This window comes from Schistocerca serialis, chromosome 8 (assembly GCF_023864345.2).
Source record: "Schistocerca serialis cubense isolate TAMUIC-IGC-003099 chromosome 8, iqSchSeri2.2, whole genome shotgun sequence".
NCBI lineage: Eukaryota > Metazoa > Arthropoda > Insecta > Orthoptera > Acrididae > Schistocerca > Schistocerca serialis.
Genome location: NC_064645.1, coordinates 638,402,104 through 638,690,461, shown reverse-complemented (window position 1 = coordinate 638,690,461; position 288,358 = coordinate 638,402,104). Strand labels below are relative to the sequence as shown.

The 288,358-nt window shown below is 42.1% G+C and overlaps 2 protein-coding genes across 4 annotated transcripts; one reads left to right on the top strand and one right to left on the bottom strand.

Moving 5' to 3' along the window:
* Window positions 1–71,902: 71,902 nt before the first annotated feature.
* LOC126416766 (probable phenylalanine--tRNA ligase, mitochondrial) lies at window positions 71,903–88,530 on the top strand. The gene is made up of 6 exons (XM_050084610.1): window positions 71,903–72,562; window positions 83,765–83,921; window positions 87,148–87,279; window positions 87,502–87,662; window positions 87,733–87,855; window positions 88,049–88,530. Exons 1-6 carry the CDS (start codon window positions 72,014–72,016, stop codon window positions 88,214–88,216), a joined length of 1,290 nt encoding a protein of 429 aa, XP_049940567.1. The 5' UTR covers window positions 71,903–72,013; the 3' UTR covers window positions 88,217–88,530.
* Window positions 88,222–261,804, bottom strand: LOC126416765 (probable phospholipid-transporting ATPase IIB). Of its 3 annotated transcripts, XM_050084607.1 has the most exons (19): window positions 261,463–261,804; window positions 261,179–261,361; window positions 217,220–217,364; window positions 216,969–217,082; window positions 206,672–206,830; window positions 201,158–201,400; window positions 198,251–198,439; window positions 198,024–198,145; window positions 197,709–197,931; window positions 191,154–191,483; window positions 154,216–154,377; window positions 145,540–145,716; window positions 139,963–140,133; window positions 137,612–137,800; window positions 130,597–130,786; window positions 117,505–117,745; window positions 117,246–117,412; window positions 110,113–110,316; window positions 88,222–93,198 (listed from the first exon to the last, which is right to left on the bottom strand). In XM_050084607.1, exons 1-19 carry the CDS (start codon window positions 261,498–261,500, stop codon window positions 93,065–93,067), a joined length of 3,381 nt encoding a protein of 1,126 aa, XP_049940564.1. In that variant the 5' UTR covers window positions 261,501–261,804; the 3' UTR covers window positions 88,222–93,064. The 3 variants fall into 3 exon arrangements, with proteins under 3 accessions (XP_049940564.1, XP_049940565.1, XP_049940566.1); XM_050084608.1 differs by lacking the exons at window positions 261,179–261,361; window positions 261,463–261,804 and adding an exon at window positions 220,390–220,535; XM_050084609.1 differs by lacking the exons at window positions 261,179–261,361; window positions 261,463–261,804 and adding an exon at window positions 217,856–218,051.
* Window positions 261,805–288,358: the final 26,554 nt, after the last annotated feature.

Sequence of the window (288,358 nt, the reverse complement as noted above, 5' to 3'; positions counted from 1 at the left end):
CTGCCAGAGTCTGGGCAATGTCTCGCGGCTCCGTGTGGAGAGTGCCGTTAGTCATTACAGCAGCTATGGGGCACCTCCCTCCTCTGCCAGAAATTCTCCGGATGGTCTCCCACACAATGGAACTTTTGGTGGAACGATTAATGATGTTCAGGAACGTTTGCCACGACCTCTTCTTGCTCTCACGAATAATGCGGCGACATCTTGCCCTCGCCACCCGAAAGGCTGCAAGATTCTCAGCAGTCGGCCGACACTTGAACCGACGCAGAGCCGCACGCCTGGTCCTGAGTGCAGAGCGGCAGTCGGCACTCCACCAAGGCACAGGTGGCCTCTTCCGGTGGCCTGTGGACTGTGGAATGGACGCTGCAGCGGCGTGGTGGACCATGTGGGTAATATGATCCACCCACATCTCAACATTCGCACAGTGTTCGAATTGGGCCAACTGGCTATAAAGCGTCCAGTCAGCTCCACTGAGCACCCATCGTGGTGGTCTCCTTTCGGGGCCCACGCCATCTGGCAGGTTAATCCAGATAGGGAAATGATCACTGCCGTGCAAGTCAGCGACCACTTCCCAGCGAGCACTGGCGGCAAGGGCTGGAGAGCAAAGCGAGAGATCAATGGCAGAGAACGACCCAGTCGCGGTGCAGAAATGAGTACTCTGTCCTCCATTGAGCAAGTAGGCACAGGATGACAGGAGAAGCCTCTCAATTGCTCTACCCCTGGGACAGGTAATTGCAGAGCCCCAAAGCACATTGTGGGCATTAAAATCACCATAAATAATGAATGGCTGGGGGAGCTGTGTAATAAGGTCGGTGAGGACCACTTCATCAAGAGCATCATGTGGGGGCAAGTAAAGTGAACATACAGTCAATGGATGACGCACGTGCACGGACACAGCGACGGCCTGTAAAGTCGTCGTAAGTGAGAGGTGAGGAGTGGTAGTCCGTCCTGACGAAAATACCGACGCCTCCTCTAGCTCTCCCTCCACGCAGGTCGTCCTTTTTGTGGAGTGTATAGCCTCGTATTTCAGGGGAGTATGAGGGATGGAAATACGTCTCCTGGAGACAGAGACACAGTGGTCTACCCTGAGAGACTAGACGAAGTTCCTCCACATGCGTCCTGAACCCTTGCAAGTTCCACTGGAGTATGGGAGCCATCTATTATGGGGGTAGCACCTTCATCCTGTCTCTCCGACGGGGCGGGGAGACTGCAGCAGGTGGAGGGGCAGGCGTGGGGCGAGATGATTTCCCCACACAGACATCGGATTCCATCAACTCTGGGGAAGAGTCAGAAGAAGCCTCACGGTTTACTACGGGATTTCACCCGCTGTTGTTGCTGTATGGGAGCTTTCTGCGGTTTGGTGGGCTTTGGGGGAGCTGATGTTGGAGTGGTATTGGCTGTACAGGGCTTCGGAACATCCTCAGCTGTTGGAGGCGTCAGGGGCTGGCCCAAGTTCGCCACTGTACCTTTGTCTGCCATTCGAGTAGGGGCCACTGGCTCTGAAACACCGGCTGCGGTGCTAGTGCACTGACAGCTGCAGGTGTTAGTGCCAACACTCACCACCTCAGTCTGCGTCGAGGCATCGACTTTTGGAGTAGGCTTCTGTACCAGGGATGCAAAAGATGTAGCAAATGTGGGAGGTTGCATCGACGTATAAATCTTCTTGGCCTCACCATAGGGGATACGCTTGGTCGTTTTTATTTCCTGGACCTTGCGTTCCTCTAAAAATACGCGGCAGTCCCGACTCCAAACAGGGTGGTTCCCAGAGCAATTAATACATTTAGCCGGAGACGAGCAACCAGCTACTTCATGAGCAGCCTGACCACAGTTTCCACAAGTCGCTTCGCCTTTACAGCCGAGGGTAGTATGCCCAAAACGCTGGCATTTGAAACAGCGCATCGGGGCCGGGAAATAAGGCCTCACACTAAGGCGAAGGAAGCCAGCTTTAACATGTTCAGGAAGTTTTGTGCTACTGAAGGTTAGAATAAAGGAGTCGGATTTGACAAGAGTGCCATCAACCCTCTTCATGATGTGTTGGACGTCAACGATACCTTCTGGAGCCCACTCACGTTGCAGTTCTTCCTTGGGAATATCAACTAGATCCCGGCACGTCACCACACCTTTGCTATAATTCAAGGTGCTGTGCAGTTCAGTGTCTATGGCATACTCCCCAAGGCATTTAGCAGCTTGCAGGTTAGTGGCTTGCTTGGAAGTGGAAGTTTCCACGAGCAAGGTTCCATTACGCAAATGCTTCACTGATTTTAAGGAGCCACAGATGCCCTCCGGACCCTTTTGTATATAGAAGGGCGAAACCTTCTCAAAACTACCCTCCTTCCGTTTCACAATGAGAAACACATTCGGATTACCAGAATGCATTCTGTTACCTAAGACTGGACTTGTTAAAGAAGCGCCGGAGTCAGGGGGACTGACTGCACGGGCCCTCTTAAGAGACTGGGTGTTAGAACCTTCCAGCGGCCCACCCTTTCCGCTGGGAGGAAGAAAAGAGGATTTCGAAGGATCCATCGCGGTCCCACGAGCAGCTAGGGAACTAGAAGTCCACCTAGACAGAGCCCCGCGTGCCTAGGTAAGCCTTATACAACTGAGGTGCGGCAGGTTCCCCAGAGGTTGCCCGCTATCGACTGTTCCACCTCAACAGCCATGCATCTCATCAGCGCGCAGCACACCTTGAGATTGAGGGGTTTTTTATAGAGGTTTATTCCATCCTCACGATCCGGGCAGTCAAGCCAAGATCCCCATTCCCTGAGACACACAACGTTTCACCGCCGCGCCGCACGGTGGTCGCTGAAGTATGCTCAAAGGTTACGGTGACAGGGGACGGGCGGCGCTGACCAGTCCCCAGCTCAGGAACCGCGGGGTCGCCAAGCCCGTACCCAGCAAAGAATGCTGAGCCCCTGGGGGTAGTAAATCATGACCTTGACCTTCTCGGGCAAGCAGTCGCCCTGAAAGGCCAGGATGAAAGCACCGGTAGCGATCCTATTATCCTTGGGCCCCCTAAAGACACGACGGACAAAGTGTACGCCTCGTCGCGCCAGGTTCTCCCTTAGCTCATCAGACTGCAGTAGAAGATCTTTATGAAAGATAATCCCCTGGACCAAATTTGAGGACTTATGGGGAGTGATGCTAACGGGGATGTCACCGAGCTTCTCACAGGCGAGTAATGCCTGTGACTGTGCAGAGGAAGCTGCTTGCATCAGAATGGCCCCGCTCCTCATTTTGGAAAGAGACGCCACTTCCCCACTTGAACAAAGAAGAGAGGCTTAATCCCCAAAAACTAATCCCCATCAGTTCTGCTACACACAAGGGATCACGGTGAATACGATTCCTGTCTGTCCGCAGCCCTACGTTCCTCCAATAGCGTGGCTAGGGAAGGGGACGGTTTGGGGTTATATGTCACAGCATTAAATTCTATCTTACCACGCTTAGAGACGTTGGTGGTCGTGCGGCCACCGGATTGAGACTTCACCCGCTTCATTGCGAGGTATCCGCCCCGATGCCACCCACTCCAACCAAGGGCTCTCCCCACGAGCGCCACCCAGCCGCAGCAAAGGCCACCTGGCAGGATGGCCGTTGCCGGGAGTCCTGATGCCCCAGAGAGATAGGCATGCACTCCTTGGAATACGTGGGGAGTTAAGGGCGTAGACATCAGCAGAGCGATCCCTGTGTTGTCAGGGGGCTACAACCAACAGGGTAAATGGCGGCCCCACCAATACGAACTGGCTACCATGCTGGGTATCAGTTGCAACGAAGTCCATGGTTGTTATCTCCGCAAAAACCAACACTGCACAGTGCGTTGTGGAAAACACACACAGGAAGGTATCCCTGCCCAAGAGATGGAGAATGAGCGCAACAACAATGCGACGACGAGAAATCTAGCGAAAGGTCTCAATATACGATGGACACAATGCACCATGTAAGGCGCCTTTCCCCAATCGGCTCGCTCTTCGGAATAATTTTGAGATATGGAGGTCAAACCCGAAAGGGGACTATCACATAAGGGCCTAAACATTTGAGACTCTTTTAGTCGCCTCTTACGACAGGCAGGAATACCGCAGGCCTATTCTTATCCCTCAACCCACAGGGGGAGTTAAGGAAGGCATTGTATTTATCATCTATGTTATGGGCACTACACATATCCTGCCACTCGTTCCTTGACAAGTTTTTAAAAACACTATTGCTGTTAGATTATCTTTCCTACATATTTTGTAATTAAATATGACATTAGTTGGAGTACAAGAGTCTTTTAGTGTTGAAATTTGTGCGTCATGGTCTGAAAGGTCTTTCACGCTTTTACTAACAGAATGCCCATTTAGTAATGAAGAATGAATAGAAATAATGTCTATGGCTGTGCTACTGTTCCCTTCAACCTAGTTGGAAACAACACAGTTTGCCTCAGATCATATGAATTTAGGAGATCTACAAACATTTTTCTTGCACACTCATATACAAAATTAAAATTGAAGTCAGCACATAACTAGTTTTTGGTACTTCCTACAAAGTGAATCAAGAACCCTCTATAGCTTGAGCAGAAATGCTTGGAAGTCGCAGTTAGGGGATGTATAAACAACAACAGCTAGAAGTTTAGTTTCACTAAATTCAACTGCCCCTGCACAACATTCAAATATCTGTTCAGTGCAGTGCCGTCCGCCCCAGTAGCTGAATGGTCAGCGTGACGGATTGCCGTCCTCTGGGCCCGGGTTCGATTCCCGGCTGGGTCGGAGATTTTCTCCGCTCAGGGACTGGGTGTTGTGTTGTGTTCTTCATCATTTCATCCCCATCCGGCGTGCAGGTCGCCCAATGTGGCGCCGACTGTAATAAGACCTGCGATATGGCGGCCGGACCTGCCCCGCGAGGGGCCTCCCGGCCAATGACGCCAAACGCTCATCATCATCATCAGTGCAGTGCCGTGTTATGTCCATGGACTCAAATGGTTTCCTGTTTTTACGTACATTGCAACTCCCGTACCCCGCAAGGAACTCCTTGAAAAACAGCCAGTTAATCTGTATCCTGGTAAAGCAAGTTTCTGAACTGGCAAATTAATTAAGTGATACTAAGATATACCAAAAATTTCAGAGTCACCGTCTATAAGCAGTTCACTAACTTTATCTCTAATCCCTCTTATATTTTGATGAAATATGCTAATTCCTTCTCTACTTGGAAACATTACATCCTCTGAAGGTTAGCCCTTACTTGGAGGACTTCCTTTAAGCAGGTATACTTATCAGTTGACTTCAGTCTAAAAAAGGTGCAGCGCTAACACCAACTACTACAGGAATTTTTCCATGAGTGGCAGCACCACCACCACCACCACCACCACCACCACCACCACCACCACCACCACCACCCCCCTGTCACCAATAAGCTTAGCCAGCCTCCCCTTCCCTTTCCTATTAAGGTGCAGACCATGCCTAGTGAAACCTGATCTACTGATAGACCCAACTAGCACCACTGAGATGTGACCCATGCCCTCAACCAGCAGTGCCCTCCCCAGCCCCACGTTAACGGGCCTAACAGCCGCATTAAGGTGAGGCCGATCATGACGCTGAAACAGTTGCACGAAATGCACATTAGTGCTACCAGTTTGAGTAGCTCTCTTAACCAAGTCACCACTGACATATTCCCCATCACTATTGAGACTGTTCCCTGCTCCACCCACTATCACTACCTGATCCTCCTCCGTAAAATTCTTACATAACTCCCCTATGCTTCCTGTCACCTGATCCAACCCTACACTAGGCTTCACAATGCTAGTGACCTGGTACTCACTCCCCAACACACAGTGCAACTGCTGGCCCACACCTCTACCGTGGAACTAACAGCTCAACTTTCTTTCTGCTAGACTTTGCAACTAACCTAGGCCTCCTAATTGCTGAGGACTGCTGCAAGTTCCCTACATCTGCAGTTACACGAGGCTCCTCTCCATTGAACTCTGACAGTTGGTCATATGTATTGCATGTTTACAAAGCAAAACTGTCTGAATACCTCCTCTTCCTAGCTGCCCACTTGCCAACTGCCAGTTCCCATTCCCTACCATCCTTCACCCTCCTCAACCTATCTAGTTCCTCCTTTGTGCATTGTAACTGCACCTGAAGGGCACAGATCTTACGCTCCTGCTCCTCTATCAACTAATTTGTACTACAGATTCTGCATTCCCAGGAGAGTATCTCACTAAATTGACCACTGGCTTCCCCACTACATTCCCCCCAATGACAATAATTTGAACAAATCCCACACCGTAACCCACTTCTCACTCAAGGTAAAATTTTACGGTTACTGAAAAAAAACCTATACGTCTATGTTACCAAAGTTCAGTTATACCAGTAGAAATATTTAAGAACTAACAATAATGATCTCGAAATTCTCTGCCTGCTAAGAAAGCAACTACTTGTATTAATACTACTACACCACAGCTAAAACCGAAAAATTCAAATGGCCACTGTAACACTAAGCGAAATTAAAACACTGAATGAAAATTTTACTGAAATATTTCACTAGAAACAATAACAAACGTCAGCTGAAAACTGAAGCACGAAATTTACTAAACGACTTCAATTTATTTTATTTTTTTTATTTATTTACATGTCAAGTTCTGTAGGCCCAAATTGAGGAGCAAATTTAGAAGGTCATGGAACGTGTCAGTAGATGAACTTACAACATAAAAGTAATAACATAATAAATGTTGATGAACCTGAAACAAAATCAGTCCATAAGTTTAAGCAAACGCTATCAGCAATACAATGAGAATCAGCTTAATTTTTCAAGGAACTCCTCGACAGAATAGGAGGAGTGACCAATGAGGAAACTCTTTAGTTTCGATTTGAAAGCGCGTGGATTACTGCTAAGGTTTTTGAATTCGAGTGCCAGGTTATTGAAAATGGATGCAGCAGTATACTGCACACCTTTTTGCACAAGAGTTAAGGGAGTCTGATCCAAATGGAGGTTTGGTTGCTGCCGAGTATTAACCGAGTGAAAGCTGCTTATTGTTGGAAATAAACTAATATTGGTAACAAGAAACTACAATAAGGAATATACATATTGAGAGGCCAATGTCAAAATACCCAGACTCGTTAACAGAGGTCGACAAGAGGTTCGTGAACGCACACCACTTATTGCCCGAACCGCCCGTTTCTGAGCCAAAAATATCCTTCTAGAATGGGAAGAGTTACCCCAAAACATAATACCATACGACATAAGTGAATGAAAATAAGCAAAGTAGACTAATTTACGTGTTGAATTATCACTCACTTTCGATAGCGTTCGAATAGTGAAAATAGCAGTATTAAGTCTTTGAACAAGATCCTGAATGTGGGCCTTCCACGACAGCTTACTATCTATCTGAACACCTAGAAATTTGAACTGTTCAGTTTCACTAATCAAATGCCCGTTCTGTGAGATTAAAACATCAGGTTTTGTTGAATTGTGTGTTAGAAACTGTAAAAACTGAGTCTTACTGTGCTTTAACGTTAGTTTATTTTCTACAAGCCATGAACTGAGGTCATGTACTGCACTACTTGAAACCGAGTCAATGTTGCACACAACATCCTTTACTACCAAGCTAGTGTCATCAGCAAACAGAAATACAGGGTGAAACTTCCTGGCACACTCTGCTACAGAGTGAAAATCTCATTCTTGAAATACAGGGTGTTTCAAAAATGACCGGTATATTTGAAACGGCAATAAAAACTAAACCAGCAGCGATAGAAATACACCGTTTGTTGCAATATGCTTGGGACAACAGTACGTATTCAGGCAGACAAACTTTCGAAATTACAGTAGTTACAATTTTCAACAACAGATGGCGCTGCGGTCTGGGAAACACTATAGTACGATATTATCCACATATTCACCATGGGTAGCAATAAAATGGCGTAGTCTCTGAATGAAATTACCCGAAACCTTTGACAACGTGTCTGGCGGAATGGCTTCACATGCAGATGGGATGTACTGCTTCAGCTGTTCAATTGTTTCTGGATTCTGGCGGTACACCTGGTCTTTCAAGTGTCCCCACAGAAAGAAGTCACAGGGGTTCATGTCTGGCGAATAGGGAGGCCAATCCACGCCGCCTCCTGTATGTTTCGGATAGCCAAAGCAATCACACGATCATCGAAATATTAATTCAGGAAATTAAAGACGTCGGCCGTGCGATGTGGCCGGGCACGATCTTGCATAAACCACGAGGTGTTCGCAGTGTCGTCTAAGTTTGTACTGCCACAAATTCACGAAGAATGTCCAGATAGCGTGATGCAGTAATCGTTTCGGATCTGAAAAATGGGCGAATAATTCCTTTGGAAGAAATGGCGGCTCAGACCAGTACTTTTTGAGGATGCAGGGACGATGGGACTGCAACATGGGGCTTTTCGGTTCCCCATATGCGCCAGTTCTGTTTATTGACGAAGCCGTCCAGGTAAAAATAAGCTTCGTCAGTAAACCAAATGCTGCCCACATGCATATCGCCGTCATCAATCCTGTGCACTATATCGTTAGCGAATGTCTCTCGTGCAGCAATGGTAGGGGCGCTGAGGGGTTGCCGCGTTTGAATTTTGTATGGATAGAGGTGTAAACACTGCCGCATGACACGATACGTGGACGTTGGCGTCATTTGGACCGCAGCTGCAACACGGCGAACGGAAACCCGAGGCCGCTGTTCGATCACCTGCTGCACTAGCTGCGCGTTGCCCTCTGTGGTTGCCGTACGCGGTCGCCCTACCTTTCCAGCACGTTCATCCGTCACGTTCCCAGTCCGTTGAAATTTTTCAAACATCCTTTATTGTATCGCTTTTCGGTCCTTTGGTTACATTAAACCTCCGTTGAAAACTTCGTCTTGTTGCAACAACACTGTGTTCTAGGCGGTGGAATTCCAACACCGGAAAAATCCTCTGTTTTAAGGAATAAACCATGTTGTCTACAGCACACTTGCACGTTGTGAACAGCACACACTTACAGCAGAAAGACGACGTACAGAATGGCGCACCCACAGACTGAGTTGTCTTCTATATCTTTCACATCACTTGCAGCGCCATCTGTTGTTGAAAATTGTAACTACTGTAATTTCGAAAGTTTGTCCGCCTGAAATTGTGCTGTTGTCCCAAGCATATTGCAACAAACGGCGTATTTCTATCGCTGCTCGTTTAGTTTTTATTGCCTTTTCAAATATACCGGTCATTTTAGAAACACCCTGTATCTTAGAGTTACCCATAATTCTAGAGGGCATATCATTTATATAAATAAGGAACAGGAGCGGCCCCAACACTGATCCCTGGGGCACCCGCCCCCTCCCCCCCACTTGACAGTACCCCACTCAGATCCCACATCACAGCCTTTATCAACATTGTTAATAATGACCTTTTGCTGCCTGTTGCTAAAGTAAGAGGTGAACCAATTGTGAGCTACTCCCCTTATTCCGTAATGGTCCAACTTCTGGAGCAATAATGTGAGATCAACACAGTCAAATGCCTTTGTTAAATCAAAAAATACGCCAAGCGTTCGAAGCTTTTTGTTTAGCCCATCCAATACTTCAGAGAAAAGAGAATATAGCATTTTCAGTTGTCAAATGACTTCTAAAGCTGAACTGTACATTTGATAGCAATACGTGTGATATAAAATGATCAATTAACCTTACATACACAGCCTTTTCGATAACTTTTGCAAACACTGATGGCATAGAAATAGGTCTAAAATTATCTATGTGGTGTCACCGCCAGACACCACACTTGCTAGGTGGTAGCTTTAAATCGGCCGCGGTCCATTAGTACATGTCGGACCCGCGTGTCGCCACTGTCAGTGATCGCAGACCGAGTGCCCCACACGGCAGGTCTCGAGAGACTTACTAGCACTCGCCCCAGTTGTATGGACGACTTAGCTAGCGATGCAACACTGACGAAGCCTCGTTTATTTGCAGAGAAGATAGTTAGAATAGCCTTCAGCTAAGTCAATGGCTACGACCTAGCAAGGCGCCATAGCAATTGATAGTTATCGTATGAAGCATGTCTCATCAAGAACGATGTATACAAATTATGGGTTAAAGTTAAGTATTCCAGAAGCTACGTACTTTTCTTTATAGCATTCATTAAGTATCCTGTTTCAGACCTCACGCCATCCTGCATGAGCTTATAGCGTGCATTTCGGCCTTCTCATAGCAATATAACAATCTACATTATCCCTTTCTCCCTTTTTATAAAGCAGCTTTACTACTGAGAACTTTAATCACTTAGGAAACTGACCATTCCTAAAGGAAAAATTACAAATATGGCTAAATACAGGGCTAACATGTGCAGCACAGTACTTTAATACTCTACTAGACACTCCATCATAACCATGAGAGTCCTTAGTCTTCAGTGATTTAATTATTGACTCAATCTCCCTCTTGTCTGTATCACAGAGGAGTATTTCGGACATCGATCTCGGAAAGCCATTTGCTAAGAAATTTTTATGATTTCCTGTAGAAACTAAATTTTTATTTCATTCACCAGCAATGCTCAGAAAATGGTTGTTAAATACTGTACATATATCTGATCAGCAACAAAAATATTATTTCTGCGAACTGACTTTATATCATCTACCTTGTGCTGCTGACCAGACACTTCCTTCACAACTGACCATATGGCTTTAATTTTATCCTGTGAATTAGCTATTCTATTTGCATACCACATACTTTTTGCCTTGGTAATATTTTTTAAGCACCTTACAATACTGTTTGTAAAGGGCTACAGTAGCTTGATTGTGACTACTTCTAACATTTTGATATAATTCACGCTTTGTTCTACATGATATCCTACTAGTCAGCCAACCCGGCTGTCCATTACTGCTAGTACCCCATTTAGAATGTTCTAATGGAAAGCAACTCTCAAAGAGCATGAGAAATGTGTTATGGAAAGCATTGTATTTATCATCTATATTATCGGCACTATAAACATCTTGCCACACTTGTTCCTTGACAAGTTTTGAAAACTCTCTATTGCTGTTGGATTAACTTTCCTATGTAGCTTGTAATTAAATACATTGGTTTGAGTACAAAAACCTTTTAGTGTTAAAATTTGTGCATCATGGTCTGAAAGGCCATTCACCCTTTTACTGACAGAATGAATAAAAATATTGTCTATGACTGTGCTACTGTCCCCCTGCACCCTAGTTGGAAAAAAACACAGTTTGCATCAGATCATATGAATTTAGGAGATCTACTAACATCCTTTTTCTTGCACAATCATGTACAAAACTAATATTGAAGTCACCACATATAACTACTTTGTTACTCCCTACGAAGTGAATCAAGAACCCTCTCTAGCTTAAGCAAAAATGCTCTGAAGTCCGAGTTAGGCGACCTACAAACAACAGCAATTAGAAGTTTAGTATCACTAAATTCAACTAATGCTGCACAACTTTCAAATATCTGTTCAGTGCAGTGTCGTGATACGTCTATGGACTCAAATGAAATACTGTTCTTTTACATACAGAGCCACTCCCCCAGCCCACAAGGAACTCCTTGAGAAACAGCCAGCTAATCTGTAGCCTGGTAAAGGAAGCCTCTGGATTATCAAATTATTTAAGTGTTGCTCTGATATCAGTAATTTCAGAGTTAACATCTATTAGCAGTTCACTAACTTTATCTCTAATACCTCTTATATTTTGTTGAAATATGCTAATTCCTTCTCTCCTTGGAAACATTACATCCCTTGAAGGTAAGCCCTTAGTTAGAGGCACTTCCTTTAAGCAGGTATACCTATCAGTTGACTTCAGTCTAAAAAAGGTGCAGCTCTAACACCAACTACTACAGGAATTTTTTCCACGAGTGACACCACCACCACCACCACCACCACCCACTACACTGTCACCTATAAGCTTAGCCAGCCTCCCCTTCCCATACCTATTGAGGTGCAGGCCATGCCTAGTGAAACCCCGTCTACTGATAGACCCAACTGGCACCACTGAGATGTGATCCATGCCCTCCGCCATCAGTGCCCTCCCCAGCCCCACGTTAACGCGCCAAACAGCCGCATTAAGGTGAGGCCGATCATGACGCTGAAACAGCTGTACGAAATGCACATTAGTACCACGAGTTTGAGTAGCTATCTTAACGAAGTCACCACTGACATATTCCCAATCACTATTGAGACTGTTCCCTGCTCCACCCACTATCACTACCTGATCCTCCTCCATAAATTCTTACATAACTCCCCTATGCTTTCAGTCACCTGAGCCAACCCTGCACTAAGCTTCACAATGTTAGTGACCTGGTACTCACTCCCCAACACTTCCTGCAACTGCTGGCCCACACCTCTACCGTGGGAACTACCTAGCAGCAGAGCCTTCTTTCTGCTAGACTTTGCAACTAACCTAGGCCTCCTAATTGCTGAGGACTGCTGCAAGTTACCTACATCTACAGCTATACGAGGCTCCTCTTCACTCAACTCTGACAGTTGTTCGTATCTATTACATGTATGCAATGTAAAACTGTCAATAGCTCCTCCTCTTCCTAGCTGCCTTCTTGCCAACTGCCAGTTCCCATTCCCCACCACCCTTCACCCTCCTCAACCTACCTAGTTCCTCCTTTGCGCATTGTAACTGCTCTTGAAGAGCACATATCGTACACTCCTGCTCCTTTATTAACTTGTTTCTACTACAGATTCTACATTCCCAGGAGAGGATCTCCCTAAAATGACCACTGGCTTCGCCACTGCATTCCCCCCAATGAAAATACTTTGAACAAATCCCACACCGCAATCCACTACCCACAAACCTACGACAGAGCCCACACTTTTCACTCATGGTAAAATTTTACAGTTACTGAAAAAAAACTATACGTCTACGTTACCAAAGTTCAGTTACACCAGTAGAACTATTTAAGAACTAACAATAATGGTCTCGAAATTCTCTACCTACTAAAAAAGCAGCTACTAGTATTAATACTACTACAACACAGCCGATACCAATACCAGCAAAACTTCACAAAATTATGAGCTAAACCCAAAAAATTAAAACTGCCACTGTAACGCTAAGCGAAGTTAAAACACTAAATGAAAATTTTACTTAAATACTTCACTAGAAAGAATAATAAACGTCAGTTGAAAACTAAAGCACGAAATTTACTAAACGACTTCAACACACTGAAAACTCTATAAGACACAGCGAGCGAACGATTACAAAAGTTTATTAAGTCGTTATTTCACCACAAACGGCAAGCAACATCGCTGAAATCTATTAAATTTAATAACTGTAATACAGAGCAGAAATAAGTTTGTCAGTACTTAGCTTTACAACCGCTACGGCTGCAGTGCACGCCGCAAACTGTAAACACACAACTGAGGCGCGAGGCTTAGATGAGCGACGCAAGCACACTCACAAATAACAGACCACTCGAGTCAGTAACAGAGGAAGGAAGACTGAGATTAATGAAAATCCACTAATAAGTCAATTTTACGGCAAATATTAACACAAATAAACTTTAAAATAAGTAAATTAAGTCTAAAATTTTATAAAATATTAACGAGCAATTTCAACAGCAGTGCAGCACACGTGACGTCACTGGTATGCCCAAGCGTGCGGTGCACGTCGTGGAACGGCCTGCGCCCACTGTCCGCTGATGTCGTACACCTAACCCACACACAGTACTGCACATTGGTAGTTACATACCGAATGACACCCCTGGCACATGTGTGACCATACAATGGTTGCACACAACTACTGTGCACCGCACGGTCCCTATGTTATGCACTCACCTACATCTCTCCTCTCTCGATTACCACTCGTTTGCACTGTGGTACGCCATGGACGCGTGTGGGAGGAATGGACTAATAGTCCAGTCAAATAGTAGATATACCTTGCAAAAGGTGGGGTAGAAGAGTTTATTTTTTCAACTCGTTCATATGGTTGGAAAGATTAGAAAACCGAGTTTTGCCAACAAAATTTCGCTTGGGAAAACTTTCTGCTGTCAAAAAACTTCGAAAATTTCGGACTTTTTTCAGTTTTTTCAAAATATCTCAGTTTCATTTTCTCCTATCACTTTAACGTCTATTTTCTTTTTTAAAGAGCATAAAATTCTCTACAAATTTGATTCTTGCCATTTTTTTCTACTCCCAATATCTAAGGCGCTACAGCGCCTCAAAAAATACCAATTTTTCAAATTTTGAGCATAGTGGCAAGATACCTTATTTTTTAACACTATTTTTTCAGTTTCTGTTTGTGTAGTATAAATACATTATACATCATGTTATAAGTTGGAATTTACCACCTCACATTCAGGTATTCAATTTCTCTGTATGCAACATGAGGATTGCTGGGCACCCAACTATTGTGATTCTTACATCACTGCCTGAAGTTCACTATGGGCCACCTCAGCCATGGTATTTGTAAAACTATAAATATAAATCATTAAGAGACATAAATACACGCACACACACACACACACACACACACACACACACACACACACACACACACACAAAATAAATTGTCTCACGAAACTGAACTATTATTAGTTGCAATAGGCAACCTAATTAGGTAGGTAATAATTCTTGTGTATAAAAGCCACACAGTTGACATTAAAAATAAGTAGGTTTATTGCAATTAAAATGCATTGTCAGTTACTAAAAAATGTTGACAGTTCTGGGTGTGTAATACTTGTAATATTGCACTTAAGCGCACTTGAGACAGATATGAGCATCACTTCCAACGTTTTGATGGGCCAGGTTCCTCAGTGTCACCAGAAATACCTTGAGTTACGAATTCAGGGTCTGTACCTAGAGTTGATCCCAGATTGACCTCTTCTTTAAACAGCGAGTCAGCCTCAGCAAGTTCGTTCGTTTCGTCAGCGGTTTCCTCAACATCCTTCATAACATCTTCTTCACTGTCTTCATATAAAAATTTTGGCACGTTTTCACAGTTGACCCCAATACATTTCTTGCAAATTGAAAAACATTTCAAACCCACTTTTCTGCAGGAGCACGCTTCACCACAGTTCATCTTGCATGAGCATGAAACAATGTGAAGAAGTGCTTCAGGTGCTGGATCTTGGCTCATTATACCGGGTATTGGACCGTGGCCACTGTGATTCCAGCCCCATTTCTCAGGAGGTTTCCAGTTTCCCATCCAACTGTGGACTTGTTGGTAAGTCCGCAACGAATGATGTTGTGCAGCATCTTGTGTAGGTGGCAAGCGTGCAAGATTCAGTTTGCTTTTTGTGGCAGACTTGGCGAATAGCTGGTACCGCAAATGGTCTAGTGTGTGGGAACTGCTGACACCTCTACTATACAATGCGATAGTAACTTGTTCTCCTGCAGTTATTATTTCTTCACGGGTAGCATGTGGTTTATTGAACGTGCAAAGCGCTGAGGTTAGGTGTTCATTTTTCGCAACAATATTGCAGCACTTATTTTTTCCTTGACCAAAAAAAGCAGATGTTGTATCACATCCGCTAAAGGCGTGAGTGAACAGAATATATTCACTGTCAAACTTGTAAGATGCAGTGGAAAACCACTTGTCTTCTGCATTTCCTCTTCCTGGCTTTAAGAAAAATAAGTTTTCAGTGCCTTGCCCCAAACAGGTCATGAGCACAAGCAGGTCAACATCTTCTCCTACAATGACAACACTTCCAAAATCTTTGGTTCTTGAAATGGCAGATGCTACCATTATAACGTCAGCATCTTCTTGTGCCTGGTGCACTTCAATGCTACACTCCAGAAATTCCATTTTAAGAAGTGTGGTCAAACGCATTTTGTTTCGTTTGATGTACAAGAACTTGTCCTGAGGGACTTGGTTCACCATCTCTGATTCAACGACAACGTCAACCGAAGAATGTTGTTTGGACCTACGAATCCTCTCAGCACTCTTTGTGCTCCCTCACGTGGATACCCATCAAATACAATAGCAAATTGAGATCCAAAATGACGTTGCAGGTAAGAAACATAGCTTTGGGCTATTGACTTGAAGAAAAAATTTCGAGTCCAAGTCACTTTGTGGATAAGGTACCCTCCATCACTGACAAAAAATTTACTTGGTCCGCCTGACTACACATCTTCCACTGGAACGAAGGCATTTTAGAATGAAGATTTTATTCCTTTTCGCATGCCTTTTTCTGAGAGTAGGGACATTGGGTAAGGAGCAAGTTTATATTTCAGAAAGGCTTTTAACGCTTCTTCACTTTGTTTCACTAAACAAGTCCTTTGGAAAAGAGTTAAAGGATCAACAGGAGTAATTTTAGTGCTCCCAGCTTTTACAGAATTGAACGCAGAAAGGAGGGTAACAACTTTATCTTTTCTACGGAACTTTACATCGTGGAAATTGTCACCAACTATTCTTTGCTCGAAATTTGAAAAATTGTTATATTTTGACGCGCTGTAGCGCCTTAGATACTGGGAGTAGAAAAAAATGGTAAGAATCAAATTTGTTGAGAATTTTGTGCTCTTTAAAAAAGAAAATAGACGTCAAAGCGATAGGAGCAAATGAAACTGAGATATTTTGAAAAAACTGAAAAAAGTCCGAAATTTTCGAAGTTTTCGACAGCACAAAGTTTTCCCAAGAGAAATTTTGTTGGCAAAACTTGGTTTTCTAACACTTCCAACAATACGAACGAGCTAAAAAAAAAAAAAATTTTTTACCCCACCTCTTGCAAGGTACAGGCTTTTTTCTGACAGTTTCACTGGACTATAACGCATTGTGTGCCACCCTAGGTGGCGTTCAGCATCAGCCATCTCTCGATGTAGTGACGCATGTATTCCGACTTAGTCATGTGTTGTCACACAACATTATAGCATGGTCCACCGCGTTCCACATCTGTGACGTGCTACAGAGAACACTTGACAGTCCCCCCTGCGGGTTCGGGGTTAGAATAGGCCCGCGGTATTCCTGCCTGTTGTAAGAGGCGACTAAAAGGAGTCTCAAACTTTTCGGCCTTATGTGATGGTCCCCTGTTGGGTTTGACCTCCATCTCTCAAAATTTTCCGAAGAGCGAGCCGATTGGGGAAGGGCGCCTTACTTGGTGCATTATATACATCTTGCGATCAGACCTTTCGCCAGCTTATTCGCCATTGAATTGCAGTCCTGCCCGCTCTCCATCTCTTGGGCATGACTACGTTTCTGCGTGCAGATTACACCTTGCACTGTGCGGTGCCTCTTTCTGCACTGACGGCGACCATGGACCACATGTTACCTAACATCCAGCACGGCAGCCAGTCCGTTGTGGTGGGGCCGCCATGTACCCTTTTGGTTGTAGCCCCCTGACAACACAGGGATCACTCTACTGATGCCTCCGCTGTTAACTCCCCACGTATGCCAAGGAGTAAATGCCTATCCTCCTGGGGTATCAGGACTACTGGCAACGGCCATCCTGCCAGGTGGCTCTTGCTGCGGCTGGGTGGCGCCCGTGGGGAAGGCCCTTGGTGGGAGTAGGTGGCATCAGGGCGGATGACGCGCAATGAAGCGTGGTACATCGTCTCTCGCTGGTGGCCAGCCGCCAGCAGTCTCCAAGCGTTCTCAGGCTCAATTTAATGCTCAGAAGTACGATCCGAAAACGTTCCCCTCCCTGGCCAAACCATGGGAGGAACATAAGTCTCAGGATGGCAGTAGTAGTTATTCGCCCCGATTCTTAGTTTGTACGAGAGCTGATGGGGAGTCTTTTCTCTCCACAAAGCCTCAGTTCTTCGTCGAGCATTTAGAGGACAAGTTTGGGGAGGTGGAGGGCTTGTCCAAAATGCACTCTGGGTCAGTCCTGATACAAACGGCATCCTCTGCCCAGTCACGATGGTTACTTGCATGTGACACGTTGGGGGATGTTGCCATTACGATCACACCCCATAAGAATTTAAATATGGTCCAGGGAGTTATTTACCATAGGGATCTTCTTTTGCTGTCTGATGACGAGCTGCGCGCCAATTTAGAGCGCCGAGGTGTACATTTCGTCCGGCGCGTTCATCGGGGTCCGAAGGAAAATCAGATTGCTACCGGTGCCTTCATCTTGGCCTTCGAGGGGGGTACATTACCGGAAAAGGTCAAGGTGACGGTCTACCGATGTGACGTCAAGCCCTATATCCCTCCCCCGATGCGGTGCTTCAAGTGCTGGAAGTTCGGCCCTATGTCTTCCCGCTGCACTTCTAGCCTCACATGTCGAGATTGCAGATGCGCATCACATCCCAATACTCCATGTGTCCCGCCTCCCACCTGTGTCAACTGCGGGGAGCACCATTCATCTTGCTCGCCAGATTGCCAAATCTTCCAGAAAGAGCGTAAAATCATGGAATCTGGACCGACTGACCTATACTGAGGCCAAAAGGAAATACGACCGACTCCATCCTGTGAGAATGACATCTTCCTACACCGCTGCTACAACACCGGTGCTAGCCCCATCAGTTTCTCGAATTCCGGCTGGATCGACGAGTAGTACAACTCCTCCTGCCCCCTCGCCAGTGGGGGGTTCCACACCAGGTTTGTCCTGCACCACCAACCTCAGGAGCAACACCATCCAACCTACCGGGGATGTCCGTCCCTGCTTCTAAGCCGAAGAAGTGTCCCACTTCTTCGGCTTCTCACGCTCGCAAGGGGTCCCTTGGGTCCCTCTCTTCCCAGGTTTCCACCAGCGGGAAGGCTGACGACCGACAGTGGCGCGAGTGCCCACAATCAGCTGGTCGTAGGGCTTCACAATCCTCCTGCATCCCGGAGACTGAATCGGTGAAGCTCTCCCAGCCAGTGAAACCCAAGGAGCAGCGTGAGAAACCCAAGAAGAAGAGCTCTAAGCCCAAGGAACTTGCGGTGGCAGCCACCCCACCGCAACCTTCCAGCTCTGCATCTGAGGACGAGGTGGAGATTTTGGCGTCCGCTGAGGACCTCGATCTCGCCGGGCCCTCAGACACCATGGATAGCACTAGCACAGGTGCTCAATCGGAGGCAGCAGGTGACACAGCGGCGTAATCTGCCTTCCAAGTCCCGTCACGCCTTTCTCAGACATGGACAATACCATCCTCCAGTGGAACTGAAGCGGTGTCTTCCACCATCTAGGTGAGCTCCACCAACTGGTTGCGTCTGCATCTATGACCTTAACTCTCTTCACAGCGAGTCTGTCCCTCTACAAACGCATTTAGAGGCTGTCGCTGTTCGGGTGTGGACGCCACAAGCTGTTACCGTCTGCAGTCTTTACCTTCCACCGGATAATGATGTTGCGCGGCATGTCCTGGCTGCGCTGATAGCCCAATTGCCACCACCTTTCTTGTTACTGGGCGACTTCAACGCCCATAAGCCTCTGTGGGTTGGGTCAGTGGCGACAGGTCGAGGCGTCACCATTGAGCATTTCTTGGCACAGCTCGATCTTTCGCTTTTAAATGATAGTTCCTTCACACACTTCAGCGTGGCGCATGGCATGTACTCTGTCATCGACCTTTCGATCTGCAGCCCTAGCCTCTTACCATCTGTTCAATGGAGAGTGCATGACGACCTGTGTGGTAGTGACCACTTTCCGATCTTTCTGTCACTGCCACAGCGACACTCTTCTGGGCGCCCTAGCAGATGGGCTATGAATAAGGCTGACTGGGACTTGTTCTCCTCCACTGCCGCTATTGAGCCTCTCTCTAATGATGACATTGATGCGGTGGTTCAATCGGTCACCACCGGCATTGTTACTGCCGCCGAATCTGCCATTGCCCATTCTTCTGGATCCCCTCGGCGGCGGACTGTGCCTTGGTGGTCGCCTACAATCTCTGAAGCGATTAAAGATCGCCGGCGGGCGCTCCAGCGTCACAAGCGACATCCCTCCAGACAGTCTCAACTGATGCGCTTACCAAGGAACAGCATTTAATTATATCTAGATATGAAGTTTATTCGAATAAGGTCCCTCTCTGGTCTGTCATCAAGGCGCATGCGTTCTTCGGCACTAGCAACGAGAATGCTCGTGGTCCGCATTTTGTGCAGTACAGATTAACTGTTTCGGGGAGGTCAGGACACATGATGAATAACGAAGGACGAAGTTGCCTTTAAGAAATCTAATTCTTTTGTGCAGTCAAGAAATAATGCATCCACTTGACTGTATTGACCCAGTGTTTCCAGGATGTCAGGTGAGGAAAACCTGAATTACGTTCGGCATCAGAATCCGTTCTAAGGTTGTACAACTGGTGCATGTCAGTGACGTAGGACGGCAGTTTCGAGGTTCAGTTCTGGTACCCTCCTTGTTGCCTGGCGTGCCCTGTGCTTTCTCCCAGCTACTGACAATGAGCAGTGTTTTCAGTCTGGCAGTTCGAGAGTATATTATGGTTAAAAGATGTGACGCCTCCCTTAGAATCGCTGAATAAATTTAAGAGAGATTCTGAATATTAAAATCATTTTAAGTACATATTAAGAAAATAAATGCAGTTTACAGTGCTGTCTAAGAACAAGCATACAGAATGGAGCTAGCGCTGCTTGTTTGTTTCATGTGTTACTTTACTTACTATTACACGACAATAAGTCATTATTACTTCGTTATTTTGTCTGGTCTGATCATAAGTTGGTCTGTGTGATTGCTGCTTTGTTCTGATTGATGTAGCTTCCGATTGAAATAGTTATTATTTAAGCATTGAGCAAACCTTCTTTACGTCAGGTCCTGTCCTTTGTTGTACTGCAGTACCTGAAGTTAAATATGGCTACTGTAATTTTTAGCTGAAGCTACAGTGATTTTGCGGACTGATACTAAATTATTTCCAGTCTTATTAGTCATTACTTGTGTCTTCCGTGTAATACAACCTGTACAGATCTTATCTGTTTACGAAGTCGATATTTTATTAGATTACGTGGTGTAGATCATTTATTCAGTAAAGATACTTTAAACGCAACCACAGAAGCAGAAGCCACTCAGTAACTTTGCCTTGAGCAGAATTTAGTGTGTTTCCCTCGAGAGAGAAAATAAGTAATCCAAATATGAATGAGAACCAAATTTTTATGTGATGTCTTTGCCCATAATTCAGAGAAGCGCAGATATATTGGTTAACGCTGGACCACATTTCTCTCTATTGCTACGAATTTGTAGCTGACGCTCATGAAATATTAATCCAGCCAAGAAAAGGAAGATTTCACAATCTTCTTGTTTTGAAATCAATTAAAATATTAATAAAGATTAGTTTTGAAGAGCAGCTGCGGCAGCTACGAACATCGTATAGAATCTGATAATATACTCCTCGTCGATGGTATGTGACTCGTTAAAACTAAGTCCACATGGGATCAGAAAACTTTTATCACTCGTTTCAGCGGGCAGTACGCCAGGCACTGCGCACTAACTTAATGCAGAGATTGTTTCCTGAGTCTTTCCCTGCCGCATTGTGTCACAGGCGAATTACGTCAGTCAATAACTCTCGTATCTGCAACAATTACATTTCTAACGACAGTTTAAGCTCTGTCGTTATCCTGGATTTATCCACAGAGAGCTACATCTGGTGTAAGCTCATCAATACGATAATCTATAGAAAAGTATATTAATTCGCAACAGAGCAGGCTAATTATTTCATGTGACGAGACGACACCTTTAGATCTGACCAGAAGTTCGACCTGGGTCTTGGGAAAAAGACCGTGCCCTTTGAACAAAATAACTGCAGGGCTTTTATTATCTATGGTCGGTTTTACTACTTGTATATCAGTCTCACGAGTTTTTGATAAGAATAGCGAGGCGAGGAAATGGGGCGGGACCCACCGCCAATACAGTATACAGGGTGATTTTTTCCACGGTGTACAAACTCCAGGGACTGATCGATGAGAGGGTACGGAACAAATAAGGTCTGATGAACTTACGTCCGGAAATGCGTGGTTTCCATGTTAGAGACCATTTGTGCAATCATACTTTGTTACAGAGACTGCGGTGTAATACGCGTTGTACCACACAGCCACAGTTACAGGGTGCATGGTTTCCTCCTAGAGGGTGGTAATGTTCCTCATACGTCATGTCCCAGCGCCCTCTCCGGCCTCAGTAACTGGTAATGTTGTGTCCGATTACTTCTCTTGCTGACTCACCTTGTCGAGGATGTGATACAGTATTGTACACAATCGAATTCGAATCGAAAGCTTACCAACATGGTGTTTACTTACGAAAAGGCAAATGGTAAAGGGCGGCGGGCAGCAAGGTTGTATCAATAAAACTATCCCCGCCGACAACAACTACGCATTCAAGGTTTGCATCAGAATTTCGCCGTGTGTCTGAAATAGGGTCGTCTCAGGAAGCAGGAGGTCGTGAAGGCACACCCGAAATATTACGGTATATTGATAAGTTTTACTTATGGACCGTCTGACAGCAACTGAATAAAACACAGTTTTAGTGCCATACGCGTTTCGCATTCATTTTCTGCAAGGCATCATCAGTGGCAGGTTGCGTGGACAATTTCTTACATATTACGCTCCTGTTGCGTTTTTGGTGTTGTTCTTCTTCTTATGAATGCCAATTTGCGGTTTTTTCCCACATACCACAGCACTATGAACTGAACGCTTGTTTCAATGCAATGCTTTGGTTTCTGTTGCCGACTGTCAAAAATCTCACCTCTGTCTGGGGCATCTCCAGACACGTTTTGGGCCGGAATCTCATCGCCCAGAGTAGAACTGTCCTCAGTAATGCGTTCCACTTACCACCTTGAATTGAGCCCTGATGACCAGCGAAGACGTGTCTGAAGATGGCCCGGACAATGGAGGGTTACCAAACTGAGGGCCGCCCACCATGCAGCCCAACAACCAGGAATGATGGCCTGGAGTGCCATTTCGTTTCATAGCAGGACTCCTTTGGATCCTTTGGTTTGGGGTGGGGGGTGGGGGGAGGGGTACACATGTATGCAGTATGCTACTCAAGTACCTATACACTATACAATGTGTACATTATACACCAAGATAAAAGATTTTTTAACATGGTGTATATCCACTAATGTAAAAAGATGTTCCATTCGCTATGTCACCCTCTTAGGGGGGCGACTTTTTTTGCGGTTTCTAAAGTAGCCCATGTTCTTCCTCAGGGTTAAAACTGTCCCCCTGCCAAATTTCACGTAAATCGGTTAAGCGGTTTAGTCACGAAAACGTAAGAGACTGTGTTCCAAGAAAGAAAAGAGCAGAGAGAGAGCGGCGTCGCTTTCTGCAGGACCTGCCCATGATTTTGCAGGAAAATGCTCAGGTGCGTATGGCGCAAGTTTTGACTGATTTGTTCGGTCAATGGGGCTGGGAGGTGGCGCACCACCTGACTTAAGCCCCGTGAGCTCAGCTCGATTCACAAGATGCAGGAGAGGCACTTTGTGATGTTCGGCTCAGAACTGTTAACGGAGAGTCGTCTGACAACAGACCGCTCCACTCGAACTACCTATACAACTGGCGTAGCTAGGGGTATCCTGCTCTCTCAACATCACTGGCGACGGGTTATACAGGAGAGCTGTTCAAAAAATATCCGACCATTTTTATTGTTGAAATCGACAATGGTATCAGGGCATGCGTGCGCTCTTTGTTTGCAGGCATACGTAGCACACACACCCGAATTTTTTTCACTACTTCGGAAACAACCAGTGAACACGTGTAAGTGGTATTCGTCGGATTTAGTGTTGTGGGTAAAATGACGTTATTGCATCAAATTTTGTCTCGAGCTTGGCGAGTCTCAAAGTGAAAAAATCGACGTGTGTTCGTGGGTGAAGCAAAGGGTGCCACACGGCTAAAGGAGTGGTACAACCGCTTCAGAGATGCCCGCTAATCAATGAAGAGAGAAGTACATTAAGGTGCCCCATCAATATCCACAAATCAGGTGGTTATTGACCCCACAAGGACCCTGGTGACGCAGAATAGACGAATCACAATCAGAGAAGTTACAGACGAGGTAAAAATATCGGATCAATTTATTCCATTTTAACGTAACATTTGGACCTCAGGAGGACCTCAGCAAAACTTGGACCAAAGCTGCTGACAACTGAGAAGAAGCAACTTTGATTGTAGATTCCAGAAGACATGTTGGATACTGGGAACATTAATCTAAATTTTCTTAACACAACGATCACTCGTGATTAGTCCTCGGTTAATGGGCAGAACCCAGAAACAAATTTCTAAAAGTAACAATGGAAGCACTCGTCATTCCCGAAACCCAAAAAAGTTGACAGTGTTTTTTTGACGCCAATAGCGTCGTCCATGACCCATATGTACCACCAGATGATACTAATGTCAGTACACAATTGTGGTCTGTTAGCCTCAGCATTCCCCTGATCTAGCACTGGGCGACATCTGGCTTTTGTCTAGACTGAAAGAGACTCTGAAGGGGATCAGATTTCAGAACAGGGAAGACATTATGCAGAATTTCATTGAGCAGTTGGCACAGAACCAAAAGACTGTTTTCAGAGGTGCTTCCAGCAGTGGCAACACCAGTGCAGGAGCTGTGTCGAGGCTGAAGGGGACTACTTAGAAAGTGATCAGCACCAGACTATTGTATCTCAATAAAGATGATTTTAAAAATAAAAGTCGTATTCTTTTCCAACAACCGTCGTACAGCGCTGGTGACGGCTTTGGAGAGCGAAAGTTTGAATCATTGTCTATTTTGTACACGTTGCAAGTAAATACTGTGACAGAAAAAATCCCAAAACCGAAAATATATTAATGTAGAGTAATGAAATTACTGTAGTACACTTTTCTAGATAACATATTCGAGTGATTAACATTGCAAAATCACCAGCTAACGCAAGTGCGAGGTAAGCCATTCGGAATTTGAAATGCTATTACATTAGTAACCAGTGTAACAACTGGAATGTTGAACGCGAGCATGAAAACGTTAATGCATTGTGTTGTGCATGTGACGGATGTCAGTTTGTAGTATGGAGTTCCATGCCTGTGGTACTTGAGTGGTCAACATAGGGACGGTTAATTCTATTTGCGGATAATACTGAGTTGTCCGATGATATCGCATACGTGCTCGATTGGAAACAATTCTGGTGATCGAGCAGGCCAAGGCGATATGTCGACGTTTGGACAGCGGTATGTAGGCGACTATTACCCTTTTAGAAAACAACCTCTGTAATGCCTAATAGCACAACAGGCCGAGTCACCAAACTGACGTACAAATTAGTAGCCAGGGTGCGTGGAATATAACACTAGAGTGCTCCTGCTGTCATATCAAATCGCACCCGAGACCATAACTCCAGGTGTAGGTCCAGTGTATCTGGCATGCAGACTGGTCGCTTGCAAACCCTCACCTGACCTCCCCCTAACACACACACGGCCATCACTGGCACTGCGGCTGAACCAGATTTCATCAGAGAACATAAGACACCTCCACCCTGTCCTCCAATGAGCTCTCGTTTGACACCACTGCATTCACAAATGGTGGTGGTTTGGGGTCAGTGGAATGCACATTCCTCAGGAGTCTGGCTCGGGGCTGTCCCTGAAGTAACCGATTTGAAACAGTTTGTTGAGTCACTGCGGTGGCAACTGCTGCTCAAACTGCTGCAGCAGGTGCAGTATGTCACTCTACAGCCACACGCCGAAAACGATCGTCTTCCCTCTCGGTAGTCCCACGTCGCTATTCGGAGAACGGTCTTCTTCCGGCTGTACATTCTCGTGAGCACTGCTGCCAGAAACCATGTACAGTGGCTACATTTCTGCCAAGTCTTTCTGCAGTATTGCAGAAGAAACGTCCACCTTCTCGTAGCTCCACTACACGACCTCGTTCAAACTTAGTGAGGAGCTCAGAATGGCGTTTCTGTTCCCTTAAAGGTATTCTTGACTAGCATCAGCTCACCACGACCCATCTCAAAAGTGATTAACGCTCATGACCGGTTACAACGTATAATTAAATTAAAACTTATTTGCCGGCCGGGGTGGCCGAGCGGTTCTAGGCGCTACAGTCTGGAACCGCGCGACCACTACGGTCGCAGGTTCGAATCCTGCTTCGGGCATGAATATGTGTGATGTCCTTAGGTCAGTTAGGTTTAAATAGTTCTAAGTTCTAGGGGACTGATGACCTCAGAAGTTAAGTCCCGTAGTGCTCAGAGCCATTTGAACCAACCATTAAAACTTATTTGCATCCTCATAGTCACGCTACGAGCACCACTCATATGCGACTGGCGCGAAATCTGAATATACATCATCTTTCAGATGTATAAACACGCTTACCAACGACCCTTTATGTCGCTCGTCCCCACCATGGCGTTTCGACTTTTTTCCACCGTCAGTCTGCTGCCACTATCGAAATTACAACTTTTGTATGTCATTTAAAAACGGTTTCAGTGGAATCTGGAAACGTGCCGATTTGGCTCCTTCCACCATCACTCGAGCATGACAGATGAAGAGACTCAAAGAGCGTCTCCGGACCTTTCCAGGCTCTGGCGGCGCGACCCTGGAGCAGGCGTGGAACGGAGCTACAGAGCCCCTGTCGCCCATACACCCGAGCGCCAACTTCCAACACAATAGCACCGATCCGACCACGACCAAACAGCAAGTGCAGAGCGTCTTCCAGAACTAGCTCCGCGACGTGAACATGACAATAGCCATGGTGGTGTCCAGGACGTACCAGTCGCTGTGTAGGCAGGCGAGAAACCACTTCAAGCAACTGGAGAGGTTCGCGCTGCACCTCGAAGGGGTGACCACCACGTCCTATGACTCGGATCCGGCGCCACTGGGGGTGTCCTAGCGTCGAGTCGTCGCCCTCATCAAGGATGGGGAATCGGCCACCAGCTAAACTGCCCCACAGGTAAAAATCTAATCATGACAGGCGAATCCCGACAGCAGTATGTTTGGAACTCAGCTGCTGTACAGGGTCTCGCAAAAGGACCTCCCATATTTGAAAAAGTAGTAACAAGCAAGCAACAAACAAACAAGCAAAGTTTTGACAACAAGAAATACTACGCCATTTTACATTAGCTGGTTTTAAAAACTATGTCTGGTAAATGGCATTCTCTATTGTTGAGACACTGACGAAACGTTTCCTGGAAGTTCTCCATCGTACTTCCGGTGGAATGGCATCCATATCCTGGGTGTTATGGAGCGATATTTGTACACTTGAGCCTTTAAGTGTTCCCAAAGAACAAAAATTACAAGACGATAAATCGGGTGGCTTTGGGGGCCAGGCGATATCTCCTTGCGAAGACAGAACATGTCCAGGAAACAACTTTCTCAAAATTTCTAAAGACTGTCGAGAGGTGTGAGCTGTGGCTCCGTATTGTTGGAACCAGGTTTATCCTTCTTCGCAGTCCCTAACAAACTGGATTAACTTGGATCTGTGTCCAGTCACAGTAGCGATTTGAATTAAACCCTAAAACCAAATTCATCAACGGTGCACTGAAGTGTCACACGATGTCTGTGAAGAGGTCGTTGCTGAAGCTCCTGACGGTTTTTTGCTGTTCGGTTGCGGTAATTTTGTTTATTTGCAGTACGTAACAAATGGAAGCGGGCCTCTACAGCAGAGGTCAAAAGAGTGCCAGAGGGAATGTTCTGAAGAATTACCTGTCTCTCAGTTCTTCGCTGACCATCATTTTGTGTGGGTCCATGTGAAGATATATGTGCAGATGGTCCTATCAGACAATTCCAGGGCAGCCACAAGTTTAAGTGCTGAACGCTTTGAGGATTGCTCAAAGGACATAAACACGGCCCATTTTCTAGCGATGTTAACAGTCCTAGGTCGGCCAGCAGATTTTATTTTCAGTGCAGAACCTGATGTTTTAAAGTTTGATTCCAAACTCGAATAGTTTTTCTATCAGGAACAGAACCATGTCAGCCAAATTCGAACAGAATGCGAAACGCTCGCTGAGTAAAATCACGAAACCACCATTACGAATATGCTCTACGACAGGCGCACGATGCTCACCTAGTCAAGCCATTGTGCCTACTAGAAATGGCAGTTATACCGCTATCGGTCGATACCCCCTCCATACTTGTATCCCCACTACAGCTCACACAGCTGCGCCAGCAGATACGTCTTTTCCGAACTGTGTACATTAATTACCTTGCAGAGAATATCAATACAAGCATCAGCCATTGCGCAACACAATTAAAGGGTCAGTTTTCAAAACGCCGTAATTGTTTCCCACTGCGACGCCGAAGTTAAAAGGTTTCCTCAAAGGTGTTTGCAACCTCCTCGCGTAATGGTGCGGAAACATGGCGCCCTGCCTCAGTGACGCTTCACACAGCCTTCTTTGAAAGGCTGGAGCCCAGAAGTCCGTGTGACGTGTAAGGTGGATTAATGATGCCACATTGGCAAAAATATTCACCATAATCCTGTCGAACACCAGGCGATACGAAGGTCGTCACACCCCTATTACCCGCATCTCACCCCTTCTTTTGATGCCTCTGTCATGGAGGCCAAAATCGCGACATCCACCGTAGAAATCACGCGTATTTCGTATAGCTGACCGAGGGAAACATTTCAGGCACACCAACGCTCAGAATCGACATGAAACGGTCTCTGGGAACGACATAAAAGGCATTAATGAAACCACCCCCTCGCTTGCAGCCACATATTTCGTGGTCAGAAACAATAGTTCGCAGTGCGTTAAGTAACAGTCTTTGACACTGAAACGTACCGCTCCCCCCGCCCCGCTCCCCTGGGCGATTCAACCCTTCTCTAAGGACACTTTGGGGCTGAATTCTCACTGCCGGCCGAAGTGGCCGAGCGGTTGTAGGCGCTACAGTCTGGAACCGCGCGACCGCTACGGTCGCAGGTTCGCATCCTGCCTTGGACATGGATGTGTGTGATGTCCTTAGGTTAGTTAGGTTTAAGTCGTTCTAAGTTCTAGGGGACTGATGACCTCAGAAGTTAAGTCCCATAGTGCTCAGCGCCATTTGAATTTAAATTTTCACTGATACTCGTGATCGACACCTTTGGAATGTAGTCTGACCAATGTTTTTTCTTTGGTATACAGGGTGTTATAATTACAGATCTTTACGAACCATTCGACGGAATTTGAACGTGATCCGAAGTGGCAAGCGATGATTATGCTCTTTCAGCCCCCTTGTGTCAGGCTCTAATGTGGTGTTATCACGGAAGGGCTAGACATTTACACATGCATGAATAAAACGGCACGAGTCCCTCTAAGAATCCCCAGTTGGGCAACATCCTCAGTGTCATCCGCACACCTTTTGCGGGCCGTTAAAGATGTGCCTGTCTACAGAGACCACCAAGCACTGATTTCTAGGCACGAGAGTGACCGAAATCCCTGTCAACAGTAGGCCAGTATTACACTATCATATTTCTTTGGCAAAGTAATATGACCAAACATTCGTCAAATTTCTTTGACAAGGCTCTTTGACAAGGATCTTTGACAAGGACCTTCGACGTGGCGCTAGAAAGAGGTGTTACATTGTCATCATATTTTTCGTCAAAGTTCAAGATGCCGGCAACAGTAACTGCTTATTATGTGCTGCAGTTGCTTGTATCACAATTGCGTCGTGTATGCATTTAGAAGAGACGTGGCGGTAAAAAAGGAAACATGCTTGGGTGAAGCCATGGGTTTTGTGTTGAGATAGTAAAAGCATTCAGCAAAATTTATTACGAGAGCTGCGAATGGTGGACGTCAAATCTTATATAAATTACTCACAGATGGAAGGGAGTGAATTTCAGTATTTGATCAGTAAAGTGGCTCCTAATTTTAGAGAGCAGAACACTCACTTTGGAATGCTATATGTGAAAAACACACGTTCACGATAACATTGGGATATTTTGCTACAGTAGAGAGCTACTCTAACTTACTATACAGCATTCGAATACCACAGAGCACATTAAACAAAAGAAGTCCTGAAACGTTGTGAGAGGTCCATGTTTAAGGAATTTGTTGCTAGCGCACTCGAGCAGATGTAATTTCGATGGATTGCTCACGCCCTGCCTGCGATATGTAAGCTATAAGAGAATCTCAGGCCAGAGAGCAGTGTTGTATGCAGTAGGAGCTGTGTAGGAGTTGTAGTAGTAGTTGCGAAGAGTCTGGGCAGTCGTGTGTGTGGAGTTGGCTGGGCCGGTCGTGGGGAGCGATGGCAGTGCCTGAGCGTTGTAGTATAGGGTAAAAGCAGCCTCTCGCATATGTACTACAGTTATGTCAAGCCCCATGTAAATGTTTTTAAAAAAATCTCTTAATAATAATCTTTCTTATAAAAAAATTAACTTTTGATAATCATTCATCTCAATATAAAGAACTTTCTAATTTCTCCAATCCATGGTCATGCTGATTATTGTAAAGACAATTCAGTTGTTTCTTTTTATACATGGCAAATCTATTGGCCAGCATTGCACTGAGCTATGCCACAAAAATTTCTTATAGGAGCAGATATTTACGCGTTATACGGCGACCTTATTGAGATAAGAATTTTCATTTTTATTCAGTATGATCTTTCAGGGCCATGACGCAGCGCTGCTGACGTTCAAAATTTACCAGTTTAAATTCACAGTTAATTATTGAAAGGTTATAAGTGAACCACAATTTTATTGAGAGATTAGTTACATTGTATTATTGGTAGGTTACGGAATTTTCTGTTGGGAGGTTACACTAAATGTCAATGCTATAATTATATTTTTTATTGTTGGGAGGTTTCGGAATTTTTCTGTTGGGAGGTTACAACGTGTGAAGTGATTTATAAAATACTGAACGAGGGTTATCTGAAGATAAATAAATGTCTAGTGCACTATATAGGCATTAAGAACTATTTTTATTTTCGAGTAATTTAATTAATAGAATTACAAAATTAATGAGAAGTACGAAACAGATAAGCACTTTTTTTATCTTGTAGCCTCCACAGTTCAAAAACAGACAAATTAGAATGGAGAGCTAAGAATTTTTATTTTATTTTAGAGTGTGTTGTCCTCTATTCCGGCTTGCTGAAAAGCTGCCTTAGTGTTTCTCGATGTAGAGGTGGATGGTTGTAGCTGTGATTGTGGATTTGAAGTCATCTGCAGCATATCCCACCAGCACACGATTAATAGCATGCATTGTGCCCCTTGCTCACTGCCCCACCCTGTCGAAGCAAGGTTACTATAAAGAGACGAAGGAACACACACACACACGCACGTGCGCGCGGTCAATATTTTGGAGCCATGTTTACAAATACACTTCAGTCATCAAATAGCTGTAGCGATGCCAGCGCCTGAATGGTCGGAGGAGGAGGGGGTTTCAGCAGCATCAATGGCGATTTCAAACTGCAGTGAACAGAACGACTTTTATGATCAAATATAAGGCGAGGCCCTAGATTTGATCATATTTCTTTGACGAAAGGCGAGATTTGGCAAAGTTCCCTATTACACTATCAAATTTCTTTGACATACATCTACATCTACATCTATACTCCGCGAGCCACCTTACGGTGTGTGGCGGAGGGTACTTATTGTACCACTATCTGATCCCCCCTTCCCTGTTCCATTCACGAATTGTGCGTGGGAAGAACGACTGCTTGTAAGTCTCCGTATTTGCTCTAATTTCTCGGATCTTTTCGTTGTGATCATTACGCGAGATATATGTGGGCGGTAGTAATATGTTGCCCATCTCTTCCCGGAATGTGCTCTCTCGTAATTTCGATAATAAACCTCTCCGTATTGCGTAACGCCTTTCTTGAAGTGTCCGCCACTGGAGCTTGTTCAGCATCTCCGTAACGCTCTCGCGCTGACTAAATGTCCCCATGACGAATCGCGCTGCTTTTCGCTGGATCATGTCTATCTCTTCTATTAATCCAACCTGGTAAGGGTCCCATACTGATGAGCAATACTCAAGAATCGGACGAACAAGCGTTTTGTAAGCTACTTCTTTCGTCGATGAGTCACATTTTCTTAGAATTCTTCCTATGAATCTCAACCTGGCGCCTGCTTTTCCCACTATTTGTTTTATGTGATCATTCCACTTCAGATCGCTCCGGATAGTAACTCCTAAGTATTTTGCGGTCGTTACCGCTTCCAATGATTTACCACCTATGGCATAATCGTACTGGAATGGATTTCTGCCCCTATGTATGCGCATTACAAATACTTGACGAACCAACTTTGACAAAGAAATATGGTTGTGTAATACTGCCCTGAATGGCTGGCTTCTCCTGTACAGAGAAGTTTTTAAAATGCCCAACAAAGGTGCACAGGTGACACCGAGGATGCTGCTCAACTGGGGTTCAATCCTGTACACGAGAGTAAAAATAAGAGTCACACTACACGCCAACGGGTCAGCCAACATTAAGTTGAGCTGCAGCCCCTCGGTGTATTTATAGAAGGCCTGAATCGTCGGAGAAGGAGGGGGATGTCAGCAGCATCAATGGCTGTCAAGATCGTCGTTCTGTTTCACGTCTCCCTGCGAACTGTCGTTGTCGACAGCGAGATCAACGCCCCAAGAGGAGGAGTATTTTCACTGACGTCCTTTATGCAATCCCTCAGGCATTTCGTGGCGATTCTGGGCGGCGCTGTGTTTGAAATATTTTCCTCGGCCACTCATAAGAAAACTGTGTGCTTTCAACGCTGGGCCTCGCGGTTCTGACCTGCATGATCTGAATTAAAACTATCTTGACCGCGATACAATACGATACGAGTATTTATTGGCAAAGGTAACCGGCTTTGGTCAAAATGTGACCATCTTCAGATCATTCTGCATTACGATGGCAGTTGACGTTAGAGGATCCACAGTACCTGCTCCAGTCACTGAAACCGCCTGCCAACGTGGTGTAATATGGTCTGAAGATAGTCACATTTAGATCGAAACCGGTTACTACTGCTAATAAATATTTACTGCGGTTAAAATTGTTTTAATTTAGTTTTAAAATACCCCGCAAACGCCTAGTTACAGGGCTTCAGGAGCAAGTACGAAGTGAAGAATCTGGGAATATGCTACAGCCTCTTACTTATCACTTCTGCAGGGCTGTGAAGATATGACTGGACTAACCGTACCGTGCAGTTAGGCATTTCAATCATCCCTTCCAGAGTTGACAGGAAGAAACTGTACAAAATGGTACAACGGGAAGCACCCACTAACGTGCACTTCACAGCCGTTTTTAGACCCTAGATGTAGATGATGTAGCTACTTGATTTGTCTGCAGTGTAGTGAAAGGCACTACTCGGAAATGTCAGATACTGTAGTTCTAAAGTTGTGGACTCTGGCACTGTGAAAAGTGTGTCAGAACTCCCCATGACATTGATTAAATATTACATTGAGTATCGAAAACAATGTAGACAACTTAAGACTAGTCTTTGCATTGTGTAAGATTGGAAATGAGTAAGTACTCAGGTATCGATAGTAACAATCTGAGGCGAACTCCCATGTTTAACCGAATTCGATTCTCAACATTGTTGTGAGACGAGGTCTGTCTGCGAGAGTAAGATTCCAGTAGTGTTGATCGAGAGCTCGGAGATAGGAGACGTGTCACGCTGCCCTCACGTCGGTGATGGCAGACCTTACCACAGTCAAGGCCTGATTTCATTTGTATGGCCAGGACAGATTTAAATGGATTAGCTACGCTTAAGGATGGAATTCTAGGTAAAATTCGCAAGCATAGCGTCAAGCGCAATTGCAGGGTTAGGTTCGTGATTGTTAGTCCGAGTTTACAATAATCCCGTGTTTTGTTTGTCAGTTATAGAAGCCTCCTTACGCTTCAAATAGTAATAATTATTCTTCAAGTCTAATTCATAAATATCTTGTGGCTGTCAAATGTTAATGTAACTTTGAAACTGAAATAATTTGTTAGTCTGGTACTCATCCATTATTGATACTTATAAGCTCATTGTCAGACATTCCGCTATTATTAATACTTGTCAAACTAGTATTGGTCATGATGATTTATAAGATTTTAAATAAAGTTAATTTATGAAATCCGTTCTTACAAGTTATTTAGTAGTTAACAGGACTCAAGCAAACTCCTTTTTATTAACTTCATTCTGAGTAACAATAAGCTTTAGTCATTGCTGCTGCATGCTGCTGCGAACTGCTGTAGACGACATGGAAAATTGCAGACATCTAAAGAGGTGAGTACAAAACTTAGGGACAAAACAGAGATACTGACACACCACAACATGTCATGTACTCTAATCCAGTAAGTTCCGTTTCAAACGCCAGATTCTGTATCAATTCTGAATTCTTATTCAAATAAGCAGTCAGATAGCTTATTCAAATGTTAACTTTAAGTTTTTCATGCAATGATCTGTTGAGGGCTTAAATGACAGTGAAACTGACATTCATAGAACACACACACAGTGTTATGTAAGTTAGATTCCGATTACTGATAGCTCAAGTTGCTTATCGAGTCCATTTTCTCAGACAAGCATAGGCTTTATTTGTTGTAGGTACGTTACAATACGACAAAGTAATCTGATAAATTCCAAATGGGATGGTTGTAGCAAAATTAGAACCCAGTCTCTGTATGGCCTCGAACAAGCAAGTAGACCTAGGGAATGTATTAAATTGGTGCTTAAGTTCGTATCGTTTTTGTTTTGTTACTTGGTATTCCGGTTGCTATGGATCTTTTTATGAAATGTAATTTTTTGTTTGTAGTTCACTATTGCAATGTGAGTTTAAATATTGTCATCTGGAGACAGTGTGTGGAGTTAAAGAGCCTAGAAAATGTTGTGCCAAGTGGAGAACTTAGAACATTTCCGACATATTCTTCTGTTTGAGTCCAATACAAGGGACACAGGAGCAGAGGTAACCCCAAACATTTGCACCGTTATGGGGATAATGCTGCTGGACTCAGCACAGTAAGAAATTGATTTTCTCGTTTTAAGAAGGATCGTTTAAACATCAGTGAGACCTTAGGAGTTTCATGAAGATCGCTGAAACGCATTAGCACACAATGTCTCACGTCAGTATACTCGAGAGCTAGTAAATTTGCATGCAATGGGGAAGGTTCAAAAATCGGGTATGTGTGTGCCACATGCTCTCAGCCAAAATCGCAGAATCAACGGGTGGCGATATCAGAAGCTGCGAAAGTGTATCTCAAACCACTGTTTCAGTTTTTTTTATAGTAAGAAAATAAGACATGCTGAAATCGAACAGAGAACAGCAGCAATTATTCTACAATAACTACGACAGAAAGCTGGTGTTCCAAAATATAATGAGGTGGCAAAAGTTATGGGATAGCGATATGCACATATGCGTATGGCGTTTGTATCGCATACACAAGGTATAAAAGGGTAGTGGTTTGGCGGATCTGTAATTTGTACTCAGATGATTCCTATGAAAAGGTTTCCGACGTGATTATGGCCGCATGACAGGTTTTAACAAACTTTGAACACAGAATAGTGGCTGCAGTTAGATGCATGGGACATTTTTTAGGGAATTCAATATTCAGAGATCCACAGCATCAAGAATATATTGAGAATACCAAATTTAAGGCATTACCTCTCACCAAGGACAATGCAGCGGCCGACGGCCTTTACTTAATGAACGAGAGCGGCAGTGTTTGTGCAGAGTTGACAGTGCTAACAGGCAAAGAACAACGCATGACAACCGCAGAAACCAATACGGATCATATGACGAACATATCTGTTAGGACAGTGTGGCGCAATTTGGAGTTAATGAATTATTGTACCAGACAGGTGACGGCGTTTGCCTTTGTCAGGAGCACGAAATCCCATGCTGAGCCTCTCCAAGGCTCATGACTATATCGGTTGGATAATAGATGACTGGAAAATCGTGGTCTGGTCAGATGAGTCCAGATTTCGGTTGGTAGTGGCTTGTGGTAGGGGTCAAATGCGCCACAGACCACACAGAGACATAGACCCAAGTTGTCAACAAGGCACTGTGCAAGCTGATTGTGGCTGTATAATGCTGTGCACTGTTTACAAGGAATGGACTGGGACCTTTGGCTCAGCTGAACCAATCATTGACTGGAAATTGTTATGCTTGGCTACTTGGAAACCATTCACAGCCATTCATTGACTGCATTTTCCCAAATAACGATGGAATTGTTACAGATTACAGTTGTTCGCAAGTTGTTTGAAGAACATTCTGAACAATTAGAGTGAATTATTCGGCCACCCAAACTGCCCGACAGGAATCCCGTCGAACATTTATGGGATAATCGAGAGGTCAGTTCGTGCACCGGAAACAATTATGCAGTTATGGATTGTGGCTCAGTAATCCTGCAGGGGCTTCCGACGACTTGTTGAGTCTGTGCCAAGTCAAGTTGCTGCACTACACTGGGCAAACGGAGGCGCAACACGATATTGGGGGATATCCCATGACTTTGTCACCTCAGAGTACAGCCACCAGTGATAAGTCAAATGAAACGGTACATATTTCCAGCATGCTGGAGTAGCTGGGATCAGCAACTTCTGTTAATCACTACAACGAAACCCCAATCCAAAGTTGCTATTTTTAGTTTTTTTCTATTTTTTTATTCACTTGATGATTAGTTTCGGGCCGAGACCCACTTTCAAAGAATCATAATATAGTCCAAAATGGTATTTCAGAAGATGTGAAAACCACGTCTAAAAGGCACAACGTACAATTACAGTGCATACAGATAACTAGTCATTGAGTGAATAAAAAAATAAAAAAAGTAAAACTTCCAACTCTGGACTTATTTTTCGTTGCGCTGAAACTTGCAAAATGATTTAGATAAGATATCTGTATGGTCCGAAAAATGGCAATTGACCCTGAATAGCGTGAAGTTATCCACATGAGTATTAAAAGAAATCAGCTAAGTTTCGATTACGCGATAAGTCACAGAAATCTAAAGGCTGTAAATTCCGCTAAATACTTAGGGAATACAATTACAAATAACATAAAACCGGAACGATGACATAGATAATATTGTGCGTAGAGCAAACCAAAGACTGCGATTCATTGGCAGAACAATTAGGAGGTGCAACAGGTCTACCAAAGAGACTGCTTACACTACGCTTGTCCGCCCTATTCTGGAGTACTGCTGTGCGTTGTGGGATCCACATCAGGTGGGACTGACGGATGACATCGAAAAAGTACAAAGAAGGGCAGCTAGTTTTGTATTATCGCGAAATAGGGGAGATAGTGTCACAGACATGATATGTGAATTGGAGTGGCAATCACTTAAAAAAAAAAAAGGGCGTTTTTCGCTGCGACGGTATCTTCTCATGAAATTTCAATCACCAGTTATCTCCTCCGATTGTGAAAACATTCTGTTGGCACCCATCTGCATAGGGAGAAATGATCATCACGATAAAATAAGAGAAATCAGGGCTCGTTTTTCCCGCACGCCGTTCCAGAGTGGAACGGTAGAGAGGCAGCTTGAAGGTGGTTCATTGAACCCTCCGCCAGGCACTTTATTGTGAATAGCAGAGTAATCACGTAGATGTAGATGTATATGATAGTCACTGCGTTTACCTGTGCTCCCAAACCGATTTCCCAATACCCTTTCGGGGTGGTCATGCAAACATTTCAGAATCGATTCCGGAAATCCGCTTCTAGTAGCCGGTTTTTTTTTTCAATTCCGCAGTCGTTTTTCACTCATATGTAAATGCAGCTGGTCTTGCAACATGCTTGGGCTTTCAGGTCCCACCCAGTTTTTAAGAATTTTCGGCTGTTTACACCTCGCCCAAATCATGAGAAATAGTGATTGCGTTTATTAAATCAGATACTTAACAGCTATGAAATCTTCACGGGTGGCGTCGTCTTCTGGTCGCAACGTTTCAATGGAGAGCGTATTCATCATCTTCAGGCGAAGCGTCGGGATGCTCACTCTCACTCTCATCTAATACTTGTCCCTCTTTGGGGAAGTGTGTCGGAGAGTTTGTAGCCTTTAGGCTTTTACTCCACTCTGTACTTGTGTATGTGTTTATTTCTGAAGCTTTTGGGTATCTGCCTAATGTGATGAATGTTCTGTATGTGTCTGGTACTTGCATGAGGTTGGCGAAATGTTTGGTGTTATGGGGGAGTGAGTGGGATTAGGGATTGGATATTGGGATTTTCTCTTCGACTTAGTTGTCGAAGATCATCATTGGGCGTTTGTGCTTAATGCGGGACATGTCATATCGACCTAGGGAGTGGATGAGGACGTTTCCCAATCTGGAAGAGCTTTCGTAGGAGGCCCTTGCCAGACCTTGGAAATGCTCTCTCAGGAGTGGGATTTCAGCAGCGCCGTGCAGATCATAGGTAGGGGTTCTGAGGGGTTGACGCAGTGCCCTCCTGAGAGTGCGGTTCTGCAGCCTCTGGAGTTTTTCCAGGTGCTGCTTAACTGCGTACCCCCAGACAGGGCATGTATATTCCATTACTGGCCACATCAGGTCCTGATAAACATTCACTCCTACAGAGCAGGAAAGGGAGCTGGTTGAGTTAAGGACTGGGTGTAGGCTGGACATTCTGGTACAGACCTTCCTGTGGACCTCGTGTATGTGGGATTTCCAGGTGAGACCAGAGTCCAAGGCTATGCCAAGGTACTTGGCGGTTGTGTGACAGGGGAATTGGGTTCCATGTAGGTGAAGCTGGAGAGGGGGGGTGTTGAGAAGGTTCGCACCTTCCAAACCTCCAGGTAATTAGCATAGCTTGTGTCTTTTCAAAGTTGATGGTGATGCGCCAGCCACAGGCCCAAGTTTCTGCATCATCTAAAACCCTTTGTAGCCTACGGATGACCAGGTCCTGGTTTGCATTTCGTGTGTAGAAGGCTGTGTCATCTGCGTACTGTGCGGTGTGCACCAGGGAGCCCATTGGTGTGTCTGCAGTGTACAGACTGTACCAAATGGGCCCCAGGACCGATTCCTGTGGCACTGCAGCACGAATACGCCTTTTGGTGGAGGTGGTGGTTTCTACTTTGACAGAGAAAGTTCTATTCGTGAGATAGCTTTTGATCAACTTAATTATGCTCCCGGGGAACCCTTCTGTGTACAACTTGTAGAGTAGCGCTCTATGCCATACTGATTCGAAGGCTTTGGCTATGTCTAGTATCACTATCCCGCTGTAACCTCTGTGGTTAAAGCCCTCTGTGGCTGCTTCAACCACCCTCATGATCTGTTGTGGGGCAGAGCGGTTCTGCCGGAATCCGAATTGGAAATACGGCAGAAGTTGCTCTCTGGTAACGTGTTCCTGTATGGGTATAAGCATGAGGCGCTCATAGATCTTGCTGAGAGTTTGCAAGAAGCTAATCGGTCTGTAGTGCTGCAGGAATAAAAGGTCTTTCCCTGGTTTGTGTATGGCAACCACTTCCATGTGTTTCCAGCAATGTGGGAACGAGTACTATCGTTGAAGACATTTGCGAGGCGCGTGATCGCCAAGGGTGAAAGATTTTTAACTAACTAATTGGTGACACTGTCGTGTCCCCGTGCCTTTTTTATTGGGAGGGATCTGATTAGTTTTGGCACGTCTTTAGGGGGGAAAAGTGTTAGTCCTCTGGGTCCTCCTCAGCATTGAGGAAGACAGCCAGTTGACGACGGACTACTACTTCATGTTCTTCATCCTGGGGTCCTGAAACTGCTTCTCGAAGGAGTCGGCAGGGGCGTTGGCCTTTTCAGCATCGCTGTAGGCCAGACCCTGCTCGCCGTGCAGTGGGGGCATCCTAGCGCGTCGTTTTGTGAATTGCTTGGTTGCTTGCCAGAGTGTGTGATCGTCTGCTTTGAGAGCTGTGAGGTGGTTTTGTCATTGCTGGTTTCTGTGCTCATTGAGCAAGATGGTGCCTGTTAGCAAGATGGTGCCTGTTAGGTCTTGTAGCACTTGTTCTACTGTTACGGAGCGCGAGCGATATAAGAGGCGACAGTTTTTCGGTATCGCTCCCAGTCTGCTAGTTTTTACAGTGGGAGTGCTACCCAATCTCCCACATCGACCTCTAGAATCACTGTATTGTGTGTGGTTCGAGAACATTCTGTTGATTGTCCTTGCGGTCACAAAACCTGTGATCTTCCTAGTGAGTGCTATGTCTAACACGTTGCGCCTACCTCCATTTTTTGGAAAATGTGTGGGCTCCACCAGACTCCATGTTTCGAAGTGGTGGTTGCGCACTAGTTGTTGCAGTTTGGCGCCTGCTATGGAGGTTACTCTAGAGTTTCAGTCGGGGTTTTTGGCATTGAGTCACCTCCTATTATGAGTTTGCCTTCAGTTTGCCCCAGAGCAGCTATGTCTCCCTCATCTATATCGTCTTGTGAGGGTCGGTAGATTGCAACAATTGTTAGGGGTCTGGTGGCGGTGGTTACTTCCACAGCCACTGCTTCGATTTTATTGGTAGCTGGTAAGAATTTCTGGTGTTGGGGATCCCTCTTTTTATGTATATGGCCACTCCTCCACCTTGGGTTGGCCTGTCTTTATGGTAGCTAACGTGGCTGTGAACTGTCCCTTTATTCCCAGTTTTAGGTGGGTTTCCTCCATCATGCATATGACGATGGAGAACTTCTTCATGAGTTCTCTGAACTCGACCTCTTGCTTAACAATGCCATCTGCGTTAAGGACGCACATTGTCAGGCCTTGGATATTTTGTCGTCTCTCCAGGATGGTGTTTTGAAATTACTGAGTAAGTTTCAGAGGGGAGCGACTGTGGACTGCTGCCTGAAGGGCAACGAGGATCTATGTTCTCTGTGTCTGGGCCTCTCTGAATTCCTTCATCATTTCCATGACGAGGTTCATGGTCTGGACCATAATGCCAAACAATTGATCCGAGGGGGTGGACTAAGTGTGGGATTCCCTAGAGCTTCCTCTGCCTTGATGGAGCAGGTCATTGTTGTTGTGTCTTTCCCGGTGTTGTTCTTGTGACTGTGTTTGGTGTTGTGGTGATAGGGCTACGTTTTCATGGCTTCTTGAAGGAGAAACCACGTCTGCGTATGTTGCCCTTGGTGTGTCTCGTATTGGTTTTACCCAAGCCGTGTCTGTGTCTGTTCAGGGTCCGTTCCACTCCCCAGGCCGCCAGAAGCTTCGGCTGGCGAAAGGTTTTCTTCATCAACACGAAACTGTCTGGGTACTGCCTGGTTACGCGGTTCCCTTCTAGGGAAATTGTTTCCTGGTCTCCTCCCAGGGCGACAACAGGTGCTGTCGGGGGCGCAGGTTTCTCAGAGGGTGAAGGAGTGGTTGGGGCAGGGTTGGTGGAGTGTTTCTTAGTCTTGGAGTGCTTCTCCTTTTGGTCCTTCCTTGCACGCCGCTGTTTGGACAAAGTGGACTTGTGGGGGAGTGGGGGGGGGGGGGGGAATTTCAGGTATTTGGATCGGCTGGAGGGCTGGGACGAGGTGGTGGGTTCGGTAACCCGGCTGCACTGCTGGCGCTACTGCACTGGTGGACGCGGAGGTCTGGAAGAAACCTTCTCATTGGTTCCACGGCCGGCCTCCAGGTCCTGGCGCACAATTTCCATAACCTTGGGGGGAGCAGAGCTTGGATCTGTGGCGCTGGGGTGCTCGAAACAGCTGGCGACGCGGTCCATAGCAAAACAAGACGCGCCTTCTGTCAACAGCGGTAGATCGCTTCGACCCCAAGGCACCACTGGAGCTCAACATCCCGGAAAAACGAAAAGAAACATTACAATTCTGCTGTTGGGAGTCGCCAAACAAAGTATCCTGCCCGCCGTAATTGCATACTGCTGACCTGTATTGAGCTCCCGCCTATGCCTTAATAAAAGCAAAGCTGATGATACACATGTTTTGTCACCTGTGCAAGCGGGGTCCTATGGCTGACAGCGTGCGTCTTAGTGGAACAGATGTTCAACACTTGACTGCCACTCAGTGGCCACATTGTAAAGATAAACTACTTGAGTTCCTGCAGCACCTCAACGATATACATGTAAACATCAAGTTTACCAGGGAGATAGAGAAAAACGGAAGCCTACCCTTCCTGGACATCCTGGTTACTAGAAACGCAGGAGGCATGCTGGGACATCTACATCTCAACGCTAGGAGCTGTCACCATAGAGCGTAACGCAGCTCTGTACTTAACACCTTGGTACACAGGGCGAGATCCATTTGTGACAAGAAGAGCTTACCGAGTGAATTACAACATCTAAAGGAAACCTTCAGAAGAAATGGCTACAGCGAGAAACTAATAGGAAGAGCTTTGAGGAACAATAAGAAGAGAGGAGGAGAGAGACCAGAAGAGAATGACACAAGAGGTTGTGCGTTCATGCCATATGTGGGACCACTAACGGCGAAGATCACAAGACTCCTTAAGTAGCACCAAGTGAAGGCCGTCTTTCATGCAGCAAAGAAAATCAAGGATGTTCTTGGATCGACCAAAGACTCACTAGGGCTAATGACACCAGGTGTTTATCGAATTGGATGCGAATGTGGAATGCAATACGTAGGACAGATGCAACGTTGCATTACACAGCGGCGTACGAAACATATAAGAAACATGGGTCTTGGACAGGTTGGCAAGTACGCGATGGCGGAACACAGCGTCAACGAAAAGCATACCTTCAAATTTGAAGAAAGAAAGAAGCTATGCAGCGCCAGCGTATTTTGGGATTCGGTGATAAAAGAAGTGGTAGAGATTCGTATGCACGAAAATTTAATTAATCGAGACAGTCGTTACCATCTCAGTACACCTTGTGATCCTGCAATTAGGAAAATTCGGCAAGAATGCTCCGGCCCGAAGGAGACCGCGCCAGGCGCTGATATGAACAGACACCGGAAATCGAAGCCTGCATGCGCGTCCCCCGCACCATCGGTGGCGCCAAACACCCGGTGCGATTCCGCTGGCACATGATTGGTCGGCGACCAGAATCTGATAGTGGTCCAGTGGCTACAAAAGCGCGCGAATAACAGCTCCCGGACTCGCTGAGTGGCAGTCAAGGGTTGAGCTTGCTCCTCTGACTCGCGCACTGTCAGTCATAGGCCCCTGCTTGTACGGGTGACACACTAGGGGTATCTACGTCTTTGCTTTTATTAAAGCATCGGCGGGAACCCAGTCAAGGTCTGCAGTAAGGACTTACGGCGGGCAGGATATTTTTTGGCGACGCCCGACAGCAGAATTGTCGTGTCTTCCTCTTCGAATTGCGGGATGTCGAGCTCCAGTGGTGCCTTGGGGTCGAAGCGGCCCACCGCTGTCGGCAAGGGGCGCGTCTTGTTGTTGCCGCGTGCCGCGTCTCCGGCGGTCTCGAGTACTTCGGCTGCCGCAGAGCTAGGCTCTGCCCCCCCGAAGGTTAGGGAAAATGTGGGCCAGGACCTGGCAGCCGGCCGCGGAACCGCAGAGATGCCCTTCAGGCAACAGTCCAGCAGTCGCTCCCCTCTGCGACTTCCTCAGTAGTATCAACACCCCATCATGAATAGACGACCAAATATTCCAGGCCTGACAATGTGCGTCTTTAACGCAGACGGCATTGTTAATCAAGAGGTCGAGTTCCGAGAACTCATGAAAGAGTTCTCCATCGACATATGCATGATGGGGGAAACCCACCTAAAACCGGGAGTAAAAGCGACAGTTCCCAACTACATTAGCTACCGTAAAGACAGGCCAACCCAAGGCGGAGGAGTGGCCATATATGTAAAAAGAGGGATCCCCCACCACCAGGTATTCTTACCAGCTACCAACAAAATCGAAGCAGTGGCAGTGGAAGTAACCACTGCCACTGGACCCCTAACAATTGTTGCACTCTACCGACCCCCACATGACCAGATAGATGAGGGAGACATAGCTGCTCTAGGGCAAATTGAAGGCAAACTCATAATAGGGGGAGACTTCAATGCCAAACATCCTGATTGGAATTCTAGAGTAACCTCCAGAGCAGGCGCCAAACTGCAACAACTAGCGCGCACCCACCACTTCGAAACATGGGGTCCAGACGAGCCCACACATTTTCCAAAAAATGGAAGCAGGCCCGACGTGTTAGATATAGCTCTCACTAGGAGGATCGCAGGGTTCGTGGCCGCAAGGACAATCAACAGAATGTCCTCCGACCACAACCCAGTGATTCTGGAGGTCGATGTGGGAGAATGGGTAGCACTCCCACGGTACCAGACGTCGTACAAACGAACAGACTGGGAGCGATACCAAGAAACTGTCGCCTCTGATATCGCTCGCGCTCCGCCACCCACTGCTGAAACAGTAGAACAAGCGCTACAAGACCTAACAGGCACCATCTTGCAGGCAGCGGAAGAAGCTACCCCTCCACAAAGGGATGGCCCACCGCCGCAAATACAGCTCCCGGAACACTTGCTAGCTCAAATTCGACACAAGAACAGAGTAGCAAAAGAGTGGAAGGTCACCAGAAATCAGGCCACAAGGAGGCTGCTCAATCGTCTACAGAGAGAGCTGAAGGTAGCGCTCAATGAGCACAGAAACCAGCAATGGCAAAACCGCCTCACAGCTCTCAAAGTAGACGATCATACACTTTGGCAAGCAACCAAACAATTCACAAATAGACGCGCTAGGATGCCGCCACTGCACGGCGAGCGGGGACTGGTCTACAGCCATGCTGAGAAGGCCAACGCCCTCGCCGACTCCTTCGAGAAGCAGTTTCAAACGATAGAACCCCAGGATGAAGAGCATGAAGAGGTAGTCAGTCGTCAACTGGCCGTCTTCCTCAATGCCGAGGAGGACCCAGAGGACGAACCCATACTTTTTGCCCCCGAGGACGTGGCAAGAGTAATCAGGTCCCTCCCTACAAAAAAGGCGCCAGGGCACGACAGTGTCACAAACCAGTTAGTCAAAAAACTCCCACCCACAGCGATCACACACCTCGCGAACGTCCTCAACGAGATTACTCGTTCCCGTGTATTCCCAGCTTGCTGGAAACATGCGGAAGTGGTCACGATACACAAACCAGGGAAGACCCTCTATTCCCGCAGCACTACAGGCCGATTAGCCTCTTGCCAACTCTCAGCAAGATCTATGAGCGCCTCCTGCTAAGACCCATACAGGAACATATTGCCAGAGAGCAAATTCTGCCGGATTTCCAATTTGGGTTCCGGCAGAACCACTCTGCCCCACAACAGGTCATGAGAATGGTTGAAGCAGCCACAGAGGGCTTCAACCACAGAGGCTACTGCGGGATAGTGCTACTAGATGTAGCCAAAGCCTTTGATTCAGTATGGCATAGAGGGCTACTCTACAAGTTGTACACACAAGGGTTTCCCGGGAGCATAGTTCAGCTCATTAAGAGCTATCTCACGAATAGGACTTTCTCCGTCAAAGTAGAAACAGCCACCTCCACCAGAAGGCGTATTCGTGCCGGGGTGCCGCAGGGATCGGTCCTGGGGCCCGTATTGTACAGCTTGTACACTGCGGACACTCCAACGGCCCCCCTGGTGCACACGGCGCAGTACGCTGACGATACAGCCTTCTACACGAGAAACGCGTACAAGGACCTGGTCATCCGTAGGCTACAAAAGGTTTTAGATGACACAGAAACTCGGGCCCGTCGCTGGCGCATCACGATCAACTCCGAGAAGACGCAGGCAATGCTGATTACCCGCAGGCTCGGAAGGCGCGAACCTCCTCAACGTCCCCCCCTCCACCTTCACCTAAATGGAATCCAACTCCCCTGGCGCAGAACCGCCAAGTACCTTGGCGTAACCTTGGACTCTCGTCTTACGTGGAAACCCCACATAGACGAGGTCCACAGGAAGGTCTGCGCCAGAATGTCCATCCTATACCCTATCCTGAACACAACCAGCTCCCTTCCCTGCCCAGTAGCTGTAAATGTTTACCAGGCCCTGATCCGGCCAGTAATGGAGTATGCATGCCCCGTCTGGGGATACGCGGCTAAGCAGCACCTGGACAAACTCCAGAGGCTGCAGAACCGCGCCCTCAGAAGGGCACTACACTTACCTCTTGGGTTCCCTACAGACGACTTGCACGCCGCAGCCGAAATCCCACTCCTGAGAGAGCGGTTCCAGGATCTGGCAAGGGCCTTCTATGAGGGTTCTTCCAGATCCGGAAACGCGCTCATCCACTCCCTAGGTCGGTACGATATGTCCCGCGATAAGCATAAGCGCCCTATGACGATCTTCGACGATTAAGTCGAAGAGAAAATCCCAATACCCAATCCCTAATCCAGTTCCTTCCCATATAACACCAATCTTCTCGCCTACCTCAGGCAAGTACTAGACTCACTCACAACAAACATCACAAGTCACAGACACCAAAAAACTATAGAAAAATCACACACACAAGTTCACAGGGGAGTAAAAGCCGAAAGGCTACAAACTCCCCCACACACACTTCCCCAAAGAGGGGAAAGTAACAGATGTAAGCAGGCAGGCAGCTCCCGGACTCGCTGAGTGGCAGTCAAGGGTTGAGCTTGCTCCTCTGACTCGCGCACTGTCAGTCATAGGCCCCCGCTTGTACGGGTGACACACTAGGGGTATCTACGTCTTTGCTTTTATTAAAGCATCGGCGGGAACCCAGTCAAGGTCTGCAGTAAGGACTTACGGCGGGCAGGATATTTTTTGGCGACGCCCGACAGCAGAATTGTCGTGTCTTCCTCTTCGAATTGCGGGATGTCGAGCTCCAGTGGTGCCTTGGGGTTGAAGCGGCCCACCGCTGTCGGCAAGGGGCGCGTCTTGTTGTTGCCGCGTGCCGCGTCTCCGGCGGTCTCGAGTACTTCGGCTGCCGCAGAGCTAGGCTCTGCCCCCCCGAAGGTTAGGGAAAATGTGGGCCAGGACCTGGCAGCCGGCCGCGGAACTGCAGAGAAGGTTTCCGCCGCCGCCCATCAGACCACCGCGTCCACCAGGAGAGTAGGGCCAGCAATGCAGCCGGGCCACCTAACGGTGTCAACGATGGCTGTAACTGGCAACCCCTTGGCAGCAACCCCACTTTCCGCTCCGGACATGGAGAGAAACACACCTAAAAACGCAGTCTCACACAGTACGCCGACAACGAAATACATAGTCAGTACTTGCGATCCTGCCCCTCCTACCCTCGTCCTAACTCCGCTCCTGCTTGCCAACGCCACCGGCACACTTCCCGAGTACATTGCATCCATGAAAAATGGCAAGCAGACGATCCGCCTGCCGACCAAAATCCTCCCCAAACCCACCCCCTCGTCTCAGCCTTCCACCCGCTCCAAATACCTTAAATCCCCCCCACTCAAGTCCACCACATCCAACCTGCGGCGCGCAAGGAAGGACAGGAAGGGGAAGCACTCCAAGGGGAAGAAGAAATCCACCACCCCCACCCCAACCGCTTCCACACCCCCTGAGGAGCCAGCGCCCCCGACAGCACCTGTCGTCGCACTGGGAGGGGACCAGGAAACAACGGTACTGGAAGAGAACCGCGTAACCGGGCAGGATTCGGACGGTTTCGTGCTGGCGAAGAAAACGTTTCGCCAGCCGAAGCTTCCGCCAGCCAGGGGAGTGGAACCCACCCTGAACAGATTTCAGGCGGTTGCTGATGAGCCTGAGACAACAGAAACCACCACAACGCAAACACAGAACCAAGTCGCCCACCACCTCCCCCCGATTGTTGCTGAGTTTGCCCACAGCTATGAGGAGCTCTTCGAGCTGTTGAAGGCAAAAATCGGGGGAGGCAGTTTCCAGGCAAAACCTGCTGGTGGAGACAAGATCAAAATCACACTGCACACACTCGAAATCTACACAACAGTCAAAACACTTTTCACAAATAAAAACATACCTCACTACACGTTCCCCACAACAAAAACAAGGAACAGAAACATTGTGATACGAGACCTCCCAAAACGAGTGTCCCCCCAGGCAATCAAAACAGATTTGACTGCCCAGGGGTACGTCGTCAAGGCGGTTCAACAGATGGGCAACATAAACAGTAAGTGGCCACTATACCAGGCCACACTTCCTGACATCCCCCAGAACAAAAGGGAGATAAAGATGGTTCTGGCGGTGCCTGTCACCACTGAACCGCTGCGCCGTAAGAACAAGACGGTGCAGTGCTTCAGGTGTCAGGGCCTTAACCACATCGCCGCCTACTGCACCATGCCAGTAAGGTGCAGGAAGTGCGCCGAAGCCCACGACACTAGAACATGTACACTACTACACACGGACCCACAAATAAGGTGCGCGCTGTGTGGCAAAAACCACACGGCGGGTTATCAAGGTTGTGAGGTCCACAAACAACACACACAACAGGCAAAGGGCGCAAAGGCCGCCCCCCACACACACAAACAAAACACCATAAACCCACCAAGGCACACAAGAAAACAAACCATGGCAACACACACGGACAAGGCCTGGGTAAAACCAAGGCCGGACACACCGAGGGTGACTTACGCGGAAGTGGTTTCTCCTCCGAGGAACCATGAAAGCGTAGCCCAACCATCACAACACCAGACACTATCACGAGAACAACACCGGGTAACACACAGCAACAACGACCAGGTCCACCATGACGGAGGAAGCCCCAGGGAACCCCACACACACTCCCCCCCAATGGATCAGCTGTTAGGCGTAATGGTGCAGACCATGAACCTCGTCATGGAAATGATGAAGGAATTCAGGGAAGCCCAGAAGCAGAACACACAGATCCTCGTCGCCCTTCAGGCAACAGTCCAGCAGTCGCTCCCCTCTGCGACTTTCTCAGTAGTATCAACACCCCATCATGAATAGACGACCAAATATTCCAGGCCTGACAATGTGCGTCTTATTGCAGACGGCATTGTTAATCAAGAGGTCGAGTTCCGAGAACTCATGAAGGAGTTCTCCATCGACATATGCATGATGGGGGAAACCCACCTAAAACCGGGAGTAAAAGCGACAGTTCCCAACTACATTAGCTACCGTAAAGACAGGCCAACCCAAGGCGGAGGAGTGGCCATATATGTAAAAAGAGGGATCCCCCACCACCAGGTATTCTTACCAGCTACCAACAAAATCGAAGCAGTGGCGGTGGAAGTAACCACTGCCACTGGACCCCTAACAATTGTTGCAGTCTACCGACCCCCACATGACCAGATAGATGAGGGAGACATAGCTGCTCTAGGGCAAATTGAAGGCAAACTCATAATAGGGGGAGACTTCAATGCCAAACATCCTGATTGGAATTTTAGAGTAACCTCCAGAGCAGGCGCCAAACTGCAACAACTAGCGCGCACGCACCACTTCGAAACATGGGGTCCAGTCGAGCCCACACATTTTCCAAAAAATGGAAGCAGGCCCGACGTGTTAGATATAGCTCTCACTAGGAGGATCGCAGGGTTCGTGGCCGCAAGGACAATCAACAGAATGTCCTCCGACCACAACCCAGTGATTCTGGAGGTCGATGTGAGAGAATGGGTAGCACTCCCACGGTACCAGACGTCGTACAAACGAACAGACTGGGAGCGATACCAAGAAACTGTCGCCTCTGATATCGCTCGCGCTCCGCCACCCACTGCTGAAACAGTAGAACAAGCGCTACAAGACCTAACAGGCACCATCTTGCAGGCAGCGGAAGAAGCCACCCCTCCACAAAGGGATGGCCCACCGCCGCAAATACAGCTCCCGGAACACTTGCTAGCTCAAATTCGACACAAGAACAGAGTGGCAAAAGAGTGGAAGATCACCAGAAATCAGGCCACAAGGAGGCTGCTCAATCGTCTACAGAGACAACTGAAGGTAGCGCTCAATGAGCACAGAAACCAGCAATGGCAAAACCGCCTCACAGCTCTCAAAGTAGACGATCATACACTATGGCAAGCGACAAAACAGTTTACAAAACGACGCGCTCGGATGCCGCCACTGCATGGCAAGCGGGGACTGGTCTACGGCCATGCTGAAAAGCCCAACGCCCTCGCCGACTCCTTCGAGAAGCAGTTTCAAACGATAGAACCCCAGGATGAAGAGCATGAAGAGGTAGTCAGTCGTCAACTGGCCGTCTTCCTCAATGCCGAGGAGGACCCAGAGGACGAACCCATACTTTTTGCCCCCGAGGACGTGGCAAGAGTAATCAGGTCCCTCCCTACAAAAAAGGCGCCAGGGCACGACTGTGTCACAAACCAGTTAGTAAAAAAACTCCCACCCACAGCGATCACACACCTCGCGAACGTCCTCAACGAGATTACTCGTTCCTGTGAGTTCCCAGCTTGCTGGAAACATGCGGAAGTGGTCGCGATACACAAACCAGGGAAAGACCCTCTATTCCCACAGCACTACAGGCCGATTAGCCTCTTGCCAACTCTCAGCAAGGTATATGAGCGCCTCCTGCTAAAACCCATACAAGAACATATTACCAGAGAGCAAATTCTGCCGGATTTCCAATTTGGATTCCGGCAGAACCACTCTGCCCCACGACAGGTCATGAGAATGGTTGAAGCAGCCACAGAGGGCTTCAACCACAGAGGCTACTGCGGGATAGTGCTACTAGACGTAGCCAAAGCCTTTGATTCAGTATGGCATAGAGGGCTACTCTACAAGTTGTACTCACAAGGGTTTCCAGGGAGCATAGTTCAGCTAATCAAGAGCTACCTCACGAATAGGACTTTCTCCATCAAAGTAGAAACTGCCACCTCCACTAGAAGGCGTATTCGTGCCGGGGTGCCGCAGGGATCGGTCCTGGGGCCCGTATTGTACAGCTTGTACACTGTGGACACTCCAACGGCCCCCCTGGTGCACACTGCACAGTACGCTGACGATACAGCCTTCTACACGAGAAACGCGAACAAGGACCTAGTTATCCGTAGGCTACAAAGGGTTTTAGACAACACAGAAACCTGGGCCGGTGGCTGGCGCATCACCATCAATTCGGAGAAGACGCAGGCAATGCTGATTACCCGCAGGCTCGGATGGCGCGAACCTCTTCAACGACCCCCCCTCCACCTCCACCTAAATGGAACCCAACTCCCCTGGCGCAGAACCGCCAAGTACCTTGGCGTAACCTTGGACTCTCGTCTTACGTAGAAACCCCACATAGACGAGGTCCACAGGAAGGTCTGCGCCAGAATGTCCATCCTATACCCTATCCTGAACACAACCAGCTCCCTTCCCTGCCCAGTAGCAGTAAATGTATACCAGGCCCTGATCCGGCCAGTAATGGAGTATGCGTGCCCTGTCTGGGGATACGCGGCTAAGCAGCACCTGGACAAACTCCAGAGGCTGCAGAACCGCGCCCTCAGAAGGGCACTGCATCTACCTCTCAGATTCCCCACAGACGACCTGCACGCCGCAGCCAAAATCCCACTCCTGAGAGAGCGTTTCCATGATCTGGCAAGGGCCTTCTATGAAGGTACTTCCAGATCCGGAAATGCACTCATCCACTCCCTAGGTCGGTATGACATGTCCCGCGATAAACACAAGCGCCCTATGACGATCTTCGACGATTAAGTCGAAGAGAAAATCCCAATACCCAATCCCTAATCCAGTTCCTTCCCATATATCACCAATCATCTCGCCTACCTTAGCTAAGTACCAGACACACTCAAAACAAGTCATCACATATCACAGACACCAAAAAACTATAGAAAAATCACACACACATGTACACAGGGGAGTAAAAGCCAAACGGCTACAAACTCCCCCTCACACTTCCCCAAAGAGGGGAAAGTAAGAGATGAAAGCAGCAGCAGCATCCCGACACTTGCTGAGTAGCAGTCGAGGGTTGAGCATCGCTCCTCTCACTCGCGTACTGTCAGCCATAGGCCCCCACTTGTACAGGTTACACACCAGGAGTATCTTCGGCTTTGCTTTTATAAAAGGATCGGCGGGAACTCAGTTGAGGTCTGCAGTAAGGAATTACGGCGGGCAGGATATTTTTCGGCGACGCCTGACAGCAGAATTGTCGTGTTTCTTTTCGAATTGCGGGATGTCGAGCTCCAGTGGTGCCTTGGGGTCGAAGTGGTCCACCGCTATCGACAAGGGGCGCGTCTTGTTGCTGCCGCGTGCCGCGTCTCCCGCGATCTCGAGCACTTCGGCTGCCGCAGAAATAGGCTCTGCCCCCCTCCCCCCCCCCCCCCAAGGTTAGGGAAAATGTGGGCCAGGACCTGGAAGCCGGCCGCGGAACCGTAGAGAAGGTTTCCGCCGCCCCCGATCAGACCTCCGCGTCCACCAGGATAATAGGGCCAGCAATGCCGCCGGGCCACCTAACGGTGTCAACGATGGCTGTAACTGGCACCCCCTTCGCAGCAGCCCCACTTTCCGCTCCCGACATGGCGAGAAATACACCAAATAACGCAGTTATACACAGTACGCCGACAACAAAATACATCGTCAGTACCTCCGATCCTGCTTGCCAACGCCCAAGACAAACTCTTCGAATTCACAGAGTCCCTCAATAAAGGCAAGCAGAAGTCCCGTCTGCCGATCGAAATCCTCCCAAAACCCACCGCCTCAACCCAACCCTCAACCCGAACCACATTCCTAAAATCCCCCCCCCCCACACACACACAAATCCACTTCCACAAAACAGCGACGTGCAAGGAAAGACCGTAAGGATAGGCACTCCAAGTCCAAGAGTAAGAAAACGTCCACCACCCCTACCCCAAGCACTCCCACACCCTCTGAGGAGCCTGCGCCCCTGACAGCACCTGTTGTCGAACTGAGTGGGGACCAAAAAACAACGGAAGGGAACCGCGTAACTGGGCAGGATTCGGATGGTTTCATGCTGGCGAGGAAAACCTTTCGCCAGCCAAGGCTTCCGCCGGCCCGGGGAGTGGAACCCACCCCAAACAGATTTCAGGCGGTGGCTGATGAGAAAGAGACAACACAAAACAACACAACAGAAACACAAACACAGAATCAAGTCACCCACCACCTCCCCCCGATTATCGCTGAGTTTTCTCAGCTGTTGAAAGCAGAAATCGGGGGGGGCAATTTCAAGGCAAAACCTGTCGGTGGAGACAAAATAAAAATCACAGTACATACACTTGAAAACTACACTACAGTCAAGACACTTTTAAATAACAAAAACATACCCCACTACACGTTCCCCACAACAAAAACACGCAACAAAAGCTAGTGATTAGAGACCTCCCAAGACGAGTGTCCCCCAGGCAATCAAAACAGACTTGACTGCCCAGGGGTACGTCGTCAAGGCGGTCCAGCAGATGGGCAACGTTAACAGCAAGTAGCCACTATACCAGGTCACACTCATGGACATCCCCCAAAACAAAACGAAGATAAAAATGGTCCTGGCTGTGCCTGTCACCACTGAACTGCTGCACCGTAAAAACAAGACAGTGGAGTGCTTCAGGTGTCAGGGCCTAAACGATATCACCGCCTACTGCACCATGCCAATAACATGCAGGAAGTGCGCCGAGGCCCAGGACACAAGAACATGAACACTACAACACATGGACCCACAAATAAGTTGCGCGCTGAGTGGCAAAAACCCCACAGCGGGTTACCAAGGTTGTGAGGTCCACAAACGACACACACAGCAGACAAAGGGCGCAAAGGCCGCTCCCCACACACGAAAAGAAAACACCACGAACCCATCCAGACACACAAGAAACCAAAACATGACAACACACACAGACAAGGCCTGGGTAAAACCAAGGCTGGACACACCAAGGGCAACATATGCGGAAATGGTTTCTCCCCCGAGAAGCCATAAAAGCGTGGCCCAATCACCACAACACCAGACACTACTACAAGAACAACACCGGGAAACACGCAGCAACAACGACCAGGTCCGCCATGACAGAGAAAGCCCTAGGGAAACCCACACACACTCCCCCACATGGATCAGTTGTTAGGCGTAATGGTGCAGACCATGAACCTCGTCATGGAAATGAAGGAATTCAGGGAAACCCAGAAGCAGAACACACAGATCCTCGTTGCCCTTCACGCAACAGTCCAGCAGTCGCTCCCCTCTGTATCTTCCTCAGTAGTATCAAAACCCCTTCATGAATAGACGACCAAATATCCAAGGCCTGACAATATGTGTCTTTAACACAGACAGCATTGTTAATCAAGAGGTCGAGTTCAGAGAACTCATGAAGGAGTTCTCAATCGACATATGCATGATGGGGGAAACCCACTTAAAAACGGGAGTAAAAGCGACAGTTCCCAACTACGTTAGCTACCGTAAAGACAGGCCAACCCAAGGCGGAGGAGTGGCCATATACTTAAAAAAAGAGGGATCCCCAGCACCAAGTTCCTTACCAGCTACCAACAAAATCGAAGCAGTGGCGGTGGAAGTAACAACCGCCACCAGACCCCTAACAATTGTTGCAATTTACTGACCCCCACAAGACCAGATAGACGAGGGAGACATAGCTGCTCTAGGGAAAATTGAAGGCAAACTCATAATAGGTGGCGACTTCAATGCCAAACACCCTGATTGGAATTCTAGAGTAACCTCCAGAGCAGGCGCCAAACTGCAACAACTAGCGCGCACCCACCACTTCGAAACATGGGGTCCAGTCGAACCCACACATTTTCCAAAAAATGGAGGCAGGCCCGACGTGTTACACATAGCACTCACGAGGAGGATTGCAAGGTTTGCGGCCGCAAGGACAATCAATAGAATGTCCTCCAACCACAACCCAGTGATTCTGGAGGTCGATGTGAGAGAATGGGTAGCACTCCCACGGTACCAGACGTCGTACAAACGCACAGACTGGGAGCAATACCGAGAAGCTGTCGCCTCTGATATCGCTCGCGCTCCGCCACCTATTGCCGAAACATTAGAACAAGCGCTACAAGACCTAACAGGCACTACCTTGCAGGCAGCGGAAGAAGCCACCCCTCCACAAAGGGATGGCCCACCGCCGCAAATACAGCTCCCGGAACACTTGCTAGCTCAAATTCGACACAAGAACAGAGTGGCAAAAGAGTGGAAGATCACCAGAAATCAGGCCACAAGGAGGCTGCTCAATCGTCTACAGAGAGAACTGAAGGTAGCGCTCAATGAGCACAGAAACCAGCAATGGTAAAACCGCCTCACAGCTCTCAAAATAAACGATCATACACTATGGCAAGCAACCGAACAGTTCACAAAAAGACGCGCTAGGATGCCGCCACTGCACGGCGAGCGGGGACTGGTCTACAGCCATGCTGGGAAGGCCAACGCCCTCGCCGACTCCTTCCAGAAGCAGTTCCAAGCGGCAGAACCCCAGGATGAAGAGCATGAAGAGGCAGTCAGTCGTCAACTGGCTGTCTTCCTCAATGCTGAGGGGGACCCAGAGCACGAACCCATACTTTTTGTCCCCAGGACGTGGCAAGAGTAATTAGGTCCCTCCCTAAGAAAAAGGCGCCAGGGCACGACAGTGTCACAAACCAGTTAGTCAAAAATCTCCAACCCAAAGCTATCACACATCTCGAGAACGCCCTCAACGAGATTACACGGTCCCACGAGTTCCCAGCTTGCTGGAAACATGCGGAAGTGGTCTCGATACACAAACCAGGGAAAGACCCTCTATTTCTGCAGCACTACAGGCTGATTAGCCTCTTGCCAACACTCAGCAAGATGTCTGAGCGCCTCCTGCTAAAACCCATACTGGAACGTATTACGAGAGAGCAAATCCTGCTGGGTCCCGGCAGAACCAGTCTGCCACACAACAGGTCATGAGAGTGGTTGAAGCAGCCACAGAGGATTTCAACCACAGAGGCTACTGTGGGATAGTGCTACTACATGTAGCCAAAGCCTTTGACTCACTATGTCTTAGAGGGCTACTATATAAGTTTTACACGCAAGGGTTCCCTGGCAGCATAGATAAGCTAATCAAAAGCTATCTCACGAATAGGACTTTCTCTGTCAAAGTAGAAACTGCCACCTCCACCAAAAGGCGTATTCGCGCTGGGGTGCCGCAGGGATCGGTCCTGGGGCCCGTTTTGTACAATCTGTACACTGTGGACACTCCAACGGCCCCCCTGGTGCACACTGCGCAGTACGCAGACGACACAGCCTTCTACACGAGAAATGTGAACAAGGACCTGGTCATCCGTAGGCTACAAAGGGTTTTAGATGACATAGAAACTTGGGCCCGTCGCTGAGCATCACCATCAACTCTGAATAGACACAGGCAATGGTGATTAGCCGCAGGCTCGGAAGGCGCGAATCTCCTCAACGTCCCCCGTCCATCTTCACCTAAATGGAACGCAACTCCCCTGGCGCAGAACCGCCAAGTACCTTGGCGTAACCTTGGACTCTCGTCTCACGTGGAAACCCCATGTAGACGAGGTCCACATGAAGGTCTACGCCAGAATGTCCATCCTATACCCAATCCTGAACTCAACCAGCTCCCTTCCCTGCTCAGTAGCAGTAAACGTGTACCTGGCCCTGATCAGGCCAGTCATGGAATGTGTGTGCCCTGTCTGGGGATACGCGGCAAAGCAGCACCTGGACAAACTCCAGAGGCTGCAGAACCGCGCCCTCAGGAGGGCATTGCATTTAACCCTTGGATTCCCCATAAATGATCTGCACGCTCCAGCTGAAATCCCACTTCTGAGAGAGCGTTTCCAAGACCTGGAAAGGGCTTACCATCAAGGTTCTTCTAGATCAGGAAACGCCCTCATCCACTCCCTCGGACGGTATGACATGTCCCGAGACCAGCACAAGCGCCCTATGACGATCTTCGACGATTAAGTCGAAGAGAAAATCCCAACACCCAATCCCTTAATCCTGCTCCTTCCCATATAACACCAATAATCTCGCCCACATCAGGCAAGTACCAGACACAGACAGAACAATCATCACATATCACAGACACCAAAAAATTATAGAAAAATCACACACATACGTTCATAGGGGAGTAAAATCCGAAAGGCTATAAACTCCCCCTCACACTTCCCCAAAGAGGGGAAAGTAAAAGATGAGAGCAGCAGCTTCCCCGACACCGAGACCCAATACACAAGGACATGCACACTAAAACACACGGACCCATAAATAAGGTGCACACTGTGTGGTAAAAACCACACAGCGGGTTACCAAGGTTGTGAAATCCACAAAAGACCCTCACAATTGGCAAAGGGCAGCATGGCCGCCCCCCATACATGCAAACAAAACAGCACCAACCCAAACAGTCACACCAAGGGCAAATTACGCGGAAGTGTTTGTCCTTCGAGAAGACATAGAAACGTAGCCCCTTCACCACAACACCAGACACCATCACAAGAATAACACTGGGAAACACATAGCAACGACGACTAGGTCCACCGTGACAGAGAAAGCCCTAGGGAACCCCACACACAGCCCACACCCACAGATCAGGTGTTAGGCATTATGGTGCAGACCATGAACGTCGTCATGGATATGATGAAGGAATTCAGGGAGGCCCAGAGGCAAAACGCACAGATCCTCGTTGCCTTTCAGGCAGCAGTCCAGCAGTCGCTCCCCTCTGTGACTTCCTCAGTAGTTTCAAAACCCCATCATGGACAGACGACGAAACATCCAAGACCTGACAATGTGCGTCCTTAACGCAAACGGCATTGTTAAACAAGAGGTCGAGTTCAGAGAACTCATGTAGAAGTTCTCCATCGAGATATGCATGATGGGGGAAACCCACCTAAAACTGGGAATAAAAGCGACAGTTCCCAACTACGTAGGTTTTCCGTGATTTCCCTAAATCGTTTCAGGCAAATGCCGGGATGGTTCCTTTGAAAGGGCACGGCCGATTTCCTTCCCAATCCTTCCCCAACCCGAGCTTGCGCTCCGTCTCTAATGACCTCGTTGTCGACGGGACGTTAAAACACTAACCACCACCAACTACGTTAGCTACCATAAAGACAGGCCAACCCAAGGCGGAGGAGTGGCCATATACATAAAAAGAGGGATCCCCCACCACCAGGTATTCTTACCAGCTACCAATAAAATCGAATCAGTGGCCGTGGAAGTAACCACTGCCACCGGATCCCTAACAATTGATGCAATCTACTGACCCCCACAAGACCAGATAGACGAGGGAGACATAGCTGCTCTAAGGCAAATTGACGGCAAACTCATAATAGGTGGCAACTTCAATGGCAAACACCCTGATTGGAATTCTAGAGTAACCTACAGAGCAGTCGCCAAATTGCAACAACTAGCGCGCATCCACCACTTCGAAACATAGGGTCCGGTTAGGCCCAGACATTTTCCAAAAAATGGAGGTAGGCCTGGCGTGTTAGACATAGCACTTACTAGGAGGATTACAGGGTTTGTGACCACAAGGACAATCATCAGAATGTCCTCCAACCACAACCCAGTGATTCTAGAAGTGGATGTGGGAGAATTTGTAGCACTCCCACGGTACCAGACGTCCTACAAACGTACAGACTGGGAACAATACCGAGAAACTGTCGCCTCTGATATCGCTCGCGCTTCGTCACCTACTGCCGAAACAGTAGAACAAGCGTTACAAGACTTAACAGACACCACCTTGCAGGCAGCGGAAGAAGCGACCCCTCCACAAAGGGATGGCCCACCGCCGCAAATACAGCTCCCAGAACACTTGCTAGCTCAAATTCGACATAAGAACAGAGTGGCAAAAGAGTGGAAGGTTACCAGAAATCAGGACATCAGGAGGCTGCTCAATAGTCTACGGAGAGAACTGAAGGTAGCGCTCAATGAGCACAGAGACCATCAATGGCAAAACCGCCTCACAGCTCTCAAAGCAGACAATCATACACTATAGCAAGCAACCAAACAGTTCACAAAAAGACACGCTAGGATGCCGCCACTGCTCGGCGAGCGGGGTCTGGTCTACAGCCATGCTGGGAAGGCCAACGCCTTCGCCGACTGCTTCGAGAGGAGTTTCAAGTGGCAGAACCCCAGGATGAAGACCATGAAGAGGTAGTCAGTCGTCAACTGGCTGTCTTCCTCAATGCTGAGGAGGACCCAGAGCACGAACCCATACTTTTTGCCCCCAAGGATGTGGCAAGACTAATTAGGTCCCTCTCTACAAAAAAGGCACCTAGACATGACAGTGTCACCAATCAGTTAGTCAAAAATCTCACACGCACAGCGATCACACAGCTCGCGAACGTACTCAACAAGATTACATGATCCCGCGAGTTCCCAGCTTGCTGGAAACATGCAGAAGTTGTCTCGATACACAAACCAGGGAAAGACTCTCTATTCCCGCAGCACTACAGGCCGATTAGCCTCTTGCCAACTCTCAGCAAGATGTCTAGGCGCCTCCTGCTAAGACCCATACAAGAACATATTACCAGTGAACAAATTTTGCTGGATTTCCAATTCAGATTCCGGCATAACCACTCTGCCCCACAACAGGTCATGAGAATGGTTGAAGCAGGCATAGAGGACTTCAACCACAGAGGCTACTGTGGGATAGTGCTACTAGACGTAGCCAAAGCCTTTGACTCAGTATTGCATAGAGGGCTACTCTACAAGTTGTACACACAAGGGTTTCTCGGGAGTATAGTTCAGCTGATCAGAAGCTATCTCACGAATAGAACTTTCTTTGTCAAAGTAGACACTGCCACCTCCACCAAAAGGCGTATATGTGCTGGGATGCCATAGGGATCGGTCCTGGGGCCCGTATTGTACAGCCTGTACACTGTGGACACCCCAACAGTACACACTACACAGTACACGGACGACACAGCCTACTACACGAGAGATGCAAACAAGGACCTGGTCATCCGTAGCCTACAAAGGGTTTTAGACGACACAGAAACCTGGGCCCGTCACTGGTGCATCACCATCAACTCTGAAAAGATGCAGGCTATGCTGATTACCCGCAGGCTCGGAAGGCACAAACTTCCTCAACGACTCCCCTTCACCTTCACCTAAATGGAATGCAACTCCCCTGGCGCAGAACCGCCAAGTACCTTGGCGTAACCTTGGACTCACATAGACGAGGTCCACAGGAAAGTCTGCGCCAGCTCCCTTCCCTGCCCAGTAGGAGTAAATGTTTACCAGGCCCTGATCCAGCCAGTAATGGAATATGTGTGCCCTGTCTGTGGATACGTGGCAAAGCAGCACCTGGACAAACTCCAGAGGCTGCAGAACCGCGCCCTCAGGAGGGCATTGCATTTAGCTCTTGGATTCCCCCCATAGATGATCTGCACGCCGCAGCTGAGATCCTACTCCTGAGAGAGCGTTTCCAAGATCTGGCAAGGGCCTTCTATGAGGGTTCTTCCAGATCAGGAAACGCCCTCCTCCACTCCCTAGGCCGGTATGACATATCCTGCGACAAGCACAAGCGCTCCATGGCGATCTTCGACGATTAAGTTCAAGAGAAAATCCCAATATCCAATCCCTAAACCTGCTCCTTCCCACATAACACCAAACATCTCGCCAACCTCAGGCAAATACCAGACACAAACAGAACAGTCATCACATTTCACAGACACCAAAAAACTACAGATATAATCACACACACACGTACACAGGGGAGTAAAAGCCGAAAGGCTACAAACTTCCCATCACACAGATGAGAGCAGCAGCATCCCGACAATTGCTGAGTAGCAGTCAAGCGTGGAGCATCTGTTGCGCTAACTAGCTCACGTCAACCATAGGCCCCCGCTTGCACGGGTGTACAACCAGGAGTGTTTTCTGGCTTTATTTTTATTAAAACATTGATGGGCACTTACACCAAGGTCTCGCAGCTTAGCAAAACAGCACTTGAGAAGTTTTGCATGGCGTCGTCCGACAGGAGAATTGTCGTGTCTTTTCGTCGAGATGGTATGTCGATCTCGAGTGGTGCCTTGGGGTCGCAGCAGTCTCTTTCCGCTGACGACACAAGGCACGTTTTCATGTTGCTGCGGGCCGCGCCGCCGGCCGTTTCGAACACTTTGGCTGCCGCGGAGCTAGGCTCTGCCCCCCCCCCCCAAGAATAAGGATAAGCTAGGCCTGGACCTGGAAGCACGCTGTGGAACCAAAGAAAGTTTTCCACCACCTCCGTCCAGAATTCCGCGTCTGCGATCATTCTGTTATGGCCGGCAATGCAACTGGGAAACCCAGTGGTGGCAACAAAAGTTTTCACTCGAAGTCCCTTGGTAGCAACCCCCTTTCCTATCTGGACATGGCAACATGTACACAGAAGGGAAACACATGTAGAACACAAACGAACAATACATTGTCAGTATTTGCGATCCCTGGCCTTCCTCGTCTCTCCTGCTCCTGCTTGCCAATGCCCAAATTCGTCTCTCTGAACACATCCTTGATCTAAATGGCAAGCAGAAGTCCTGTCAACCGACCAAAATCCTTCCCAAATCCACAACTGCTACCCAACACTCTACCCAATCTCAGTTCTCCTCAGATCGCCCCCACTCAAGAGCACGTCCACGAATCAGCGGCGTGCAAAGAAGTATAGGAAAGACAAATGTAAAATGAGCAGGAATCCCACCCAAACCCAAATCGCCCCCCCCCCTACCCCTGAGGAGCCCACGGTTCCTGAGCCACCGACAGCACCTGTCTTTGCCCTGGAAGGGAACCAGGAAACCGGGGAGGATTTGGAGGGCTTTGTGCTGGCGAGAAAAACCTTTCGCCAACCGATACTTCCACCTGCTTGGGGAGTGGAACCCACCCCGAACAGGTTTCAGGCTGTGGCGGATGTGTCAGACAAAACAGATGAAACAACAGCACAGAATCAATCATCATACGCCTCCCACCGATCATTGCAGAGTTTCCCAACAACTACGATCAACTCCACGACTTGATCAAATCACAACTCAAAATATCACTTTACACAACATAGAAAAGTACAACATCATTAAAAAGGCCCTCACAGACAAAAATATACCGCATTACACGTTCCCCACCACCAAGACAAGGAACAAAAACATCGTCATTAGGGACCTCCCCAGACGGCTCTCGGCCCAGGCAGTCAAGACAGATCTGACTGCCCAGGGATTTGCTGTAGAAACCGTCGAGCAGATGGGCAAAATGAGGCAGAGAGTAAGTGGCCATTATTCCAAGTCACTCTGTCCAACATACGACAGAACAGGCGCGAGATAAAAGCTGTTCTGGCAGTCCCTGTCACCACAGAGCTGCTCTGCTGCAAGAACAAGGTGGTGCAGTGCTTCAAGTGTCAGGGACTGGATCACATTGATGCCCACTGCCAGATGCCTTTGTGCTGTAGAAAATGCGCTGAACCCCACGACACCAGGACTTGCACTATAAAACACATGGACCCACAGATCAGGTGCGCGCTGTGTGGGAAAAACCACACGGCCAAGTACCAAGGCTGTGAGGTCTACAAAAAACACACACAGAAGACAAAGGTTGTGAAGGGCGCGCCCCACACACGAAAACAAGACGCTGCCACCCCATTAAACCACACAGAGAGACAAAACAGGACAACACACACAGACAAGACTTGGGTAAAACCAATGCCTGACACTCCAAGGGCAACATATGCAGAAGTGGTCTTTCCACCAAAGAGCCACGAAAACGTCGAGAAGTCGACACATGCCCTGTCACCACAACACCAGAAACACACGCAAGAACGACACTGGGAAAAACACAACAATGACCAGGTCCAGCGAGACAGAGGTACCTCTAGGCAACCCCGCACTCAGTCCACACCCTCAGATCAATTGTTAGGCATTATGGTCCAGACCATGGACCTCGTCATGGAAATGATGAGGGAATACAGGGAGGCCCAGAAGCAGAATACTCAGATCCTCGTTGCCCTTCAGGCAAAAGTCCAGCAGCCACTCCCCTCTGTGACTTTCTCAGTAGTTACAAAACGCCATCATGGATAGACGACCAAATATCCAAGGCCTGACAATGTGCATCCTTAACGCAGACGGCATTGTTAAGCAAAAGGTAGAGTTCAGAGAACTCAAGTAGAAGTTCTCCATCGAGATATGCATGATAGGGGAAACCCACCTAAAACTGGGAATAAACGTGACAGTTCTCAACTAGTTAGCTACCATAAAGGCAGGCCAACCCAAGGTGGAGGAGTGGCCATATATATAAAAAGAGGGATCCCCCACCACCAGGTGTTCTTACCAGCTACCAATAAAATGGAATCAGTGGCCATGGAAGTAACCACTGCCACCGGACCCCTAACAATTGTTGCAATCTTCCGACCCCCACAAGACGAGATAGACGAGGGAGACATATCTGCTCTGGGGCAAATTGAAGGCAAACTCATAGTAGGGGGGGCGGCTTCAACACCAAACACCCCGATTGAAACTCTAGAGTAACCTCCACAGCAGGCGCCAAACTGCAACGACTAGCACGTGACCACCACTTCGAAACATGGGGTACGGTCGAGCCCACACATTTTCCAAAAAATGGAGGTGTTAGACAGAAAATTATTTTGAACTATTAGTTCATGAGCCCACTCGAAGCGTAAATGGTTGCGAAAGCATACTTGAACTTTTAGCAACAAATAATCCTGGACAAATAGTGTTGTGACGAATACAGGGATTAGCGACCACAAGGCAGTTGGCGCTAGGGTGAATACCGTAACACCTACAACCATCAAAAAGAAACGCAAAGTATATCTATTTAAAAAAGCTGACAAAAATGCTCTTAAAGCCTTTTTAAGAGACAGTCTTCACTCCTTCCGATCTGATCATGTAAGTGTAGAAAAGTTGTGGAAATTTTTTCAAAGACATAGTATCAACAGCAATTGAGAGATATATACCACATAAATTAATAAGTGATGGTACTGGTCCCACATGGTACACAAAACAGGTCAGATCTTTGTTGCAGAAGCAACGAAAAAAGCATGCCAAATTTAAAAGAACGCAAAATCCCCAAGATTGGCAAAGTTTTACAGAAGTTCGAAATATAGCGCGTACTTCAATGCAATATGCTTTTAATAATTTCCACAACGAAATTCTGTCTCGAAATCTGGCAGAAAACCCAAAGAGATTCTGGTCATACATAAAGCACTCCAGTGGCAAGGCAAAATCAATACCTTCAATGCGTGATAACAACGGTGAAGTCACTGATGACAGTGCCACTGGAGCAGAGTTATTAAACACGGTTTTCCGAAACTCCTTCACCAAAGAGGACGAAGTGAACATTCCTGAATTCCATTCAAGAACAACTGCTAAGATTAGAAACATAGAAGTAGATATCCTCGGTGTAACAAAGCAGCTTAAATCACTTAATAAAGGCAAGGCCTCCAGTCCAGATTGTATACCAGTGAGGTTCCTCTCAGAGTATGCTGATCAAATAGCTCCATATTTAGCAATTACACAGGGTGTTACAAAAAGGTACGGCCAAACTTTCAGGAAACATTCCTCACACACGAAGAAAGGAAATATGTTATGTGGACATGCGTCCGGAAACGCTTACTTTCCATGTTAGAGTCATATTATTACTTCTTATCATATCACATTAATCATGGAATGGAAACACACAGCGACAGAACGTACCAGCGTGACTTCAAACACTTTGTTACAGAAAATGTTCAAAATGTCCTCCGTTAGCGAGGATACACGCATCCACCCTCCGTCGCATGGAATCCCTGATGCGCTGATGCAGCCCTGGAGAATGGCGTATTGTATCACAGCCGTCCACAATACGAGCACGAAGAGTCTCTTCATTTGGTACCGGGGTTGCGTAGACAAGAGCTTTCAAATGCCCCCCTAAATGAAAGTCAAGAGGGTTGAGGTCAGCAGAGCGTGGAGGCCATGGAATTGGTCCGCCTCTACCAATCCATCAGTCACCGAATCTGTTGTTGAGAAGCGTACGAACACTTCGACTGAAACGTGCAGGAGCTTCATCGTGCGTGAACCACATGTTGTGTCGTACTTGTAAAGGCACATGTTCTAGCAGCACAGGTAGAGTATCCCGTATGAAATCATGATAACGTGCTCCATTGAGCGTGGGTGGAAGAACATGGGGCCCAATCAAAACATCACCAACAATGTCTGCCCAAACGTTCACAGTAAATCTGTGTTTATGACGTGACTGCACAATTGCGTGCGGATTCTCGTCAGCCCACACATGTTGATTGTGAAAATTTACAATTTGATCACGTTGGAATGAAGCCTCATCCGTAAAGGGAACATTTGCACTGAAATGAGGATTGACACATTGTTGGATGAACCATTCGCAGAAGTGTACCTGTGGAGGCCAATCAGCTGCTGATAGTGCCTGCACACGCTGTACATGGTACGGAAACAACTGGTTCTCCCGTAGCACTCTCCATACAGTGACGTGGTCAACGTTACCTTGTACAGCAGCAACTTCTCTGACGCTGACATTAGGGTTATCGTCAACTGCACGAAGAATTGCCTCGTCCATTGCAGGTGTCCTCGTCGTTCTAGGTTCAAATGGCTCTGAGCACTATGGGACTCAACATCTTAGGTCATAAGTCCCCTAGAACTTAGAACTACTTAAACCTAACTAACCTAAGGACAACACACACACCCATGCCCGAGGCAGGATTCGAACCTGCGACCGTAGCAGTCCCGCGGTTCCGGACTGCAGCGCCAGAACCGCTAGACCACCGCGGCCGGCTCGTTCTAGGTCTTCGCCAGTCGCGAGTCATAGGCTGGAATGTTCCGTGCTTCCTAAGACGCCGATCAATTGCTTCGAACGTCTTCCTGTCGGGACACCTTCGTTCTGGAAATCTGTCTCGACACAAACGTACCGCGCCACGGCTATTGCCCCGTGCTAATCCATACATCAAATGGGCATCTGCAAACTCCGCATTTGTAAACATAGCACTGACTGCAAAACCACGTTCGTGATGAACACTAACCTGTTGATGCTACGTACTGATGTGCTTGATGCTAGTACTGTAGAGCAATGAGTCGCATGTCAACACAAGCACCGAAGTCAACATTACCTTCCTTCAATTGGGCCAACTGGCGGTGAATCGAGGAAGTACAGTACATACTGACGAAACTAAAACGAGCTCTAACATGGAAATTAAGCGTTTCCGGACACATGTCCAAATAACATCTTTTCTTTATTTGTGTGTGAGGAATGTTTCCTGAAAGTTTGGCCGTACCTTTTTGTGACACCCTGTATACAACCACTCGTTCACAGAAAGATACGTACCTGAAGACTGGAAAATTGCTCAAGTCACACCAATACCCAAAAGGGGAAGTAGGAGTAATCCGGTGAATTACAGGCTATATCACTAACGTCGATTTTCAGTAGGGTTTTAGAACATATACTGTGTTAAAACATTACGAAGTACCTCGAAGAAAACGATTTATTGACATATTGTCAGCACAGATTCAGAAAATATCGTTCTTGTGAAACACAACTAGCTCATTAAGTAATAAGTGCTATCGGCAGGGGATGTCAAATTGATTCCATATTTTTAGATTTACAGAAGGCTTTCGTCATCATTCCTCACAAGCGTCTTCTAATCAAACTGCGCCTCAGTTGTGCGGCTGGATTCGTGATTTCCTGTCAGAAAGGTCACAGTTCGTAGTAATAGACGGAAAGTCATCGAGTAAAACAGAAGTAATATCCGGCGTTCCCCAAGGAGGTGTTATAGGCCCTCAATTGTTCCTGATCTATATTAACGACATAGGAGACAATATGAGTAGCCGTCTTAGATTGTTTGCAGATGATACTGTCATTAACCGTCTTGTAAAGTCATCAGATGATCAAAACAACTTGGAAAATGATTTAGATAAGACATCTGTATGGTGCGAAAAGTGGCAATTGACCCTGAATAAAGAAAAGTACGAAGTTATTCACATGAGTACTAAAAGAAATCAGCTAAATTTCGATTACGCGATACGTCACACAAATCTGAGGGTTGTAAATTCAGCTATTTACTTAGGGATTAAAATTACAAATAACCTAAACTGGAACGATCACATAGATAATATTGTGGGTAGATCAAACCAAAGACTGCGATTCATTGGCAGAATACTTAGAAGGTGCAACAGGTCTACCAAAGAGACTGCTTGCACTAAACTTGTCCGCCCAGTTCTGGAGTACTGCTGTGCGGTGTGGGATCCGCATCAGGTGGGACTGACGGATGACATCGAAAAAGTACAAAGAAGGGCAGCTCGTTTTGTATTATCGCGAAATAGGGGAGATAATGTCTCACACCACGTGAACTGGAGTGGTAATCATTAAAACAAAGGCGTTTTTCGTTGTGACGGGATCCTCTCATGAAATTTCAATCACCAGTTTTCTCCTCCGATTGCGAAAACATTCTGTTAGCACCCACCTGCATAGGGATAAATGATAATCACGATAAAATATGAGAAATCAGGGCTTGCAAGGAAAAATTTAAGTGCTCGTTCTTTCTGCGTGCCGTTCCAGAGTGGAACAGTAGAGAGACAGCATGAAGGTGGTTCATTGAATCCTCTGCTAGGCACTTTATTGTGAATAGCAGAGTAATCACGTAGATGTAGATGTAGACATAGCCCTTACTAGGAGGATCGCGGGCTTTGTGGCCGCAAGGACAATCAACAGAATGTCCTCCAACCACAACCCAGTGATTCTAGAGGTCGTTGTGGGAGAATGGGTAGCGCTCCCACGGTACCAGATGTCCTACAAATGTACAGACTGGGAGCAATACCGAGAAACTGTCGCCTCTGATATCACTCGTGCTCCGCCACCTACTGCCGAAACAGTAGAACAAGCGCTACAAGACCTAACAGGAACCATCTTACAGGCAGCAGAAGATGCCACTCCCCCACAAAAGGATGGCCCGCCCCCACAAGTACAACTTCCGGAACACCTTCTAGTCTAAATCCGCCACAAGAACAGAGTGGCAAAAGAGTGGAAGATTACCAGAAATAAAGTCACCAGGAGGCTGCTCAATCGTCTACAGAGAGAGCTGAAGGTAGCGCTCAATGAGCACAGAAACCAGCAATGACAAAACCGCCTCACAGCCCTCAAAGTAGACAATCACACACTATGGCAGGCAACCAAACAATTTACGAAGAGACACACTAGGATGCTGCCACTGCACGGTGAGAGGGGTCTGGCCTACAGCCATGCTGAACAGGCAGACGCTCTAGCCGATACCTTCGAGAAGCAGTTTCAAGCGCTGGACCCCAGGATGACGAACATGAAGAGGTAGTCTGTCGTCAACTGGCTGTCTTACTCAATGCTGAGGAGAACCCAGAGGACTAACCCACACTTTTCGCCCCCAAACACGTGGCAAAAGTAATGACGTCCCTCCCTACAAAAAAGGCACCAGGACACGACAGTGTGACCAACCAACTAGTTAAAAACCTCCCGCCCTTGGCTATCGAACACCTCTCGAAAGTCTTCAATGAGATTACTCGTACCCACGAGTTCCCAGCATAATGAAAACACGAGGAAGTGGTCGCGATACACAAACCAGGGAAAGACTCTTTATTCCCACAGCGCTACAGGCTGATTAGCCTCTTGCCAACTCTCAGTAAGATCTATGAGCCCCTCCTGCTTATTCCCATACGAGACCACATCACCAACGAGCGACTTTCGCCGGATTTCCAATTCGGATTCCGACAGAAGCACTCCGCCCCACAACAGATCATGAGGCTAGTGGAAGCAGACACAGAGGGCTTTAAGCACGGAGTCTACTGCGGGTTAGTGCTACCTGATGTTGCCAAAGCCTTCGACTCAGTATGGCGTAAAGGGCTACTGCACAAGTTATACACACAAGAGTTCCCTGTGAGCATAGTCAGTTTAATCCAAAACAATTGCACGAATAGAACCTTCGCTGTCAAGGTAGAAACAGCCACCTCCACCAAAAGGGGTATTCGTGCTGGGGTGCCACAGGGATCGGTCCTGGGGCCTGTTTTGTACAAATTCAAATGGCTCTGAGCACTATGGGACTTAACATCTATGGTCATCAGTCTCCTAGAACTTAGAACTACTTAAACCTAACTAACCTAAGGACAGCACACAACACCCAGTCATCACGACCTGTTTTGTACAGTCTGTACACTTCGGACACTCCAGCGGCCCCCCTGGTGCACAGTGCACAGTATGCTGACGATGTCGCCTTTTACATTCGTAATGTGAATAAGGACCTGGTCATTCGTAGGCTACAAATGGTTTTAGGTAACACAGAAACCTGGGCCCATCGCTGGCACATGCCCATCAACTTTCAAAAGACACAGGCTATGCTGATCACCCAGAGACACAGGAGACGTGGACTCTCTCAGCCCCCCCCCCCCCCACGCCCCTCCCCTTCACCTGCAGCTACATGGATCCCGACTCCCCTGGCATAGGTCTGCCAAGTATCTCAGCATAACCTTGGACTCGAGACTAATGTGGAAAACCCATATAGATGAGATCCACACGAAGATCTGCGCCAGAATGTCCATCCTATACCCAGTCCTCAACGCAACCAGCTCCCTTCCCTCCTCTGTAGGACTAAATGTCTATCAGGCCCTCATATGGCCAGTAATAGAGTATGCTGCCCTGTCTGGGGATACACGGCAAAGCAGAACCTGGACAAACTCCAGAGGCTGCAGTACCGCGCTCTCAGGAGGGCACTGCACCTACCCATGGGATTCCCCACAGACGACCTGCACGTCGCTGCCAAATTCCCACTCCTCAAAGAATGATTACAGGATCTGGAAAGGGCTTTCTACGAGAGCTCCACTCCTTAGGTTGGTATGACATGTCCCACGATAAGCACAAACGCCCCATGACGATCTTCGATGATTAAGTCGATGAGAAAAATCCCAAAAATCTCCAAAGCCTAACACCAATCCTTAATCCTTAAAGTACCAAACATCTCATAAACCTCAGGCAAGTACTAGACACCACCAGAACACCAACACAACACATAGACAGCAAAAACAGTCAAAGATAATCACACACTCACAACATACATTGTGTAGTAAAAGCCAGCAGGCTACAAACTCCTCTATACACTTCCCCAAGGAGGGGAAAGTAAAAGGTGAGAGAGAGAGCGTCCTGACACTTCGCCTTAAGATGATGGATACGCAGTCCATTGAAACATTGCGACTAGAAGACGACGCCACTCGGCTGATAACCCGTAGAGATTTCATAACGGAAATACGCCGGGAAAGCCTGAAATCGCATACGGTAACAGCTGTTTTCCAGGCGCCATATTTAACTGGTCTATCAAATCCGCTTCAGACGTTAAAGCTGGGTTCAAATATGGAAAAAAGCGTCGCCACAGCTAGGGGCATACTGCATTTACATGTGTGAACTCCCAGTTTTTTGTGGTGAAACTTATGAGACGCAACTTTTATCACTTCACAAAAAGTTGAGCTTGGTTGTACTTTGTTGCACCACTTTCCTACCACCAATGTTACCTGCTGGTAGGATTTCGAAACACGAACATTCTGTTGCAATTATCGTGCAGTAATTGCTGCTGTACTCCATTCGATGTAGTGTGTTCTTATTTTAATGGTTGGCAGGTACACTTTCGAAGCTTCCACAACTACAAGAACAGCAACCTATGTCTGATTTTTTGCAGCAGTGTGTGTGTGTGTGTGTGTGTGTGTGTGTGTGCAAGCCAATGACATATCCCAGGAATGAATAAATAAATAAACTTAATATATGTTACCAAAAAAGCTAGTAGTATAAACTTTGTAATTTGTGAGACCAAGCATTGTATAAATCGTAAATTGTATGTAGGAAATAGCTCCAGAGTGTGATGTGGCAGCTGTTAAACTAAAAATTAGCTATTCTAAATTCCTATATCAACGAATACAATAAGATTCTAAAATCTTGGAAGAGTGGTGTTTCGTTTAATACTTTGCTGTTGCAGACAGTATTTTCGTCTCGGAGTGCTATTTCTTTTATAAATGCTTTTGTTGCCCCTGATTCATCCCTGCGCGAAATCTATTTTCGGATCCGACATTTGGGTTTGGTCTTCCTTGTATTTAACTATTGTCACAACTCTAAGGCTCTAACCTGTACCATAACATTCGTATCCGCCCATACGATTTTAATTCACGCCACATCGAAAGCTTTGTAACTGCGTAGAGTTTGTGGCGTCCTGTGTGACAGGTAGCTGACGATGCCGCTACAGCAAGGCACAAGCTGTGGCGCCACATTAGATGCATGTGTAAACCCGGATAAGGCCCAACTTAAGAGACGTAACTTTTGTCATGTCAGACAAAGTTACACCTGCTTGTACTTTGTTGCGCTACTTCCCTTCCACCTCTGCTCCCTGGTGTCAGTATTTCGAAACACGGGCATTCGGTTGCAGATGTCGTGGAGTAATTGTTGCTGTACGTTATTTGATTTCAGTGTGTGTTCATTTTATTACTGAAAATTTGTTTTCGGAGCTAGCATTTGGGTTTCGCCTTCTTTGTATCTAACTTTTGTCGCAGTTCTAAGTCCATAACCGTGTGTGAACCTGACTGCCGTTTTTACTCACGCAACAAATGTGGTGCCACGGTTTGTGCCTTTCAGTAGTGGCCTCGTGAGCTAACGTTCACACAAGACGCCACAAATTCTACGTAGTTACACAACTTTCAATATGGCGTAAACCGAAATCGTGTGGGCGAATACGAATGTGCAGGTTATTGCTTTAGAGCTGTGACCAACTGCTATTATAGTGTAAAAGAATACCTGGAATAGCTCCAAACTAAACAATTATATTTATGTACTCTGTGCCAATAGTAATTTTTATCTGACTGTTGCTATGATCTAAATAAATAATATGTACTAAAGTGCTAGAATTGTATGTGTTATATCTAAATATCAACTGTGTATTCCATGTAAAAAGTCTTTCTCATACATCAATGTAAATAATCAAAGTTGTACATGCTATTTCAATGTGGTCTGATGTTACGTAGTCTACTATGCACATCTGTATTTTGTACAGTATTGTTCACCCTATATGTGTGTATATATATACTATGTATTTTTTGACGAAATCCATGCAATGTAAATTGTCTCTGGATGAATAAACTACTACTACTACTACTACTAAATACATGGAAGACGAAACCTACATGTTGGATCCGAAAACAGATTTCGCGCAGAGATAAATCGGGGCTCACAAACACATTTACAAAAGAAATAACACTCGGCGACGAAAATGCTATCTGCATCGGCAAACTAGCCAAGAGTTGGCAATTTGGCATCTTCTGCAGACATGCCATTCTTCCAAGATATTAGAATCTTATTGTATTCATTGATTTAGGCATCCTGAACAATTTAACATGTGAAGAGGAGAGCGAAAAACAGTTTTAGAAAGTCGGTTTTCATCTTTCGGAAGATGTGTCGAATGCGAACGTAGTTAATATTCGATATGGCGCCCACCACGTAATGTGGTATAATTGTAACAATACCTGTCTCTAGGGCCGTTTTAAGTGTTTCGCCTTTCAGGTTTCAAACTACACTACATTTTATATAACTATATTTTCTGTTCTGTCAACATTCTTTACATGGCGAAAGAGGTATCGATTGCTAACCGCTAACCGGGCTTGCTAGTGCTAGTCTTCTCTGGTGTGTTTTCATTTTCCGAGCTGGTAACGCTGGTGTGGATGTAAACATATGAGTCTCAGAGTCTCATTGTCATATTATGAGAGGATGGAAGGTGTTGTATTGAAGTGAAGTGGTGTTTGTGTCTCTGTCCCGTACAAGAAATGGTGCGAAAATTAACTAGCTTTTTCCCGAAATCACCGATACGATGTTCGTTTTCTACAGTAAATGAAACTAAACCACTCTCAAACATCGAAATAAAGGGAAAATCGTATAGTCGAGATGAGTGGACGAATGTAACACCCAAAGTTCTCTCTTATATAGGAAAAAACTTACATTCTCAACCAGGTCATCCTTTGCATTTAGTCAAGAAGCGCATTGTGAACTATATGTATAAGACATTCGTGGGACGGAGGGGAAATCCTTTGTTCGCCGTATTCGATGATTTAAGCCCTGTGGTTACCGTCGAGCAGAATTTTGACAGCCTTCTTGTCCCACATGACCACCCCAGCCGGCAAAAAAGTGATTGTTACTATATAAACAGAAGCAATTTATTGCGAGCACACACTACAGCCCACCAATCTGAACTTATTGGCAGTGGTCTAAACAATTTCCTAATTATAGGTGATGTATATCGTAGAGATGAAATAGATTCAAAACATTATCCGGCGTTTCACCAAGTCGATGCTGTCAGGATATGCACTCCTGAAGAAGTGAGTATGCAGTAATGTAGTAGTTTTCGTACACTGACAGTTCTGTTGGGAAAAAAGAAAAAAAAAAACAGTGTTACACCATGAAATAAACATAGGTAACATAATTGAAATTGTACGATAGTCATTTGGAATACAAGGGTTTTAAGACCGTTCTGTATTGTCCAACACATCCATTTAAAAATTTGCCACACTCTAGCATGCAGTATTTAGCACTAAGCTTTACTTTGCATGTGTTTGTCTCCCACAATCATATATCTGTATTGATACCTCCAAACAGAATTGCATTATAATGAATTATGCGAATGACATTACTCAATGAAAGGAAAAAGCTACAACCTCTGAATAGTAATCATTTATGGTGTACTTCATTATCTTTTTTGTGTACTCTCAATTATAGATATTGAGGAAGCTAGATTTAGAAGTTTTTGCCAGCCTATGTTTCTCATTGCTCTGAAGTAACAATATTCGTAAATAAATACGTAACTCAACCAAGTGAATAATGGAATGGATTTTTGCTATGTACCAAATGCAACACATTAAAGTTCTAGAGGAGACAAACCGTGTTTAAAATGTTAGGTCTGGTATCACAGATATATTAATTCTTCACATTTGCCAGTTTGTAATTGAGCATTTTGTGCAATAATTAAGATTCTGGATATGGGTCTTTGTGTGACATGTAGTTTTAATATTCCAGGTACTTTCAGAACAGTGTACACGATTATGCTGTAGAGTGAAAAATTTGTTTTGTCTCTCTTATTTCTACATTAAAATGTGCCGTAGAATTGACTTAAAGACCTTAGGGTTTGGGGAGTCATGTCAACATTTATTGCAGTACAGTTTTGATAAGTTGATTCTCAGGAGACATAAAAACAATTACAGATTTTTTAAACTATGAGTGGTAAGAGAGTCTGGATGTGTGGAGCAGAGGATGTCAGCTCATGTGAGCATATAGACTAGGAACCTAGAGTAAGTGGCCTCCGTCTAATACACAGCTGACCTGTAAATGTTGTACTGAGATTCCTTTTGCAAGAATGAGTTGTAAGCAATGCTTCATCTAGCACAAACAGCCAGAACACAATACAATAAAATGAAACACTTTTACTTAAAAATTGACATTACAGTCTATTGCACACAGTGTTGCCTAGGTTGTCAGTGGACAGACACAAAAGGCAGGTATAAAACAATAACAGTATGAAGTCTTTCATATTCTGTTGATTTGGAAGTAGAGAACCAGGGATTGAAGAAACATTTTACAGATTGTATGTCAGATTTGCACGTGTCATTCAGTAACGAGTGTTTATTTTTCTTACAATACTGACAAGACAAATAGACGTACAAGATTCCTAGGACTGAAGATACATGGGTAGCTCTGTCATGTGATGTATCTTTTGTAATCTAATGCAGAAATGTGCAGCTCCTTGTATAAAATGCTGCACACCATATATGTCTGTGACATGCTGAAGCTTGTTTACTCTGAACACTCGTTAGTGCATGTCATATGGGGTATTATTTGTGGCAACTTGGTTCAGGCACAGGTGATATTTTTAGCTCAAACACTTGATGTAAAGGCCATTTATGCAGTTGTTTGTCAATTCATACTTTCTCACAAGATTTATTACTAATGAAAGACACTTGCTTCAAACATTATTCAGTGAGCAAGAGATAAAGAAATGAACTTTATATATGGAGCACAGTCTTGTAAGTTATTCAGAGGTGTTACCTTTGATAGACCTTTTTCTGTAAGTGTTGACAGTTTTTAGTAACAAACCATGTATTTTAGCTTTTGATGAACTCATATTTTCCACAGGCATACCAGTGGTTCTTTAAAAAAGACTAGGATGACTGACCAGGTAACATTACTGAATCATCCCAACAGAAGCTATACAGGGTAAACCAGAACTCTGCCAATGATCTTTCAGAGGTGGTAGTATGGACCAAAATGAGAAAAAATGCCTAATAAATGTGGGCTCCAAAATGTATATCTTCAGAACTATAAGCACTTGTTCCGCTTTGCTGCTGTGAAACACCTCCTCTCCTGAACAAAAGTTGATGGCTCTCTTAGGATATGTGTTTTAAAGTATATGTTTAGTAGCCAGTTTTATTGTTTTGGTCCATACTACCACCTCTGAAAGTTTGTCAGTGAAGTTCTGGTTCATTCTGTATAGCTTCTGTAGGTATTATTCAGGACTGTTACGGTGTCAGTCATCCTGGTTTGTTTTTTCCTTGGTGTTTGATTTAAAATGGACATCTTATTATATTTTCAATTATTATTCGCGAAGTGTAATGAGGTGTTCCTTGGTCATATGACAGTGTTACTGTGAGCCTGTTGAATAAAATGAGAAAGAAATGCATAATTAATAACTGCTGTATTACAAATTTCTCGTATTCCAATTTCATCCTACATAAGCTGCCATTAATACAATACATTCCAGAGTTAGAATTTGGTAACCTATACTGTCAAGGCATTTACTGCTGAGATTACTGTAAATGACCAATTCTTCCAGAATTTTATTAGTGTTATCAGGTATGACAGACGTTGTAGATAAAACTGCTGAAGTCATACGCATTGTCAAAATTGTTTGACAGGTTTCCCACAAGGGAGAGTCACCTATAGTGCTACTTGCTTTCAAGTGGGCACCACTTTAGATAGGCCTACTCTTTAATGAAAATTGGGCCAGTGGTGGCCCAGACTTTTAGCACAAAGTTGCCATCTTTTATTAGAAGCGTATTTGAAACTGAAAGAATAATTATTATACTCATGCTCTTAAAATGGAAGTCACAAATCAATTCTATTCAAATAAAACAGCCACAGGTTGCACACAGTTTTATTCCCTATGTCAGGCTTAACTCATTAGACTTGATCAAAATGTGTGTGACCTGTAGTTATTTAATCTGAATGTTAATTACCAGGGTCACAGTATCCCTCAGCATGTAATGCATCCATTTGATAAACAAATAATTTTCTTTGCAAGCCTTGGTAAGACAATTGCCCGTGAGTGTATTGTTTACTATTTGTAGCTGTGATTTTCTCTGGAGTAAGAGAACTCATTGAATTTGATGCTTATTGAATCCAGATTTTCTTACCTGTTATTAACTTCTTACTTTTTTGTAAATGTGACTGTATGAAATTACAAGATAGAATTTCTGCCCAGTACTTACATTTAGGAGGCAAAATATTTAATACTCTTGATAAACAAACATAAAAATACATGACTAGCGTACTGAATTATTAGCTTATTCTTCAGGGAGAAGAGAAGGGTAGTGTGTTGGGGAAGGTTAAAAGGTAGGGCAGGTTGCTCAGACCTGCTTTGAGGATGAGAAAAGCCAAATGTAATCTGCTTCAACTTGGTGGTGATAAGCATTAAAACATTTACAGAATACAATAGGGACTACTAAACAACATTAAAAACATAGTTTTGGACAGAAAGATTTCAGTGTATTTTTAACAAGCTTTAGTGTGTGATTCTGTAAACTAATCAATGTGATGGACATGTAATGGCTAACATCTAATTCAGTGTCCCTTCATGCATTCCATGTCACTGGTGTATGAATAACTTTTTAAACTCACAAAAGTACATAGTTTTTAATATCAGTTTCAGAAGTCAAACAGCATTTATGGGTCATGAAGAAAATTTTCAGCAGCGTGAAATGCAATGAGAAATGAAAAATTAATGGAATGTGAGTTAAATACAGAGATTGGCAGTTAATGCTTAATGTCTTCAAAACCAAGTGCACAGATGATTGTGAAAAAACTAATAAGGCAAGATTTTAGTGCATAAGCATGCACGACATTATAGATGCAACAGTGGTTTGATGCAGTTCTCCACATTAGTCTGTTCTGTGCAAGCTTCTTCATTGTCTTGCATTAGTAGAAATCTTGTTTTGTGCATTTGGTTAAATTCTTATAGGTAGTTACCAAATTTTTAGCTCAGCAGATTGACAGACAATCAGTAGGTGTAATTTAAAGCTATTTGTTCACTGCTTTGTAATACATTGCACCAGCCAAAACGCAGTTTCACTGTGAATGCTGTTCTCGAACATGGGAAGAGTCAGTTGATGTTCATAAGAAGCTGGAAATCGCCCTGACTACTGTCAAACGATTGGCAGCTGCTGCAAATTGGTGTGTTGGAAGAGTTCCCGAGAGTCGAGTACCTGTCATACTGGTAGCAGAGGTACCCCAGCTACTATCCCCTCCCTCCCATGGGTCGTGTCTCCTGTGCAGAAAGTAAAAGATTTGTCATTACTCATACACTTGGCTGCAAGTGGCATGTTAATGGTAGATCTAAGCATCCTGTACAGGGTGGACGGGGACCAGGGGGGACTCAGGGTGTTGTACCATTCCCCCTGACCAATAAGTTTGATATGCTGTCTTTCACTGAAACTGAGCCAGCGGGACACACTTCACCTGTTTTGGGGAAAGCTGTTTTTCTGGTGTCAGGAGGAGGCAAACACAACAGGATAGAGGTCCATTAATCGTCGACAGTTCAAACATATGGCGAATGATGGTACCCCTTAGGGAAATGACAGCAAGGAAAGAGCACCAGGTGCAGTCAGTGTGTATGCCTGGGGTCCCCATTCAACATGTTGAAGACGTATTCCAGCTGCCTTTGAGGGAACAGTGTGCAACCAACTGCAAATTGTGGTGCTCATTGGAACAAATAGTGCTGTTGCCTGAGCCCCGAGGTCATTCTTGGGTCATTACTGCGACTGGCAGAGAAGGTTGGGAAGACCAGCCTTGTGCGTGGAGTTCCATTGATGCTCATAATTTGCAGCATTGTCCCCAGAACTGATCGTGGCCCTATGGTTCTGAGTCAAGTGGGAGGAATGAACCAGAGACATTGAAAGTTCTGTGACAGCTAGGCTGTGACTTCTTGGACTTGCACCATAGAGTTGAGAACTGTGGATCCCCCAAAATGGGTCAGTTGTGCACTACACATCAGAAGCTGATACTCAGGCAGCTGACTGTATGTAGGGTGCACATTGGATATTTTAGATTAGGCAACTCATCCAGATGATGATAGCTGTAGGAAACCCAGAAGTATCTGTGTAAGGACGAAAGAAATGCCTCCACAGGTGAGAGTATTAAAATCCTAATGGTAACTGGCAAAGCATTTGCAACAAAGTGCCAACAGTTTGAAGAGCTCATGAAAAGCAGTGAAGCTTACATAATACTAGGCACAGAAAGTTGTTAAAACCTGAAAGTTATAGCAGTGAGACTTTTGGGTAAAATTTTAGTGCACATAAAAAGGATAGACAGATGGGGAATGGAGGTGGTGTATTTATCACAGTAGACGAGAAACTCAAATTCACCAAGATAGAAATTGAAGCCTCATGTGAGATTGTTTGGGCAAGACTCAATATCGGGAGGGGGCATAAATAATTGGATCCTTCTATCGCCCACCACACTCATCTCCTCATCTAACCAAAAAATTTAGAGAACACCTCACATCGCTTGTATGTAAGTTTCCCAATCATACTGTAATCATTGTGGAGACTTTCATGCAACAATTAATTGAAAAATTACAGTTTTGTTATTGGTGGGCTTGTTAAGACATTCTGTGTAATGGTACTAAATGCTTCTCTAAAAACTACCTAGATCAGATAGTTAGGAACCACACTCATGATGGAAATATATTGGATCTGTGAGGATGTCCACATTGAAACTGGTATCAGCGACCATGACGCGGTTGTGGCAACAATGATTACCAAAGTACAAAGGACAACTGAAACAAGCAGAAAGATATACAGGGTGTTACAAAAAGGTACGGCCAAACTTTCAGGAAACATTCCTCACACACAAAGAAAGAAAATATGTTATGTGGACATGTGTCCGGAAACGCTTACTTTCCATGTTAGAGCTCATTTTATTACTTCTCTTCAAATCACATTAATCATGGAATGGAAACACACAGCAACAGAACGTACCAGGGAGACTTCAAACACTTTGTTACAGAAAATGTTCAAAATGTCCTCCGTTAGCGAGGATACATGCATCCACCCTCCGTCGCATGGAATCCCTGATGCGCTGATGCAGCCCTGGAGAATGGCATATTGTATCACAGCCGTCCACAATACGAGCACGAAGAGTCTCTTCATTTGGTACCGGGTTTGCGTAGACAAGAGCTTTCAAATGCCTCCATAAATGAAAGTCCAGAAGGTTGAGGACAGGAGAGCGTGGAGGCCATGGAATTGATCCGCCTCTACCAATCCATCGGTCACCGAATCTGTTGTTGAGAAGAGTACGAACATTTCAACTGAAATGTGCAGGAGCTCCATCGTGCATAAACCACATGTTGTGTCGTACTTGTAAAGGCACATGTTCTAGCAGCACAGGTGGAGTATCCTGTATAAAATCATGATAACGTGCTCCATTGAGCGTAGGTGGAAGAACATACTGACGAAACTAAAATGAGCTCTAACATGGAAATTAAGCATTTCCGGACATATGTCTACATAACATCTTTTCTTTATTTGTGTGTGAGGAATGTTTCCTGAAAGTTTGGCCGTACCTTTTTGTAACACCCTGTATACATTTAATAAACTGGATGAAAAATCCGTAGTGCCATATCTCAATGAAGAACTTGAAACTTTCAGCACAGGGCAGGAGCATGAAGAGGATCTCTGTCTCAGGTTTAAAAGAATAGTAGACCATGCACTAGATAGATATGTACCCATCAGAACAATTCGTATTAGAAGGAAACCGCTGTGGCAGACAGTACTGTTAAGAAACTTTTGAAGAAACAGAGATTACTGCATAATAAGTGTAAAACAAAGTACACGGCTGCAGAAGAGAGATGCTGAATGAAAGGCATTTGGTTGTCAAGAGAGTTATATGTGATGCCTTCGGTGACTACCATAGCAGAATATTGTTAAGTGATCTTTCACAGAACTGAAAGAAATTCTGGTCGTATGCAAAGGCTGTTAGTGGGACCAAAGTTAGTGTTCAGTCCATAGTGAATGAGACAGGAATTTAAATTGAGGGTAGTGAAGCAAAAGCTGAAATGCTTAACTGTTTTAAAATTTTCCTTTATAAAGGAAAAAATTGAACAAAACTCCAGGGTCTGATGGAACCCCTGTCAGATTCTATACTGAATTTGTGGCTGAGTTAGCCCCTCTTCTAACTATAATCTATCATAGATCTCTTGAACAAAAACAACCTGCCCAGTTCTTGGAAAAAGGCACAGTCGACACCCATCTACAAGAAGGGTAGTAGAAGTGATCTCCAAAACTACCTTCCAATATCCTTGAATCGATTTGTTGTAGAATCTTAGACCATGTTCAGAGCTCAAACGTGTTAAGGTATCTTGAAGAGAATGACCTCCTCAATGTTGACCAGCATGGTTTTCGAAAATATCGATAATGTGAAACCAAACTCGCACTTTTCTCACTTGACGTACTGAAAGCTTTCAATCAAGGCAGTCTGGTAGATGCTGGGTTTCTTGGTTTCAGAAAAGCATTAATGACCTTGCAGACAATATTAACAGTAAAATCAGGCTTTTTGCAGATGATGCAGTTATCTATAATGAAGTACTGTCTGAAAGGAGCTGCATAAATATTCAGTCAGATCTTGATAAGATAACTGTAAAAATTTTACCACGAGTGAGAAGTGTGGGCTCTGTTGTAGGTTTGTGAGTAGTGGGATTTGTTCAAAGTATTGTCATTGGGGGGGGGGGGGGGGGGGGGAATGCAGTGGGGAACCCAGTGGGAATTCTAGCGAGATCCTGCCCCCAGGGGCTCAGCATTCATTTGCTGGGTACGGGCTTGGCGATCCCGGGGTTCCTGAGCTGGGGACTGGAAAGTGCCGCCAGTCCTCTGTCACCGTAAGCTCTGGGCATACTTCAGCGACCACCGTGCGGCGCGGCGGTGGCATGTTGTGTGTCTCAGGGAGTGGGGATATTGGCTTGACTGCCCGGATCGCGAGGATGGAATAAACCTCTATAAACAACCCCTCAATCTCAAGGTGTGCTGCGCGCCGATGAGATGCATCGAGGCGATGGAGGTTGATGTCAGACTGGGGCAATCATCTAGCGCCAAAACTGAGCCTCCACCTGTTGTGGGCTCTCCTCCCCGACAGAAAGTGAGAATGAAGGTACTCCCACCCTGATAGATGGCTCCCATTATACAGTGGAACATGAATGGATTCCGGGCACATGTGGAGGAACTAGCACGGCAACACCCCCTGTGCTTGTGTTTACAGGAAACGCATTTCAAACCATCTGATGCTCCTGTACTAAGGGGCTATACATCCTATCGCGAAGATGACCTGACTGGAGAAAGGGCCAAAGGTGGAGTCACCGTGTTTGTCAATGATGACCACCACTCCTCTGCTCTCCCCCTGGATACTGACCTGCAAGCAGTTGCAGTTGAAATTCATTCACCTCGGAGGCTTACCGTTTGCTCCCTTTATTTACCCCCTCTGGATGCAATGACCTTAGACGCTCTCACAGATCTTATCGACCAACTCCCCCGCCCATTTCTTCTCCTGGGAGACTTCAATGCCCATCATGTCCTGTGGAGCTCCACTTCTCTTTGCACTCGAGGTCGAATTTTGGAGAGCCTCCTAACATCTCAAATGTTGTGCATCCTCAACACAGGTACTCCGACTCATTTCTCATATGATTAGTGAAACTAAACAGTTCAAATTTCGAGGTGTTCATATAGATAGTAAACTGTTGTGGAAAGCCCACGTTCAGGATCTCATTTAGAGACTTAATGCTGCCATTTTTACTATTCGAATGGTATCTGAAGTAAGTGATCGTTCGACACGAAAATTAGTCTACTTTGCTTATTTTAATTTGCTTATGTCATATAATATTATATTTTGGGATAACTCTTCCCACTCTGAAAGGATTTTTTGGCTCAGAAATGGGCAGTTCGGGCAATAAGCAGCGTCAGTTCGCGAACCTCTTGTCCACCGCTGTTTACCAGTTTGGATATTTTGACATTGGCCTCTCTCTCTCTCTCTCTCTCTCTCTCTCTCTCTCTCTCTCTCTCTCTCTCTCTATATATATATATATATATATATATATATATATATATATATATATATATATATATATATATATATATATATTCTTTACTGTCGTTTCTTGTTAACAATATATTCCCAAGAATAAGCAGCTTTCACTCAGTTAATACTCGGCAGAAATCCAACTTACATTTAGACCGAACTCCCTTAACTCTTGTGTAGAAAGGGGTGCAGTATACCGCTGCATCCATTTTCAATAAGCTACCACAATAATTCAAAAATCTTAGCAATAATCCACACACTTTCAAATCAAAACTGAAGAGTTTCCTTGTTGGCTACTCCTTCCTTCTCTTCTGTTGAGGAGTTCCTTGGAAAATTAAGCTGATTCTTTTGTTACATTGTGTGTTGCGTTTACTTATGGCTTGACTTTTTTGAGTTCATAAACATTTTATTTTTATCTGTTATTACTTTTATGTTGTAATTTCATGTACTGACACGTTCAATGACCTTGGAGATTTGCTCTTCAATTTGGTCCTACGAAACTTGGCATGTAAATAAATAAATAAAAATTTCAAAGTGGTGCAGAGATTGGCAACTTGCTTTAAGTGTTCAAAAATGTCAAATTTTGCACTTACAAAAATGAAGAAAACATAGTATCCCATGACTATAATAACTGTGAGTCACTTCGAATTGGCCAACTCTTACAAATACCTGGTGTAACACTTTGCAGGCACATGAAAGGGAATGATCATATAGGTTCAGTTGTAGGTAAAGCAGGTAGACTTTGGTTTGTTGGTAGAATACTGGGGAAGTGTAATCAAGGATATTGAGCGTATTCAGGAAGGGCAGCATGAAGGGTTACAGGTTTGTTTAATCCGTGAGAGAGAGTCGCAGAAATACTGAACTCTTGAAGATAGGTGTAAACTATCCCGAGAAAGTCTATTAGCAAGGTTTTCAATAACCAGCTCTAAATGGGTGCTGTAGGAATATACTACAACCCCCTACATATCACTCACAGAGGAATCTTGAAGACAAAATTAGAATAATTACTGCATGCACAAAGGGATTCAATCAATCATTCTTCCCAAGCACCATATGTGAATGGACCAAGAAGAAACCTAATAACTGGTACAATGGGATGTACCCTCTGCCATGAATCTCATGGTGGTTTGCAGAGTGTAGATGTAGGATAAGTTAGATTGCTACTTACAGTGAAGAAGACACGTCAAGTTGCAGACAAGCACAATTATATGAAAGTTAAAATTTTCAGGAGGGACAACCTTTCAGCACAGAATTCAGACTAGTGTAAAGAAAAGAAAGACAGGGCTGAGAATAATGACCAGCTAGAGTTCATATCTGGAACAGATCAGAGGTACAGTATGCTAAGTAAAAGAATAGTATTAATTGGGCAGCCAGACTGCGTAAAATGATTTAAGTAAGGCAGGATATGTTGCACAAGAATGGAGAGGTTAATAAGACCGGTTAAATACTAATTAATACAGTGAACAGTGTAGGAGAGAAAGGCTATAGATAATGACACAAACACAAATATAAGGCACAAAGTGTTGACAACCGTACATGCTCACAACAAAGAGATGACAAAGTATAGAAACAAATGCAAGACTATATCACTATATCCATTCTAATCAGTGATGAATACTAGAATAAATAGAAAATGGTTATGGTGCCTTTGTCAGGATCCATTTTTTTTTTTTTTTTTTAAGTACTTTTCTCTAATTTTCTATTCATGTGGATCTTCCTCCATTCACAAGCTGTTCTTCCTTTTTGGTGTTGTGTATATAACTTGGAGATGTAAGTGGGTATGTGTCAGATTACAAGACCAAAGATCCACAGTTATACCACTTCCAGTAGTATTGTACATAGTATAGAATTATTGTACTGAAACCAACCTATGGGTTGTTGTCTTTACATAGGTGTTGAAGGAAGGAGAAAAAACTTGTACATTTTGTTATAATTACTGCTACTTCATACAATGTGACAGCTCAATTTCTTGCAACCATCTGTCAGTACCTCTTTTCACACCTCTTTTCATTTATTTATTTTTTTAAACTGCAGAAACATAGTTCCTCAGATGCTAGTTTCTGAATGTAACACTGTAAACCAACTTTAAAATTTGTTTATGGTCATTAAAAAAAATACTCTTTCTTTTAAATTGGAGATTGTAGGCTCCCAACCTAAGCAGTATAATAATTTAATTGTATGATTCTCTTCAGGTTTTCAGACACGAGGGAAGTATGCAGGCAGTATTTGAAAAGAAAAGTCAGAGAACTGCAGCCAAGCAAGCGTGCCATACCTTGGCAGCTACAAAACACATGGAACATGAATTGAAACAGACACTTGAAGGATTAGCAGAAACTCTGTTTGGATCAGGTAGGAATTGTCAAGGCCAACAAAGCTGTTGAAATTTACATAAGTATTTAAAAATATTAATTGAGGAATGATATAGAAACATTGAATATTGAACATTAGAAGTCAAATTGGTTATATTGGAGGGCTAAACAATGTAGTTCATGGCAGTATTGTCTGTTAAGCAGTTTGGCATCATGAAAACTCTAGTCATAAGCACCTGCTATGATTAAGCATTGCTGGTTGTGATGTTTGTAGCTATTAATGTGTACAAGGAGTCATAAATCAGAGCTCCCTCTGTGTTTGATACTTGTCCACCTTCTCAATCCAAAACGTTAGGATGCTGTACTTAAGAGTCTTAATACATTTAGTGAAAAATGACACTACAGCAATCTTTTGATTATATAGGTTAACGTGATCTATCATCAAGGTAACCTAAAGTTTTAAGGTTCCAAAAATGAGCAATAAGAATTACTTATGGTGTCAACTAAATAAAATCCTGCAGAGGTCTGTTCAGGAATCTAAGGATACTGACTACTCCCTCCCAATACATTTATTCCTCAATGTAGTTTGTCATAAAAATATATCTCTCTTTTTAACCAATAGATTAGTTGAATGAATTTTCTACTGCATAGTTTAGCAACATTTCAGTGCCTTGGAGTGCTTAATAGTGGGTTCCTTGATCAACTCGTCTTCATTCTGTTATTCTACCAAACACTCTTTCTTCACTACATGTGCATTGCTTTGGTGCTCAAGTCATAGTTCGTAGGCACCACAGTTGAATCAGTCATGACCTTTTTGTCTTCTACATCTTCATAATCAGAAATTGATGTTCTGATCAAAAATATTTGTTTTACTTGTAACGGAACTTCATGCATCACTTTTTATTTTTTCAAAAATTACCAAACTGTGCCCAGGTAATCTGCAAGCAGGATAATAAGCACCCAGATAATCGGGAGATTGTTGTGTACTTTGTATGCTGCCGTATAAACATTCTTTTATGACACTTATCTAATGTGGTTCAAGGCAAATATTAATGAATTTACTAGTTTTCAAAAACTGATTGTAATAGACTCAAAATACAACCTCAAATGGAAAAATTTGAGTATTTAAATGACATAACTCAATGTTTACCATTGTTGCCTTACTCAAGAAACAGTTCTCATTGTTTTATTCTCTGTGACTGTGTTGATAACCGTCTAAAAATACAAAAAAAGTTCATTAAGATTTAATGTATACATAAGAGCTGTGAAAATAATATGTAGTGTTTATGTAGTTTTTAAAACAGCAGGCAGAGGTCTCTTAAGAATCAATGGATACTGCTAACAAGGGCTGTACTTACTCATATAGATTCATGATAGTGTACTTATTCTGTTCAGTTGTCTGTAACTAAAAATAAAATGGATGAATGGAGACATAAAATTTCGAAATTATCACATTACATATGTTAATAAAGTTTGGACATTTTGTATCCACATCCAAGTTTCATAACTGTTTCCTGCACTCTGAGAGAAAGATTTTTTATATACATGTGTAAGGCTAATTAAACCTTGAATGTAGATAACCACTCACCCAACAGAAGTACTGGTGAGCACCAAATGGGCAAAAAGATAAGATGTTAGCTCAGCTTTTGAGCTTTCATTCTTTGCTAGTGCGCAGACACATACGCACACTACACAAATAAGCTGCACTATGCCAGCAATCTCTTTGGAATTGTATGCAGCTGTGCAGAATCCACAATTTCCTTCCTTGTGAAGATTGTTGAGAAGCACTTTACCCGTCAGGTTTCAGAGATCCAGGGAAGAGGGAGATATCACATAAGAACAAATATGTACATTAATGTTAATGTGGTCATGTCTGTATCTGAGACACAAATGCTTGTGCATTGTCCATCCTGTGAGCTGGCACTTTGTGATGGATCGGGATCTCACGCAATTACATCTCCTGAATTCTTTCAAGATGCTTGGGTAGGCATACTAAAGTCTATCAACCTGTAGGATATTATTGAACGTAGTGATGTTTGCAGTGGATCTTGTGGCTGACATACTTTGGAAATTAATATGAATCATTTATCCACTTGTGACTGTTGGAGAAATGGTTCGTAGCAACTTTCATATGTAACTGTGGTGATGTGTTTTCTTCTGAACTGAAAATGCATATCATTATTTCATGAAATGATTTTCATCACTTTCATTGGCAAAGATCCTGACACTACTACTGCAGAATATAAGTCAGACTGATACTGTCACATCATCACCAATACAGTAGAGTTCAAAAATTGATCTTAACCTGTCAGAATTAAACATAACATACATCTGTTGATAGAACTCGAAATCCTTTGATTTCTGCACTGAATATTTACTTATCCCCTGTGTAAAATCTTACGGATATGAAGACTCTTGTATGAAAGGGTTAGACATGACTTCCAGTCAAATTACAAGAGTCCGTTTAAGGTGATTACAAGTGCAGCATGTAACCATGCTAATCATTTTCTCCACACAAAATGCATTTTATTTTTTTCAAGTTGATACTGGACATGCAAACAACTCTTCATTTTGAAGAAAATTTCTCAGTATTTGAATTTATTGAAGAAAGTTAAGACTGTAGCTATACACAGAGAAGAATCGCAAAAGGCAACTTGTGACAATTAATTCATCTTTAAATAGTAAGAGAATCACTGCACATAACTGTTTCAATGTATAATAACTGAATACAATATGGAACACACTTCTCACCACTACTTCTTGTAGCCATATAGTGTTGCAATGGATGCTATTTCATTCGTCTTTCTTGTAAAAAGAAGCTAACCACATTCATTAACTTTCATTGAATGACGCTTCAACTGCAGGAACTATTTATTGTATTCTTACTACACTTCCCCATACTCAATTGAGTAATTCACGTTTTGATTTTCTCTACCATTTACTTCTTCCAGTAACCTTATTTCCTTTATTACTAGCTCTTCCAGTATTATTGAAGAGTATAAAAAAATTTTTATACCAGCTCATATTTCATTATCTTCTTATAATTTGGTTGAAATTCCAAATTATTATCCATTTGTTTAGTAAAGCTACTTATCATATTCTCATTGTTGCTCAGATTATTGTTTCAATTAGACTTTTTGTAAATTAAAACAAAAGTTTAATTCCTTTATTACTACTATAGCTGACTGAAGTGTACTGATAACAAGCAGGTACGAAACATGAAATCAGATGGAAACTTATTTTACTTCTAAGTATATACTTTGCAGGTTTTCAGTATAGATGGGTAGATACAACATTTCCATTTACACACCCATCTTGGGAGTTGGAGGTATTACGTGATGACAACTGGATGGAAGTATTGGGCTGTGGAATTATGGAGAACGAAATTCTAGAGAGTGGTAAGTTATTTTTAAAAAATAAACTCTAACTAGCTCTTCTGCACAGAATTCATAATTTTGAAAAGTGAAGATTTGATGGTTACAGAGTAAAAATGAAAAATTAATTAGTAATTCCAAAAAAAAAAAATCATTCCCTTGTTATCGTATTTGTATGTAGTCACCATCATTTTTTACATACTCCTAATTGCACATAAAATCAGTTTGTCCTTTCATATTCTGCAGCAGGAGTAAAGGGCCGAATTGGCTGGGCATTTGGATTAGGTCTGGAAAGACTAGCAATGTGTCTATATTCCATTCCCGACATTCGTCTCTTCTGGAGCTCAGATTCTGGCTTCTTATCACAGTTCAATGTGAAAGATCCTGATACTCAAATAAAATATAAGGTAAGCTAACACTAATGAAACATTTTCTCCCTGTTGGTGACAACAGTTTAATTTGCCCTTCATTTTTCAGCCAATAAGTATATACCCGCAGTGCACAAATGATATAAGTTTCTGGTTACCTTCAGATGATTCATTCACACCAAATGATTTCTATGATTTGGTAAGAACTGTTGGAGGTGATGTCATAGAGCAGGTAAGAATTTTGTTTCAGTTATTTCATTACAGCATATCAAATTATGTCATAATGGACAAGATATTGGTAGAACAGGGTTTTAATGCCCATAAAGTAATGACACTTTAATGAACTCCACGCTTTTGCTCATTAACCTTGATAGTTGCTTCCATTAAAGGTAACTTATTCTGTTTTTACATACTATTTTTTTCAGATTTCCCTGATCGATGAATTCACCCATAAAAAGAAAGGATTAAAAAGTCACTGTTATCGTATTGTGTACAGGCATATGGGCAGGACACTGACACAGAAAGAAGTAAATGAAATACATAACAGTATTGCAAGAATGGCAGAAGAAATACTTGGTGTTACAATAAGATAATAGAAAAAGTTTTAAAATAAAGTTATTTATTATTACAACTTGATAAAGATTTTTTTTGATTCTTTCAACAACAGAGTCACATTACATTCAATATGGCATCGAAACAAATGTAGAACCCAGGCTCTATTTTCACAAAAGTATCACATATAAGTAAGTATAATAAACCTGCATTCCACAAATTAGATTTTTTTTTTATGTCAACCAAAACAAGTCCAATTCCGGCATGACAAGTAGCAGCAGTTCGGCAGACCCAAAAGATACAAACATAACAGAGTAACCTCAACAGGTCTTTCTTTGGCAATGGGGTTAAGTGTTTTTCTCTTGCAAAATGTTCAGTCACCTTTCTCTGGCTTTCAAAGCAATGAACTTCAGTCATATCTGTGCGCTGCAAAAACTGCTACTGCTTTCAATACCTAAACTTACAGTGTACTTGGACTTCTCACCAATTTATATTTGACTGGGGCTGCATTTTAACTGTGTCCTGAATAAATGATTATAAAAAATCTGAGATTTACAATGTAGAAAAGAAGACATTTTATAAACACCTTCAGGCATTTCCCCACATTTTCTGTAAGCACATTTACAAATGCTTTATAGTACATAAAATGCTCTAGTAAATCTGCCATGTGAATACTAAACTGGCACAAATCAAACAGTGGAAAAGTATTGATAAGAATAACAGTTAGTAACTCATAAAACACTAAGCATTTCCTGTACTAACAACAATGATAATTTCTGTAAACACAAAAATAAGCAGTCTCTTGTTGCTATGCAACCAATGGATTTATAGAGATTCAATATTTTTCAATGAAATTAAATGCAGATATATTATTTGTGTACAACAATACAAAAAAGAAAAATATATTCTGAAACTGCTTAAAACAAAGAGTTGCTGCAATTATTTTCCAGTCATGAACAACTTGTATACAATAATAAATAACAGAAGCTTCTTAAATACTGGATAAAACATCCAGATATAAAATACTGAAAAGATTCCTTACACAGTTATAGGAACTATTCACAAAACAACCAATGACTACAACTGCCATGTAATGCTAATTGAATAAGTGATTATTTCCTGCATAAAAAGGACTCTCCACAAAACTACTAAATTCATATGTGGAGATTACAGTTTCTGTAAAGGACAAACTGCAAAAGTTACTACAGCTTTTCCTCACATTGCAATCATCAGCATCCATTTCCTTTATGAAATGCCGATTAATATGAGATGACGATATCTTTGATATTAATTATCAACATACAGAAGTCTAATAGTTGTGAATGTACATCATTTCTTGACACTGCTGTAGTATGACAAGTTAAGTGTTTTGGCTTGACCCCCTTATAATGGCTTTCATATGAAGCCTTGCATCTTGCATTTTGTTCACCATTCCCCAGTATAGCAACTGACAAGTTTCACCTGTCGGCTTACTGTTTTACAGAATCTAGCAATTTGCTTGGGTTTTGACAATTGGATAATAACCACCTTTCAACACTTAACCTCCTAGGATGGAATCTGGACAAATTCTGTGGATTTTAACTTCAAACATCAATGGCAGTTCAATGAACAAACAGTTATATTTTTGCAGAATTTAGTTATTGGCATATTCCTGACTTTACTGCTGCCTTGCTATAGTGAGTGGCTGACCAATATGGAGTCCAGCGTTATTTTATCAAGAATAGGATTTGTCAATTTCATGGGAACTGTGACAATGACTTGGTTCAAAAACATATACAATTTGATTTGTAACATGTCACTCCACTGTACACTATTGTCCCAAGCAAGCTTTTAGTGTTCAAAAACTTAATAAGATACTGGAAATAGCTTTCTCGGTTGTATGAAACTAAGTCACATCATCTCCTACTTGAAAATAGTTCTTTGAGCACTGCACAGCATGTGATAAACTGCACTGTTAGTAATTGTTACATGAAATTTTGAAATGATTTGACATTGTAATTCCCCATAGTTAAAGAGCACAAAATGTAAATTCTCTACCTCCAAGACTGTTCCTTGGAAAAATTTCGTTTGAATAGTTTGCTTCATTTCTTAACCAGGAGACAGAGTTGAGTAATGCTATCCATGGACTCCCAATTGTCTTCAGGTCTTTGGTACGGTGTGTAGGCATTGTACGCAAGTCTATGAAATATTTGGGATGGTAGTAAAAACAGAAACCATATAACCTTGTATATGAAGCATTAGCAGTAGATAAGCTCACAAAAAGGTGTTCTGGCAGAAAAGAAATGAGACTGGTAACAACATTATTAAGGTACTACATCCAGACATGAGAGGTGAATGGGTGTAAATCCAGTTAATGCATTTTTAACTTAAGACTGTATGAGTAACAACTACACATTGTTTCATTTGTGGAAGAAGGGTAGTAGTCCTTTCCAGTTAATGACGAATCACAGGCAGTGTTAAATGGACATGTGCTCTTTTAACTCCGCCTAAATCACCTGTCAATGGCACCACCTCTTGCCTAGTATGGCGGTGCAGGTCTTCCGCACCGTTCCCCTATGCTGTCAAGAAGCATGGGATTTCATCATCATCATCATCATCATCATCATCATAAATCACCTGTATACTGGAAAAGGAGTGACGTCTTTATTCCACAAATTAAATGGTATATGGGTACTACAAATATGATCCAAAGTAAAAAACACAATAAAACTGTATTTGAATTCCTTTACCACTCAGATACAGATACATTGTGAATTTGTAGTAAGTGCAATTGAAATTGATTAACTCATTGACAGTGACAATGAGTTTAACATGGTCTTGCATTCCAAAGCAAAAATGGCAGTGATCATACATTGCATCATGGCAAGTGACATTTAGAATATATTTCGACTGGTGGAAGGGCTGAATTTACATGTACACTGACTCAAATTTATTGTGATTTGATGGTGGCTATAATCAACAGATCATACTGGTAAGTAAGTACACATATCTGTAGCATGAGTAGTCTCTCGTGGGCCAAATCTCATACACGGCATTTGCAAATGGAGGGCAAGAATACATCTGTTGTAAAATGCTTACACACAACCAAAAGACTGGCTATTTTGATGAAATTTGTCACTACAACAAACAGTGTCCCCATAAAGTGGTCCATCCTGTTTAATTTGTGATCAGGTAGCATTTCCTGCAAAACAATAACCCTTCAAAATACTTTAAATTATGCAGCTGGTAGTTTTGAGTTCTTAATATTGGTATTAAAATGCTGTTATTGGTGAATATGCATTACGGTTACATGAATGTAGGAGCTTCTGATGTGGCACGTAACTGTGTGAAAGTTTTGCTTTTTTTAAAAAGTCAAAAGCAATAAGACTTTAACACAGCTTCATTGTTCTAACCTGTGATGTCACTACTACCAATTCACCCACATAAATATGGGAATGTATGAGCTGTGAGCTTCAACTTCACAATAGGTTGGTAATTAGGGTACATATATTTTGACTACAAGATAAGTGAAGGCAAAAACACAGTTCTATATTCAGATGCTCACATTACTAAAATGTTCTCTATGCAATACTAATTGCATGGAAAATATGTAATTATCAACTACTTATTGAATGCACTGCAACACAAGGGAAAAAATGTCAACTGAATGAAAGCCTGCAGTAAAAAAAATACAAAAATTATGGAAAAATCACAATTTATGCTTTCCACCTTGCCAAATAACTCTTCAAACTGGGCCCCTTTTTAATTGCACAAAATTCTCCAATCACTATGTGAAAGAAGCATGTTGAAAAGGGAACACAACTTTTAGGTAAAGTTACAACTAAGTATAAACAGTGCTGCATAACTCGATAAGGCTACAACAAGCAATCACAAAATTCCTGCCTACAAATAATCGAGATAACAGTGGTTTTTAGAGAGAGACGAGCTGGGATAATTTGCATGTCATAAAGCATAAAGGCCACCACGCTGAAATACTATGGCGAAAAAAAGGCCAGTTATGTAGTAATCACATGTCTTGTTCTCTTATGCAAAAATATGAAAGACTGTCATACATTCTACATACACTTCGTTCTTATTTTCAAAAAACTAAATTCCAGATTCAAGCACTGCTACATTTACTACTTAGCAAACATTCAACTTTTTATTTTAGGATGATAAACTTATTTTAAAAAATACATGTATGTATAAATATATTAGTATGGGTTTATATAGCAAATATTAGTTGAACAATATAAAAATTATTATTTGGATATGTACAAAATATTGCCATGACATTTCTTAATGAATGTTTCACTTTTAAAAATGCTCTCACTAGAATGTACATCCCTTTGGGTCAAAATCTTCTTCCAAAGGCCATGAATATCTTGTTTACATTTATCACATATAATGAGCGTCATATGAAATTCATTTCAACAACATGTATGTCAGCCTGATGGCTGAAATTGTGTGTATATGAGGGATCTTTCCCTACAGGGATTAAAATGTATTAAATTATTAAGCTGCAAAATTCAACCTATCTCTGTGATGCAACATTTGACTTTAAAGGAAAGAATAATAAACATCTACGGCACTTTGCCACTGTTAATAAATAATAAATTTAAGAAAATCAGTCATGGAAAGTTTCTCACTACAGTGACTGTTAAAACACAACCTATACAGTCAATGAAAAACAAAATGTCACACATAAAAAGTGGTTTACAATGCTCAACACACTGTAGTTCTGTATATAATACACAACATATGCAGTCAACTGTGTTGAGCTTCTTGCAACTGTCCTGCTGAAATACATACTATGTTATATCACTAATCTTTGGCATTATGAGCTTTCTCAATGACATACATTAGATGTATTTTTAGACTATATTTAGATCAACATAACTGCGAGACAGTTATGAAAGTTTAGAATAACTTGGCGGTGAAAATTTTTTCCTCAAAAACTTGAGAATGTAAAGGGGCAGACAGCTCACAAGAGTTATCACAAGCACTTTCCATAGGAAATCTGTTGTCTGAATGAAACTCGAATCTGAAAACAATAAATTCCATTTTCAGTATTAAATACATTTATTATAAGCAAATGATCACTAGTATTCATCAAAAACATAAACCAGAAACTTGAGTGAAAACCTTTTATGAAATATGAACATGGAAACTACATGTAGTCATCTCACCCATTTAATAATAATAATAATAATAATAATTCACAGAATAACAATGACTGTAATACATGAACTTAAATCTTGAAATACTGACTAGCAACAAATATATTCATATCCATCATCTTCTTTCCTTTCATTTCTGCTTGCTAATGTTGTCCATTTCCAGGTCTCCTTTCAATACTCCTTAACATACTGACCAGCCTCTCTTCTCAAATATATGTACCCTGACACTGCATAATATTTTTCTTTCGACATTCTCATAATACAAAATTTACACTTAAAGCATTTCTAGGGCTTATAACATTTTAGACAGTATATCAGACACATCAATACTTGATCAATTTGTGTATCAGACACTGAGAGACTTTTTGCTGTGTATTGGGTTCTTCACTATAAATTTCCATGCTGAACTTTCTACATACAATAATTTTACACGAAGAAATAAATGTCAAGATACTACCTTTGTTTTTTATACATATTTAATTTTGTAATGTTCAGTTTATATTCTCATAAGTTAATAAAGGAAAGAAAGGTTTCTGACAAACTGTAATGTTAACCACGTTTGTGACCTGTAAACATCTAAAGGAAATATTCTGAGAAGCAATTTGACGGTGGGTAATACTTGATTCACTTTGACACTGATGGCATCGTGTTTAAGAAAAGGTAAAGCCATCAAAACTATTACAAATACAAATTCAAACATAACCTGACAAAACATTAGCTTCAAAAGTTACAGAGGATGTAATATATGTAGCAGACTTTACATCATGTAGCAACTGCTGTGTTGAGTTATAACCCAAATATTAAACATGTAAATTGTATTTCAATTCAAAATTCTAAGACACACTTCACTTTCATTAATACTGACACTAGCATCCTATTTGAATGTTTGTAACACTGAAACAATATAGAAGGCCCAATATTCCTTCCTGGCACTTTCAACCATTTTCCTGAGTTTGTACACTCAGATAGGAGACTCAACGTCATGAGGAGCAACTTATGTAAGAAATAATGGCATTGTGAGCCCTTGCTGCAGGGCAAGGCTATGCTAATCACACCACCGAGTGAGCAGTTGTTTTCTTTTAAGTTAAATCAACAGTTCTGACATACTACATAAAAATATTGCAACGGTCTGTTTTTTTCAGTATTTTTTCCTCTCTCTCTCTCTCTCTCTCTCTCTCTCTCTCTCTCTCTCTCTCTCTCTCTTTTGGGAAAAATGTTGAGCTATTTAACAAATTTGTCAAACGATGAAAAAAACCAGGTAAGGTTATGCAAACATGCAAAAATATTTAACTCCTGTTTAAATTCAGGAAGAAAACATTGGCAGCTAACAACTACAATTAACAGAACTAAGAAACTCTGTCACTTGTCGAAAGCTGACAGAAAATATCATGCATGGTCAGTGACAGTGTAGATTATGCTGACTTTACGTGAAACTGAGAAGCTAAGATGGTAGATTCATGGTGGTTTTGATGGCAGTGACAGTATACAAATATAACATGCAAGTACCGTTAAAAATATTAAATCTGAAAAATGAAAAAGTTTCAAATTAATGAAAAGTAACATTAACCCACACTCTGTAAAGAGAAAAAAGACCAAGATAAGATGTCAAAAGTTTTAGAGAACTTCAACTCCAACCAATGGCATGCAAATCACCACGTGTTTCACACTGAAATAGAAGTGACATGCAGCCACCACAATTACTGAGCTTCACAAAACAGTAGTAGTAAGCCATTGCCACTAAACAATTTATTGCCATGGCAGCATTTTTATTCTATTGCATTGTGGAACTTAATGATGATGAGCGCTTGAGAATGAGGCCACTCACTAGTTATGAAATAATAAAGAATCATGAGCACAGTAGCTGTGGAAGAGTTACTTCACATTCTTTTCTGGTTCATTTACTTAATGAATCTCTACTCATAGAACCACACAATGATACACATGTACTTTTGTTGTTTAGAATTCTGTTGGATACTGATACTCTCAAAGACTCCATCAAGTTGGAGAAAACTGTGCATCAACTGACGGAATATTTTGAGCTTTCAAACCAACTGCAAAGAAACAGCCCTCTCATCACTCGTTGTCACCTCCACACTTTAATTAAACCAGGCTTCAATTACTTATCCTCATACTCAGAAAGAACATCTTATCCACAATCCTTCCTACCCAATCTAAGAAATAACCTTGTGTCATAACTGCTCCCAGTCTCTTTTCACTAAGGCCATACACCTGTAGAAGACCCAGGTACAAGGTCTGTCTTACACACCTGCTCTGTTCAGCCTATTCCAGTCCTGTCACAGGCATACCCTAGCTTACTGGTCTTGTGAAGCATATATATAAGCTCTGCTGTACTTTCTGCACAGTATTTTATGTGGACATTGTGGTGTAACCGCCAGACACCACACTTGCTAGGTGGCAACCTTTAAATCAGCCGCGGTCCGTTAGTATACGTTGGACCCGCGTGTCACCACTATCAGTGATTGCAGACTGAGCGCCGCCACACGGCAGGTCTAGTCTAGAGAGACTCCCTAGCACTCGCCCCAGTTGTACAGCTGACGTTGCTAGCAATGGTTCACTGACTACAGACGCTCTCATTTGCAGAGATGACAGTGTAGCACAGCCTTCAGCTACGTATTTGCTACGACCTAGCAAGGCGCCATATTCAGTAACTACTGATATTGATATTGTGAATCATGTACCGTCAAGAGCGACGTTCATCATTAATGGATTAAAGTTAAGTATCAAACTACTTACGTCCGCTTTCTGAATTCTAATTCCTTGTCATGTTCCAGACCTCACATCAGTATAGTTCTTCCCTCCTCACACCAGCCTGCGTGAGCTAAAACGCGTGCATTTCGGCCTCCTCTAGTAACACGGTGTTGGCTTTTCACCCAACACAACATTGGCGACGAGTCAAAACGGTGTTCTTATCTATACTGCCCTGATTTCATTGTGTCATGGCTTTGCCACAATCTCCAGATGTACTGTCCGAATTTTATCGCACAGCCGACCTCGGCGAAGATCAGTTTGGATTCCGCAGAAATGTTGGAACACGTGAGGCAACACTGACCCTACGACTTATCTTAGAAAATAGATTAAGGAAAGGCAAACCTACATTTCTAGCATTTGTGGACTTAGAGAAAGCTTTTGACAATATTGACTGGAATACTCTCTTTCAAATTCTAAAGGTGGCAGGGGTAAAATACGGGGAGCGAAAGGCTATTTACAATTTGTACAGAAACCAGATGGCAGTTATAAGAGTTGAGGGGTATGAAAGGGAAGCAGCGGTTGGGAAGGGTTGTAGCCTGTCCCCGATGTTATTCAATCTGTATATTGAGCAAGCAGTAAAGGAAACAAAAGAAAAATTCGGAGTAGGTATTAAAGTCCACGGAGAAGAAATAAAAACATTAAGGTTCGCCAACGACATTGTAATTCTGTCAGAGACAGCAAAGGACTTGGAAGAGCAGTTGAACGGAATGGATGGTGTCTTGAAGGGAGGATATAAGATGAACATCAACAAAGGCAAAACGAGGATAATGGAATGTAGTCGAATTAAGTCGGGTGATGCTGAGGGAATTAGGTTAGGAAATGAGACAAAGTAGTAAAGGAGTTTTGCTGTTTGGGGGAGCAAAATAACTGATGATGGTCGAAGTAGAGAGGATATAAAATGTAGACTGGCAATGGCAAGGAAAGCGTTTCTGAAGAAGAGAAATTTATTAACATCGAGTATAGATTTAAATGTCAGGAAGTCGTTTCTGAAAGTATTTATATGGAGTGTAGCCGTGTATGGAAGTGAAACATGGACGATAAATAGTTTGGACAAGAAGAGAATAGAAGCTTTCGAAATGTGGTGCTACAGAAGAATGCTGAAGATTAGATGGGTAGATCACATAACTAATGAGGAGGTATTGAATATAATTGGGGAGAAGAGGAGTTTGTGGCACAACTTGACAAGAAGAAGGTACCGGTTGGTAAGACATGTTCTAAGGCATCAAGGGATCACAAATTTAGCATTGGAGGGCAGCGTGGAGGGTAAAAATCATAGAGGGAGACCAAGAGATGAATACACTAAGCAGATTCGGAAGGATGTAGGTTGCACTAAGTACTGGGAGAGGAAGAAGCTCGCACACGATAGAGTAGCATGGAGAGCTGCATCAAACCAGTCTCAGGACTGAAGACAACAACAACAACAACAACCAACAACAACAACAGAATCAGCAGACGCAGGCATTACTGGATGCCCTTGGACAGCTCATCCAGGTTCAATGTGCAATGCAAAACAATGCGGCAGCCGCCGCTTCACCGCTAACGCAGCCACAACACGCCGTTGCACCGTCTTTCAGACCTTTTGATGTTGCGCTGGAAAGCTGGACGGAGTGGTCACGCCAATTTGGATTCCATCTCGCCGCCTACAGAATTCAAGGTAATGAGCGGCAGCCTTTTCTTTTGTCGTCCGTTGGAGTGCAAATATACCGTGTGATAGTCAAATTATTTCCCCGACGCGACGTAGCTACTCTGTCCTACAAAGAAATTTTGTCTGCATTACATGCATATTTCAAACAATCAGTCAATTTAGTTGCAAAACGGTATACCTTCTTCCATACAAAATGTACGGCAGGTCAGACTAATGGGGAGTGGGTTGCAACCTTGCAAGGCCTTACTAGGGATTGTGCCTTTGAGTGTCAATGTGGACTCCTGTATTCAGATACTATGGTGTGTGATGCAATTGCACAGAACGTTTCTGATGTTCGTATAAGGGAACACACTTTGAAACTAGTCAATCCCTCCCTTCAACAAGTGATGGACATATTGGATCGGCAGGGCACACTTGACTTTGCTCAGGAATCATTTGAAACTTCGCCAGCCGTGTGTCAAGTTCACCGACCCCCCGGGCGAGCACCACGGAGCAGTAAACAGCCCTTGCGCCCGGCCGCGCCGCTGCCGCCAGGCTCTCAGCCACGTGTGCCGCGCCGGCAAGCAAATGCAGTGCTCAAATCATGCCTGCGGTGCACTACTAAACATTCGCGTGAGAATTGCCCGTCACGCCAAGCTATTTGCTTTTACTGTATAAAAAAGGACATGTTCAGAGTGTTTGCCAGAAAAAGCTCAGATCAGAAACTCAAAACCATTCCAGGCCCTTTGCTTCGCGCCGGAATCGGCATCGACCCAAGCATACTCAGGATCGCGAAACTTCGTCCATGGAAATTCATGTAGTTCATTCCACTCCGCCCAGTGCCACTCTCTCTAACAGTGACTGTGTTCGTCCCACAAATAGTGTGCTTCAACATCACCGGAAATCCCGTCAAGTCGCAAGTGATTATGTACCAGTGTCTGTTCACGTTGCACGAGACACGTCGCTCTTGTTGTCAGCAGGACAATAAACTTTTTGTAGACTTGGACATTAACAGCAAAGTGATACCATTCCAGCTTGACACTGGAGCTGCAGTTTCACTGATCAATCAAGACACTTACAAACTGCTGGGCACACCTTCATTGCGTGCCGCAAATGTTAAGTTAACTAGCTATTCAGGTCAAGAGATCCCTGTGTTAGATCAGTGCAGCCTTCTTGCAACATACAAAGGACAAACAAAACTTGTGTCATTTTACGTACTTCGTTCTCCTTTTGCAGTGAACTTGCTTGGTTTCGATTCATTTCAGTTGTTTAACTTGTCTATAGTACATCAGGTCCTATCAGTGAACCAGACTGTGCCTTCAGACAGTGTTTCTCGTCTATATGAAGAACTTGCAGACATTTTTGCACCGGGTCTCGGTTGCGCTGTGAACTATAATGCACATTTGGAACTGAAAGTAAACGCGCAACCGAAATTTTTCAGAGCGCGCAATGTTCCCCACACATTGTGTGATGAGGTTGCAAAACCATTACACGATTTGGAATCACAAGGTGTAATTGAACGTGTGCAGGCGTCTCTCTGGGCATCGCCCTTAGTAATTTTGTCAAAACCATCCGGAAAATTGAAACTTTGTGTGGACTTCAAGGCAACAGTGAATCCACAACTAGTGATTGCAACTTTTACTTTAGCCTGCCCGGAAGATCTTTTTGACATACTGTGCTTGGGCAAATAATTTTCGAAGTTGGACCTAGCTGATGCGTACTTGCAAATACCGGTGGACGAAGAACCCCAGCGTGTTTTGGTGGTTAACACACATCTTGGTTTGTATCAATTCAAACGACTGCCATTCGGGTGTGCATCCACCCCTGCATTGTTTCAGCAATATCTACAAACTGTTTGTGCGTCGGTCCCTACTGCAACAAACTATCTGGACGATATTGTGATCTCCGGAAAGACGGAAGAAGAACATTTAGCCAATCTCAGAACATTATTTCAGGTCTTGCAACACAATGGTCGTCGCTTACGGGAGGACAAATGTGTGATTTTTGCTAGTGATTTGCCATACCTGGGACATGTACTCAATGCCCAAGGCATACATCCCAGTCCCACGAACCTCCGTGCCATACAAGACTTGCCTTCGCTGCAGAATTTGAAGCAGCTACAGAGTGTGCTGGGAAAAAAATCAACTATTATCACCGATATGTGCCGCATGCCTCTCCCATTTCAGCTCCGCTTCATCGCTTACGCCGTGAAGGTGTTCCGTTCGCCTGGACAACGGAATGGAAACGCGCCTTTCACCAGTTGAAATCAGCGTTGCTTTCCTATACTTGCTTTACGCCATTCGATCCCCGGAAGCCCCTTTTCTTGATGGTGGATGCATCGGATTTCGCACGGTCGCCCTATTGCCTTTGCGTCCAAATTGCTCTCGTCTGCGCAAAGAAACTATTCACAGATCGAGAAAGAGGCATTGGCTCTCGCATTTGGTGTTACAAAGTTTCATGATTTCTTGTATGGTCATCACTTTACCATAATCACAGACCACAAACCTTTGACATCGCTTTTTCATCCGAACAAGCCTGTACCTCCACGTACAGCACAGAAATTCCTTCGCTGGTCTATTTTCCTCTCGCAGTACCACTACAAGATCTTGTATCGGTCCACTCTAAGCACGGAAATGCCGATGTGTTGTCCCGTTTGCTTGTTGCTGAGCATAGGGCATTCGATTCCTCCGAACTTGCTTGCATGTTCATTGATTCGGAAACCGATGACATGGTCGAATCGTTTCCGATTGATTTTTGTTGAGTAGCTACAGCCACAGCTGCCTTCCATTTTGTCCCATGGCCACGCACCGCCGCCTGTTCTCCCGCCGGCGACGCCCGTACTGGACGCATCGCTGCAGCCACTGAGCGCTCCCCTGGGTCACCTGCCGCCGATCGCTTCCCGTGACCAGTTGTCCTCCGACATGCAACTCTTGCCCGCTCTGGACCATATGTCGTCTTCGCCTGTCGAGTGCCCTGGCCCGATGGAGGTCGACCCTTCGGCCCCCCGTCTCTCTACGGGCACATACACCGCATGTTGGCGTGCACCCTGGACTAGGTTTTCAGGTGTTCCCTAGCTCCCCGTGGTCCGAATGGCAGGGTGCGGGTGGCACAGCCTCACCTGTTATTAGGCTCCCCACCTCGTCACATACGTCAACATGGGGTCCTCCCCACGGCGGGCGGAGACCTTATACCACAACCGTCCGCCGATTTGTGGGGGAGGATTGTGTTGTCACCGCCAGACACCACACTTGCTAGGTGGTAGCCTTTAAATCGGCCGCGGTTTGTTAGTATACGTCGGACCCGCGTGTCGCCACTATCAGTGATTGCAGACCGAGCGCCGCCATACGGCAGGTCCAGTCTAGAGAGGCTCCCTAGCACTCGCCCCAGTTGTACAGCTGACTTTGCTAGCAATGGTTCACTGACTACAGACGCTTTCATTTGCAGAGACGATAGTGTAGTATAGCCTTCAGCTATGTCATTTGCTACGACCTAGCAAGGCGCCATATTCAGTTACTATTGATATTGATATTGTGAATCATGTGCCATCAAGAGCGACGTTCATCGTTAATGGATTAAAGTTACGTCCGCTTTCTGAATTCTAATTCCTTGTCATGTTCCAGACCTCACTTCAGTATAGTTCTTCCCTCCTCACACCAGCCTGCGTGAGCTAAAACGTTGCATTTCGGCCTCCTCTAGTAACACGGTGTTGGCACTTCAGCCAACACAACAGACATGACTACCAACCAGCTCCCAAAATGTGGCAAAGAGCAGAGTTGACCACCCACTGGCAGACAGCACATCAGTTCCATAACCCTCTTGGTTTCAGACTCCACTAAACTGTGCTCCACACCTTCATCCACACCTGCCACATGACCTGAACTTCATTCATTCTGAACTCACACCCTCCTCTCCAGAGCCTCCCTCCCCCTTCCTCAGTTTTATCTGGACTTTCCAGTCCACTTTTCCAAGACACTGTGCACAATTTACGTTGTTTTACAGAGATATACTAAAATTAAGTACTCATCATTCACAAACCAATGCAGAAGGCCACATGAAAAATTTGTGCACGTTGCACATTTATTTTCTTATATTTATGTACAAAAGCCAGCTTACGAAATTTCCTTTGTGTACAAGTAAAATGATGTGTCAGATAAATTCACTTTGAAAACCTATATCCTAAAGCTTCATGTAAAATTTAAATGTGCTTTTCATGTTGGCTATATCAAAATCCAGCCTTGTGTCATGATAAATTGCACATTTTCAAATGCCGAGTGCAGTGAAAAACATTTTGTGTTTCAGCATCAATTGTAATCTACATATGCGCTTTGTATCATTTTAGTAGTATTCTTGATTAGGAAAAAATATCATTTGCACTAAATTTCAGTGTATATCTATGTGAAATATTATATATTTATGTGAATTTTTGGAAGTTACGAGTGTTCTGATTAAGATATTTCGTGTTAGGTAAGTGTATGTGATTTACAGTTACTGTCAAACATATTGTAATTAACATATCATGTTACATGTAGTTTTCCCTTCGCACAGGAGTGCATCTTGTATGCATTTATTGTGTATTAACACTTTTTTTTCCAAGTTTGTTAGTGACAATTACCTCAAAAATGTTTCTGGGAATCAGTAACTTATCACACTTTTTTTCTCTTGCCACAATTAAATCTCTCTTTGAGTGTTTATTGCTTCATCTCTTATTGGAACATTTAACACTTTATAGAATAACAGATCAAGAAATTGAGAGGGAATGGCAATTTTACGTTAAATTTATTTGTTTACTGTTCTGTAACGTAATGTGGCAGAAAAAAATGCAGACCCATTGTGCATGCTGTTCTCAGCCATGGAATGAATAACTTGATGCCTAAAAACAACTGGAAATCGCCCTGACTGCTGTCAAACAGTTGGAAGGGAAGCGCTTCAAATATTGGATGGATGCTACAGATGATACGGCTACAAATTGCAAAGCATGCTCCCAAACACATAGCACATGGTGGTTATGACACATCATGCTCACTCTTAGTCACAAATGGACCTTATATTAAAAAGATGCTCCTCATAAACTCACAGCATATTTTACATATAGCACATGCAATAAGAAACATGAAAAAAAAAAAAAAAAACATGGAATGCCCCATTAAATTTGGAGAGAATGACAGCATGTTCCTCTTTCTACTGAATACAGAGTTTCTTAAAAATACAAGGTGCGGTCCATATTGATTTGTACGTCTTCATTCATTGTACGCAATCTGATATACCATTACAGTTGCACATCTGTAGTACTTTGGTCTCCTCTAGGTGGCAGGACAATCACCAGAAGTGTAATACCTTCATAGTGCAGCCCATTTTCTTAACAGCCACCATTATGTGAATGGACAAGGAGTGTGAACATCAATCACAACACTGAATAATGTGGTTCCTGTGGAAAGAGGGTATGAGCACTGTGGATATTCAAAGGTGACCGGTGGCAGTGAGTCTTGTGCACCATCGTGAAAATTGGGTGGATGGCTGAAAAAGTGGCCACACTTCAACAGAGAAAGAAATCAGTTCTTGAAGGAAAGTGATTGTGGTAACACCAGTCAACATTTCAAGTGTGGAAAATAATATTCAGGAGAATACCTGCATCACAATCACGAAACTGGAGGCAGCCACAGGACTTTCCAGAAACACACTGCTCCACTTAGTGCACAACACCTTCAGTATGGGTAGGGTATGTTCCAAGTGGGTTCCCGAATCCCTTGCAGCTGAATGCAATGGCACAAGGAAATGTGCAGTGATTGCCTTCAATACCAAAGCCAGAATACAGAAGGTTTCATGCTGAAACTCTTGACACAAGAAGAATTGGCCCCACAATCGCGAGGTGGAGATCAAAGCCCAATCGATGCAGTCGAAGCAAACAGGCAGTGTCTCACCTAACAAGTTCCACACAGCGCCTTCAGTGGGAGAAAGCACATGGCCACAATCTTTAGGGACAAGGATGGAAACCACCTCACTGACTGGCTGGAACCAGGGACCAGGGCCCAAGAACCACTAGTAACAGCATGGCACGTGTGGACCCTTTCCACAGGTTATGCCGTGCCATTCAAAAGAAACTGCCATGAAAATTGGTGAAAGAAGTGCTCTTGGAACAGAACAATGTTCATCCCTATATGAGTTGGACAAGCACGGCTACCATCGCTGACATGGGTTTCCAGGTACTGTCACATCCACTGTATTCTCCTGACTTCACCCCTTCTGATTACCACCTATTCAGGGCTATGAATACAAAATTTCACAAATGCACATAGGAATTGCAGTGGGTGTGGTAGACTCCAAAAAAGTGGTTCGAGGAGGGCCTACGTAAGTTACTACATCGGTGGCACAAGTGTGTGAAACTTAATGAAGACTATGTTGAAAAAGGGCATGTATCTTCTGAGGCATGGGGATATTTTACATGAGGATTGGAACTTAAATAGTGGCAATTATTTATTCACAACTGATACAGAACAGGTACATTTTTGCACCTGTACTGTCCTTCAAATTAGCACCAGTGTTGTGTAGAACCTATTGCCAGTGATGTGGAAGGCGTAGTACACTGTTAGCAGAGCCTGTTCTGTTGATGGTGGGAATGAAGCAGTCTACTGCCTTCGAATCTCTGGAACAATTCTGAGGTGAATGCCACGAAGTGGTTCCTTCATCTTCGGAATCAAATCAAAGTCACAAGGACTTAAGTCCGGGGAGTATGGTGGGTGGTACAGTACTTCCCAGTCCCATCAACCGAACAGACCCCAGTCCCACCAACGGAACAGAGCAGCCACAGCTTGCGCTGTATGCGCCCGTGCAGTGTCATGAAAAATGATGCATGGGTTGGCAGAGAAAGTGTCGCTGCTTCTTTTGCAAAGCTGGTTGCAGGTGATGCTCCAAAAATGAACAGTAATACTGTGAACTGATGGTCTGCTGTGGAGGAACATAATGTGTTAGGATAACCTCATCACAGTCTTACACGTACATGTACATTCCATTCGCACAATCAACATAACGGGCTCTGCTAACGGTATACTACGCCTTCCACATCACTAGCCATGGGCTCTACACAATAATGGTGACTACTTTGAAGGACAGTAACAGGTGCAAACATGTAACTCTTTTGTATCGGTTGTGAATAAATAGTTGCCACTATTTAAATTCCAACCCTCGTATATGTAATCTTTACAATAGATACACTGATGAAGTCTTCAGCCCCTGCTTTGCTTTAGATATTTTGATGATATCTTTACCATATGGCCTCATGGTGAGGCTGACCGGCTAAAATTCCTAGAATCTCTAGATACCTTCTCCCAATTAAATTTCACATGGTCCTATTCTGAATCTCATGCCACTTTCCTTGATGTTGATTTTGTCCTCACCGAAAGCCAGCTACACACTTCTGTCCACATTAAACCTACAACAAACAACAGTACTTTCATTCTCATAGTTGCCATCCTTTCCATGTCAAACGTTCCCTCCCATACAGCCTTCGCACTCGAGGGAAATGTATTTGTTTGGAGCAGACACTTCACAGCAGTACACCACCATTCTCACCTCACCATTCACTGCTTGTAATTATCCCACCAGCCTAGTTAAATAGCAGATTTCCCGGGCCATTACATCCAATCCTGGTACTGCTGATCCCTCCACAAAACAGCTTCAGAGCACACCAGTGGTGACTCAGTATTATCCTTGTCTGGAATGTGTTAATCAGCTACTTCTACAGGGTTATGACTTCCTAAAATAATGACCTGAATTGAGATCCATTCTGTCTGAAATTTTGACAATCACACCTAGAATAGCTTTCCATCGCCCTCCCAATCACCACAATATTCTTGTCAGACCTAATGCTGCTTCTGTGCCCATCTCCCTATCCTATGGTTCCTACCCCCATGACTGCCCCTGCTGCAAGACTTGCCCTATGCACCCTCCTACCACCATCTATAATAGCCCTGTAACTGGCAAAAAATATACTACACGTCACATTCCAGCTATTATGTGAACACTGTTCGGCCTTCTACATCAGCAGAACTACCACCAAATTATCAATCAGAACAAATAGGCATAGGCAGAGGGTGTATACTGGCAACTCGCATTATATTGTTGCAGAGAATGCTCTACAACATGAAACTCGTGACTTCGGTGCCTGTTTCACCACACGCGCCACCTGGATTCTTCCTCCAGACACCAGATTCTCAGAACTCCACAGGTGGGAACTAGCATTACAACATGTCCTTGGTTCTCACTACTCACCTGGTATTAATTTACATTAATTTCTTCTGCCTCAGCATTTCTTTAATGTAACTACTCTTTGCTTCGGTCCATTTTAGTTTTCTACATCTTTCATTGTCTTTCCCATATATTTTTCACTGCCCCCCTCCCACCTCTGTTATGTGCAATGCACTTAGCTTTTCACTCATATTAACTCATGTGTGATGTTTAAACAATAATCTCTGTGTGTATATTACCCTGTTCTCCACCTGTAAGCTATTAGGTTTTCAAATCTCGTCCGATGCACTCCCCAACAATCAGTGTTTCCTTCTGATCATGTACAGTAAGTCTCCCCTGACCCACAGTTCTGAGTGACTTTCCCGAAATCTACTCCTTTTCCTAGACCTCTCCAGTCCTTTTCCTTCCCCTTAAAACCTTCTGCCTGAAGGAGCAGCCACTGTTTCTGAAAGCTTGCCAATTTCACCAGTCTTATGTGTGTGTTCTGCCGCTGCTTCGTGAGTAGATTTTTTATCTGTATGTTTCACATCACGCTAGATTACTACTATACTGAACAAAACTACTAAATTTAATGATAATTTTTTTTTTCCAACCAGTAGCAAGATCCCACGTTATTGTTAGTGCTTTCATTTCCATTTCCAAAATTACTTCATAATGTCAACATGCACCCCAAAAAAACCTCTTCATAAGGAATTTAAATCTTGCTTCAGATGTTGTACAAGGCACCATTTCCAACTAAAAATCAATCATCTTTCATTAAAGGGTTTTTCAATAAGAGCAATAAGATTTTCAAAGTTAGCCCTTAGTGACTCCAACATTTGTCTTTTTTGACCATGCTTGAATTCTCTTGAATGTTATGAATGAAACTAACGGAGTGCAAGCAAACACAGGTAAGATAAATATATGAATATCTTGCAAAAATCATAAAACACCATGGTTTGATGATTAACTCCAGCACCACGAAACGTACTACTGGAAATTTAAAATAAAGACACTGTAACATCACGTATGCCTGTGAATGATTAAATTAGTCAGATGAGACGCAATCGACATTTTTCTTCAGCCTATCTTAACATTACCAGGCATAATGTCAGAAATGCTTCTCTGGCACCTATTCCCTTCCTGTAACCAAACTGATCTTTGTGAACATTGGGGCTAAGGTACAGACAGACAAATAATTTACCTCTGCAGAACACAAGTTGAAGGTCAAGAAAGATAACTTCATGTTCAGAAGGATATAAGCTACTATGACTGCACCACAAATTGTTGACTGTTAGAGGGGTGACACAAGCACCAAAAAAGGAACCTAGCAATAATCAGCCATCTCATTGTTAGTGGAGTAAGTCAGCCAATGGTTGTATTGTAGACTGTAGTTTCAGCAGCAGCTGAATATCTACAAGCAGCTGCGACTTTTCCTGCAGTAGGTATATAGCAGGTTTGCACCATATCACCACTATTGTTCAACTTATACATTTACAAGGACATGGCGAAACAGTTGGCATACACTTACTACTAATGTGGTTCTGTGTTCTGTGAACAAGTAAAAGAGCTGTTGTAGGATCTCTTCTCACTTCAATGATCACATTTTCACATAAAGAGCTCTTAGACAAAATAGCACAGAAAGCTACACATCTGGAACCAAAATTGTTCTACAGTTTTGTGGACAATATTGGTTGGAATCGTGAACAACCCCCCGATGAAATTTTGTGACATCTCAACAGTATACAGAGCAACATCAAGTTCACCACTGAGGTGGAAGAAAATGGAGACCTACCATTCCTGGACATTCTGAAAAAGAAGAATCTGAAGAATACATGGGGGTACTCCATCTACAGGAAAAAAGGACATTTGAATTTTTACCACAATCCTAGAAGCTGGCACCATCTAGTGTAGCTTGGTGCACCGAGCTCTAGCCACCTGCAAGAGCAGCCTGCTTCCTGAGTCACATCCCCTCTGAAAAACTTTCTGCAAGGAGAGCTACATGGAGAACTAAGTGAAATATATTCTTCAGAGAAATGGAACTAAGAAGAAGAAGGTGGCAAGACATCACATGCATGACTTCCTTACAGAATGCAGAACCACCCACTGCCATGATTCCCAAGAACCATCAAGAAATAACACAAAAACCCCACATTTCATCTAACACACAATATTGGGACATCTTGGTCTATGTCAAAGGTCACATAGGGCTAAACACCTCATGTTTGCTGTTTTGTCTAGAGTGTGGTAGACAATACAATGGCCAGGTGCCATGCACTCTCTCTCATATCTTCTCCACTATTTTATAAGGAGAATTCTTTTTTGGGATCCACAGCTGATAAAGCATTTGTTTTAAAAACAGAAGTTCCCAAGCTACAGTTTTGGCCCCCCCCCCCCCCCCCCCCAGAATTACAGCATCAGTTTTTATGTCACAGATTGAAGCACAAGTGTTCATTCACGCATACAGCTCAGCTGGAATGTGCCGTCACCAATGGTCACAGTTAGACTAAAGTTTAATCTAACTGTAACCAATAAAGATACGAGATTCCAGCTTGACAGCTTGGCTGTGAAAGTAAAAGACAATCTTGTCAACTAGAAACAGTGTCTGCGTGGAATCCTGCATTAACAAAAATCCAGCAATAACTCTCTTGGCTATGATATTGCTCACTAATCACATACTACACCACAAATTGGGACACATTCTTCCGGAGGCCCACGAGTGGTTCATATGTTGCTCTCTCAGCAGAGGAGGAATGTACAGACATTAAAAAAAGTTTTGCATCACCTCGGTTCTGAGAGTTCTGCAACCTGTACAGAAAATTGGAATAGATATCAACATAAACATCATTTCCGCCCTTTTTATTGCTCATGAAAACCACACATTGTTTGTTGTACAACCATACTGCAAGACCTTCAGAGGTGGTGGTCCAGATTGCTGTACACACTGGTACCTGTAATATCCAGTAGCACGTCCTTTGGAATTGATGCATGCTTGTATTCGTCGTGGCATGCTATCCACAAGTTCATCAAGGCACTCTTGGTCCAGTTTGTCCCACTCCTCAAGGGCGATTCGGCGTAGATGCCTCAGACAGGTTGTGGGTCACGTCATCCATAAACAGCCCTTTTCAATCTATCCAGGCGTGTTCGATAGGGTTCATGTCTGGAGAACATGCTGGCCATTCTACTGCCATACTACTGCAGTGGTCATCCACTGCAGTAGTAGCCCTTGGGTGGCCTGAGAGAGGCATAGCATCGACAGTTCCTGTCTCTCTATCTCCTCCATGTCCGACCAACAATGCTTTGGTTCACTCCACGAGGCCTGGACACTTCCCTTGTTGAGAGCCCTTCCTGGCACAAAGTAACAATGCAGACACGGTCAAACTGTGATATTGACCATCTAGGCATGGTTGAACTACAGACAACACGAGCCGTGTACCTCTTTCCTAGTGGAATGACTGGAACTGATCGGCTTTTGGACCCCCTCCGTCTCATAAGCGCTGCTCATGCATGATTGTTTACATCTTTGGGCAGGTTTAGTGACATCTCTCTGAAAAGTCAAAGGGACTGTGTCTGTAATACAATATCCATGGTCAATGCCTATCTTCAGGAGTTCTGGGAAATGAGGTGATGTGTGTAATTCCCAAATACTTTGAAATTTCACTTGCCCTGAAGATGACAAACAGCAAACTTGTCCAAACATTCCGTCAAGACACTGTTGTTACTTGGCACATAACCCATAATTTCATCCATAGTAATTGCTTAGAAGTCCATCAGTCTCATAAAGCTGCAGACAGGTCATCAGACTTACACTGCAGCAGCTAGTTCATGCTATACAAAACACACTGAAATACAAATTTCTCATAAAACTAATTTATTTCTGTCCACATAGCTTGTAATATTTTAATCAGTGATAAAATCATTAATGAACTTTGTGTTTGGTGGTGAACCCTCCACAGTTAGCTGAAAGGGTTACTTTTGAGGCTTTTCTGCAAGGGCAGTAATTTAGGCCTGTCTACCAGTTTGACAGTATACTCATAATGGAAAAACCAGTACTTGGGAAGCTAATTAATGAGGACCCTGTTAAAATATAGAATTCTTAGATACGTATATAATGAGATGGTATGCACTAAAATGGAAAGCACTACAAAATAATTCTTGTACATACCAAAAGAATCCTTCATAACAATAAGCGACAGGATATAGAGACCCAGGCTGAAGAACTCTGCTAGTACCATAATGTAATGCCATGTCCTGATAGTTAATGCAACCATAATCAGTTCAGTAAGGATTAATGCTGTAAAACTTATGGCAACAATATGAATAAACTCATCTTCAAACAGTATAAGGGCCCCATACATTATAACACCACCTGAAAAAGGAAATTCATTGTTTACAAAACAAATATAAAAAATTAACACAGAAGACATTAGTTAGAGTCAGAAAATTAAACAATGCTGTTGAATGTAATAAAGCGTAGTTATTTTTTGGCTCCAGCTAGATACTGTATTGTCAAATTGGTCTAAACTGCAAGGAATGAAAGCTACTCTCAATGGCTTTATTAAAAACTTATTTGGGATGAGTAGCTGACAATTTTCTTTTAATTTATTTGCCAAGAGTAGATGTCCTTGTCTACACTTCAGCCAAGTTGATAGTGTTGATAATTTTCCCCGCCTGGTTGTAAAATATAAGTTCTACGTCAACAAACTGCACAAATATAACCATACAACTGTCAGTTGTTACCACTGCACTAACTGCTGTTGCAAACCAGTATATAATATGAACAGCATTATCTGTATCCCACCCCAGAAACTTCCAATGATATTTGCGGTTTAGTTTAAATTTTGGTATTGTATGCATCCTTATGACAAGTTACTATGAAATATATTCAAGTGTATGTTAGCTGTATACAAAGGTTAGTTTCAGTTTTAAATTTTGTTTGTTAGCATTTTACTATCCCTCTTTGTCTTTTTAAAAAACACAATCTTATGACTATCTACACAGCTGAAATTAGTAATAACACCAGTTATGTGACCTGGGGCTGAAAAGATATAATAAATGAGGTCTAACCAGTTGATACGTTTGTGTGTTGAGAGCAACTGAAAACAACAACTTTTTGGTGGGATGAGCAAATATGGCCAGAGTGCTTTAGGTAAATAAAATAGCGTTTTTGAAAGCAGGCTTCCAACATGGATGTGTGGATGGATGGAGAGGGTTTTAAGGGCACACGACGGCAAGGTCTTCAGCGCCCGCTCAGTAACAGATTGAGATGGGTGTCAAGAAAAGACTCGGAACAATAAGATTAAACAGTACCAATATAATGGAAGGAAACATTCCACGTGGGAAAAATTATATATAAAAACAAAGATGAGGTGACTTACCGAACAAAAGCGCTGGCAGGTCGATAGACACACAAACAAACACAAACATACACACAAAATTCAAGCTTTCGCAACAAACTGTTGCCTCATCAGGAAAGAGGGAAGGAGAGGGGAAGACGAAAGGAAGTGGGTTTTAAGGGAGAGGGTAAGGAGTCATTCCAATCCCGGGAGCGGAAAGACTTACCTTAGGGGGAAAAAAGGACAGGTATACACTCGCACACACGCACATATCCATCCACACATACAGACACAAGCAGACATATTTAAAGACAAAGAGTTTGGGCAGAGATGTCAGTCGAGGCAGAAGTGTAGAGGCAAAGAAGTTGTTGAAAGACAGGTGAGGTATGAGTGGCGGCAACTTGAAATTAGCGGAGATTGAGGCCTGGCGGATGACGAGAAGAGAGGATATACTGAAGGGCAAGTTCCCATCTCCGGAGTTCGGATAGGTTGGTGTTGGTGGGAAGTATCCAGATAACCCGGACGGTGTAACACTGTGCCAAGATGTGCTGGCTGTGCACCAAGGCATGTTTAGCCACAGGGTGATCCTCATTACCAACAAACACTGTCTGCCTGTGTCCATTCATGCGAATGGACAGTTTGTTGCTGGTCATTCCCACATAGAATGCATCACAGTGTAGGCAGGTCAGTTGGTAAATCACGTGGGTGCTTTCACACGTGGCTCTGCCTCTGATCGTGTACACCTTCCGGGTTACAGGACTGGAGTAGGTGGTGGTGGGAGGGTGCATGGGACAGGTTTTGCATCGGGGGCGGTTACAAGGATAGGAGCCAGAGGGTAGGGAAGGTGGTTTGGGGATTTCATAGGGATCTAATCTTCAGCATTCTTCTGTAGCACCACATTTCGATAACTTCTATTCTCTTTTTGTCTAAACTATTTATCGTCCACGTTTCAGTTCCATACATGGCTACACTCCATACATGGCTACACTCCATACACATACTTTCAGAAACGACTTCCTAACACTTAAATCAATACTCGATGTTAACAAATTTCTCTTCTTCAGAAATGCTTTCCTTGCCATTGCCAGTCTACGTTTTATATCCTCTCTACTTCGACCATCATCAGTTATTTTGCTCCCCAAATAGCAAAACTCCTTTACCACTTTAAGTGTCTCATTTCCTAATCTAATTCCCTCAGCATCACCCAACTTAAATCGACTACATTCCATTATCCTTGTTTTGCTTTTGTTGATGTTCATCTTATACCCTCCTTTCAAGACACTGTCCATTCCGTTCAACTGCTCTTCCAAGTCCTTTGCTGTCTCAGACAGAACTACAATGTCATCGGCGAACCTCAAAGTTTTTATTTCTTCTCCATGGATTTTAATACCTACTCCGAATTTTTCTTTTGTTTCCTTCACTGCTTGCTCAATATACAGATTGAATAACATCGGGGATAGGCTACAACCCTGTCTCACTCCCTTCCCAATCACTGCTTCCCTTTCATGTCCCTCGACTCTTATAACTGCCATCTGGTTTCTGCACAAATTGTAAATAGCCTTTTGCTCCCCGTATTTTACCCCTGCCACCTTCAGAATTTGAAAGAGAGTATTCCAGTCAACATTGTCAAAAGCTTTCTCTAAGTCAACAAATGCTAGAAACGTAGGTTTGCCTTTCCTTAATCTAGCTTCTAAGGTAAGTAATAGAGTCAGTATTGCCTCACGTGCTCCAATATTTCTACGGACTCCAAACTGATCTTCCCCGAGGACAGCTTCTACCAGTTTTTCCATTCATCTCTAAAGAATTCGCGTTAGTATTTTGCATCCGCGACTTATTAAACTGATTGTTCGGTAATTTTCACATCTGTCAGCACCTGCTTTATTTGGAATTGGAATTATTATATTCTTCTTGAAGTCTAAGGGTATTTCGCCTGTCTCATACATCTTGCTCACCAGATGGTAGAGTTTTGTCAGGACTGGCTCTCCCAAGGCCGTCAGTAGTTCTAATGGAATGTTGTCTACTCCTGGGGCCTTGTTTCGACTCAGGTCTTTCAGTGCTCTGTCAAACTCTTCACGCAGTATCGTATCTCCCATTTCATCTTCATCTACATCCTCTTCCATTTCCATAATATTGTCCTCAAGTACATCACCCTTATATAGACCCTCTATATAATCCTTCCACCTTTCTGCTTTCCCTTCTTTGCTTAGAACTGGGTTTCCATCTGAGCTCTTGATATTCATACAAGTCGTTCTGTTTTCTCCAAAGGTCTCTCTAATTTTCCTGTAGGCAGTATCTATCTTACCCCTAGTGAGATAAGCCTCTACATCCTTACATTTGTCCTCTAGCCATCCCTGCTTAGCCATTTTGCACTTCCTGTCGATCTCATTTTTGAGATTTTTGTATTCCTTTTTGCCTGCTTCATTTACTGCATTTTTATATTATCTCCTTTCATCAATTAAATTCAATATATCTTCTGTTACCCAAGGATTTCTACTAGCCCTCGTCTTTTTACCTACTAGATCCTCTGCTGCCTTCACTACTTCATCTATCAAGGCTACCCATTCTTCTTCTACTATATTTCTTTCCCCCATTCCTGTCAATTGTTCCCTTATGCTCTCCCTGAAACTCAGTACAACCTCTGGTTTAGTCGGATTATCCAGGTCCCATCTCCTTAAATTCCCACCTTTTTGCAGTTTCTTCAGTTTTAATCTACAGTTCATAACCAATAGATTGTGGTCAGAGTCCACATCTGCCCCTGGAAATGTCTTACAATTTAAAACCTGGTTGCTAAATCTCTGCCTTACCATTATATAATCTATCTGAAACCTGTCAGTATCTCCAGGCTTCTTCCATGTGAACAACCTTCTTTTACGATTCATGAACCAAGTGTTGGCTATGGTTAAGTTGTGCTCTGTGCAAAATTCTATCAGGTGGCTTCCTCTTTCATTTCTTAGCCCCAATCCATATTCGCCTACTATGTTTCCTTCTCTCCCTTTTCCTACTACTGAATTCCAGTCACCCATGACTATTAAATTTTCTCTCCCTTCACTATCTGAATAATTTCTTTTATTTCATCATACATTTCTTCAATTTCTTCATCATCTGCGGAGCTAGTTGGCATATAAACTTGTACTACTGTAGTAGGTGTGGGCTTCATGTCTATCTTGGCCACAATAATGCGTTCACTATGCTGTTTGTAGTAGCTTATCCGCACTCCAATTTTTTATTCATTATTAAACCGACCCCTGCATTACCGCTATTTGATTTTGTATTTATAACCCTGTATTCGTCTGAACAAAAGTCTTGTTCCTCCTGCCAGCGAACTTCACTAATTCCCACTATATCTAACTTTAACCTATCAATTTCCCTCTTTAAATTTTCTAACCTACCTGCTCGATTAAGGGATCTGACATTCCACGTTCCGATCCGTAGAACGCTAGTTTTCTTTCTCCTGATAACGACGTCCTCCCGAGTAGTCCCTGTCCAGAGATCCGAGTGGGGGACTATTTTACCTCCGGAATATTTTACCCAAGAGGACGTCACCATCATTTAACCATACAGTAAACCTGCATGCCCTCGGGAACAGTTACAGCTGTAGTTTCCCCTTGCTTTCAGCCGTTCCCAGTAACAGCACAGCAAGGCCGTTTCGGTTAGTGTTACAAGGCCAGGTATACACTCGCACACATGCACATATCCATCCACACGTACAGACACAAGCAGACATATTTAAAGACCTTTAAATATGTCTGCTTGTGTCTGTACATGTGGATGGATATGTGCGTGTGTGCGAGTGTATACCTGTCCTTTCTTCCCCCTAAGGTAAGTCTTTCCGCTCCCGGGATTGGAATGACTCCTTACCCTCTCCCTTAAAACCCACTTCCTTCCGTCTTCCCCTCTCCTTCCCTCTTTCCTGATGAGGCAACAGTTTGGTGCGAAAGCTTGAATTTTGTGTGTATGTTTGTGTTTGTTTGTGTGTCTATCGACCTGCCAGCGCTTTCGTTCGGTAAGTCACCTCATCTTTGTTTTTAAATATAATTTTTCCCACGTGGAATGTTTCCCTCTATTATATTGATATCACAAATGAACTAATATTTTTATGGCATTATGTTTACAGATGCCTAAGCTTCTTGTATTACACCTATGACCAATCACCAAAACTGCTACTGCCGGCTATTGCAAAATGGCAGAAGCAAAGTTGTAGACCCAATACTTCACCTCTGAAGGGATTACCTACAAACAAATCCAGGGTACAACAGCTATGGGCACCCACACGGCACCATCCTATGCCAACCTATTAATCGGCCATCTAAAGGAATCCTTCCTAAAAACTCAGAAGCCTAAACCCCTCAGATTCATTGATAACATCTTTGCTATCTGGATGAAAGGTAAAGACAACCTATCCACATTCCTCCAGAACCTCAACAATTTCTCTCCCATTTGCTTCACCTGGTCCTACTCAAGCCAACAAGCCACCTTTCTAGATGTTGACCTCCACCTTGAAGATGGTTACATCACTACCTCCGTCCATATCAAACCTACCAACCACCAGCAATACCTCCACTTCAACAGTTGCCACCTATTCCACACCAAGAAGACACTTCCGTACAGCTTAGCCACCTGTGGTCATCACATCTGCAGTGAACCCTTCAGTGACCGTAATTGTCCTCCCACCCTTGCTCAAAAACAAATCTCCCATGCCTTATCTTTCCAGTCTCCCACCACCTCCCGAAGTCCCACATTCTGGCCACAGATGAGCATTCCCCTCGTAACTCAGTACCACCCAGGACTGGAGCTACTGAATTACATTCTCCACCAGGGTTTTGATTTCCTTTCGTCGTGTCTTAATTAAGAAATGTCCTGCCAACTATCCCCCCCTCCCGCACACACAGTTGTATTCCACGGTCCACCGAACCTACACAATGTACTCGTCCATCCTGACACAAATCCTGCTCCCAGTCCCTTACCTCAAGACTCAGACCCCTGTAATAGACCTAATCGCAAGACCTGTCCCATACATTCTCCCACCACCACCTACTCCAGTCTGGTCACTGACATCACCTATCCCATCAAAGGCAGGGCTACCTGTGAAACCAGCCAAATAGTCTACTAGCTAAGCTGCAACCACTGTGCTGCATTCTATGTAGGCATGACAACCAACATGCTGTCTGTCAACATGAATGGCCACCGACAAACTGTGGCCGAGAAACAAGTGGACCACCCTGTTGCTGAACACGATGCCAAACATGATATCCTTCATTTCAATGACTGCTTCACAGCCTGTGCCATATGGATCCTTCCCACCAACACCAGCTTTTCCGAACTGTGCAGGTGGGAACTTTCCCTGCAATACATCCTACGTTCCCGTAACCCTCCTAGCCTCAGCCTTTACTAGTCGCTGTCCTCACCCATCCAGACCCTTCCCTGCTCCCATTCCAGCACTACACAGCCGTCATTCCACCACCACATCCAGTCTTTTTTTTATTTATTTCTCTCTATTTCTCTTCTTTTTCCACTACATCCCCCCCCCCCCCCCACCTTCCCATGCTCACCGCCTAACCTGCAGCACTACACTATCCGCCATCCCCACCATACTACCCCTCCCCCTCCTTACCTCAACCCAGTCACCACTCCCATGATGCACTGATGCTGCCACTTGCAGTGTGGTTTCAGTTGCCTGAGACTGCAGACGTGTGTGTGAGTTGCATTTGTGTGTATGTGTGTGTGTGTGTGTGTGTGTGTGTGTGTGTGTGTGTGTGTGTTTTGATGAAGGCCATTGGCTGAAAGCTTTAAGTGTGAAAGTCTTTTTGTTGTGCCTATCTGCGACTCAGCATCTCCATTATACCGTGAGTAGCAGCTTTCCTTCTCATAATATTGTTACATTCCATCCTGGATTTTCCACTGTTTAATATTCATCTTGTTAATTCTTGCATCAATACCATAAACATATTGTAACTACTCTTACCTTGGTATATACTGATGAGTACCCACATGAAAAATGTTTTATATGACAGAGAACGTCCTTTGCTCAATTCTTTATATAGCTCTGGATACGTGAGAGCTATTTTACTTGAAACATCTTTATCCAAGACCAGTGAAAACACAGGAAACATTGTATACAATGTAGCATACCTAGAAATGATGAAAATACATTTCACTGATATCTGCCACAATAACATACATTCATTATGTAGTAACAAATAATTTGTGTCAAATCATCTTACCCCACCATCAAGAACCCCTGATAGAGTGGTACCGATGAGAAGTAGAAAACTGATGAGAAAACAGCCTGCATGGTGGATATAATCAGACCACGATGAATGACAAACTGACTTAGTGCCGCAGATCGCTTGTACGAACGACGTCCGTGGACAAGTAAGAGACGTGCTAAGTGCTGGAACTGTGGTATTGAAAAATCAGCTGCCAATGATGCCTGAAGACCTTCCTGTCCTTGAATACCTATTCCTGCAAGTAAAGAAATATTTTTTTCCAATTAAAACAGTCAGACAGTAATACATGTTTTCCATTTCTTGGCAGGGCAAATATTTAACATACAGCTGAACAAACGATGCTTCGGTATGCATTAATTTCATCTGACATAAAACAACTAACGGTACAGCAATGAGATACCATTTAGAGACAAATATTGGAAATAAAGTAAAACTTAGTGATATGTAAAACATGTACGAGTGTAAGCTAAGGGTGTGTGTCCTGTATTATCTTGAGCCAGTAAGGAAAACTGCCTAAGACTCATCCTCAGCCGCACTGCTAGGAATGAACTGAGTAAAGGAGTTAGATTCATATCACACAAGAAATATTTTGACTTAGTTGCATTCTTGAAGGAGAGCCACTGACCATCAATATTATGCTTCTTTTACAGTCTGAACACTTTTTCTTGGGTGCACTTAACCAGGAGTGGAGGGAGCAAGGTCCACCTAACATTTAAATTCTCACAGAATGAGAAGCAGTGTAAAGGGAGCAGACTGCAGCATCCTTTGTGCTCTGCAACAAGTATTCACTCTCACTGTAGAAAATGACTTTTACCAGGAACTGTTTCATTACTCTTTCTAGCACCAACAGCTCAAATACAACCAAGCAAAACAAAATATGGCATTCAACTACAGTGCAGCTGCACACAGTAATGTTTAGTCATTGAGACAGAGAGCAGCCAGTGCACCAGACACTACTAGTTCTATGTTTTCAGACTATTACCCCTTCATAAATAGAAAGCTGAGTGTTACGAAATAGTTTACGTATTGTACATTATTGCTAGTAATTTGTATGTGCATGTAAGCACCTCACCCCTACATCAGTGACTCACACTAGAACTACTTTCATGCATATCTAAACTAGAAAACAGTGCAAACCAAATTTCATGTCTTGTAAATTTATGGAAATGACAATACTGTGTGCTTTGAGAAAAGATGAATTCACCAGGAATTTGCTACCTATAGTAATGTTTTTAGGAATGCAACAAAAAGGGCCAGTACTTATTACCAAGTACATTCATGTGGTAATTTTAATACACAAGTTACATTTTGAACACTTTTTTTAAAACTAAATTTGAGCATCTGGTTAAACTCAATATGCTGACTAAATTTTGGACATTGCTGTAGTAAGTAAGTAAAAGTCTTATCATCCAAAATTGATGGTTGTGGCACTCAAAGAGACATGGCATATTAATAATATGCTGTCCAATACTCATAAAAAGGGGGAATACGGAATCTTTGGCAGCAAAGCTCAGGCTATTGGCAGTTTGCCTGGCTTTAACAAAAGACGGTACATACACCATGTTGAATTTTTTTCCAAATTATAACACAAAAGATTTGCAGTGAAATTTTAGGTCACACTGACTGATGTGACTTATAAACAGAATCAGGTCGCACCTGAAGAAGGCAACGAGTTACGTGGGCGAAATATTGTGCCAGAGCAACACAAACATCTGGCAGTAGACCCAATTATTCCACATGTCAAGATCTCGCCGGGAAAGCCTGAAGAATTACATGAGAATAAAATGAGTTTACCTGAAAACTGGAATTGGGTTTGAAAACAAATCACAATACAATCATCTTCATAACAGACAATCTTATAATGTTCAACTACAATAACAAGATTAGTGGACATTTTAATACGCTGCCTTTTTATGGTTATGTACCTCAGGCAGTAAAAACAGAACCCTTAGATTGACAAAAAAAAGTGACTATGTCTGCCTGCCGGTCTGGCTGTTAAAGATTCCAATTTCTCATTAACCAGTGAGGTATCAAATTGCACTATATGTCACATATTATGGTCTACAGTCCATCGGCGGCGTTCAAAATTTGAGCTTCTAATTCAATGCATATTAATCATAGCTAACACTTGGTTCAAGAATCATAAAAGAAGGTTGTACACATGGAAGAATCCTGCAGATACTAGAAGGTATCAGATAGATTATATAATGGTAAGGCAGAGATTTAGCAACCAGGTTTTAAATTGTAAGACATTTCCAGGGGCAGATGTGGACTCTGACCACAATCTATTGGTTATGAACTGTAGATTAAAACTGAAGAAACTGCAAAAAGGTGGGAATTTAAGGAGATGGGACCTGGATAATCCGACTAAACCAGAGGTTGTACTGAGTTTCAGGGAGAGCATAAGGGAACAATTGACAGGAATGGGGGAAAGAAATATAGTAGAAGAAGAATGGGTAGCCTTGATAGATGAAGTAGTGAAGGCAGCAGACGATCAAGTAGGTAAAAAGACGACGGCTAGTAGAAATCCTTGGGTAACAGAAGAAATATTGAATTTAACTGATGAAAGGAGAAAATATAAAAATGCAGTAAATGAAGCAGGCAAAAAGGAATACAAACGTCTCAAAAATGAGATCGACAGGAAGTGCAAAATGGCTAAGCAGGGATGGCTAGATGACAAATGTAAGGCTGTAGAGGCTTATCTCACTAGGGGTAAGATAGATACTGCCTACAGGAAAATTAAAGAGACCTTTGGAGAAAAGAGAGCCACTTGCATGAATATCAAGAGCTCAGATGGAAACCCAGTTCTAAGCAAAGAAGGGAAAGCAGAAAGGTGGAAGGAGTATATAGAGTGTCTATACAAGGGCGATGTACTTGAGGACAATATTATTGAAATGGAAGAGGATGTAGATGAAGATGACATGGGAGATATGATACTGCGTGCAGAGTTTGACAGAGCACTGAAAGACCTGAGTCGAAACAAGGCCCCGGGAGTGGACAACATTCTATTAGAACTACTGACGGCCTTGGTAGAGCCAGCCCTGACAAAACCATGTGGTGATCAAGATGTGTGAGACAGGCAAACTATCCTGAGACTTCAAGAAGAATATAAAAATTCCAATCCCAAAGAAAGTAGGTGAGGACAGATGTGAAAATTACCAAACTATCAGTTTAATAAGTCACAGCTGCAAAATACTAACTCGAATTCTTTACAGATGAGTGGAAAAACTGGTAGAAGCCGAACTCAGCGAAGATCAGTTTGGATTCTGAAGAAATATTGGAACATGTGAGGCAATACTGACCCTACGACTTATCTTAGAAGAAAGATTAAGGAAAGGCAAACGTACGTTTCTAGCATTTGTAGACTTCGAAAAAGCTTTTGATACTGTGGACTGGAATACTCTCTTTCAAATTCTAAAGGTGGCAGGGGTAAAATACGGGGAGCAAAAGGCTATTTACAATTTGTACAGTAACCAGATGGCAGTTATAAGAGTCGAGGGACATGAAACGGAAGCAGTGATTGGGAAGGGAGTGACACAGGGTTGTAACCTCTCCCCGGTGTTATTCAATCTGTATATTGAGCAAGCAGTGAAGGAAACAAAAGAAAAATTCGGAGTAGGTATTAAAATCCATGGAGAAGAAATGAAAACTTTGAGGTTCGCCAATGACATTGTAATTGTATCAGAGACAGCAAAGGACTTGGAAGAGCAGTTGAACGGAATGGGCAGTGTCATGAAAGGAGGATGTAAGATGAACATCAACAAAAGCAAAACGAGGATAATGGAATGTAGTCGAATTAAGTCGGGTGATGCTGAGGCAATTCGATGAAGAAATGAGACAATTAAAGTAGTTTTGCTATTTGGGGAGCAAAATAACTGATGATGGTCGAAGTAGAGAGGATATAATATGTAGACTGGCAATGGCAAGGAAAGTGTTTCTGAAGAAGAGAAATTTGTTAACATCGAGTATAGATTGAAGGGTCAGGAAGTCGTTTCTGAAAGTATGTGTATGGAGTGTAGCCATGTATGGCAGTGAAACATGGACGATAAATAGTTTGGACAAGAAGAGAATAGAAGCTTCCGAAATGTGGTGCTACAGAAGAATGCTGAAGATTAGATGGGTAGATCACATAACTAATGAGGAGGTATTGAAAAGAATTGGGAAGCAGAGGAGTTTGTGGCACAACTTGACAAGAAGAAGGGACCGGTTGGTAGGACATGTTCTGAGGCATCAAGGGATCAAAAATTTAGCATTGGAGGGCAGCGTGGTAGGTAAAAATCCTAGAGGGAGACCAAGAGATGAATACACTAAGAAGATTCAGAAGGATGTAGGTTGCAGTAAGTACTGGGAGAGGAAGAAGCTTGCACAGGATAGAGTAGCATGGAGAGCTGCATCAAACCAGTCTCAGGACTGAAGACCACAACAACAACAACAAGAACAAAAATTCAATGCAATCAAATAATACAAACAAATATGCAACATATTTTGGTGCTCGGAAAATCTCTCATCAAAACATATATACGAACTATGTTATACGTATCAGGCTTGGTGGTCTAGTGGTAAAGCGCTTGCCTGTAAAGCCAGAGGTTGTGGGATTGAACCTCGGTCTCACCACAGATTTTTCAGTCATTGTTTTAACCTAGCTTTCACCTTTCAATGATACGAGGAGTTGCCAGGAACATCATCATCATCATCATCTACTTACATAAGTTTGTACTGAATGCTCAGAGGCCGAGTCCTACTTGCACTTATCTCGCTTTTAATTTGTACATGGTTTTAATTAATCACATGGAAGAAGATACGGGAGAGGATTGGAAAGTAACACACAATAATTTTTTCCCCCTGGTACTGCAGCTGGAATGTTGAAATTCCACAACAATGTACTTTGAAGTTTGCGTTAGAGGTGGTATTTTGTTTTCATGTGCAGCTGTAGCAAGATAAGCCAAAACTAAAAAAATGCATGCATGTTATTGTCATCAACTTGTGAAGAGCAGCGAAATGCAGTTCCGTATTTGTGAGCCAAAGAGCATAAACTGAGTGAAGTTCACAGGGAAGTATGAGGGGAGTATGAGAATGACTGTATGGACCATAGCAATGCCTCCAGGTGGTGTACATTCTTCCAAGAGAGCCGAGTGAACCTTTGTGATTTGTCACACTACATCTACATCATACTCTACAAGCCACCTAATGGTGTGTGGCAGAGGGTATCTTAGGTACAACTATCTGATCTCTCAAATCCTCTTCCACTCGTGAACAGTGGGTGGGAAGAATGATTGTCCGTAAGCCTCTGTGTTGGCTCTAATTTCTCGAATTTTCTCCTCGTGGTCAATATGTGAGATGTATGTGGGGGGAAGTAATATGTTGTCTGACTCTGCCTGAAAAGTGCTGTCCTCAAATTTCGGTAGTAAATTTCTCTGTGATGCACAACGTCTCACTTGTAACGTCTGCCACTGGAGTTTGTTTAGCATCTCCGTTACACTCTCTCACCACCGAAACAATCCCTAGATGAAATGCGCCTCTTCATTGGATCTTCTCTATCTCTTCTATCAGTCCTACCTGATAGGGATCCCAGATAGGTGAACAATACTCAAGAATCGGGCGAACAAGCACCTTATAAGCCACTTCTTTCGTGGATGAGTTACATTTCCTTACGATTCTTCCGATGAATCTGAGTCTCATGTCTGCTTTTCCCACTCTCTGTTTTATATAGTCATTCAACTTCAGGTTGCTCTGGATAGTTACACCTAGATATTTTACAGCAGACGTTGTCTCCAGCTGTTTGTCATCAATAGTGTAGCTGTACAGTAGTGGATTTCTTTTCCTATGAATGCGCAATATTTTACATTCATTTACTTTCAGGTCAACTGCCGCAGTCTGCACCATTCATCAATTCTCTGCAGGTCGTTCTGCAGATTCTTACTATCTTCTGGCACTGCATCATCTGTGAATAGCCTTAAAGAGCATCCGACACTTTCTACTAGATCATTTATATATATTGTGAACAGCAACGGTCCTCTCACACTTCCCTGTGGTACTCCGGATATTATGTTTACATCTGTCGATTTAGTTCCGTTAAGAGTGACGTGTTGAGTTCTATCTGCAAGAAAGTCTTGAATCCAATAGCAGGTCTGCTCATTGATTTTTATAGAGAAGCTGTTCATTTTCCAAGCACGTCATAATTCTTGAGCATAAGACATGTTCCATAATTCTACAACAGACTGACATCAATGATATAGGTATATAATTGTGTCTTATGGCCTTTCTTGAAAACTGGAATGACCTGCACTTTTTTCCAGTTAGGTACCTTTTGTTGCTCAAGGGATCTACGATAAATTACTGCTAGAAGGGGAGCAAGCTCTTCCGCATAATCTTTATAGAATGTTATAGGTATCTTATCTGGTCCTGAAGCCTTTCCACTACTAAGCAATTGCAGCTGTATCTGCCATTTCGGCGTTTGCACACAGTTGAAAGAAGGGACAGTGTTACGATCTTCCATGGTGAAACAACTCGGAAGATCAAATTCAGCACTTCGGGCTTCTGTCTGTTATCTTCTGTTTCGGTGTTGTCGTGGTCACTGAGAGAAAGAATAGATGATTTTGACCTGCTTACTGATTTTACATACAACCAAAATCTCTGAGTTTTTACTCAGGTCGGTTGACAACGTCTTACTTTCAAAATCATTGAACGCTTTTCTCATTGGTCTCCTTACACTCATTTTCGCTTTGTTCAGCTTTTGTTTGTCAGCTAGGTTTTTACTTCTCTTGAATCTGTGATGAAGTTCTCTTTGTTTACGTAGAGCTTTTCTAACATGTCTATTAAACTGGAGTGGATCTTTCCCATACCTTAAAACCTTACTCGGAACTGTAGTGCCCCCAGAATTTTACGAAAGTCTGGAGACATGTGTGTTCCAGCCATTTCGAATACGCATTATTTTAAAGCACGGCATAAGGATGAGCGTGGGATACTGCACCCATTTATTGTTTGTGCAGGCGAAACTGGAAGGGGGATAATTCGTCGGCACTGGCAAGTGTTCAGTGCGACCTGCCAAGAATAATCAAATACGGCCCAGAAGCTCTGTGACCGGCTGCAAAGAGTAATGTAGCTTTGTATTGTTGAAAAACAAATGGAGATACTTGAGATAGCGACTGTTTGTTAGACGTTGAATTGCTGTTGAGAGTACGTGGACTGGACGTGGATAGTCAGCCATGATAAAAGCTTATGTTTTAATTGTGTTCAAAAATGTGTAATTAACTGATTCTGGGTGCCCGATAATGTATGGGCTTACGTCATAAAGTTTAGTAATTTTTTTTGTACAAAGTGGAAATAAATATGTTCTGGTGCACTGAATGATATTCCCAGAGTAGCGTGTTTTTTAAATAAGGAGAGAGAGAGAGAGAGAGAGAGAGAGAGAGAGAGAGAAAATTTCCCCTTCCTAGCAGTGAAATCTTCGGAGGAGCGTCCGGTGCTAGTAGAAGACATCGGCGCTGCAAGAAAGCAGAACCAACATTCTTCAACAAGTAAGTCCACAAAAGTGGCGGCAGCGGCGCACACGCACACACACACACACACACACACACACACACACACACACACACACTGAAAGGAGACTGTTAGTTCAATGCTGTTCAAAGTTATGAACAAAGTCATTTTTCAGATATAGAAAGCGCGCACACACACACACACACACACACACACACACACACACACACACACACAGACACAGAGCCCCTGTCATTTCGAGGTGCCAAGGCCTGACTGTGCTGAGCAGCAATCTCAGCCGAGTGAGTAATGGGGATACAGATGATGATGATGATGATGATGATGATGATGATGATGACGATGACGATGTAGTGGTGCCTATGAGAGTGCCGGCTGTGGTGGTGACAAGATGGTAAGCTGCTAGGTGCAGAATAGGGAGGCTGTGCTGAGGGGGGAGGGGGGGGGGGAGGAGGATAGAGAGAAGCGAGAAGCAGAGAAGGAGTAAGGACTTGCAGTTGTGCTGAGATGGTTGGTTGGTTGGTTGGTTGTTTGGGGAAGGAGACCAGACAGTGAGGTCATCGGTCTCATCGGATTAGGGAAGGATGGGGAAGAAAGTCGGCCGTGCCCTTGCAAAGGAACCATCCCGACATTTGCCTGGAGCAATTTAGGGAAATCATGGAAAACCTAAATCAGGGTGGCCGGACGCGGGATTGAACCGTCGTCCTCCCGAATGCGAGTCCAGTGTGCTAACCACTGCGCCACCTCGCTCGGTGCTGAGATGGTCAGAAGGTGTGTGGGACTGGAGTGGGAGCAAAGAAGGGGACTTTATCAGGTGAGGCAGGAGATTATGGGAACAGAGGATATGTTGCAGGGAGAGTTCCCACCTGCATAATTTCAATTACCTTTCACTGTGCCTTGAAATGAGAAGTATCCTCACCACCCTTACCAGAATGGTGTTCCACCGTACACCCAACCTACATAATATCCTTGTTGCCCATAGCCCCTACTCCACCCCTGTTCCCCATGACCCATGGCTCATTTTACAGAAACAGACTTACATGCAAGATCTGTCCCTCTCATTACCATCTAACTCCAGTTGTATCATAAGCATCTATGACCTCATCAAAGCCATGGCAGGTGAAAGCAGCCATGTGATCTACCAACTTAGCTGCAACAACTACATGGCATTCTATGTGGACATGACAACTAACAAGCTGTCTGATTGTATAAAAGGCCACCACCAAACTGTGGTCAAGAGACAGCAGCCAAGCATACTGCTCAACACTGCGTGCTTGACATCAATGGATGCGTCACAGCCTCTGCCAACTGGTTTCTTTCCATCAACAATTTTGCTGAACTGTACAGGTGGAAACTCTTTCAACATGGTATCCTTCTTTGGCTTAACAACATGGCCTCAACCTTCACTATAGCCCCCATCACCTAGGATGGTGCTTCCGTGCATAGAGGTGGAGCGGAAAGGAAGCATAGGGGGTTATGAGAACTGCGCATGCGCAGCAGCAGAGCGCAGGCAAATTAAGTCCACGTTGCCAAACTGTGTTGGTGCGGATAACAGTCAGGCTCATTTGCCTACTGTACATTGTATTATATGCTCAAATATATGACGGGAATAGCATATATTAAAACCAATTTCGATCAGTTGTCATAAAATAAATATTAATTTAAGTCTTGATGACATTGCATCCACTGCTCTACAGATTTACCTGATGAGACATCGGGAGGTGAGAACAGATGACACAGCTCTGTGAAGACTTGAAGTACAATTTTTCTCAAAATGACACTTGTCTAATGACAAGGTCATTGAAACTGCTTGCAATAATTAAAATTTATCGCAATCTGAACCGCATTATAAGTAAAAATTTAATACACAACAAAATTAATTTGAAGCACAAACCAAAATCGTTATATTTGCTTGACAACTGCTTCTACTCAATAGAATTTTTAAAACTGTGTAAGGTGTGTAAGGTGTGTGTGTGTGTGTGTGTGTGTGTGTGTGTGAGAGAGAGAGAGAGAGAGAGAGAGAGAGAGAGAGAGAGAGAGAGAGAGACTATTGTTAAGTGTAACCACTGTGTGTAAAAATGAATTAGTGGTAGAAAATACTGATATAAAAAATTATTGTTAAAATTGTCAGTAAGTTGTCATGTTTGTCGCTGTTAATGGGAATTATGAGTGTAAACTAACAGGTTTGATATTACAAGGAGAGACCGCATTTATAATCCATTCAACATGGAAGCAATTAACCATCATCTGCAAATAACTCTAGGGAATGGTGACCAATAACATCGAAAACCACTGATATCTTGACAAGTAACAGTTACTGTTATTTTAGGGCCTTATCCAGTTCATACCCTGAAAATGACAGAGGTTTACATGTGGAAAAATCAGACTTCTGACAAATTTATTCAGCTGCATTCTCGCGTGTTATCAGAGCATACAACATGGTGGGAGAAGTGTAACTTCTCCTTGGGTAATATGTTGAACATTATAGTCTGTGTAATTAAAAGGATACAAAGTCCAAGGGAAAAAGGGTAGGAAGTTCTAATTATTATGTATGCAACTGATACGTTGACAAACAAATTTTTTAACCACAAGTCTTTAAAACTAAGAAAAATTATAACTTTGTTCCAAGGTCTACATTGTAATACCATCGTCGCTTCTATTTGAGTCTGTTTCCGAACAATCTGATTGTAAATTTATGATGATAGGTTCAACGCTTATATCCATCATCACTTCCCTATCAAATTCTTCTGTCTGAAGCTTTTCAGCATGCTGCGCACTATGACCACGCTATAGGTGGGATGTTGTACATTGCCTCATGCACAAGCGATCTATTGTAACATCTTGAATCCCCCTCCCCCCTCCCCCCTCTCCCACATAGCCTTAAAACAATTTTCCCAAATTAATTCCACGTGTCACTGACAGTGACAAAATTGTGTGACCCTATTCATGTGCAAGGAAGTCAAATTTGTACGTTCTGTCACGTGACTTGTATAAATTAACGAGCTACAAGAGATCGGCACGAGTCTGGTTTATACGGTGCTTAATATTTTTATTTTTTCGGCCGTGGGAAAATATCCACTCTTCTGGTGTTTGTACTTGATGTTTTCTCTATAACAGTTAAATTTAACTGACAATGACCGACTTCAAGCATGATATGACAAGAATTGTGAATCACGTCACGAAACTGACAGTGCTCATTTCACAATGGTAGTCACTGCTGTTTTTTTTTACATGTAAATACAAGTTTATTCTCAGAAACAAAACTGAAGAAGAGTCAGCATGCAGAAAAATTGTCCGAGAATTTATTCCTATGACAACTTTAAAACCGCCAGTACCATCACTCATTTTCCAGCAGATCATATTGGAATGATTCTAATTGGCCAACATTCCACCAGGGCAGTACACTATTGAGCAACCTCCTCCTCTTGTATTGTGGACCCTTACATGGGATATAGTTTGTACTGCACCTATGTCACTTCTTTGAACTAAAAACTCTCTTCTTAATGTATCTGGAACCAACATCTTTTAAAATTCTTTACATTGACAAGCGCTTACAATTGAAGCCACCATAACTGTAAACATTTTTGTGACGTCGTGTGTTCATCATTCACATGGAACCCTTTAAAGCATCTTTGTTAAAACCATCCATTTGTGTTACAGGTTCCTTGCGATTTCGATGCTTTCCATGTGACATGAAACCAGTTATTTCTATGGTTCCTGCAGCTCTGACATTTTCACTTACAATTCTCTTGCCGACAACACATGGTTCTGGAGTCCGTTCTTGTGTTTTCAAGTGTCAACAGTAGGAGATGTGTTTTCAAATTCACATTTGAAAAAGTTATAAATGCGGTAAATAATTCGCTTTGCCTGCTTGTGAAGCACTTCAAATTCAATGCCGTAAACACACACATTCACAGCTATACTGCTGCAAGAAAAAAAAGGAAACAAAAAAAATTGACAGTTGAATAAATAATTTGGTTGTCGCGAAGTACAGCAACAGTGCAGCATGTAGGAGTGAGATTCTCACTCCTAGCTGTAACACTCTGCTAGCTGCTCAGAAAGAGAATTAATATTATTGGCTGCCAGTGGCTAGTGGCAGGAGGGGGTGGATGCGCAGAACAGCTGAAAATTGGGCTGCCTTCTTACATAATGTGAACTTTAGTCCCTGCTGCAAGTGCCTCTTATCTCCTTTCCTGCTCCCACACCAGCATCACTCACCTTCTATCCCCCATCGCATCTGCATAGCCCTTTCCTCTTCTCTGCTTCTCTCCTCTGGCTTTTTCATTCAGCACAGCCTCCCAATGCTGCACCTACAGCCTACAATCTGCACACACCCAAAGACAGCACTAATGAATCCCCCCACCCCCATCCCTCTCTCTCCTACCCCACCTCTTATGTACTCTCACCAATCACACCCGTCGAATTTTTGCTCATCACAGTCAATTCTTAGTGCCTGGAGACGACAGTAGCTGTGACCTTGTGTGTGTGTGTGTGTGTGTGTGTGTGTGTGTGTGTGTGTGTGTGTGTGAGTGCGAGAGAAGAGAGAGAGAGAGAGAGAGAGAGAGAGAGAGAGAGAGTTGTAGATGTATGAATGCACGCACGTTTTTCAACATGTGACGAACTCTTGTCACTCAATGTCACCTCTATATCATGAGTCACAATCTCTCCCATTTCATGCTGCTGTCATTTCAGAATTTCAGAGAGAGTTGGAAACAGAAACTGAATCATCACACAGAGTATGCCTGAGTATACTCGCCAAATGCCCGGAAAAGACAGTTTGAGAACATCACATGGGATCACACAAAATCAGAAAGAGAGAACAAACTGGTGATGACACAGTGTGGGCTTTGTATTTATCTGTAGAGCAGATGTGACTACTACCTGAAAGTGGCACTAAAACATGCAGGGAGATAATCACCAAATCTTCAGCAGCATGCACCAGTTTCACAAAAATGATGAGATAATGGAGCAACAGAACAGAAATTTATGGAAAGGACATACATGAGGCAATGAGTTGCAAGCAAACACTATGAAAAAGACTGCAACAATATTTTCTCTTAAACTTTCAGACAAAGTCCTCCTACTGAAGTGGAATGTGTACCTGCAACCCCCCCCCCCCCCACACACACACACACACACACGCACGCATGCCACAACACAACACAGCTACTGTCTCCAGTTGCTTGAGGGGGGGGGGGGCAGCAACTCATTTTATACATGGCAATGTGTAACCTATGATTTACATTTACATTTCCAGATATTGGAAGCTATTTATGTAACTTTCAGTGTTACATTTTGAACACATGGAAATGAAAAGGCCTTGCTATATAAGACAATTATTTTTTTCATTGAAGATAAAAATAGCAAGACCAATGAATTTGAGTAAGAAATGGGGATGAGAAAATTTTTCTATTTACGTTGAAGCTTGGAGTTTGGAAAATGTGCAGAACTGGATAAAGAAAGAAATGAAAGTACAGAAATGATACATTAAACCTGACTGAAAAAAAACAATGCAGTGAAAATGGTCTTAAAAAATTTTGAAATATATTTCTATGGTAAAACCATCTAGATAACAATATGGTACACAACCTGCATCTGCTGCCTGTATCATGCTAACATCATTGCCACCATCTCCAACTGCAGCTGCCCTTTTGCCTGTGTGCCTCTGTATGAGCCGAACCACTTCTGCCTTCTGAGTTGGTGAACAACGACAGCACACTACTGCTGGACAGCCACAAGCCAGTTCCAGAAATTCATGCTGGTAGTACTGCAGGCATACCTGTTCACACCACCAGTACCTCATTATTGCGACACAGTACAGGAATTTTGCTAAAAGTATCTACAACTTACTTAATATTCTGTAAGAATGATGTCACACAGAGAGATAATACAAATAATAATAATAATAATAATAATAATAATAATAATAATAATAACAATAATAATAATAATAATAGTAATAAACTTCACTGGGGAAACTGCATTTATCACTCTAGAACACTGTAACTATGATATCACTGTAAATGCGTGTTAGACAGAAGCGCTGTAATACAACTCTTCAGGAATACCATGCTCCATACTGAAATAAGTGCTGTCTTGGAACTTGAAGGGAAGATTTTAATAAACAGAAATGGACTAGTCTTCCATTGTAAGACAGTCAGTATGGATTCCATTATGAACAACTTGAACATCAACAGGTGGTAAACATTACAATTATTAGTATCTACCATTACAGCAAGGAAAATATTGACCTGTAAAATAAGTAAAGAATGATTTTTTTAAACATACTTGTGTCATTCTATGTCATATCGAGCAATTTTGGAACATTTTCCTGCTCTGTCATCGTGGATTTCCGTGAAATTTTATGTGAACATTCACACATGTTACCAATGAACACTGGTAAAGTTTAATGTTCATCAAAGCAATACTGGCTGAAATACAAACACCTGTTTGATTCGAAGCACAACTTTGTGCAGAGTGAATGTGAATTTCTGGCGACTACGAGCTGTTGTATCTTGGGCAATATTTTCTTGAAAGAATTGAAATTTGGCTATCTTGTACAGTTTTATGGTTCACTTAAGAACAGTAATTAAATTAATTTTACAAGCCATGTTCAGCTACAAAATTTTAGGCAAAATTGCCCGCAAAAAATTTGGCTTGTTACCTCTCAGGGTTTAAAGGTATGATGAATAAGAAACTTGGCATGTATTAACCTAACAACACAAGATTTTCAAAATGAAGTTCCATTTATGTACCACTTCCCACTACAGAGTCAATTAAGTGTAAAGTACAGGATTTTACAAAAATATCAAAAATGCAGTATTCTGGATCTTATTTTGCAACAAACTATGTTCTATAAAACTTTCCTAAGTGGTATGAAGATCACTGTTTTAACCATAGAAAAAAGTTTATTGATTACCCAACATGAGCTAAAAATGCTATATAATTTGAATTGAGGATGGACATGAAAATCACAGCATGAAAAAAATTTAAGCTTCGGAGTCTCATATTTCAAAGAAAATGCATGCTGAACATGAAACTTATTATGCAATAGGTCGGTGGAACAAGAATATGAAATACAAAATTTCATTGACCCACTATTTTCCAATGAATCTACAAATTCCTCAAAAAATGGAGACTTTTGTGAAAAGGTGAACATTGGGTATGTTCAACACTTCATTTACCAATGCTGTTTTATATTAAAGCTTTAAAAACAGTCTCACGCAAAACAATGTATTTTAAGACCCCTTCTCAGATCAGTGGGTTTAATTTCCAACATGGCCTAACAATACAAGATAAACCAAGGCAATGTAGCCAGAAAATTCGTAATGTGAATAAAGTTTTAACTTTGACTTCTTATAACATGTTGATTACAGGTAAAAAAAGGATAACAACAACAACTAAGCAATATAAGGTTTTCCATCACATGCTGCTTTCCAAATTTCTACAAAATCAGTTCAAATTTGATTGTCGTAAAAATGCCAAAAATAGATAACATTCAATTTGCTTTTAGAAGATCTGATTTACATAACTGATTTCAAAATAATCAGAGCTGGAAAGAGTATGTTTTCAAGCATTCAGATCATCACATTCAATTTCCTAATGTGTGCTAACGATACTTGTAAATGATGGACAAATTCGAGTTAATGTACCACGACAATGGGCTATGTCTCAACAACTTGTTAAATGTATTTTGTTGCATGTATTTTTTATTTGTTTATTGACAACTAATATCTCACTATATTGCTTTGATAATAGAAAAAGGTATTTGTACAAGAAGTGTCTAATATCATTTAGTTTCACGTTTCCACAAAACCAGTCATCATTATGACAGATTTGTAGATCGTTGGAAAGTAGTGCATCAATTAAATTTTGTATTTCACATCCTTGTACTACTGACCCATAGCATAATAAGTTTCATGTTCAGGATATGTTTACAGCATGATATATAAGAATCCAAAATTTAAATTTTTTTACTATTGCGTATTTCTAATCCAACTTTAATTCAAATTATCTAGCACTGTTACCCCATGTTGGATAATCAAATAAACGTTTTTTTGTGGTTAAAACAGTGATCTTCCTAATGAGTCTAGTTTGCAGAGTTTCATCGAAAACAGTTTTTTTCGAAAATTAGGCCTAAACTACTGCATTTTTTTATCTTTTTACAAAATCTCCAACTTTGCATCTAACTGACTCAGTGTTGAAAAGCAGTACATAACAAACTTAATATATAAGAAACTTGTGTTGTTAGGTTACTACATACCAAGTTTCAAGTTTGTCATATTTTTAATCAGTAAGATGTAACAAGCCAAATTCAGATTATTATTATTATTATTATTATTATTATTATTATTATTAAGAGAATGCAAAGTTATACAAAACAGCCAAACTTCATTTCTTTCGACAAAATAGTACTTGAGATAGAACAGCTCAAACTCTCCATAAAATCATGCTCGCTCTGTGTGAAGTCACAAATGGAGCCAAATAAGTGATTAAATCTAGGACAATGTTGCTTTGATGAACATTAAACTTTACTGATGTTGATTGGGGGCATGTGCCAAATTTCACGTAAAATTTCAATGAAATCTGTGATGGTCCAGCACAGTGGTCTAGGTGAGTTGACATGACCCACTTAATAGCTCATAAAGGATGGCTGTTTGGCTGTAACAGCTGCAACCTCATAATATGGTAGATCCATAGTGGCTCTTTATCACCATCTACATACTAAATCCTGATAAAACAATATTAAACTTGAAAGGACCATAGAAACTACTGAATCTTATTTCTTTCTTCAATTTTAGTGCCCTTTACTGCACTGGATGCGTGTGAATAACAGGTGGGTTGAAAACCAATAACGTAATAGCACTTGCTATACCTAGACTTGGGAGTAGTTCTTGTAATTATTATATATAAAGGAAAGTGACAACAGTACATAACTAGTCTGAGTTTCCAACCAATTGCTGTTATAGCATAGTGCCAAACACTGTAAATCTTGAAAATGCTTCACAGTGTGCCCAGCACATGGCTTGCACAATATTCTTAATGCTACCCATACACAGTGATAGCAATCTATTTGGGGTATTACCCTCCCAAGAAAGGATTCTTCAAGTACGTACCTGGAAGTGTCAAAACAGAAGCAAACTTCATTCCATCAAGAGATGCTCTGTGGACTACAGAGAGCTCTCTCTCTCTCTCTCTCTCTCTCTCTCTCTCTCTCTCTCTCCCCACTCATTCTCTGCATTCGTAATATACTTACTTTCCCTTATGCTTGTCCATACAGAGAGATATAGTTTATTGCCTCTAAAGTGTTCTGTGCAACACACGTTATGGGGTAGTGTGAGTATCAGTTACTGCTGCCTTCAACCCATTTAGGGTTACCGTTCAGGAATTTGCTTCTTGGGGACAACATGTACACTATCACTGTCAAAATATCTCAAAAGCTGCAGCAATTTTTGTGTCAGTTTTCAGGGTCCCATGCTTTGATCATACATGATCAGACTGTTGGACAAGCCAAGTGATAATGCCAACTTTATGACACACACACACACACACACACACACACACACACACACACACACACACACACACAGAAAAAGAACACCTATACTGGTATTCCAGGGATTCCATGACAGCTGATTTGCTGGATTTAAATGAATTTGTTCTATTTTCCTCTACTTGTGTAGAAGCTCATGGTCTCGCAGTAGCGTTCTCGTTTCCCGAGCACGGGATCCCGAGTTCGATTCATGGTGGGGTCAGGGATTTTCACCTGCCTCGAGATGACTGGGTGTTGTTGTGTCATCTTCATCATCATCTTTCATCCTCATTATGGTTGGAGGAAGGCAATGGCAAACCACCTCCGCTAGGACCTTGCCTAGTACAGCAGTGCGGGTCTCCTGCATCGTCCCTTATGCTCTGTCAAGGAGTTTGGGACTTCATCATCATCACTTGTCGTGTTGTCTGCCTGATATGATAATAGACTGACATTCACAACTATTGTTATGAATCAAATTTTTTTTAGTTACTCTCCAGTTTTTATTAACTATGGCCATGATGATATGTACTTTTACGAGCTCTCGGAAGAAATCTCTGATGTGTTTCTCTAAAATGTGGCCAAGTACCTTGAATGTCAATTCTGATGAGAAAGCTACGGCAAAAGGTCTTTTTGCAATTCTAAACAATGTGTTTATGGGCATTAAAACAACATTTTTAGCAGAAGAAAGTCATAGTGAAGGTTCATCAGGTGAAGATCCAACACAAATAGTGAGTAAACTGCATGCATAAACATATCAAGATCACTGGGTGATAGTACCACCTGAACTCATATTTAGACAGAAACTAGTATTGATGGATGTTCTAGATTGACAGTACCTAAGCTGTATATCACTTTCATGTTTGATTAGAGTAAACTTGACTTTGCATAATTGCCAGGTAATTTCACACATTATCTTTAGAACTGTCTAGTTCGCGAAGTGCCTAGGAAAGAAGTCTCTCTCACACACACACACACACACACACTCAAAAGTTTATTCCAAAATTCTTTGCTTATTTTCTCTGAATAGAGTGCACCTGTGATTTAAGGTTTTTCTGGATACTATTTTTGTTTTCCCACCCAATCCAATAATCGCTGAATCTGCAGAATATCGATTCTGACCTTTCGTGGGCATTTTGTGTGGAAGTAAAATTGAAAATAATTGTATTCAGATGTTAGGGGAAGACTTTTGGCAGGATTAATCCTTTCACTCATTTTGAAATAACAAAAGAAAAGAATGAGCAAAGAACAACACCTGCACAAGTATGCCACCACTAGTTGCACCTCCATCAAAACTGGCCGAGACATTGGGGGTGGGGAAATATACTACTACTGATAATGTGGTCCACACTGGATTTGCAGTTCAGGCACATTATTTGGACTGAGATGGTGAATAAATTACTGTTTATGGCCAGACTGAGTCTATTATAAGTACTGTAAAGATAATTGGACAATCATAGACTACACTCAATTGACGTCTGATAATGTCACATCAAATGCAGTAACCTAACTCTGATGTGACTGTTCACAACAGTTCACCTGTGGCAGGCAAATATAATTAACACAGCCACATAAAATTCTTAATTCGTTGTCCTTGAAATCTAACAACAAAATCAATAACTAACTATTGGAAACAACACAGTTCACAGTTTGACCCCATTGTCACAGTAGACAACCATTATTGAAGTTTGTTACAGTCCATGACACTAATTATATGCTCAGAGAACAATTGATCATTAAAAGTCACTGAATTATTAATAAACTCCCAGATATGAAATCTAGATAAATTGGGGTACATTTTCTGACTTGTAATTTGTACTAACTTGTCTGCAATACATTATCCCATATTTTTTAACCATAGGCGTTCCTCCTTTCAAACCAACCACAGACTGACTTAAAATGTCTTCCAACCAGCTTCTTATATAAATTTAAAATAATTACAGCTGGCTTTAGCTACTGTTGTTTATTGGAATTTAATAAATCACAAAGATATACATTTATGATTAACTGAATAGTGAAATAATATTCGCTTGAATTACTCTGAAACTAAATGAGTGCAAAAGTTGCTAACATTTATCTGATATTAGCTGTATAAATGCTAAATTATGTACCTACCTCTTTAATCTACTTTATCAAGAAGTTAGTTCAGGAATATGTTTACAAATGAACAGTGACAACAAAATACAAAATTTCTGATGTTTTGTAATCAGCACAGTTTTCAGACAAACTAGATAGCTTCTTAACACCTAATAAGCAAAGGAATGTAATACATAAGAAAGTTGAGTTGGTTAATCACTGGATCATTGTAAAATTTTTTAAGATATTGAGCACATGCCAATAGATTATAAAACTGAAGACACCACAAAATTTGAATAATAATAATAATTTTTTTTTGGCAGGGGGGGGGGGGGAGAGAAAAACAGCTTTTTTACAACCTCTACCAGAATTTAATACAACCATAGTTCATAACACCCACCACCTAGAATTGCCACATTAAAGAGTCTTTATTACACCAACTTTTGAACTTCAGCTAGCAGATACACACACGTTTCTTTGCTTGTTGCATTATTCGATATGGACCCTATACACACCATTTAAACAACAATAATTTGCGCAGCACCAGGGCATCAAGTGCACTGATACATGATTGCGTTCATGCATTTCTTATTTTGCAAAGACACAGTATTACAAACCTTGTCTTTGAAATCTAAGCTTCATTAGATGTTGTGCAATACCAGTAATCAAAAACTGGTTACTTTTTTATACTTATATGCAAAAAATAAAATAATCTGTTTCAAACTATCTCTTATAAAATAGTTCATCTGATGTGACCCACTAAGACATAGCATTTATAAGGTAATTTTGAGTTTTCGCATTTGAGACAGAATTTGCATCTATATTCATATTTGTGTACCACTTCTATCATTTGAATAGCCGGTAATTTCTGTTACAAAAGTTGGACAAATGCTTTGTTACTTACAACTTAGTGCATTATGTAGCAGAAGACCAGAAACTAAAACTGCATTAGTAATTAAATATAGGCCTGCGAATGATATATAAAAATAACGTGTTTACCTCCAAAGAATCACCACTTATAACCAGGGCACAATCTTGTTTCTTCCTAAAAGTATTCAGTTCAAGATGAGCGTCAGTCCTTGTCATAACAGATTTGAAGACATGCAACCCCTGGGTGCGAGAAACTAAGTGCGAACTCTTAGCAATACAAGTGGCTGTCTCCAGTTTGTCACCAGTCAGCATCCATATCTGGATTTAAAAAAGATTGCATTCAATTATTTTAAAATTTAGATGACAAGCACCAAATGATTACTTAGCATACACTAGCATACGAAGTAACAGCAAAATCTAATAATCAAAAACGGCTCTGGTTAAAGGTTAATTTTTCAGGCAGTGCCTCAATTAACACTTCCTCAACCAAGAACAGTGCTATTTATAGTAACTGGTATTGACCTCCTAAGAGTCGTCAGGCACAGTTTCTATGGTGTTTTGGCAGATATTTGCAATTTAGTTTCTGTCTGTGTAGATAGACTAGGTCCAAGCAACTACTACTCATCATATCTTTCATGCGACACCCAGTGTCAGAAAGCATTTGTTTGTTTCCTGTTACACATAAAATTAGTTTAAAAGCAGAATTTTATGTCCTCATTTGATACACAGTCCCAAATTAGTCTAATGCAATATTTGTTTTATCAATACGTATTAACAGAGACAGTAAAACACACAGAATAATAAGGAGCAACAACATCACCTTGGCCCACACTGACTGCTACCACCATGCACCCGTTGCTGCTGGAGTACTGATTACTCTTCATGTTTTAGTGTTCCTGTTTGTACACAATGATAAAACAAATATCACAATAGACTAATTTGGGGCCACTCTGTTCGATGGGCACATAAAATTCCAAAATCAGTACTTCTGTAATGGGAAACAAACTGATACTTTTAACTGACACTGGGTGCCCATGAAAGATTAGATGAGCAGTATTTGTTTTGATTATCACCAGCTACACACTGCAAAAAAACAGCAATGCAAATATTTGCTGAAACACTAGAGAAAATGTACCTCACAGCTCTTAGGAGGGCACCTGGTATGTTTCCTTTAGCATCTCAGTTAGTCAAGTGTCAGGCTATTATCCCAAAAGAGAAAATCTATTTCCACAATTTTAGATTTCATCAGAAACAATAATATTTTATTATCTAGCCGCCTCTTCAACACTGGTTGCAAACAGATTGCAAACTAGTAAATAAATAATGGTCTTTATTACCTCATAATATCTCTTTCTGTATTTTACACTGGTATGTACAGTAAAAGTTACCTAATGTTGTGTTGATAATGTGCACACTACAGGTGGTCTCTGTAATAAAATGTCAATGGTTAAAGTTTCTGATTTAATCAACTTCTAGATATATGTGCCCTTTATTTATCACTGTTTCAACTAGCATTATACTTTTTAGTAGTTTCTTACTGACTGTAGAGCACATTTGGGATCTGCGAATGTGTACAGTTTGCCCTTTTCCCAGAACTGAGGAATTTTCTTCACCAACAAAGATTTGATAGGGATGGACAAATTTACCCTTCTCCTATACAAATTTCTACTCTCCACAAATAGTCTTTATGGGTATAATGTATACTGCACATTTTGATTTTTTAGTTGCTTTTCCACAAAAATCTGAAACAAATAGTTGCCCGTTAAGGACAGATTCATTCATGGAGAAAAGCAGAAGTTCAAATTTGTCTTCAAAAATTTCATGCAGGTTTACCAGCCTGGGACTCTAATCCACACCTTCCTCTTTTGTGGCTTGGAGGTACAGTAACCCCTTCCTCAGCTGTGGCTTAGCCTTTTCTCTGAAATATCTTTTTATTGCCAGCAGATCTGAAGTATCATAACTTTAATAAGTGGTGATCAACAGTTTACTCACTCAGCTCTATGTCAAAGACTTTATACTGAAGTCCTTAGTAATAGTGTAATTTGAATTAGAGCTACGTAATTGAAGCATGACCTCAAGGGAAAAAAAATCTGAAATACTAAATGTGGATTGTTAACTAGATCCAGATATATCTTACAGAAAGTGTGGAGCACTATTTTACGATACTGCTCTCCAGTACTGTCAATGGTGAGTGTGTAGGATTTTAGAAGACACTCAATAAGTAAAAACTTGTTCTTAATTACTATGTGACGGTCATGATACTTCTGTTAAGTGCAGTATGTCCTTCAATGATATTGTGGCTTCTTCAGTTGAAAGTTTTGGCAAGAACAAAAGTTCATTTATTAATTCACAGCAACTTTGGCCATTTACTATTATGTATAAAAAAACTCTGCTACAAGCTTATTGGCAATTCAGCAAAACAGCTCAGACAAATCATTCTTCACCAATTTAATACAAACTTGTAAGCAAACAATGAATACCTTTATTCCAGCATTTCTTAGGAGCTCCAATGTGGGGCGCACACGATCCTGCAAACGATCCTCAACACCTGTCACACACAGCAACTCCATTTCACGTTCAAGGCTTTCCACTACAGCAGCCACTCGAGAAACACGATCTGATACACTCATACGAGCTGCATTGTATCGACTCTGAAAGAAAAATTTGTCAATGTTACTAGCACAAATACAAGAATTTCAGACTGTGGAGTCACTTTTTCCAAAATTAGAAAAAAAGCTAAACTTGCAGTGAACACTTTTTGATGGTTGCGTACTGGTTCTATTTTACATAATGATGCATTTGTTAGAAAGCTTTATTTACATAAATTACATCAAACAGTCTATTAAAGTAATACAATTAAGTGGAGTACTAGCAACTAGTAAAATAAAAAGGAGTGTCAACCACTGGGAAGCAGCTGAGAAGAAGAAGAAGAAGAAGAAGAAGAAGAAGATGATGATGATGATGATGTCCCATTCTCATAGGAGCATGGGGGCGATGTGGGAGATCCACATCACTGTACTAGGCAAGGTCCTAGTGGAGGTGGTTTGCCATTGCCTTCCTCCGACCATAATAGGAATTAATGATGATGATAATGATGATGATGACGACGACACAACACCACCCAGTCGTCTCGAGGCAGGAAAAATCCCTGACCCCCCTGGAAATCAAACCCAGGACCCCGTGAAAAGGAAGCGAGAACGCTACCGCAAGACCATGAGACACTGAAGAGGAATTTACACTAAATAATTTGGCCCATACCTGGGCAGACGGTATGATAGGGAAGGTGGCAGAGGTGGTGGTGGGGATGCCATTGTGAACGGCCATTGTGCAGTTGGTGCTATTCAATAGCTGAAGTCTATACACAAAGGCTTATTTCGCATACTAATTTGTAAGCTACAGATTGACTCTACAAATGATCATATTAATAGGATATGTCAGTATGTCCAATAGGTCCCAGTTTCGAGTCCTGATTTAGCACACAGTTTTTATCAGCATGATCAAAAATTTGTCAACGGTCAATAGTTTTTCATTAGAGTATCAAAATGGCCTTTATTACACAAAGGAAGACAACAGCCAGCATCATAAGATGGGCAAAGAGGAAGTACAACAAACAACTGATTGAACAGCCAGAGGGAAATTTTCAAATAGACAACTATATAGATCTCTAAAAGTACCTCAAAAAAGATGACCCATTTCATGCCTCCTACTTCACATTTCCAGCAAGAAGATGGATCACTGAGCCTCAATTATAACACATTAAAAGTTTATGTCAATACTTTCAGCAACTCCTAAATGTCAAAGAATCTATGTAAGACTCTCCGAGTTATAGAACCCTCTAATCCCAACACCAACCACACCCCTCCACTCATATACGAGGAAGTCAGAGATCATAAATCTACTCAAAAATGACACAGCCTCTGAGAAACATGGGGTAGCACTGCGTTTAATAGCAAAGAAAACGGGTCTACTGATCAAGATAATATTAAAAACACACCTAGAATGAGTCAGCACAATTAAGCTTATCAAGAGAGCCAACGCTACAAAATACCTTAAAGACTGGAGCTTGTATGATCTTGGTGAAACAGTACCTCTTAAACAAAGGAAAATCAAACTAGGTAGATCAATACTGAACTAAGACACCAAAACATAGTACTCAGACCATCAGTTCTCTGCACAGCAGAATTTTTATCCCTAACCAAGGAGACCCTAATAAGAGTTCTCAAATTACAAGAACAGAAATTCCTGCAAAAGACAGTGGAGCCAAGGATCCTACCAGATGAGGGACAATGGCATAAACCTAATCATGAACTCTATCAACTCTAAGGAAACATCACTGTTGTTGTCCGATGATGACTAGGTTTCTATAGCCACTGATACAGAATGGATCTTCGTAAGATGTCCAGTAAGATCTTCACAAAGTAGACAGCAAGAGCAAAGCCACAGGATCCCTGTGGATCAAGCAAATAAACAAATACCTTGTAGAACTATATATAAGGCAAGACACAACTACTAAAGGATGACTACCATGGAACTAATGAAACCAGACCCTTCCTAACATCCCTTACAGAATTTAACAACAAAGAGACCAGGAAATGATCTAAGGACCCAAGATAGGGTTCAGCATGAGAATCGAGGAACACTGCAGTAATGCAAAAGCTCAATGCACTAACAAAAAAACAACTACCAAATTTCACCATGAACACCAGAAGTGGAAGATGACAACAGCAGAAAATATGCAAGCACCATGGTCAAGCAGGTGGCCCCAACAAGCTTTTTTTAACAAAGGAAATAACCAAAGCAAAATAAGGTTGATCATGTGGTGCCAGAAGGAAATACCATAAAACAAAAACTGGGTAAAAATGTAACATAGCGGAGAATTTCATTTAGCATAATACTGATAACATAAAATAAAAGAATGCCAGTCACATGAAAATTATGTCTGTCCTCTGTTCATCAATATTACTCAAATATAAAATTTTCTTCTTCTTCTTCCTCCATGTCTTTTCTGAAAGTGTGAAGCCTTGGGAAGTATTTGTAGCTATATTTCCTCCCTCCTCCTTTATCTCTTTATTGTGGGAATGGAATAGATTGGAATAGATAGTGACTCCAGCAACCCTCTCAAGACTTTTTAACCCTTTCTTGCCCCCCCCCCTCCCCCCCCCCCCCATGGAACTTAAAATTTATAAAGCAGCTCAGTGGTGAGTTCATGCATTGGAATTCTGTCTTGACATCTGTGTACCTCTGCTGTAGCACAGGAAACTCTTTGGTTGTGACAGTTCAGTCTGTCCGGACAGAAAAAAAAAACAGAACTTTTGTGCTACTGTCTTGCTCATTTTGTCATAGGAGTGTACGGACACTGCTGATGTAACAGGAAATCTGTGTTTCGAGAAGCAAAGTTGCCACTCGCCATATAGTGGAGATGCTGAGTTATAGATAGGCACAACAAAAGGATATTCACACTTAAAGCTTTCGGCCAGTGGCCTCTGTCAAAAACAACACACACACACACACACACACACACACACACACACACACACACACACACAAAACTTATTCACACAATGCAGTTTCAGGTAACTGAAAGCACACAGCGAGCAGAGCAGCAGCACCAGTGCGTGATGGGTGTGGCGACTGGGTGGGGGAAAGGAGGAGGCTGGGGCAGGGAAGGGGAGAGAGAGTATGGTGGGGATGACAGACAGTGAAGTGCTTCAGGTTGGGTGGTGAGCTGGGGAGAGGTGGAGAAGGGGGGGGGGGGAGGGGGGAAGCAGCAGAAAAGGAGAGAAATAAATAAAACAATAAAATAAAATAATTAAAAAGCCTGGGTGTGGTGGTGCAATGACGGCTGTGTAGTGCTGGAATGGAGCAGGGAAGGTGCTGGATGAGTGAGGACAGCGACTAACCTTCGTTAGGAACTGCTGCCACAATCCCTGTTTGCTCTCTCTAATAATTTGGCGATATTTTGTCCTCACTACCCGAAAGGCTCTCTGCAGTTGGCAGCCACCAGCTTGGCCCTGATTCCAGAGTGACATTTGTTGCTTCACCAACATACAGGATGTGTTTTCAGCTGAGTTGAAAACTGCACAAGCAATGCTTCAGTGGCATGGTAGATTATTTCGGTAATATGATCCACCCATTCCTGAATGAAGTCAAGGTATTCAAACACAGCAAACTGGCTGTAAAATGTCCTGTCTGTCCTACTAAACACCAATCATTGTGGCTTTCTCTCAGGTACTACTCTGTTTGGCAGGTGTATCCAGATTGGTAAGTGATAACTTGTTTGACATTCAACTACCACTCCCTGATGAGGTGTGTTCGAGTGTTGGAGGGCATATGGAGAGATCCATAGCAGCCACTAACTACAGTGCAAACCAGAGAATAGTGGATGACTTCAGAACCTTTGAAAACACTTGCACAGCACTGATGCAAGAATGGAAGCCTATAGCAGTACAATTCTCCTCTTTGTAAATGTTGCCCAGTGTTCACTACAAATGTAAATTTACACATTGGAAAATTCATGATGGAATAACGATTGTATTACGAAAAGGATATGCCATATGGCAGAGATGAGTCGCAGACAGGTACAACAAAAAGACTACTAAATACCTGAGCTTTCAGCCAGAAGGCCGCCTTCTAATTTGGGAGCATACAGGGACAAGGTGCAGAGAGGGTATGGCAGCTAGGTGCAGTTGGAAGATTTGACAGAGGACAGCGGAGTGGGTAGTAGGGAGCAGAAAAGTACAGAAGTGAAATGACTGTGGTTGCACTTCTGGAATAGAAGGTCGTGTAGTGCTGCAGTGGCAACAGGGAAGAGGATAGGTGGGTGAAGGACAATGACTAGCTAGGAGGGTTATGGGAATATAGCATATATTGCAGGGAGAGTTCCCACCTGTGCAACTGTTTCTGGCAGAACAGATCCAGATGGCATGGGCTGTGAAGCTATCATTCCACAAGCATGCCCACAGTCTTTTTACTTCTCTCATTTTCCACTCCCCTTATCCTCCATCTAACCTCCCGACTGCACGTAGCTGCCCTATAGTCTCTCCATCTTGTCCTTGTATGCTATCACAAACACCCAGAATGCTTCTCTCACGATGCACAGTTGCTCGCAGTCTGGCCTCGACATCCAGACACAGTAGCCATGTGTGTGTGAGCTGCTTTGCATGAATATGTATGTGCATGTTGTCTAGTTCAGAAGGACGGCTTCCAGCTGAAAGCTTTAGTAGCTTTTTTGTTGTGCCTGTCTGCAATTCAACGTATCTGCTGTACGACAAGTAGCAATCATTCCTTTTCATAATATTCTCAAAAATGTAAATTTATTAAATGGGAAGGACCCAGTCTCCACAAAAATTTTAATTTGTGGTGGTCTGCATTTTGTAGCTAAAGCATGGATGGTGATTAGTAAGTTCACCATCCCTGACTGCTTCCAAAAAACTGGAGTCTTCCAAACAGACAAAGCATGTGCTACTATCCTGTCAGATTTGTGCTATGACATTAGTGACTGTGAAAACAACCTCAGTTCAGTGTGGGGGAAGAAGGAGTTGGAGCAGCCAGTGCGAGATTTTGTGTGTGTTGTTGATAATGTGATATAATGTGTCTGTGGAAAATGTCTTTTATCCAGAAAAAAGATGACAGTGGTGTGTCTCATATTAAAATGTAAATGAAGCACTGACTGTAATATAGAAATACATTTCTGCTTCTGTTGTTGTCATCTGTTGTTGTTGCTGCTATGACTGGTTTGATGCAGCTCTCCACACTATCTACCCCACGAAAGTATTTTCATCTCTCCGAAACTCCTACATCCATTTGAACCTGCTTACTGTACTCAAGCCATTGTTTCCCTCTACAATGGTTACCCCCCCCCCCTCCAATTCCTTCTGTTACCAAACTGATGATTCCTGACACCTCAGGATATATCCTATCAATCAATCCCTTCTTTTACTCTGGTTTGCTGTAATTTTTATGTTTGCCCAGTTTAATTCAGTAGCTCTTTGTACATTGTCTGATCTACCAAACTTATCTTCAACACCAAATTTCAAAAATGTAAGAGATGTACTCACCTCAAAGTCAAGGTATTGCTCTTCTGTTAAGGTTTTCTTGGCAACCACCAATGTTCTGAGACCTTCTCGTGCCATGTTTCCACATTCTTCCTCCAGCCAATCGTTATATTGGACTATTGAGGACATTACCACATCTGCGCCTTTGAGATAAAATGTTATTTCTCCTGTCTGATTTTCCTGTAACAAAATATATTCCATATTTAATTCACATCAGCACTTCAAACATATGAACTATCATTGTACACATTTCCTGTGCTGAACAAAAGAGGAAATGGTCTCGTTGGTGACAGGATGCTTAGAATTAGCAAAGACAACATTAAGTAGTTACAGACAATCCACATAATCTGAAACATCAGTCTGCCACTTGCTCTACCTTTTTACCTTCTTTACTGCTTTCTTGGGTGAAGTAACTGCAGCAGAATGCCACAGTTAACGTTCCCACAATTCCTAACATTCCACTATCAGATTACTTTCCATTTTTTGTCAGAAGTACACTTACTAAAATGTAACGGCATCCCATAATTTAAAGGAAAAATGTTTATAATAAGCAAATGATATCCTTCCAACACCTAACCGAAAAGTCACGGAGAACAAATTATTGTATTGTGATGGTCAAGATAGGTCAAAGAGAACATTGTCAGCAACCTCCACGACAACAGCTGATGATGTTTCAATTGCTGTCACTGTGCAATGTGTGTGTGAGGGGGGAGGGGGGAGGGGGGGGGGGGAGGCGGCAGCGGCGAGAGAGCACCATACCTAAGAACTTCTGCTATGTATTTAATAAAGTTAAGTGCAATACGTCGTCATATTTTGAGAATGTCATTGAGTACCTACCAATAAGTAAAAGTCGGCTGTTTCAGATGTTATATTAATGCTGACTGTAGAGCTTATGCATTATGGATATTGTAGGTGAGACATGCAGGAGTTTACATCTTCATGCTTTTAGCATGATGCTGAGTACTGGAGGCTGCTCTATTGTTAAAAGATTTCATGTTTTCTTACATGTTGGGCTGTGTTCCAGACAATACTTTCAGAACAGGCTTTGTAACACTTACATTTTTATTTTATGTTAACGTATTTGTCTTTTCAGAAAGGAGAGTTGTCAGTCTACATTTTATATTTTTTACTTCTACCAACACCAGTTTCTTGGTGAAAAAGTAGCAAAACTTGTTTACTACTTTTGGTATCCAATTTATTAATCTAATTTCCCCAACATTTCCTGATGTAATTAGACTAAACTCCATTACCCCTGTTTTACTTTTTTTGGCGTTTCAGCCAATGACCTCTTTTTAAGATACTATCTATTCACTTTAACCAACCTAGCAAGTCTTTTGCTGTCTGACAGAATAACAGCGCTCACTGGAGAACTCCAAAGCTTTTGCTTTTTCCTTCCTGAATGGTAGCTCGCTCTCCAAATTTCTCATTAGTTTTCTTTACTGCTTGTTCAAAATGGTGGATAGGCTACACCTCTGACTCAGTCCCTTCTCAATCACTTTTTTATGGAGTAATTCTCTGGAGACCAGAATTTTTTTTTTACCTATTACGTGGCAGCCACGACATGCATGTCTAAAATTTTGAAAACTAAAATATCTTGTTGGTCTTATTCTATAAAGCCAGATGAATTAACAGTCCCATTCTCTTTACAGACAGCTACCTTCTGCACATAAAATAAAACTGTTATTGGCATAATTTTCAAATTCACATGGGAAAGGGGAAAATATCAAATTTTGCAACATTTCATGTCATAAAACCCATTTCGTGTTATTGATCACATTACCATTTAAGCAAAATTTTCTCGTTCCTAGCAATAGCAAACGCACTGTTCAAGAGCGATATGAGGAGGTGGTATTCTTGAAAAGACCTGAGACACGGGAAGATAGCGGATGGATTACATCTTAGTGAGACAAAACATAACAAATCAGGTACTGGATTGTAGGCTGCATCAAGGAAGAGACACATATTCGTAAGGAAGTGGTACTTAAATGTAGGTATGGTGTTGTCTGAGGTTTTGGACAAGACTATATTGAATACCACAGTAAGAAGTTCAGTTGTAAATGAACAGACAGTTTTAAATAGAGCAATAATAGAAGTTATACAAACAAATATAGGTATAAGGTAAGTAACTGCAAAGAAACCTCGGATAACAGAATAAATATTTCAATTCATTCACAAGGAAGCAGGAAATATAAAAAATGTTCACGAAAAGAAAGGAATACAGCAATGTAAGTCAAATCACTTAGGAATAAAATCTATAAGTAGTGCAGGGAAGCTGAGGCAACGTAGCTGCAGGAAAATTTGAAGAAACCACAAACATAATGACAGTCGATAAGAAAGGCTCGGCACATAGTAAAGAGAAAATAGCTTTTGGAGAAATTAAAAGCTAAAGCATTAACATTAAGAGTGGAAACATATTCTACTGTTAAATACAGAGGACAGTTAGTATGTATGAAACAGGTCACTTCTGAAATGGCATAAATGACTCTAAATCCTGCACATCAAAAAGGAAGGGAGAAAACTGGACTTGCTGGATTAATTAGAAATACTGTTCATGAGAAGAAATTCAACATTGTTCTTAATGCATAGTTGAATAACAATAGAACACAAATTTTGAACTGCTTTTTGGATTTGTTTTGATGCAGTTTAATGGTTGTAAGTTTTTAGTATTACACGGAAGTAATAGCCAGAGGTCGGCCAAATAACATATGGAGAAATATAAACACTAGCCGTGCCTGCAAAGTGGTACCTCGGGCACAGAAGCTCTTAACTACTTCTGGATGCTAGGAGAAGTATCAAATGGAATGCTCTGGTTACTCAGCTGAAGAAGGAGGCATGGCCTTCCATCCAGTTGCAATGTGTGAAGAAATGAATTTATGGAAGATGTGGACCCACAGTCCAATGTCGTTTTTATTTTATTTTATTTAATGAATGCCGCAAACTTAGGGTCAAATATGTGATGTGAGTGTTATCTCTTGATACAGTCAGCTGAACAGCATCAAGCAGTATTAAAGTAATTGAATGCAAATAATTACTACTGACAGAGGAGAGTGCAAATGTACAGAGAAGACCCTTACAAAGTGGATAAACTTCTGGCAGAGAAGACTAGGTGTTGATTTGGAGAGACATAATGCAGCCCACACAAGTATAAGAGTCTGACACAGCTTTGGAATGTTGCAATCCAGCAAGGGCAGCAGATATGGATAACATCCCTTTTGAAATTATAAAGTCATTAAAGAAAGTTGCAACGAAAAAATTATTTTAGTTAGAGAGTGGAATCTATGAGACTGGAGACATACTATCAGATTGATATAATCCACAAAACCCCAAAGAAAAAAGAAAGTTGATAAATGCAAGAACAACTGCACAATCAGTTTGAAAGCTCATGCTCTAGTACCTTCCGCCGCGGAAGTCGAACATGCGGCAGAACAAATAGACGTGGTCAGCCCGTAGAGGGCTCCGCCTCCGCGGCGGTTATTCCGCGCAGCGAGGGCGCCACCGCTAAGCCACGTGCAGACAGCGGACGATAGCCGCTCCCTCCGGTTTCGTATATAGGGAGCCGCTCTGCCCTAGTCCAGCCAGTCTGGTACTCGCTCTGGATTTCGTTTCTATCTCGGCGGTACTGCGTTCTGGTCGTTGCTCATTGTTGACATTTGCCCGGCTCTGGTTCCGAATGGATTTACGTTTGGTGTTCGGTGTTGTGGTTTCCACAAGCCTCCGTTGTTTATCTCTTCCTTGTCGTGTCGCTCACAGTCGGTCGTGGTCGGCCGTTGTCAGTTGTCGTCGGTCTGTCGTCCGACTCGTCCTGTGTTTACCCGGTGGTGCGTGCTCCACCGCCTGGCGGCTTCCCCGCCTGGCGGCTCCGATCCGCAGCCCGAGGCGTTGCCACTATCGGTTGTGGTTACTACACATGCATCTAAACTGTTGCCTACAAAGATAATATACAGAAGAACGGAAAAGGAAATTGTGGCTTTCTTAGACGAGATTTTTAAATCCTCAGGAAAATAGTTATAAGTTATAGGGAAAGACGGATAGTATATAATATCCTTAGAAAAATAAGTTACAGGGAAAGGCAAGTAATACAAAACATATACAAGAACCGAAAGAGAACAATATGAATGGAAGAACAAGAATGAAGTTCTCGCATAATAACAGGTGTGAGACAGAGATGCACTCTTTCTTTCCTACTGTTCATCTTTCAGATCAAAGAAGCAATGATGCCAATAAAAATGAAAGAGTTCAGGAGTTGGATTAAAATTAAGGGTGAAAGGATATTATGGATGACATTGTTATCCTGCTGAAAGTGAGGAAAACTTACAGGACCTCTCTAAGGGAATCAGCAGCCTAATGAGCGCTGAATATGGACTAGGAGTAAGCCCAATGAAGATGAAAGTATTGAGGGGTAGCAGAAATGTGACTACCAGTAAACTCAGCATCTAAATTAGGGACCATGTAGTACACCAAGTGAAGGAATTCTGCCATCTAGGAAGAAAAACGTGGCAGTTGAAACTAGGGTAACAAAAGAAGCAGACCATCACTGGTAAAGACAAATTCTCCATTTGAGGATAAATTTCTGAAAATATATATCTGGGTTACAGCATTCTATGGACGTGAATCATGGACAATGGGAAAAATCACTGAGAACAAAACTGAATCTTCTGAGATGAAGTGTTACAGAAGGATGCTCAAAATAAGTGAAGTTATTATGTAAGAAATGCGAAGGTTCCCTGCAGAAATCATGAGAAAAGGAATATATGGAGTAGGCAGACAAGATGAAGAATGCAAATAATTTAGAAGTAAAGGAGACAACTCACGGAATAATAGAAATGTTGATTCATGGTGTCACACGATGACGACAATGTTGGGGAGTGAACTGGGAAAGGTTGATAGGACAGAGGAAGGGGAGACTGTTGGTATGTGGATGCAGTAGGTAAGTGGAGACTGAGGCCAGGAGGTTTATGGGAACAAAGGATGTGTTGGTGGGAATAACTCCTATCTACACTGTTCAGAAGAGTTGGTGCATGGAGAGGGGGGTGGGGGGGGGGGGGGGGGGAGATCCAGATGGCACAAGTTGTGAAGCAGCCACTGAACTCTAGCTGTTGTGGCTAGGAATGTGTTCTGCCACTGGGTGGTCATCTGTGTTTTTGGCTACAGCTTGGCAGTTGCCATTCACCTTGGTGGATAACTGATTGGTGGTCATGTCCACACAAAATGCAGTGCAGCAATTACAGCAGAGCTGCTATGTGACATGACTGCTTACACAGATGGCTCCGTCTCTGATGAATGCTTAAGCCTGTGACAGGTCTAGAGCAAGAGTGAACTGTGTGATAGGACTAACGTAGTATATGCTGGTTGGGTGAGTTGGGCAGGTCTTGCACCAGGGTCTTTCACAGGGATGTGACCCCTATGGCAAGGGGTTTGGAGTGGGAGTGGGATACGGAGAACCATGATTTATGTAGATAGGGTGGGCAGTGCAATATGACTTCGGGAGGGGTGGTAAATATTGTAGATACAATGTCCTTCATTTCCAGGTACAATGATGGGTAGACAACGCCCTAGTGAAGAACACGGTTCAGTTGCTCAAGTCAGGCATGACAATGGGTGATTTGTGTGTGTGTGTGTGTGTGTGTGTGTGTGTGTGTGTGTGTGTGTGCGCGTGTGTGTGTGCGTGTGTGTGTGTGTGGGGGGGGGGGGGTGTCTCCTTCGCAGTTGGTTCTTGGGAGGGATGGGGGGCCAAGCAGGACAGTGAGGGGTATGTGAGGATATGGCATAGGAAATCCATCTGTAGTCTAGGTTGTAGGTCTGGAAGATAGTGACCATCTGTAAAGGTTTTTGCGAGACCTTCAGCGTATTGTGCAAGGGAATTCTCATTGTAGCACATACACTGTCCATAGGTGGCCAGACGATATGGGACCAAGTTTTTGGTGTAGAAGGGATGACTGCTGTCAAAATCCAGGTACTGTTAATGGTTAATGGGCTAGATATGGACATAATTATGGATGGAGCCGTCAGACACATGGAGGTCAATGTCCAGTAATGTGGCATGCTGAGCTGAGGAGGATCAGGTGAAGTGGATGGGGGAGCTGTTGAGGCTGTGCAGAAATGAGGACAGGGTGTCTCGACCAAGGATCCAGCTCAGGAAGATATCATCAATGAATCTGAACCAGACAAGGAATTTGTGGTATTGGAGGACAAGAAGGTTTCTTCTACACAGTCCATAACCAGACTGGCATAGGAGGGTTGGTTGGTTTGGAGAGAAAGGGACCAAAGTATAGGGTCATCAGCCCATGTTTCCTCATTACAACATGTCTCACATTAAAAGCAGCCCCCAAAAGTGTCTGGGAAAGTAAAAAAGGCGGAAAACTAACAGAAAACAAAAGAAGAAAGCCAAAAGGGGAAAACATGCAATAAAAGGAAAAAAAGTGGTAGAAGATATTAAAATAATATAGCAGATGGCCTGGGCTGGCTGATCGCAAGAATAGAAAAGGCTGAGCCAGCCACTCTGCAACACACTAAAATCTTCAACCTAAAAGCCAAGACAAGACACACAGATAGGGAAAAGATGAACAAGGCAAACAAAAAGCAAAGAAAGAGTGAGGCAGAGTTAAAATTAAAGAAAGATGAAGGCCTGGGAGAGGACGACACCCACCCTTAGATTGAGTGACAAAAAACCTGTTCACAAATAGAATGTATAACTAGATCAGCCATTGGGGCACTGTCTCCTAACTAGATCAGCCATTGGGGCACTGTCTCCTAACACCACAGGTAATGTGGCAGGAAGGTTAATAGTCCACCTCAGGGTGGCTAAAATTGGGCAGTCCAACAAGATGTGGACCACAGTCAAGTGGGAATCACAGCGACACTGAGGTGTGTCCTTGCAATGGAGGAGGTGACCATGCATCAGCCAAGTATGGCTGACATGGAGCTGGCAAAGAACAACAGAGACCCTGTGAGTGGCTCCCATGGATGACCGCCACAAATTCATTGTCTCCTTGACAACACATAGTTTAATTGGTGTACTGAGGGTGTGCCATTCAGTATCCCAGATACCGAAAACTTTACGGCATAAGACTGATTGGAGATCTGTGCCCAATGTGCCAATGTCTAGGGTCGGTTTACTGGTAGCCTATTTGGCCAGTCCGTCAGGAAGTTCATTTCCCGGGATCCTGATATGTCCTGGAATCCAGATGAAGACCACCCCACAGCCACAGTTTTTGAGTGCATAAATAGACTCCTGGATATTCATTACCAGAGGGTGGCAGGGGATGCAGTGGTCACGAGCTTGCAGTCTGCTTAAGGAGTCACTACAAATGAGGAAGGAGTCACCTGTACACGAGTGGATATGCTCAAGAGTGTGAAAGATGACTAGCGGCTCTGCAGTGAAAACACTGCAGCCATTGGCAAAGAGCAATGTTCAGCATGTCCAACATGAGCAGCATACATAGCACATGCCCGTGGGGCATTTTGATCACAATAGCCACACATCAACATGATATCAACCTTTTCTGCAATTGGTAAATGGTCCATTTTAACACGGGTAATGTATCACGAAGCAAATACCGTCCGCACTGGCAGAATGTTACGTGATACCACATACTTGTACATTTGTGACTATTACAGCGCCATCTATCACAAAGCGAAAAAAATGGTCCAACTAAAACATTCATATTTCTTTACGCACTACACGAATGTGTAATAAAAAATGGGGGTTCCTATTTTTAAAAACGCAGTTGATATCTGTTTGACCTATGGCAACACCATCTAGCGGGCCAACCATAGCGCCATCTGGTTTCCCCCTTCAAGCTAGACGAGTTTCGTTCTTTGTAGTTTTTTCGTTTGATGCTTATTTCGTGAGATATTTGGCCCGGTCGCTATCAATGGACCACCCTGTATATTTCTTCCATCTTTCAGTCTTCCCTTATTTGCTTAGTGCACACTTGCTATCTCAACACTTGAAATTTATAAAGTAGCTTCTCTTTCCTCCAGAAGTTACTTTAATGTTCTTTCACAAAACATTTACCTTCACTATTACTACTCATACTTCTACCTGTACAGCTTTCTATTCACTTCTAGCCATTTCTGCTTTGCCATTTTGCGTTGTTTCTGCTTTGCCACTGTGCTTTGAAGTCAATCTCATTTTTTATGCATCTGTATTCCTTGTTCCTTGCTTCATTTGCTGCATTTCTATGTTCCTCTTTCATCGATTAAATTTAATCTCAAGTGTTATCAAAGGACTTCCACTGAGATTTGTCTTTTCAATGTATTTTTGTTGGGATGATTTCACTATTTTATCTCTAGAAGTTATCCATTATTGTTCGGTTGTGTGCAAGGCTAACATTACAAGGATACATTAATGACTAACTGGACAGTTGGCCCTGTAACTAGTGAAATGCCATTGCCCCTTCAGAAACTATACATTAGTCTGGTCTCTTTACACAGAAACCTTTTGACATAGTTACACCAATGGTTCAGCTACCCCTATTGCTGAGGTATGCATGCCACCCTACAACAGCAAAGTCCATGGTGTGTGTGTGTTATACTAAACAGTCGTTAAGTTATACTCATTAGCACAAATTTGCTGATAATTCCTATTCCAAGGCCTTTATAGTTGATAAGATAAATAGAGGCAAACTGCTTTATCAACACTTAACATAAAACTGTTCTACATTTTGAATTTCTTACCTTAACTATTACACCCATCCGTTTGGTTTCTGATGTGAATGGGAAGATTTGCAAAATAGAGTACGAAAAGATGTGACCACTTGGTGTTCTTAGCTGCATGCTTACAAGATCTCTACGAACAAGAGCCAGTCCCACTTGCTCAGTCCATCGCACCAATGCAACCTAAACAGAGATCATACACAAACTGAGAATATCATATGTTATATGAATAACACACCGGCAAACATGGAAGAAAAAAAAAAAAAGAAAAAAGAAAAAAAAAAAAAAAAAACAATTCCACAAATTTCAATGAACAAGAATTGTGTGTGTAAGGAGGTGATAAGATAAACAGTTTTGCTTCTTATAACTGATAACTCTTTAATAATGCACACTAGATTTAACAATTGCAGATGAGTTAATACTCAATTTCACAGTACAACTAAGCTAACTCCTGTAACTCTACATGTTCCAACCCAGCCAAGAAATGAAAAATACTTTTTTTTCCATATACTATATGCTTACTGTCACTACAATCTGCATTAATGCATATTTCAGGAAGCATTCTATTCTAGTTTAGTGAAACATTAGAGCAGTGTACCGTGCCAGGACCAGAGCCTATTTTTCCAATGAAGTGGAAGGTACAAACATCTGAGTGAAGTTATGAAGTAGAAACAGTAGCCCAGTCACTGTTTCATAGCAACAAATTTGGGTTATCTGTCATCAATTCGGACACAACACACAGTTTAAACCTATCCCAAATGATTATTTTCATTACATGCCTCCAAATCTGTATCTGTAGGGATCTGAAAATGCAGCATTTATTTTTAACAAAATTTGTGTCTATTTTGAGAGAAATCAGAACCTACGTTGGTGTAACAAGCACCTATTTTGGTGAAATAAGCATCTTTTTTTGTAAATGGTTACGGGATTAAAAAACCGTGGTTCACCTGGCCTGGGTGATAGTACCTAGTGACGGCCCCTTACCAGGGATACGGTGAAGACTTCAATGGCAGCATAGGCGGAGAAGATGGACTTCGGTACGGTGGAGCTGGTGGAAGAGGCACCCTCTTGTCCAAGGCCAAAGTGGAAAGAGGGCACGACGGTTCCACATGTTAGTGGTGGTGCCCCGACAGTGTCTCGTCCACATGTTAGTGGTGGTTGAATAAGTAATATTCCAGGCTAACAACCTGGTCTTACTTTGGGAATTCAGGGATGACTTCAGATTCCCAACTCTTTACAATTTACAGCTTCAAGTCGCAAAATGGAAAGTTCGCACAATGAATGCTCTACCCCAGGTGGTAACATGATGAGGAATCCACTGTTACATCATGTAATGCAATGAGACCTAGGATTCTGGGAGTCCCAACATTTGTGATGAAGAAGAGATGGCATATATTGAAAAGCCTTCCAAAATTCAGTTCAAGAAGAAGTACTACTTTGGAACGTCAAACGTAAATTCTCTTCTGATAACTGGGAAACAAAAGGAATATGAATTATTTTTGCAGAAGAATGATATACAAATTATAGCAGTCCAGGGAACACGATTCTTAGGTGAGTATATAGTTGATACACAACATTATAGAACTTATAAAGGGAAACCAGCAGTGAGAATAATGAAAAACATGCTGATGTTTGGAACAGAATTTTATGTAAACAGAAAAACCTTAGACAGTGCAACAAAATTTAGATCGAATTCAGAAAGAATATCTATGTTAACAATAAAGTGCAAGAATAAAAGTTACACCCTCATAAACTGTCATGCACCTATAAATGCAGACAACAGAAGAAATCTGGAGACAGTAAATCAGTTCTGGGATCTTTTAGAATCTGAAATTTCTATCATACCTAAAAAGATTGTTAAAATACTTCTTGGTGACTTCAATGTGCAAATTGGAAAGGATAATAAACAGAAATGGTGAAAGACTGATCAATATGTGTAAAATGTTCCAGTTAAAACTCATGTCCACACATTTCTGCAAACTACCAAGAAAAGCCAAAACTTGGAGACATCCAAATTCAAACCTACGAGAATTTCAACTGGATCACGTAGCCATATCTAAAAGGTATAGCACGGAAATTATGAATGTTAAAATAGTCAGAAATGGGGAATTCGACTCAGATCATTATATCTCTAAGATTAAAATAAAATTTCTCCCATCTAAAACAAAAAAAGGTGACCAAGAAAGTGATCAGATACAACACCACTACAGCTAATATTACAATAGAAAATATATAAAAATTTAGAGAAGAAACTGAGACAAGTAAAGAGGGTGATTGGCGTGAACTTCAGATGGTTCAAATGGCTCTGAGCACTACGGGACTTAACATCTATGGTCATCAGTCCCCTAGAACTTAGAACTACTTAAACCTAACTAACCTAAGGACAGCACACAACACCCAGCCATCACGAGGCAGAGAAAATCCCTGACCCCGCCGGGAATCGAACCCGGGAACCCGGGCGTGGGAAGCGAGAACGCTACCGCACGACCACGAGATGCGGAACTTCAGATGCAAATAACTGAAGCAGCAGAGAAAACTTCAGGATTGACCAAGTATAAAAAGAAGACATGGTGGATTGAGGAGTGTGACGAAGCACTAATACACAGAATTCAAAAATGGAGAAAAAGAAGATGTTCGAAAAAAGAGTAAGACCTTGAACAATTCAGTCAACAAAGAAAAGAAACATCAAAAATAATCTAGAAAATCAAAAGAAACTTTGAAAATTCTCAGCTTATTGAAATAGAAGAAAATTTCACCAAAAATAATACTGGAAATTTTTACCAAACTTTTAAACACATACTTAAAGCTGTTAAACTGTCCAGTTCCAACAGATAAATTAGAATTTCCAGCAGCACCTCAAAACCCAGAGGAAGATTTTACACCAACAGAGATAGAAATTCATGAAGCCATCAAAACACTCAAAAACAGTAAAGCAAGTGGTGAAGACTCCATTACAGCAGAATTATTGCAGTGGTCAGAACCAAGAATCATAAAGGATCTACAACTGCTTCTTGAGAACATTTGGAAAACTGAAAAGATTCCAGTTGAATGGAAAACAGCATTAATCCACCCAACACATGAAAAGGGAGACAAACAAAATGTCAATAATTACAGAGGAGTGTCACATCTGCCAGTGGCATACAAAATATTATCAAAAATTGTCCTGAACAGAGTGGTAGATACTTTAGACAAACAACTGGGAGAATATCAGGGTGGTTTTCGAAAGAGAAGATCCTGTGCAGAACAAATTTTTAACTTAAAAACAATAATTCGCCATTGAATGTTAACCAGAGAACCAATAATAATATCATTTATTGATTTCAAGAAAGCATTTGATTAAACAGACAGAGAAACAATAGATAAGGTCATTAGAAAATTTGGAGTTAAATCAAAATTAGCATATATAATTCATGAAACACTAACAGGTACAACATCTAAAAGTCAAATTTACGGGAGAAGTATCTCAGCCATGTGAAATAAAAACTGGTGTTAGACAAGGTGATGGTTTATCACCTTTAAACTGTTTAATTGTGTTCTAGAAAAAATTCTAAGGATATGGAATTCGGAGCTAAAAAATCACAAAATTGAACCAATAACTCTGGGAAGGAAAACAAATGGAATTAAGGTAAACTGCTTGGCTTTTGCGGATGATTTTGCAATACTTTCAGAAAACCTGACAGAAGCAGTTATTCAGATAAACCACCTGGGGGCTGGGGGAAACAGAACTGGTCTCAAAATTTCAGCTCAAAAAACAAAATTCATGACAAATATAAAAAAGTGTGCCAAAATTCATAGAAACACAAATAGGTAAAATAGAGCGAGTAAATAAATATCTTGGAGAGACTACACAACAGAGCTGACTAGAAAAAATCTGCAATAGATGTAAGAATTAACAAAATGGAAAGAGCATATGGTTTGACCAAAAATATTTCCAACAAGAAATGTGTATCTAGAAAAATAAAACTAAAACACTACACCACAGTGGTACGAGCAGAATGTTTATATGGATCTGAATGCGTAACGATGAACTATAAGATGGACAGACTAGAAGTACTGGAAAGAAGGATTATTAGAAAAATAATGGGTGCGATAAAAACTGCAGGTGGTTGGAAAATAAGTAATGAGGAGATCTACAAAAATGGAAAGAAAATATCTGAAGTAATGGCCAAACAAGATTCACCCTTTTCAGACACCTCTACCGAATGGATGGAAATAGACTAATAAAACAAATACTTCTATATTTCTGGAAGAAGAAGAAATCGACAATAGCATGGATTACAGAAGTAAGAAAAGATCTAGGAAGAAACAACATCAAAGAATCAGAATTAGCAGAAAGAAACCATTTTAAAAATAAAATACTAAATTTGGAAGGTTTTCAAAGCAGAAGAAATAAAAAATCAGGAAGGACATGGACAGAAGAAGGGAAGAGACTTCATGGGGAGAAAATGAGGGAATACTGGAAAAATAGTAAACAACAACAAAGGAAGAAAAGGAACTGAAGCTGTTAACATGATCCCAGTTGGTCAATACAATAATAATAATAATAAATGGTTTCCTCCTCCACAATAAGAGCTTTTTGAGCGGAATATTTTATTCTGCAAAAACTAGCAGTTGTTTGTTCTGTAGCAGTATGTGCTAGTTTCTTTTCCTCGACACTATTTAAGCTGTCAGAAAATGATTGTTTCTGTTGAGAAGCAGCAGTATTTTCTCGCCAGACAGTGGACTGCTACTCTGATTTAAGATGATTCTTGACATTATTTTTCTTTTTCCCACCCAGTTTGATAATTACGAAATCTGCACAACACTTGTCTCAAATCTATTGCATGTAAGCACTGATAACATATTGCAGATCCCATTTACAGACCATGCGAGCCCTACTTGACGATGCTACAGACAGAATAACAAGGTGCTTCGTGTGGAAGTAGGACAGAAAATAACTATTTGCACTTTATATGAAGAAACTCAGCATGGTATCTACAGTGCAGACACTACAAGTGTAGTAGGAGGCAGCGAGCACAAGGAAACCTCGGACACCTGATAGGTGAAGAGCGCTGTGAGGGTAACAAGTCCCCATCTCCCTTTCACAGGTCAGTCAGCCTACACCCATGTCCTTTTTTTTTTGGTTTTGGTTTTAGGGCGCAAAACTGCTATGGTCATTAGCGCCAGGTCCGTGACTTAGGAAACAGTAAAAATCGAAAATGGAAACCAGCAGAAATGGGAACGAAACTCAAAAATTGGAGAAACTAAAAGCAGAAGAAAGGCTTAAAAATCCACTACGGAAAGGGGTTGGTTGTTCCCAAAAAAAAGTTTCAAATGACTGACGTCATTTCACTGGCACTAATAAACTCGAGAACGCGATCGGCCAAGCGCGTGTCATCTGCTAAAATGGACGATATATCAGGCGACAGCTGTAGACGGGCACGTAACGGAGTAAAATAGGGGCACTCAATTAAAAGGTGTCTTACCGTCCACAACTGAGAGCAGTGGGGACAGAGTGGAGGAGGATCGCCGCTTAAAAGATGTCGATGGCTAAAAAGACAGTGCCCTATCCGGAGTCTAGTTAAAATTACCTCCTCCCGACGACGCATTCGGGAGAAAGAGGTCCAAGCACAAGGAAGAGCTTTCATGTCCCGCAATTTATTATGGGGAAGTGTCGACCAATGGGCGTGCCATAAAAGAAAAACTCGATGACATAAAACGCTCCGTAGATCGGTGAAGGGAATCGACTGAATAGCTGGCTGAAGAAGAGAGACTGCAGCCTTGGCCGCTATATCGGCCGCCTCATTTCCACAGATACCAACGTGTCCTGGGAGCCAGAGGAACGCCACCGAGACGCCCCCCAGGTGGAGCAAGCGCAGACAGTCCTGAATCCGGTGGACCAGAGGGTGGACAGGGTAAAGAGCTTGGAGACTGAGGAGAGAGCTGAGAGAATCTGAACAGATAACATACTGTATCTGCTGATGGCGGCGGATATAGTGGACAGCCTGGAGAACAGCGTAAAGCTCCGCAGTATAAACCAAACACTGGTCGGGAAGCCGAAATTGATTTGGGGTGTCGCCAACAATATAGGCACTCCCTACACCTAACGATGTTTTCCAGCCATCAGTGTAAATAAATGTGGCTTCCTTCATTTGTGCACATAGAGCAGCAAATGCCCGACGATAAACAAGTGAAGGGATACCATCCTTGGGAAATTGACAAAGGTCACGGAGCAGGCAGATCCGGGGATGGAGCCAATGCGGTGCTGTACCCCAAGTTGTCAAGAAGGTTTTAGGAAAGAGAATGGAGAAGTTGACGGAAGCGGACTCCCAGTGGTAGTAGGGAGGAGGGGTGGCCTGCGTACCCTACATCAAAGGAGGCGTCGAAAAAAATGTCATGGGCTGGATTAGCAGGCAGGGAAGACAGACGGCTAGCATAACGACTCAGAAGGACTGCTCGCCGACTGGACAGCGGAGGTTCAGCAGTCTCAGCATAAAGGCTTTGCACAGGGCTGGTGTAAAAAGCTCCAGACACTAAACTTAATCCACGGTGGTGGATAGAGTCGAGACGACGAAGAATAGACGGCCGAGCAGAGTAGTAAACTATGCATCCATAGTCCAATTTCGAGCGCACTAAGGCGCGATAGAGGCGCAAAAGGACCATTCGGTCCGCTCCCCAGGAGGTACCATTCAGGACACGGAGGGTGTTGAGGGATCGCAGACAGCGAGCTGAAAGATAGGAAACATGGGAGGACCAGCACAGTTTTCTGTCAAACATAAGACCCAAGAATTTAGCGACGTCCGAAAACGGAAGGTTGACAGGTCCTAGATGTAAGGAGGGTGGAAGAAACTCCTTACATCGCCAAAAATTAACACAAACGGTCTTACTGGGAGAAAAACGGAAGCCGGTTTCGATGCTCCAAGAGTAGAGGCGATCGAGACATCCTTGAAGACGTCGTTCAAGAAGGCTGGTCCGTTGAGAGCTGTAGTAGATTGCAAAATCGTCCACAAAGAGGGAGCCCGAGACATCAGGAAGGAGACAATCCATAATTGGATTTATGGCAATGGCAAACAGTACAACACTTAGCACGGAGCCCTGGGGTACCCCGTTTTCTTGGGAGAAAGTACGGGAGAGAGTAGTGTTCATCCGCACTCGAAATGTGCGCTCTGCCATAAATTCGCTAAGAAAAAGGGGCAGCCGACCTCGAAAGCCCCAAGAGAACAGTGTGTGGAGGATGCCTGTCCTCCAACAGGTATCGTATGCTCTCTCCAGATCAAAAAATATTGCTACTGTTTGGCGTTTCCGGAGAAAATTGTTCATGATGTAAGTGGAGAGAGAAACAAGATGGTCAACTGCAGAACGATGCTTTCGGAAACCGCATTTGGCAGGTGTTAAAAGACTGCGGGACTCCAGCCACCAAGCTAAACGGCAATTCACCATACGCTCCAAAACCTTACATACACTACTCATGAGAGAAATGGGGCGATAGCTAGAGGGGAGATGTTTGTCCTTTCCAGGTTTCGGAACAAGAACGACGATAGCTTCCCGCCATCGTCTGGGAAAAGTACTGTCGGTCCAAATTCGATTACAAATGCGAAGGAGGTAACGCAGACTATGGGTTGATAAATGCAGCAACATTTGGATGTGGATACCATCCGGTCCTGGGGCGGAGGAGCGAGAAGAATAGAGTGCATGTTGGAGTTCCCGCATGGAGAAAACAGTATTATAGCTTTCGCGATTTGGAGAGGAGAAAGCAAGAGGTTGCACTTCCACTGCATGTTTCTTCGGGAGAAACGCTGGCGGGTAATTTGAAGAGCTCAAAATCGCAGCAAAGTGTTTACCCAAGGAGTTAGAAATTGCGACGAGGTCCACTAACGTATCACGCGCGACAGTGAGCCCAGAGACCGGGGAGACACTACGCGCGCCAGATAACCGTCGAATCCGACTCCAAACTTCCGAGGAGGGAGTGAAGTTGTTAAATGAGCTAGTAAAGAATTTCCAGCTTGCCTTCTTGCTATCGCGGATGACGCGACGGCATCGCACACGGAACTGCTTATAGCGGATACAGTTGGCCAAAGTAGGATGGTGGCGGAAAACGCGAAGAGCACGTCGCCGCTCACGTATTGCGTCACGGCATGCCACGTTCCACCAAGAAACTGGGGGGCGCCGGGGCAATTCGGAGGTGCGTGGTATTGAACGTTCCGCAGCTGTAAGAATAACGTCTGTAAGAAGTGTGACCCCATCGTCGACGCTAGGAAAGTGACGGCCATCGAATGTCACTAGAGACGAAAAAAGTGTCCAATCGGCTTGGGCAAACTTCCAGAGTCGCGGGCGCATATATGGCAGTTGAGGCTGCAGTCTAAGGACACATGGAAAGTGGTCACTAGAGTGTGTATCATCAAGGGCGAACCATTCGAAGCGCCAAGCTAGCGGAACGGTACCGACCGAAAGGTCCAAATGAGAGAAATTTGTCGTGGAGGCAGACAAAAATGTAGGGACCCCAGTGTTGAGGTAAACTAGATCCGCTTGATGGAAGACGTCTAGCAATAGTGAGCCACGTGGACAAGGATGTGGAGATCCCCAAAGCGGGTGGTGGGCATTGAAGTCCCCAACCAGCAAATAGGGGGGTGGAAGCTGACCAAGAAGATGAAGGAGATCAGCTCGTGCCATTGGTGTGGACGATGGAATGTATACAGTACAAAGAGAAAAGGTATATCCAGAAAGGGAAAGACGGACAGCGACAGCTTGGAAGGAAGTGTTTAAGTGGATTGAGTGATAATGGAGAGTATCATGGAGAAGAATCATGAGTCCTCCATGGGCTGGAGTGCCTTCAACAGAGGGGAGATCAAATCGGACGGACTGAAAATGGGGGAGAACAAAGCGGTCATGGGGACGCAGCTTTGTTTCCTGAAGACAGAAGATGACCGGCGAGTAGGATCATAAGAGGATCGACAATTTGTCCCGATTGGCTCGAATGCCACGATATTCCAGTGGATAATGGACATAGGGTGAACAGAAAATGGAGGAATGTGACCAAGGTTGCCGTCAACTCAACGACTGCTCAGAGCTTGCGACCGACAACATGGAATGGCATTCAGCCAAAGGCAGAAGATCCTGATCCATAGATTGTTCAGGAGCAGCTCCTGCCACCAGCGATCGGCCGTTTGATCGGCCGCCAGCAGTGCGCCTCGGCGACACAGAAGACGGCCGAGGGCGATTTCCGCCAGGTGGTGCTTTAGATGGGACATGCCTTGGTGGAGAAGGAGATGAACTGGGTTTCTTATTAGCCTTCTTGGAAATATGATGTTTAGATGAAGGGGGAACCGATGGTTGTGAAGTTGGGGTACGTAAAAAATCTTCACGATATGCTCTTTTTTCGAAGTCTTGGTGTCTGACTTGTGGGCTCGAGATTTAGCAGAACCCGATGAAGGGTGAGCCATAGAGTGGGCAGGCGAAAGTGGTGAGGTTGAACAGGCGATCTTTGCGCTGGCCGATCTGACGACCGTGGTACTAAAGGTGAGGTCGCAAGTCTGCGTGGCCACCTCCTTTGTTGGCCGAGGAGAAGCAAGGACAGTGCTATATTTTCCTGTCTGAGGCATGGTGGGCTGTCGACTGGCGAATAACTTTCGAGTAGCAAAGGTCGACACCTTTTCCTTCACTCTGATTTCCTGGATGAGCTTTTCGTCTTTAAAAATGGGGCAATCGCGAGAGGAAGCAGCGTGGTCACCCATACAGTTGATGCAGCGAGGGGATGGAGGTGGACAAGCACCCTCATGGGCATCCTTGCCACACGTAACACATTTGGCCGGATTGGAACAGGACTGGTTGGTGTGATTGAACCGCTGACACCGATAGCAACGCGTAGGGTTTGGGACGTAAGGGCGAATGGAAATTATCTCATAGCCTGCTTTGATTTTCGATGGGAGTTGAACTTTGTCAAATCTCAAGAAGACAGTGCGGGTTGGAATGATGTTCGTGTCACCCCTTTTCATAACTCTATGAACAGCCGTTACGCCCTGATCAGACAGGTAGTGCTGAATTTCTTCATCAGACAATCCATCGAGGGAGCATGTATAAATGACTCCACGCGAGGAATTTAAAGTGCGGTGCGGTTCAACCCTGACAGGGAAGGTGTGGAGCAGTGAAGTACGCAGCAATTTTTGTGCTTGGAGGGCACTGACTGTTTCTAACAACAAGGTGCCATTCCGTAATCTGGAACAGGACTTTACAGGACCTGCAATTGCATCGACACCTTTCTGAATAATGAAAGGGTTGACCGTGGAGAAGTCGTGACCTTCGTCAGACCGAAAAACAACAAGGAACTGTGGCAACGATGGAAGAACTGTCTGTGGCTGAGACTCAGTGAACTTACGCTTGTGAGCAGACATAGTGGAAGGTGAGGAAACCATTGCGGAAGAAACCCCCATGATTACCAGCGTCTCCGATGGCGCGCTCCTCCCTTGTGGGGGCCCTCACTAAGGGCACTCCCGCCTTAAGTGATTGTTCACACCTCAGGTCACACCTCCCGACAAACGGACAGAAGGACCAATCGGCACCTTCGGAAGGTATCAGCTCGGGTAATCACCCCTCCCTGGGCCTGGCCGTTACCAGGGGGTACGTACGTGTCCTACCCGTCTACCCGGGGCGGGGAATTACGCGTTACCCTGTCACCGGTTACGCATGGAAATGCGTGGGTCGGCCTTCAGACATGCACAGGGAGGAAAAAAGAGAAAGGGAAAGGAAAGAAGAGGGGTCTCAAACGCCGCAGCAGAGAAAAGGGCAAAGAGAAGAGGTAAGGAAAAGAGAAGGACTGAGGAAGGACGAAGACTTGCAAGCGGAGAAAGCAAAGAATTTGTAACAGTTTTGAGCGTCCGTCTCCGGACGTAGGCACAAACCATACTCCCAGAGGGGGAGAAAGGGAAGGAAAGAGCCAGAAGTGAGGGGAGGGGGGGGGGGGCAAAGATGGGGGATAGGGAAGGATGCGGAAAAGGAAGATATGCAGCCCGGAAAGGAAGGAGGGCCACATTAACTCGGGGTCCCGTGCTCACAACGCACGTATCCACAAAAGAGTTGTGGAAACCCTGGGGGGACCCATGTTCTGTTTTTCTGGGAAAGGAGAACTGACAAATGGATTACCTATCCCTTCTGGTACTGAGAAAGTCGTACTCAAAGCATGTGAAGCACTAGGATTACACGCTTTGCTCATTTCAACATAAGAAAAGAAAATAATGATAGATACACAACACAAAGTAAAGTAGAGTGCAGAAACCATTTGGTAACAATTACTGTGCAATTATGTGCTGATGTTGGCAACATTGTAAACAAAGTAGTTCAGGCACAACCTCTACCAGTCCGTAATTCAACTATAGTTCAAAACACCCCAATACTGCCATGTTATAGTGCCTGCAATTTTGCATCATACCAACTTTACCTAACAGACAAAAGTACCTCTGTTTTTGTTTTCATTTTGTTTTATGATGTTAAGTCCCAAGGCTGAGTTCAGCTTTGCCATACACAGCATGTCTTACAAGGGCCGCACAACCACCTGTTGTTTGATGAGGGACTGGAGTGTAACTTATGAATGCACTGATATGTCGTCACATTCATACACAGATGTGCTCTTTTATTTTGCAAATTCATTTTTAAGCACATTCATTTCACAAACTGTGCTGCCACAGATGATGCGCAATACTAGTAAGGGAAACTGGTTACTTTTTCAACATTTACCTGCAGAAAATAAAGTTACTTCTAACTATCTCTGACAAAATAGTTCATCTGCGCACAATTCACAACGAAATAGTGAATATTACAAAATTTGTATTTATCACAAATGCAAAACTTTCAGGTTCCTACTAATCTGATACTTTACTGTATCCTTCTAAAAAGTTCATCAATAATTTACAATCAATATATGCATAATGAGGGCAATGTGTACTGCAGGAAACGGAAACTTTCGTTAAGTGTTAAATGGTCACCTAGTGGAAAGTGTTCATCATTTGTTCAAATAATATTTATGTAAATGTAACACCTAAGGTGTTGTGCCTGCTCGAAGAAATTTTCTCTCAGATAAACAAATATTATGGCAGTAGTTGCATGAACCACATGTTTTTATTCATTGGTGGAAAAGTTTAAAGGTACCTGCAAAACTGTAACCAGTGATCAACACTTTTGGCATCTGGAAGCAGTATCAACCTCTGTAGTGCAAATCTGTATTATTAATTTAATCAAGAAGGCTAATGACTTACAATTGAACAAATTGCTGAAAAACATTGGGTAAGTGTTGGTATAATACCGGGTGATCAAAAAGTCAGTATAAATGTGAAAACTTAATAAACCACGGAATAATGTAGATAGAGGTAAAAATTGACACAAATGCTTGGAATGACATGTGTATTAAAAAAAAAAAAAAAGAAAAAACAAGGTTCACAAAATGTACGACAGATGGCAGTGGAAAGCAAAACGTCAGTGACTGCGCATGACAATCATGTATAAAAGAAGCTGTAATGAGAGAGAGAATCAGATGCGCCAACCGTCGCAGCATGTTGACGTTACCCGAAAAGGCACTTTAAATGAAGCTGTATTATCAGAATGGGGAATGTGCTAGTTCAGCGTTATGATCCTTTCACCATAGGAAGGGGATTCTAATGTGTAAAGGTCCGTTGGCAAATGCAGCTGTGGCGAGAATGATTTCGAAGTTCGAAGCCACGGGTTGTTTAGAAGACAGACCCCGTAGTGGCCGACTGAGCACAGGGCATAAAGCTGCTGAGACAGTTCAGGAAGAAATGGAGACTGTAGTGGGTTCATCTATGCTCGGGGAAGTCAGCGCTTGTGCAGTCGCACGTCGCACTGGCATTCCATACACTACTGTTTGGTTGGCACTTAGGCGTACCCTCCAATGCTACCTGTACAAAATCCATCGGCATCATGAACTGTTACCTGGCGAATTAGTGAAGCGGAGGACATTTGCGGTGTGGGCGTTTCAAAAGATGGCGGAAGATGACGATTGGTAGAGTAATGTGTTGTGGACCGACGAAGCTCATTTCACGCTCCGAGGGTCTGTCAACGCTCACAACTGCAGAATTTGGGCTACTGAAAATCCGTTATCGGGCCTTTTTTCTTCGAGGAAATGCGTGATTCTGGTTTTGTAGCTGCTAGCGTGACGGGTGAGAGGTACGCCAATATGTTACAGAATTGCATCATCCCCAGCCTGGCTGATAAACACCTGCTGGAATGTATGATGATTATGCAGGATGGCGCTCCACCCCATATTGCTAGATGCATGAAAGATCTCTTGCACACGTCGTTTGGTGATGATCGTGTGCTCAGCCGCCACTTTCGTCATGCTTGGCTTCTCAGGTCCCCAGACCTCAGTCTGTGCGATTATTGGCTTTGGGGTTACCTGAAATTGCAAGTGTATCGTGATCGATCAACATCTCTAGGAATGCTGAAAGACAACATCTGACAACAATGCCTCCGGACGTGCTTTTACAGTGCTGTTGACAACATTATTCCTCGACTACAGCTATTGTTGAGGAATGATGGTGGACATATTGAGCAGTTCCTGTAAAGATCATCATCTTTGCTTTGTCTTACATTGTTATGCTAATTATTGCTATTCTGATCAGATGAAGCGCCATCTGTTGGACATTTTCTGAAATTTTATAGCACCATCTGTCGGACATTTTCTGAACTTTTGTATTTTTTTGGTTCTAATAAAACCCCATGTCATTCCAAGCATGTGTGGCAATTTGTATCTCTCTACCTACATTATTCCATGATTTATTCAGTTTTCAAATTTATACTGACTTTTTGATCACCCAGTACATTCCATCATTTAAAACAAACTACTATAACACTTTCACAAAGTGGGTTCCCTGAGAGCTTACCATTCGTCACAAGGAATAGAGATTTTGCATTTGCACTGAACTCAAAAACTGTTTCAATAGCGAAGGTGATGCATTTTCTGACAGGGTTTTAAAGTATGATGAGACTTAGCTACATCATTTTCAGGCAGTGTATAAGCATCAAAGCATGCTGTGGAAACAACCTGCATAACCTGTCCATGAGACTTCAAAACACAACCGTCAGAGGGGAATGTCAAGTTAACCACCTTTCCAGGCGCCATAGCTCGCTTTTCTGTGATTTTTTGGAGGAGGAACATTACCAACAGTCTATACTGTTCAGGTATGATTGAGAACAAATTTAAGCCTGTACTGAAGAGAAAATGTCTGGGATAGTAGATAAAGAGCATGCACTTTCTTTATTTCAATGCTCAAGCTCATACGGCACAACTGACACAGGAAACTACCGATAAAGAAGGTTCAGAGTTTCTATCTCATCTTCCTTACAGCCCTGTCCTTGGCCCTTCAGGTTTTTATCTGTTTCATCCAATGACAGAGGCTCTGCACGACAGCAAATCCAATGATAACACAGAGTTGAAGGAAAAAGTACAAAACTGGCTTCATGGTCCACGTAAAGATCTCTTCACTAAGGGGATAAGAAGAGTCATAAGAAGATGGAACAAAAGCATACAACAAAATATACAGCAATAGTTGTTTTTTGTTTTGTTTTCCTTCAGGGCACAAAAACAACTAACAACATATGCACACGTGTCAGAACCGTAGAACACGAAGACAAAAAAGGAGTTAAAAGCGAGGAGTTAAAAGCGGAGTTCCCGAACCAAAGATTAGATGTCCTTCACCATAATGCTACGACGGATGAAAATTGAAACACAGTCGCAGCCCGCACGTCGTTCGCTAAAAAAGCTTATATCTCAGATGGCAAATGTAAATTAGAATGTTAAGTGGTTGAAAAAAGGGCAGTCCATAATGAAATGGCAAACTGTCAGAGGCTGATGGCAACGGGTACAAAATGGTGGAGGATTACCACATAAAAAATGGTGGTGGCGAAAAAGACTGTGCCCAATACACAACCTAGCACAATGATCTCCTTGAAGCAAGAGGGCCGAGAGGTTGGTTGGTTTAAAAGAGGGGGGAAGGAACCAAACTACAAGATCATCAGTCCCTTGTTCCAAAGGAAACAATGACACAAGGGTGAGAACAAGGCAATGAGACTTGCAACACAAAACAGAATGAAGGGAAAAACCACATCATGAGGATAAAAAGGAAAAACCAGCCACTCTGCAACACATTAAAACCTCCACCCTGAAAGCACTAGGGTGGAAGACACACAGGAACAAAGGACATGTGCTAAAACTTAGAGCAAATGATGAAACTCACCCTCACAAATAACACATAAAACTAAAGCTGCTGTTGAGGTATTGTCACCCAACACCGAAGGTAGGGTGCTGGGAAAGTTAAAAGTCTGCCGCAGAGTGGCTAAAAGTGGACAGTGCAGCAAGAGATGGACGACTGTCATTCGTGGGCCACAGCGACACTGAGGTGGGTCCACGCGACGGAGGAGGTAACCATGCGTCAGCCACATATGGCCAATGTGGAGCCGACAGAGAACCACAGAGTCTCTGCAAGAGACACGCACAGAGATCTTCCACATACTCGTTGTTTCCTTAATGGCACACAGCTTGTTGTGAGGTTATGCCATTCCATCTCCCAAAGCCGCAAAACCTTGCGGTGTAATACTGAACGCACGTCAGTTTCAGAGAAGCCAATCTCCATAAGCGGTTTCCGCGTAGTCTGTTTGGCCAGCCTGCCGGCAAGTCTGTTGCCTGGGATTCTGATGTGACCTGGGGTCCAGACAAACACCACTGAACGACTGGACCATTCCAGGGCACAGATGGACTCCTCAATGGTCGCTACCAAAGAATAAAGAGGGTAGCACTGGTCGATAGCTTGTAGGCTCCTCAAGGAGCCAATACACAGGAGAAATTACTCACCTGGGCATGAACAGATGTGCTCAACAGCACGAGACATGGCCGCCAGATCTGCAGTGAAAACATTGCAGCCATCTGGCAAGGAGTACTGTTCTATATGTCCTCCATGAACATAGGCAAAGTCAACATGACCATCAGCCATCTGTGTAAACCACTTCATGGCCCCGGTAACTGTCGACAATCGAGAGGAAGTGACATCGGAGAGTCTCGTGGTTAACTGAGTCCCTAGGGCCATGTGAAAGGTCCAGGCGAAGCCGCGGCCTACGTGAACACCATGGAGGTGTTTGTGAATTAACCTCAAGTATAGGTGGTAAAGGCAAGGACTCCAATTTGGAGAGAAGGGATCACACATGAACTGCAATTGTAAGCCCTGACCTGGGCCACCGATGCGGGAGATGAACCGCCATGGGCGGGAGAAGGAGATGGTAATTCAGATGCGCAGGAGAACTATGAATGTGTGTGACATAACTGGAGAGCAATTGTGCACTCCTAACCTGCAATGGAGGGACTCCGGCCTCCACCAGGACACTGTTCATTGGACTCATCCTACAACCTACTGTCGCTAAGCGAATGGGATAGTGGTGCACTGGGTTGAGTAAATGCAATGGTGAGGGTGCTGCTGAACCATAAACCAGACTCCCATAGTCAAGGTGGGATTGAACAAGGGCTCTGTAGAGCTGCAGCAGCATAGAGCGATCTGCACCCCAGTTGGTGTTTCTCAGGCAGCAGAGGGGATTGGGTTTCTGCCAGCACTTTCGCTGAAGCTGACGGAGGTGAGAAGGCCAAGTCAATCGGGTGTCAAAAACCAGTCCTAAGAATCGGAATGTCTCCACTACAGTGAGTGGATTGTCATTAAGGTAAAGTTCTGGTTCTGGATGAATGGTACGATGCCGACAGAAGTGCATAACACCCAACTTTGCAGCCAAAAAACTGGAAACTGTGGGCTAGAGCCCATGACTGCGCCTTGTGGATGGCTCCCTGTAGGTGCCGCTCAGCAACACCAGTACTGGTGAGGCAGTATGAAATGCAGAAGTTGTTGGCATACAGAGAAGGTGAGACGGACGGCCCTACAGCTGCTGCTGGACCATTAATGGCCACTAAAACTATAGACACACTCAATACAGAGCTCTGCTGGACCCTATTCTCCTGGATATAGGGGCAACTATGGGAGACACCAACTTGGACACAAGAAGTACAAAGCTACAGGAAATTCTGGATAAAAATCAGGAGCGAGCCTCAGAAACCCCAATTGTATAAAGTGGCAAGGATATGATGTTGCCAGGTCATGTCATACGCCTTTCGTAAATCAAAAAAGATGGCAACCAGGTGTTGGCTTCTGGAAAAGGCTTTTCGGATGGCAGACTCGAGGGACACAGGATTATCAGTGGTAGAGCGACCCTGGCGGAAGCCGCCCTGACATGGAGCCAGTAGGCCACGTGACTCCAGGACCCATCCCAACCGCCGACACATCATACGTGCCAGCAGCTTACAAAGAATGTTGGTAAGGCTGATGGGCCGATAGCTATCCACATCAAGCAGGTTTTTACGGGTTTAAGCATCGGAATGGTGGTGCTCTCCTGCCTTGGTGATGGAAAGACGCAATCGCACCAGATCCGGTTGAAGATGATGAGGAGATGTCACCTGTAGTCAGATGAGAGATGTTTAATCAACTGACTATGGCAGAGGTCGAATTGAGACAGTCTCTGCCTCGGCCAGTAAGGACGGTGCCACCCCACAAGGGATTATAGGCATTAAAATATCCCACTAGTAGGAAAGGTTTAGGGAATTGATCAGTCAGTGCAGCTAATACATTTCAGGACTGAGTTTAGGACATAAATGCAAACTCTACCTGACACTAGATTGTAGTCTCTACGGTTCCTGTAATATCCCTTATAGCCATGGAGGGTAGGTGTCTGCATTGCTGGGAACCAGGTTTCTTACAGGGCAATGCAGAAAGCAGGTGTAAAGCTTAACAGTTGCCGTAGCTCAGCCAAGCGGTGGAAAAAACCACCACACTTCCACTGGAGCATGACGTCATCATGAGACTGGGAAGGCATGGAACATTGGATGAGGTAATTTACGCCTCAGGGTCACTTGCTGCTACTCACTTATTGCTTGAGCAGTCTCTATCCATTGTGTCTGAGGGTCTGGCGAGCTCTATGTCCTCATCAGACACCAGAATCTTCACCCTATCCCCAGACGCAGAGCTTGTAGGTAGCGTTGGTGTGGATGCCACCGCAATTTCCTTGGTCTTAGGGGTCTTCTTTTTGGACTTTCTTCGCTGCTCCTCGGGTTGCTCTGGCTGGGAGGGTTTCACTGATTCAGTCTCCGGGACTGAGGATAAGCATGAAGCCTTACGACCAGCTGCTTTTAGGCACTTCAGCCACTGGTGGATGTCATCTTTCCCACTAGCAGAAACCTGGGAAGGGAGTGACCCAAGGGACCCCTTCGTGGCGAGAGGACCCAAAGAAGACTTGTGCTTCTCCAGCTGGGAAGTGAAGACTGGTGTCCTCGATGGTTGGGAGGAGGTGGTGGTGGTGGTGGTTGGGGGAGGGGGGGAGTGCTCCTGAGGTAGGTGGTGCAGCACCAACAGTGGGGGAAGTGCCCCCCCCCCCCCCCATCAAGGGGGCAGGAACTGATGGGGCTACAACTGTTCTCATAGTGACAGCGTATAAGATGGTCATAGCCACAGGATGTAGCCGTTTACATTTTCTCTTAGGCTAAGTGTAGGCCAGTCAGTTGAGTGTCTTGTATTTCATGATTTTTCTCTCTTTCTGTAAAATTCTGCAGTCTGGCAAGCAAGGCGAATGATGCTCTCCACAGTTGACACAGATGGGAGGCGGGGATGTGATGAACATCCACAATCTCGACATGTGATGCTGGAAGTACAGAGGGAAGACATATGGCCGAACGTCCAGCATTTAAAGCACCACAGTGGGAGAGGGATATATGGACTGACGTCACAGCGGCAGACCATCATCTTGACCTTCTTGGGTAAGGTGTCACATAGGCCAAGATGAAGGCACCAGTGGCAACCTGATTATCCCTCAGACCCTATGGGCATGCCGGACGAAATGAACACCTCGCCGCTCTAACTTGGCGTCCAGCTCGTTGTCTGATTGCAAAAGAAGGACCCTGTGAAATACAATACCCTGGATCGTATTTAAGCTCTTATGTGGCGTGATGGTAACAGAAACATCCCCCAACTTGTTACAAGCGAGTAAAGCCCGTGACTAGGCAGAGGATGCTGTTTTTACCAAGACTGACATCACAGCGGCAGACCATCACCTCCACCTCCCCAAACTCGTCCTCTAAATGCTCTACAAAAAACAGTGGCTTCATCGAAACAAAGGAGTCCCCATCAGTTCTCATACATACGAGGTACCAGGGCGAATAAGGTTCGCTGCCATCCTTAGCCCGGCGTTCGATCCATGGTGTGGCCAGCGACAGGAATGATTTAGGGTCATACTTTCTTGCATTGTACTGAGACTTGGAACACTTAGAGACTGCTGGTGTTTGATCACCAGCAAGTGATGATGTGGTATACTTCATCACGCATCATTCGCCCTGATGCCACCCACTCCAACCAGGGGCCTCCCCACAGGTGCCACTCAGCCGCGGCAAAAGCCACCTGGCAGGATGGCCTTTGTCGAGAGTCCTGATGCCCCAGGGAGATGGGCATTTACTCCTTGGCATACGTGGGGAGTTAATGGTGCAGGCATCAGCAGAGTGATCTCTATGTTGTCAGGGGGCTACAACCAACAGGGTACATGCTGGCCCCACCACAACAGACTGGCTACCATGCTGGATATGAGGTGCAAAGAAGTCCATGCTCATCATTGGCGCAAAAAGCGACACTGCATAGTGGGTGGAGGAAAATGCACCCGGGGAGGTGTCCTCGCCCAAGAGATCGAGAATGAGCTGGACTGCAGAACGACAATGAGTGGGCTGAAGATCTCAAGGCACGATGGACATGATGCACCATGTAAGGCGCCCTTCCCCAATTGGTTCGCTCTTTGGAAAGATTTTGAAAAATGGAGGTCAAACCCTACAGGGGACCATCACATAAAGGCCAAAACATGTGAGACTCTCCTTTTAGTCGCCTCTGATGACAGGCAGGAATATCTCGGGCCTATTGTAATCCCTGGACCCGCAAATGGAGGAGGGGCGAGGGGGGGAGAGGGGCCTGAGAGGAGGACAGTCAACCCACATGGAGAGGTTTAATTCCCCGGAGCTTCTTCCCATGAAGTGATGCTGAAGTGACACAAGCTGCTGACAGATGGCAACACAGGGATCATCGCAGGGAAAGGAATAACTAGTGGGCTGAGGTAGGGGGTCCGCAGCCTTGGCAGCAGTGTCAGTGGCCTCGTTTTGTGTCAGACTGATGTGACCAGGGCCCCAAATAAAAATTACAGCGGCTCTATCAACAGCGAGTGAGTGAAAACTTTCCTGGATCAGTTACACTAAGGGATGAATGGTGTACAAAACACAAGGTCACTGAGAGAGTTGGAGCGAATGAAACAATTGAAAAGCCGTTGTCGCTGGATGTACTGCATGGCCTGATACAGGGCGATGAGCTCCGCTGTAAATACTGAGCAGTGTTCTGGAAGCTGATACCAAAAATTGTTGGTGCCAATGATGAAGGCACACCCGACACCAGTCAGTCAGCCCAAGAGCCATCAGTACAAATGAAAATATTATTGCGAAGTTCTGTGCGAAGGTCAAGACACTTACAGCAATAGAGCGAGTCTGGAGTAGTGTCCTTAGGGGCTAATGAAGTCCAAGGTGAACATGGGCCACCGCATGAAGTCAAGATGGTGAAAGGTTCACACACATTTACAAAATGGCAGGTAGTGTGAAGTTAAGCTGCCGGAGCAACATCCAAAAGTGAGCTCCAGGAGGTAACAGAGAAGAGGGATGCACCTCATACTGGTGGTCAAAGCAGCCATCAAAGGAGACATAGGCTGGGTGGCCATGCATGGTAGTCAAATGGCAAGCGTATCTGCTGACGAGAACATCACATCTGTATGACAGTGGGGGTTGGTAGCTTCTACTTATGGACTCTCAACCAGGCTATTGTAAAGGGTGCCAGTGGCCAAATGGATGCCACGTTGGTACATTGTATTGAGACATCGTAAGATGGATGTACGTGCAGTTGCATAAACGAAACACACACAGTCTAGTTTTGAACGGACAAATGGGGAAGGGTGGCCTGATTCTGTACCCAGAAAGTGCCGCTTAGGACACACAGGACACTGAGGGATTGGGTATGGTGGGTGCCCAGGTAAGACACGTGGATGGGCCAAGAAATTTTCCTACTGAGCATGAGCCCCAGGAATTTCATAGTTTTAATGAATGGAAGAGCAATAGGCAATGGTGGAAGAAACCCATTGCACCAACAGAAATTCATAATACAAATGGTTATGGCAGTGGAAAAGTAAAAGCCATCGTCATGAGTACAGGCAATCAAGACATCGCTGAAGACACCGCTCAAGAAGACATGTCTGTGGAGAACTGCATTAGATTGCAAAGTCATCAACGAAAAGGGTGCCAGAGATGCCTGGTGAGAGACAGGCCATAATAGGGTTAATGGCTATAGTAAAGAGGGCAATGTTCGGGACAGAACCCTGAGGCACACAGTTTCCCTGGGTGAAGGTGTCCGACAATGCAGAAACAACACAGACCTTGAAAACTCTGTCTCTTAAAAATTCCTGAAGGAAACAGGGCAGGTGAAGTCGGAAGACCCACGTGTAGAGTGTACGGAAGATACCAGTCCTACAGCATGTGTTGTAGGCTTTCCCCAAATCAAAAATCACGGCAACAGCCAGGTATTTGTGCAAAAAACCATTCATGACATGGGGATCAACAGCACAACGGCATACTTGAAATCTACGTTGTGCAGTTGTTAATAAACTGCGAGACTTGAACCAATATATCAGCTGCGTGTTGTTTTGTTTTGTTTTAGGGCACAAAAACAACTAGTGTGATATGCAACCATGTCACAACTGTAAAACACATAGACAAAGAGAGGAGTTAAAACGACTACACGTTAATCCCAATCGACAGAAGAGAAGACAGCTAAAAACAGGGACATGGAGAAATGTTTATAAAAGACGCCATGGAAAAACAGAGGTCCTGAACTAAAAATTATATGTCCTTCACTATATTGTTACAACGGATACAAATTAAAATGTGGTTGTGCACTAAAACAGATGATAACTCAGACAGCAAACACAAATGAGAACATAAGTGGCTAAAAAAGGGGCATTCCGTCAGGAAATGGCGGACCATCAAAAATTGAGCACAATGAGCACAAAGTTGTGAGGGAGCACCGCTCAACAAATGGCGATAGCTACAAAGACAGTGTCCGATACGGCGAGAAGGCCGAGAGGTGGTCGTCGAAGCCACCAGGAGAGACTTAATAGCCCAGAGCTTGTTCACATGAAGGGAGGGCTAACGGTGATGCCAAAGTGACACCACATGCTGACAGGTGGCAACACAGAGATCACCTGAGGTACCAAGACTGCAGACTTGGCAGAAACCTCATTTCCCATCACACCGACATGACCAGGAGCCCACATAAACAACACAGTGGCTCCATCAGGAGTGAGGAAGTGACAGCTTTCCTGGAATCATTGTACTAAGGGATGGACAGTGTACAGCAAACAGAGGCTTCGAAGGGCACAGAGAAGGTCAGAGCAGATGTCACAATTGAAAAGCCTGTGTTGCCAGATGCACTGTGTGGACTGAAACAGGGCGAAAAGCTCTGCTATAAATACTGAGCAGTGTTGAGGGAGCCGATACCAAAAAATGTAGATTCCAATGATGAAGGCACAACCAACACCACAGTCAGTCCAAGAGCCATCAGTGTACACAAAGGTACTATCATGAAGTTCCGTGTGAAGGTCGTGAAACTGAAGGCGATAGAGCAAGGCTGGAGTAGTGCCCTTAGGAAGTGAACGAAGGCCAAGGTGAACAGGGGCCGCCGCATGAAGCCAAGGTGGTGAAGGTTCATACCCATTGGGAAAGTGGCAGGTAGAGTGAAGTTAAACTTTCGGAGCACGGGCTGAAAGCGAGCTGAGGAGGTAACAGAGAAGAGGGACGCACCCCATACTGGCGATCCAAGGAGTCATCGAAGAAGGAGGCATAGGATGGGTGGCCATGCATGGCATACAAGTGGCATGCATATCTGCTAAGGATAGAGTCACGACAGTAGGACAACAGTAGTTCAGCAGCTTCTAGATACAGACTCTCAAACGGGCTAGTGTAATAGGCATCAGCGGCCAAACAGATACCACGGTGGTGGACAGTACTGAGATGGCGTAAAGGGGATGGGTGTGCAGATGCATAAACGAAACACCCATAGTCTATTTTTGAAAGGACAAAGGACTGGTACAAAGGGAGGAGGGTGGTTTGATCTGCTGCCTACTAAGTACTACTGAGGACATGTAGGGCGTTGAGGGACCGCATACAGCATGCTGCCAGATAAGGCATGTGGGAGAACCAAGAAAGTTTCCTATCAAGTACGAGCCCGAGGAATTTTGTACTTTCAACAAACGGAAGAGCAACAGGACCAAGATGTACAGACGGTGGAAGAAACCAATTGTGCTGCCAGAAATTCAAACAAACAGTTTTGTCAGTGGAAAAACAAAAGCCATTGTCTATGCTCCATGAGTAAAGATGGTCACGACGTTGCTGACGATGCCGCTCAAGGAGACAAGTCCATGGAGAACTGCATCAGATGGCAAAATGGTCAACGAAAGAGGGACCGGACATGCCCAGTGGGAGACAGGTCATAATAGGGTTAATGACAACAGCAAGGAGGACAATGCTTAGAACAGAACCCTGAGGCACATAGTTTTCCTGGATAAAGGTGTCCGACAAGGCAGAACCCACACATACCTTGAAAGCTCAAGTTTTAAAAATTCCTGAAGGAAACTGAAGCGCCACATGTAGAGAGTACTGAGGATACCAATCCTCCAGCAGGCTTTCTCCAAATTGAAAAACATGGTCAAAGTCTGGAATCTTCGTAGAAAACCATTCATAACATGGGTAGACGAAGTGACGGATGGTCAACTGCAGAATGGCACCCTCAAAATCCACACTGTGTAGTGGTTAGTATATTGCGAGACTGTAGCCTCCATACCAGCCGGGCATGAAACATACGATCCATCACCTTGAAAACACAGCTGGTGAGAGAAATGGGGAGGTAGCTAGAAGGAAGGTGTTTGTCCTTACTGGGGTTACGTATGGGTATGACACTGGCTTCACACCAACATCCGGGAAATGTGCCCTCTGCCCAGATTTGATTGTATGTATGAAGCAGAAAGTGCTTGCCCACCAGAGGAAGATGCAACAGCTGAATGTGAACATCACCTGACCCTGGGATGAAGGATCGGGATGAAGTGAGAGTGTGATCTAGCTCCCTCATAGTAAATGCGACATTGTAGCACTCACAATTCTGAGAAGAGAAGGGTATTGCCCAAGCCGCCTCCGCTCATTTCTGATGGAGGAAAGCAGGGTGACAATGGGAAGCCTGAAATCTCCACAAAATGGCAGCTCAAGGTGTTGGAAATAGCAATAGTGCCCACTACGACATTGTCTGCTACTGGAAGGCTGGAAATTGGAGAATGGATCTCGGTCCCAGAGAGCTCTTGAAGGTTGGCCCACATGACCAAAGAGGGAGTGGAACTGTTAAAAGAACCAGTGAATGAAAAATAGCTATCTTTTTTGCTATCCCAAAGAATGCGAGGACACTGTGCACGCAACTGTTTATAATCAATATAGTTTGGCGCCATAGAATGACGGTTAAAAAACACGGAGAGCACTTCTCCACATGTTAACCGTGTCGCAGCACACCTCACTCCACCAATGGACCGGGACACAGTGTGATAAATAAAGTTGAACATTCTGCGGAGGTAAGGATACCGTTGGTAATGTATACTATCTGGTCGTCACAACTGGGGAAATGTTGTTTGTTGAAGGTTGCCAGGGAGAAATAAAGCCTCCAGTTGGTCTTAGAAGGCTGCAATTTGGGTTTGCACTTAGGTTGGGTAGGAGTCAGCAATTGGATAGCACATGGGAAATGGTCACACGATTATAAGTGAGAGAGAATGGGCCACTAAAGACAACAGGCAAGCTGGGTAGGGCAGAATGAGAGGTCCAGATGAGAACAGGTGTGCATGGAGTCTGAAAGGAATGTGGGTACTCCTTGCTAAGGCAGATGAGGTTGAGATGATTGCAAAGGTCAGCCAAGAGGGCACCTCTGACCGGTTCTGGGAGAGCGCCAAAGGGAATGGTGCACATTAAAGCCACTGAGCAGCAAAAAGAGGTGAGGGAGTTGCCCAGAAAGTTGGAGGAAGTCTGCCCTGGTGACAGAATGACAGAGGGACGTGAACGGTACAAATGGAAAAGGTGAAGTGAGGAATAAAAATGCGGACTACAACAGCTTGCAGCCAGGTGTTCAGTGATATGGTGTAACTATGAATGTCATCCCGGATGAACAGCATGACTCCCCCCAAGAGATTGAATGCTGTCCTTGGAGGGGAAGGTCAAAGCGGACCTGAAAGAAATGTGACAGGTCAAAGTGGTCTTGACAACACAATTTTGTTTCCTGGAGGCAGAGAACAAGTGGATGCTGTGATTCCCAGAGCAGCCATAATTCCTCATTGTTGGATCGAAAGCTGTGAACATTCCATTGGAAGAGACTCACGATGAGGAAAGGGGTGTCCCCTCGGTGGCTGCCAAGTGCCAGCCTTCAAAGACTCTCTTCCTTTCAGAAATGAGAGAGAGTGATCTATTTTACATGGTAAAAGAACTTTCTAAAGCTAAGATCGCATAAATATATGTTTATTTTCAACAACCGGTTTCGATAGACTTCACTGTCGTTTTGAGGTCTTCAAAATTTTTGTTATAAAACATGTTTGTTGAGAGATGGAACTTGCACCAAGTTGGCATGTTAGTGGAGGATCCAGCAAGATCTAGAAGGGTGTCGGCATTCTCCCTCGGTCGGTCTGCGGAGTCCAGGGCAGGAAAACAGTTGGCGGTGCACACTGGTGACATTGAGGTCAGCCAGGTGTGGGTATCACATGGTGACACCACTGAAGAGCATCTCCGAGCCAGTGCAGGAGAAGACCATCTGTCCTTGTTTGATTTCTTGGAGCCTTTGTGGTTGGCAGAGGCAATTCAGACGTTTGTTGGCTGCAGGAGTGTAAAAAATCTTCACAGGAGTACTCCTCCTGTCCTTTCCGACCTGCCAGTTGTGTAGCAGGTGAGTTTACCATGTGAGGCACTAGTTGTGTGAACAGTGTGCATTTTATTGTACATGGTGATTTTTCGGATGCAACAACCATGTGTGAGTACTATATATGCTAACATGGTCTTGTACGCAAGGTGCTTTGGGACTGTAAACATTTTATTACTCACAAATCTTTGTATGATGTGCTACATTTTATCCACTAACATGGAAACTTGGTGCAAGTTCCATCTCACAACAAACGTGTTTTATAACAAAAAGTTTGAAGACCTGGAAATGACAGCAAAGTCTGTCGAAACCGGTTGTTGTGAATAAACGTACATTTATGCGATCTTAGCTTTAGAAAGTTCTTTTACCATGTAAAATAGATCACTCTCTCTCTTTCTGAAAATGAGAAAATTCAATCTAAGAGCATAAAAGTTTAAGGGGCTCAGTGGAGAAGTTCACAAAAAATTGTACTGATTTAATAAAATGTTTTTGCTGTGGAACTATGTATCCAATTATTGAATGACACTTGTATAAATCTCAAACCACTTTGATTGTTGAGTTGCTCATCAGTAGACTTGCTTTACATCAGCCCATATATCTTTATTTGAAGGATACTGTGCCACTGATATTATTGATACTCAAAGAACCACATCTGGAATTCACAATATTACATAAAACTGTGTATTTAGTGGCAAAATTGCAGAGCACCTATTCTGGAAGTTTCCTATTAGGTACTATTCAGAGTGGCATGTGTCTGCATATCATGATGTATCAACAAAACCTATAATGGAGGAAAGCTTATAGTAAAATCTAAGGCAGAACACGGCCTTAGAAAAGTGTTGAAGTCCACAATCTGCCCTGTGTTCAAAAGATACAGTTCTGCTTATTGAATGCAGGTCTCTAAAATTGGTCCCTGTATATATAGAGGCAGAGCATACTGTGTGCATTGAAGTCATCATAGATTATAAATTCTCCCCTACCCCCTCCATGATTTATGGACTTTGCCGTTGGTGGGGAGGCCTGCGTACCTCAGCGATAGAGACAGCTGTACAGCAGGTGCAACCACAATTGAGGGGTATCTGTTGAGAGGTCAGACAAATGTGTGGTTCCTGAAGAAGGGCAGCAGCCTTTTCAGTAGTTAGAGGGGCAACAGTCTGGATGATTGACTGATCTGGCTTTGTAACATTAACCAAAACAGGTTTGCTATAATGGTACTGCAAACAACTGAAAGCAAGGGGAAACTGCAGCCGTAATTTTTCCCGAGAGCATGGAGCTTTACTGTGTGATTAAATGATGATGGCGTCCTCTTGGGTAAAATATTCCGGATATAAAATAGTCCCCAATTTGGATCTACGAGTGGGGACTACACACAAGGACGTCGTTATCAGGAGAAAGAAAACTGGCATTCTACAGATCAGAGAAGGGAATGTCAGATCCCTTAGCTGGGCAGGTAGGTTTGGAAAAAAAAATTGGAAATGGATAAGTTAAAGTTAGATATAGTGGGAATTTGTGAAGTTCAGTGGCAGGAGAAACAAGACTTCTGGTCAGGTGAATACGGCGTTGTAAATACAAAATCAAATAGTGGTAATGCAGGAGTAAGTTAAATAATGAATAAAAAAATAGGATTACGGGTAAGCTGATATGAACAGCATAGTGAATGCATTATTGTAGCCAAGATAGACACGAAGCCCATGCCTACCACAGTAGTACAAGATTATAAACCAACTAGCTCCACAGATGACAAAGAGATTGAAGAAAGGTATGATGAGACAAAAGAAGTTATTCAGACAGTGAAGGGAAATGAACATTTAATAGTCATGGGGGACTGGAATTTGATAGTAGGAAAAAGGAGAGAAGGAAAAGTGGTAGGTGAGTATGGAATGGGGGTAAGGAATGAAAGAGGAAGCCGCCTGGTAGAATTTTGCACAGAGCACAACTTAATCACAGCTAACACTTGGTTTAAGAATCATGAAAGCAGGTTATGTATGTGGAAGAGGCCTGGAGACACTGGAAGGTTTCAGATAGATCACATAATGGTAAGACAGAGATTTAGGAACCAGGTTTTAAATTGTAAGACTTTTCCAGGGGCAGATGTGGACTCTGACCACAATCTGTTGGTTATGAACTGTAGATTAAAACTGAAGAAAACTGCAAAAAGGTGGGAATTTAAGAAGATGGGACCTGGATAAACTGAAAGAACCAGAGCTTGTAGAGAATTTCAGACAAAGAAGAATGGGTATCTTTGAGAGATGAAATATTGAAGGTGATCAAGTAGGTAGAAAGGCAAGGGCTAGTACAAATCCTTAGTCACAGAAGAGATACTAAATTTAATTAACGAAAGGAGAAAATACAAAAATGCAAGACAAGAAACAGGCAAAAAAGAGTACCAACGTCTCAAAAATGAGATCGACAGGCAGTGCCAAATGGCTAGAGGACAAATGTAAGGTTGTAGAGGAATATATCATTAGGTATAAGATAGATACAGCCTACAGGAAAATTAAAGAGACCTTTGGAGAAAAGAGAACCACTTCTATGAATATCAAGAACTCAGATGGAAAACCAGAGCTAAGCAAGGAAGGGAAATCAGAAAGGTGGAAGGAGTATATAAAGGGCCTATACAAGGGCAATGTACTTGAGGGCAATATTGTTGAAATGGAAGAGGATGTAGGTGAAGATGTAATGGGAGATATGATACTGCATGAAGAATCTGACAGAGCACTGGAAGACCTAAGTTGAAACATGGCCCTGGGAGTAGACAACATTCCATTAGAGCTACTGATAGCCTTGAGAGAGCCAGCCATGACAAAACTCTTCCATTTGGTGAGCAAGATGTATGAGACAAGCAAAATACCTTCAGACTTCAAGCAGAATATAATAATTCCAATTTCAAAGAAGGCAAGTGCTGACACACATGAAAATTACCAAACTATCAGTTTAATAAGTCACAGCTACTAACACGAATTCTTTACAGATAAATGTAAAAACTGATAGAAGCCGACCTCGGGGAAGATCAGTTTGGATTCCCTGGAAATGGTGGAACACATGAGGCAATACTGACCCTACGACTTATCTTAGAAGATAGATTTTTTTTTAAAAAAAAAAAAAAAAAAAAAAAAAAAAAAAAAAAAAAAAAAAAACCTATGTTTCTAGCATTTGTAGGCTTAGAGAAAGCTTTTGAAAATGTTGACGGGAATACTCTCTTTCAAATTCTGAAGGTGGCAGGGGTGAAATACTGGGTCGAAAGGCTATTTACAATTTGTACAGAAACCAGATGGCAGTCATAAGTGTCTAGGGCCATGAAAGGGAAACAGTGGTTCGGAAGGGAGTGAGACAGGGTTGTAGCCTATCCCCAATGTTATTCTATCTGTATACTGAGCAAGCGGTAAAGGAAACAATAGAAAAACTCTGAGTAGGAATTAAAATCCATGGAGAAGATATAAAATCTTTGAGGGAGACCAAGAGATTAATGCACTAAGCAGATTCAGAAGGTTGCAGTAGGTAATTGGAGATGAAAAAGCTTGCACGGGATAGAGTAGCATGGAGATCTGCATCAAACCAGTCTCTTGACTGAAGACCACAACAACAACAACAACAACAGATTATAAATAATGAGGAAATTTCTAAAATGAGATTTTGGAAAGTTTAATTTTGTTGGCTGGTAAATCAATTTACTCTCATTATACAGGGTGATTCAAAATTCCTATTACAGGTTTCTAAGGGTTGTACATGAGGCTTGATAGTTGGAATTTTGATAAGGAACCCATGTTCGGAAAGGTACCATTTGGAAAACATTTTCAAATCTTCCACTTCACAGTATGTACAAAAGCTGATAACAGGATGCCTTCATCAGGCCCTGTTGTAGTTATGACAGCATATAACCGCTTCCTCTGACTACAACAACAGCTGCGAGAAATTTGTATGTTCACAACTAGGAGGGTTAACTGTAGTGCTCCACAGATGCACTGCACTCTTTACTTTGAAGAGGATGTTCTTCATCATGTAGAAGAGAACCTGAAGACAAGTACTTGAAACACTGCTCCGTCATGTGCTCCTGCAGCACACAGATCAGTCTCTCTGTCTCTAGCATGTATTTACAATAAAGTGTGAGGTCTGAAAGTGATCCAATCCTCAAACTGATTTTACTTGCCAATGGAACATTTCCGAACATAGGTTCCTTATCAAAACTTCACCTACTAAGTCTTCTCTATAATCCCTAGAAGCCTGTAATAGGAATTCTGAATCACAGAACAGTGTTACAGCTTCTACTTGAATGTCAATGATGAGGAGGGGAAACATGGAACAATACTTTCACATTTTCATTAAGACAAGGAAACAGTTAACAAGGTAGGTGATTGAGGAGCTTTTTTACTTATATTTCCTTCAGTGCAGATTCTGGTGATTTTGTAACTGCAAACAATATAGTTGACTCCTTTCAGTTGACCAGTTGTGCTTGAACTATGAACTATGATATGGAATACTCTTATCTGTAGTCAACACATTTTTCTAAAGGACTATCACTGGTAAGTGCACTTTCAGCTATACAAATTCATGGCAGCATCAGTTGGAACGGTTGGCTGTAGCTGTTGTGAGAAAAAATAATGGTTTTTCTGTGTTTAAAATACTGTATTTACTTTGAGAACTTCATTACGTGTATTTTCATTTCATCTATACACTTGGGGAAGTTTGTATGTTGCGAACACAATTTCAATAACACATCATTTGTGTTTGAGATAGTGAATATTAGTGACCTTTTACTATTAGTGATTTTCTGTTCTGTTCCACTTGTGTGTGGGGTGAGAGAATGTTCTCTAATCTCTCTTACTCTCACAAGCCCTATACAAGATGCCTCTGGAGGCAGCAGAACAGGATCCACCAGCTATTGAGCTTCTCGGTTAGACTACTGTATGGACTACACTAGTCAGTTAAGATCCCAACAGCATATCTCTGCATTTGTTTGATATCTGCAGTTATGAATACTTGACAAGAATCGAAACAATAGAGAAGTAATTGAGAATTTGTCATACATGCATCAGTGTGTAGTTGCAATACACTTTCTCAGAAGTTGCCCCCCACCCCCAACAATCTAACACTTCATTCCTCTTTTCAACAACTGATTTTACATATTCATTCTTTTCATATCACTTTGAAGTGTTATCCCTAAATTTTTAAACAATTTTTTGGACTCCAAAAGTTCATCATTTCCATAATAACCTGAGTTCTTTCTCTTTGTTATGGGTGTTATGTAATTATCAATATTTAAAGGGAGCATTCACTCATTACACCAGTAATGTCATGTTATTCAGTGATTGCAACTGACTGCTATAATCACCGTTTGAGAAGATGAAGCTGGCTCCTGCATAGACAGGCTGTATTTCCTGTAAATGCGATGCCCTGCTGCCTCGAAGGATGATTGTTTTCACACGTTTCCATACACACTTTATTCGTCTGCTGTGCACCAAAAACATTGGAGATTTTACAGGGTACCAGGAGAAAAATAAACTGCAGATGGAAACCTGTGCCCCAAACCATCACAGAGGCAACAGAGCATCACATTCATAGGAGACAAGGCTTGTCTACGCAGCAGCTAGCTCCATCTTCTCCACTGACAATGTGGCAATCAGTTCAATCTCTGAATAACAAACACTACTGTGAGATGCTCTGCCCATGATCAGTAAACATACAAGGTCATGTTTGCTGCCGAATAGGTGGCTTAGTGGCAGCTGCCAGCCCCTATAACTTCGACATTCAGTAGCGTTGTTGGATGAAATTTCCAGACAATTTTATCCTCAATTTGACTTCTACAACCCGTCAAAGCTTGTTGGTATTGTTTTGTAATGTGTGTGTGTGTGTGTGTGTGTGTGTGGGGGGGGGGGGGGGGGGGGGGGGGGGGCTGGTCCCATCAAATTTCCTATGTTCACAATGTTAACTTACACCTGATTTTGAGTTCACATTTTTATAATTTTCCTGTGACTTATGCTTTATGAACGAATTTTCATGGAGAAAAGAACTGATGTAGCTGATGTAAATGACGATGGCTGTCACCCAATGTTTACGAACATTAGTGGTAATGTCTGTTGACACCAGGACCTTCTACTCAGCAGATCTGAACTGGTAAAAGGCTGAACAATCCGTGAGTTTATCTGCCAAGTGCTACTCGACTACTCGGTGTGATGGGTGTAGGGAGTAAATAGCTTTGTTTGAATAATAAAGGCATCATGACCAGTCACCACTAATTCCAAACAGTCTCTACTGTGCATGTGCAGCTTCGTGATTTTTATCATCATCTTGGCACCTTTGTGTTATTCGAACCATATTTAGTGTGGCTCGTTGTTTGGCCACTTGTAGTGCAAGCTTGCTAGCTTTGATCACTTTGCATCACTCAAATGTTTTTGGTTTTTAACACAGCATCAATTACATCTGTTTCATGCTTAGCAAGACATGTTTCGAGAATTTATTCTCGTTGTCAAATGTAAATATTTACGTAAGTATTCTCTGCGATGTTTCAAAAATAATGAGTCATAGTTTGCCTGTGTGTCATTTTCTATGTAACTGAGAAGACACGGTATCTGATAACCTCAAAAAGATGATTACAGTACAGGAAACACAGAACAATACATATGCAAACACCACACAAAACATTTATACTTGACAACGACAATAAATTCTCAAAATGTGTCGTGCTAAGGTTGAAAAGATATGTTAACTGGTGCAGTGTTTCATTATTTACATAATGAATGACAGCAGCAAGCTTTCCAATAACATCAATTATGATGTTCGAAATAAAGTCAAAAGTTTCAACTTCCCAGACAGTTACCAGTTCTAGTTACATCAGTGGTTTTACTGAATAATAAACCATAATTAGATAATAAACAAGTCCCTGACAAGTATTTTGCTGACTATTATGTACATATATCAAACAATGTGCAAAAATGCAAGAGGGGATGCTTAAGACATTATTTCCCACATTCTACACCACTTTTTTCAACTCATTTGAAAAGTGTAAAAGCAGGGTTTCACTGTATATATAGGGTGGTCAGAATCAGTATGAATAGTTTATAAGGGTGTTGCAGCGTAGGTTGTGCTGAGAAATAACTGTTGAGAGAGAGAGAGAGAGAGAGAGAGAGAGAGAGAGAGAGAGAGAGAGAGAGAGAGACGGGGGGGGGGGGGGGGGGGGATAAATAAAAATAAAATAAATAAATAAATATATATACTGTGCTGTTTCTGCGTTAATTAGCAGTGAAGATAGCTGTTGTGCATGCAAATTCAAGCAGCCTGCCAGAGACAGTGTCACCACACATTCTTCGTTTGCTTTCCAAAAGTGAACAAGATAGCAATACAAAAATTGGACATGGGGCGGCAAGAAGGATCGAAACCAAGCCAAAGGCTGAGCAGTCTCGAGTGCTATCATTTATGCAATTAGAACAACCGATTTATGCAATTAGAACAACTGATACTAATTGCATCTGGTGGGTCACTTGAAATTGCATGTGCAATGGCCTAATTGGCTAACTTCAATGCTAATTAACTAGTAAACAGCATGACATATCAAACTTTTTCTTCATCATTATTTCTCAGCACATCCTACCCATCAACATCCTTGCAAGCTTTTCAGTCTATTTCTGAGCACCCTGTACATAAGGCATATATGTATTTTCTAGGATTCATGGTGTATTAAGCATAACATCCAACACAAATTCCACTGGGGTATAGTGCCTTCATTATCTGTAAGTCTTAATTGGTTTTCATTACTGGTATCCTCTATTTAACACTTAGAACGGAACATCCATCAGAGAGACAGATATGGTTTACATTTTTTCCTCTACAGGCACTGAAAATAGCCCTATGGTTGTAGCAAGTTACAAGAGTCTCATTTGGTATTTCGTCATATTGCAGTGAAGGTCTTATGCATTGTCATGCCAATTTATTGAACAAAACTTGTTTCCATTCCAGACCCACACCACTTCATGGGCAGATGTTTCAGGTAAGAGCAAATATTCACCCACCCACAGACTGATGTTCATGAACTTGCACTATTGTGCCTCACAGGCAGATAATCCAATTATTTCTTTAAGTTCTTTTACATGACATTTCTAATTACCTTTTTACAATAAAGGTTAATTTATGCTATAGTGAGTTTGTTTAGAAGAATTTGGAGTGAATAACTTTGTTAATAAAATCACAGCTACCAAACTACTTATATTTAAGTGCAGTTTCAGTTCTTTTTAGCATGGTTCTCTTTCTTTATAAATTACAATATTACTTGTTTGAAATATTTTCTGTATCTAGGCATGTACTTTACGATCTATAAATTTTGATTTGATTTATTGTGACTCATTCATTTTGCTATTGTTTCTTGGTTATTTGCTAGTTTATAAAGTTAGGCAGGTTCTCTTTTTACAACTCTTCATTAATTACAGTCAACAAGGAATTCCTAGCATCTATTGGTTCCTAACTCATGCCGCTTGTTTAAAGTGTAATGGCTGGAAAAATATCTGCAAATGTCTCTAACTGAAACAGATGAATTATGCATATGCTGGAGGAGAATTTTTCTGAAGACCCTGACTCTACAGCGATTTATATGTTCCTGATGAAAGCAATCTGTCAATGGTAGGCCACTACACAGGCCAAAATATCCGAAAACGAACTGGTTGAGAATATTTTATATGAAGAGACTGCAACTATTATTACTAAAATCAGCATGAACAAGCTGAAAATAGAAGAGCAATCTCAATTCTGATCATAATGTGCCAGATACTACAAATGTGGAATGTGGCCCTTCAAGTTCGCTACGTGTTCCAAATTCCTCTGTTAATTTATCTCAGAACTATCCAAGTAACTGTTCATTATTTCTGTATAGCTAAAACATTATACATGAGTGGCAAAACTTTGTTTGAGACTGATGGATTTTCCTTCTGAAATTGAATAAAAAATTAAAATCTTTATATAGCGGAGATGCTGAGCCGCGATAGACACAATAAAAAGATTCACACACTCATAGCTTTTGGCCATCAAGGCCTTTGTCAGCAGCAGACGGGCGCACGCACGCACGCACGCACACACACACACACACACACACACACACACACACACACACACACACACACACACACACACACAAGCACAACTTGAACACACATCTGCAGTCTCAGAGAGTGTAGTTTCAGCTTTATGAGACTGCAGATGTGTGTGCAAGTTGTGCTTGCGTGAGAGTGTGTGTGTGTGTGTGTGTGTGTGTGTGTGTGTGTGTGTCTACTGCTGACAAAGGCCTTAATGGCCGAAAGCTATGAGTGTGTGAATCATTTTATTGTGCCTATCACGGTTCAGCATCTCCGCTATATAGTGAGTAGCAACTTTCCTTCTCTAGTATTGTTACATTCCATCCTGGATTTTCCCTTGTTTGATTACATTAAAATCTTTGAGTTTCAATATGTATTTAATTCAATTTTAAATTTTCAGATATATCCCAGTGTTCAACAATGGCTTAATATTCATCAGAAAAAGGTGATATTTGCCTCGCAGGCAGACATTAAAACTCCCTATCCACCTCCAAGGCAGACATTCCCAAGAATGCACTGTAAAATGATGTTCCTATCTAAGTGTTAAGTATCACTCACCTGTGGATCTATGGACAAATTGAATGTGGTACAGTAATATTCTGTTTTTGTATGTGGAATTAAATATTTTAGCTTTCTGACTGTTGTCTTCAGTTTAAACATCAGACTGACTTACAAGGGTCTGAATAAAAGGTTCAGAGCTGTTAATCAGCTCTACATATGGCCTGTCTATCACTCCTACCAAACACAAAAACTCTCCCAACTTTCTTGATTCTTACACATTTGGACTGTCCGACTATTAACTAATCAGCTGATTTCATGATTCCTACTATATTTTGTACAACTTTATGTATGTAAACAGGTGGTAGCGCTTCCCGTTAGATAACAAGGAAAACTATTCTCAGAAACTTTCTATTTTCTGTATTACACTATAGTTACTTCTGACGTGTCACATAAAAAGGCTGTTTCCTTTTGTTTTTAAGTAGATGGTGTTACTCTCCTAACCTGCAGGAATTGTCTGAAAACATTAGTATAATGAGAATCTATGTAAATGAAAGAATCAACTCAAAACAGAGCCCTGTATGCATGGCAAGTCTAAATGGGAGGCAACAGACTTCCCAGAAGTTGCTCACTAATTAGAGCTTCCCTTGAGCACATTCATGACTATGAAGTTAATCTTCTTTCTTCTCCTTTTAGTAAATAAAACGGAAAAGCAGTATGTATCTGTCCACAAAACAGGTAAAGATCCCCAGTCTTTAACAGGCACACAATGTTCCTCCATCATGTCTTACAAAGAAAACTGAAACACCTGAGGGCATATGCAATGTTCTGAATACAGTTTTTGCCAGCCTCAAGCTCGAAATCCCTTGGCTCATGACATGCATACCTGATTTGTTACTGGACAAGATCCACTGGAAGAACATACATCTCATGTAAAATTCAGTTCCTTTTAAAAATAAGTATGTACAAAATTGATATCCCATGCACCTATTAAGATATTTTTTTGTGTTCAATATGCAATATACATACAATACTTTGCTAACAGTCTCTAATGAAGTTAAGTTGTTACACGTCTGAATACACCATAAGACAACACTAGTACCGGAAACTTGTGTCAAATATGAATTATCAAGCACAGTAGGCTTTCTTGGCAAGTTACACTCATGAAACCTTATAGTCTCCACCAAGTAACATTTCTGTAAAGATAGAAATATTCTGGACAATTGTTTCTCCCCACAACTTAATAAAATACAATGAGGAGCAACTTCCAACTGTGTTTGTGAGCCACAGTGTACTACAACTTAAGATGCTTCAATAGTTCATTTCCCTTTACCTCATCTGGGCTAGAGGCCTGGTACACACAACTCTGCTGATTCTTCTGCCAATAATGCTGATCTGCTTCTGTCTGACTCTCAACTGACACAGGGCTTTCCAGTGAGCTACCAGCTACTGCTTCTGGTTCTTCCTCCCACACAGGTGTCACGTTATGGCAGAGTGCCACAGCCTTGACTGCTTCCTGCACCCGAGTCACCTCCGAGCGTCGCACTTTTGTTCCAGAAACCGATCCAGATGTACCTAGTGGCATTAGGAGCACTTCACGAGTTGGAGAAGGGCCATCTGACTGCTGATGCTGGGAATATGCTGTTTTCAAGTGTGATGCCACCTGAAATTGGTGGACGTGACAAATAATATAATGTTTAATAAAGAAAGTCAAGAATCATATGAATACACAAAAGAGATACATACTGCATGTGGTTGTACAAATCAGGGTGTTAAATGATGTCATGAGTGTCCATATCTTATTTATGCATAACACACATAGTCAACACATTCTTCTATGAAATTACACACATGAACTTACTTCGATATATGTAACAGACAAGAACATAAATGCACATAAAAATCAATGAAACAGAACACATCCTGATTAGCCAGCAAAACAAAACTCTGAAAATACTCTTTGGCAAGTCTATGTTTTGTAGCAATGAAGTCAACAATGAAGTGTATGAGCTGACTACCATGTAATAAACAACAATCTCATTTAATCATAATCATATCAAATGTTTTCTCAACTAAACAAGTTTTATTCTATCACATGATTTTCCAAATGGGCAGGGACACTGTCCTTGGTAGAATTATACCTCCCCTGTTGTTGTTGTTGTTGTGGTCTTCAGTCCTGAGCCTGGTTTGATGCAGCTCTCCATGCTAATCTATCCTGTGCAAGCTCCTTCATCTCGCAGTACCTACTGCAACCTACATCCTTCTCAATCTGTTTAGTATATTCATCTCTTCGTCTCCCTCTACGATTTTTAACCTCAATGCTAAATTTGTGATCCCTTGATGCCCCAGGACATGTCCTACCAACCGATCCCTTCTTCTAGTCAAGTTGTGCCACAAACTTCTCTTCTCCCCAATCCCATTCAATACCTCCTCATTAGTTACGTGATCTACCCACCCAATCTGCCCCTGTAAATGTCCTACAATTTAAAACCTGGTTCCTAAATCTCTGTCTTACCATTATATAATCTATCTGATACCTTTTAGTGTCTCCAGGATTCTTCCATGTATACAACCTTCTTTTATGATTGTTGACCCAAGTGTTAGCTGTGATTAAGTTATGCTCTGAGCAAAATTCTACCAGACGGCTTTCTCTTTCATTTCTTAAATCCATATTCACCTACTATGTTTCCTTCTCTCCCTTTTCCTACTGTCGGATTCCAGTCACCCATGACTATTAAATTTTCATCTCCCTTCACTACCTGAATAATTTCTTTTATCTTATCATACATTTCTTCAATTTCTTCATCACCTGCAGAGCTAGTTGGCATATAAACTTGTACTACTGTAGTAGGCATGGGCTTCATGTCTATCTGGCCACAATAATGCATTCACTATGCTGTTTATAGTAGCTTACTCATACTCTTATTTTTTTATTCATTACTAAACCTACTCCTGCATTACCGCTATTTGATTTTGTATTTATAACCCAATATTCACCTGACCAAAAGTCTTGTTCCTCCTGCCACCAAACTTCACTAATTCCCACTATATCTAACTTTAACCTATCCATTTCCCTTTTTAAATTTTCTAACCTACCTGCTCGATTAAGGGATCTGAGATTCCACGCTCCAATCCGTAGAATGCCAGTTTTCTTTCTCGTGATAACGATGTCCTCTTGTAGTCCCCACCTGGAGTTCCGAATGGGGGACTATTTTACCTCCGGAATATTTTACCCAAGAGGATGCCATCATCATTTAACCATACAGTAAAGCTGCATGCCCTCGGGAAATATTACGGCTGTAGTTTCTCCTTGCTTTTAGCCGTTCGCAGTACCACAACAGCAAGGCCATTTTGGTTAGTGTTACAAGGCCAGATCAGTCAATCATCCAGACTGTTGCCCCCGCAACTACTGAAAAGGCTGCTGCCCCTCTTCAGGAACCACACGTTTGTCTGGCCTCTCAACAGATACCCCTCCGTTGTGGTTGCACCTATGGTACGGCTATCTGTATTGTTGAGGCACGCAAGCCTCCCCACCAATGGCAAGGTTCATGGTTCATGGGGGGAGGTACCTCCCCTATCAGACCTTAATATTGTTCAGTAACGCTACATACTACTTCCGTACAACTCAAGATCTAAACAAATTTATTCATTTCAGAACTTTTATCTAATAATTCAAGTAAGGTTAGTAAATATTAATTAATAATGTTTGATGCAAAAATAATGTACTAGTAAATACATTTGTTGAATGTTGAAAACAGGATTGTTCATCACCTTTTAAGGATTATCTGTAATGAAACTTTTGAATTTTTTCAATGGGAGAGGGGGAGGGAATGATATCAAATTGACAATTATTCCTAATATTGGATAAAGGTGTTAAGTAAATGAAGCATTTGTTTCCTGTCAGTAGTATGCTACCTACCAATTGCACACACTATAGCTTTCATTTACTTTTATAATCACCTTCAATGACAAAATGTCACTCACTGTTATGTGCCAACTGCAGACAAAATAAATAGAACATCAAATTAAAAAAGAAACAAACTTGTGTATGCACATATACAAACATGGACACACACATAGTACGGAGCCAACAATAATAAACACGACCATGAGCACTCATACGGTAGTTTGTGGAGGGGGGGGCTTTACCATGGGGCATGCAGTATTTTTAGCATTTTGGAAAATGAATGGCAACTATTCAGCATTCAAGCTTCCAAGGCTAACAGTGTGACGGTGGTTTAATAAGCCTGGTAATAAAACAAGAAAAAAATTTGTTTCATAAAAAACTCACTTTCCTTCTTGAAATCATCTCCTTTAAGGGATACAGACTTGGTCCAGCAATCTTCTAGCTTTTTCCTACCATCGGAAAAATATAGTCTGTCAAACTCTGTAAAATACTAGTTGACTGCAACTATCACTTCCACATCTGATGAAAATTTCTTCCCAGCAAGATAAAGTTCCAAGTTAGGCAATGAGGAGAAGTTAACTGGGACTAAGTCTAGTGAATAGGATGGATGAGGAACCAATTCAAAACACAATTCATGCACTTTCTTCATTTCTATCGCAAATGTGTGGGATGGTGCATTATCCAGATGAAAGTGGGCTTTTTTTTCTTCCAACGTTGGTCTTTTTTTCAGCCAATGCAAATTTCAAATGATCCAGCAATGAAGCATAATTGGGTCCAGTTATTGTTCTGCCTTTTTTCAAGTAATCTATGAGGATTAATCCTTGGGAATCCCAAAAAAACAGTTGTCACCTCCTTACCAGCTGACAAAATGGTCTTTTCCTTATTTGGTGCACTTTCACCAGCCTTTGTCCATTGTTTTGACAGCCATTTTGACTCTGCTGTGTAATAATGGATCCAGGTTACATCAATATTCACAAACAGGCACAAAAGTCTTGCAGATTGTGATTAAATATAGCCCGACAGTGTGTTGAAATGTTGTGCCAGATGAGCTTTTGGTCGAGTGTGGGCAGTCGCAGCACCCACATCGCACACAGCTTCTTCACAGCCAATTCGCTGTGCAGGATATTACACGGTCGCTCAATTGTGATGCCTACAGTGTCAACAATCTTGTAAATTTTTGTTCAGCAGTCTTGCATTACCATATCATGCACTTTGTCAATTGTTTCCTTTGTGGTGACCACAACTGGAAAGCTGCAAAGCACTTAGTCTTCAGGGCTTGTCCGACCATGTTGAAATACATTAATTCAAAAGTAAATGGTCTTCAATGATTGTGCATGGTTGCATGAACTTCATACAATTCTGTTTTGATTTTATCACTTAATGAAACAGTCAAGTATGCAAATCATCATTTATTTAAAAATGATAACCAGTTTCGGCCTTTACACTGGCCATCTGATTGGTGCAGCAGTCCGACCCTTCATATGAAAATGTTTGAGAACAGTACAAAAGTCGGTTTTCTCAGTTTCAACTGCACTCAACAAACTGACCAATTCAGACAGGCGACAACACAAACCACAAGCTGCACATTGTTGAAATTTTATATACAGTCCTTGCAATAATCAACCCCCTCATTCAAGACGGCACAACAAAAATGTTCCATTCTTTCTTGAAAATTTACCCGACTTATCAGCCATCCTTGTAAATGCAAGGAAAGGGAACAGGTTGCTGTATGACTGCTGGTTATACTACTTGGGTACTTGATGACAGCTGCAGGCTGTTTCAGCATTTCAGATTTAGGAGTTGTTCGAAGATTCGAGGCTTACCATGAGTGTTAAAAGCAACATCAAGTTATTGATTCCAATTGAGGGTCTGTTTTCTGTCAGACCTGTGGCTCTAATTGCACGGAACTGCGAGGAACTCCTGGAATGTACACTGCACGTAGATAATCTTATCACCATTCCACACTATCTGCAGTATACTACTAAGACTGGAACCATCAGTATTTAAATGTACATTCACAAGTACCCAAAACTTACAGTCACTAGTTTTCTTAGTTAACTGTTATGTCAAAGTCAGATGTTACAGACTGCCTCCTTATTTCATTGGCAATGATTAGGTAATAATCCTAAAGGTACTTTTGATAGAGGTCTTTGCCATCATCCACAGGCACCTTTGGAGCATATCCAATACAAAACAGTATAATGACATTTGATAAACCTAGATGATGAGGTAATGATGACAGTCGTAAGATCTGCATCTCCTCTCGGGTAACACAATGGCAATGATTTGCATCCTGGCCACTATCCCAAGGTACCTGAGACCACCTCCACATATATTCTGCTGACCCACTCTTATTCTGCATGTAGTTGGTCACTGTCAATGCAATCTCCCATTTCTCCACATTATGTAAATGTTTGCAGTTTCGGACGGTATAAAAACTTCTCTCTCAACACACATTTTCATCAGTGAAAGACTGAAAAGCGTCGGCATTACTGACAACAGTTGCAGTTAAGATCCTACACTTTCAATAGTTTCTATGCTCTTAGTGACATTCACCATCTTCCCATCCCTTCTTACCCTTCCTCCAATGATTCAACTCAGTAGCTCGTACAATCATTTAAACATGTTTGACCTGAAACTTCCAGGATGCAAACTGTAAGCAGCACTGATAACATTCTTACATCAAAAAATGGAAAATCCCGGATGAAATGTAACAATATTGTGAGAAGGAAAGTTGCTACTCAATATATAGTGGAGATGCTGAGTCGCAAATAGGCAAAACAAAAAGACTCTCACAACTAAAGCTTTCAGCCATTAAGGCCTTCGTCAACAATACACACACACACACACACACACACACACACACAGGCATGACTGCAGTCGTGGGTGAGAGTTGCATTTGTGTGCGAGACTTCTTGTGCCTATCTGCAACTCAGCATCTCCACTATATGGTGAGTAGCAACTTTTCTTCTCATAATATTGATAACATTCTTAATTATATATGTAAATGTCACTGAAAGTGGGTGCCAGCAAACAACAACATTCCGCATTCTACAACCACTCAGCAGCAGCCTGAATGGATATCACACAGGTCCCACCGGTAGAATCTAGTCCTCATCTGCAGCTAGGGTTACTCAGTCCTGCTGGGTCCCCATCACCGTTATCCTCCTTGGCCCAACCATGGGCGATGGGCGTCATGTCTATTCTGGCAGGCATTACGTGGCCAACAGACTGTTTGCACAATCCTGTATGTAACTGCTTTCATGACGACTACGGTAACAGAAGTAGCTGAGTCGTCAACAATTGAGGGCCTAATACACCACCAAGTGTGTCTGAGTTATTGTTTCACAATCATCAAAACTTTTGTTGCCACTTTTGCTACCCATTCATGACATATTCCTATTACACATTACACGTGTCTGGAAATAACCTCTTTCATTGTACCACTGATTACTGTCAGTGCCTTTTGTTCAACTTATTTCTCTGTTATGGACTAGCAGTGGTACTTGTCTTTTCCTATGATTTCAATTCTTTGTCTATCCATCACCACATTCCTTCTCTGTGTTTCATATTAGCTTGTTTTCTTTCTTCCAAAATTCCATATAGTGAAAATTGATTTGCATTCCATATGCCAAAAACCAACATTCATATTCACAAGAGACTGTGGAGGAAACAGATGCAAGCCCCAGTGATCATTCTTTGGATTACTCAAATAAAAGTATATATTACAAAATATAAATTTTTGAACAATTCAGTCTTAAATGGGTCCATCTATCGCACATCATTATGAGTGAAAGAGCATCATATTTCGTAATTACATTAATTGGGGAAAATCACTCTCCATTAATGCTATACTCACCATTTGAATGGGGTAATTCATATATATACTGGAAGTGATGAGCCAGATAACCTGTTTAATCTTTACTCTAGCATGCATCAATTTTTATTGTTTATTGTATTCAGACTATATCATATAATTACCTCATCAAATGTTTCTGTGCCGTATGAAACTGTTCCCAAGTGTAGTTTTTTAAATACCATCTCATTTTGTGTCAATGTACCAGTTTTATCACTAAGAAGATATGATATCCTTCCCAGTTCTTCGGGGATTGTTGTGGATCTCACAACAGTACCAGATATCTCACCATCACGCTGTATTGACCAAGAGTAAAAAGCTTTTCCCATGTCCAAGTTCACACGTAAGCTGTTGGGGAAGAGAAGTAGCAGTAAAGCAGTAGAGTTTGGTAGAAAACACTTGAAGTAGAGCAGAATAATAAAAAATCTTAACAATAATACCTTATTGGAATTATGTATGAGAAGAGAAGAACAAAACGGAACATATAACGGTACCAAGGGCCACTGAATCCTTTCAGGCACATCATAACTAATGCCAGACCAATCACAGCGCAGAAAAGCACCTTGAAATGTATAAAAGAAAAAACAATTTTTTTTTCCCAAATGCATGTCAACAAGTACAAGTTGTATGTGGCACATTCAGAATAAGATATGAAAAGTTATTTCACCTTTGTCAACTGATTGATTTCCATATCAAGAAGTCCAACTTTGCTACGAGGCTGAGAGTTGTTCATTACACTGCGTGTTTCTGACCCTGTGTAAATAACAACTCCAAGAGCAGAACCAGATGCAACAACACAATTTGCCCATAATGTATTCTCCACATCCAAACTGTCTTCACTGCCAAAGCCATCATGCTAAAACAAATAGCAGCTACTAATAAAACTGAAATCAATCAATGGATCTGCAATGTATCCTAACCTCTAGTTAATTATCGAGTTGAAGCTACTATCTCTTAAATATTTTGCTATTCAATAGAATGTAAAAAAGTCAGCAGCATAGTTTCAAGAATAGACTCTTCACACACAGGAGAAGGAAAAAAGAACACAACATAATCTAGAACAGTATAATTAGTGAGTAACACACGTATATATATTACAGAATACACACTGACATCATCAACACAGGCAACATGTTATAAAATCCATACTGCAAATAATCAAAACCCTTTGTGTAGCACATTCTGCAAGCAGAGAGCTGATTAACTGCAGCAAGTCACATACACTAGAGACAGATCTACCTCACTACAATAAAAGGTTTTCGCCAAATTCGTCATTCGAAATATGTGACATCATCTTAAAGTGACAGATACATATTTGGTTGCTACGGGCAATGTTTTTACATTGTGTAATAGTTTAAAATGGTGGTTGTATTACATTCACAAATGAAGCTGTGGTAGTTAAGATCACGTACACATTTAATTTGATGAATTCTGAGGAGTGTGATGGGAAGCAATGACACCAGCAGCATGGACGGATGTGGGGAAGGTAGTTGCTATGAGCAGCAAAATCCTTCAGGCTGCCAACCATGGGAATGCATCCTTCATACCTGGCTTCTGATGAACATCTTCCATGTTTTAACTGCAATTCATCTAAACCTAAAAGTAGTCTGAATTGATCTGATTTTACAAATGAACAAATACTCAGGAATGGTATACATTTCAACAAGAAATGAATGAAGCACGCTGTTGACCTAAAGTGGTGCAATTTCTGCAGATTCAGCATTGGGATCACATACTGTTGTCAGTCAATTTATTTAATGCTGTAAGAACAGCACATTATAAAGATTGATAATGGATGCAAATCACTCCATGACTGTTCGGAAATGTGAGTATACGTGTTTGCAGATTACAATCAGTTCACACAGACAACACAACACTAATTTTATGTTAATGGCTGTTCATAAAGTGGAGGCCACAAATAACTTTGCAGCAAGAAGAACATTTGATACAACAGAAGCGAATGTTCATTGGTGCCACCAGATGAAGAATGAATTAAAAATCGCCAGTTTTAAACAAACAAGTTCCAGCAGACCAAATCAGGGAAGACTTCATGAATTAGAACAGCGGGTTGTTCAGAACAACACAATGAGAAATACGCAATTGAGGCTTGCAAATACTCAAAAAATTATCCAAATGAAGACACTGGGGATAAAGAGAAATTTTCCTATTGGATACATTACAAAATTCAAAGCAAGCACAGGCTCGTGCACGTCAATGGTGAAAAGGGTGGGATTTTTGTTACTACACAGAACAAGATTAGCTAAGTGATTTTTCATGGCATTCAACGAGGAACTACTTGCAATCAATGTCATACAATTTGTCTATACAAACAAATGCCTTGATTTTGTCTCTTAGAGCATCCATTCTTTAAGTTTTGATACACTATGTGGACAACATCAACTTCAGAGTTATAGGTTTTCATAGACGAGCCAATGCAAAATATTGACATAAATTATTTACAGAAGGGTAGAAAAACTTGATAGAAACTGCCCTTTGGAAGATCAGTTCAGGTTCTGGAAAAGTGTAGTAACACATGAGGCAACACTTATTTAAGAAGACAGGTTAAAGACAGATAAACCTATGTTTCTAGCATTTTTCGATTTAGAGAGACCTTTTGACAATGTTGGTTGGAATACGCACACTGATGGCAGTAGTAACAAAATAAAGGATTTGGAAAAGCATTTGAACAGAATGGATAGTGTCTAGAAAGGAGGTTATAAGATGAGCATCAACAAAAGTGAAACAAAGATAATGGAAAGCAGTCAAAATTAGGTGATGCTGACAGAATTAGATTAGGAAATGAAACACAAAAATTTGTAGATGAGTTTTACTATTTAGACAACGAAATAACTGACGATGGCTGAATTAGGAAAATATAAAATGTAGATTGGCTAAATGAAGGAAAGCACTTCAAAAAATTCTTAACATCTAATTTAAGTTTTAGGTACACCTTTCTGAAGGAATCTGTCCAGAGTGTAGCCTTGTATGGGAGTGAAACATGGACAATAAGTAGTTCATGTAAGAACAGAAGTTTTTGAAATGTGGTGCTACACAAGAATGATGAAAATTAGGTTGGCAGCTGAAATAACTAATAATGAGGTACTGAATCAAATTATATATATTATAGCACAACTTCACTAAAAGGAGGAATCTGTTGAGAGGTCACATTCTGAGGCATCAAAAGGTAGGTAGGTAGGTGTGTGAGTGAGTGAGTGAGTGAGTGAGTGAGTGAGTGAGGGTGGGAGGGGGGAAGGGGGGAAGGAGGGGGAGAGGGAGACCCAGGCATAAATATATAGTAAGCAGGTTAAAATGGATGCACATTACACTAATTATTCAGAGATGAAGAGACTTATACAGAATAGACATGGAGAGCTGCATCAAACCATTCTTCGAACTGAAGACAACAACAACAATGAATGTACCCACGCACTGACTTTAGTCAGTGAATTTTCCATCATCCAAATAACATAAAATAGAACAGATGCACTGACAACACTTATTCATAAAACAGAGCATTATTTTGCTACAAGGTTTAAAATATTAAACTTATATAACATGAGAGAGAATTTCTTACCCTTGTGAAGGTCCCAATAAAGCTATGAATGTCTCTCTGTGGTTTTTCCACAAAAAGTGATGCCTTTATATCAAACAACTGAAAATCTGAATCGAGTTTCTGAGTGGCAGGCACTGCAAGTCGCAACTTCCAATCCGTCTCACCATCCAACTGGTCAGTGCGAACAAAGCACGCACCTGACCGTTCTGTTGTTCGCAATAAAACCAGGTCAGCTGGAACTCTTTGATCTTTTTCAACAACAATCTAAAAACAAACCATTTTAGAACATTAGAAAAACGTACAATCACACAAAAAAAGTCATAAATTTATTTTGGAGTTAATAAATCTCTCTCTCATACACGCACACAAAAGAGAGAGAGAGAGAGAGAGAGAGAGAGAGAGAGAGAGAGAGAGAGAGAGAGAAGGTGGGAGGCAGGAACAGACGTTGACGTACGTGATTAGTGTCTCTCAGGGAGGCAAGGGGGTAACAAACAGTTTGGAGGGTGGCAGCCAGTTTTGCCTACTAGAAGTTTGTGAGGGACAGGTGGAAAATGCACAGGCTAGGTATCACGTGAAGCACTCATGTCATGGCCGGGGAACAGCAACACAAAAGGCGACAGCCTCCCACATCAAAGACACTAACCCCTTTCTGCACACACTCCCCTCTTCCCCTTTACCTCCTGGATCCCTACTCATCACTCTTGGCACCACTTCCATGTACACCAACATCCCTCATGCCCATGGCCTTGCTGCTCTCTAACACTGCCTCTTCTAATATCTTGCACACACAAAACTAACTACCTCATTCTTTATATGCCTTACCGGCTGTATCTTGACACACTACTACTTTTCCTTTGAAGGTAAAGTATTCACACAAATCCATGCCACAGCCATCAGCACCTGCAGGGCATCCTCCTAAGCCAACCTGTTTATGGGCTATCTAGAGGAAACTTTCCTGGCCTCCCAAAACTCCCAACCCCTAGTCTTGTTCAGTTTCATTGAAGTATCTTCATGATCTGGATACATGATCAAGGTAATGTACCCCCAATCCTTCACAACCTCAACACTTTCTCTCCCATTTGCTTCAGCTTGTCCTACTCAACTCAGTGTGCCACCTTCCTGGACGTTGACCTCCAACTCTATGATGGCTCCATCCATACCTCTGTCTACATCAAAGCCACAAATCATCAACAGCACCTGCATTTCGGCTGCTGTCATCCCTTTCACATCAAACAATCCATCCCATACAGCCTTGCCATCAGTAGACCTGTAGTGATGAGAACTCCCTACCCAGCACCTCACAGAGGCCTTCACAGACAAGCAGTATAGCCCAGACCTAATCGTCAAATAGATTTCCTGTGCCATATGCTCCTACACCCTCAATCCTCACACCACCTACAAAATCAGCAGCAAAGGAGTGCGTCCTAGTCACACTACTGCCCTGGAATGGAAGAGCTGAACCTATCCCTTGTCAGGGCTTTGACTATCAACACGTTGTGAAATGAGGCACATTCTGTCCAGGAATCTTTCCATCCCTCTGTAAGTGGTGTTCTGTCACCCATCCAACCCACAAAAAATCCTACTCCATCATTACATCCCATTACCAACCCCAAACCCTTGCCACAAGGATCATATTCAAGACCCACGTGCAGGACCTGCCCATTCACCAACTTGCACTCCCTACTCCAGTCCTGTCACAACCTTATCCTATCCATCAGAGGTGAGGACACTTGTGAAAGCAGCCGTGTCATATACAAACTCTGCTACAAACACCATACAGCTTTTTTATGGCGGTATGACTACCAATCAACAGTGCACCAGGGTGAATGGTCACTGCCAAAACACTGACAAGAACAAAGTTGACTGCAACATGCAGCTGAGCACAACATGCTCAATTTCTACTGTTCCTTCACAACCCGAGCCATCTAGATCCTTTCCTCCACCACCAGCTTCTCTGAACTATGCAGATGGGATTTACCCCAGCAACACATCCTTCATTCGCGTAACTCACATGGCCTCGATCTCCGGTAACCTACTGTCCCCACACCCACGACACAACAGTTTCCCTTCCTCCATTCTATCACCCCTCCCAATTCATGTCCCCATATCATCTTCAGTGTGCGATGCTTCCCTACTGGCTCTGACACTCATGTATCATACGCCTAGCCCATGCACCTGCCATTCATCCCTCTCACATTCTTAGCTGGCAAACTGGCTGCCTACCTCCGAGCTGCTAGTTACCAATTCCCAACGCCTCTTTCAGCGATATGCCTCTTTGTCCCTCACCCAGCCCACCTGACAATTCCCATGCCAACCTAGACCACCCGCTGAAATGCAGCACTGGCACTGTGTGTCCAGCTAACAAATTGTATGGACATAGGTGTGTGTGTGTGTGTGTGTGTGTGTGTGTGTGTGTGTGTGTGTGTGTGTAAATCTAGCATGTTTTCTTTCTTTTGGTGAGCGCCTATTGAATAAATGTTTCTGCTTTTTGGTGACTGGTTTCCTTTACTCCTAAAGTACATGGCACATTTAAAAGGATTTTAGAACCTTGGAATGATGCAGAAATTTATTGAGATACTTACAGAATTGGTAGACACATTATTTTGTAGCAAGCAACAAGTTTCACATAAAAGTTTCTAAGCGCCTTTTTGGTTCTATGTGACTTATCTGTAATACAGCAAACATCCCACCATAATCAATTTCTTCCCACACTTGTTGCAGCAAATCGGGCATAACTTGTGCAACGGCAACATGGATTCAATTTTTCAAGTTGGCTAAACTGTTTGGTAGGGAAGAATGTAAACATGCTCTTTAATGAAACACCAAGAATAAAAAAAGTTAAGTTATATCAAGCCTGGGGTGGCCATGCAATTGGCCTTTCATGGCCAATCCACTGACCTGGGAAAAGATTTTTCGGGAAACCTTGAATTTCCATGAGGAAAAGAGATGGTGGAGAGTTTTGCTGGTAATAAACCACCTCACATCAGTGATTTTCATCGACCTGTGGAATTAAAAAGTTTTCAAGCATATCAAGATACACAATACCATTGGCAGTTTTCTCCACAAAGAATAAAAGGGCTGTAAGCTTTCTTTGCTAAATGTACAAAACGCATTAACTTTGGGGCTTCCGTGAATGTGTTCCAGGGTTGCATGTGAATTTATGCCAACAGCTGTTACAGAGTTTCTTTAAAGAAACCAAAGCACACAGCAAGCAAGCTTCATACAAGTGAAAGTAGCAATTTCAATAGTGCACTATGCTGGCGTTCCTGGTGGTGGAATGAGCCACTGATGCACTTCGTGAATCAAACTTGAGGTTGTTTGCTACAAAATGACAAATCTACTGATTCAACCCAACTTCACCACAGGATCAACATAGCCCAGCTATAACCAACACCTTTTCGGCTTTTTTCACACCAGATCTCCAGTTGCTTTCTAGTTCACCTTATCTCTCGCCATATATTTTTATTTTCATTTTCTTTTTAGCCTCATGTTACACTTTCCACCTTCTAATACCATGTCACCCTCACAACATCCCCACATCGACCCCATTAAGTTTTATTTACATTCCCTCCGCAAACATGCCTTCGCCCTAGCCAGATTACACCCCCATATTTTATTTTCTCAGGCTTGTCTGACATTTGGCATTACCCCCAAAGGCCTCACACTTAAAGTTCCCATCTCTGGCTGTAATCCTTCTTTCCATCAGTCCCTGTACCAGTTCCAAACTGAACAATCTATTGCCCTCACCCATCTAATCCTTCTCCTACACATCAACTCAGCCAATGGGATGGATATGTGTGTGTCGCGCGCACGCGAGTGTATACCAGTCCTTTTTTCCCCCTAAGGTAAGTCTTTCCGCTCCCGGAATTGGAATGCCTCCTTACCCTCTCCCTTAAAACCCACATCCTTTCGTCTTTCCCTCTCCTTCCCTCTTTCCTGATGGGGCAACAGTTTGTTCCGAAAGCTTGAATTTCATGTGTATGTTTGTGTGTCTATCGACCTGCCAGCACTTTCGTTCGGTAAGTCACATCATCTGTGTTTTTATATATATATATATATATATATATATATATATATATATATATATATATATATATAATAGAGGGAAACATTCCACGTGAGAAAAGTGTCTGTGTATGTGTATGTGCGGATGGATATGTGTGTGTATGCGTATGTTTGTGTGTCTATCGACCTGCCAGCACTTTCGTTCGGTAAGTCACATCATCTGTGTTTTATATATATATATATATATATATATATATATATATATATATAATAGAGGGAAACATTCCACGTGAGAAAAGTGTCTGTGTATGTGTATGTGCGGATGGATATGTGTGTGTATGCGAGTGTATACCACCCCTTTTTTCCCCCTAAGGTAAGTCTTTCCCTTAAAACCCACATCCTTTCGTCTTTCCCTCTCCTTCCCTCTTTCCTGATGAAGCAGCCATTGGTTGCGAAAGCTAGAATTTTGTGTGTATGTTTGTGTTTGTTTGTGTGTCTATCAACCTGCCAGGGCTTTCGTTTGGTAAGTCACTTATATATATATTCAGTTTGCTTAGTTAATATGAGACTGTGATCTCATACTGGTAACACATTGCTGCAAATGTTCTCAAATCACTTGTGATTCCTTAACTCCTCGTTCTTTCCAAATACTTCACTGCTTGCACAAATTTGGGATATTGGCTCACATAAATTAAAACTCTTTCCATAATTTTACTGAAATATGTATGTATCATCAACACATTTGTCATTAATACTCTTTACACTCCCAAAGGCCGGTCCACACACAATGGTATGCTTGGGTAGGTATCTGCACTAATGTCTATTTGTTGTAATTTCCTGCTCACATGCTCCAACTTGTCTGTGCAGATGTGATTTGAGCCCACAGACTTGAGCAATTTTGCTCAAATCTTCAACTCCAACTTCTAGGTGTGCTCACGCCATACCTGTGCAAATCTCTCGTTCACATGCTACAATCTGTCTGCACAGATTTGACATGCACAGACATTTGGGAAACCAGACTGTTATGTGTGGATGGGCCTAAACATAGTTCCTCTTATTAAATGCTAATCATCAACACACAACTGTTTAAAGTCAAAGAGTGATCTAACATTTCTTCCCTCCCTCTTACAGCCAACTGCTTGGACAAATACAAAAATATACTGCCTAGTTAACTTTACACTAAATACACCAGTGCAGTAACAAACAATCATAGCAGTATCCAAATGATCTATGTCCACATCTTCACAAAGGACGTATTCTAATGCCTAGCTATCATCATTATTTTGTAACTGACAACTATATTTATGAATAAAAATCCTGTAATGAAACTATCCTTTGGACTACTTTAACATTGAAGTCATTGCCCATGCTCATCTGCAAAAACACAAGTTGCATCTTTCCTTCCCCCTTAAAAAGTAACCATTAGATTTCCTCAACATTTTAGAATAGTATTCCATGAAATACAATGATTTCTAGGTCTCTTACACTACGAAACAATATAAAGTTCAGAACAACACTTTTCTTACTTACCAAATCACCAACACGTAATTTAGATGATGGTACTAGTTCAGGTGTGTCTCTACCTCGAACAAGACGCCTGTAGCGTTGACTGTTTACTTCCTTGTCCCTTTGATGACGTCTGAAGTCATCTATTGCTTCACGGCAAATTGTAACGGTTAGGACAAAACTCTGTCACAAAGAGAGAAACTGGTGATACCTAACTTCGCAAGTGACACATAGAGAGGAAAAGAAACAATCTTAAGTGTTGAACATCACTCAATAAATCATCTTATAAATGGAGGGCATGATCAGAATACAATAGGATGAGAAACAAAATAATCCCCATGTCTTATTTAAAGAATCACTCTTGAATTTGACTGAAATGACTTAGAAATTAATCTAATGGTCTGTTCTGAAAAGGGTCATTCCAGCCAAACTGAGCCTGAGGCTTATTTTTTGAAAAAAATGCCAAATTTAACAATGTTATAGTTTTTTGAATCTACAAAAGTTGAATTTTACTGTCCTGAAAAAATTATAAAAATTACATAATTAGCTGAGGAAATATAGTTAAACAAAGTTGGTGATTCTACAGATGAGGATGGAAAAGAAAAGGTTTGCTTTTTGTGTTGGCAGCTGTTTAAATTTGGGTTGCAGTGATTGTTGATGTTTTAATTGTTAAATTTCAAGATCAGAATCTTATCTTTCTGACAAACTTCAGTTTTTAAAGAAAGGTAAGTTATTAAGTATGCAGCTAATTCACAAAAGTTACTATGTATTTAGTGTCCCACCCGTGACAAAAAACATGAAAAAGTTTACCTTCTAACTCAGCAATTATAATAATTCCATGTATTTTAGGTTAGAAGTAAGAAAAACAAATAAAAACATCCAATGAACCATAAGGCACCTTCTAAGTTGTAAATGATCATTTATAAATGTTAAAAGAAATTGTGTCCCACCCGTGACAGGTTTTTGATGTTACTCAAATCTAAACCATTTGACACTTCTTGTTATTGTTAAGTTAAATTGGTTGATATAACAAGTGCTTTGATGGTTTACACTAAATAAAAACTTATGAGAAAACTTCGCGAAAAACTGAAGAAAGGTACCAGCAAGTACAATGTCCATAAAGAAAAAGAAAGAGAGCGGGATAAAAGAAGAAGGGAAAATATGAAGATGAAGGTATCCTCCAGTGAAAAATCTTTATTGGAATATTGAAAGAAGGAAGCTGAAAGAAAAAGGAAGTACAGACTTAAACTAAAATCCGTATTAATTAAAGATCAGTCTGAGATCTGTATTTCCCAGTTAGGATCATATAAATGTCCTCAGTCTCTTGGCAAAGCTGTTTCTCGGGTAAAGAAGGTGCTTCCTTCAAGCCCCTCAAAAAAATCAGCAGTAATAAAAAAGCTTGTAAGTGAAAGCTTACCTAAAAAGGTAGTAAAGCAGATTTTCCCAGTAGTGAAGAAAACATCTCGTAAACTTACAGGTGATAATCTGCTCAAAATACAAAATTTTTTCACGAATGATGAAATCAGCAGGCAGACACCTGGTATAAAGGATGTAAAGTCTATTGTAGACCATGAAACTGGGAAAAGAGTTAGCTTGCAGAAACGTCACATGAATATGACAGTTAAGGAAGCATTTTTTCTTTTTAAGCAAGAAAATCCAGATATTGATATCAAGATTTCAAAATTCTACGAGTTGCGGCCTAAAAATGTTGTTCTAACGTCTCAAATGCCTCACAATGTATGTGTGTGCAGATATCATGCTAGCTTCAACTTCATCATTGAAGCCATTCACAAAGAAATAGCTAGTTTCCCTACTACTCACACTCACCTTATGAATCTTGTTTACTGTGATGTAGAAAGCGAAATATGCATGACAAATCAATGCAAGAAATGCATCATGAATTTACACACATTAATAGATGGAAAGTTTGATTTGTGTGACATAATATCTTGGAGAAAATGGACCGAACATGAGTGTCACCCTAAACAGACTACTACCAGTGGAACACTGTGAAGCTCTCTCTGAACTTCAGTCTCAACTAAAAACATTCAAGGAGCACTTCTTTGTCAAAAGGATGCAATCTGGAGCTTTCAAGACTGTGAAACCATCAGTTAGTGATGATGAAGTGATATTGCAAATAGATTTTGCAGAAAACTATGTAGCACTGGCACAAGATGAGATACAAAGTGCCCACTGGAGTCATACACAGATTACAGTGGTCACTATTTGTGTTTGGATGAAAACAGGGCTACAGTCATTTGCAATTGTGAGCGATGAACTGTGTCTCGACAAGTACTCAGTTTATGCATGTTTGAAGAGTATAAGTAAGCTGAAACAAGAGCTTCCCAATTTGACCTCGATACAATTTTTTCTGATGGTTGCGCAGGTCACCTTTGCTACATGATTCAAGACTTTGGAGTGTCTGGAGAATGGTTTTTTTTTTTTTTTTTTTTTTTTTTTTTTTTTTTTTTTTTTTTTTTGCAACATCACATGGGAAAGGTGCAGTGGATGGCATTGGAGCTGTAACAAAAAGGGCTGTTTGGAATAAAGTTAAGCAAAGAAAAGTCATCATCAGCAATGCACAGGAATTTTTAAACTGTGCCAAATCATCTGTTTCTGGAATAAACTTTCTTCTTCTGACAAAAGATCATATTGATGAAAACAGAGACCTTCTGGATGGTCGCTGGAAAGCTGTTAAAAAAATAAAAGATATTCGCAGCAAGCATTACTTCAACGGTTACAATACCTGTAACCTAGTATGTGGTAGAACTTTCCTAAAATCAGATTTAGAGAAAGTGGAGGTTTTCCCACTTTCGCCCAACATACATTCACTAATCTACACAGATTCTGAGATGAGTGATGAGGAATCATATCCTGATGTCCTGTTGATACCCAATTCCCAAGAAGTTACAGGTTCAGAACCAGCTGTGGAACAAATCATGCCAGGAACATTTATTTTAGATGAGTTCCAAATTGCAAGAAAGAAATCCACTACATACAGATATGATGCAATTGCACAGAGAAGTGTAGAAGAGAATGGGGAAATACAGATTATGTGTATGCGATCTGTTGGGGACTCAGCAAAGGTATTTAAAGCTGACAAGCAGAATGTATCCTACGTCGAGTTTAAACAAGTTCTTGCTATTCTCCCGAATCCAAATTTCAAACATGTTAGGGACACCTTATATTATGAGTTTCCCGGCAATTTAGACATTTTCGAAAGTGGGTGAGAGGTCAAGTGTATTTTTTCAAAGTGGTACATTCTTCAAGTGAAATTATTAAGTACTCAGAACTGTAAACCAATACTATACCAAAATTTATATTATTTATGAGCAACAAAAATGTTCTACAAAGTTATTAAAACTTAAAGTGCCCTCTAAGTATATGTTACCTACCGATTCATAGCTAACTGACATAATAAAATCAGTTCAAATTAAAAAAAAGATTGTACTTCACATGAGTCCCACCCGTGACAATTCCTTGTCCCACCCGTGACAGTCTTTGATTGCAATTATTGTAAGTAAGTATTACTAATCTAATATTTATTGATATTATGTTATGTAGAGAATTGTTTTATTAATGTGAATTCAATATTTTCAAAAGAAAATAAGTGCATAAATCACAGAATTCTTCTAAAAAGTTGGTGGTTATTCAATCAGATGGCGGCGCGTGTAGACGTACTAATAAACCGATCCGCGGAAAATTACGAGTCTTTAAATCCTGTGTGTGTAAAATACAGTAAGAAGGTGAAATATGGTGTTAAACTATGTTCATGGTCACAGAAATGGATCCATCGTCAATGTTTAAACGTCTTAGAGGAAAAAAACATGACCTGTGACTGTGGAAATGTGCACTGTAACTATCGTCATATCGTGTGTTTACAAACGGAATGCGAAGAAGAATGCACGACGTCTTCATTAAAATATGATCTTATGTTAGCTAAACTATATGTAGAGAAGCTTGAATCAGTGATAGATAGTGTACAGAAGCTGGAAGAAGTGATAGACCATTCAAAGGGTAGTGAAATGGTTGTAAACGAACAAAACGGTAACTTTATTAGGCCTAAAAAGTTTTGTCGTGTTAATCGTAACGAAAACAACTTTCGTCTCCCACAAGCAAATAAGTTTGAATTTTTAACGTGTGATGAATATGAAATATGTGAAAAGAGCCAAAGAAAGGAAGTACTTTCATCAAATGCAGTGACCACAAATCATTTCAGTAGGCCTACGAAGTCCTGTAATAACAAGAAAGGAAGTATCAGAAAATACATGGAACATACTTATCGTGCAAACAAGATATCTACCAATACAGGTAAGAAGAAAAAAGAAGATATTTTCATACTTTCAGACAGTCATGGAAAGGGCTTAGCCGACATTTTGTGTAACATGCAAACTATATTCAAGGTTAGTGGAATAACGAAACCGGGTGCCCCTTTGCGCGAAGTTTTAAAAGACTGTGAACATTCTTTGAAGCTTGGAAGCAACTGTCTAATAATAGGAGGTGCTAATGATGTTTATAGGAACGAGGGCAAACTCGCCACAAGAGCTCTAAGAAGTACATTACAGAAAATTACAGATGTAAGTTCTTCATTGCCAGTATCCCACAAAGACACGATCTTATAGAAGAATCCTGTGTCAACAAAGAAGGACATACCATCCGCAGAGAGAAGTCATTTTACAAGGCATGGGCTTCACAGAAATAAACTCGGAAAATCATTCATTAGTCGTGAAATCCTTAATGCAGTGAAGGCAGTTAAGGACAAGAATAGCACGACCATACCACTTCCACCACCAAACACAGCAACTGAAAATTTCCAAGAAGAAAATGAAACAATCACTGACAACAGGTCCAGCACTAGAATCTCCACTATCGTCAAAAACAGCTGAGATAAATGATTCAACTAGGACAGAAATTTCCAAAGCAGCTTCAGCAGAAGCAGCTACATACTACGCAACTGCATCATTAACAAGAAAAAAAAAAACGCCTGATGTGCCAACAGCCAATGACCTTTCATCAGTATTGGCCGCTCCTCAGTATTCAACAGTGAAAGACTTTTCACCAGCTTCACCATCATCAGCAGTAACAGAAGCAAACAGAAGAAGCACAAGAACCAGGAAACTTTCAACTCTACAGGATTTTTGGAACCCGGCCTCAGTTACAAGACTAACATAAGGCACATACTTTCAGATACACCAACTTCCAAGTCAAACCGGCAACAGACTCACCTCCACTGTCATCAACAGAAGAATAACCATGCCACCAGCTCATCTGAAGGATTTTTTAGCATCAGGTCTAAAGGGAAAGGCGCCACCAAGATAAGTGAAAACAAATGCCTAACAGTGTTTCACCAAAACATTCAAGCCATAAAGAACAAAGCACAACAGCTAGAAGTAGAATTGGAAAAATTTGATAGCCAAATTTTGTGTATCACTGAACACTGGTGCAAAGGGAAGCAAATTGAACACATTGCATTAGCCTCATTTGACCTTGCATGTTACTATAGCAGAATCTCAATGAATGGTGGAGGTTCATGTATCTATGTAAAAAAAGGTATGTCATTTAAAGTAAGATATGATCTTTCAGATCTAGGTGAGGACAAACATTTCGAACTTTCCGCGGTTGAAATAATAGGACCTGGCATAGCAAAAAAATTAGTCATATTTTGTGTGTACCGCTCTCCTAGTGGAGACACTGATATATTCTTCTCAAAACTGAATCAAAGCTTAGACAAGGTTTCTGGACCAAAAGCAAATGTAATTATCTGTGGTGACTTAAACATTAATATGATGAAGCCTGATAAGGCTAGCAACATATATGTGAATATTCTAAGCTGTTATGGAATATCCTCCCTTGTTAATTGTCCAACTAGAATAATGAAAGAATCCTCCTCATCTATAGATCATGTAGCTACAGATATTGATAGTAAAAATGTCATATTGTTGTCCAAAACCTGGGCCTAGCAGACCACCTCTGCCAGATCTTAAAAACTAACTTTCATGTAGAAACTCCTCCTAAACTTTGTACATACAAAAGAATGTTTTCCAAATCAGCCCTGCATCAGTTTAAATCCCAGCTAGAATATGAAGATTGGAGGGAAGTCTATGCAGAAACCAACGCAAATCAGAAATTTATCAAGTTCATGTCAATTTTTAAACTCAGATTTGAAGAGATGTTTCCCAAAACTCTTTATCAAATTAAAACTACAAAGAGAAATCAGTGGGTGACTACAGGTATCAAAAAATCCTCAGAAACTCTTAGATATCTCAACTCCATAAAAAATAATCAATCTAACCCAGAAGTTCTGCAATCCTACAAAAAGTACAGGAAAATTTACAGAAAGGTGTTGCTAGCCGCAAAAAAACTTTCAAACAACAAAATATTACTTGAAGCTGAAAACAAGAGCAAAGCAGCCTGGAACATCGTCAAACAGGAAACATCTAACTCTGCTAAAAAGGACCTCAATTCACATATTAAAAACAAAGATGTACCAGTAGGTAGCCCTAAAAAATTAGCTGATTTTGTAAACTCATATTTCAGTAGTATTGCAAAAAAATTACAGCAGAAATTTCCAGATACATATGATTTACCTACTCAGAACCAGCCAACAAACTCAATGGTGCTCTTGCCAACTACAGAAAGGGAAGTGGCACTAGTAGTACACCAACTAAAAAATAAAACTTCAGTAGGACTTGATGAAATCCCAGTCTGCGTAATTAAAGATTGTATAGACTCCATAAAGGGCCCATTAACAGACATAATTAATGAATCTTTCGAATCTGGATACTTTCCGGAGTACCTAAAACAAGCAAAAGTTATACCTATCCTTAAAAACGGAGATGTGGAAAATGTAGAGAACTACAGGCCGATCTCTATACTGTCTATCATTTCTAAAATAATAGAAATACTAGTCAAAAAGAGACTGCTAAATTACCTGAATAAATATAATCTTCTTTCCAATGACCAATTTGGTTTTAGGCCCGGAAAAGGCACACAATATGCTATAGCACAGTTCACTAAAGTAATTTTAGAAGCACTGGACAAAGGTGAAAATGTAAGTGGTATCTTTTTAGACTTGTCCAAGGCCTTTGATACAGTTGACCACAAAATCTTACTTCATAAATTAGGTTGGTTGGTTGGTTGGTTTGGGGAGGGAGACCAGACAGCGTGGTCATCGGTCTCATCGGATTAGGGAAGGATTGGGAAGGAAGTCGGCCGTGCCCTTTCAGAGGAACCATCCTGGCATTTGCCTGGAGTGATTTAGGGAAATCACGGAAAACCTAAATCAGGATGGCCGGACGCGGGATTGAACCGTCGTCCTCCCGAATGCGAGTCCAGTGTCTAACCACTGCGCCACCCCGCTCGGTCATAAATTAGGGCAAATAGGAATAAGAGGTGTGACAAAGAAGTGGTTCAAATCATACTTGGAAAACAGAGTTCAACGAGTTGAGATATCACAAGTTTCAAACAATTCCCTTATAAAACACCTGTCTGACCCAGAAAATGTGAATATAGGCGTCCCACAGGGAAGTGTATTAGGCCCAATATTGTTTCTTATATACATTAACAACTTCCCACAAAGTATCAGACATGGCGAAAAAATACTTTTTGCTGATGACAGCAACATAGTAATAACAGGTGAAAATCCAACACAACTGTCAGAAAGAGCAAACGAGGCTCTCAATGATGTCCACGGCTGGTCATTAAAAAAATAAAGTAACCCTAAATGTAAAGAAAACTAACTATATTAACTTCCAACTGAACAAAAAACACAATGCCACTAGAATAAAAGTTAATAATAATGAATTAGAATGTGTAACAAGTACCAAATTCTTAGGGATGAATGTAGACAGCCAACTGAAATGGACAAACCATGTCAACATTTTGGCAAAGAAATTATCCACAGCATGCTATGCTCTTAGAATCCTCGCACCGGTATGCAATAATACCTGTCTTAAAATAACATATTACGGATATCTACACACAATCCTCAGCTATGGGATCATGTTTTGGGGAACAAGTGCCAGTAACTTACAAACTGTGTTCAAAGTACAAAAAAGAGCTATAAGGATAATAACAAATAGCAACAACAGGGCCCACTGTCTAGAATTATTTAGAAAGCTAGGAATTCTAACTGTTTCTTGTGAGTATATCTTTCAGAACATAATGTTCATTAAGAAAAATCTCAACATGTACAACACAAACAGCCTAATACATGACCATGAAACAAGAGCTTGTCACCACCTCAATCTACACTTTTGGAAATTGAAATAAGAACACCGTGAATTCATTGTCCCAGGAATGGGAAACTTTATTGACACATTCCTGGGGTCAGATACATCACATGATCACACTGACAGAACCACAGGCACATAGACACAGGCAACAGAGCATGCACAATGTCGGCACTAGTACAGTGTATATCCACCTTTCGCAGCAATGCAGGCTGCTATTCTCCCATGGAGACGATCGTAGAGATGCTGGATGTAGTCCTGTGGAACGGCTTGCCATGCCATTTCCACCTGGCGCCTCAGTTGGACCAGCGTTCGTGCTGGACGTGCAGACCGCGTGAGACGACGCTTCATCCAGTCCCAAACATGCTCAATGGGGGACAGATCCGGAGATCTTGCTGGCCAGGGTAGTTGACTTACACCTTCTAGAGCACGTTGGGTGGCACGGGATACATGTGGACGTGCATTGTCCTGTTGGAACAGCAAGTTCCCTTGCCGGTCTAGGAATGGTAGAACGATGGGTTCGATGACGGTTTGGATGTACCGTGCAATATTCAGTGTCCCCTCAACGATCACCAGTGGTGTACGGCCAGTGTAGGAGATCGCTCCCCACACCATGATGCCGGGTGTTGGCCCTGTGTGCCTCGGTCGTATACAGTCCTGATTGTGGCGCTCACCTGCACGGCGCCAAACACGCATACGACCATCATTGGCACCAAGGCAGAAGCGACTCTCATCGCTGAAGACGACACGTCTCCATTCGTCCCTCCATTCACACCTGTCGCGACACCACTGGAGGCGGGCTGCACGATGTTGGGGCGTGAGCGGAAGACGGCCTAACGGTGTGAGGGAACATAGCCCAGCTTCATGGAGACGGTTGCGAATGGTCCTCGCCGATACCCCAGGAGCAATAGTGTCCCTAATTTGCTGGGAAGTGGCGGTGCGGTCCCCTACGGCACTGCGTAGGATCCTACGGTCTTGGCGTGCATCCGTGCGTCGCTGCGGTCCGGTCCCAGGTCGACGGGCACGTGCACCTTCCGCTGACCACTGGAGACAACATCGATGTACTGTGGAGACCTCACGCCCCACGTGTTGAGCAATTCGGCGGTACGTCCACCCGGCCTCCCGCATGCCCACTATACGCCCTCGCTCAAAGTCCGTCAACTGCACATACGGTTCACATCCACGCTGTCACGGCGTGCTACCAGTGTTAAAGACTGCGATGGAGCTCCGTATGCCACAGCAAACTGGCTGACACTGACGGCGGCGGTGCACAAATGCTGCGCCGCTAGCGCCATTCGACGGCCAACACCGCGGTTCCTGGTGTGTCCGCTGTGCCGTGCGTGTGATCATTGCTTGTACAGCCCTCTCGCAGTGTCCGGAGCAAGTATGGTGGGTCTGACACACCGGTGTCAATGTGTTCTTTTTTCCATTTCCAGGAGTGTAGATAGAAAGAACAAGGCAAAGACGCAAAAAAGTATATTTTACAATGGGATAAAACTGTACAACAATTTACCACAAGAAATTAAAGAAATAAATGAGCCCCTCACTTTCAGACAAAAGCTTAAAACCTTTTTAGTAAGTAAAAGTTGTTACACTGTAAAAGAATATTTAACATAGATGTAGATTATTAGCAACATATGACATTATCACCAAAATATTATGTAATGAGAAACCTGTTTGATTGTAAATGTATGTGTGCTCATGTGTTGTAATCAGACGACATCCATACAATATTTATTGTTCCACGGATGAATAAATAAATAAATAAATAAATAAATGCTACATCTATTTGCTGTCCCACCCGTGACTAAGTTTTAAAGATGAATAACAGCTCAATTTGTAAACTTCTGACATTCAGATTTAAAGGGAAGGTAAAACAATTATTTGTAAGGCAACCAGTCAATTTTTACTTCATTTCTATTTATACTTTATGTTATATCAGCATCTGACTGTTGAAAAACGTAGTGCAACTGTCCCACCCGTGACAATGGAATCCCCCAAAAGTGTGTCATGTGAAAAAATATAGATAATTCTGAAAGTCCTTAATTCATAAGCAACACAGGATACAAAAATAATAAACCAGAACTTACCAGAGGGCCCCAGTATGTGTAAAGATAACCAATCCTTATGTCTGGAATGAACTGACTGGTAGCCATTATCAAAAAATACAAGTTGAGAAAGAACTTGAACTGCTGGAACAACACCTGCAATGGAAGTGCTGCTTTTAATTTGAATTCAAGTGCAGTATTCCTCTAGAATGTTGAGTAAAATAAACTTAAGTTGCAATTACAGTGGCCTATCAAATTTGTAATTAAAACAAGTAAACAAAGTGGCGTCCTACCAATGGCAAGAATGTGACAATATTGTACTTCTGATTGCGAATAACATTTGCTGGAAATTTTTCTGTACTTGTTCTTCCAACTACTATAGTCCTTGGTTTCAATTCTCGTTCTCTGCAACATCGTCTCCACATCGAATGGCAGCATCTAAAATAACAAAATTAGTTGGTATAAAATATGCACCACAACAATAAAAAATAAATAATGAGTAAGATAATCATTTTTATTCTGTGCAATTTCCAGCAATTCTCCGGTGTTCTACTCGAAAATCAGAATGAAAATGGTAATCGATGTCTGTAATTAGGCACTGAGTTTCTATGACAGTGTGCATGAATTAGTACTGTAACACTCGAGAGTGGAAAAACACGGCAAAATCAAACTAACTCATTGCAAACTAAATTGTCATTTATGTATTACTTTGCGGTCTTGGCCTACCCTTACTCGAAAATCTCATTTGCTGTTTGAAAGTTGTAATAGTACAATTTAAGAACTTATGCACTGGTGGCGAGCTAACCTTAGCTGTCAAACGCAACTTATTAATCTAGGTACTTGAGGTTATTTTTAAGAGTTACAATAATATTATTATGACTTCCAACCCACTAAAATATTGTACTACGTCAATACTTTCTAACTCTTACCTTGTACAGCAATCATCCGTTTGTTTAGGTATTAATGGGAGATCTTCCTTTACGAGCTGTGTTGTGGACGAAGAATCAATCACACTAATTTTTGTAGCATCCATGATTTCAATGACGTCTAATACCATTCCATTTTTCCTATTCCTCACAACCAAGTCTTTTCCGCTACTGTTGCATACATTAATCGCAGCAAAACAACAGCAGACTTATTTGCGGAAACACTCCCATGGACGCGACGTCAATAGATGGCGCGAATTTCAAACTTTTCCCTGGCATGTTCCATAGTCTTCATTTTTATGAGTAACAGTACTACTTAACTTGAAACATTCTGTTTTAGCTAATTACCTTACTTAAGTGATGCCGTACACTCCTGTCTGCTAGCAACTGCTTGGAATAGTATTGCGAGACTGTAGATAAGTCTAGCGGAGCTACTCCAGTCACATATTTCATATGGTCTTATTATATGGGGGCACTCCCCTCACATCAAAAACGTATTGAAATTACAAAAAAAAAAAGTCATACGTATAATATGTAAAAGAGGTCATAGGGAGCACTGTCGTCCTCTTTTCTCCAGACTCAGAATACTTACAATTATAAATTTATACATCTATGTGGCTGTACTCTATATTAAAAATAATATTTTAGAATTTATTGCCAGAAAGAAAATACACGAACACAACACCAGGGCGAACGGTAATTTAGACATACCGCGCCACAGATTAGCGAGAACAGGAAATTCCCACAAAGTTAACCCACTCAAAATGTTCAATAAACTGCCAATTCATGTTCAGTCTATGGATACAAATTCTTTTAAAATTAAGTGGTACAGCTGTCTGTCAGATCATCCATTCTATGACATTAAAGAATTCTTTGAGATGCCTGAGGAGAATATAAGCATTTAAAAGTTGTCTGTAGTTAAACATATTATTTTGTGCTGTGGTTAATCGTGTGTAATTACAAAGTTTATACTATAAACAATAAAATACCTTATTATATTAGATTATAAGATAGCTTGTTGCGTTAGCTTTTAAAAGCTATCCTTTGTAATTTGGTACACTGCCATGCTTCAAATGTATTTATAATGTATTGACAGAAGTTTATTTTGTTATTCTGTATGTACTAGTACATCTTGTATGACGAAGCCAATATCATTGTAAAATGATCTATGGTGAATAAAATTCTTGAAACGTGCGGTAACTAGCATTGATTTCAGGGTTTACGAGTAATTATGAAGATAAATTACTTAACTACTAAGGTTTACGCACGTACGTACAGCATCGAGAACTGGGCCTCTGATTATAAACTATATTCTTTTAGGCATGGATTTCAACAGCCTGTAGAAAAACATATCTTCTACACCATAATTTCCTGTTTGATGTCGATACCAAAAAGTAATTACTTTTTCTGCACTATAAACAAACAGAATATTATATCTCTGGCAGATTAAAACTGTGTAGCGGGCAAGGACTCGAATCAGGAAAATTTGCCTTTCGCTGGCAAGTGCTCTTCCAACTGAGCTACCCAAGCACGGCTCATGTCTCGTCTTTACAGTTTGTTTACTAACTTAATCGTGAAAACAACTGAGAAGTAAGCAATTTTACTGACGATGGTAAGCGCCTGATAAAAATACAACTGAGAAGAAAAACAATAAATCTAGTTGCTAAAAGCGATGTAAGTGTAGCGTATTTTAGAACTCTGACCAGCAAATGATACGCATATCTCCGTAACTTTTATTTACTTATGAGCATTTACTAATAGCATCATTCAAGAAAGAGTTGTGATGCACTGTTCCAATTTTAGAAATGGGGAAAAAATTGGGAAGTTGCTAGCTGACATCAAGCCAACAAACAAACGAAACGTTTTCTTTCCGTTTAGTTGCCAATGTTTATGCAGCTCCATTTCACACTTGAAAAGAAAGTTTACATACCTAAAAAATAAATTAATTAATTAATTCCTCATATAGTGCTAAATAGTGCCCCTGATGGAAGCAGCCGGGCCGGACTTATGGCCAAGTACTGAGCAATTGTCGGCCTGTCCACGGCGTTGTTCTGTCTATCGAAGATAATCGGTGAATTTCGAGTATTTATCATTTCTATTGACGTCTGTCTGTACTATTTGTGAATGAAGTGCAACGATAATTTCAAGAAATATTTAAAACATAACAGTACCGCAAGCCGCGCCGTTTTTTTTAGTAGATACTGTTGCATTACATTGTTGCAATTTCTCACTCAAAAAATTTGGTTGAAGTGTTTTGAAACGTCTGTTTTAAGCACTGATAATATTGCTTCCGCAATTCCTGCGATAGTTGCAGCTGTGCAGTTCTACTGGCCGCGGCTTAAATGTCAAGGTTACTCCTCTCAGCCGGTTATCCTTATGCTGCATCACCCAATGACAACGACGTTTGCTAAGCAACGTATAGTTGCAAAAGGAATAAAATTAATCTGTGATTGAGTTTGCAGAAATTGTAGTTAGAAATAAGCTTGTTAATCGGAAATCATTTGCTATGTGCGCCATCATTATTTTAGCAACATTACCTTTTATTATCGTAGTATAGTGACGTATCTTGTGATTCACAATCCGCCAGCTGTGATTCGGTTTCCGACTCACAATCGCTGTCGTCACACGCCGTAGTTCGCACACGTTCCGCGTCCTTGTAACTCATTCCAGTCATAAAGTGCGCGCGCACGATAACCGTCTTCCACCTTACGTTGTAATCTCTGATTTTTTTTCCCCCTTATTTCTAGTGCGTGGTAACGACGTTACTTGCAAGAAGCACGTCTGCCCGCACACAAGCTGACAAGAATACGATATGGTGCACTTCCGAGTTGTACAATACGGTCAATCGCAAGGCTACGCGGTTATCTTATCATCGACGATACCGTTTCCTGCGCTTTTAACGAAATTGCATGAAAAGCCCGAAGCTCGCAGTTTCCTCATGACGCAATATACACCTGGGAGTGAAGCGGAAATACTACACACAACGCGCTGCAGAAATACCGAACACAAACCGCCGTGTCAAACAAATCTCCAAACCAATGTACAAGGAAAAGTCGCGCCGACAGCAGATGCAAAGCTTCGACGATGGAAGACGACGCTTTTAAGCAAGTCGTGGGAGGGGTCTGGAAGTTTACGAAGCGGATCTGCCAACTCTCCAATGCCTTTGGCGGCCGTCCTCTGTTTTCTAAAGCCATAGATTATTTCGTACTTATGCGAAATGCATCCGCGACATCACAACAGCAACAACAACGGAGTTCTCTCTCGTAGCGATTTCCCTACTCGCTTCTCTCTACGTGGCTGCCTACTGCGTATCTGTAGCTTCCTAAAAGTTAACTTCTGTAACGGTGAGACGTTCTTCGAAACGGTATCGCTAATATAATTTATTGGACATGAAATTAGTTAAGCTTATCGGCCAAAATCATGAGATGATTAATCTGGAAGAGAAGTAGCACCTGCCGTCATACAAGTGCAGAATAAATCACACGAAAGTAATTCACGTGTTCTGTTCCAAGTTTATCTATTTCAATTTTTTCTTTTTTTTACTAAGTTTTATTCGGATTTATTTGAAATATTTCCACTAAATTAATAACATATAAAACAAGACATCTACTTAACACAATTTAAGTAATAGCTTCTGTAATGTTTGGAAGGTAGGAGACGAGATACTGGCACAAGTAAAGCTGTGAGGACCAGGCGTTGAGTCATGCTTTGGTAGATCAGATGGTAGAGCACTTGCCCGCGAAAGGCAAAGATCCCGAGTTCGAGTCTCGGTCGGGCACACAGTTTTAATCTGCCAGGAAGTACCATAGAGAAGCATCGTTCATTACATCAGTAATAAATTCAAGAGATAGGAATAATATAAGGAAGATGTAAGTGATATAATAATAAATAATAGTTACTTGTTGACAATGCTTTCAAGTGTTGCATCAAACGATATCCCTGAGATTGCTATACTTCAATTGAGCACCTACTGATGACACTCTCCAACACTTTTAGAAAATCACAGCAATATCATATGGTGAAAAGAATTTGAAAAATCACTGAAAAACCCAAGACAAGACATGGCCCCTGGAGTAGAGGGCATTTAATTTACAGAAACTGGCAGAAATCAGCCTCAGATGAGACCTGTTTGAGTTCCAGAGAGTGCAGGAACACATGAAACAATACTGACACTCCACCATGTCTTAGAAGATAAACTAATGGAATGCCAACCTACATTTAACACATTTGTAGATTTAGAGAAAGGTTTTCACCATGTTGACTGGAATACATTCTTTGAAGTGAAGATAGTAGGGATAAAACATATGAGCAAAACACTACCTACAACTTGTTCAGAAAACTGACTGAAGTTAGAGAGATTGAAAGAACATGATGTGGTGTTTTGGAAAGAGATTATAAGCTGAATATAAACGAAACTAAAACAAAGGCGATGGAATGTAGTTGGTTAAATCAAGTGATGCTGAAGGAAGTGGATTTGACACAAAAATTATTGGTGTTTTTCTATTTGGGTAGTAACATAACTGATTATGACTGAAGTAGAGAGGATTGTTGGTTGCTTGGTTAATTTTGGGGGTGGGGAGATCAAACAATGAGATCATTGGTCCCATCAGATTAGGGAAGGATGGGGAAGGAAGTTTGCTGTGCCCTTTCAAAGGAACCACCCTGGCATTTGCCTGAAGTGATTTTGGGAAATCATGGAAAACCTAAATCAGGGTGGCCAGATGCGGCCTTGAAGCATTGTCCCCTGAATATGAGTCCAGTCTGCTAACCACTGCACTATCTTGCTCGATAGAGAGGACAAACAATGTGATTGGCAACAGCAAGAACAACACATCTGAAAAAGAGAAACTTGCCAACATCAAAGAAGCAAGGTCTTGATTGAAATATTTGTCTGAAGCATAGTCCTGTTTCAGAAACGAAATGTGAGCGATCAAGAGTACAGACAAGAAGAGAATAGAAGCTTTTGAAATGAGGTGTACAGACAGAAGAGGAGGCATGAAAGGGGGAGGGGGAAGACAGACAATGATAACTAAGAATGTTGACTGAAGGGAGAAACATAAAGAGACTGTACACTCCATGAATTAAACACAGCTTAACACTGAAAGCCTATTCTCGAACACAAAGAATATTTAATAAGAACAAACTGTGTTTCTTTGATATAGCAAAAATAACATCAAAACAACATGTGATAAACCTTAACAACAGTACAGCACAAACTTTGATACTGTTGACGTTCATTAGAAGTAAATGCAATTATTGTCAAACTCTTCTCAGCGGGACAACTCCCAAGAGTGTTCTGAATATGGGATTCAGGCCGAAGAACTATTTGCTAACAACATCTGTAGCTACACAGAAAAGTGGACCCTTCTTTATTTCATCAGTTCTGTCTTACAACATGCTACTGCAAAGCTCACCATAGACAAAAGTAGCTACCTCTTCATAGGCAATAGGCAAACAGTTCAGTAGAAACATGTGTGTGTGTGTGTGTGTGTGTGTGTGTGTGTGAGAGAGAGAGAGAGAGAGAGAGAGAGAGAGAGAGAGAGAGAGAGAGAGAGAGAGAGAGAGGGGGGGGGGGGGGGGGGGGGGAGTAATGTAGTGAAGTGAATACTTGTGCTTATCATTAATTTAAGGCTTCTAACATTTTATGATGTACCATTTAATAAATGTCTAGGATTGTTCTTGCTGAGTCGTTTACCAATAGCTCCTGTAAACTTGATGTGGGCTACAAAGAAGGGCTACTCTTTTAGTTTTGAGAATGATTCAACCTATATCGACAATTACTCTTCTAATAAAGTCACTATAATTTAGCTTTGAAAGTATCAATAATGAATGACTTAGCAACAATGGAAGTGCCTCAATTACTGTGTTATGCACAGTATTTCATTGCTCTTGCAAATGCAGTTGGAGCTAGAATATTTTCAAGTATGATTTGTCTAAGAATTTCATAGTGAACTGAGAGTGAATAAGCGATTTGAGTTACTATGTTTTAGAGACTTGTGGGGACCTCACCTCAATGGGAGTTTAGCCCTCCCACAAGGAGGAATATCTTTGGCACTCTAGGCTATTCAGTCTGCTACGTACTATTGTGTTGGACACATGCATTTCTGTTGTACATCCATTCCTATAATAAAAGTGTGTGTCAATTGCATTTCCAGCATTTCACTTAATTCTGCAAGCATTCCCTACTGGAATAATCTGCAGTGGCGTCCCCACAATGAACAGCAACATTAACTTCAATGTAATAAGTGTACTCTGTCAGATTGTGTTCACTTTCACAATGGGGCTGTTCCATGATCACCATATTTTCGAACAATTTGGACAAAACAGTGACTTGCATAACATTTTCTTCCCCTTGGATCCACCTACAATTTATTTGAAACATGAAAGTAACATTCTGATGTGTCTTACCATTGACAACAATGGTGAATGTGTGGATGAATAATGTGTAATGCCTTTCCACGTCCTTGGTGATGGCAACAAGGCAAATCTCCCCCATGCCAACAAGACAATATTCCACCAGCTAATTCCTGTCCATATGGCACCATTTCATGTGATTTTACCATTCTATCTATATTGAGAATGACCCAGCCAAATCAGTTCGTAAACCCACGCGAGTCCCAGCCGGCTGGGCCACACAAGAAGACTCTCGGTGTGTCATCTGCTCATGGTCCAAGAGACCTTGCGTCCATCTAAAAATGTGTATGTAAACACTTTGGTTTCTAGCATAAGTGCAGAGGCTTACTTTGGAATGTCAAGTTTCTTTCTCATTCGCCCCATTTAGAAATTGGTGTTATGTTTGGCTTGTCTTTTGTTACATATGCGTGTAACCATTTGTCTTTTAAGTGATGTGTTATTGCCAAGTTAAATTATGAAGCTGGCCTCCATTCAATTACTTTTAAATGTTTATTGCACTGGTAGTGCTGAGACTGTCTAACAGATGGTTCAAAATATGTGAAGCTACTGATCTCAGGTTGCCACCATTGGATTGAGTAAAGTGACAATTGTGGCAAGGTTATGTGAAGACTTCCACGTGCACCAAGCCAGTTGTTTTGTATTTGTTATATATGTTTTTCAAGAGTTTTACATCAAAGATTTATTTTTAAAGAAATAGCTGGCTACTTGTAAATGCCTTGTGGTTCTTAAGGAGAAAGTGCCACTGGTTGCAAAGATGATTTAATTGCTTTTGTGTGTGTGTGTGTGTGTGTGTGTGTGTGTGTGTGTGTGTATGTGTGTCAATAATACTGTGTATTCAGGTTATTAATATGTCCATCTTTCTCCAAGAACCAGGTGGCTGAGTGTTGTTTCTTCATAATGTGCCTGAAAGATTACAGCAATAATTTCACTATCACTGAAAGACAGAAGGTTTCTTCATTTATTTATTTTTTTAATTGCCAAATGTGATGAAATATATCTGGAGATTAAATTGTGTTATGGTACAGTATAACAAAATTGCTTTACAATAATGTGTAATGTTCAAATTCTGTTTCTATTAATAAACAATGAAATCAAATTATGTCCAGTAAAACCACCAACATGTTCCACTCCCCCACATCAATGCTCCCTATGGTATCAGAGTTTCAAACCTAAACCACTGACCTTCCAACCAGAACAGCTGGGAACATTGATCACGATCATCAAATTCATACTATACAGTTATACTATACTGTACAGTTATGGCATACTATACAGTTATGACACTTCCAAGTTTGTGGTCCTACTAAGCAACACAGGGGGTCAACACAGGAGATCACATCCACATCATTGGTGATGGTATACAAGCACCTCTGGCTGAAGGCAAATTTCACACTGCAAAGGCAGCACTGCTCCGCTAACTTCCCAAGACACCAGAGTAGCAGCTTCAACAAGTAATTTATGAGGAAAAATTGGGCAGCAGGACACCATCTTGGCATTGGAGACATATCTGTGTATCAATGAACTTCACTCTAATGACAGACAGCACACTCTGGTTAATCACATTACCATCTCAGATATAGATGGCAATGATTTCACATGAAAATGAAATGAGGAAACACAAATTATTCCTGGCTGACAGACTTTGCATCCTACAGCAGTGACAAAAGTAGTCAAACGCAATGAGCAACAATGGCCACTGCCAGCACATTCCTTGCCTGATATGCTGGCCCCAACCATAAGAAGCTCTTGAGACCCGAATGATTGTGTGGACTTATCAGAGTGATGTGACTAGCACTCTCTGCGAGGGCGGTGACATTCAGCCAGCCGCAACTGCCATACCCAAGGCCAAAAATAACATTCCTCACAGCAACAAAGGGGTGTGGCAGCAGCTGTGTTGGTTTCACACACACTTCGGTGACTGTTTACACAACTGCTTCCCACGACACAACCAGCAACAGTCTGTGATAGGCACTCCACATCACAAAACTCAACAAAACTGCCTACAGCTAAAGCACAAGGGCCAAACTATTTTTCCCCATTTACAAGTGACAGTAGCAGACTGCACTTGATAAAAAAGACAACTCAACAAATTAATACTTTCTTTCCAATACTGGCCCGGAAGTGAGCACTACTTGCAGAGAACAACAAGTGGAACTTACAACATCTGCTGCCCAACTGCGCACTGAAAATGATACTCATGTCATAATATTTGGAACCATCACATGCATCATGGACCTCGAGATGCATGATACATTTTCATGGCCATTTGTGGTCAGAGGTGTTGATGAACTGATCTTGGGTGTGCATTTTTTCCATCGATTTCATCTCTCTGATGACCTAATACAAGGTATCCTCAGGCAAACCAGCAGCAGAGTGTCGACATTCAGTATCGTTGGTAGTCCATGAGCACATTCACATGCAGCTCTGCAAGGGACTACTACAGTACAACCCCTTTGATCTTGACATTTGACATCTACCTGCAACTTCTTAATGACCATTGGGCTTAGAATCTGAATTACAATCTATGATGATGAATTATGGAGAAGTAAAGAAGGATCTCTACCTATGACATCTGCGTGAAACTACTTAATGACCATAGGGCTTTAGAATCTGATTTAGAAACAGTAGCAAAGCATTATGAAGAAGTAAAAAAAGAAGAATCCCAGGCTACACAATGAGAATTTAAAACTGAAAACTCAAGTACTTTCATTAACTTAATGCCACGTAATCTTACCTACAGTCATTATAGCAGGAACAGCACCACCATCTGCAAATACCCTATGTAAACAAGATAGAACCTGCCATGATATTAGTTGATCACACACAGACAGACACGGTGTACTCCACCTCATGACCCATCACAAACACAGGTCAGTACTATGAACTTTTCTAACAGTGTCCATGCAACCCCTATATCTGCCTTCTGTGTTTCCCACATTATGTGTGTGTTATATACACAGACAGGGATTAATCATGACACTGTGCACACAATTATCACCACACCTGGACCGCTGGTCTACCACAAAGCACACTGACTGGCACATGACAGATTACGAGCAACTATAACTGCTATTTACGAATTACTGTAAGCAGGCATAGTCCAGGTCACTGGACAGCCCAGGGGCAGCAGCCATACTCTTAGTTCCTAAGAAAGATGAACATGCAGATTACATGGGGACTATTGGGCCCTGAAAGCTCACAAAGTACCTGACCATTACCCAATACCTAACATCCAATATTTTACTCACACTCTAGCAGGGGCTTCCTTGCTCAGCATTCTCGATTGTAAAAAAGCTTGCCTGCAAATGTAGTTCACACGGGACAACACTTGATTGATAAAATTCTCCTTAAATTTGCATTCTGTTTCTCACACTTGGACAATATTTAAGTTTTTTCAGCATCTCTGCAAGAGTATGAGGAATATATCACACTTATTTTGAGACCTTTGAACATTCTGGGATAGTGATAAATGACGACAAGTGCCAGCATCGAGAATCTGAAGTAACATTTCTAGGACAGTCCATCAGTCAAGCTGGGTTTTGACCCATGACCCAATGCACAGACCTTATCCATTGATTCCCACATCCAATGAATTACCATGAGTTATGGCAATTACTTTCTGCAGACATCACATGCCACAAGCAGCAGCCATAGAGGCACCATTCATGGATATGTTGTCTGGAAAAAACACACATAGCAGACAGGATCTCACTTAAGACTCCAAAAATGCAACAGGCCTTTGACTGTATTACTACGCTCAGCTGGCTACATACGACAACGTTAGCCCATCTGGTTACAGCAACTTCCTTGTCAATTACCTCCGACATGAGTGAAACTGCAGTGAGTACTATTCTTCAGCAGACAGTCATAGGTGAGTGACAACCCTTAAATTTCTTCTCACAGAAGCTAACTGAGTCTCAATACATGTGGTTGGCTTATGATAGAGAACTGATAGATGTGTATCAGGCAGTGCAAAACTTCAAGGATGACATCGAGGGTAAGCTGCTCACAATTTGCAAGTACCACCGACTACCAGGAGATTCCACAGAACACTAGCAGATTGCATATGCAATCTGGTAAAAAAACTATTCTCATTGTCATATCCACCACCTCAACTACACTCCTGGAAATTGAAATAAGAACACCGTGAATTCATTGTCCCAGGAAGGGGAAACTTTATTGACACATTCCTGGGGTCAGATACATCACATGATCACACTGACAGAACCACAGGCACATAGACACAGGCAACAGAGCATGCACAATGTCGGCACTAGTACAGTGTATATCCACCTTTCGCAGCAATGCAGGCTGCTATTCTCCCATGGAGACGATCGTAGAGATGCTGGATGTAGTCCTGTGGAACGGCTTGCCATGCCATTTCCACCTGGCGCCTCAGTTGGACCAGCGTTCGTGCTGGACGTGCAGACCGCGTGGGACGACGCTTCATCCAGTCCCAAACATGCTCAATGGGGGACAGATCCGGAGATCTTGCTGGCCAGGGTAGTTGACTTACACCTTCTAGAGCACGTTGGGTGGCACGGGATACATGCGGACGTGCATTGTCCTGTTGGAACAGCAAGTTCCCTTGCCGGTCTAGGAATGGTAGAACGATGGGTTCGATGACGGTTTGGATGTACCGTGCACTATTCAGTGTCCCCTCGACGATCACCAGTGGTGTACGGCCAGTGTAGGAGATCGCTCCCCACACCATGATGCCGGGTGTTGGCCCTGTGTGCCTCGGTCGTATGCAGTCCTGATTGTGGCGCTCACCTGCACGGCGCCAAACACGCATACGACCATCATTGGCACCAAGGCAGAAGCGACCCTCATCGCTGAAGACGACACGTCTCCATTCGTCCCTCCATTCACGCCTGTCGCGACACCACTGGAGGCGGGCTGCACGATGTTGGGGCGTGAGCGGAAGACGGCCTAACGGTGTGCGGGACCGTAGCCCAGCTTCATGGAGACGGTTGCGAATGGTCCTCGCCGATACCCCAGGAGCAACAGTGTCCCTAATTTGCTGGGAAGTGGCGGTGCGGTCCCCTACGGCACTGCGTAGGATCCTACGGTCTTGGCGTGCATCCGTGCGTCGCTGCGGTCCGGTCCCAGGTCGACGGGCACGTGCACCTTCCGCCGACCACTGGCGACAACATCGATGTACTGTGGAGACCTCACGCCCCACGTGTTGAGCAATTCGGCGGTACGTCCACCCGGCCTCCCGCATGCCCACTATACGCCGTCGCTCAAAGTCCGTCAACTGCACATACGGTTCACGTCCACGCTGTCGCGGCATGCTACCAGTGTTAAAGACTGCGATGGAGCTCCGTATGCCACGGCAAACTGGCTGACACTGACGGCGGCGGTGCACAAATGCTGCGCAGCTAGCGCCATTCGACGCCCAACACCGCGGTTCCTGGTGTGTCCGCTGTGCCGTGCGTGTGATCATTGCTTGTACAGCCCTCTCGCAGTGTCCGGAGCAAGTATGGTGGGTCTGACACACCGGTGTCAATGTGTTCTTTTTTCCATTTCCAGGAGTGTATGTTGCACAATTTACCACTGACATTCAACACCCCACCTCAAGGGGTGCAGACAATGTCATTGTGGCTTACCTATCTTGAGTAAATGCACTGTTGGTTGACATCAACTTCGAGACTTTGCCAAGGCTCAAAAACAGAAGCTGCAAATCTGCAATCTTCCACAAGATACTATAACAGGTTTGAAATTAATGCACCATCCCTCATTCTTCCATGCAAGTCTGGTATGACATATCACAACACTGCCTCCACCCACTAGTCCCACTAAATAAGAGAAAGCCTGTCTCCAATAAATTTTCTGCTTGTGGCACCTGGGGTATTTCCTACTACTAAGCTTGTTACAAACTGATCTGTCTGGTCTGATATGAAGCAAGACTGCAAACTTGGGCTCAAACCTGCATGACTTGCCATGCACATCCAATGCACAGGTGATACAAAATGCCTAAGAGCCAAGAATAACATTTCTACGTCAATCTGGTCAGCTCTTTATGGGAATTTAAAGATTACTGCGATCAAGCATATCACTTGCTGGGCTGAAGCGACACCCTCACGGGACATAATGATGGAAAAAAATGACAAGGGCATTTGTACAATTGTGGATATTGAATTTTGATTGCCTAGCATCCATGACTACCAACCAGGATTGCCAATTTGAATCTGTACTGTTGTCCAAGCTATGTAATATTTGCAATGTTCAGTGCTACCATACCATAGCTTACCATCTGCAGAGCGATGGACTTCTGGAATGCTGGCATCCAACACTCAGGCAGCACTTGTGTCATATGGGCCAGTGGATAAAGTCCTTACCTTGGATTCTACTGAGTGTTTGCTCTGCATGCAAAGAAGACCTGTGAGCCTCTTTGTCAGAGATTTTATACAGGGAGTCTCTCAACCTAGCTGCAGCTTTCATCTCCCCAGTATAACCACCAGCCATTACAAAGCTACCGCTGGCCGGAGTGGCCAAGCGGTTCTAGGCGCTACAGTCTGAAACCGTGCGACCGCTACGGTCGCAGGTTCGAATCCTGCCTTGGGCATGGATGTGTGTGATGTCCTTAGGTTACTTAGGTTTAAGTAGTTCTAAGTTCTAGGGGACTGATGAGCTCAGAAGTTAAGTCCCATAGTGCTCAGAGCCATTTGAACAAAGCTACCAAGAAACAACATAAGAATACCACTATCCTCGTCACATAGCTCACCAAACATTTTTCTGCACAAGGCTCTAGCAAACTTTAAGTATGTCTTGTTACAAGATGATACAATGAGACCAGCAGTGCAGCCACGACATTCTGGACCACATTGGGCACTCAATGCGGAGACAACAGCCTCGACATACTACTACATCAGAAGTTGGTCACCTTCTCCATGCATCATCTCAAGCCCTCCTGGATTTGGTGAGATATAACCAACACAGATAATAAAAGGGCTTTTTGGGCAGAAGACAAGACTTATGTTGCTACAGGGCACAATGGAACATCAAACATTCAGAATACTATCAACAGTTTTGATGTGTGCCCTGATGTGCAGCAATTCCAGACAAATGAAATAAGTGCAAATCTGTTGTATGGTTATGTCATTGTTTAAGGACAGTGTGAGAAACAGAAAGTCGAGAGATGTTTTACTTCCCAGCAGTTCACTCGCCATGATAAGCTACACAATGGTGTTGAACAGGAGGTGATAAGGTCACGTTTATCACCCAGTGGTTTTCTAACCACCACTGCTCCTAGGAAAAACTGCTACAGCAATCAGGCATGAAGAAACATCACACCGTCTCTTTCATCACCACCATAACTGAACATTCCGCCACCACGACTCGAGAACTTTGATGTCAACCAGCAATCCTGGAATCGGTCCAGTTGTGTCCTGTCTTGTAGCCCACTAGAGCGTAACTGGTCGTGAACAACTGTTCGAAGAGCAGGTCAGCAGCTGCGACCCGCATTGAATTCCTTCTGTTTGTAATCCATGCTGGGGGAGTGGGGGAGGGGGGGAGATGAGGGGGATGTGTGCTCTGTGGGGACTTCACCACTGATGAACGATGATGTATAAAATATCACACAAATGAGCCTCTTTGCAGCGATACAAGTTTAGTCCTCCCACAGGGAGGAGTATCTTTGACATTATAGCCTGCTAAGTCGACTACAAACAATTTTACTGTGCACATGCATTTCTGTTGTTATCCATCTGTTGCTGGTAATAAAGTGGGTGTTAACTGCATTTACTAGCTTCTGCTTCATTCTGAAAGCATGCCCACTGGTATAACCTACAGTCTTTTCCTACTAAGTCAGCAACACGTGGTCTTGTGATTAGCATTGCTGATTCTCGATTATAGGGCTCCCGGTTTGGTTCCCAGCAGGGTCAGTGAGCTTCTCCATTCAGGAATGGATGTATGTCCTCTTCACCATTGATACACAAGTTGCTGAAGTGGCATCAAATAGAATGATTTCGAACAGGTGGCCAAACATTACAGATGGGGTCTCTACATCTACATCAACATCAACATACATATTCCGCAAGCCACTCTACAGTGCATGGTGCAGTGTACCATGTACCACCAATAGTCATTTCCTCTCCTGACGTCTTGTGGTGTCAGGTTTTCTGCCGGATATCAAAGTCATTCTTGCACAATATTTTGACAGCGTGACTTGTTATCTTTAGCAGGTGCTACCTCAGATTGCTTGCTGAGTGGAATGGGTCCAGTATTTATACGTGCACAATTCCTCCTCCATCATCAGTTCCAGGCAATCCACCTGCAGTCTTCTTCCATTAGCAGCGTCTTTAGGTGTTCCCATTTCAGGTCAGCACAGGTTCCCTGTGGTTCCAGCTGTTCTCTCTGCAGTCTACTCTTCAATGCGCAACACCGAGTGTTGGTGTTAGACTTTGGTCCCATGCAACCTTCTGCATGCTGGCATTCTGTTTTCGGCCCAGTGTAGTTTGTCATGATTAATGAGGTCTTCCATCACCTTTATCTCTACAAACTCTCTTATAACACTGTACCAATATCTGGGGATCTGTTCCAGATCATTAAATCATAATTGATGAAATGGTTGCATTCCAGACAGTGCTCAGCATTGGCTAATTTGGTTGCTTGTCTTAGTTTGGGTGCCTCTAATATCCACTATTCTAGCAATGTACAACATGCCACATTGGTAAGCTTTATTATAAATTCCTGGTCTTCGTAGCCCCAGGCTGTGTTCCACATTTCCTAGTAGCCCTCATTTACGTACATGGACAGAAGTAACACTTGATATTGTACTTCCTGGGAATTTTGCTGATTTTTGCAGAAACAGACACTACATAAGGCAGGTGCACCACAGTCTTTGCCTCACCTTGCTCTTCTTGTGGATTATGTGACAGTGGCTGGTTGCAGAGCCTTCTGAATCTGTTTGGCTATTGTTGTTTGTTTTGTTTTATTTTAGAACACAAAAACAACTGCTGTTTGGCCATGTATCCATTCTTGCAGAACAATGGTCGTGGATGCTCAGTTTCTACTGTCAAACTATGAGAGTCTGACATTCTGTGTGCCTTGTGGACCAGTGTCTTGGAAACTCCATTCTTCTGCACTTGGGTGGTGACGGCTGCTGGCTTGCAGGTATAAATCATTGTGTGTAGGTCTGAAACACACACTGTGATCAAACTAGCCATCTGCTTTGCTTTTGACAAGTACATCCAGAAATGGCAACAGGCCATCTTTTTCCAGTTCCATGGTGAACTTAATATTTGGGTATGTTTTACAACCTGCACTGAAGTTGTTTGCTTCAAATGTTGTAGTGACAATCTGGTTACACTTTGCTTTGGCTTGATAATGGTTGGCTGATTGAAACTAGTAGTATTGAGCATAAAAATAGACAGCTGATGGTGATCTACAATGAAGTTTTACTAATATTTGGATGGTGTGAGTTCACAAGTTCCAGGATCTCATTGAACCTATCCCTGCCATGAGGCCAGATCACAATGGTATCATCCACACACCCAACAAAGCAAGTGGGTTTGCATCTAGCTGTCTCTAACATCCCCTTGGAAATCTCTCCATGAAAATACTGGCAACCACTGGAGACAAGAGAGCTGCCCATGGCTATACTTTCTGTCGTAATATTGGCCCCTATACAGAAAATATGCCTAATAGGTCCACCAAAGCATCATCAAATTTCTCTGCAGTCTGTTCTAATGAATCTTTCACTGGCACCGTAACAAATAGGGATACCACATCAAAATTGACCATTTTATCATATTCTGTGATAAGTAGTTACTTGAGATGTTGAAAGATGGGTATGGTGAATACACTTCTCAACATATCAGAATGGCTATTTCTTAAAGTACTTGGTTGTTGGTTGTTGATGTGCCATTGTTGCTGACAATTGGACACAGTGGCATGACCTTTTTTCATGTACTTTCAGCTACCCAAATAGTATAGATGAAAATGGTGGTCTTATTCGTAGTTGTTTAATGACCTTCTCAGGCATACTGGTTTCCTACAAGGCAGCCCTGTTTTTCTTGTCCACTTCGCTCTTACAGTCACATCCCAAAAGTCTATATTGTGTTCCCCCTGAAGTTGACACTCTTTCTCATCATAACCAGTGCACTCCAGAATGACTGTAGAGTTCCCTTTGTCTGCTGCCAACACCATGATGTTGGTGTCTGCCACAGCCTCTTGAATGCAATGACCTCATCACTAGAAAGTGAAGTGCAGGTCTCCAGAAGAATTTCTTCTGCCACATTTGGTGGAAAACATTCAATACTTGCTCCACTGTGTTGATGAAACCTGAAATGGGCACATTTCTTGGAGTCATTGCGAAGTTGAGATCCCTTCTGAGTACCTTCAAAGAGGTGTCATCAAACTGCTTGCCACTTGGGTTATTCTCGTGTTACTGTCCTCCATCTGCTGTGTTTTCTTACTCATGTGAGGTCCCGCTGTATGTGTCATCCTTCTGAGCTTTTTTAAGTAAAAGACTGGCACCTACTATTGAATTAGGAATACTACGACCACCAATAGGAATTAAACCTTTTAACCCTATACAAATACCACCACTTAATACAGCCATTCTTCTTGCACCCAGAGTAACTGTGATAAGAGCAGATCACAGACTTATACAACCTAACCATAATCAAGCATTACAAGGTCCATTTTTCACAGTATCATCAGGACTATTTTCTCTACAAGGAGATGACAACAGTCATTTCACAGCGATACGCACATGGTAGTATCGCACATGCAAGATAGCTACTCAAACTGGTGGCACTACAGTAATGGGCATTTTGTGCTACTGTTTCAGCATCACGATTGGCCTCATCTTAATGCGGCTGTTAGGCGCATTAACATGAGGCTGGGGAGAGTGCTGATGGGAGAGGGCATGGGTCACATCTCAGTGGTGCCAGTTGGGTCTATCTGCAGATTGGGATTCACTAGGCATGGCCTGCACCTTAATAGGTATGGGCAGGGGAGGCTGGCTAAGCTTATAGGTGACAGTGTAGTGGGTGGTGGTGGTGGTGGTGGTGGTGGTGGTGGTGGTGGTGGTGTCACTCATGGAAAAATTCCTGTAGTAGTTGGTGTTAGAGCTGCACCTTTTTTAGATTGAAGTCAGCTGATAGGTATACCTGCTTAAAAGAGGTCTCTCTAACTAAGGGCTCACCTTCAGGAGATGTAATGTTTCCAAATAGAGAAGGAATTAGCATATTTCATCAAAACATAAGAGATATTAGAGATAAAGGTAGTGAACTGCTTATAGATGTTGACTCTGCAATTATTGGTGTATCAGAGCACCACTTAAATAATGTGATGATTCAGATGCTTCCTTTACCAGGATACAGATTAGCTGGCTGTTTTTCAAGGAGGTCCTTGCGGGGTGGGGGAGTGGCTATGTACGTAAAAAACAGTATTCCATTTGAGTCCATAGACGTATCATGGCACTGCACTGAACAGATACTTGAATGTTGTGCAGGGGCAGTTGAATTTAGTGAAACTAAACTTCTAATTGTTGTTGTTTATAGGTCCCCTAACTCTGACTTCAGAGCATTTCTCCTAAAGCTAGAGAGGGTTCTTGATTGACTTTGTAGGAAGTACTAGAAATTAGTTATATGTGGTGACTTCAATATAAATTTTGTATATGATGGTGCAAGAAAGAGGATATTGGTAGATCTCATAAATTCATATGATCTGATGCAGACTGTATTTTTTCCAACTAGGGTGCAGGGGAACAGTAGCACAGCCATAGACAATATTTTTATTCATTCTTCATTACCAGATGGGCATTCTGTTGGTAAAAGGGTGAATGGCCTTTCAGACCATGATGCACAAATTTTATCACTAAAAGGCTTTAGTACTCAAACAAATGTCACATATAATTACAAACTATGTAGGAAAGTTAATACAACAGCAATAGAGAGTTTTATCTTAACCCTGTCAAGGAACAAGAATTGCAGGATATTTATATTGCCAATAACACAGTTGATAAATATAATGCTTTTCTTAACACATTTCTCATTCTCTATGGGAGTTACTTTCCATTTGAATGTTCTAGATGGCATACTAGCAGCAAAAGGCAGCCTGGGTGGCTGACTAGTGGGATAAGGATATCATGTAGAACAAAGCGGGAATTATGTCGAAATGTTAGAAGTAGTCACAATCAAGTTACAGTAGCTCATTACAAACAGTACTATAAGGTGCTTAAAATGTTATTACGAAGGCAAAGAGTATATGATATGCAAACAGAATAGCTAATTCGCAGGATAAAACTAAGACCATGTGGTCAGTTGTGAAGGATGTGTCTGGTCATCAGCACAAGGTCGGTGATATAAAGTCAGTTTGTAGTAAAAATATTTCTGTTACTGATAAATCAGATATATGTACAGTATTTAACAATCATTTTCTGAGCATTACTGGTGAATTAAATAAAAATTTAGTTTCTACAGGGAATCATATAACTTTCTTGTCAATGCCTTTCTGAGACTGATGTCTGAAATACTCCTCTGCGATACAGACAAGAGGGAGATTGAGTGAATAATCAAATCACTGAAGACTAAGGACTCTCATGGTTATGATAGAGTGCCAAGCAGAATATTAAAGTACTGTGCTGCATGTATTAGCCCTGTATTTAGCCACATTTGTAATTTTTCCTTTAGGAATGGTCAGTTTCCTGAACTATTAAACTAATCAGTAGTAAAGCTGCTTTATAAAAAGGGAGAAAGGGATAATGTAGATAATTTTAGACCTATTTCTATGCCATCAGTGTTTGCTAAAGTTATTGAGAAGGCTGTGTATGTAAGGATAATTTATCATTTTATATCACAGGATTTGCTATCAAAAGTACAGTTCAGCTTTAGAAGTCATTCAACAACTGAAAATGCTGTATTTTCTTTTCTTTGCGAGGTACTGGATGGGTTCAACCAGGGCTTCCCAACCATTTCAACTTCCAGACCCCTTCTTCAGTCGAAAATCCATGGCGGACCCCTAGTCAATCAAGAGCACAACTTTAAATTTCAGAGCGAAGCCCATGGGAACTGAAAGCTTCTTAATGGAAGTGCCATGTTCCCAATGACCCCCCCCCCCCCCCTCAAAGTATCAATAGTCTTTGATTTAGAGATGAGTGAAAACAACTTAAAATTAACGATCCAATTTGAATTCCCACTGCATCCAGACACTTGCTAGTGGATTTACTCACTTTGTTCAAAACACTATAGCCTGATTAAAATTTCACACGATGGAGCTGTCTTCTTCCAAGAGCAATCAATGTCACGTCCAAACTGTTCGCTGTTGACTGCCTGCCGCTTATGGTCTGTTCACTTCCACTATTTGGCTACTGCTGTGTAAGGAGCATGCATATTTCGTGACAGTCGTGTGTGTGTGTGTGTGTGTGTGTGTGTGTGGGGGGGCACGAAATCCGAAGGAAAATGTTCAAATGTATGTAAAGTCTTCCTTTGGTCGTCCTCCCTCCTCATTAATTTCAACTAGAAACTTCCCTTGTTGTGAAGGCGATGGAGAAACTGCACCTTTCTTCAGTCATCCCGAATTCAGCAACCGATCCATGTTAGAAGTAATAAACTGGTCAAAAATCGACTTATGAAATAGGTGGTGCACTGACAAAGCAAGTTTTACATTTAATGATGCCTGGGACCACATACGTGCCAGCGAGCACTGTGATTGGTCGACAAAGCTCGCTCCGCGCATGCGTAAAAGGTTTCAGCACATCTAGTGCCGTGAGCCAGGGCACAAACAATCCCCGTATTGTTGCGAAACAGTCGATCAGAGAAGCTGCATTCTCCGGCACTAAAATGTGTATGTGTTCTCACTTAGGAACCGCAAAGGCTGCTTGGGGATCACACGGAAAAAAAATAGTGATGAATTTGATTTTCACATTTTTATTCAGTAATTTTACTCATTATTTTACACGATTTGGTGAAAGGTGGCTGCGGATCCCCTAGAAAGAGCGGACCACAGGTTGGGAAGCCCTGGGTTAAACAAAAGGTTTTGAATGCTAGGCATATTTTTTTTATTTAACTAAGGCATTCAATTGTGTTGATCACAAAATATTGCTCCAGAAGTTGGACTGTTACGGAATACAGGGAGTAGCTCACAATTGGTTCACCTCTTATTTTAGCAACAGACAGCAAAAGGTCATTATTCACAATGTTGATAATGGCTGTGAGGTGGGGTCTGAGTGGGCTACGCTCAAGATGGACGTGCCCCAGGGATCAGGGTTGGGGCCACTCCTGTTCCTTATTTATATAATGATATGCCCTCAAGTATTATGGGCAATGCTAAAATATTTCTGTTTGCTGATGACACTAGCTTGGTAGTAAAGGATGTTGTGTGCAAGATTGGCTCGGTTTCAAATAGTGCAGTTCATGACCTAAGTTCATGGCTTGTAGAAAATAAACTAATGCTAAATCACAGTAAGACTCAGTTTTTACAGTTTCTAACACACAATTCAACAAAACCTGATGTTTCAGTTTCACAGAAAGGGCATTGATTAGTGAAACTGAACAGTTCAAACTTCTGGGTGTTCAGATAGTAAACTGTGGAAACCCCACGTTCAGGACCTCGTTCAAAGACTTAATGCATTGTTACTATTCGAATGGTATCTGAAGTGAGTGATCATTCGACACAAAAATTAGTGCACTTTGCTTATTTTCATCTATTTATGTCATATGATGATATACTTTGGGGTAACTCTTCCCATTCTGGAAGGATATTTTTGGCTCAGAAATGGGTGGTTCGGGCAATAAGCAGTATAGGTTCGCAACATTGGCTTCTCAACATATACATTCTTTACTGTTGCTTCTCATTAACAATACCAGCTTATTCCCAAGAATAAGCAGCTTTCACAAAGTTAATACTCAGCAGAAATCCAACCTGCATTTGGACCAGACTTCCTTAACTCCAGTGTAGAAAGATGTGCAGTATACTGCTGCAACCATTTTCAGTAAGCTACCACTTGAATTCAAAAACCTTAGCAGTAATCCACTTGCTTTCAAATCAAAACAAGAGTTTCCTCATGGGTCACTCCTTCTATTCTGTCAAGGGGTTCCTTGAAAAAGTATGCTGATTCTTGTTGTATTGTTGATTGCGTTTACTTAAACTTATGGACTGACTTTTTTGTGAGTTCATAAACATTTATTTTTATTTGTTATTACTTTTGTGTTGTAATTTCATGTACTGAGACGTTCCATGACCTTGGAGATTTGCTCCTCAATTTGGTCCTATGGAACTTGATGTGTAAATACATAAATAAAAATATAAAAGAGCAGGGCATTGGCACAGCTGTCATTTTTCTCAGGTGATTCATGTCAAAAGCTATCTGATGTGATTATGGTGGCATGACGAGGATGAACACACTTTGAACACGGAATGATAGTTGGAGCTAACGCATGGGACATTACATTTCAGAAATTATTAGTGAATTCAATGTTCTGAGATCCTCAGTTTCAATACTGTGCAGAGATTACCAAATTTCAGGGTTATCTTTCACCAAAGACCATGCAATAGCCAACGGCCTTCACTTAACAAATGAGAGCATTGGCGTTTGCACAGAGTTGTCAGTGCTAACACACAAACAATACTGCATGAAATAACTGCAGAAATCAAAGTGGGAAATACAATGAATGTATCTGTTGGGTCAGTGTGGCAAAATCTGGCTATGGCAGCAGACGACTGACACGAGTGCCTTTACTAACAGCACATCGCCAGCAGTGCACCTCCTGGGCTCATGATGATATTGGCTGAACCATAGTCAATTGGAAAACTGTGGCCTGGTCAGATGTCCCAATTTCTTTGGGTAAGAGCTGATAGTAGGGAGCGAGTATGGTACAGACCCCACTAAGCCATAGTCCCAAGTTGCCAACAAGGCACTGTGCAAGCTGGTATCAGCCATTCATGGACTTCACGTTATGCATGGTACTGGGCCACAACTGTTTGCAACTGGTTTGAAAAACATTCTTGACAGTTTAAGAAAATGATTTCGCTATCCAGTTCACCTGTCATAAATCCAATCAAATATTTATGGGACATAATCAATAGGTCAATTCTTGCACCAGCAATACTTTCACAATCATGGGCAACTTTAGAGGCAGCGTGACTCAATATTCCTGCAGGGGACTTTCAACAACTCACCGAGTACATAGCATGCCGAGTTACTGCACTATGCCAGCCAAAAGGAGGTCAGACATGATATCAGGAAGTATTCCATGACTTTTGTCACCTCAGTTTATATTGAGAAGCACCTTTTACCACTGCAAATGCAGTTTATGGGTCAACATTCTTTGTTGTCACAGGATTCCATGAAACTTGGAACAATTGGAACAATTTTTCTAACAAAATGTTTACTTCAACATTCTATAGATCAGTTCTTACCAAGACACAAATTTGTTTATGAACCTAGACCCATGATAACATTTTGGAGATGTAGTTTGATTTTTTTCTTTCACAGTTCAATTTACTGATGACGTAGATAATTGTTTTCCTAGGATAAACAGTACGTTTGACATCCAATAAAAAAGCTTGGTTATTAATCAAGGAAAACAATTATAGTTTTATCTACAAGAATTTTTATTAGATCCATTGTTCCAATAATTGTTGCAATTCTTGCAATGATTCTTTCAAAAAGTGAATTACTGACTGAGAAAAAAAGATCAACATTTGAATGCAGATTCAACACAAAAATATCAGCAAGATTACCTTTTTCCCTTCAGTTTTTTTTAATTTCTGTAATCTTAATTTTTGATTTATAAATTGCTTTAATTTACCAGCTGCAATTATTAAAAAACATCAAATATTATAATCTGAACAATATCAACAATAATCCTCATTTTAGTCCTCCTACGAGTATTATACCAAAAATGAAATCAAGGTGCTCTACAATGAGCAGAAAAAAGGGTTCTACTTAAATATAACATTTGGGTTGCAATCTGAAAGTATCGATATTACAATCAACCTTATACTGAATAAGAAGCAAATTATTGTAGTCAGTTTTGATGTGCAAGGTTCATAAATGTACCTTTATTATGTATTAAATGGAACCACAAAGTGGTTTATTGTTGTTAATAATATAAATGATCTATCAAGTTCCAATTAAGGAACTGTAAAGCAAATTTGAATGCTTTTTGTATTAATGGTTAAATTCCATTAACATTTCTAACATAGTAAGAACAATGTTGAGAGAGAGAGGTTGGTTGGTTGTTTTGGGGAAGGAGACCAGACAGCGAGGTCATCAAGAGAGAGAGAGAGAGAGAGAGAGAGAGAGAGAGAGAGAGAGAGAGAGAGAGAGAGAGAGAGAGTAGCTTCCTATCAAATTTAAATTCAAGGAGCAGACATATCTGATGATCTCAAAAGATCTCATAACTATGCCATACTGAGTATAAGTTTAATTATATCATTGATAATCTTCATCTACCTAAATTTCATAAATAAAATTTGACAAACAAAATAAATCAGAAGAACATAAACAATGACCAATCATTAAAGAAAGTGAAGCCATACAACCTCATCAGTTTATTGTTATTAAACCACCAATAGCTATGAGTAACAGAAGACTAAGCAATTAAAGACTTATGATCAGCTTGACAAAACCAAATAAATCTAACAATAACACTACCTGATAAACTTAATGAAACCTTAATTACTCAAAACCTTTATTACTCAAAAAATACCATATCCATCTAACTTCAATAAAACACCAGCAAGAATTTTTCTGCCAGATGTAGGAGCCTCCACTTGAGCCTCTGAAAGCCAGGGATGTAGTAAAAATATTGGTGTCCTAACTAAAAAAGGGTCAAACAAAACAGGAAGGTAAAGAGTACTGGCAAAAATTACAAACATTAAATAAAACTAATAATAAAGGTAATCTAGTAAAAAAAAGTATAAAAAATTAAATAAACACCAGCCTGTAAATGTCGAGGCTGACAACTCCAACACAAAATCAAAAGTAAAGTAGGGACCAATGTAGCCTCAAAGAAAATATAAAAAGATAATAACTTAATCTAGCAAATGAACAGTACAACATAGCTATCAAAATTGAAAACATGCAAATAAAGATATTGAAATGATATGAAGGTAAATAAACTGAGGCGTTAGGGAGAGCTAGATACAAACCCATGTGTTTCGTCTTGTGCGTGGATGATACTTTTGTGATCTGGCTTCATAGTGGGGATAGGCTCAATGAGCTTTTGGAACATCTGAACTGACACCACCTAAGTATTAAGTTCATCATAGAGCTGGAAAAGGATGGCCAGTTGCCATCCCTGGATGTACTTATCACAAGAAGAGCAGATGAGCAGTTTGGCCACAGTGTATGTTGCTACCATACACATGCTGATTTATACCTGCAAATCAGCAACTGTCACTACCCAGTGCAGATGAACAATGTTCTGAAAACATTGGTCCTCAGGACACGCACATTGTCAGACCCTGATAATTCGACAGTAGAAATTGAGCATCCATGATCAGTGTTCAGCAAGAATGGACACATGACCATTCAGGAGGCCCTACAACCAGCTCTTCCACCACATGGTCCACAAAAAAAGCAAGATGAGGTGTATCTGCTTTGTGCAGCATCTGTTTTTACCAAAATCTGCAGGATTACCAGGAAGCACCACATCAAGTGCATGTTCTGTCCTATTACCAAAATAAGAGAGCTACTGGGAAATGTGAAAGACAACCTGGGAATATGAAAACCAAGAACTTATAAAATGCCTTGCCAGTGTTGGATGTCGTACATTGACCAAACAGCTAGAAAAGTGGACATCAGATGCAGAGGTGCACCTAACTAAGACTGGCTACCAAATCAGTCATTGTCAACAGTATCTAAAACTCAATCATTCCACCAACTATGACGAAACAAGGGTTCTGGCACTAACTCTCAGATATTGGGGAAGTGTTAAAGAGAGTCCAGAAATATAAAGCTGACAGAAAACCTCATGAATCATGACACTGGGTATCAACTCAATACAGCCAAGAATCCTGCATTGGAAACACAATGGGGGCAACAGAAGAAATCTGCAAAAAGGAGACCTAATGGGGTGGACAGGGAAAATGAAATCCAGATAAAGCACCAGGTGCACTGGACCAAGAATGGAATGTCACAGGGCACTTTTATCATAAGTGGACAGCAGGTGGAATACCGGGAACTGACAATGGATGGGGAAGAGTGTAGGCATAAATACTGGACCCATTCCACTTGACGAGCAGTGTTAGGTAGCACCTGATCAAGATAACGAGTCACACTGTTGAAATATCATTCAAGAACAATGCTCATGTCCGGTAGAATATCTGACCACTCACTCACTTATAGAGCAAAGGAAGAACAACTGTCTAAAAGCCTCTGTCTGGGTCCTAATTTCTCATATCTTAGAATTGTGGTCCTGCCGCAAAATGTACGTTAGTGGCAGTAGAATCTTTCTGCAGTAGGCCTCGAATGCCAGTTCTCTAAATTTCTATAATAGTGCCTTACGAGAAGAGTGTCATATTTCCTCAAAGGATACCCACTTGAGTTTATGAATCTCCTTAATACTTGCATGCTGATCGAACCTACCAGTGCCAAATCTAACTCAAGCTGCACCCTACTGAGGCTGTATTTGTGTGTTACAAGATTGTTTCTCCTATGCAACCACATTAACTTACATTTCTCAATGTTTAGAGCAACCTGTCATTCACAGCACCACCTAGAAATTTTGTCCATTATGTTGTACACCCCTACAGTTACTCAAAAGTGACACTTCCTTGCGAGTAGAGCCATATGCACATTGCATTCATTTTTCTTACCATGACTGAACCCTTTTGTTAGTTCTTTTAACTAAGATAGAAAAGAAATGGGAAATAAAATATGTGGCACAGGAACAGATGGCTCAGAATATGAGGTTTGCTATCTGGTGTTTTTAAATATCTACTTTTGTGATTTTATGACTGAGATCCAGTCACCTGTAAGTGCTACCAAAAAATGACTACACCCATCCGGCCCAGAGACAAATTAGAAGTCACGCATCTGGATCTTCTTTGGCCATGCTTAGGCAATAAAACTGAAGATAAAAAGGTGTGCCCCTATTTTGTTGCATTGTGTTAAGTGGCCACAATCATAGGGCAGTAATCAAAGATAGCTCTACTAGTTTTTCTGTTATTATATGTATCAAAATATTCCAGAACTTTCAAAAGATGGGAGCATGTGGAATTTTGATCTATGAGGGGTGCTCAAAAGAAAAGATAGAAAACACTACTGTGGGTACAACTGAGTCTTTATTCAAAAGTAATCAGCACTGGCCTGAGTACAGTCATCTCATTGTTTCATGAGCTGAAGGATTCTCTGTTCCCAGCATTCCTGTGGCTGTGACAGGAGCCAACCCCCCACTGTATCCTTCAGTTATTTGTCCCAGTTTAAGTGCTTCCTTTGAGATATTTTTTTTTTTTTTTTTTTGTAGCAGACCAGGCACATGAAGTCACAGGGTGCACATGAAGTCACAGGGTAATAACATGTCTAATCTGTAGGGCAGATGCTCAAGCTGCTGCCACTTGAACTTGGCCATTATACTTTGTATGATCTAGGAGTTTGTGGATGCATATTATAACTAAGCAATATTACTCCCTGTTAGCTCTTGATGGACTTGCATAGGTTAAGGAGTGTCTCACAGTACAAATCACCATTAATGGTTTTTCCATTCTCAAGGAATTCGACGAGTGTCGGACCTTGGGCATTTAAAAAAAAGATGAGCATCACATTGCCTGTTGAGGGCACAACTTTGAATTTGTTAGGGGGAGGTGACAAAGCACGCTTCTATTGCATGTTGTCCCACTTTGTCTCTAGCTGTCTCAATTTGTTATCCCAAAGTCACATATGTAAATTTCAACTCCTTTGGTTGCTATGATGTTTCATAGGTTTTCACTTTAACACCTCTTATACAGCATCAATGTGCCAGTTTCCAGGACACAAAAAGCCATAATTTGTAATTCACACATTCATATAAACAGTTCTCCAAGTGTCCCAAAACCAGGTCATTCTGCATTCACCTTACAGTCAATATGCATCTTCACAAAAGCAACATTTAGTGCTAGTACGAAGCATTTTGCACTAACGATAGTGTCTGTATATGCCTAAAAATATTAAAAATTATTTCCTGGAAAACTGCCAGAGTGATGCTCATGGCTGCACCACCTCGAAGGTCTGGTTTGTGGGACAGGGTGTGAGCCAACCTGTCAGATACTGATATTAGGTTGAGACAGACAACTGTGCCTCATAAAATCTATCACAAATTTCAAAACAAATCAAGTACAGTTGTCAAAACAATAATAATATTGTCACATAGAAGAAGGTGTAATTAGATGAATGACGAACACTAACTTCACTTAACAAAGGTTCATTCTGAACTGCCTCTGGCCAGAACACATACAGTATATATACTGTTACAGAACATTCCAGTACAATGATTCTTGGCATTTGTGGATACTTCTATAATGTACTTGAACTGCATATAGAAATTAAAATTTTACAGATCAGGTGAGTTTTGAACTCAAGACCCTCCATGCAACAGTCTACAGTGTACTATCATAACCACTACACCACGGTGACTGTGCTACTCAGCTTCTTCTGTGACAATATTCTTCAATGTATACTGATACATCCTGGGGAAAAGTGTCTAGGAATCATCTCAACATATCTACTCAAAGAAGGCAAAGGCTGTTTCTTTTAGATGGGTAAGTCATTCAGACAAATAACAGAGAGATAGCACATTGCTGAAATACTGAACCACAGAAGTCACTATATATATATATATATATATATATAAAAATAGAGGGAAACATTCCACGTGGGAAAAATATATCTGCTTGTGTCTGTATATGTGTGGATGGATATGTGTGTGTGTGCGCGCGAGTGTATACCCGTCCTTTTTCCCCCTAAGGTAAGTCTTTCCGCTCCCGGGGTTGGAATGACTCCTTACCCTCTCCCTTAAAACCCACATCCTCGTCTTTCCCTCTCCTTCCCTCTTTCCTGATGAGGCAACAGTTTGTTGCGAAAGCTTGAATTTTGTGTGTGTGTATATATATATATATATATATATATATATATATATATATATATATATATATATATAAAAAACAAAGATGAGGTGACTTACCGAACAAAAGCGCTGGCAGGTCGATAGACACACAAACAAACACAAACATACACACAAAATTCAAGCTTTCGCAACAAACTGTTGCCTCATCAGGAAAGAGGGAAGGAGAGGGGAAGACGAAAGGAAGTGGGTTTTAAAGGAGAGGGTAAGGAGTCATTCCAATCCCGGGAGCGGAAAGACTTACCTTAGGGGGAAAAAAGGACAGGTATACACTCGCACACACACACATATCCATCCACACATACAGACACAAGCAGACATATTTAAAGACAAAGAGTTTGGGCAGAGATGACAGTCGAGGCAGAAGTGTAGAGGCAAAGAAGTTGTTGAAAGACAGGTGAGGTATAAGTGGCGGCAACTTGAAATTAGCGGAGATTGGGGCCTGACGGATGACGAGAAGAGAGGATATACTGAAGGGCAAGTTCCCATCTCCGGAGTTCAGATAGGTTGGTGTTGGTGGGAAGTATCCAGATAACCCGGACGGTGTAACACTGTGCCAAGATGTGCTGGCCGTGCACCAAGGCATGTTTAGCCACAGGGTGATCCTCATTACCAACAAACACTGTCTGCCTGTGTCCATTCATGCGAATGGACAGTTTGTTGCTGGTCATTCCCACATAGAATGCGTCACAGTGTAGGCAGGTCAGTTGGTAAATCACGTGGGTGCTTTCACACGTGGCTCTGCCTTTGATCGTGTACACCTTCCGGGTTACAGGACTGGAGTAGGTGGTGGTGGGAGGGTGCATGGGACAGATTTTGCATCGGGGGCGGTTACAAGGATAGGAGCCAGAGGGTAGGGAAGGTGGTTTGGGGATTTCATAGGGATGAACTAACAGGTTACGAAGGTTAGGTGGACGGCGGAAAGACACTCTTGGCGGAGTGGGGAGGATTTCATGAAGGATGGATCTCATTTCAGGGCAGGATTTGAGGAAGTTGTATCCCTGCTGGAGAGCCACATTCAGAGTCTGGTCCAGTCCCGGAAAGTATCCTGTCACAAGTGGGGCACTTTTGTGGTTCTTCTGTGGGGGATTCTGGGTTTGAGGGGACGAGGAAGTGGCTCTGGTTATTTGCTTCTGTACCAGGTCGGGAGGGTAGTTGCGGGATGCGAAAGCTGTTTTCAGGTTGTTGGTGTAAAAAAAAAAAAAAAAAAAAAAAAAAAAAAAAAAAAAAAAAAAAAAAAAAAAAAAATATATATATATATATATATATATATATATATATATATATATATATATATATAAAAACACACACACATACACACACACACACACACTAAAGCATTGGTATGTTGATAGACACACAAACAAACACAAACACACCCACAAAATTCAAGCTTTCGCAACCAATGGTTACTTCATCAGGAAAGAGGGAAGGAGAGGGAAAGACGAAATGATGTGGGTTTTAAGGGAGAGGGTAAGGAGTCATTCCAATCCCGGGAGCGGAAAGACATACCTTATGGGGGAAAAAGGACAGGTATACACTCGCGCACACACACATATCCATCCGTACATATACAGACACAAGCAGACATATGTAAGGGCAAAGAATTTGGGCAGAGATGTCAGTTGAGGCAGAAGTACAGAGGCAAAGATGTTGTTGAATGACAGGTGAGGTATGAGCGGTGGCAACTCGAAATTAGCGGAGGTTGAGGCCTGGTGGGTAACGGGAAGAGAGGATATATTGAAGGGCAAGTTCCCATCTCCGGAGTTCTGATAGGTTGGTGTTAGTGGGAAGTATCCAGATAACCCGGACAGTGTAACACTGTGCCAAGATGTGCTGGCCGTGCACCAAGGCAGGTTTAGCCACAGGGTAATCCTCATTACCAACAAACACTGTCTGCCTGTGTCCATTCATGCGAATGGACAGTTTGTTGCTAGTCATTCCCACATAGAAAGCTTCACAGTGTAGGCAGGTCAGTTGGTAAATCACGTGCGTGCTTTAACACGTGGCTCTGCCTTTGATCGTGTACACCTTTCGGGTTACAGGACTGGAGTAGGTGGTGGTGGGAGGGTGCATTGGACAGGTTTTACATCAGGGGCAGTTACAAGAGTAGGAGCCAGAGGGTAGGGAAGATGGTTTTGGGATTTCATAGGGTTGAACCAAGAGGTTACGAAGGTTAGGTGGACGGCGGAAAGACACTCTTGGTCCCATGCACCCTCCCACCACCACCTACTCCAGTCCTGTAACCCGGAAGGTGTACACGATCAAAGGCAGAGCCACATGTGACAGCACGCATGTGATTTACCAACTGACCTGCCTACACTGTGAAGCTTTCTATGTGGGAATGACCAGCAGCAAAATGTCCATTCGTATGAATGGACACAGGCAGACAGTGTTTGTTGGTAATGAGGATCAACCTGTGGCTAAACATACCTCGGTGCACGGCCAGCACATCTTGGCACAGTGTTACACCATCCGGGTTATCTGGATACTTCCCACTAACACCAACCTATCAGAGCTCCGGAGATGGGAACTTGCCCTTCAATATATCCTCTCTTCCCGTTGCCCAGCAGGCCTCAACCTCCGCTAATTTCAAGTTGCCGCTGCACATACCTCACCTGTCATTTAACAACATCTTTGCCTCTGTACTTCCGCCTCGACTGACATCTCTGCCCAAATTCTTTGCCTTTACATATGTCTGCTTGTGTCTGTATATGTGCGGATGGATGTGTGTGTGTGCGTGAGTGTATACCTGTCCTTTTTTCCCCATAAGGTATGTCTTTCCGCTCCCGGGATTGGAATGACTCCTTACCCTCTCCCTTAAAACCCACATCATTTCGTCTTCCCCTCTCCTTCCCTCTTTCCTGATGAAGTAACCATTGGTTGCGAAAGCTTGAATTTCATGTGTATGTTTGTGTGTCTATCAACCTGCCAGCACTTTCGTTCGGTAAGTCACATCTTCTGTGTTTTTAGATATATTTTTCCCACGTGGAATGTTTCCAATTTATTTTAGTTTAATACTAATATTCACTTATAGAATATAAACACTTGTCAATCAAGAAATATTTCAGTTTCACTTTGAGTAAGTTCCCTTTGTGGCACCTTATAGAGCTCAGTAATTTGTTGTACCATATTTGACCACTAATGCATAGACTATGGTCTGTTGTTTTCAAATTTGTTCTTTGTCTGTAGTAGCAGTCTTTGTTTCTTGTATTATAGGCATGCATATCAGAGCACTTTGTTGCTTTGTTTTGATGTGTCACAAATAATATAATTAATTTGTAAAGATACAGTGAGTAGAGTGTGAGGTATTTATGATGAACAAAGATTTCCCTGCATGAATCTCTATACCCTAATCCATGGATAATTCTGACTGCTCTTTTCTGTAGGGTTAATATCCTGTCCATATGTATGTCGGCAGCACACCCCCATATCTCTAACCCGTTATTAATCTGTGCAAAAATGGTTCCATAATAAATTGTTTTTAATGTCTGATGTGGGACTACTTTTGATAACTGGCTGATTAGATGTAATGAACTGCTGATTTTATTGCATAAAAATTTGATATGGTTTACCCATCTTAGACTTTCATCTAGGTGAATACCTGGAAACCTGCAGCCCGCTGTGTCCACTACTTCAATTCGACCTATGTTACTGATAGAGGTTTGGTGTGAGTTTGTAAGTTTAAATGGCAATAACTGAGATTTACTGATATTAACTTTCAAACCTTGATCTTTGAAATAAGTAGTTATTTGACCAACGTTAACTCATCATTTTGTTTACCAAGAAATAACAGTGAGGTATCGTCTGCATAGGTTACCAATTGGGAGTTGAAAGGTTGCTCTATATCATTTATGTACACTAGGAAAAGGAAAGGGCCCAAAATTGAGCCCTGGGGTACACCTTGTGTGACTGTCTCATATTTGGACTGGAAATTAAAGATCTGATTATTGTTTTTGTATGTCAGCTTTGTACACTGCTTGCGGTTAAATAAATATGTAGCCAGCAATTGCATGGACGCAGCATTTACATTGTATGACTCAAGTTTACTTCAAAGTAACTCATGGTTTACCGAGTCAAAGGCTTTAGTAAGGTCTAGAAATATGCCAGCTGTTTGCATTCCTTGATCAAGGGCACCATACGTTTTGTGAAGAAATTCCATAATTGCTGTGATAGTACTATGATCTTTTCGGAATCCATGTTGTGTCTCTGTTAGGAACTTATTTTTCAAGAAATAGTCACTAAGTTGTGTCAGCAGCACAACTTCAAATACTTTGCTGAAGACAGATATTAATGCTATGGGCCTGAAATTTGAAACCTCTTCCTTGGATCCTTTTTTATGCACTGGTTTAACTGTGCTCCATTTCAATACATTTGGAAATGTATGGTCTCTGATACTGCAGTTTACCAGGTGGGTGATTATTTTAACTAATTCCTTATTACATTTTTTAATCAATATACTACTCAAACCATCCCATTTAGATGCGAACTTATTCTTTAGGTTATTTATTATCCTGCCTATTTCTTTTTCACTTAGTTGTTTGAATTCAAAAGCTGGCTCTTCAAAGGGGTAGAGCTTTACCTCACTACTTACAATTGTGTTATTAACTGGACTAACAGCTGCAGATATAAAGTATTTATTGAAAACATTGCAGACTGTATTAGGATCTTTAATTATGTTTCCTTCATGTCTTATATTTACAATTTCAGTTTCTGGCTTCGGTGTGGCTTTGCGAAATTGATTTACAATTCTCCATGAGGTCTTGGCTATATTGTCTGATTGAGCTATTTCACTGCAGTATATCTGTTTTCTTAGATTTGAAAGCTCTTTCTTAAAGATTTTCTTGGCTTCGTTGTACTTGGCCTTAAAAACCTGCAGGTTTGTTGACTTGTGTAACACATCCAGGTCCTGGATGTTTTGCCTGAGTTTTATTATATTTGCTGGAAGTATCAGTCTGTTGGTTTTTGCACTTTGGTTATGGGTGAACACTCTTTGTATTTTCTTAACAGGGCAGCATCTGTCAAAGTGTCTTAGCATAGTATCTTCTCATTATCCAAGTTTTACATCCATATATGGCCACACTCGAAATGAAAGCTTTTGTGATACATTCCTTATTTTCAGACATGATCTTGCTGGTGAATAGCTTCCTCCTCCAATTAAATGTAATTTGGGCCCTTTTGTTTTCTGTTCGCAATTTCTTTCCAGCTTCTACCATTCCTTGTGATTTTGCTTCCCAGATAAGTAAATTCCTCTATCACTTTCAGCTCCTCTCTTCCAATTCTCATTCTCAGAGGTTCATATTCTGCTCCTGTACTGCATACCGTCACTTCAGTCTTTTTCTTGTTTATTCGCATTCCATGCTGATTGCATACAATCCTTTACATTGTTCTGAGGACTTCCTCTAGATCATCTTTTGTCTTCGTGGCTATAGCAATAACATCTGCATAACGTAGCATCTCTATCTTTTGCCCATTAATTTTGATCCCCACCTCACTAGTTTCTCAGACTTTGTCTATAGCTTCCTGTATGTAAGCATTGAATATAAGAGGAGAGAGAGAGAGAGCACATCCTTGTCTTAACCCTTTTCTAATATTTGCTTCTTGTTCCTGGTGACAGTTCCTAATCACTGCCTCCTCATTCTTATAGAAACTGAGCATCACACGGATGTCTTTGTACTTCATTCCACTTTCCCTCAGCACTCTGAACATCTCTTGCCAGATAACATTATCAAATGCCTTTCCAGGTCTACGAAGGCAATATAAGTTGGTTTATTTTTCTGTAATTGCTTTTCGATAAGGAATCTCCAAGCCAGAATCACTTCTCTTGTTCCCAAACCCCTTTTGAAACCAAACTGATCTTCACTCAGCATTTCCTCCACCTTCTCTTCAATTCTCTTTAGAATTATTTTTATGAAAATTTTTGATGTATTTGATATTAGGCTTAAAGTTTGGTACCCCCACATTTTGTAGCTGATGCTGGTATAGGAACAATGATGCATTTCTGGAAGTCTGTCAGTATCTCTCTTGTGTTATAGATGGACCTAATAAGTTTAAGCAGCATTGTTTTCATGCTGTCACCAGCATTCTTTATTAGTTCTGAAGGGATGTCATCAATACTTATTGCTTTGTTGTCCCGTAGTTCTTTTAGAACTTTGTCAAATTGTTCTTGCAGAATGTCATCTCTTTTGTCACCTTCGTCTACTTGCTCTTCTCTTCCTATTACTTCCTCCAAAAGATGTGTTCCAGCATGCAACTCCTCTATGTATTCTTACCATGTCTTCACCAAACAGCATTTTCCCCTTCTTATTTTCTTTTGTGTCTGAGAGTGTTGTTTTGTGTTTGTGAAAAAATGTATTTGCTGTTCTGTAGGCAAAATTAGTTCTCCTGTTTTGCATCTTTTCTTCCACTTCCCTGCACACTTCCTCAAGAAAATTTTCTTTTGTGTTCCTAGCTTATCAATTGACTAAATTCCTTGGTCTTCTGTATTCAGCTTTTCCTTGTTCATAAGTTGCATTTTTGTATAATCTCCTGTTTTCTCTAAGCTCAATAATATCTGCTGTAATCCATTTCCTCTTGTTTTTGGGTTTAGTTTTTCCAACTACTTTTTCTGCTGCTTTGTATATACCAGATTTAATTTGATCCCAGTCTTCATTTACTCAACCATGTTGAAATTTTTTAGCTAGGTTCTCTGTTTTGTGAGCATAGCACTTTGCCAGTCTCTCAGTTGTCAGTTTTTCTATTTCCAATTTAAGTTTTACTGGCTTCTTCTTCAAATATTTGAATCTGAGTGAACTTTTCATCAGGACCAGGTTATGATCACTGCCTATATCTGCAGATGGATAGCTCCTGCAATCTTTTACCTTATTCCATGCTTTCACTAGAATGTAATCAATCTGTTGTCTCTTCAGATCTCCAGGGGCCTTCCATGTGCATCTTCTTTGTTTGTGATGTTGGAAAAGTGTGTTTGCAACAACTAATTGGTGCCTCGAGCAGAACTCGATTAGTCGATCTCCTTTTTCATTTCTTCTTTCAAGCCCATATTTGCCAACAATTCCTACCTCCGGTTCTTCACCCACAATCGTATTCCAGTCCCCCATGGGAATCAGGTTTTCATCTCCCTTAACATATCTCATCGCATTACTTATTTCTTCGTATATTTCGTCAACAACTGCATCTTCTTCTTTGGATGTTGGCATCTATATTTGTATTATCACAGTGTCCTTTGGTTTAGTTTCAAGTTTGACTAGTATTATTCGAGAGCTATATTGCACATATCCCTTGACATGTGAGCCATAGTTTTTTCTCAAAATTATTCAAACTCCTCCCATTCCTGGTCTACTTCGTCAGTTCTGGTGTGAATGACTCTGTATTCTTCAGGCCAGAAATCATATGATTGGGACCACCTCATCTCAGATATGCCTAGAATATCAATTTCCAGTCATTCCATTTCAAGTTTTAGATTTTCTAGTTTGCTACATTGAAGCAGTGTTTTCATATTCCAAGTTGCTATGTTAAAATTAGGATGCTTTTCCTTCACTTTGTGTGTATCTTTTGCAGTCCCCACCCGGACATCTGACTGGGGGACTATTTTGTCTCCAGAAAATTTTACAGAAGATACTGGCATGGTTTCCTGGTGATGCTTGGGAATACCATAGTTCTTTATTGTGGTGGTATCCCGTTGCCTTCCCCATCCCATGCCGTTGACCATAAGCCAGTTCTTCCGCCTTTAGAAATGATTTCTTATTTCCAGGACAAGAGGGTGCCCTGCCCAGCAAATGCTGGGGTGATGACTTATCCTAGTCATCCCTTGGTCCCTGTCTACGTTAGCCATCACATGAAGTGACGTTGCCCACTCTCTACCATGTGGAGGTGTAGATCAGGAGTTTCCCTTCATTGGGTCTAGGACCTTAATGTCATTTCCTAGTCCCATATATATTTGATAAGGATGTATTATCCATGCTACTCTTCAACATAGTGTTGGAGAGAGTGATGCAAAGGGTGGAGTTTGATAAAGGAGGTGGTACTCAGTTTAACCGTATGCATCAAAATCTAGCTTATGCCAATGATGTGTGTATACTGTCTAGAAGTTTGAAAGAAGTGGAAGGATTTGGCAGACTGGAAAAGGAGGCAGAACAGTTGGGACTTTGAGTAAATAACACAAAAACACAGTATTTCTTTGCTTCCAGGAAAAATGCTATTGTTAAAGAGAAATATATTAAGTTGAACAGAGGTAATTATGAGAGATGTGAGAAGCTCCAATACCTGGGAGTGCTGGTTACGGAGAATTCCAAATTGTGACTGTCTCATCAACAACATCAAAGACATAGGCTGTTGTTGAAAGAGCACATAGAGTAAAGCTTTTGTCTTGTAACTTCATCTCACACCTCACAGATGATGCACTTGTGACCTCATTTTGATTTCCACAATCTCTCCACATGCATTCACACCTGAAGTAACCAAATGCCATAATAATAGGTTGTTGATGTGAGCAGGAACAGACAGAAACATACATGCAAACCTTGATGTTAATTACAAGCACCAGCTCTTCAATCGGTCTAAGATGCAGAGATGAGATCATCTAATCTTTTGCTGTATTGTATGCTGTGTGGATAAGTGGTCAACTAACAATCCATTGGTCCAGGATTTTATCATAGTTGGTCCTGGGATTTTTGTCATTGACCACTGATTTCACCACTGGCAGTTATTTGTGCATGTTGAAACTGCAAAGTCACGTAGTTTTTCAGAGTCCACATTAAACTGTAGGTTCCCCAGTAACTCACTTCAAAGCTCAGAGGAAGGTAAAGGTGCACCATCTTCAATAGGACCATTCCTAGTAAAGCACTGCAGTGTCCAAACCGAACTTTGGTTTGTTGACACCATTATCTACATGCACTGGTGCCACTCCACATTTTCCACATTGTGGGCAGCAAGATATTGCAGTGGATGACATACTATCATGTGAGAATATCACTTTAAAACCATGGGCAATGTGCGCACCATCCCTCAATTGTGTTGCACATGTCACATGTGGTTGACATTGCTCTTTTCCAAGAACAGCTGAATGTGCCTCAGAAGCTCTTCTAAAATCTGATAAAAACTGTGCCACATAGATGCAAACCAGTGTCAGTGTCAGTGGTGGTGGTGAGGGCATCACTAAGAAGTGACTTTCAAGTTCTGGCTGTTGCAGGCAAGAGAACAGATTGATGATTGAGTGAACAAAACAGATAAGACTGATCCATTGTACATGATGAAGACGCATCACCAGTTTTCAAATCCCGCTAGCTGTACCACAGCTGTCAGAAGAACATTATACTTATTTCCTTTCACTAAAAAATAATGCATGTGGTTAACTAAGCAGATGGGCAATTACCAGTTGTATTACATGAATGATTGGAAGTTTCTATGTGCTTATTGTTTTTTAGGATGTAGATATCAGCTTTGAGAGTCACCTACCATAGCATTATACATAAATAATTCCCCTCTGTTGGTTTACTGCATTGTCTAGCTGTATGACTGTGACTTGTAAACTGCACAAGTAACAAGGCATTTAGTTTTACTACACAGTTCAGGCTCTAAAATGATGTCTGGTCTCTTTCACACAATGGAAAATCCAGGATAGAATAATGACAATATTATGAAAAGGATAGTTGTTATTCACTATATAGCGGTGAAGCTGAGTTGCAGATAAGCACAACGAAAAGACTTTCAAACAGTTGTTTGACAGTCTTTTTCTTGTCCCTATCTGTGACTCAGCATCTCCACTATATGGCGAGTAGCAACTATCCTTTTCATAATATTGTCACTACTCTCTTTCATGTATTTTATGTGATTTTATCTGGGTATGACATCATTCTTGTTCTTGTAACTTTTTGTATTTCATAAATTATTTGTAATTCATAATAATTATTACTGATTTTCATTTTTCTGATTCATATTTTCTTGTTTAGACTGATTAACACATATCTTTCTTCTAGTAATACAAAATGATAATATGCACAATGAAGTTCTGTAATAGTCACCATTCAACCATCTGTGAAGTCAAACCTGAGAAGGAAGTTTGTTATTACAGTTATAAACAAGTCTGGAAAAGAGTATTGGAAAATTACATCTTGAAGGACCTAGGAGGTGTCTTTGTCAACTTTAAGAAAGCCTTTGATTTGGTCACACAGGATGTACTCACAGAGTAGTGAAACAAAAAAATGTGGACAATTTCAGTTACTTTCGAAAACTACCAAGAAAGACACCAATGGCCACAGGAGAGAGAAGATGGCCATTGCTGTTCGTAAAACCCAAGTCCTGTACAAAACAAAGGGAATTTCAGGGAAAGCTAAACTGAGGCACTATAAAACTCAAAAGTGAATGTCTATTTGCAAGTGAATACTTATTTATCTGCATGTAGGGATGAACCGATATTACTGATGATTAACAATGGTCTGAAATTAATTTGAAAGAAATTACTGAATGTGAGTAGCTTAGTTTCAGCTGTATTAGGTATAGGTGCACTGCCTATTAATGACTTATGAAGTGAATCCCTCAGAATGACAGAAAAGTCTGGATTGAAAGAAACACAGAAGTTTGAGTTCAAGATCTTTTGTAAACTCTACATCTAAATCTATACTCTGCAAGCCACCTAATGGTAATAAATAGTTGAAGAAAGTAATGAAGGACATCAAGAAGCACTGAACTGAATCAGGAAGATGTCCCTGACCTTTCAAAGTACGGGCCATTGATCAACAAGGGTACAGGCTTTCAAAATGATCAACGGCAGAACAGCAGCTGAATTGCAGGTGGTCAGAGTTTGAAGACCTGTAAAGTTTTTAAAATAATAACTGTTAAGTATTTGAAATAAAAATGTATCTGTCATGATGGGTTAAGCAAAAGTTTGACTTGTACAGAACACATTTATTAAAACACATCACCTAGTACCACACTATATAAAAATGTTGCTCTCATATTGAGTGGAGGCTGTGATTTACATTGTCACAAGAGAAAGAATGCAACCCTTTTGATTTGCACAAAAGGCTTTCAGATGGGCATTATAGTTATTTGCCATGGTCTGGAATGGCTCTAAATGAAGGGAAGGAATTAATTTTTAAAGGTTTCCATTCAGGAGTTGCACTTAGCACTTTGTGCCACTGAGTGTCAAACTGTAAATCGAAATGTCAGTGGTTAAATCCTGAGTTATTTTGTTAACTTACCAGTTTTTTTATCTGTGGCAATGATTTTCATAAGACTGATAGATCAATTCAAAGATTGGAGGAAGGCATTGGCATACCACCTCCAACAGGATCATTTTCAGTAAAGCACTCTGGTGTTCAAGTCCACCTTCAGGTTGAGGGTTGCGTGCATGTATTCATTCATTCACACAATCACTCACTCACTCAGCCAATCAATCAATCAATCAATTACTGTATTTCCAAGATCTCATCAACAAGGAGAATCTTCAGGTATGTGAAACAAGTGAAAGTATAGATCGATAATCTTGTTTATATGGTGCAACACATGACTCTCTCTCTCTCTCTCTCTCTGTCTGTGTGTGTGTGTGTGTGTGTGTGTGTGTGTGTGTGTGTGTTTTTCTCGACAAAACCCTTGTTGGCTGGAAAGCGCATTTTGTGGCAGTCTTTTTGTTGCGCCTATCTGTGACAAAACATTCTCTGTTGCAGACAGTGTGTGGTTTGGTTCGCACATGATACAATGTGGTCCTGGGCTTAAAGGACAGAATCTTCATGCTCAAGTTATCCTGTATATGGTTCTTTTACATATTTTACTGCTCTTTGTTTTGTATTAAATACAGAGCATATTGTTCCCTATGTGTGACATCACATGTGGATTGATAATATGATTTGTATGCCACAATTCGGGCAACATGGTGCACACTCTTAATGAATATATACTTCATACTGATATGGTAGTCGAAACTGGCAAATAGCACAGCAGATAAATGATATAAATTACAGCCTACAACAGAAAATGTTTCCTTTTACAAAACTATATATTGTCAAAAGGTGAGCAATTCGTAACACCTTTACCTATACAGTGTATTAACAATAAAATTCATGATATTGCTTAGTGCTAGTCATGCTTGTTGCTGTTATTATGACCTTTAGTCTAAGGAACGGTTTGATGCATCTCTCCATGCTGGTCTATGGCTTAAAAACCCCTTCATCTTTAAGTAACTACTGCAATGCACATCCACTTGAACCAGTTCACAGTACTCATGTCTAGCTACAAAACTGACAGTTTCTTGAAGCCTCAGACTGTGACCTAACAATCAATCCTCTCTTTTAGTTAAGTTGAGCCATAAATTTTAACAATGGAAAATCCAGCACGGAAAAATGATAGTATCATGAAAAAGATATAGTGGAGATGTTGAGCTGCAGAGAGGCACAACAGAAAGACTGCTTAAAACATATGCTTTCGACCAAAAGGCCTCCTTCTGCAATAGACAACATATGCATACAAATACACATAAACACATCTCACACTCACATGATCACTGTCTCTGGCAGTATAAAACTTTTACAACCAGTAAATGCCTTTTCTTTTTGATGGATAATAATATGCAGTATAAACCTCTAGTTTTTAACTATACCAACAGTAGCATGCATTATTAATCACACTTCTACACATTAGGTTTTAAAAAGGAACAAAATTAGATTTAAACATCTCGTTGACAGTGCAGTCATTGGAGGTGGAGTGAAATGTTGAATTACAAATTCCAAAAGGCGGGGAAGAAAATCAGTTGTTCCCTTTTCAAAGGGCTCATTACTGCATTTGCCTTGCTCGAATTTGAGAAAATCAAAATCTGGATGGTTGGAAGGGGATTTGAAGCATAGTCCAAGAATGGTTCAAAAGGCTCTGAGCACTATGGGACTTAATATCTGATGCCATCAGTCCCTTTGAACTTAGAACTACTTAAACCTAACTAACCTAAGAACATCACACACATCCATGCCTGAGGCAGGATTCGAACCTGCGACCGTAGCAGTCGCGCGGTTACAGACTGAAGCGCCTAGAACTGCTTGGCCACACTAGCCGGCCAGCACAGTCTTCTTGAATGTGTGTCCGGTGAGCTAATCACTGTGTCACCTTGCTTGGTAATTTAATTTTGAAATGCCAGTATTAACTAACAAATCTGTACAACAAGGGAACTATAGACATGAAAATTAAAGAAAAAGCTCACAGAAGTGTCCACTCATACACGACACTGCAAATGATTTTGTCATTTTGCAACATTTAACATTTTAAATTTTTAAAGTGACATGCACCAACCTGTTGCTGTTAGATACAAGAGAAAGTTACTATGCTGAAAACACACCCACTGCAACACAACTACATGTGAAAATAGCAAATTAGCTCGTTACCAATTATTAGTTCTTTTGTATAGCAAACATTTACAACTACTGACTGTGTACTCAAAATAAAAAGTGAACATTTGCATCTGGGTATCTGTAGTTATCAAGGAAAAATTGGAAACTTTAAACAGAATACTCAGATACCTTGAACCTAAATTTCATTAAATATAAAACCCAGTTGCTTTATGTTTTAAAGACAATTTTGCTATTTGCCTTAGCTTTGTTTATGCCAGTTTTATTTTTCCATTTAGTTCCATAATAAGCAATGAAGGTGTCTTCATGTCTAATTCCATTATTGTCAATGTATTTTGGATAAATGGCAGTATCGGTAATAAAAATTGCAATCTTTTGTTTCAAAGATCTTCAGTGCTAATAATGCATAAGACCCATCAGACACTAGGATCTTAACACAAATGAGGCCCCATTTATAACCACCATAAAAAATACAGAAACAGAAAAAAATATATACAAATATACAGATTCTTGTATATACCACATAATTTGGTATGTATAAGAATCTGTATATTTGTATGTATTTTTCTGTTTCTGAATGTTTTGATGGTGATTATAAATAGGACCACATTTGTGTTAAAAGCCTCTTGTCTGGTGGTTATTATGTACATTTAGCACTTAAGATTGTCACACAGTGACCAAAATCCATCTGTAAAAGAAAGGGTTTGAATATTTACAAGCAATGCTGCCATTTATACAAAATATATTGAATAATGGTGTCTGACACTTTACATGTCATTACAGTGAATAGCTGTACACTTAAAATGATACCAGTACTGTTAATGTATTAAGAACTAGGATGCTCTTACTGTAGTTCAGTTTACTAATGATACCACTTCAGAAGTGTGCACTCTGCCTTGGGACCTATTCTATTCCAGTTTGATTCACTGAAGTTAGTAAAAAATATGTTCCTGTTTGAAGTATTCTGCTCAACATCTGATGATTAACTTGAAAAATATTGCATTCTTATGGCAGAAGCGCAAAGCCTGATAACTTTCAATGATTTCATATTAAATGTATGACTGACTGTCACATTAATGAAACTTTGTTTCAAGATTAGAATGCTTTTGAACATCTGATGATATTCAAATGGTGTACACGTTAGCTGTTCCTGTTTTTGAAGCTCTGTGATACATTACAGAAAGGGGTATCAGTGATCAAATTAATATTTAAAACAGTATTGACGAAATTAAATCCTGGTTTTATTGTTTTCTGTCCATAACTGGCGTTTGGTCGATTTACAACAATTACATTTAATAAGTAATGTCACATGTCAACAAATTGGTATCACCACTTTGCATAATTTTTAACGACTCTTGAGATCTTGTGCCAGAATCCAGTTTTTTATATTGTACACACTGCTGCGTTTATGCAGTAACCCGCCTGAACAGTCCCGAGAGAGGCTGCTCATAGTTTCAAGGAATCCCTGGGTTTTAAAACCGCCGATTAAAATCTCGCAGAGAATATCCGTATCGTGTACTCACCCACAGAAAAATAGCGACAGGCATTTGGGACACCGCTTGGATCTACGATGTTTCGCCGAGTTGGTTCTCAGGTCATGGTCTGAGTGTTGTAATAAAAAATCTGTTTCGTCAATTTCAAAATCTCGTTCATCGGAGTTCATTCGCAGCGGAACCTCCTCCATTTCTAGTCGTTTGTAAGCATACCTGAAATAAATACAATGCAGGTACTACAAGCTAATCCTATTACAAACAAATGACTCATTAATATATTAATCTTCTGTTATCAGATTTAACCTTTCACGCACTTTTCACTTAACTGATGCCTTGCCCTAACACGATCCATCACGGTACTTTTATTAAAAGTTTATTTCGAAGTATTATCAGAAAGTTTTTACTTCGTGTAAGCCTGTACTCGTCTGAAATCAGTTCTGACATTTCGCTAACCCGGATTTTGTGGATGGCTAGTTTCCTGAACCACGCCTCTTTTTTGCGGATTCTCATGTACATTTGCAGGTACTAGTGTACATGCTTGTATGAATGTCTTTATCAGACCCAAAGTATAATTGGGCTTATTAAGGACGAGCATATAATAATGTTACCATACATTCAAATTACTGGTAATCAAAATGCTTATAATTTCTTCTCATATTTTTGTTTTCATGTGACAGTAGTTGACTGTGATCACTATCGAGTATCGATATCCTCCAGTACTGAATCTGAAAGCTGTTATGAATCGACGATATTAATATCGAAGTGGTGGCAGTGAAGTGTAGAAACAGGACTGACCATAAATGTGCTCTTAACTACATACATATTTCACGGTTCATGAAATTGCGTTTTGATAAGTGTACAAACATATTCTTCACGAGCAACAATCCATAAACTATTAAGTATCTTAAGGATAATTCACATTTGCCATCACGTAACGTCGAAACTTTCCGCAAAGCATTTCAAATGACAGCAATGATACAGGCTGTCAAAGGATCGCCAAATCACGTCACATCGCCTCCAAGATTTTTCGGGAAGAAATTTTTATCGGCGTCGTCTTCTGTCAATATGGGAAGTTAACCAATTTTCGCTAAAATCATTCAAGTTGTTGCAATGGATTTGGTGCTTTTGTTTTTTCTTAATTTTGATTATACAATTTTCCTTTGTTTTTGTGGCAAACTGCTAACGTCCCATGACGACCTCTGTGGAATACAGGGACTTTTTTCCATGAAGTATGCGGTTAGGTAACAACCTAGGAGAATAGCTTAAACTGCAGCGAGTGAATCGAGAAGCAACAATATTCATATTCTTCCTTGTCACAAAGTCGATACAGATCACGCGGTCGTCGATGGTGCGTGTCACTTCAAAATGACGTGACTTTTGCAGGCAGTAAAGTGTGAAATGAGTGTTAAGGGAGGTTTTCACAGGCATGAATTTGTTACATGCGCACTCCACCACCACTACTGTTGCTACATGTTACTAACATGGGACACATAAACGTCGAATGGAAATGGGCATCTCATAGCAATCTTTGGGAACATCGAATCATTAATAAGATGGTTATCTGCCGATAACCAGTTTCAAAATCTTTTTGATTCCTATTTCTGGATCTGTACAAAAACCTAACTCACATACATGTCACTGCAATATATGTACTGCATTCTGAATAACAATGTCTCAAAATTTTTATGTTATCTGCGATACACTGAAGGTAGATCAGGCAGTAAGGTTTTTGTCTCAACTGTTCAGCTTTGTTTTTATTTACAAGGTTAGTCAAGATTCTGGTAAGTCAAAGGTGCTGTAAATATAGGTTTTTTTCCAGTGCAATACTTCATTTTGTACTACTGTGCAGAAGTCATTACTCAATAATAGCGCCAATATGAGCACCTATATTTGCATAAGATTTTAATGAGGGCCAAGAGTAGTTTTAATTCCTAAAGCCATAAAAAAATTCCATTTCACCATAATATTTAGACTTTATAGCTAATGCAAAAAATGATTCTGGAAATGAAAAAGACCTTCACAGTATTGACTGTTCTGCAAAAATACAGTTCTCAGCAATCACACTCTCAGTTACAATACTTTTTATCCATTTCGTCACATCAAACGATGTTGTGTTACAAATAAGTGATTATGAAGAATTGCTGAATGCTAGAGAGAGACTCCTATAGCACTGTTTAAGAACTTTAGATATAATTTATTTACTTAGTTGAAGCCTTAGCCTATTATTTTGGCAAGACGTTAACTCTCCATGTATATAAACAATTCTAAATCCGCGCTGTCCAACAGATCAGAGCAGAATGAGAGCAGATCCACCTACTGGTAATTGCTGTAGCTTGGAGGTGATAATGGGGGAAGTGACATCATGCAAGAAAGTAGAATGCCTTTCAACTTCCATATTTTAAGCGTAAGTCGCCATGACAATGCGCAAGTAGGGTGTTTCAACATGTTAATTGACTTATATGAGTGGTGGTGGGGGATACATGTGTAAGAAATTCATGCTAGTGGAAACCTGGCTTTACCACCTATATAAACAAGGTAAGAATCGGGAAGCGAAATTTTGTTTAGGCATTACAATAGCAGAGCAGAGCAGATGCTTGCACTATGTATAAATAAAAATACAAATTGAAGGAGCAGTTTTCATTAAATAACATTTTTAAGTGGATAGATGTCTCTAATAAAAGAGGAAGGTACAGTTATTTATGATGTTATTAGTTACATAAGAAAAGAAATACATAACCAATAAGGTAAGCAGGATCTTTTCATTCCCTCATACATACTATTTGATAAGTTTCAATGTACAGTATATGTTTTCACTAGCAAATAAACGTAGATTTTTTGAAATGTTGTTTCACTGTGTACTTTGTACTTTACCTCACAAAACTGATCAAAAACATCCGTTATGAACTTTTTCTTGGTGATTGATAAGCTCTATCATTGCTACTTCTACAATTCCGACACTATACTAAGACTTTCTGCATCATTATGTATATACAATGTAGTAACCAAGTTTATAGCTCAAGAAGATATAAAAATCTAAAAGGATTGATGACTGTAAACCTCACTATGGGAGCTCAGTTACCTGCTCTCATGCAAACAGATGGTTCTGCTGTCAATGGTATCTAGAGCTCTGTTTGGAAACATGTCTCTGATTTTATCCTCATGGTCTCTTCGCGAGATATACGTAGGAGGGAGCAATATACTGCTTGACTCCTCGGTGAAGGTATGTTCTCGAAACTTCAACAAAAGCCCGTACCGAGCTATTGAGCGTCTCTCTTGCAGAGTCTTCCACTGGAGTTTATCTATCATCTCCGTAACGCTTTCGTGATTACTAAATGATCCTGTAACGAAGCATACTGCTCTCCGTTGGATCTTCTCTATCTCTTCTATCAATCCTATCTGGTACGGATCCCACACTGCTGAGCAGTATTCAAGCAGTGGGCGAACAAGCGTACTGTAGCCTACTTCCTTTGTTTTCGGATTGCATTTCCTTAGGATTCTTCCAATGAATCTCAGTCTGGCATCTGCTTTACCGACGATCAACTTTATATGATCGTTCCATTTTAAATCACTCCTAATGCATACTCCCTGATACTTTATGGAATTAACTGTTTCCAGTTGCTGACCTGCTATATTATAGCTAAATGATAAGGGATCTTTCTTTCCATGTATTCGCAGCACATTACACTTGTCTACATTGAGATTCAATTGCCATTCCCTGCACCATGCGTCAATTCACTGCAGATCCTCCTGCATTTCAGTACAATTTTCCATTGTTACAACCTCTCAATATACCACAGCATCTTCTGCAAAAAGCCTCAGTGAACTTCCGATGTCATCCACAAGGTCATTTATGTATATTGTGAATAGCAACGGTCCTACGACACTCCCCTGCGGCACACCTGAAATCTCTCTTACTTTGGAAGACTTCCCTCCATTGAGAATGACCTGCTGCGTTCTGTTATCTAGGAGCTCTTCAATCCAATCACACAATTGGTCTGATAGTCCATATGCTCTTACTTTGTTCATTAAACGACTGTGGGGAACTGTATCGAATGCATTGCGGAAGTCAAGAAACACAACATCTACCTGGGAACCTGTGTCTATGGCCCTCTGACTCTCTTGGACGAATAGTGCGAGCTGGGTTTCACACGATCGTCTTTTTCGAAGCCCATGCTGATCCCTACAGAGTAGATTTCTAGTCTCCAGAAATGTCATTATACTCGAACATAATATGTGTTCCAAAATTCAACAACTGATAGACGCTAGAGATACAGGTCTATAGTTCTGCACATCTGTTCGGCGTCCCTTCTTGAAAACGGGGATGACCTGTGCCCTTTTCCAATCCTTTGGAACGTTACACTCTTCTAGAGACCTACAAAGAAGCCATGGATTACTCGAGGAATAGGGGTATCTTGTAAAACAAAAAGAAAACTGTATCTGTCAATCCGAAACATTTCCAATGTTGATGCTATAGCACATTATAAGAAATACTGCAAAATATTAAAGACTGTAATACGGATGTCAAAGCAAATATATTACAAGGAAAAGATAGTCATATCAGATAACAAAATAAAGACAATATGGGATATAGTGAAGGAGGAGACCGGTAGAACCAGACATGAAGAGGAACAAATAGCATTAAGAGTAAATGATGCATTGGTGACAGATGTGTATAGTGTTGCAGAACTTTTTAACAAACATTTTATAACTGTTACTGAAAAGATGGGGTTGTCAGGTTCGGTAGATGCTGCTATGGATTACCTTAGACCAGACATTTCAAGTAACTTCCATAATATGAATTTGACCCTCACTACCCCAACAGAAATAATGTCCATCATAAAATCTTTAAAATCAAAAACATCTAGTGGGTATGATGAAATATCAACAAAGTTAATTAAAGAATGTGATTCTGAGCTAAGTAACATATTAAGCTATCTGTGTAACCAGTCGTTTATCAGTGGAATATTTCCCGAATGGCTGAAATATGCTGAAGTTAAGCCACTGTTTAAGAAGGGAGATAAAGAAATAGCATCAAATTTCCGTCCAATTTCACTGTTGCCAGCATTCTCAAAAATTTTCGAAAAAGTAATGTACAGTCGTCTTTATAACCATCTTATCTCAAATAACATACTGTCAAAGTCACAGTTTGGATTTCTAAAAGGTTCTGATATTGAGAAGGCTATCTACACTTACAGTGAAAATGTACTTAATTCATTAGACAAAAAATTGCAGGCAACTGGTATATTTTGTGATCTGTCAAAGGCATTTGACTGTGTAAATCACAATATCCTTTTAAGTAAACTAGAATATTATAGTGTAACAGGAAATGCTGCAAAATGGTTCAAATCTTATATCTCTGGCAGGAAACAAAGGGTGTTATTAGGAAAGAGACATGTATCAAGCTATCAGGCATCATCCAACTGGGAACTAATTACATGTGGGGTCCCACAAGGTTCCATTTTGGGGCCCTTACTTTTTCTTGTGTATATCAATGACCTTTCATCAGTAACATTACCAGATGCCAAGTTTGTTTTGTTTGCTGATGATACAAACATTGCAATAAATAGCAAATCAAGTGTAGTCTTAGAAAGATCAGCCAATAAAATATTTGTAGACATTAATCACTGGTTCCTAGCCAATTCTTTGTCACTAAACTTTGAAAAAACACACTACATGCAGTTCAGAACTTGTAAGGGGTGTCCCAAGAGTATATGTCTAACATATGATGACAAGAAGATAGAAGAAGTGGACGGTGTTAAATTCTTGGGATTACAGCTTGATAATAAATTCAACTGGGAGGAGCACACCACAGAACTGCTGAAGCGTCTTAACAAATCTCTGTTTGCAATGCGAATTTTGTCAGACATAGGGGATATAAAAATGAAAAAGCTGGCATACTATGCTTACTTTCATTCCATAATGTCATATGGGATTATTTTCTGGGGTAATTCATCAAGCCAAGCTAAAGTTTTCCGGGCACAAAAACGTGCAGTAAGAATTATATGTGGTGTGAACTCAAGAACATCCTGCAGAAGCCTGTTTAGGGAACTAGGGATATTAACTACAGCTTCCCAATATATTTATTCCTTAATGAAATTTGTCATTAAAAATATATCACTTTTTCAAACCAATAGCTCAATTCATGGAATCAATACTAGAAATAAGAATAATCTTCACAAGGATTTAAAGTCACTTAGTCTTGTACAAAAAGGTGTGCATTATTCAGGAACACACATTTTCAATAACTTGCCAGCAGCCATAAAAAGCTTAACAACCAATGAAATTCAGTTTAAGAGAAGCCTAAAGGATTTATTGGTGGCCAACTCCTTCTACTCCATTGATGAATTTCTGAGGAAAACCAACTGATTTGTATATAAGTACAACATATCTTCTGCACAATTTCAGTGCAGTAATGTGTTCACTGAAAATTTGTGTGTGTGTGTGTGTGTGTGTGTGTGTGTGTGTAAGTATAATCTAACTTCTGCACCATTTCAGTGCAGTAATGTGTTCATTGTAAATAAGTATTACAGTAGTTGTATTACATGTTTCTTACCTTATAAATAAATAAAAAACTTTTTTATTTTAAATTCAGTGCAATAGTATTTGTAAAATGACTCTTAGTGTTCATTAAAAAATGACGATCATTCCACTTGGGACCTGTGGAATGGTACATTAGCTTATTTGTTTTAGTTTAAATATTTGTCATGTATTGTTGTTTTTCTGACATGTTCCACATCCTGGAGGACCTCCTCACTACGGATCAATTGGAATGAAAGTAAATCTAATCTAATCTAATCTAATCTACACAGCTGCAAGAAGGGGGCAAGTTCCTTCGCGTACTCTGTGTAAAATCGAACTGGTATCCCATCAGGTCCAGCGGCCTTTCCTCTTTTGAGCGATTTTAATTGTTTCTCTATCCCTCTGTCGTCTATTTCGATATCTACCATTTTGTCATCTGTACGACAATCTAGAGAAGGAACTACAGTGCAGTCTTCCTCTGTGAAACAGCTTTGGAAAAAGAAATTTAGTATTTCGGCCTTTAGTCTGTCATCGGCCGGCCGAAGTGGCCGTGAGGTTAAAGGCGCTGCAGCCTGGACCCGCAAGACCGCTACGGTCGCAGGTTCGAATCCTGCCTCGGGCATGGATGTTTGTGATGTCCTTAGGTTAGTTAGGTTTAACTAGTTCTAAGCTCTAGGGGACTAATGACCTCAGCAGTTGAGTCCCATAGTGCTCAGAGCCATTTGAACCATTTTTTTAGTCTGTCATCCTCTGTTTCAGTACCATTTTGGTCACAGAGAGTCTGGATATTTTGTTTTGATCCACCTACCGCTTTGACATAAGACCAAAATTTCTTAAGATTTTCTGTCAAGTCAGTACATAGAACTTTACTTTCGAATTCATTGAACGCCTCTCGCATAGCCCTCCTCACACTACATTTCGCTTCACGTAATTTTTGTTTGTCTGCAAGGCTTTAGCTATGTTTATGTTTGCTGTGAAGATCCCTTTGGTTCCGCAGCAGTTTTCTAACTCGGTTGTTGTACCACGATGGCTCTTTTCCATCTCTTACGGCCTTGCTTGGCACATACTCATCTAACGCATATTGTACGATGGTTTTGAACTTTGTCCACTGATCCCCAACACTATCTGTACTTGAGACAAAACTTTTGTGTTGAGCCATCAGGTACTCTGAAATCTGCTTTTTGTCACTTTTGCTAAACAGAAAAATCTTCCTACCTTTTTTAATATTTCCATTTATGGCTGAAATCATAGATGCTTTATGATCGCTGATTCCCTGTTCTGCGTTAACTGTTTCAAATAGTTCAGGTCTGTTTGTCACCAGATGGTCTAATATGTTATCGCCACGAGTCGGTTCTCTGTTTAATTGTTTAGTTTGCAGAGAAAGCACTTAAAAAAATTTCACTGGATTCTTTGTCCCTGCCACCCGTTATGAACATTTTAGTCTCCCAGTCTATATCCGGCAAATTAAAATCTCCACTCAAAACTATAACATGGTGGGGAAATCTACTCGAAATATTTTCCAAAATATCCTTCAGGTGCTCAGCCACAACAGCTGCTGAGCCAGGGGGCCTATAGAGACATCGAATTACCATGTCTGAGCCTGCTCTAACCGTGACCTTCATCCAAATTATTTCACATTTTGGGTCTTCATCAATTGTAGAGCTTTAGTCAAACTGGATTAAAAAATCCAATACTCAGATTATAGATGCAGTCCTGACTTGAGTGAAATTAGAGGTGACATTTCAATGTTTGAGTTAGGCAGTCAAGTATTAGCTTTCCAATATATACACCACATTCTCAAAAGTACAGTATTAGAAGTCTTGTGTGATGTGTTGGATGCTATTTACAAAGCCCTAAAATCCATTTAAAAGCTAATAGTTTCACTCTTGCAACCAACACCAGTTAACTAAAATGAAATAATGAAGTCATTCTGTACTCAGTTCTGGTGTATGCTTCAAGAAAGTACACTAAAAGACACTACGATTGGTTGATTCCCTTTATCAAAACCAACATGCAGTCTGAAATTATACTGCCACTAAGAACCTTGTTAATTCTTTTCTCAAATTCACGGAACAAGTGTTTAACAGCACTGAAGTTGCCATTCCTAGAATATGAACATACTACCAGTATCATTAATTTTCACCATTTGTAGAATTAAGTGACCTGCTGTGAAAATACAAATCACCTTCCTCTCGTTACTCAATAATGCTTGCCTACTCACACACAAATCTTATCCATGCATCATATAGTAGAAACATGAAAAACTTTCACCACATAAGTTAAATAATATATGCTCATAACAGCAATACAGAAACCTTTAACAACCAGCGACACTGACTGTATAAAGTTAATATCACGTTACTGTGAAAATACACATCATGTTATCATGGTAGATGGTACATAAATTTAGAATAAAAACACTCATATTATGTTGTCACAGTTGCTTGGTACTCACCATACATAACGACATCATACTCAACATCATTTTGTTGTCATTAAAGTTGTGCACTTTACAATTCAACATTAAATGATCCATTTTTTGTATTTCTAAATCAATACTTTGCAGTACAGTAATTGCATTATTTCTATCAAACTTTTGCAACTATCTCACTTCTATTTCAAATAAAGTTTTTAAGTCGACTGTAATTGATTTTACTTACAAATATAAAATTACTATATATTTTGTCCAAAATTACCACCGAGACAGATCACAGGCATTTTCTTTGTCTGCTAAAAGAATTTATTTAAGAGTAAATAGTGTCAAATTTAAATTATCTTTGTTTTGTTTACTTGCTGTAGTGTCCGTTCTTGTCACACAACTGAGTATTAGCGTCCTGGCAGAGCTTGTTCTTGAAAAAACTTGTTCTTTAGCTGAAGTCCTGATAATCGCGACAAAACCCGATATTTTGTATGTCATAAACACAATAAATTCTATTCAAGTTTACTTGATAGTGCAAAATTCGTTAAAAAAAGACAGCTACTAGTTTCATCAGTGTCTATTGTTGCAATAAAAGTGTAATTAAACGTTTTCTAAATCGTATTTAACTAACACATTACTTATTGTATACTAGTTAGATAGGCGCGAACTAGGTCTAAATTTTCTGAGTTATAAATGTTTAAAAACCTGATCAAACACGCCTGATAACGTAAATTCTCTAAAAGCAAAGTAATTACAAATTCATTTTTCTGTCACTGTATCTCTAAATCAGTACAAAAACAACAACTTCCGCACATAAAACCTTTGTGTCGTTTCTTGTTTCTGCACTGCCAATCTTGCGTCCTTGACAAATTTAAAACGTTCTTTAAACTTAAGTATTCTTCGAAACTGATCATGAGTGAGAAATGTTGGAGCTGTTATTGGGTAGTCAGTAGAGGGTTTTGTTGCCAATCTTGTAGGAAATATTTGCACATGTGGGGGGGAGTGGGGAATGCAGTGGGGAGAATGTTAGGAGATCAGAAGAGGCTCTCTCCTGGAAGTGCAGAGTATGCAGCAGGAACATTTTGATTGGGGAACAGGAAAGGAAAATCTGTGCTCTTCAGGCACAGTTGGAGGAAGCAAGGAAGGACCTCATAAGGATCAAGGGAGATAGGGGGAGGAGGGTGATTGGGAACTGGCAACTGGCAGGAGGGTAAGAAGAAAGAGAATGTGATCTTATAGTTTTACCATCAACACCAAAAACAGGTATCTACCACTGCCAGAGTTAAGTGGAGAAGAGCCTCACCTAGAACGAGAAGCAGGCAATGTGCAGCACTCTTGAACCAAGGCCAAGAAACCTAGGAATGTACAAAGTGTTAGGAAGAAGCAAGTGCTGCTGCTAGGTAGTATCCATGGGTGAGGTGTGGGCCCTCAATGACAAGAAAGTTCAGGGGCAGTGCACCAGGCCACCAGTATCTTCAAGCCAAATGCAGGGCTAAGTCATAAAGATCTACGGTCTTTATGTAAGAACTTTACAAAAGAGGACCACGTACTGGTAGTGGGTGTGGTGGGAAACAGTTTGGACAGGGATGAGGCATATGACATAAGTGGTGACCTGAACAAGATAGCTTCCCTGACTCATGGCACCAATGTACACTTTATTGAGATGTTCCAGCGTCATGATAGACCACACCTTGATGGAGCTATGAAGTGAATTAATGTGGGGTTAGGGATGGCTCTGAGGACAGCCAACTTTGCTCACATTTCTCTGGTGCCTGCCAGGACTATCAACAGATGGGGTTTCACTAGGCATGACTAACACCTAAACAGGACTAGGAAGGGAAGTTTGGTACAGTTGATTAATGAAAGTGTAGGGGGTGGATCTCAGGTCACACATGGTCAAATACCTGTTGTCATAGGTAGGAAAAGTAGGTCTTTTTTAGGATAAATCCAGACAGCAGGTTCTCCTGTCTAAAGAGTATCTCCAGCAGTTTAAAAAATACTGTAACAATCACTCACAAGACAGATTTTAACACTTCAAGTATCACACATACCAGATGTCACAAAGAAAAACAAACCAATGGAAAGAGTAACATGGTTCATTTCACAGACTTAACAATCCTCCATTAAAACATGCAATCAACACAAAACAAAATACAACTATTCGAAGTTGAGCTCCAATCTTGGAACTGCACAGTAGTTTGTGTTACTGAGCACTGGTGTAGAGACACAGAAATCCAGCATGTAGTATTATCATTGTATGAAAGGGCAAACTATTCCTGCAGAACTACTTCAACGTGTGGAGGATCATGCATTTATATCAGAAAACGTACTCAGTTCATATCAAGACATGACCTCAGTACAGTAAGTGAAGAGAAACCCTTTGAAAAATCAGCTAATGAATTAACAGGGCTTGATATCAGCAAGATATTAATCATTTTGTGTGTGTATAGATCTCTGAGTCATAGTGTGGACAGTGTTTTCAATAAATTAACAGAAGTTGTACATAAGCTCTCAAGTACAAAGATCAACATAATTCTGTGTAGGGACATTAACATTAACACTACTGTCATCAACGAATCCAGCAGCTCCTTCATAAACATCCTTCAAAGTTTGGGCATGTCCCTATTGGTCAATAGTGCAACAAGTGTTACTACAATCACTGCATCAGTAATTGGCCATGTGGCCACAAATATGGACTGGAAAAAATGTGATGTAGCTGTAAAAGATCTCAGGCTATCAGACCATCTCTGTCAAATATCAACAGTAAAATCAGACATCGAATCATTCCCTAAACTTAAACCCTACAAATGACATCTATCAGAAATCAAAATAAAAGATTTTTCAAAAGAACTAGAAAAACAAAGCTGGGAGAAGTGTATCAGGAAACCAAAGTGAATATGAAATTCTCTAAATTCTCCACACTGTGAAAAGGCATTTCCAAAAGTATGCATGTCTGTATCAACATCTTACAAAAATAGATGGATAACAGCAGGTATTAAGAAGTCCACCCAAACTCTTAAACACTTCAGTTCCATGAAAGTGATCCAGAATTCTTAAATTTCTGTTATAGATACAAAAATATCTGTAGGAAGGTGTTGACTGCTGCAAAAAGGTCATTTAATGACAAAATAATATATAATCCAGAGAATAAAAGCAAAGCAGTCTGGGATGCTATAAAAAGGAAATGGGGAGATGCAAACAAACGCAGAATAACATACTGATAGGGGAGGGGGATAAGGCAATAAACGATCCACAACACTTAGCAAACTATGTACACAAGAATTTTTCAAGTATTTCAGAGATGTTGCACAAAAAGACCCAGAAACAAATATAACACCTGTAAATAATGTTACACTAAATACAATGATGTTACTTCCGACCACAGACAATGAAGTCAATGAAACTGTTCAAAAGCTAAAATATAAAAAGTCAGTTGGCTTAGCTGAAGTACCAGTGTATGTACTGAAACAATGCACAGGGATTATACAAGGCCCCTTAAGAAAGATAATAAATGAATGCTTCCTACCAGGGACATTTCCAGAGCAGTTGAAACAGGCAAGAGTTTTATACCTTTGCTTAAGAAAGGTAATGCAGAAGACATAGAAAATTACCGGCCAGTTTCCCTGCTGTCAGCATTCTCAAAAATAATAGGAGGAATTATGAAAGACAGATTAACGAATTACCTGAATAAATACCATCTTTTTAAGTGTATCACAGTTTGGTTTCCAAAGTGGCAAAAATATGGAGTCAGTCATAGTAGAATTCACAAAAGTTGTACTTGATGCTCTTGATAAAGATGAGTTTGTCACGGGTATATTTTTGGATGTTTCTAAGGCGTTTGATACAGTCGACCTCAAGATTCTATTAAATAAATTAGAAGCATTAGGAGTAAGAGGGGTAGTTAATGACTGGTTTCAATCATACCTAGCAGACAGGGTACAAAGAGCAGAGATAACACATACTTCAAATAGATCTAAACATTTAGCAAAACACTTATCAGAACCAAAATACATTAATACAGGAGTTCCGCAAGATAGTTTATTAAGACCAATACTATTCCTGATATACATCAATGACTTTCCCAGCAGTGTTACTCATGGTGAAAAAATTCTCTTCACTGATGACAGCAATATTATAATCACTGAGAAAACAAGAGAACTCCTTGCGTAGAAAGCAAATGAAACTCTGAAAGAAGTTTATGATTGGCCAATAAGCAATAAAGTGACACTGAACATAAAGAAAACTAATGCCATGAATTTCAGTTAGAAGAGGAAAAATGAAACGCCTGGTTAAGTCCACATGACAGAACAGGTAGTTGGAATTGTGGAAAGGGGCCAAAAATGAGCGGCTGTCAGTTACACTCGAACACATTTAACTTTGTTTAGTTGCCCAAACAATACAGTGCAAATTTCCGAGCTTAACTATCGACTGAATATTTCACACAATCTTATGGCTTAAGGGCACAACTTCTTTAATTTTTAAAATGGCTGAAGGACCATGATTTAAAACACAACTACAATAACTTTCAAAAGGCAGAGAGGCCAAGGTTTTATCCTAAAATAATATTTCAAATGAGCCTGAAGGGCCAAAAAATCTAAGACTTAACAATTAAGGAATTTAAATTTTAAGACAGCTGAACGCCCATGACTGAAAAACACAACTACAATAAATTTTCAAAAGGCAGAAGGCCCAAAGCTTTATCCAAAAGAAAAATTAAATGAGGTTGAAGGCCCAAACAATGCAAGACTTGACAAGTAATGAACTTTCAATTTTATAGCGGCTGAAGGCCCATTATTTAAAACCCAACTAAAAGCATACAAATTCAAACCATCGGCTATGAGCCATTAAAATACACAATCAAACACCAATAAGAAAAGGCAGTACAGCTAGCAGCACTCAGAAGTTTCCGGGGGTCAGTCTGCACTTGAAATATTAACGTTCGCTTAGGGAAGACAGGTAGTGGGCGCAACTATATCCGATCCACCTGCAACCCAACCAAGACAAGACGACTTGCTTTCCACCTGACCAATACACAAGGAACTCCCATGCCAAAACGTAAAAGGCATAGCCGCCCACAACCAAGTACGCATAAGATGTCAAAACTACACACACGTGTTGGACAGTGACAACACAGTGAGGAAAGGACACTGCCTGAATTTTATGTCAGCGGCCAGGGCAGGTGACCAGAACACTAACGGCCACAAGGCAGAAAATTCCGCCGGTGCACTTGGACTTCAAATAACCAGTATACAGTTAAACTCCACCGGATGGTGGCCAAACTTTTGCCAACTCGAACACTCGCTGTTGACAATGGGACTACCCCCAACAGCCAACCATGAAAACCAGTGGCACAATGTGACAGACTGGCTTCAGTAATTAAATCACCACTCAACTTTGATGTCCTAGGTCAGTGAGCCATGAACATCGTAGCAGTCAGAACAGCTCCCACACACTCCAACACTGCATAGAGACTGCCGGCGGGCCTCGCCCATTGCGTCACACGGAGATTTCCTGGCTGATCCACGACCAGACGAAAGATAGTACATGGTGCGACTATCGATACACACTGCTGCTGCATAACCACAATAACTGTGGGAAACAAAATGCAGAGTAACAGCCAATGTTTAAACCAATCATAAGGCGGGGCTAGCATGGCTCAACAATGTTAAGTTAAATGTAGGTGGCACCTCTATAGACTGTGTAACAAATGCAAAATTTCTAGGAATGAATATTGATTTTCAGGTGAAGTGGTGTGAACACACAAAGGTACCTGCAAACAGAATTTCATCTGCATGTTATGCCCTTAGACTCCTATCATCAGTATGTAACACGTAGTGTCTTTTAGTTACATATTATTCATATGTACACTCAAGTCTTAGCTATGGCATTCTTTTTGGTGGAACAGATGCACAAATTATGAACACAATTTTCAAACTCCAGAAAAGAGCCATAAGAATAATAATCAAAAATACTAGTAAAGCTCACTGTAAAGATCTGTTCAAAACACTGGGGATTTTAACTGCTCCATGTGAATACATTTACCAGTCAGATGTACACATCGAAAATGACATTGTAATTACTGCACAAACAGCTCTGTCCATGACCATGCAACAAGAGATAGACTCAACTTGCATTTACCAAGAAAAAATAAGCATAACACTCATAACAGCATTTTCTACCAAGGAATAAAACTCTACAATAAATTACCAAAAGAGATTAAAGAAATTGCAAAAATAGAGTTATTTAAAAAGGCAGCTAAAAAGTACCTGCTTTACAATATATTTTATACATTGAAGGATTAATTAGATAAAACAGAGTAGGGGTTTGAAATAAAATGTTATACAAATAAATAATAATAATAATGATTATAAAACATAAAACATTCCACATAACACCTTCACTTTATGTTTTTTCCTTCTTTTTTCCTTTCCAGAAATACTTACCTCCAAGCTGTGCATAGCTCTTCCTCTTTCTGAGCTCAGCATCTCACACATTATGTAGGGACGCTGACTCAGTTTTTCAGGATAGCAAATGGGAAGTTGCAGTACAGAAAATGGCCCAGAGATCACAAGTGTGTGTGTGTGTGTGTGTGTGTGTGTGTGTGTGTGTGTGTGTGTGTAGTGAGTGTGTAGTGAGTGAAGTTTTATGAAACAATGTGTGTATAGTGTGTGCAGTGACTGATAGTGAGATATGAGTTATCAGTGTGGCATTACATTATTAAATTAGTTATCTGTAAAAAAAAGTATTGTATACCAGAAGTGATCTAATGATTGTCTCTAACTAGACATATACATGTGTATACGAATTAGCTTATTTTAAATTGGAAAGTATTGCATACCAGACGTAATATAACGAGTGTCTCTAACTAGACATATGTGTGTGTATACGAATTAGCTTATTTTAAATTGGTTGAAACTTGTAGATACTTTGACATGTCCTATATCCTCATAAAAAGAGATCTACAGATGAATAAAGCTACTACTGCTACTACTACTAGAAATCAATCTCTTTGCCTACCAGGTGGAACTGCAGATCTAACACTCTCATAAGATAGTAAATTTTGTTGTGTTCGTTGATGTAGACATAGCAAATGCTTCTCATTTTAGTTACTGCAATACATAAGTCACAGCTGCGTCCATTTTCCTACATGTCATCCACAATTTCAAGCAATGCTTGATATCTGCGTTAGTAGCTCTCATATTTGTGTTTTTATAAAGAAGGTCACTCCTTGTACAGTTTAGTAAACTATACAGCAGTTGCTAACAACCACATTTAAGACATTTTCAAAAACTGTGAAACTCACAGACAGCAACATTGTTGACAAAAAACCTAAGCATTGTGTTGATACTTCGAAATTCAGCCAGAAGATGGCAGCCAAAGGTGCTAATTGCTTCTGGGGGAAGGAAGGGAGAGTCACAAAGCTAAAGCAAATTTAACTATCGTGGTATAGCTAAAAGTGGCATCACTCAAATGGTGACACAGGCATTTGAAAGTTACCAAATGTAACTTTGGATACCACTCAAAGCTAAATGGCGTCACTTTTGCTGCATGTGGAAACGCAGCTTTATGCCTGCGGCCCCTGGATTTTTTGCCTCAGATTATTTTTGACCTGTTAAAGACATTTGTAATCTGTTTTCACCTTGATGAACAGTGAACAGGGGCTCATGAAACAAACAGAAATACATTTTCGCAGCTTCATTAATGATCCTGATACATGCATCAACTTTGTTTTAGACTGAACTCTTCGTACTTTTAACAGCAGAATAGGAGACCTAGATGAAATAAATTCTGTGATGTAACTGTTTTGTAGATCTAACAAGAAAACACAAAGTTCACTGAATATATATTCTTCTCTACCATGGAAGAAGTGAAATGGCATCAGGTCAGGTGATCATGCTGGATGCTTCTGAATAGGAATGCCTCCCCTATAACCTTCTGTACATTGTGCCGGAATCAAATAGACAACTGGACTTTTAGAATGGACATTTCGTTGCACATTAAAAACGAAGCTGAGCATTTAGTCAAACACTCCTTGGCCATTGTCAAGTTGTATAAGTGCCAATGGGCTGTTAGTACGCACTTATATACACTAGCTGCTGGCTGTGACATCACTGATGCACATGGCATCACCATGTATGTGCATATGTTGACTCAACATTCGATGCACCCAGTTCAGCCTCGCAGTCATTGAGTCCCACGCTGAGCTGACCTACAGGCTGTAGTCTCTATTAAGAGTGTTCTCGGTGGCCTACAGAAAACCTATTCATACAGATCTGAACTTTCATGCCATCAGTCATCATTACTCAGCACAGAAACGCACTCTGTTATAAAAACTGCCGCATCGTGGAAGAACGATATTGGACACTGATAACCCGCCCCATGAGCTGAGCCATCTATGCACGGTCTTCGGGAACAAGGACTACAACTTTCATCAAATAAAGTGACGTCAAGCAAGACCGTTGATGGAGAGCAGAAAAAGAAACTTGCTTTTTTGTCGTTCTGTGGCTCTGTGGCAGGCCATGTAAGCCACATGCTGAAAAGACTCAAATTCCAATTGATCTTCATCAGCAATTAATGACTTCAGTTAAAGACGCTGCGAGTCTCAGAACAGCTAGGGTACACAAGATACCTCGGGAAAATGGTGAGATTTATGTCATACAAAGTGCGCACTGTAGAATAATGCAGGAAGGAGCATGGGAAGTTTTATTACCTATGCTGCCCTGAGAAATCCCCTTTAGCTGAGTATGTTCCACAAAACATTCATCGGAACGAATCTGACGAAACTTCCGTCATGATTCGCGCTACCGGGTTCTAGGACTGTGTAATTAACGAAGCCATCGAAATAAAAATCAGCAATAACACCTTTGATAGATATGACGGACTGCAGCTGAGTGAGTGGGGCTAAGTGACAGCGTGGTTGAAACAGGTGCACCGAACGCCAGGTGAATCTAGGCCCCTATATGGGGAAACCGTGAGCACCGTGACGTGGCAGCCGGTAGCTCGTGTATATAAAGACGTGCCAACAACACAATGGCAGCCATACCACTTGACAAAACCCAAGGAGTGATTGATCGAAAGCTCATAGCATTTTAACCACTTGATTCCACTGGCGATACTTTTATTTGACGTGTTCTCAACTGTAATATGCAAGGACGGAATAATTTTGTAACTATCGACCTTTTCGCTGGTCTGAATTTTTGTAATTCCTTCCACTGATAACCTTTAGAAACATAAACATCTACGTCCACATCGACATGGATACTCTACAAATCATACTTAAGTGCCCAACAGAGGGTCCATTGAACGACCTTCACAATAATTGTCTATTATTCCACTCTCGAAGAGTGAAGAAAAAACAAACACCTATATCTTTCCGTTCTATCTCTGGTTTCTCTTATTTTATTATGATGATCACTTCTTGCTATGCAGGTCGGCGTCAACAAAATATTTTCGTATTCGCTGGAGAAAGATGGTGATCGAAATTTCGTGAGACACGCTTTTGATTTAATGGCGTCCATCCCAAATCCTGTACCATGTCTGTGACACTCTCTCACATATTTCGCGATTATACAAAACGTGCTGCTGTTCTTTGAACTTTCTTGATGTACTCTGTTTATCACATCTGGTAAGGATACCATGACGTGCAGCAGTACGGCTAAAGAGTACAGACAAGAGTAGTGTAGGAAGACTCTTTAGCAGATCTGTTGCATCTTCTAAGTGTTCTGCCAATAAATCGCAGTCTTTGGTTCGCCTTCCCCACAACATTTTCTATGTGGTCATTCTAATTTAAGTTGTTCATAATTGTAATTTCCAGGCATTTAGTTCATTTTAAGGCCTTTAAATTTGATTGATTTATCATATAACCGAAGTTTAACGGATTCCTTTTAGCACTCCTGTGGATGACTCCATACTTTTCATTATTTAGGGTCAATTGCCAATTTTCGCACCATACAGATCTCTGAATCGTTTTGCAGTTGGTTTTGTTCTTCTGATGACTTTACTACATGATAAACGACAGCATCATATGCAAACAACCTAAGACAGCTGCTCAGATTGTCTCTTAAGTCGTTTTTATAGATAAGGAATAGCAGAGGATCTATAACACTACCTTGGGGAATGCAAGAAATCACCTCTGTTTTACTCGATAACTTTCTGTTAATTACTTCGAGCAGTGACCTCTCTGACAGGAAATAACGAATCCAATCGCGTAACTGAGACGATATTCCGTAAGCACGCAATTTCATTACAAGCCGCTCGTGAGGCAGAGTGCCAAAAGCGTTCTGGAAATCTGTTAATACTGAATCAGTTTGAAATCCCTTGTCAATAGTCCTTGTGGTGTCACCGCCAGACACCACACTTGCTAGGTGGTAGCCTTTAAATCGGCCGCGGTCCGCTAGTATACGTCGGACCCGCGTGTCGCCACTGTCAGTGATTGCAGACCGAGCGCCACCACACGGCAGGTCTAGAGAGACTTCCGAGCACTCGCCCCAGTTCTACAGCCGACTTTGCTTGGAAAGGTTCACTGACAAATACGCTCTCATTTGCCGAGACGATAGTTAGCATAGCCTTCAGCTACGTCATTTGCTACGACCTAGCAAGGCGCCATTACCAGTTTATATTGAAATGGAAATTATGTACCGTCAAGAGCGATGTACACCAATTATGGGGGGTTCAAATGGGTCTGAGCACTATGGGACTTAACAGCTGGGACCGATGACCGTAGCAGTCTGGTCCCTTTAGTCCCACAAACCAACCAACCAACTTAACAGCTGTGGTCATCAGTCCCCTAGAACTTAGAACTACTTAAACCTAACTAACCTAAGGACATCACACACATCCATGCCCGAGGCAGGATTCGAACCTGCGACCGTAGCAGTCTCGCGGTTCCGGACTGCGCGCGTAGAACCGCGAGACCACCGCGGCCGGCACCAATTATGGATTAAAGTTAAGTATTCCAGCAACAATGTACCTTATTGGCTATATTAATTACATTTAACTGTTCCAGACCTCACGCCAGTCTGCGTGTAATTAAACACGTGCATTTCGGCCTCCTCTAGCAACACGGTGTTGGCTCTTCTGCCAACACTTCAGTTCTCATCACTTCATGTGAGTGAAGAGCTAGTTGTGGTTCACAAGAATGATGTTTTCTAAATCCGTGTTGACTGTGCCAATAGACCGTTCTCTTCGAGATAATTCATAATGTTCGTACACAATACATGTTCCAAAATCCTGCTGCATATCGACGTTAATGTTATGGACCTGTAACTTAATGAATTACGTGAACCATAATGTCACGGTTGGTTGTCTGCGTTTCCTCCTTGTCTGTAGCGCGTTCCTTTTGAAATTCCCGCTTCGCTCTCTGCTGTTTCCTGACCCTAGCCAGAGGGCGCCGAGGCGTTGCCGCGGCCGGCTGCCTGCCGTGTGTGTATACGGGAGAGCGGTCGGGAGGAGGGACTCTTGACTGCGGACGCCTGGGAGCGTACAGGAGGCCACGCCGTTTGTTGATGGTTTGACGTGACCCGTGTCAGGTGTGATGCGTCGTTAAAGCCGTGATAGCAGCCACTGTTACTGTCTTGGTCGCAGGTGGATCTAAGGGGATGAGGCCTCGTTGTCCATTGAAACTCCTATCCTACGGATGTCGCCGGACTTAATAAGACGTTTTCACCATTATTTGCGTCATTTGCAAGCAACTGGCGATTCTGGCGTCTGCAGTAATTCGGCGAAGATTATTCGTTTCGTCGGTGTGTAAATGACTGAACAAGGAGCATTTTATTTAATGTTCACCTTATGCTCGTATTTTGCGTGTGCTGCTTGAGAGTGTAAACGTGACTCTCACCTTGGTCTGCTGATTTTGAGCGCATCATCAAATACTGAATCCAAGTAGTGACTTTCAATTAATTAGCTGGATTCTTTCTTTCCTCGTCACGACGCGTGTTAAATGACAAAGTAGAATTGTAGACCTTTACTTGCTACCTCATTTGCATGGCATCAGTAACAAAGCCTAACCCGTTAACTAATTAAGGCTCGTTGTAAACAAAGGTATTTAAGGACGCTGTTTTAAAATATTACCTGAAATGTGTCAATGATTTATGTTACGCTAGTGGATTCTGGGATATGAACGCAAGTGTCGACACGTCTGCTGTGTAAGGGAATCCTGCTGGTTTTGATTGTTTTGGAAACTCTAGTCGAGAGAGAAACTAATATTCTTTAGTCCTGCCTTGAGTAAGACTATATTCGGGCTCTGGCATTTGTACTGCAAGCTGCAATAAAATCCTGTGGTTTCATGGTCGCTTTATTCTCAAACTAGGTGTTTGCGCTAAACATGCTTTGGGCTGGGCGTTTCGCCCCTCAGCATTATACTCTGGTTTCAGCTGAGTGTTCAGTCTATTGAGTGTCCATCGTACACCACATCCGTAATGGTCAACCTGTCGTCAGTTGATTTCGGTGCTGTAGTTAGTTCTAAATTAGTACTGGTTCCATTACCTTCTGAACTGGGTTCTTGCTCGACGCTTGTCTTCAAATACGCCGCTAACCTGGTTAGTGTATTTGTGGCTAGCTTAATCACTGCTCAACAGCTCAACAGTTTGTCGGTCGTCAGAATCCGTGTATGTGTTCTTTATTCCTTTATTCTAGTTAATCTATAAGCATGTTTTTCTTAATTTTGTTACTCTAGGTGCGGCTCCTTTGACTATAGACTTGTCAATTTCCAATTTGTTTTTCCACCATTGTTTACGAACATATATATAATCAGTGGTATTTAAGTGTTTTTTCTTACTTTTGAGCTGTACTTAATGTCATATTGTAAAGAAAGGAACTCATTGGAGTTAACTGTCGCCATAAGGTGTTGTGGACGGCGCACGTTCCTGTTATTCGCCTTAATGTTCTGGTCAATGTGTAAACTTTTCCTTTAAATGAAGTGTGCTTGCCTTGATGTTATAAGTGCCTATTTCATAAACAATTCCTTAACACGCCTACGCGCGTATTTATATTTATGGGAGAACTTAAATTGTATTGGTCTGTTGAACTTTAATTAAAGTGCAGAAAACTGAATCGGAAGTTTATTGTTGTTCTAGTTCTATTATCTGTCAAGTGTAACACATCACATATTCTTGGTCTGTTATCAAGTGCAACAAGAAATGCATATTGGAGTGGAGTGATGCACTATTTCAGTTATTCCCGTGATTTCTTATCTCCGCATATAATATTTGCTTGATATAAGACTAAGCTTTTGTTGAAAAATTGGAGGAAGGTGTGCGTGTCTCATTACTCCTATTGCCTTCCTTGATTACTTGTGTAACCTGTGTACCTTTCCAGTCTTTGGATACGGATCTTTCGTTCAGCGAACGATGTACAGTGTTGTTAAGTATGGAGCTGTTGCATCAGAATACTCTGAAAGAAACCTAATTGGTATATAGTCTGGACCGGAAGACTTGCTTTTATTAAGTGATCTAAGTTGCTGCTCTACTTCAAGGATATCAACTTCGTTACTCATGTTGGCAGCTGTTCTTGATTCAAATGCCGCAGTATTTACTTCGTTTTGTTTGGCGAAGGAAATTCGGAAGACTGTGTTGAGTAACTTTGCTTTAACAGTACTATCATCGATAGTATTTCCATCGCTTTCCCCCAGAGAAGGCGCTGCTTGTGTCTTGCTTGTAGCATACTTTACATACGACCAGAATCTCTTTGGATTTTCTGCCAGGTTTCGAGACAAAGTTTCATTGTGAAAACTGTTATATGCCTCTCGCATTGAAATCTGCGCTAAATTTTGAGCTTCTGTGAAAGATCGCGAGTTTTGGGGATTTTGTGTTCGTTTAAATTTGGCTGCTTATTTCGTTGTTTCAACAACAGTGTTCTAAACTGTTCTGTGTACCATGGGGTTTCAGCCCCGACATTTGTTAATTTGTTCGGTATAAATTTCTCAATTCTGTCGATACTATTTCTCTGAATACAAGCCACATCTGGTCTACACTTACATGGTTAATTTGGAAGGAGTGGAGATCGTCTCTCAGGAAGGCGTCAAGCGAATTTTTATCTGCTTTTTGAATAGGTATATTTTCGTTTATTTTTGGAGGATTTGGGAGTTATGGTATTCAGTCTCGCTACGACAATCCTGTGTGCACTAACCCCCGTATCCGTTTTGATGCTCGTTATTAGCTCAGAATTATTTGTTGCCAAGAGACCAAGTGCGTTTTCACAACCGCTTACTACTGTTCGTGTGGGCTCATGAATTAATTGCTGGAAGTAATTTTCAGAGAATGCGTTTAGCACTATTTGCAAAATTTCGAATGAAGATTTATGCGTACTTCCGCATATGAACATGTATTTTCGCCAACATATCGAAGGTAAAATGAAGTCACCACCTATTATAATGGTATAAGTTGAGTACTTGTTTGAAACTAAAGTTTTCTCTGAACGTTTCGGCAACTGAATCATTTGAGTTGGGAGATTGCCAAGAATGAGTTCACGGGAACGATCTACTTCAGTCTCGCTACAAGATAAATTACTTCTAACAACAAATACGCCACCGCCATCTGTATATACCTTATCTTTTCTGAACACCGTTAGGTCCTTCCCAAAAATTTCGATTGAACTTACCTCCGGCTTTAGCCAGCTTTCAATGCTTATAACTATTTGAGCGTTAGTGCTTTCTATTAGCACTTGGAGCTCTGGTACTTTCCCAACACAGCTACGACAGTTCACAACTATCATACCAATGATTCCCAGGTCTACTTTCTTCCTGTGTTCGACCTGTATCCTTTGGAGTCCTTTTTGTGTTTCTCCGAGACTCTGTAACCTAAAAATCCGCTTAATCCACGCCACATAGCCCCTGCTACATGTGTAGCCGCCTTCTGCGTGTAATGGACTCCTGACCTGTTTATCAGAACCCGAAAACCCGCCACCCTACGGCGCAAGTCTAGGAAATCTGCAGCCTACACGGTCGCAGAACCGCCTGAGCCTCTGATATAGATCCTCCTCCACTCAGCTGTATGCCAAAGATCGGCAATCCGCCCTGTCGACTATGCTGCAGATAGTGAGCTCTGGTTTCATCTCACGAGCGAGACTGGCAGCTTTTATCACCTCTGATAGCCGCTCAAAATCGGAGTCTCTTCTAATCCAAAGCGACACACATTATTGATACCAATGTGAGCCACCACCTGCGGTTGGCTGCACCGTGTGCTCTTCGTGATATCCGGAAGGACCTTCCATGTCTGGAATGACTCCACCCAGTATGCACACGAAGTGCAGATGGTTTTCTTCCCCTCCTTGGCAGTCTCGTTCCTTAGGGGCCCCATAATGCGCCTAACATTGGAGCTCACAGCTAACTATAATCCCATCCTCTGTGTCGGCCCGGATCTTGTAGGCTGAGAAGTTTCTACTGAAACAGGGCAAGCGACTGCATCTCGCTGAGCCGTAGACAGCACCTGGAACCTGTTTGTCAGACTATCCGGGGAGGGCTTTCCTTCTGTCGCAGCCTGCCACGCCCCCAGGGAATATCCCACTCGACTGCAGGTGAGGTATCAACCTGTGTGAGCAGTAAATGGGCTGGGCATCGGTGCGGGTCGATCGGCGGACTCGTGGGCCGTGCTGGACGTCTGTTGGATTCCCACGGCCGGCCCACAATAGTGACGCCCATCCACTGCAGCCTCAGGCTGCGTAAACGAAGCCATCATAGCTGGAGCTAAGAACAAAGTGTCACCAACCCGGCTCGCATCCGCACACAGCAGTCGCAGTCCCTATCCATTGTGAATACCGTGGAAAACTACACTACATGGAGAAACAAAGGACTATCGACATGCGCTACAGAACTCTACTGTAGACACTAACGAAAATGCAAGAAGTGTGTCTAGTAAATTAGATTAACATGCAGAGATTCAAAAACTAAACTGCCAAAGCACTCAGGTGAGACTAAATCCTCGCTCCTGATCAGGAACTGGTAACATGTAACAAAATCGATTTACTTTCCAACACAAACGAAAACGGGAGAACTGTGTCTCTTAAATTAACACGAAAAATTCAGAAACTAAACTGCCAAAGCAAGCAGATGAAACTATATAATTAGCTTCTGGCTACGAACTCGTAAAATGTCACAAAATCGGTCATTCCTTGTTGCTGCTTGTGTCTCGGCCGGTTGCTGCTTATTGTACTATGGCACACAACTGCACAACTTATCACTTCTTCCCCTCAGGGGCTCGGCATTCGTTTGCTGAGTACGGGCTTGGCGACCCCGGGGATTCTGAGCTGGGGACTGGTACACGCCACCAGTCCTATGTCACCGTAAGCTCTGGTCATACTTCAACGACCACCGTGCGGCGCAGCGGTGGAATGTTGTGTGTTTCGGAGAACGGGGGTCTTGACTTCACCGCCTGAACTGCGAGGAACTCTGTAAAAAAAACCTCAACCTCAAGGTGTGCTACGTGCTGAGGAGGTGAATGGCTGTTGAGGTGAAACAGTCTTTAGCGAGCAACCTCTGGGACACCTGTCGCACCCCAGTTGAATCAGGCTTGCTCAGGCATGCGGGGCTCTGCCTGGGTCGATGGTTGTTTCCCTAGTGTCTCGTGGGATCATTATGGAACTGTCTCGTGAGTCTACTGCTCCCGACTGGATGGGTGTACCGTGAGGCAACACCTACACCCACTCCTCAAAGAGAGCTCGGTTGGCCAGTCCTCCCGAAAAGAAGTCTCCGAGTAATAGTAACAGGGCATTAGTGTGCTATAACACTTTTATTGTAATCAAGTGAAACGGGGGAAGCTTTGAGAAGATATCCCCTTTCTATATTAACAAGGCATTGGAAGGTATTGATGGGTCTCTGAAAAGTGTCAAACGACTACGTAATGGAATGCTTTTGGTGGAAACTGCTAATTCCACCCAAATATCTCAGCTTCTGGGATGTAGGCCTTAAGTGACTGCCCAATCGAGGCTGAATTGCATGACACCCTTAACTATAGTAAGAGCCTGGTTACCTGCTCCGATATAATGGAGGTGCTTGCAGAGTGGAAGAATGTGGGCGTCAAAGAGGTGCGGAATTATATCAAGAGAGTCAATGGCAGATTGGAAAAATCGGCAACGTTTATTCTAACGTTTAGTTACCGGAATGTACCCTTGTGGCTATATCCGCCTTAAGGTTCGCCCATTTGTTCCTAACCCCATGCGCTGCTATAAATGTCAAAGATTTCGCCATACCACTATGGGATGTAACGGGAAGGCTACATGTGGCAATTGTGGAGGCTTCGCTCGTGAGTCAGGGACTTCTTGTACACTTCCTACGAAGTGTGTTAACTGCTCTGGGGATCACCCAGTGTGGAGCAGAAAGCGTGGGGTTTACAACGAGAAAAGAAAATTCAAGAGTTGAAAGTACAGATGTGCATGCCCTATGGTGAAGCTAAAAAAGCTTACAAAGCCATGCAACCACCGGTTTTTGCAACTTCTTTTGCATGAGCCCTTAAACCACCAATAGCTAAGTGTGACGCCTTCACACAAACTCAGACCACAGATTCAAGTGCGAGCACATGCACTTGTCGCTGTACCTGTGGGGGAAACTCTCCACTTGCAACTGATGTCGCTCGGAAGCCATCAGCAATAGACTTACCACCTAAGCCACATAACACTCCCCAACTTCAGAAGCCACCTAAGCCATCCCAGCAACCCAGGCAGCCTCCCCCTCCTGTCAGTAAAGAAAAACGTTCTTCTAAAAGTAGTTCTATGTCCAAGGAAGCGGTAGGTAAGCCTTCGGATCGACGAGCGCTCTCCCTTTCTGATGGCGACTATGCTCTTGAAGATATGGGCTTCCAATCGGAAGAAATAGAGAACGCGGAACCGGCTAACGTTCCCCCTGACCTACCTGGTAAATTACCGCCTACGAGGGAGAAAGGAAAGAACCACCATCGCTAACCAATGGCTTCCATAGGGGCTTCTGTGCTGCATTGGAAATTGAATGGATATCGCTCACGTTTGGAAGAACTGCAGCCGCTGGTTCAGGATAAACCATTCTGCATCTGCTTACACGAAACGCATTTTAAAGTCGCAGGCACACCTACATACAGGCCTACCACATGTACAGGAAAGACGATACTACTGTAGGCAGGGCTAAAGATGGAGTGGCTATTTTTCTTGATGACAGATACCACTCCTCTGCTGTTCCTCTTGCCACGATCATCCAAGCAACTGCTGTGTAAGTTTTCTCACCATTTACTATCACCCCCCCCCCCCCCCATTATACTTTCGATGTGGACGCACTGGCAGACCTCTTCCAGGCATTTCCGCGCCCATTTCTT

Bases quoted from the DNA above. Each gene is read 5' to 3' on its own strand.
- LOC126416766 (XM_050084610.1), top strand. From the start codon at position 72,014: ATGGTGCGAAAATTAACTAGCTTTTTCCCGAAATCACCGATACGATGT. The intron at 72,563-83,764 runs GTGAGTATGCAG...GATTCTCTTCAG, and splicing joins GGATATGCACTCCTGAAGAA to GTTTTCAGACACGAGGGAAG. The intron at 83,922-87,147 runs GTAGGAATTGTC...TATACTTTGCAG, and splicing joins AGAAACTCTGTTTGGATCAG to GTTTTCAGTATAGATGGGTA.
- LOC126416765 (XM_050084607.1), bottom strand. From the start codon at position 261,500: ATGGATCGTGTTAGGGCAAGGCATCAGTTAAGTGAAAA. The intron at 197,932-198,023 runs GTATTATTGTTA...CTTCCCCAACAG, and splicing joins TCATACATAATTCCAATAAG to CTTACGTGTGAACTTGGACA. The intron at 140,134-145,539 runs GTGAGTACATCT...TTTTTCTTTCAG, and splicing joins AGCAATACCTTGACTTTGAG to AGTCGATACAATGCAGCTCG.